The 288,358-nt window shown below is 40.4% G+C and overlaps 1 protein-coding gene and 1 pseudogene across 2 annotated transcripts; both read right to left on the reverse strand.

The window, feature by feature from the left end:
- Positions 1-21,492: 21,492 nt before the first annotated feature.
- On the reverse strand, positions 21,493-191,552 carry ST6GALNAC5 (ST6 N-acetylgalactosaminide alpha-2,6-sialyltransferase 5). 2 transcript variants are annotated; one of them, XM_047085354.1, is made up of 5 exons: positions 191,538-191,552; positions 190,469-190,693; positions 39,678-40,087; positions 34,062-34,169; positions 21,493-21,724 (listed from the first exon to the last, which is right to left on the reverse strand). In XM_047085354.1, the coding sequence occupies exons 1-5, from the start codon at positions 191,550-191,552 to the stop codon at positions 21,493-21,495; spliced, it is 990 nt and encodes a 329-aa protein (XP_046941310.1). The 2 variants fall into 2 exon arrangements, with proteins under 2 accessions (XP_046941310.1, XP_046941312.1); XM_047085356.1 differs by lacking the exons at positions 21,493-21,724; positions 39,678-40,087 and having other exon boundaries at positions 34,104-34,169.
- LOC124516158 (rRNA-processing protein FCF1 homolog) lies at positions 119,302-120,194 on the reverse strand (annotated as a pseudogene).
- Positions 191,553-288,358: the final 96,806 nt, after the last annotated feature.

Below are 288,358 nucleotides of genomic sequence, written 5' to 3' on the forward strand. Positions count from 1 at the left end.
TTTTCTTCCATTGAGTTTAGTGTGGTTTGTTATACAAGGATTGTTACTGAAACACCGTGTTAATGCATTACCCACTCTAGCAGATGCTTTGAGGGATACAAAGAGGTTCTTTTTTTTTTTTTTAATGTTTTTATTTTGGAAGAAAGAGACAGAGCATGAGTGGGGGAGGAGCAGAGAGAGAGGGAGACACAGAATTCGAAGCAGGCTCCAGGCTCTGAGCCGTCAGCCCAGAGCCCGACGCGGGGCTCAAACTCACAGACCGCAAGATCATGACCTGAGCCAAAGCTGGACGCTCAACCGACTGAGCCACCCAGGCGCCCCAGGGTTCTTTTTAAAAGAGTCACAAATTCATTCTTGAAAGACTTGCATGAAGAGATGAAACATCTACATAGCAAATGTAGAAAATGACAGAAAATGACAAGTGCCATTTAAAAGCTATGGAATAAGGGTTTTAGAAAGAAACTTCTTTTAATTGCTATATAAATATTATTAATATTGTGCTTATCTTCGGGGGAAGGGGCAGAGAAGACTTCGATATGGAAGTGAAATTTGACTAAGTGATCAGAGTAGATTTTTCTGTTTCTTTCCCTCTCTCTTTCCCACTACTGCTCTTTCAATACTATATATCTATATATCTATATCTATATTTATATATTTAATGTTTATTTATTTTTACGAGAGACAGAGCACAAGTGGGGGAGAGGCAGAGAGAGAGAGGAGACACAGAATCCAAAGCAGGCTCCAGGCTCTGAGCTGTCAGCACAGAACCCAACGCAGGGCTTGAACCCACGAACCATGAGATCAAGACCTGAGCCAAAGTCGGAAGCTTAATGGACTGAGCCACCAAGGTGCCCCTCTTTCAATACTATAGATTGTCTTCAATCCTGCCTACTGACTCAGACTTTCCAGTCATTGGAATATTTTGCTTTGTAATCTGAAAGTGAAATTGGGGGAAGGTCTCCAGTTTAACTTCCTTCTTTACTTCCTTCACATCTACTTCTGTTTTTTTCCCCATTCCATCCTGTCCTCACCCCTTTCTTGGAGATTGAGTCACTGACTCCATCCCTTCTTCTGGGATATTGCTTAGCAATGAACTCCCCTCTCCTTATCCTGCAATCTTCCTTTTCATGGATGTGATTTCCCTTATGTTTTATAAGATGTTCAAGCTTTCTCATCTTAAAAACTCAAAATCCTCTGTTCCCTTTTAAACACGAATATAGAAATGCTATATAGAGTTCTTTTCTACTTCATTTCATAGCCTATTATTTTGAATGAATAGATAGCATGCACTGACTAGGCTTCCCTGCCCTGTATTCATTTGTGAACCTTTCCGCGAATCTGTCTTCTGCTTCCACCACTGCCCTGGAGCTATTTTCTTCACTGATACAAGTGATCTCTTAGTTTGCCAAATCTGATGGAATTTTTCTGCCTGTGCCTTTCTTATTTCTCCTTACTAAGGAACAATTGTTGAGGACTCCCACTTTTAGAAACGTTTCCTCCTCTGCCTTCGTGGTGTTGCTCTCTCCCCAAGTTTTCTGCACTCAGCCTGCCCTTTGCTGTCTTCTCTGAGTGCTTCTCTTTTAACACCATGCTACAGTGGTTCTGCAGAGTTCTGCCCTCAAACTTTTGAGATTTAGCACTGTCTCTGAGTATTTTCATCCCCATCTGTGGTTTCCATTATTCCTGCTACATCATTGACAGCCAAATTTCTCTATCTCAGAATCTCTGAGTTCCAGAAATGCCCCCTTTGTACTTGAAAGCCCTGCAGGAATTCAAACTCAGCATAACTCAGTTTATAATCTCTCACTATCACCTCACTACCGAGCTCTTCTCTATTTTATTTTTCTCAGTTTATATTCTGAATCCCTTCTGAATAGGCCCAGATTATAAAGATATCTGTGTAAATGTTCACTGTAAGCACTGACGGCAGAAGAGGCTCCTAGTAATCAGCTGGGCAAAATGACATACTCTGTGGAGGTCGGTTAACCTTTCATCCCAGTGCTTGCTCATTGAGCCCATGGGTAAAAAGAAAGTGGTTATGGTGGCCAGAATGGAGACTATGCCTGAGCTCAACAAGCTGAATTTCTCCATACCAAGGCTGATCTGGCTAATGCTACTACTGAGTAGTGCCTAGTCTACCAACAGCTGAGACCTACATGAAAATCCAGTGACTAATTGGGTTGGTGCCTCCATTCCTCAGCTGAATGGTAATAAGTTGATTATATATTTTAAAAAAAAATTTTAATGTTTATTTATTTTTGAGAGACAGAGAGAGACAGTATGAGTAGGGGAGAGGCAGAGAGAGAGAGAGAGGAAGACAGAATCTGAAGCAGGCTCCAGGCTCTAAGCTGTCAGCACAGAGCCTGATGCGGGTCTCGAACTCGTGAACCGCGAGATCATGACCTGAGCTGAGGTCAGATGCTCAACTGACTGAGCCATCCAGGCACCCCATAGGTTGATTATACGGACCATCATAGAGTGGGCAGAAATTCATCCACACTGAAATAACACTTACATTGGGTATGGATTTGTATTCTCTGCTCTTTAAGCTTCTGCCAGCATCACCATCAATAAATTCCAAAATCTTTATCTACCAACATGGCATCCTGCACAGTATTTACTCTGATCAAGGAACTCATTTCGCAGCAGAGAAATGCATCAGTGAGCATATATCCACGGAAGAAACTGAACTTACCACATATGCCATAACCTGAGAGTGGCTAACCTAATTGAAGATGGAATGACTCACTGAAGACTCCGTTATGCCACCATCTGGAGACAGCACTGAAAGGAGGGAGTTCTGTTTGACAGGGTGCAATTCAGGCTTTAATCAGAGACCACTACATGGCATTATTTCCTCCCATGGCCAGATTGCATAGTTCTGGGAACAAGGAGTGGAAACGGGAGCAGCTCTTCTCACTATTACATCTAATAATCCATCCACAGGATTCTGCTTCCTGTCCTGCCCACTCTGAGCTTTGCTCCTACAGAAGTCTTAGCCCTGGGGAGAGAAATGCTATGATCCAGAGGACACAACAGTGGTTCCATTGAATTTGAAGAGAAGACTGCCACCTGGCCATTTAGAGCCCTTGTATCACTGAACATGCCAAAAATAAGAGGCAACTCTACTGGCTGGAGTTGTTGAGGCCAATCACCAAGGGAAATGAGTAGCTGCTACACATGAAGGCAAGGGAGGCCATGTGGCACTCTTATTGGTTCCATGATCAATAGCAAATGTTAACGGAAAGCTAGAACCAAAAAAAAAAAAAAAAAAGGCAGGATGATTGAGGACTCAGTCTTCTGAACAAAGGTGTGAGTCACTCCACCAGATTAAAAACTGGCCAACTCCACTTCTGGCTGAGAGTAAGGGGAAATATACAATAGGTAGAGGAAGGTAGGAAGCCAGACATCAGCTCTAGCCCATGGCCAACTACTGAAATGAGAATTGTAATAGCTTTACATACTTTCTCTTTGCCTGTTATATGTTTATGTATGCATGCTATTTCTCTTTCCCCACTTTTACTTCATGCAAGTCAGTGGTGCTTAACCTTATAATGCAGTATTTAGGTAAGAAAATATTCAGTGGGACTGTGATAGAATTTAAGGAGTCATTGATACAGTGTATACAATAACAGTTGTGACTGTGTGTGTCCTTATTTTGGGGAAGGGTGAGAATTTCTTCATTTGTACAAATAGCAATATCTTGTTAGATGGAAATACAGAGTTGCATCACTGTCGTACAGGTCTCAAATGCATGTAGAAGAGCGAATGCCGAAACTAAGTAGCCAAAGGGGTATACTGGTCCCATTTCCAATTCCTTGTGTCTTAGCTCCAAATCTACTCATTATCCATCTGTGATGATGGAGCTGAACCCTTTAAGAATTTCTTTTGTAGTTACCATGATGTTAAGCTTTGTTGACAGAGAGTACTGGGGGAGCATGGCAGGAAGAAGGAGCTCCCTTCCTGTTTCTGGTGTGCTCCTCCCACGGCTCCTGCTGTGGGTGTGTGTGCAGGAGTGTGCCTGTGTTTTCTGCAGTGCCTAGTGGCTGGCAGCACAGAGTATCTTCCCTTGGGCAGCTTCATAGCAGACAGTTGCTAGCAAAGCACCTCTTCATGAACCTGCCTCCAGCAGCTTTGCAGCAGGCACGTATGGAGGGCATCTTCCCCCAGCACACGCCCTTGGGCATCTCCATGATGGGGTGCTGCTGGCAGGGCACCTCCTCCCGGGCAACTTTCCCCACACCCTTTCAGGTGGCTTTTCATGAAGGCATGGCTTCTTTCAGAGAATAGCTTTGCCCAGCACTCCAGAGAGCCGCTTTCCAGCAAGTTCCACTGAGATGACCTCTCAGTGAACCTCTCTGCCATCCAATGAGCCCCACTGCACCCTCTCCAATGGTGTATGGGCCTCAGCCCTGGAAGGGGTGGAGTTTTTCCTTGGGTCCCCTATCTCAGCCTGAGGGGTGGTGGCTACTTCTGATGCCTGGTGTTCTATTGTGTTGAGTTCTCTTCCTGTCTCACTAGCAAATTCCCCGTTGCTCTAATTCCTTGTTCAAACTACTACGTAATTTCTATCTTCTCATCAGACTTTGACTGACACACCTTCTCAAAGGAACCCAATGGCATTTAATGGTGAGATTCTCGGCCACAGTCATTTCAGTTGTTCAAATTATGCCTCTGGGTTCAAGGGAGAGTCCTCTTTCCTCCCAGAGAGCTGGACAAAAGATTGGAGCCCCCTCTTGTCACCTCCCTCTAATTCTGAAGGCTTCCCTGAGAAACTTCCACTGAGGGTTAAGAGATGGAAGAAGTACTTCCTTCTGACACAGTCTGGCAGCTGGACCCAGTCCCAGTGATACGCAGATGTATCATACATGTGGAAGCCATCCAATAAGGGTCTCATCGACTCTGTTTTAGAAACCCTGGTTTCTTCTGGCTCTAGGCAGCTGCTTCTTGCTCTTTGTAATGACTACATGGAAATGAAAAGATTCAGGCAACAGGATTTCTTGTAACCCTACCAAGAAAGAAGATGGATCGAAGGGGAAAAATATGTTAGAGGCACACTGGTGTAGGAAATATTCTAGTTTAGTTAGTTACAAAAATGCTTACAGAGTAAGAAGGCTGAATAGTACAGTAGTTAGGAGGCTGAGTTTTGCATTTCTGAAGCTGGTCAGTCTGATAAATGCACATTATGCAAGGAACAGAATAATTAAAATTACAAATAAGAAAATACACTTATAAACCAATAAAACTAAAGGTGGGGGAGAGAAATTGAGACTGAGATAAGAGAAACCAAATAGAAGGTGTAAAAACAATACATCAAACAGGTTAAAAAAAGCAGAATCCTGGTTACAAAGTATTACTGGGGAAAATGAATAAGAATTAAAATTTTAGATGTTGAAATGAGAAGCTTATTATTTCAAGGATGTGTTTGTGAATAAAGCAAAAGTAGAAAAAGGAAACAAAAATTTTTAAAGTGGAAATAATGGAAGGAGATTTTAAATGGAATATAAAGAGTAAGCTAGGTAGCTGAAACAATTTAAAGGAAGATTAAAATAAAGCTAAAACTAGTCAAAGGAATATAACATTCTTTAAGTGCTAAACATCTAGAGAATGAAACAAACTAAAAATAAATATGGAAAACAAGGGATGAACATTTTAAAACACGAAAAGAGCAACATTTTTTTACAAAAAGCAAATTACCTGCTTTTTAAGAAACACCTGACTTTTGTTACTATTATTCTCCTGATACTCAAGCATCCATGAATACTAGTAGATTGTCTCTGTAACTTTAATCCCCAAGGTCAGGTTTTTTTGCAGAGTACACCGTTGGAACTCCTTTAGGCAGAAAGCCAAAGGTAACAAGCAATTCAAACTGTTGAGCCTCTTTCTCTCAAGGCTTCTGGCTCCTGTGTCTACATGGCTTTTAACTCAGGTTGGGCATGGAAATAGGCTGGAAAGATACAAGCCTTGTCAGGGCCAGCCCTGTTGCCTGCCTCTGCTCTACAAGCAGTTGTGTGGATGTGCCCTTCACCAATTGTCTAGAAGTCCAGGAGTCAGTCTACAAATATATTGCCTGCCTACATGGTTCTTGGGGCTGAGGCAACTATGAAGCCTCCTTCCCTCTCTTCACCTTGCTGGCTGCAGCTCATACAATCATAACCACTTTGCAGTATTTCTGGCCCCAAGGAGAAAGCAGATCAGTGGTTTTCAAACTTTTTGGCTACTCCTGACAGTAAGAAATACATATCACATTGTGACTCAGTACTACATATATATGTGTATCTACCTATATGGCTAAAAAAGTTTTACAAAATAAGAACCCTCTCTAACATCATACACTCTATTATTTTCAATCCTTTTGTATTCTATATTATAGAATTGTCTCAGGTGGGAGCCAGATCAATGGTTTTCAAAAATATTTTGCTTCCATCTGTAGTAAGAAATACATTTTACACTGTAACCGAATGTACACATATGTGTATGTATCTACATAATTAAAAGTTTTACAAACAGTACTGACATTCTCCAGAAAATGCAACTTCTAGTTTTCTATCCTATTATATTATAGTTTTATTGATTGCTTCCCAGTGATATCTGGCTATATACTTCCTACCAAGAAGACACAATGAAAGCATAGAGAACCACAGCCAAGAATAATGCCCAACAGTGTAGTAAATTATTACAAACATCTTTTGTGCTTACAATGCATTTTACTGCTCTCTGGTGCTGCTCTGATCTATACATTGTGTTATTCCTCCAACATTTGTCGAGTATGAATACCTTTTACGTGAATGGCACAGCCTCTGTCTTTAAGGCATTTATAGTAGGGGAGCCAGAAAACTGGTGAAGAGAGCTCCAGGAGAGATTCTAGAAGGTGTCATTGAATTAAGAGTAATGGTTGGACATATTTTTTTGCAAAGTGATAGAAATCCAACACAAATATGCTTAAGTTATAATTTTTAAAAAGTATTTATTTACATAACAATGTCCAGGAGAGGTTTGTCTTCAGGCTCAGCTTGGTCCAGCACTTAATGACATTCTAAGATCTATCTGTCATATCTGCTTCCCCTGGGATGGCTCCATTCACAAAGTGATTCCTCTTGTGGTAGCAAATACAGCTTTAGCAGTCTCAAACCCTAAAGCACCTAAGCTGGGGGGGGGGAGTGTTTGCATCCCTGCATTGGGTCATGTTCTCATCCATGAACCGATGATTGTGTCTGGGAGACAAGATATTCCAGTAGGTTTAAGCCAGTCAGGGCCTATCCCTGGAGCTCTATACAGAGCGAATCCCTCATTAATGACATAGTTAAGAGTGGAGGGATTGGTTCTCCAAGGAAAATACAGGCACCTATGGCCTAAAAGGTGGGAAAATGGAGGCTGGGCTGCCAATGGCAGCAGGTGCTTGAGCCAGGTGCCTCCAAGGCAGGGTGCAGACAGGGGCAAGAGTTGGGTGGGACACACTTGTCTGTAGATGGGAACACAGGGGAGGGGCGGCGCTCAAGGTACAGAAAGCAGCATGAGCAAACCTGGAGCCACCTTAAGTCACCTGGTGTAGCTGGAGCTTCAGGTCACATAGGGAGGAGCGGTGTGAGATGACACTGGAGCTAATAATGCAGGCGGTGGGTTCTGAGTCCAGGCTGCAGAATGAGACTAAATCTAGTCAGAATTCAAAAAAAGGTTCAGAGTGAAATTTATACTTTATGAGACTCATTTTGCCTTGGGGAACGAATGCATTGGAGAAATACAATCTTGGAAGGTCAAGGTCGTCCAGGCAAGAGTTAGTTAAATGAGTAAAGAACAGGGGAGAGCAGTGCATAGGAGTGGGGAGGGAGGAGGGGCGGAATTGATGCAGAAGATCTGTGCTCTTTTTCTCATAATGCTGTGAAGTGAACTTTCGATTCTGTTGGCTTATGCAAAGTTGGGAGAAATCCTTTAATATTTAATTGACTTCAAACAAAGATGAAGTAATTCCAGGAAGCTTTACTTCTCAAAAGGGAAGAAAGGACCTGTTGGGGAAGAAACTACCTGTTGGGGGGGGGGGGGAATAAGCCAATTGTTATGTAACTCATTATGCAAGTCTATCCCATCAAAGAGTTAAATTACTTTGCATTAAGTGAGGTGGAATAAAGATATTTCTGGCTCACCAGACAGGCTCCAGAGGCCTCCCTGGGGCGCTCTGAGCAGGATTCATCTCCCTGTCCCACAGAGCCTTGGGTTCAACTGACTTGCTGTCAGCATTCCATACATGCATCTTTATCACCCAGTAAATTATGAGCGGGAGGACAAAAACCTCTTCCTGCTGACTAAAACGATTTTTCTTTTCCTCTCTTCCTCCCTTTCCCAAGCATCTCTACGTGAATCAAGGCATCATGATAGCCACTGGAGACATGGAGTTGAATCCCAGCTGGACTAGAACCCAATCTCCTTGGGGTCAGGGCGGGTTCAAGTGTGGGGAGTAAGACATTTAATGACTGCTGTGAGAGGCATTTATACAGAATAGAATGGGAAGAAGGGCGCCTGGGTGGCTCAGTTGGTTGAGCGTCCAACTTAGGCTCAGGTCATGATCTTGCGGTTTGTGAGTTCAAGTCCCACTTCGGGCTCTGTGCTGACAGCTCAGAGCTTGGGGCCTGCTTCAGATTCTGTGTGTGTGTGTGTGTGTGTGTGTGTGTGTGTGTGTGTCACTGCCCCTCCTCCACTCACACTGTGTCTCTCCTTCGGAAATAAACATTAAATAAAAAATTTTTTAAAAAAGAATAGAATGGGAGGAGCGGTCAGTGCCATGTGGTGAGATCAGGAAATGCTTCATTAGAGGCAACACATAACAGGAGTCTTAAGGCTAGTGGCCAGAGAAGGTGGGCAGGAGAAAGGAAGGGCATTGAGTGGAAGCACTTATCAGGGAGGCAGATGTTGTAACATGGGGGAGGCCATAACAACATTGACATCATGGGTTTCTACAGATATATGTAGCCCTTTCTTTAAGGTGGAATAAACTGTACACACACACACACACACACACACACACACACACACACAGAGGCACGTTTGGCAATAGTGATGGTTAATCTACGGTGAAAAACATCTGGTTTTAAGGAGACAGGTTTATTATTACTAAAATAAACCAACAAGATTTGTTTCTTTCCACAGTAGAGCAACTTACAATTAAATTGAGAACAAGGAATAATCCTATAGAAATTAAAACACTGATACTTAAAGTTATTTTGATGTTTTTCTTTAAAAAATAATTCTTAGCAGAAGAAAAGTTTTTAGCATTCCTAGAAACCCATAAAACATTGCTTTATTTGTATAACTTTCATGCTTAACAAGCTTCAGTGACACATGGCTAACATCACCAAGTACACATCTTCATTTTGGAATTCAAGGTCGGCAACAATAATAAAACCAAAAGGACACTGAGGTAGCTACTTTAATGGCAGAAAAATACAGACTTTAAGGAAAAGGCTTTAATAGGGATAAAAGTGGTTAATACCAAGTGATAAAAAGTAATTTAACAAGGAAGATAAAATAATTATAAACTTGCACATCACAATAGCTAACACAAAGTGTTTGTAGACTACTGGAAGGAAATTCAATGTCATCCTGGAAGACTTCAAAACATTTCTCTATTATTATTTGAGTAGTCTAAAATTAGTAACAATATAAAAAATTTGAACAACCCAATTAGCAAGCTTGATTTAATGGACATATATAGAAATCTGGACCACCAAAGTTTTAAAAATAAACATTCTTCTCAAGTACTCAAGGAACACTTACACAACTTGGCAAATGTATTATATAAATCTTGACTATTTCAGAGAATTAGCATAATGTTGACCACAGTCTCTAACTATAAACAATTAAGTTTGATAGTAGCACAGAAAAATTAGTAAAGACTTATGTATTTGGATATTTTAAAATGTGTTTTATTTTATTCATTTTATTTTATTTTACTATTTTGTTTTATTTTATTTTGCTTTCAAGGTGGAGATGTGTCCACCTTAAATTTTTTTTAGTTAAGTATAATTGGCATACAATATTGTATTAGATTCGAGTGTACAACATAGTGATTCAGTGATTTATATACATTACAAAATGATCACCATAAGTCTAGTTACCATCTGTCACCACACACAAAAAAAGTTTTTACAGTATTATTGACTATAGTCCCCATGCTGTATTTCCTTGTGTCTTATTTATTTTATAAATGGAAGGTTGTACCTCCTAATCCCCTTCACCTATTTCATCCATCCTTCCACTTCTCTCCCCTTTGGCAACTATCAGTTTGTTCCCTGTATCTGAGTCTGTTTCTGTTTTTTTCTTTCATTTGTTTTCCTTAAAAAAAATTTTTTTAACGTTTATTTATTATTGAGAGACAGAGAGACACAGAGCATGAGCAGGGGAGGGGCCGAGATGGAGAGACACAGAATCTGAAGCAGGCTCCAGGCTCCGAGCTGTCAGCACAGAACCTGATGCGGGGCTCAAACTCACAAACCGCGAGATCATGACCTGAACTGAAGTCGGATGCTTAACCAACTGAGCCACCCAGGCGCCCCTGTTTTTCTTTTTAGATTCCACATATAAGTGAAATCATATGGTATTTGTCTTTTTCTGTCTGACTTATTTCACTTATTATAATAACCTATATCCATCCATGTTGTCAGAAATGGCAAGATATCATTCTTTTTTATAGCTGAGTAATGTTTCTTTGTATATATTTTATATATATATATATATATATATATATATATATATATATATGCCATACTGTTTTTGATTACTATAGTTATCTGGGAATGTAATACTTCCAGCCTTGGTCATCTTTCTAAAGATTACTTTGGCTATTTGGAGTCTTCTGTAGTTCCCTATAAGTTTTAGGATTATTATTCTAGTTCTGTGAAAAATACTATTGGTGTCTTGATAGGGATTGCATTGAATCAGTGGATTGCTTTGGTAGTGTGGACCCTTTAACAATATTAATTCTTCCAATCCATGAACATGGTATGTCTATTTATTTGTGTTGTCTTTAATTTCTTTCATCAATGTTTTATAGTTTTCAGAGTACAGGTGTTTTACCTCCTTGGTTAAATTTATTCCTAGGTATTTTATTCTTTCTGACACAATTGTAAATGGGATTATTTTCTTAGTTTTAAAAATATGTATAAATGGGATGAATGGATGGCTTTTTCTTATAGTACAATTCCTAATTTCAGACAAAACCCAGCATTGTCAAGTATCACAATAACAATTGTTGCAGCAAGAATCATCTATGGATGCTAAAATTAGCACTTATGTTGAGAAACAGGAAATTTACCTATTTAAAAATATCTTCCTGCAAGATTCCTAATAATTATAAAGGGGGAAATAGTAATTTTTATAGTGGAGAAACTTGAGACATGACTCATACAAGTCAGGGTTTTTCAGAGAAACAAAATCAATAAGATACATCTATCTATAGAGAGGTTAATTTTAAAGACTTGGCTTATGTGACTGTGGAGGCTAGCAAGTCTGAAATCTTGAGCAAGCTGGCAAGCTAGGAATTCTCCTGAATCTGAAATCTGGAGGGCAGGTTAGCAAGTGGGAAACTCAGGCAGGGTTTCTGTTTCTGTGGGGGAATATTGCTTCTTTCTCAGGAAACCTCAGTCTTTGTTCTTATCACCTTCAAATGATTGGATGAATGCCCCCCCAACACACACAGACACACACACACAGACACACAATAGAGGGTAATCTGCTTTACTCTAAGTCTACTCTGATTGTCAGTGTTATGAAATCTAAAAAATATCTTCACAGAAATAGCTAGACTGGTGTTTTCCCAAACAACTAGGCACCATAGCCTAGCCAAATTGACACATAAAATTAGCCATTACACTACCTTAATATAATAATCGAGTTTAGCATCACTAAAAATGAGACATAATGACATCTTGTACCTCCTGATACTATACACTTAAAAAAGTACAACATCATTTTAATGGTACTACATGGCCTTACTTTAAACTTAACAATCACTGAGTTCATTTAGCCCTAATGTTGGATATAAGATCAATATACAAAAATCAGTGTATACTAATACAAACAGGTAGAAAATGAAAAAAAAAAAAGCAACTCCATTTATAATAGCACCAAACCTATCAAATACCTAGGAACAGATATAAGAAAAGATGTGGAAAATCTCTATATGGAAAACTTCAAATTGTGTTCATGAATTGAAACACTTGATATTGTGAAAATGCCAATTCTCCCCAAACTGATCTATAGAATCAATGCAATCACAATAGAAATCCCAGCAGGTTTTATTAAATATGGAAAATGACACTCTGATTCTAAAATTGTATGTGGAAATACAAAATGCCAAAAGTAGTTAAAGCAATATTGAAGAAGGTGAATAAGCTGGACACTTTGTACTTCTAGATATCAAGATTTAAGAAGTTATAATAATTAAGATAATGAGGTAATGGTGCAAGATTAAAAATGGTACAGAACTCAAAGTTAAGAGACAATTCAACATATATATGGTAACCTGTTTATCGCCAAAGCAACACTCTAATTCAGTGGAGAAAGGGTGGTATTTACAATAAAGGGTGCTGTACACTGGATTTCCTTAACAGTTAGGGGGGAAGCTTAACCCCTACCTCACATCATATCCTGAAATTAATTTCAGATGGATCACAAACCCAAATACAAAAGGAGAAAAAAGATAGAAGAAAACATAAGAGATGGTCATGGGCTGGGTAAGAATTCTTAAATATTTCATATTATACATGAAATACAGACACATGGAATTAAAGTTATTAAAATTAAGAACTTTCAGTCATCAAAATATACCATTAATACAGTGAAAAGGCAAGCCATACACTGCAATAACCAAGGAGCTGAATCTACATTATAAAAAGAATTCCCATAAATAAGAAAAAGCATGACAACCCAACTAAAAGAATGGTGAAAAGCTTTGAATAGGCATGTCACAAAAAGTGGTACAAAAACAGTCAATAAGCATATGAAAAGATGCTCTACTTCCTTTTTTTTTAAAATTTTTTTTTTAACGTTTATTGATTTTTGAGACAGAGAGAGACAGAGCATGAACGGGGGAGGGTCAGAGAGAGAGGGAGACACGAATCTGAAACAGGCTCCAGGCTCTGAGCAGTCAGCACAGAGTTTGATGCGGGGCTCGAACTCACAGACTGCGAGATCATGACCTGAGCCGAAGTCGGAGGCTCAACCGCCTGAGCCACCCAGGTGCCCCTCAACTTCCTTATTCATCAAGGAGATATAAATCTAAAGCCATGACAATTTACCACTATATAGCCAGCAAAAGGGATACATTTGTAAGGATTCCCGACACCAAGCACTGGTAAGTACATAGGGCACCTGGAGCTCTGCTATTGCTGGTGGGAGTGTCGAATGGTGCAACCACTTTGGAAAACTGGCAATATCTAGTAAGGCCCAGCACAGATGTACCTGCGACTCAGCAATTCCACTCCTTGCCATACACCCAATAGAAACAAGCTCTGTGTCCATTGAAACGAATATACAAGAATGTTCATAACAACTGTATTCATGGTAGCCCTAAACTGGAAACAACCCAACGACCACCAATATTAGCATTGCTAATTCTAATGTGAAGTGATCCTATACAGCAATGAAAAAGAACCACTGCTATAGGCATCAACAGGGATGAATCTTACAAACATAATTTTGGCTGAAAGAAGCCAGACACAAACTATATAACATCTAATTCTATTTATATGAAGTTTAAAAACTGACAAAACGAGTCTACATTGGTGGATGGAAGAAAGTGTTCACCCTTGACAGGGAGGCTGACTGCAAGAGAGTATGAACGAACCTTCTGGGGTGCTGGAAATATACTATATTGTCATCTTAATAGTGGTGACATGGGTGGAAGGATGTATAAAATTTCATCACTCTATATACATACAGTTTGTGTACGTTATTGGATCAAAATACCTTGGCAAAAACTAGTCATGTTAAAAAAAAAGAAATCACCAAGATATTCTTCAGGAAGAATAAAGTGAGGGAAAAATTGCCCTACAAGATACAAGGACTTATTATAAAGGTGTAGTAATTAAGACTGTGTGGTATTAGTACAGAGATAGACAATTTGATTAGAATGAAACAGAATATAGAGGACAGAAATAAATCCCCATATATATATATATGGAAAATTGATTGCTGATCTTTGGAGAAGAATGAATTCTTCAGTAAATGGTATTAGGACAATTGGTATTTATAGAAAACAAAAGCAAGTTCTACTTTACTTTGTCTATTATACAAAAATATAAATCTCTTACTGCCACAAGAGAGACAAAATTTTGAAAATTTTAAGAATAAAATATAAGGAAATAATTATTGATCAGGAACAGGGCAAGATTTATTAAAGAGGGTAGAAGAAGCTCTAATCACATACAAAGATAGGAAACATGACTACATTGAAATTTAAAACTTCTGTTCATTGAAAGTTACCATAGAGAAAAAGAAAAGATAGGCTACAAACTGGAAGAGGATATTTGCAAACATATCATCAACAAAAAATACTATCTAGAATATATTAAGAATTCTTGAAGAGAAAAAAGGAAAAGTGAACTAACCCACCAGGAAACTGGATAAAAATGGATAGGCATTTTACAGATGAGAGAACACTAATGGAAGAGAAAACATGCTAAACATAAGGAGAAAACAGGGGAATACAAGTCAAGATCACAATGAGACACAATTTACATGCACCAGAAGGGCAACATTTCACAGTCTGAGAATACCAACTCAAGTGTTAGCAAAAATGTGGACAACTACTGTTAGGAGTATGAAGTGTCCAACCACTTTGGAAAACAATCTGGCGATATCGGGAACGTATGAACAATTTTACTCTATAGCTCAGCAATTTTATTCCTAGGTATACACGCTATATAAAAATTCTTACACACATGTACTAAAAAAACTTTCCAGGAATGTTCATAAAAACATTGTACATATTAGCAAAAACTGAAAACCCAAATGTTCACTGAAAGAATGAATAAAAATAAGTTCTGGAATATTCACACACTAGCATTATACAATCATGAAAATAAACTAGAGTTATATGCAAAGAAAATGGATACATCTTGGGAAGAAAAAGCAAGTTTTGTAACACTAGATACAATGTTAAGAGTCTTACAATGTTTGTTAATAGGTAAAACTAAATAACATTATTTATTGGTATATCTGTATATAGTGAAACTAGAAAGTAAGAGAATGGTAAATTGAAAATCCAAGAAAATAGAAGGAACACTCAGGCGGGCTTCAAGGATAGTGGTGATATTCTCCTTATGTCTGCATCATAATTTGAATATTTATCACTTATTTAACATGTGTCAAATATTACATACACTGTGAATACAGTGAAATAGATTATTTCAATATTCTAATAGAAATTGCTATATATAGGGTTAAATTTCTGCTAGGAAGTACATGGTGACTGAAGGCAGAGAGACTCCAGAGACAGACCCTGTGGCTTCCAACCTGACTTTCCCACTGATTAGCTGCATGACCTTGGGAAAGTTACTCATGTGCCCTGTGCCTCAGTTTTCACATCTGTTAAAGGAGAATGATGAAAGAACCCATTTATTAGGGTTATTGTGAGGATTAATTGCAGTGTTACATGTAAAGCACTTAGGGGATGCCTAGGACATGGCAAAACATGTGTTGACTCTCATCTTCCTTGCCTTAGGGCCAGACACACAACTTCTCTTACTCTCAGTTTATTTATCTGCACAATGGGATAATAAGACTTTGTGAAGTTATATATATATATATATATATATATATATATATATATATAGCACATGACATTGTGCAGGCCACCCTGTAGATATTCAGTAGCTAAAATATAACTTCTAAAATTTTGATTCAATCTCATGGATTTCCTATGTTTGGTTTAAAAATTAAAGAAATAGTCTCATGATAAAGAATACAGATGCTATGCTTGAGATGATTTATGTACATAGCAAGGAATTCTTTTACATGTAGTTAGACATGGCATTTACTAGATTTTCCCCAACATCCCAGTTGGGATTGTTTGAAACCCTGTTATAAAGTGTCTTTCCTAATATTTTATGAAATAACCTTTTGTAATTACAATAAACATTTTGAAAATGTAGGAAGCTCTGTAATCCTGTCCGTTCAGAAGGAACAATTCTCTTCAGTTCCAGGTAGTGTCTTCTAGGTGTTTTTCTATGCTTTTAAAAATGAAACTGAGATCACACAGTTAAATACATGTGTGGAAGGGTAGACAATGAAAAAAAATGGATTCCATTATTTCACATGTTCAAGAAGGTAATGACTATGGTTCCTTGTGGAGGCACCCTTTGGCAGCCAACTCACCTTTACTGACTTGATTCCATCTTGCCCTCTCTTGTAACCAGGAGGTAACTGGACACCAGATGCTGGCCAGGTGGTGACTCAAGATGGCGACTGGGCTGCTCCCGCTGGGGCACCTTCTCTCAAGAGTTCTCTTCTCTCCTCACATTCTGGTAGGGATAAAAACATTTGGGATCTGCTTCATGGAAGCAAAAGGGTTTTTGGAGTTCTTTGTTTGTTTCATTTTGATTTTAAGATAAATGTACACTTAATTGTTATAGAGTCTCAGAAATCACCAGTTGGATTCCCAGCAGCTTTAGGAAGCTGTCAAGTTTAACGCAGGCTGTAACTCATCTCATTTTAGCCTCCTTTTTGTAGTTGAACCAGAGAAGTTAGAGCCCAGGCTGCCTCTCCAGCTTTTTATGTATGATATAGCATTTGTCAATATTAAATTTAATGTGTGCTAAGAGCAGCTTGCTAACAGTGAGAACACAAAGCTTGCTGAACTTCACTTTGTCTGTGTGTTCAGTACAGCCAACATTAACAAACCTAATGAATTCAGCTACATTATCCTACCCAAATCTAGGTCAGTTCTGTTGATTAAAAATGTTATAGGTTTGAGGACTGACCCTGTAAAAACTCACTTAAAATTTAACTACTTCATCACTTTTTCTGTCTCCTATACTTCTCAAATGGAAGAATATATACCAATTACCAATCCAATGGGCCACCATTAAGAGGTCATCATCAACAACAGACATTTATTGAGCGCCTACTGGGTGCAAGGCACTGTACTAGGCAGGGGGCTACAAAGACAAAGGAAAAACAGTCCCTGCTCTCAAAGAGCTTACAATCTAAAGAGACTAACAGGACACATACATAAAGAGACAAGGACAATTCAAGGTAGCATATAATATTAGGGCACTGAGTAAAAACAAACACAATCACAGCCTTTTTTTGCTTTTCTATGGCGGCTCAATACCCTGAGTAGGTAGGGATGAGTGGGCTAGAATAGAGGGCTTCCTCCTGCTCATTTTTTAAGCCTATAGACCCTCTCTCATCTCTTTCCACTCCAAAGTATTTTCTGGATGTCCTAGAACCTAGGTAGCGGATTCACTTTTCCCCCCAAGGCCTAAGTATTATAGTACTCTTTGAGGTGGCCTTCTGATAAGGTGACCCACTGTCCCAGTTTGCCTGGGACTTGTCCTAGTTTTAGCACAGAAAATCTGTCCTGAAACTTCTCCCCTCCCTACTTCCTCCAGCCTGGGGGAAACCAGGATGGTACTTCTGAAGTACCCAGTCCCATAGCCAGATGTAGTCATCCCACCTGCTATGGTCATTGCCTGGCAGGGCCTACCCTGAATCTGGTCCCCAAGTAGGTCTCTAGTTTAAAACCTACAAGGAATACCTTAACAGCCTCCAAAGACTGCTGGCTTAAGAGCCCAGTGTAAACAAAAGAAGACAATCAGGAGAGAATGACAGCAGAAAGATGGAACTGAGGTTCAAGAGAGAAGCAGGGAGGATGGAAGGAATCACTGGATCAGGTATGACATATGACATATGTTAGAAGATCACCTCCTAACACTGTAGAGAGCATAGGGATCTCAACGTAAATCTATGTAATACTCTGAATCTTCACTCCAGTGGAATTCAGAGTATATTTCCAAAATGAGGTCACTCCTACATAAGGGCAAATATTTGTGTGGGTGTTAAACAGGTACCTCTGTATTCAAATCACAGTGCATTAATCCTGACCGAATTCCAATGTGTTCCTTTCACTTGTACCTACCATTCATTTAGCTTCCAAGTCAGTAATTTTAACTTTTGAGGTGAGTTCTTATTTCAGAATGAGGTTATATCCTTCAATTTTAATGTAATTAAAATAGATCAGTAATGGAGACTATTTCAGCAAACAAAGGTAATCTGTCTTGAGAGGCATTGTTTGGAATCTGATACACATACACATACCTGGCAGTAATTTAAGGATTCCAAGAGACCACACACAAATTTCTCTTTCAGGTGCAGTATTTTGTGTTTTGCTTTCATTTATTTTTTGAAGAAAAGCTCTCACTCTGAAGTCTTAGGACCTTGGAAATTCCCGAATCGCTCTGGTTTTATGTCTAGCCCTTAGGTTAGCACATACCAGGGTTAGTGAAGCACAGGGACTTAGTTACCAAACACCCATTAACCATAATGGAAATCACACAGCAAAGTCCCCATGCAGCACACTGAATATTTACCTCCTAATGTTCTTTTAATGTACGCTTTCTTGGGTGAATATTTACTGTAGAATATTAAATGTAAGATTCCTCTTTTTATGGGCCATTTGAAGTGATTGATTTTGTTTGTGAATTCCTGTATCTTTGCCCATAATGGCTATCTATTGTAATGGCCTCTGCCAAATGTTCTTGCATTGAGATAACAGACGCCATGGATCGGCCAGCTGTGGCTTTGTATTATTGTGGTCTTAAAAGCTAGGAGGTAGCTGATGACACAGTTGGGAAAGAAGAAAAAGGTGTGTAACATAACGAGTCTGACTAAGGCTTCCAACACAAATGGATATTGAAATCACTGAGGTCTGTAAACATGGTTCTGTAGTCATCCTTTATATCAGAGCTGATGTTTAATGGTGCTGAATGGTGTTGAGACCCATAGTCACTAAACGACACTGGCAAGATAAGAATTCAATTGCCCACAGTCAGGACCATCAGCACAATCTATCAGAGTTCTAGGCATTTTCTTTAAATGCTATAATAAAAACCACTGCCCATGTGATAATTCTTGTACTTATTTATGCCATATTTTTAAAAATATAAATCCACATACATATCTTAGCTACGTTTAGATTTAAGCTATTGCCCCAGTGAAGCCAGGAATTTCAGAATTTGGTTGCTTTTCACTCTTTTGAGTATTTGGGAGGAAGAAGTTGCAAAAAAGATGGGAGTTATCAGATGGTCTTTAAAAAACAAACAAAAAAAACCCCAAAAAACAAATCCTAAAACCTAAAGATAACACAGGCATTTGAGATATTATTAGAGTAGGTAATACAGCTATATCTTCACATGTCCCAAGTATGCCTTTCCAAATTTCCATAAAAATAAAACTTGTTAAAGGAGCCCACTTACATCTGAACAACATAATGTCTTCAAGCGATGGTAAAGGTGGCCTATAAATCAATCATGAAATTCATGCTCTTTTTCATATGTTCACAAAGTATCGTGTGTTTAGAGTCCATGCTGCAGAAGGCTGTGCTGGAATAAAATTCTACAGTCTCTTTAAAAGTGATGAGAAAATTTAAAGAACACATACATTTCAATTGTACTGGCTTTTAACAGCTCAAGCTAGACCACAATAATACCAACTTTGTTTCTGCTGTATAAATATCTGGACTATGTCTGCATCTCAAGCACAGCACTCCATATAATTAATAGTACTAGTTAGTGCAAGGGAATGGAATCTTAGCAGTAATTAAGGAAAGGGAAAGGAAGTGGCAATGTGAGAAACCTTCTTTAATCACAGGTCAGGTCATGTTCTGTAAAACACTCTCAGTCCATATATAATACTTGCTGGTGCCTTCAAATCTAACATCGGAAAAGCTAATGCCTTCTAAGTCATGTGTAAAGAAAACACTGGTATATTTTTTGAAAAGACTATTTTTGAAGAATATCACCAGCTTAAACGAAGATCTTTCCTAGTAACTGATATCTTGGCCCTGAATAAAATAAGTCCTTCATACTCCTCCAGACCAGGGAATGGCTGTGAATATAGTGTATGTAAGACTTGCAATGAGTGAATCTGAAGAGTTCACAGGATAAATGAGTCGTATGCTAGGGAATCTCCTTGTATTATCTTCTCACTGATTCAAAGACAGTTCCTTGTTCCTGGAGCCAGGGACCATCACAGTTCTCTGTCTTTCTCAGTTTTTTCCTTTTTCCTTTTTTTTTGTGGTGCAAGAAACACCAGAAAAGCAGGGGGGCAGTTTGTAGCCAATGGGGACCAGGAAGGAAGTTATGTTTTTAACCACAGAGGGAGATAGATAGCAGGGGAATGAAAAGATCCCCTATAATCAGGCTTTTGCTACTGCAGAAGCCCCATCATTCCAAGTGCAAAGTCCTTAAATGAGTCAACGAGAGGCTCACAGAATGTTATATTTGGAAGGAAAAGTATGCGGTCGTCTGGTACAGGGACATCATTGTCAGAGAAGAAAACGAGGGTTTTACGTCAGGTAACCTACATCAACTATTACTAAAGACAACTATCTTTAAGTTTCTTTTGTTAGTATTGTTTTGTTGTAATAACACAGTTTTTGGTTTTCAATTTTGTCATTTAGAACATTTCCTTATGTTAGAAAATGTCATGGCTATTCTTGAAGCCTAAGGGTTCAAAAAATACAATGCAACATTTCCAAGCCAATGGCATGCTAACAGTGAGCATCGTGAACACAGTCACTCGCCAACCCTATTCTAGGTGTTTTCCAACCATCATTCAGGATAAAAGAGTTAAGAAGGATAAATTACCACATAATCATAATCTATAAAAATACTGGCCTAGAGTGCACTAAAAAACTCTCAGTAAATAAATATTGGGCATTTGTTTTATGAAAGTCAGTGGAGATGTGCTCTTCAGAAATCATGTCCATACTTTCAGGCTGCTTTTTTTTTTTTTTTTTTTTTTTTTTTTTTTTTTTTTTTTTTTACAAATCACACACACAGAGCCCAACAGATGACAAAGATTATAGATCAGGTTAGGATACAACTTGATAGAAAAATGTCTTTTGATGTGGTATTTCTATAAAGGAATACAACTAACATTGTTGAGTTGCTTGTGTTTCAGTTTTGAAGGCAATACTTAAGAGATCCAGAATGATTTTTAGCCATGGCAGCATCATTGAAATGAGTGGTTAGCTCCTAAGGTAACCCCTTTTGAAAGGGATGATACTCATTAGGACATATTAATTCTGGAATTTCTCCTTACAAACCAACTGCACTGCTTGGTAGTCATGCCTCAGAGGCATCTGTACATGTTGCTTCTGGAGGAGTTTCCTGCTCGCAGTTTTGTCCCTCTTTTGTGTCTAGTGGCTCAGAAAGTTCAGTGGCCTGGTGTCTGATACAGTACGTACTTCAGATTTCGGTCTGGCACACTCATTCCTCAGAACACAGGTTTATTCTCAGGATGATTTATAGCAAGCGATTCTGGTTTCCAGTTTGGTTGAAAGAAGTGAATGTTGAATGTCCGTGCCCAGTTCTTAAAGACGCGTTTCTCTGTGATAAAGCGGTGATGACTACCCTTCCGTCCTCGCTCGTGGGAGAGGTACATTGTACATTCATCAGGTCCAAAAGGTTCGTAATAGTGATAAGGTACTGAAGGGTGATTGGGGTCCCTGTAGGAGGAAAATGAGATAGCTGAACAGAGGGGAAAAAATTCCTTTGGCTGATTAAGCTGATAAGCACAACTCATATTTCCAAGTTAAATAAATTTCAATGAATAGTTTTTCTGAGATGTACACAGTAAGCAAGTGGAGAGGTTTTGGGGTTGTGAAATAAATGTGCTGACCGTCGTTATCAAACAGAGAGAGTAAAAGTATACCATAGGACCTTCAGGTTTTGGGTATTAAAAATTATTTTAATGTTTATTTATTTTTGAGAGAGGGAGAACACAAGCAGGGGAAGGCAGAGAGAGCAGGAGACACAGAATCTGAAGCAGGCTCCAGGCTCTGAGCTGTCAGCACAGAGCCCAACAGGGGGCTCAAACCCATTAACTGTGAGATCATGGCCTGAGCTGAAGTCGGATGCTTAACCGAGTGAGCCACCCAGGTACCCCCAGGTTTTGGGGATTTAGAAATTACGTATTACTAAAAGTTCCTACTTCTACTCTTGCCCTGTAAAGTCTATATAGCATAAGCAGCTATTTACAAAACAAAAACACATCACATCACCTTCCCCATTCCACCCCTGCTAAATCCTCCAGAGGCTTCTAATTATCCTAAAAGCATAGCTTATAGGGTGTTAAGTGAGTTGGTTCTTCCCCAGAGTCTTCTCCTAACCCAGCCTTGCCCACTATGCTCCAGCCATACTGGTCTTTCTGGTCGTCAAGTTGGTCAACCTCAACCTTGAGGCCTTTGAATTTGAGAGTAGTCACATGGTGGTCACGTGCTCCTACCAGTTCACTCCTTCTTACCATTGGGCATCTACTTAAATGTATCCCCTGCAGAGAGGCATTACCTGACACCTGCCCCTTTGCTCCCTTTCAGTGAGATTGACTGTAAGCATTAATCACTCTCCAGAATTGCTGTTGTTTATACTTGTTTATTGTCTGTTCATGATGGCAGGCCTTTGTCTTGTTCCTAGTAGGTGCTCAATAAATAACTTTTGAATTTCTGGTGTTGAAAGACATGTATATGGAGTTAGCGGCTAAACAGCAAACCTCTAAAGACAACTTCTCCTCCAACATGGAAAGTTGATGATCCTAGTTTGAAAGACAGCAAGCACGATGCCACAACTTTCCTCTTGTTTCTCTAGGTAGACGATGGACTCAAATCCAGAAATTCTAAATCCTTAATCCTTGCATTGAAAAAATGCCCAATATTTTTTCTGTGTCTCTATCCCTATTTCGCTCCAAATGAGAAACACTGGCTCATTTCCTCAAGGCAGTGGGCAAAGGATGAACATGTGGGGGTGGTTGGGTGCCCTGTTGTAGGTTACTAACACATCTAACCCCCAAAGAGCCCTGACCTCAGACTGGTTTCCATTCTAGTCTAGTCCACTCTACCTCTGCAGTCTTGAAGTCTAGATGATAAAATTAGTCAAGATATCCCAGCAGGGTAAACCTTTCTATCTTGAGCTACATTCACCAATTGGCTTTGTTGCAGAGCTTAGTGTTTCTCTTAAAAGGCCCAGGCAAACCACATTTCCATGCCTGGAGCCTTGGGGTCCCCACTCCAGTAACTCGGACTCTACTCTAACTTTGTTTCCCAGAGGTGTTCATCCTGCTAGACACCTATTTGTTTTCTTCAGAGGAGATCAATACACAAATAGCTTCTAGAGTAGCAACTTTACTGAGGTCAGGGATCGAAGTCTTTTATCAAGAGGGGTGTCAAGTTCGTGGCTCTGACAACAATAAACCTTTTGAGCTGCCTCTCCTCTGAGGTTAAAGTTCTTCCAGGAAGTGAGATTTATTTTTGTCATGCAGTGTTTAAACGTTCCTCATCCTGGGTTGGATGCTATTCTGAATTAATGCTCTGCATCTCTATCATGCTCATCTCGAAGTATCTCTGCATTCTATAGTGAAACATCAGGTCCAAGCCTGTTTAGTTAATATAGATTTCCCTTATAAACTTACTACAGAAGCCCCTTAAAATTTAGTAGAAAGTATTTTCAGTCCAGAAAATACACTCTAGGAAGAATTCAAGTTGGAACTGACCACCACGAAGAAAAGAATAAACAACAAAAGCCAGAAATTTGTCAGACAAATGTCCTCAGATTCGTATGGCATAATATGAGGAACCACACCAAATTCACTCTGCCATGGCATACTTTGGGTTAAGCTTTTATTCTGAAATAAATCAGGTTTTAAACCTGATTTATCTACACTTTGAACATATTACTGGCATCAATCTGATTAAAGAAACAATTAGGTTTCCAAAAATATGAGATTGAGTTGGCGTCTAAAAATACAGAGAAATTGGAAACCAGCTAAAGGATGCTATATGGGGATCAATTTCCTTATTCAGGAAGACCATCTCTTTGAATGAAAACTTATCTGGCTCCATATTGATCACCGAAAGGGAGAATTAAGTTTACACATTTAGTTATTATGATTTCAAAAGCGTCCACATAAGTGAGGGTTGTTTCCACACTTTAGAAACTCTGTCCAAATGGCAGAGGAGTGCTTTGTGGGCCTTGAGAAGGCAGAGCCAAAGCGACTGCAGGAACAGCCCTCCCGATTGAAAGCCTGCCATCAGCAGCAATCCGCTGTGCCATTCAGGAAGCCCTTTGCAGTGGAAGGTCTTAATTCCTTAGGTCTTCTCTCAAACCTGACTTTCTAAAGGCTGCCATAGCCTTTTCTTCCTCCACCTGACCCAAATGAAAACAGCAATAAATATCAGCAGAATTTCCACACCGGGAGGCTCCCATTGTAAAAGGGAGGATTCTGGCACCCAAGTTCCTGTTTTGGGGATGAAGGTGTGGGGGCGGCGGGAAGCAGTGCTGAGAAAATCACAGAGCCAGTTCCCCACGTGGCTGCAGCTTGTCAACAGCGCTCCAAGGACCACCTCAGGAATAAATCCTGCAAAATCATGTGCAGAAGGATTTTTGTTTCTTTACAGAGGAAGCAGAGGGGAGGGGAAGTGAAAGAACTAACATTGAGTGCACACAGGGAGCTTTAAAGAAATATCATTGCCTGTGTTCCACCTCCACAGGTTCTGGTTTAATTGATTTGGAGATGGTCCCAGGCATGGGAGTATTTTAAAAAGTGCCTTCAGTTTGAGTATCAAAATAAATAATTGTAGTACTGGATTATAAAACCCATAAAATAAAATAAATGTCCATGAGTCCATGATGATTTCAATAAATAACTGAATCTATAAATAAATGAGGAAGAAGAAACAGCGTTTCCTTACAGAAGATTTCCAATTAATAAATCTAGAGAGAATGAGGGAATAGAGAAATCACCACTCGAACAGCCCCATAATTGTTGCAGGCAAGGTGCTCAGATGAATGAAACATTAGTGGGGAAAAAAGATGAAGAGAAATAGGTTATTTGCATGAAGTATCTCCCCCAAGATATTTATTAATGACAAAGGGAAAGATAATAACTTCACAGTGAGTAAACCCAGCAGATGCCACCTCAGCCAAGTGATTAAGGTGAACATTGCCAGTAATAAGACATCTGATTCCTTCATGAAGATAGAAAGGAAAAAAAAAAAAAAGACCTTTGACATCATGTGCCTGTTGACATGGGACGCTGGGAAGGGCTTACTGCTCTCACTTACCCTCCCTGGGAATGCATACCCTCAATCCAATCATGAGAAAACATCACACAGATTCAAAGTGAGGGGCCTCCGACACTAATGTCCAGATTCTGTAAAGTCATGAAAGATAAGGAAAGGCTGAAAAACTGTCACAGATAAGGGGAGAGCGAGGAGACAGGATAACTAAATGCAAAGGGATCCATCCTGGAGGAGATCAAGGGCATCAGCAGGAAAACTCGTGAGATCTCAACAAGGTTCAGGTAAGAGTTTTGTATGGGTGTTAATTTCTTAGTATCGATAATAATGCAAAATGTTAACATTAGGGGAAGCTGGGCGAAGGGTATGCAAGAATTCTCTGTGCTATGACTGCAACTTTTTTGGTACATTTAAAACTTTTTCAGAACAAAAAATTTAAAAAACAGTAACGTTAAAAAGTGCCTTAGGAGATTATAATAGGCAGCTAGGTTGAAGATGGGTGATTTAGTTAAGTACCTCCTAGGCTTTGGTGCTTCACTTACATTATCTCTTTCACTTCTTCATCAGGCAAGTAAGTAAGTAAGTATAAGGTAAGTATCACTGCTCCATTTGCTGAGTGAGCCTCTGGCACACAGGTGGTGTGCAGTGCCTGGCTTTAAGCACACAGCCTCACTCGTAGGCCATGCGAGAAGCTAGATATGACCATTTCAGCCCAAACCAGAGTGCATAGCACTTCATGTGATTTAATTCTCACAGCGCCCCTGGGAGAGAGGTACTGTTATTTCCCCCGTTTTACAGATGACAGAACTCATGCATAGAAAAACTGAAGACTTGGGGGCGCCTGGGTGGCGCAGTCGGTTAAGCGTCCGACTTCAGCCAGGTCACGATCTCGCGGTCCGTGAGTTCGAGCCCCGCGTCAGGCTCTGGGCTGATGGCTCAGAGCCTGGAGCCTGTTTCCGATTCTGTGTCTCCCTCTCTCTCTGCCCCTCCCTCGTTCATGCTCTGTCTCTCTCTGTCCCAAAAATAAAATAAAAAATAAAATAAAAAAAAACGTTGAAAAAAAAAAAAGAAAAACTGAAGACTTTCAGGGCTCAGATTTGGACCAAAGCTGTACTCCTAAGGGTGAGGCTCTGTATTTTGGAAAAACTTCTGCTCCATCGGGTGGATGTCCGTACCAAGGGCACCCCAGGTTCCTATTGGAACATGGTTTGGAACAACTCTGTCCTGGCTGCATTCTCCCAGCACCTCCCAGCCTTGGGCTCATTTACAATCATGTTCACTAATATTAATGGTAACAGGAGTTTGTAATGTCCCATTTCTGAATCTTCTAAAGCTAAGCTGTACAACTGGAGGAAACCTTATACCGTATTAGCAGGCATGGAAAAATACTTTCATTTCTGGGCATGATCTGGATCAACCGTGATCTGTTGGTTTGGGCTGAGCTATCTACAAGGCTACAAGTGACCCAAGGAGAGAACGGTGGCTTTGCCTCTCTCTAGAGCTCTCAGACACTCTCTAAACACACTTCTATGCTTGGCATGGTACCTGGCATACAGTAGATAGTTAGGAAATGCTTGAGGAATAGAGCCGAATCAACAGCTGTCAAGGGTCCAGGGTGTTCTGAAACTGGCTCGCACTGGGGGCCTTTAGGGACACTATGTAGCATTCAGAAGAAAATGTTCCTAGAGCAGGACTTCCTATACATCTGCTTCATCCCTATGAGACCTGCTGAGTCACCTTTACTGTGTTGCCTCAATTTCTTGTCCTTACAGCCTCTTTTGGAAGGAAAACATCTGCACACCTTGGAAGCCAGTGGAATAATACTGGTGAATCTGGAACACAGAGAGCACTGAGAGCCTGCAGCTGTCTGTGCTTCACAGGGCAAAGAGCCAAAGTGAGTCATCTGAACCCCCCACTCACTCCCAACCCAGGCACCTCAGGGGGTGCTATAACATATCTTATTAGATCAGTGGACCCATAGGAGAAGAGAGTAATGAAAATACCCCATGACTGCTAAGAGTTGGTCAAATTATGGCAAAGACGGAAGAAGGAAATCATGGCAAAGATAAGCATCTAAGAAAAAATACAAAAATATATCTGAAGTCTACTTCATAAAATGTGAACCTCTCAGGCGCATTACCATTCCACACCTGTCCTCTGTAAGCATCTGATTCAACACGGTGGACTGTCGCCAACTAGGAACTTTCCCTGTTACACTGGCAGCTTTATGAATGTTCACTAGCTAATAATTCTAGCAGAATCAACTCTCTGATATTCACGATACCTTTGAGATGTCCTTCACATTATGGATGAGATATTAATTTAGTTCCATGACAGTGATCACTCTGAGTCATTACTCTGCTAATTAATACTCAAGAAATGATGGGTGACAGAGAGTTATAAACTTGGTAATGTGTTAAGTATGACCAGAAATAAGATTATTAGGTAAAATTTAAATGCTTGGCCCATTATTATCGCAAATAATTTACAGTAGAAAATGAGATTAAAAATACTCACCATAACTTAGTTTGGAAGGCAATGATAACAAGATTTTTTTCATTGCAATTTATAGTTCATCCAGAGAGAATGGATTTGGCTTCCTATATGGATATGGCATGACTTAAGGGTCTACTGTCCATATAATAATATATTTTGAGACTGTCTCTGGTGCAGCATGACATTAATTTTCCCCAGCTTTCAGAATACTTGATGAGCCTGGAGTCAGTGATAGAGGCAGGATGGACACTAATTGCCTGATGCCCAAGTCCCTCTGTGAAGGCCCAGCACTGGCTCTGGCACAGAATGAAAACAGGTGGCCACCACTGACTTCCCAAGACCCTTGAAATCTGAATTTGCCATTTGCTAATTATACTTTTCATTCACCGGGCACTTTCAGTATTGGGATCAATATAAAATCAGTTTCTTAAACACTGCCAAGGAAAGGAAGGTTTTCCTCTATTTGTTGAATCAATCAATACTGAATGCATACTATGTGCCAGACACAATAACAATGTGGGGAGGCACGACCCCTCCTCTTGGAAGAGACTACGGGCAAATAAAGGATATGGACAAATGCATCCGTGAGGTGGGACAGGGGAGGGGTGACGGAGAGCCCAGTGGGGGCCCAGGTAGGGTCTGCCTCAGGAGGTGAGGGAAAGCCTGGAGGAGATCCTGCTGCATGTGAAACAGTGGAGTGGGGCCCTGGACACCTGCATTCAAATCCTAGCTCTGTCACTTACCAGCTCCATGACTGGGCAAGTGTTTTCAGTCTTTAAGCTGCACATGTGAAATCACGATAATAATAATGTTTATCTCATGGGATTATCATTATCAATGAAATAGTGCATGTATTCATACTAAGCGCAGGGCCGGCACATGGTATGTCCAGGAAAATATCAGTCATTAATATTATTGTAAAGAGCCAGCAGCAATCAGCCAGATTAAGAAGGCGGGGATGGAAATTCCAAACTGAGGGCAAAAGGCCCTCCGTTGTCTGCAGGGTGAGTTCCTTTAGAAGTTTTCAGTATGGCAAAAAGAAGTCTGAGTGAGGCAAGAAGATGAGACTGAAGCAGATGCAGAAGCCAGGTCCTGACAGGCTGTGTGCTAGGCTAAGAATGTGAACTCTGCTCTAAAAGCTTTGGGGAGCTGCTGAGGGGTGTAACTGACAGAGTCAGACGTGGCTTATCCAGCCACAGTGGTGTCTGGAGAGGAAAGAGAAAGGCTGGAGTTGGGGAAAGCAGCCAGGGGGCTACTGTAGCACCAAACTAAGGAGGAAAAGTTTGCCTGCTAGTCAGATGACTTTTACCAGTGTTAGATTCTACAAGGTTTTAAGTAATGTGTCTGTCATCTGCCATTTATATGTCCATTTATATGTCTATTCCTTCCATTTTGTGGTTTTAAATATGAATGTAGGGTTATCATTCTTCCTGAGGAGTCCATATGCTTAATAGTTTAGGGGCTACTAGAAGTTTTCTTGCCAATGAATGACTCCTGGAAGTAAATCAGGCCCTTTGGGTGGGAGGGATAGGGAGGCCAGACCTCCAGGAGAGCTGGATGGAAAATGGCAGCTTTAGGCACGTACAGGCGAACTTACGCTCCCTTATCTTGGGAATCAGTCACTCATGGATTGCTTAGTTGTTTGCTCCCCCAGAGTACACTTTATTTCCCTACTCCCTCGCACTCTGTCCCCTCCTTCACTCCATGCACATAGTGGCTGACATTCCCTGTGGGTCACTGCCACCTTAGGCTGACAGAAATGACTGCAGAAGTAGCCTTATGTTTGGTCTCTCTGTGCCTTGGTTTCCCTGGCAATAAGGGGCAATGATTAGATTCTTCTGAAAAGTGTGTGACAGTTTGATTTAGATTGGAAAGCAGCATGATTGTATCTTAGACCAGAGGTTGTCAAAGTTCTTACTTGCCACACAACCCTTTGTTATACAAGAGCCCTTATGATAGAAGTGGGTCTGCTCTTAATGGAGTGGGGACAGGTGTGCCCAATATTCTTTCTGTCTTGGCTCCTTGCCCCTGGTCTACCTGATAGGGTCGGAGGGATGCAAGGACCCAGAGGTGGATGTTTGAATAAAGCCCTGTGGGTCAGATGCTACTGACAGGCAGACAGTGAGTATTTTCCCCCACAGTCATCTTGTGAACCTCTGTCCCTTTTGACTGAATTGTGTCCAAGTGACAGTCAGGAGACTGAAGGCAGAGACCCTGTCCTTTCCATCTCAGATCATGTCCTCGGTACCCAACACGAGTCAGTTGAGTGAATGGAAGTTTCTGTGATTAGTTTTAGCAAATAACTCCTTTTGAGGATGTTAGTTGTGTCTTAAAGGCTAAAAAGGTTAATTTACCAAAAATAAGCAGTTGGCTCTCTTTTTGCTTGCTGAAATCTGACCCCATGTACCTAACTCTTCATTCCAGTGAGAAACTGGGCACTTTAAGGAAGCAATAGAATGGGTAGGTACAGGGCACCTGGGTGGCTCAGTTGATTAAGCGTCCAACTTCTGCTTAGGTCATGATCTCACAGTTCGTGGGTTCAAGCCCCATGTCAGGCTCTGTGCTCTGAGCCTGGAGCCTGCTTTGGATTCTGTGTCTCCCTCTCTCTGCCCCTTCCCCATTTGTGCTTGCTCTCTCTCTCTCTCTTTCTCCCTCTGCCCCTCCCCTGCTTGCACGCTTTCAAAAATAAATAAATGTTAAAAACATTTTTGAAAAAAATTAAAAAAAAAAAAAAGAATGGGTAGGTACACTAGAGCAGCCTCATGTGTTGACATACTGTAGGAGCTGGAGGCCACGTGAAGCCAATTCCCAATGATGTAGAAAAGTGGGATCCAGTTCATACAGGAGGTCATATATGTTCTTCCTTTTCTAGCAACCAGGCTCTCCTCACCAACTGGGCACTATCTGCTAGACATCTCCTTAAAATGTGCTGCTGGACATCCACGCTTGCAGATTAGTGAGTCCTTTCACCTGGTAAATGTACATGTAAATGTGTGCTTAATAAACACCAGGGGTGTGCCAAACCTTCCTCATCTATTATCTTGTGGCATTATCATATAAACCCTTAAGGTAAGTATGGCTGTCTTCACCATCTTACAGATACAGAAGCTAAGGCTTCAGGGATAGTCATTAAGTAACTTGCCCAAGATCATTAAGGTCAATAAGGTCAAATAACTTTCTCAAAGTCCCATAGCTTCTGAGGAGCAGAAACGGTTATTTTTTCACCCATGCAAATACCCTTTTACAAGAGCACTAAGGAGAGAGTAGGGGACAGGGCTATTCATTCTCTTGATATTTACAACACATCTGCTATAGGCTAGGAAGGTAAACACATGTGGGACTGTGCACCAGGGCTCAAATAGTGAACCGAATACACAAAAATCTCTGCCTTCGGAGAGTTTATATTCTGGCGGACTCACCAGCCTGAGTTCTGCCACCTCACAGAACTGTCCCTACCATTTCTGGACCCTGGGATATCTGACCTCCATAAGTCCTAGAGCTCATGACACATGAACCCTGCTTGGCCCATATAGTTCTCAACTTCCTTCAAAACAAAAACAAAAAGGGGAAATGGTTAGATGAGCAGCTGGACTGACTTACAAGTTGCTTTTTCATTCTCTGGTGGTAGATACTGTTTGCAAAAGTGATTTGACTCCCAGTGGCTGTGTTGGGTTCATTACATTTTTGTGTGGATACGGGGCGCCTGGGTGGCGCAGTCGGTTAAACGTCCGACTTCAGCCAGGTCACGATCTCGCGGTCTGTGAGTTCGAGCCCCGCGTCAGGCTCTGGGCTGATGGCTCAGAACCTGGAGCCTGTTTCGGATTCTGTGTCTCCCTCTCTCTCTCTGCCCCTCCCCCGTTCATGCTCTGTCTCTCTCTGTCCCAAAAATAAATAAACGTTGAAAAAAAAAAATTTAAAAGAAACATTTTTGTGTGGATACGGCTTACTGTAAGTTTCTAGAAGGCAAGAGCTGTGTTTTATTCTTTGAATTCCCCCAAAATTCTTAGTACCTTTTGGGGCAACTCTCAAGGACTTTGGATAACATTAATAATTATTTTATATATCTTACAATATAGTATTAATATATTAGTAATATTCATAACCTTAATAGTCTTTCCTGAGCACTGTATGCTGGGCACTGTGTCAGACATTCTACATCCATGACCTCATTCAACCTTCACCATGACCTGCTTGCTTTTAATACCATTTTCTTATTACCATCTTGCAGATGAGGGAAGCAAGGCTCAAGGTGACCCCGTTTCGAACTGGGTGGTTCAGCTAACATGTCCTGGAAGCAAAGATTAAAGGAATGTGGGAGTCAGTCTGTGCTGCCCCGGCTCTTCCCTGCTTAGCTATCCTAACAGGAATTCTCACTGAGCAGGACACTCCCTGCAGCCCAACCATCTCTGCCACACGACACCCAGCTTCTCCACTTACTCTGACAGGACACCGTGTACAGGGTACAGGGATTCTCCTGAAGAGTTGTTGGAGGTAGCATTTTGTGAAAGCAACTGTGGAACCTTTGGGATGGTGGCTGGGGAACAGAAAGCCAGAGCCGATGGCAACAGATGGTGCACCAACAGTATCTTCACTCCCTTCCCTTGTTAGCGGCATCCCATAAGCTGTCCCCCTCCTATGATCATGCAGTCATGATGAACTAGCTCTGAGTAAGAGAAATGGCAGGTTAACTTGCCTTTCATTTGTTTTCTATAATAAATGGAATATTTCCTTGAATGCTCTAAGTCATTAACATTTCAATTTATTCATGCTCTTTCTCTCTGGAGTCCTAATGGCAATATTCCATAATTATATCTGCCATACAGCTATCAACTTTGACGGCTCTTTGCATGCCCATAAGCACTGTTCTCACTGCCTTTGTTAGCCTGTTGGGTTGAGGAGGTTGGGCTTTTTTTTTTTTACACTATCTTACCTACTTTTTGCACATGGATTGCTAAACAGGGAAACAAGGCTATGGGTTCAGTAATGAGGAATCGGATGGGGATCCAAGATAACTTGCCATGTATAGGTGCTGGTCCAAGCACTTCATGTGTATTAACTTATTTAATCTACCTACAACACCATGGCCGACTCTATTAGTATCATCATGTCCACTTCTAATGAGGAGGAAACTGAGACACAGAGAGATTGAACAACCAGCTCAAGCTCACACTCGGTTAGTAAGTAGCCAGGTTGAGTCCTGAACCTTGCCTTCTGACTCCAGAGTGCACACCCTTCCTTGCCACATCAGGCCATCCACGGGGACGAGTGAGTCTGGGCAAATATCAAAGGCCTATTCTGTATAACCTTCTAATCTTTCTCTCATATGTAAACTAGTACTGCTGCTGTGTTGGGTCTTTGGGCTCAAGAGGGTGGGAGAAAAGTTGCAAAGTGGAAAAACAGCATGATTAAGTACTCACATCCTTGCATCCAACGTCCAAATTGCAGATTTTGTGTAAAGGCCCATGGCCTTCGAGAAGGTGTTAGGTTTAAAACACATGAAGATATAAGCAAGCGTGAATTTTAAGGAACGAGTTTAAAATGCCCTCACCCCAGATTTTGCCATGTGAAGATCAGGTTGCAGGTCACCAGGTATTCCTGGAGAGCAGAATGCTTTCTGAAGGTACCCACATTGCTACTTTAAATTACAGTGAATTTTCAACTGGGCTTCCACAAATCAGGCCCTGAGTATTTCTCAGTGCATCTGTTAGTACACACCAAACTCTGGCTGGGCATGTGGGAACCTAAGGTAGCAACAAAGATGTGTGTATGTTCCCTTTAAAGTGGTACACCAAAGTAATTCTATCTGTGCTTTTGGCCTTAGAAGCACAAATCAAGGCTACTGATGTGAAGAGGAAAAGAGACTCAGAGCAGTATTTTAATTTTAGAAAACAGGCCTTGCCGTTGAAGAAATTGCCCTCCTTAATTCATTAAAAATTACCACATTCTTTCAAAATGAGAATAAAACTAATATTTCTTAATGCTTGCTCATCATTAATATTATGCCAATTGTTGCATTACTTTTGGTTAATAAATATTCAGAGGATAAAAGAAGCCCACAAGATGGATTAATTCTCCAGCAGTACAAACAAAAACTTTCAATATTTTATATCACATAATTAAATGCTGTTTGTTGTTTCTAGAACCAGAACTTGGGACATGTTAATTAATTGCTTCAAGAAGACAGTTAGACATGTTTCATGGTTGATATTTGGAATCAGATATTTATAAATCCTGCAACAACACTGCTGATGAATTACACTTGCAGAATAAATCCTACCTGCAGAAGTCTGGGGGCACCATGCCATAAACATTGATCCTGTCACAGAGCTCCAGTGCAATTGTCATTGTGAACCAGCCAGTGCTGAGCCAAGTGTTTGAGATCTTCCTGGAAGGAACAACAATTAAGTCTGCAAGCTGGTAAAGTAATCATTATAACCATTACCATCTTAAATCCTTTCTGGAGCAAGGCTGATGATTAACACACCCTCTCTCTCTCTCTATCCATTTGGCAAATAGCTGACACTTTATCTGATAGAAATCTCTTACCAACAGCATCATACTCCATGGTAGAGTGATAAATGATATGCATGTTCCACCATGGTGGATTATGACACTAAAGGATGCTCAAGCAACTTCTTCATCATCAAAGATGATGATCAGTGTTTCAGTGTTTAAGTGCACACGACCACAACTCAATTTCTTGTAAGATGACAATCCCCATGTGTCAACTCTGTCTTTATTAACTACAATACTTGACTAATTGGAAATATTCCTTATTCCCCAAGCAGGCCTAAATAATGAAGAGCTTATTAAATATGTATAAACACATAGATGTATCTATCTATTGATTGATACCTACTGATCGATCAAACAATCTTAGGTAAAAGCTTGCCTTCAATTAGACTAATTAACATTGACATCTTGACTGAATGTCTTTCCATAGGAAGAGTATATTCATTTGGGAAGGGGCTAATTACCAGAGGAAAAGGACTGCAGGAATGCTTATGCTTAATTGAGCATTTGCTTTATTTTACCTCAGAACATTCAGATCCCTCTGAAAGTTTTTTCTTAAAAGACCGAACTGACAAAACTTAAGGAATGAATCTTGGTGTTCCTAAATTCATTCATTTGCCCATTCAAACATATGTACTGAGCTCTAGCCACGTGCCAAGCCTAAGGATAACTGTGGAGACATAACATCAAGGTCTAATTTGACCCTGTGAGAATGACTCGGTCTACCATGCTATGCTGCTGTGGATATTAATTTCAATTCTTAGGGGGTTACTGCTTTTGCTTTTTTTTTTTCCAGTGCTTATGGCATGCCTCATTAGCCAGTTTCAAACACCTTATCCCCAAGGTCAGACTGTCTGACTTTGCCCGGCCATAGCACCATATGTGATGTGAATAACAGAGTTGCTGAAAAGCTTTTCTACTTGCGCTGTGTAGCATTCCTCTTTGAGAAGGAAGACATTTGTTAATCAGTTTGCATTATTTCCATTTCACATATGGACCAAAAAAAAAAAAAAAAGGCATATTAAGGAGTCCTTTGTTTTGTCAAATACCTGACAGGAATGAGTGATATAGTCATTCCTGAGTTCATGGCTTCCCCTTTGTGGTTCTTAATCCCTTTGCTCATTTTAACTTTCCATTCCATTATATCCTGACCCAGGAATAGCCCAGGAAGTACATTTTAAAAGCTCCTAAAGATGGGAATACCATGAGTGTGAATGGCTGTTTTTATCACTGACCAGCTGAATGACCTGAAGCAGCTTACTGCTTATCTCTGAGCCCTGATTTCCCATCTATAGAGCAGGCCTGGGAAGCTCTATCTTCCTGGGCTATTCTGAGGACGAAATGAGAGAACACCATAAAAAGTATTTAGCGTGATGTGTTGATAGATAGATCGAGACACCTTCCTCCTCTCTTGGTTGCTAGATTGGAGCAAATGAAGCAAATAATTCAACCATTACTTTCAGTGTTTGTTTTTGTTTTTGTTCTGTTGTTAGCATCCCTGAAGAAACTGATATCCTTGTAATACTCTGCTATTGGCTCTGGTGTAGGATCCACCATCAGTCATCAGGGCAGTGAGTACAAAACTGTGAAGCCTCCAGCCTAGATAGGAATTAACAATCCTTTTCCTTTGCACCAGTCTTCCAGGACTGAAGGAGGCAGGGCAGAGCAAAGGTAGTCCCTGGGGAAGGGAGAGAGGAAGGAGAAGGAAAAGAAAGTCCCTTGCCTCAAGTGAGATTCACCCTTGTAGCTGTGACAGTGCAACGGTCAGTTTCCTAGACTCACACTGGGTCAGTGAATAACTGGGAGCTTGTGAAGGCCAGGAAGAGACGGAGTCCCTACGTTTTTAGAGTCGTCAGAAACACCAAGAGGGCTCTCCCAGGGGCAGAAACTCCCTGTAATTTTGGCTTTCTTTTGTGGGCTAGAGTAGAGACCATAAGCCACAGCCAGAAATACTAGAAGAGGTGGCTCTACAGAAAAAGGTTTCATGGGGAAAAGGGGGGAGAATACAAAGTGAGGGATGAAAGAAACTAAAGCGAAGAGTTCTTTAAAGTACCACTTAAAATCCCCAGACTTCTTAAATCCTAGCCTTTTGGGATCACGTGCTCTAGAAATGCAACTGCTCTGTGCTGTCTTTCTAAAATGATTTGAACTCTTTTTCCAACAAAGGAATATCTACTGTTTTTACACTTAATCAGCTATAATGAAGGAATATGAAGAGCTGTCATGTGCTTATTAGGGAAAATTATCAGATATTCTTTTATATGATGAAGTAACACACTGAGCTGATAATTCTATAGTGCGCACTAAATTACAATTAAAGGCCTTTCTGCTCCACCAGAATCTCATTTATAATCTCTATGGAAATATTCTTCCTGCAGTTATTTCATTTATGCTTCCTTTATCTAATTACTATAATATTGGTTCTGAATCATATTTTCCTAATGTACCCTTATTCAATTATAAAGTTATTTTCAAGTACAGTTACTTTCTAATATCAAAGAATACCACTTGCCCATCTATGCCATTTGTCATGCTTTTTAATTGCAGATTGTTCCTGAGCCCATTTTTCCCTCCACTTTTAAGTAGGGTGAAACTTCTATAAATCAAAATCTATTGAATTATCCTATTTTTTTTTTTCAAAATAATAGCTTGGAATGAATGTCCTGATCATGAGATGTACAAAATTAGATATTCCACATTTTGTGTACCTTTAATACGTCCTACTGTTTTGCTGGGTTTCAAGAAAAGCTTACATGGAAGAAATACTCGTTGATCCCTAATGTTCTGTGTTTTGATTTTTGGAAAAATGTTTCTTCTGAAGGGTTATTTCTGACTTGGTTCTTTTAGCTGGGAGAGGCCAGGTTAACAATATGGATGCATGAGAATATCGAGTCAATACAATATTAGCCTCTTTAAGACAGTTTCCTAAAGGTAAGAGGCACAAAGATTCCAAAAGTGACAATGTAGTTTGGCACCCTGCAAGTCCTTATGTGTGATTCCCCTGAATAGGGATGGATGGACCCTTGTAGATGGATGTCTGCACATGAGAGGCCCAGTAGGTAACCGACATAGATTTGGTTTCCTCTACCAGCTGGGCTCACCAGGGAGACAGACCTACCGAACATAAAGTTTTTATGGCCAGAATTTAATAAACTTAAGTGAATGGGCTATGTCTCAGTGTAAGTTTATTTCCTAAAGACCTAAGTGACCAAAGGGTAGAATGACTGGTCTCCAAGTTATCAACTTAAAATAATCTCTTAAGAAGATCCAGAGCAATGTGTAATTAGCTTCAATAGCTTATACTGCAGCAGTTATACTGCATCAGTGTCTCAGGAATTCTCAAATTTAACAAACAACCATTAAACTAAAAAGAGGAGAAGTGTTTTCTATTGAAGACTGTTTCTACTTATTTCAAATTTTCCAACAAGCAAAAATGAAACTGTAAATAACTCCTCTCATTCTTATTCCCGTATAAAATGCTCTGTTGGTTAAAGAACTCATTTAAATGAGTGACAGTCTTTCTTATTTGTGGCTTTTAAAGGGCAATAAATAACTGAACTTCATGAGAGCTTGTGATGATGACCAGGATCCCTTATGTGATCTAACCATGGAATCTCCTGAGCCTCTAGGGAAGGAGGCCATAGGGCCAGAAGACAGCTCCCCCTCTCCTCTGTCCCCCAGATGCCATGGCTGGACCAGCCCTCAAATGGTCACAAGGTTTCTAGGATTTAAAAAGAAAGGTCTTCCACACAAAGAATTTGGGGCAAAGCTCTGGTCTTTCTCTAAGGCCCTGTTCTCCAATAATGAGCTGCCCAACATAGCTTAACAATGAATTTAGTACTTTATATTCTTCATTTCATTTATCATGTCTCTTTACTTTTAAGAAATCAACTCAGCAACAGTTTTTGTAAGGGGGGGAGGTAAATTAAATATCTATTAATTATAAAATTACATATTTAAAACATTTTTAAATGTTTAGTTATTTTTGAGAGAGAGAGAAAGAGAGAGAGAGAGGAGAGGGAGAGAATGAGCTGGGAGGGGCAGAGAGAGAGGGAGACAGGATCTGAAGCAGGATCCAGGCTCCGAGCTGTCAGCACAGAGTCCAATGCAGGGCTCGAACCCACGAACCATGAGATCATGACCTGAGCTGAAGTCGGACGCTTAACCGACTGAGTCACCCAGGTGTCCCTAAAATTATATATTTTAAAATTAAGGAAAAAAAGAAACTTAATCATTAGACCAGTCCTATGAGGCCTAGCCACTATGCGCTTTTTGCATGTGAGGTCCCTGCAGAGTTAGATAACTTGTCCAAGGCCACACAACCACTGAAAGATAGAGTCAGAATTCTTGCCTAGAGATCTGTATTTGGACTACACTGCACCACACCTATTGATACCCAGCTGTCCTTTGCTTTTCACCTAGATTTGGCCAGCTCATGGCCCTTTATCTCAGTGTCGTCAAGGACTACTCCCCCCCAGAACCCTCCTGACTGCAGCCACAGGGAATATTGTGGAATTACTATCTAATTCCAGAACATTTTCATTACCTCAAAAAACCTCTACATGTGTATATTCATATGTACAAAACTGACATGGATAAGTGTTATTTCATTTAACAATATTTTTTCTTAATATGGGGGATGAATCTTGATATTGTCTTCTATTCCATTCCATTTCATTCCATCAATTCCATTACATTAAAAAAAAACAAACAAACACAGTGACTCACTACACTGATTTCATGTCCCATCATTTGAGCTGTAACTAACAGTAAGGAAAACTTTGCCCTGGACTATGGTCGGTCTCCCTGTCCTCCAGGTCACAGCACCATTTTCTTTACCTTGCATGACACTCAGCATGTGAGCCACTACTTGGTAAATATTTGTCCTCCCGGGAAAGCTTTAGGTTCCTGGAGAGCAGGGCCTAGATTTGTCTTGTTTCGACTATACCCCCAGTGCCTGGTGCAGTGGAGGAGTAGGTAGGTACTCAGTACCTGTCCGTGGACTGAATAAACGTTTGCCTCGAAAGGGAAAAATAAACCCATACTCTCCTTTTGGTTAGTGTTCACACAAGTGAAAGGAAATGCAATAAAACGTACGATCTTGCACTTATTACCAGTGTAAGCCAGCAGCTCTGTAGCCTGTTCCTCCAAAACAGGGACTTGGCCTTGAACTATCCACACAGTGTCTCAGTGCTTCATTCACTTTGCCTTACAAAGGCAGCCAGTCCCCAGGACCCTACAGAGGAGCTCTATCAATGGCATGAACAGCGGGGCCCCAACAAAAAGCCTCAGCAAAAGCTTGGCTTCCAGTGAATCAGCCAGCAACGGCATGTCCTCACCCTCCCCTGCGGCCCTCCACTCCCCACCCTGCGCCCTCTACCTGTCCTTGCCAGTCTCCTGCTTGAAGAGCTCATCAAACTGCAGCATCTTGTGGCGCGTGGTCATAAAGGCCTTCAGCCGCGGCAGCACGCGGCTCAGGAGCTGCAGGTTGTTGTAGACCTGGCCCTTGCCGTCGCGCCGCATGTAGCTGCTGGGGCCCCAGAAGATGAACACGGTGCCCTGGCTCACGTTGAGCAGGTCGTGGCGGTTGCGGAGGATCCTCTGGATGCTGGAGTGCGCGATGACCCTCAGGCTGGTTCGGTTGCCCACGTCGCGCCCGTAACCGCGCGTGGGGGCGTCGTTCATGCGGATGACGCACTCGGTCTGGTCGATCTGGGGGCCTTGGCGGCTGTGCAGCAGATGCCCCGAGCTGGTCACCAGGGCACAGTCCCTGCAGTGCATTTTCAGGGGCTGGAAGGCAGAGGGAGAAGGACACCATCAGCAGGCAGCCCTCACTTGGCACCACTAGGTCATTTCACCGCCTCAGAAGGCGGCCAGTCTTCCCTCTCCTCCCTCCCATGCCAGAATATACTTCTCCTGCTATTACCTCATCCACTCGTACATTCTCTCCCAAATTGGTGACAAGGAGCATTTGACAAGATGGAAAGAGGGCTTGCATTGACCTGTCAAACACTGGGCTCTGGGCTTAGCTGGCACCAAATAACCAAATCCCCATAACCCAGCAAGGTTGCTGTCACAGCCATCTTACAGATGGGAATACTTGGGCTTGGAGATGTTAAAAAATTTGCTCAAGGATGCATAACTAGGATGTAATGAAGTCATGCTTTCAAACCCAGGTCTTTCTGAATCCAAAGTTACCCCAAATTGAAATAAAGACGACACTACATTTTGCTATGACATTAGCTCTTAGCTCACATTATTGAAAGCTAAGCGTTTATCAATATTCTTGGATGCTGTACAAATATGCTTATCCTAAATAAACATCGCCCGAGAATCACATGGGGGAAACACATGCAAATTGTAATCCCTCAGATGCCATAATTTTGAAATGACAACTAGGATAGTTTCTCCCATTTTAAGGGGAGAGGGAGTGAAATTGAGTTGGTCCATCTTCAAAAGTGTAAAAAAAAACAAACAAAAAAAAGCCTCAAGTTCAGAGCCACAGACCTTGGGAGTCCCGGCTGTGTGGTGCCCAAGGACAACGCCAACGGCAATGCTCATTTCAACACCCTGAACCAACGATTTGCTTTCTGAACACCTATGTTCCCACAAATTAAACATTCCCCTGTTTATGTTTAATGAGAACTATCTCTTAGTTGCTGTTTGAACATAATGTAATTAGGACCTGAGGCCAAGGCCAGCAAGTGCACGAGAAAATTACAATCAAGAATGTTCTGAAGGAAAGTAGCATTGTTAGACTTGCCCCAGAGCCTCTGCCCTTCCTCCCAGTTAACTTTGAACAGGACATACTGGCTCCCTGCATAATCTCAGCAAGTTGGATCCAGTTTAGGGCTTATATTTACTTGGGGGGGGGGGCAGGGTTCCTGAGCCATAGCTCTGCCTTCAAAACCAGATGAGGGCACGTGAGGACAGCAGTCTTCCCTCACTGCATAGTGGCAGAAGGGGGTGCCTGGGTGGCTCAGTCAGTTAAGCATAGTGGCAGAGGGCACCAGTTTTGGGGGCTTATAGGATGGATCCAGCCTCGTCTCCACTACCTATTAGCTGTGGGACCTTGGTAAGCTACTGACCTCTGTAAATCTCAGGTTTCTCATCTCCAAATGAGGAAAATTAATGCCCCATTCTACCTTGGGAGAATTGAATACACATAGTATTAGACTGGGCCATTTGAAATTCCCAGTACCTGACCTATAAAAATAGCAATTGCAGGGAATTGAACATAGTCCCTACCATAGGACCTGGTACAGTGATCATTCAGTAATGACAGCTGTTATTGGGATTATCCGTCAGAGTGGAGTGCATTGTAGATACTCACTAAATCAGTACTGATCACTTTGGGTTGATAATTGACATATAAGCTTATGAAATGTAGATTCTCATCATTCATTTGACATCCAAGTATTGTTATTAGGTGACAGGCACTACGATGGGCAGTAAGAATGCAAATGGAAGGAAAAAGCAGAACCCCTAAAGTTTATACTTTAGTAAGGGACAGCAGGTCAGTAAAGGCTCACAATAAAGTATGACAGGATGAGAAGGGGGACTGTGTGAAAGTATTAGTAGAGGGGGCTATTTAGAGCACAGCAAGTCGGGGGACATGAAAGAAAGAGCACTTTTGCTAATGGTGATTAGATATCTCCATGTGCCAGGCACTGTTTTGAGCTTTTTATATAGTTGCATTAATTCTTCAAATAACCCCATAAGAAAGATATTATATTACCCCCCCCATTTTACTAATGAGAATATTGAGGGATAGAAAAGGAAGGAACTTGCTCAAGATCATCCAGTTAGAAAGTGGCAGAGCTGGAATTCAAACCCAGGAAATCAGACTGTAGAGCCCATGGGATTAACCATTGTGGTTAATGGCGTCGCAGTGCAGTAAATAGAATGAATAGAACAAATGCCCTGAGATGTTTTCTTAATTCATCGTCTTCTTCCTTTCCTCTCTCAACCCCAGAAGCTCAGTGTTGCTGTTTCTTAATCAGTTATTGCTTTAAGAGCTTTGGGCTGGGTGGATGCAGTAAAATGACAAAAGTCTCGTATCCAATACCTCCATCCCTTGGAGCTCTATTAACAGTGGACTCATCCATCTAGAGCCTTAAATTAATGAGGGTGAAATGTACTTAAGCCCAAATCTCCCTTTGAGGAAAAGCCGCATTATGTATAGAAAGTGGCCCCTATTCCCTTCAGGGAAACTCCTGGAACCTGGAACATGAGGCCCTTGTGAATCCCCTGAGGGGTTGAGGGGCAAGTTTGTGGGCCAAAGGATGGCAGAAATACTTAATTTTCCCTTTTCTTATTTTTCCTGCATATCCCATACATACAGGATGAAGAGGGAAGGTTAAAGGATCTATTCAACCATAGAGTTTCTATCATGTGTCAGGCATTGAACTTGGTGATATAGATAAAAAGACAGATAAAATCCTGTTTTTCCTCTCAAGGAAGCACACAATCTAAGCCAAGAGTGCCCCCAGATAAATAATTACAGGACTGTGGAGTAAGTGCTATAATAAAGTCAGGTACAAGGGGCCATGGGACCAAAGGCGAGAAAACATTTGAGCCTGTCCAGAAGAGCTAGAGAGGCAGGAAGACAGCCAGGAAAGGTCTGTGCAATGCAAACTAACAGAAGAGGTAACTTTAAAGAGCCAGTGGTTAGTCGCGTCACAAGACATGATAGCACAAGTGAAACCAAAAGCGTTCTTTGGATTTGGCGGCCTCAGCCAAAAAAAGTCTCAGTGGAACAGAGGCGGCAGAGCCTCATTTTGGTCAGTTGGGAGGAAGTAGAGGCGGATGCTTGGCCGCTGGGGGGCTGATGGAGGGTTACCTGAGGGGCAGGGCGGACTCTGACACTTGAGCTGACCATCCCACCCGGTTTGTTAGGGGTTGTTTGGGTTTCAGCATTGAAGGTCCTGCACCCTGGGAAAGTTCTACTCGTGGCGAAGCCCCCTAAAAAAAATTCCTACAAAACTGACAGGGGCATCTGCAAATATCACGTCACTGGGTGATGATTAGGGTCAGGAGACCCAGGATCTGAATTTTACAAGTCAGGTCCTTGACTTTCTCACCCGTGAGATAAAGAGATCAACCAGATACATGTGGCCACATGACATTCATTCGTTCATTCATTTGAAAGACATTTATGGAGCATTCAGTACACCCCCAAGGTGCTGTGTAAGTCAGTACATTTGTTTAATAAGGTCATTTTGTAGGATTTCATTCCATTGGACCCTATAGCCATGGGAACTTGCTTTTTGTCATCAGACTCACCTAGAATTACCATCTTGAAATTTCTAGTTTGATCATTGTGAGACATTGTGCTTCTTTTTACTGGGGAAAACATTCTGAAGAAAAGTCCCGGCATCTCTTTCCCCCATAATGAACTATTCTGCTGTGATTCTCAAAGCACAGGGTGGCTGACGGGTGAAACCTGGGTCTCCTATGGAGACTGAGGTGCCTTCTCTGTGTCTCTTAGGTGTGCATGCGGCCAGTGGAAGACCCTTTCAGGGAAGGCTATGGTTCCTGACTGTGCCATACTGATCCTCTGTGCTTCCTGGGCACCACCAGAACACACTGGGTCCAACCAGTCCAGAAATCCCTCCCTCATGCTTCCTGTCCATCTGCCTTAGCTCTGAGGTATTGATTACCTCGGGCAACAACACTCACTCTTCGAGTTGTGCAGGCGCACCAAACAATGCAAAAAAGATTGAAGTCTGAATTATGCCTTAAGTGTCTTTTGGTAAGTGGTGCCAATAAAATGACAATAGCTGTTCTAAACATAATGTTACATTTCCCGCAGCTGAGAAGAGCATGTACCAAAGGCTGAATCACTTCCAAAGGAGGAAATGAAGTCTGTTTTCTGCATTTGGAAGGACTGATGATGTCTTAGGAGGCAGGATGACTAGAAATTATACAAACTCCATGACCCTGTTTCTCAGGATGCATTACAGTCCTCCGAGAGAGCCATGCTCCCCCACATCTCAGTACGATTATAATCCTTAGTGTCTTAATGATATGGGTGGAAATATGCATGCCTTGGTGAGTTAAGATTCCTGAGGCAGTGTTCACATATTCTTCCCTTAAGCACTCAGATGCTGGGCTGATGAATCACTAAGCTGAGGACGGGAAGGTGAACTTGCAGCTTTGCTAGCGGCCTGGGAGATAAAACTCCATGGAGGACGCGAGTGGAGGCGGATTCCGGCAAACTCACTGGCTAGCAAGGCCTTCTCTCCGACTTCCTCCTCCTCACAGTATTTAGTATTTAGTCTCCCTGATTCTTGGGGACGTTTTCCTTAAAGCCCCATTTAGTGAGGTATACCATCCTATGGTAGGAAACATGGGCACCCTTATCAGGTTACTGCAATCTTGGTAATCTCTTTGCTTCCGGACACATAAGAGGCACTCAATATATACTGAATAAAAGGATGGATTGATAAATGAGTGAATGAGACCCAACAGCCTGTCTTGTCTGTTCTCTGAGAAAGCCAACCTCCTGGGACATAAAAAGAAGGCATAAGGGATGCCTGGGTGGCTCAGTTGGTTAAGCATCTGACTCTTGATTTCAGCTCAGGTCATGACCTCACAGTCATAAGATCGAGCCCCCACGTTGGGCTCTGCATTGGGCATGGAGCCTGCTTGGGATTCTCTCCCTCCTCTCTCTGACCCTCCCTATACATACATACATACGTAGGTACATACATACATAAAAATTAAAAATAAAAAAATAAAAAGAAGGCAGTGTGGTGCCCTGACCAAATATTTGCCTAAAGACCTCAGCCCTCTGTACTAATGCCATGGAGAGAAAAAGGGGGAGTATAATGTGGAAAGCTCTGTCTGGAGAGAAGGAAGCTATGGCCATTTGCCTCAGGACAGCCTCTTTGTCCAGGGAGCTATAATGGCCAGAGCTAAGGGCGCTGCCTGGAATTAATGGCTGGCTAGGAAAAAGGCCCAGGACACAGTGAGGGCCATTAAGCCCAGCCAGTTATTAATCCCCAGTAAGAGCTTGATGCCAAGGTCATTAGAGCTGTTGTGAAGTAAAAAATGCCCAGGAAAATCTACAGCGCATGGAGGCCACTGGTGCTCAGAGCTGCAACCTCGTTAGGGCCCGAGCATGTGGCGGGCCTGTCGGAGGCGGGAAGGCTGGCTCTCTGGAGGGAGTGTCCACCGTGCACATACCTGGAGCTTACCGTTTTTTTTTTGCCATCACTCTTGCTCCTTGCTAGTGTGTAAGCGTTTGTCATCGTCCCAGTACCTAGGACTGGTGTCTACAACTTAGTAGGGACTCAGGAATGTTTTAGAATATTTTAGAAGGTGTGAATGGGTCTCTCCTTTCACCCACTCCCCAGCAACCCCCCGCCAAACCAGAGACTAGGGGAGCATGACAGCTTGCATCACAACTTCCTCCTTTGGGCTCAAGCGGCAGGAGCAATCCCTGCTTGAGAAAGCACGCTCGGGGAATCAAGGTCTGATTTCTGTCACAGCCCAGAGAGCAAGAGCAGAAGGAATTCTCCCTGTGACCCAGCTGATGCCTCCTGAGCCTTTCTTAAGAGAATAGACCAGGCCAAGTCAAATTAAACTTGACACCTAAAACGCTCAGTGATGTCCTTGCAAACATTTGCAGCATGGCAATCTCAGGTTTCACTTTTTAAAATTCTGATTTATTTGGCAGAGGGAAAGGTACCTCAGAGCATAATGTCCATTAGCTCAGTAATGAGACCGGTCTTGCTCTGGGAGCTGCTTGTTGGTCTGGAGCAAACATAAGATATATTAAATGGCTTCAGGTGTTTCAAGAATCTCTGCACTTTTCAATCTGATGTTTTCCTGTAATTACTGGGCTTTTATTAGCTGTCAATCTCGGTTCAGCCTGACATGGGTATAAGCCACTCTGATTATTTAATGTGATTCCCTAGAAAAATGTTACTCTTTCAAGCTGCTCCTCTCTCTCAATGACAAGCCCACCCACCAGCTTTCACTGCCAACCTTCAACACCACCTTTCCTGTTTTTCGTCTACTGGCTGCCTTAGGATGGAAGAACTCCATGGGCAGGAGGCAGTACTGAGCAGTATTTAAACTATAGCCTTTGGGGCGCCTGGGTGGCTCAATCATTTGAGTGTCTGACTTTGGCTCAGGTCATGATCTCAGTTTGTGGGTTCAAGCCCTGCTTTGGGCTCTGTGCTGACAGCTCAGAGCCTGGAGCCTGCTTCAGATTCTGTGTCTCCCTCTCTCTCTGCCCCTCCCCTGCTCATTCTCTCTCTCTCAAGAATAAACATTAAACAAATTAAAAAATAAAATAAAATATGGCTTTTGGAGTCACTGACTTGAATCTGCTTCTTCTACTTCTTAGATGGATAATTTTAGGTGAAGTGGCTTAGATTTTCTGAGTCCCTGTTTTCTCATCTGTAATATGAATATAGTAAAGCCAATCTCAAAGAGAGGGTTTGGCATCTCAGTTGATGGCACACCTTCCACCCAGTTGCTCAACACAAAATTGAAATCTCATTCCTTTTTTAAAAATTTTTTTATTTCTTTCCTTTTTATAAAAAATTTATTTAGTTTGAGAGAGGGGGGAGGGAAGGGCAGAGGGAGAGAGAGAGAGAGGGAGAGAGAATCCCAAGCAGGCTCCATGCTGTCAGCACAAGGCCCAGTGCGGTGCTTGATCCCACAAACTGTGGGATCGTGACCTGAGCCGACATCAAGAGTCGGATGCTCAACTGGCTGAGCCACCCAGGCGCCCTGCAAAGCTCACTCTTGATACCCGTCTCTCCATCTGCTACAACTCTTCCAGCCCTGTTGGGTCTATCCTCCTACATGTATCCCAAACTTACCACTTCTTGCAGAATAGCATCACTGGCAGAAATCTCAGAGATCGTCTAGGCTGATAATTTTCAGGGTGTGGTTCCCAGACCAGTAGGGACAACAAAGTCTAGACTCACTGAATCAGATGCTCTGAGGTGGGATCCAGCAATCTGTGTTTTAGCAAGTCCTCCAAGTGATTTCTGATGCATCCTCAAGATTGAGAACCCCTGGACCAGGCCTGTATCCTCATTTTACAGAGGAAGAAACTGAAACTCAAGAGGTTATGTGATTTGTTCAATGTCACACCCTAAAAGCAGCACCTGGGATGAACTCCAGGTTTCCTCACTCCTGAAAATCTAAGAAAATCCACTTATGTCCATAGACTGTTCAAAGCCACTGGGGACTCACTGAAAAGGAACCATGGATTAGTAGTACACTGAAGCTGTAACCTACAAATAGAAGCAATTTTGTGGAGGAAGTTGAATAAGAAGGGCTACTCCTTATTTGACAGTCTACCTTCAGCACGACTGCCTGCCTCTGTACCACCTGCCTGCCTATTTGGAATAAACAACCAGGAATGGCTACACAGCATGTTAACCTCCCACCACAGGGAAAGTACCGAATGCCTCTGTGCTCTTGCTCCAGAAGGTGGGCCACTGTGGTTTCTCTCCAGCCAGTGCAGCCCCTCAGAGGTGTGGCCAGACTAGAGGTCTGTTGAACTGTGTCCATCCCAAGAGCCCCTGTACACACACACACACACACACACACACACTATGTTGAAGTCCCACCTGTGCACGTGACCTTATTTGAAAAAAGGTTTTTGCTGATATAATGAACATGTACGCCAAGATGTAGTCACACTGGATCAGAGCAGTCCCAGTGTCCTTAGAAGAAGAAAGTCTGAGACACAGAGACACCCAGGGATGACACCAGGTGATGAAGGCGGCAGAGAAGGCAGTGAGGCATCTACTGGCCAACGACGGTGAGGAAGCTGTAAGGTGCAAGGTAGGATTCTTCCTTAGAGCTTTTAGGGAGAACCTGGCTCTGCGGCAAACTTGATCTCAGATTTCTAGCTGCCATATATACCAAGAGAGAGTACATTTCAGTTGTTTTAAGACAACCAGGTTGTGGGAATTTGTTCTGGCGGCTCTGGAAACAAATATACTGCTACCAGCACCGTCTTCACCCTCAGCCTCCCACCATCCTACCAGCACCCCCACCCACCAGGGCTTCTTCTGGGTCTGGTAGCTTTCACCCTTACAGCACATGCTCCATGCAGCTGTAAGAGTGAGGATTTTAATGCACAGAGGACCCTCCTTCCCTCCTTGAAGAGTAGAATCCAAATTCTTTGCCTGGTTGGAATCTTGCTCACCTCATGGCCCTCAGCTCAATTCACTTGCCATTCTCACCCCATTGACTCCTGATCTCCTTTCTGCCACTGGGAGACATCAGGCGTTCATTCTTCCTCTGTGTCTGGCCTTTGCTTCTCCAATTATTCACATGCTCCGCTCCTTTTCATCTCTCAGGTCTCAGCTTAAAAGTCATCTCCTCCAGGATGTCCTCTCTGACTGCTTTAATTGGAAGTGGCCTCCCCCCACTTAGCACATAACAAAGATATTAACCACTTATGACCCTGACAAAATCTTCAGCTGGATATGAATACATACATCATCTAACTTAAAATCCAGAAAACAGCCTTGAAAGGAAGGTTCTACCATTGTCCTCGTTTTGATCAGATGAGGAAGTTGAGCTACAAGTTTATCATGATCCCATTATTCACGATCCTGTTTATTTCCTCTGGCACCTACCACAGTCTCTAATGATTTACATTTTTAATTTCTTTATTGTCTGTCCCTGCCACTAAAACACGAGTGCCACGAGAGCAGAGATCATGATGTATGCATGGCACACAGAAGGCACTCAATAGATTGTTAGAGAAATATTTCACTTCCTTACTTTCTCTGCAAGCAGTAGATGATTCTTCTCTGTTCAAAAAAGGTGTGGATGAGTTGTCAGAGAGACAAGCCCATTCCCAGAGCCTGTTTCTTCCCTGGTATGCTAGTACAAGGATTGATGTTACACACTGGCTCACCTCACAGACTTTCAGATAACTCCCTGATGTGATTTCCTTCAAAGGTCACTCATATGCAATTACTTCCTCTAGGAGGAGATTGGATATAAATGCCCCCTGTGCTCATTAAAACAAACAAAAAGCTGCATTTTTATTAGAGGAAGGTGATATTTAGTGCTGCCAGACAAACCAGATTCCACAAAACTGGCTTCTTTGGCTTCTGCTACATTTACAAAGGCCTTAACATAAACACAGCGTAGTCCAAATCTGGGAAGATAACTGATAGGGGATGGTCACAAGAGAATTATGAGAATTTGGGACTTCCACATATAGCTGAATTAAATGGAGGGGGAACAAGCCATGGTTTTGGTGGACCAAATGAGTAACAAAATCTAACTGGACAGAACATTAAATCTGTAGAGTTAAAGTAGAAAGATCACACTGGCTTGGGAGTCAGACTTGGGTTCAAATCTCTGTTAAGTCATTAAAAAAATTTTTTTTAATGTTTTTTATTTATTTTTGAGACAGAGAGAGACAGAGCATGAGCAGGGGAGGGGCAGAGAGAGAGGGAGACACAGAATCTGAAGCAGACTCCAGGCTCTGAGCTGTCAGCACAGAGCCTGACACAGGGCTCGAACACACGGACTGTTGAAATCATGACCTGAACTGAAGTCAGACACTCAACCAACTGAGCCACCCAGGCACCCCTCAGTTAAGTCACTTATTGTAGGTGCTTCCCTACTCTCAGCCTCAATTTTCTCATCGGTAAAATGGTATGGTAATCACTCAGTAAGACATAAAGGGTACTACTATCATGGCTTCATTGTTACAGATACATAAAGGACTCTCCTGAATGACCCGTTACCTGACTCTCCTTATGTCCAGTCACTCATGGAGCCAGCACACTCAACCTGTTGTATCCCTGGTGAAATTGATCTTTTCTACCCACCTGTACCTTCCTTCCCCTTGACCCCACCCCTGGCTCAACCCGCTATCTTCACTGGATCACTGCCAGTCCTCCCACATACACTTCAAATGTCCACAGGTGCCAGAGTGGTCTCTCTAAAATGCACATAATTAGGACCTAAATGTTAGGGGTCCCTAAACCCTAAAATTCCTTAGTATCCTCCTATTGCTTTGAGGGTGAGGTCCTTCCAGTGGCTCACTGGACCCTCGTACCTCGCCAAGTCCTGTATCCTGACCCTCTTGCAGCTCTCCACACTCCAGTTGCACTGACTTCGACTTTGTGGCCCAAGTGGCACTATTCATGAGGCTTTGCCTTGGGGCCTTTGCACATGCTTTCTCTGGAACCCAAGCTTCCTCTGTTGTAAACTGGGACAATAACATCTACCTTGCAGTGTTATTTTGTGACTTAACTGTAATAATAATCACATTCAAAGTCTCCCTCCCCTGCCTCTTCTCTCCTGACTTTTGTAATTCCTTCAGCACTCATTCGAAGCATCATAATCTCAGAGAACCTTCCTTAAACTCCAAGACTAGCTTAGCACTCTGATTCTCCCTTTATAATTCTCACCATGTCTATAATCACTGACTCAGTGTCTCTCTTCCCCACAAAATGGCAAGGTTCTTAAGAACTGGGTTCATGTTGGGGCACCTGAGTGGCTCAGTAGGCTGAGCATCTGACTTTTGATTTCGGCTCAGGTCATTATCTCACAATTCATGGGATCGAGCCTGGCATCTGGCTCTGCTCTGACAAGTACAGAGACTGCTTGGGATTCTCTCTCCTCTCTCTCTGCCCCTCTCCCACTGTTCTCGCTCTCGCTCTCTCTCTCAAAATAAACCTTAAAAAAAATAGGTTCATGTGTTTGTTGGGTTTAGGTCACCCTAACATCCCCAGGACCTAATATATAGTAGGTGATCACTAAATATTTGCTGCACAGGTGGCTAAATTAGTTCATGCAGGTGAGGGGAGCATTCTAGAACCACAGACTCACCCAGGCTTTCTCTTTGGTTTTCACTTCCATTTGGTGTGCCCAGGCATAGACCAAGAGAGAAAATCATCCCAAATCGAACATTTAATTTGGTGCATATACTTAACCTTCTCACAGAAGACAGAGTAGTACAAACTGAACTGATCACACTGTAGCCTTACATTTTATTCACTTTATTATCTAAGCATAAGGGAGTTTTCAAAATGAACCATTACTTGAGGCTCTGGACACTGACTACTGCCAAGTAGCAAATAACCAGATTGTGTCAGTGTTGACACTTTGGTCCTGGAGCTGATGGTTTGTTTATTGAACTGCCTACTTTAGGGGCTCTGAGAGTGGAAGAATGGTCATCAGCAGCCTGAATAACAACTCAGCACCCCAGCTGGAAACACACGAGTAAACAAAATCATAATTTTTAACTTTGCCAAGCTCAGTAAACGCCATCATGATGCGCTACCAGTAAGGCAGCCATTAGTTAAATAAATAAAGCACAAAGCTAAGAACAGGATTATTGATGCTGGCACAGTATACTCATTTGCTGACCATTGATAGACATTAGCTGTGATGTACACACTAGGGAGGTACTTTGCCACCTGCTTTCATTTGCTAAACATCATGCATCCTCTGGGCCACAGAATTACTTACTTTGTATTAGTGAAAAATCACCTTTTCTTCTTTTCCCTTTTCATTTGCTCAATACATAGTTATTAAGTACCTACTCTCTGTGTAATGGAACCTCTTGGGCAAGCTGCCCAGTACACAACTGCCTTTACTCCTCCGGCAATGCCTCGACCTGGTGAAGTTGTAAAATACAGGGGAGCTGTTCCTGGCAAAAGGCATCCCAGCTTTTTCAAGAAGCCTGCGAGTGGATGAAGGCAGAAAGGACTGATCATTGAAGAGAGTTTTAGTTCTTTTTTTTGAAAGAGGGAGAGGCTTTTTTTGGTAGAAACAAAACAAAAACCAGTGAAGATTTTTATCCAGCCTTCTTCTTTTCTTAATACTCCTCTTTGGCTTCCTCCGTATATATTAGATCTCTCTAGATTACACTCAAGCACATTAGCAGATCCCTAACTCCTTGGAGACTTTCAGGATCCTGACTCATGGCTTCAGCCAACTTCTCAGTGGAGATGTCTCCTCTATTCTACCTCTTCCCCCATTCATACCCTTATTCCAACTTGCTGGAATCCTGTGGATTGTTTTTATTCCTACTGATAGTGCTAATAAAATCTGGGTCCCATAAGTGCCAAAAGACAACAGTAATGGCTACCAACCGTTACCAAGAAACTTTTTATATTATTATACTTATTATGATCTCAGTTAAATTCTAAAGTAAATCAGCAAGGTACATATCACCTACCGCCTTGGTTTATATTTGAGGAAATAGAAGGTCCAGGTTAAAGTGCTCAAGGTCCTAGAGTTTCTAAGGCACAGCCTGTTTGGCAGCTGGGTCAATCCCACTCCCGGATGTGGGCATGCTCCGTCCACCATAACAGACAAAACAGACTCGAGTGGAAGAGTTGCAAAGAAAAGAAGATTGAAGGGTCTCAAGAGAAGAAGAAAGAAAATCTACAGTGGTAGGAACTAGTAGATAATAAGAATGGCAGGAGAATGAAGAAAGCATTGGAAAACATAGACATTAGAGGCACTGAGATGACACAGTGACTATAACAATTCTTAAGGGGACAGAAAGATTAAAGAGAAAATTCAACAGAACAGCTAGAATTCTGGAGGCATTCAGTGCAGAAACAAATATTTCCACACCACTCAAAAGCCATCCGTATACAACACACTGCATTATAATAAGTGACATTCATAATGGGGATCCTAAATCATCAAGAAAAGCTTAAATTAAGTTAAGCTTTGTTCACTTAGGTAGGAATGTATAAAATCAATTTGGAACCTTCAAGAATAATTTAGACAAATACAATTTGGTGCTAAAAGGGACTATGCTTATGTTATTTTATTTTAAGCCTCATTTGTTCATAAAACTCATTCCTCAACCATGCTTCAAAATGAGGTGCTAGACTGCTCTGAGAAGTTATTGCTGAAGGGTAAATAAGCTTTTCTTTCCTCATTCAGGTGTGATAGACTTTCCACCAAAATTCATGCTTCCCTCCCCCAGTGTAGTCATAGATGGAAGTAGTTGCTTAGTCAGGAACCACATTCCTTGTCCCCATGCCTCCAGGGGTGTCATGTGCGTCCCAATGAAATCGGAGCAGAAGTCATTGGAGAACTTAAGAAGCAGGTGCCTTCTCCACTCTCTGTCCCCTTGTGATGTCTTGATATACGTGGCACAGTGAACCCGGAAGCCACCTGTCAAAGACAGTAAAGCCAAGGAATGAAAGAAGACCCAGTCCTTGAATCATTGTTTAAATCAGAGATATTTGGAACTCCCACTTTTTTGACTATGTGAGCAAGGATAAAGAAACCGTCATTTCAGAGCTATTATATATTTTATAAAGCAGGCAGTATAACTGTAATTATTCTCTCATGCAGATAGGAAGCTTTCTTTTTTTGTCTACTTATTTTACTTAGTGGCTAGAGTAGAGGAAGCACATTTTCTTCTTAAAGTATAGCTTTGATCATATGACTCCAGCTAAAAGATCTTCCATAACTCCCTATTACCTGTAGAGGGAAGTCCAAATTTCATATATATATATATATATATATATATATACACACACATATGAGAGAGTGTGTGTGTGTGAGCAGGAGAGTGGGCAGAGGGAGAAAGAGAGAGAGAGAGAGAGAGAGAGAGAGAGAGAATCTTAAGCAGACTCTACGACCCTGGAATCATGACCTGAGCTGAAATCAAGAGTCAGATGCTCAACTGACAAAGCTACCCAGGCACCCTGAGAAGTCTGCATTTCTAAAAGTGATCCTTTTAATCTTATTTTTTACTGGTCATTTCAAGAACTCTAAACTCCCCAAATGGGACCACCACTCATTAATTCAAATGTCACATCCTTGTCTTTGCCCATAGAGTAGCCTCCTTCTGGAATGACTCCAGTCACTGTAGCTTACCATCGTTTAGGGTCCTATGTCAAGGCCAAGTGATCAACAAATTATCCTTCATTCCAACTGCTTGAGTTCAAATCCCATCACTTACCAATTGCTGACTTTGGCAAATTCCTCAACTTCCCTGTGCCTTAATTTCTTCATCTATAAAATAATGGTAATTATATAAACTATTGCATAAGGCTGTGAGGTTTCAATGAGTTAATTCACAGAGGGCCCTTGGCCTGCTCTCTGCCATCAATATAACCCACTTCATACTGCAAATTACTTCTTCATCAATCTTGACCAGTCATGTGTCACCTCCTAGGGAGGCAGAGGAACTTTCCATTGTTGTGTCCCATACTGTCCCGCAAAGTGGCTTAATTAAATGTAGAAGCTGTGTAATAAATGTTGGTTGAATGAATGAATATATGAGTTTCCAAAGTTGCAAGAATTGGATTTCATTTTTCCATTTACTCATGATTTTTTTGAGGGGGGCAGAAGGAGAGCAAATGAGAAGATTTGTAAAAAATTTTTAATGTTTTTATTCATTTTTTGAGAGACAGAGAGAGACTGTGAGTGGGAGAGGGGCAGAGAGAGAGGGAGACACAGAATCTGAAGCAGGCTCCAGACTCTGAGCTGTCAGCACAGAGCCCAACACAGGGCTCAAACTCACAAACTGCAAGATCATGACCTGAGCTGAAGTTGGACACTTAACTGACTGAGCCATCCAGATGCCCCAGAAATGAGAGGATCTTAAGCAGGTTCCATGCTCAGCATGGAGCCTGATATGGGGCTCAATCTCACAAACCATGAGATCATGACCTGTGTCAAAATCAAGAGTCGGATGCTTAACTGACTGAGCCACTGAGTTGCCCCCATATACTCATTATTTGCTCAGAGGACTATGATGTTTCCCTCCAGCTTGAATTCTACTCAGAATGGCAAGGCTTTTTTTTTTTTTTTTAATACACATCTTCCTTGACTTATGAAGGAGTTACCTACAGATAAACCCTTTAAACCCAAGGTGAAAATATCATAAACCAAAAATGTATTTAATGCACCTAACCAATCGAACACCATAGCATGGCCTAGCCTACCTTAAATGTGCTCAGAGCACTTATGTTAGCCTGCAGTTGGGCAACATCATCTCACACGAAGCCTGTTTTATAATGCAGTGTTGAATATCTCATGTTATTCATTGGAGGTTGTACTGAAAGTGAAAAACAATGGTTGCCTGGGCACAGAATGTTTGTAAGTGTATCCCATGATCACGTGAATGACTGGGAGCTGCCACTACCTAGCATCACCTGAGAGCATCATACCACATATGGCTGGCCCAGGAAAAGATTACAATTCAAAGTTGGAAGTAGAGTTTCAACTGAACGTGTATTGCCCTCACACCAGTATAAAGTTGAAAAATTTTAAGCCGAAACTTTGTAAGTTGGGGACCATCTGTATCCTGAGTTCTGAAGAGGCTCTGATCATTTTCCTGACCTTCAATGAAAGTGAACACCCCTTGAGCAGGAGGATCTGTTTTACTAGGGAGTTTTGTTTTGGCTTTGAAGGCATGAGACACAGTGAGACTCTCTGGCCAGGTTGAGCAGAGGCAGACACTTTCACCTTTTGTGCTTATTCCTGGACATGCCTGAGGTAAGGTGTCTGAGATACTCAGGATTTGTCTTGAAAGGCCATGGGAGGGTTAAGTAATTTGAGGCTGGAAAGACTAAATATCCTTCAGAGCTGACAGTGCAGAGGGCCAGAGCTGGGGTCACTGAAGAAGGGCACTGGTAAATACAGAGCCAAACAGACCATATTCCCCACTGCTCTGGTTCAGCTCATTTTCAGTTGCACTCAGGGCTGATGTGGTGTTTATTTCAAAAATAAGACTTAGGAGGGATGACAAGACTGTAAATCAGTCTTCAAACGAGGAGGAGAGGTCTGTTTAGAACATTATTGGTGTTTAAAAATATTAAAACAGTGAAACTCCTCTCCCATTCCATATATGACACCTAGTATTATATTAGTCCACTTCTTCATGGACTTTTCCCACTGGTTGGCACATGGGAGCCTTACCCTCAGTCCATCTAAAGCTGAACTCGTCTTCCATCTCTCCAAATCTGTCACTCTGCCTCTCCAGTGGTGAAGGTCCCAGCCCCACCCCCTGACAAAGCCACAAACCTGGGAGTGATACTAACTTTCCCTCTCCTTCTCCACCTCAACCACCATTACTAATTGAATCTTGTCATTCTTCACTTCAGGTTCTCCCAACTCTGGCAATTCTCTCCATTCCCACTGGGAACACCCCCATTCAGCCTTCCACCATCTCTCACCTGAATTCCTGCAACCCTATTACAACCATGGTTTATTTGCCAGGGCCCCTTGTTAGGCTACAAACACCCTGGGGTTGTTGTCTCATCCACAGAGCTTACTCCAGTATTCCATACACAGATCTCAATAAATGGTCACTCATGTCAAGCTTATGCTTCCAGCCTTTGGAAGAAGCCAATGGGAAACCAAAGTAGACCTTCACCCCTGCCCCAATGCAGGTCCTGGGTCATAAGCACCATATTGAAGTATAAAGGAACCCGAACACATTGCAACCCATCTTCAGTATAAAAGACAATACTTATTTTTGTTCTAAATGATTAGAGGTCAGGCAATGTATCTTTCAGGGTTAGTTACATTATAGAATCATGGAAAGACCTACAACCATGGTGCAGCGGGAGCTGGCCCTTTCTTCCTCTCCTTGATGTCACTAACATTTATTACTTTCTGTTTTGGGGTGAAGGTGAGGGAACTCTTTGTTAGCACCTCTCCCTCTGCTATTCCTTCCACCACCTGGGGGAACATTCACACCGGAGCAAATGATTACCCAAACCCAGAGGCCTGGGACCTCTGCTTGTCTTGCTCTTGATCAGTTTAGGCGAAGCCTTTGGGGTAACAGCCAGACTCCAAGAGTGGGCTCTGCAGCCTTGCACTTGTACCAAACACACTCGCATTCATTCATTTGTTGGTTCAAAATCTATTTCTTTATAGTTTACTATGTGCCAGTGCCATTCCACATGCGAAGGATACAAGAATAAGCTAACTAGACAGTATCTCTGCCATCACGGAGGCTGTGGACAGATAGGAAACTGATAAGGAAAACATACACAGTGGTGGACACCTGCCTTCTTTCTCTTCTCTGCTGACTTTGAAGAGCCCTGGACATTATGCTTCTCCTTGGCTCAGGGAGCCAAGGCTAAGTTTGCCCCACCCTGGAGAGTCACTAATGTTGCCCTCCCAACCCCTCCCAATGACACCTCTGCAAGTCAGTGCCAAGGCTGGAATGAGGCCTCTGAGATGAATCAGTCCCAGCTCTACACAAAGGCAGCCCAGCCAGGATGCATGTGTGTGCCTTTTAGAAAGCAATTTTATATGCAATCTGCCATGCTGTGCCCTTATACGGAGACAGCAGGATTGGTGAAAGGAGGAGGAAATTAACACGAGGAGCGGATCCAAAGTGCTCACAGGGTCTGAGCTTGAAAGTCCCTTCCTCTGGCTAAGAGGCCAGGAGCGGCTCCTTAATCACATTTCCCAGGGCGCTTTTTCCTGAAAAAAAAAACGGCAGCAAACAAGTCAAAGGTGGCATGACATTTACATGAAAGAAAGAGCCTCTCCAGGTGGTGAAGGAACTTGCCCAAGGTCACACAGTGAGTCAGTGTCAACGCAGGGACATGAGAATTCCCATTAAAACTTCCAGCTCAGTTTCCTTCCCATTATGCAATGCCCTCTCTTAACAGAAACTCTTGGGGGATAATAGTCTTCCCTGAAAATAGTTTGGACAAGTGTCTCCTCCTTCTGGAAATGAGCTCCATGATAGAAGACTGAGCCTTTCTCCCTGTATTTACATGTTTACTATTTACCATCCCCTGAGGGCAGTTAGGCCTCTGGGCCAGTGGTCTTGGCAGCAGGGACTCTGTAGTCTGAGAGGAGACAGTACCTGCCTGGAGACAGGGAGAAGCATGAGGAGGGGCAGGTGATCTTGACAGAGTGCCTGGAGCTGTGCCCTTGCTGACCTTTGTCTTCCTTTTGGCTTTTGCTACCATTTCCCTCCATTCTCCACCTTACCGCATATCCAGCACACTCAAGCTATCTGCCTCCTGGCCACCCAAGGATGTCCCTGTGGCTACAAAAGCACCCCATGTCCAGACCTTCTTAACCACATTTCCTGGTCAAAATCCATCTAGTCAAAACATGGCCCATGTTTTCCAAGACTATTCCAGGTACCCAGAGAAAACTGATTCTCACAAAGTAAATTATGTCCAGGTGTAAGAAAGGTTCAGTTGTAATCTCTTTAATCCCTTAAGGCAAAAGAGTGAGTGTGGTGAACTCTCAGGTATTTTAGCATCCTTGGAGTGGGATGTGTGTGTCTGTGTGTGCATGCATGTGTGCACGTGTGTGTGTGTGTGTGTGTGTGTGTGAGAGAGAGAGAGAGAGAGAGAGAGAGAGAGAGATTTCAGAATCTATGGGGCTTTCTCAGTAATTTGCAATGCCTACTGACGTTTATGCCACGAAGAGCCAGGGGCCAGAGGTAGGATACAGATGCAGAAAAGGCAGAGGGGGCCTGGCAGATAACCTGACCAGTGTTTCGGTGACATAGAAAGGCATGTCACAGCAGATGGTGTCTGAGGATAGGAAGCTTCTCTGAATCCCTGCAATGGGCAGCTGGGGATCTGGTGTTGTGCACATTGTGATGGTCTTTGCTCCATGACAGCAGGCTTGGAGGCTGCTGAACAGCCGTCCACGTGGTACCTCCTCCTGCCTGCAAGGATCCGGGGCTTTCTGGACAAAGACTGTATTCTGGCCAGGTCTCCATTGCTCCTCTTCTCTTTACAGAGGTTTTGGGTCTCCTATGTCAAAGACTTTTCTGAAATCATCAAAATCAGACTCTGCCATTGAGATTTTCTTTGGCCTTTCAGAAGGAGATGCTCTCCTCATCCACACCTGTCATTGCAGGCCTTGAGGCCAGGTGAGGACAGGGGATTCTCAGCGCACCCCTGGGAGGATGCTACTTCCTGACCTTGACCTTCCATGCATCCCAGAATGCTCCATACCAGAAGTGAGGCTCTGACAGCTTCAGGGCTTCTTCATTAAGCAAGTATTTCCTGAGCATCGGCTCTTTGCACATTAGGAACACATTAGGTACTGGGAAGTCAATGGAAAGTAAAATAGCCATCATTTCTGCCTTCATAAAACATATGGTTTAGTGGAGAAGACAAGTGTCAGATTGCATAAGTACATAATTACAAGCTGTAATTAATGCTATGAAAGAAAAGCACAGGGTGTTATGAGAATATTTGTGGGGAAACTGATCCAGGCCAGTGTTGGGGTGTCGGCACGGTGATGTGGTCCTGGCTTCTGGGAAGCTTTCAAACCCCCAAGCCCACCTGAACCAAACAGTCATTTGCTCTACGGCCTTGGTTCAGGCTGCAGCTGGATGCCTGGGCTCTCTCAGACACGCAATCCTGATGGTGACCCCTTTGCTCACATGGGCTGTGGTTGGTCAGTATTAGCACATGACACTTGCCTACGAGACCCAAATTACTTGCAGTAAAAAAACCCCAAAAAAGTTCCACTTGCTTTGTAGCTCATGCTTTTCGAGTTGTCTCTGCAATGTCCCGATTCTGCCATCCCCCTGTGCGTGGCCTCTCGCTTCTTTGCCTGTGCTGTGTAAACACAGCATAATAAAGTGCAGTGGGTACAGAAAAAATGCCAACCCTAAATTCTAAACTTGAAGGCTCCCGCCTCCTTCACTGCCATGATTTCTGAGCCTGCCCCAGATTTCAGGTCTGCTTTTATGGAGTAGCCTTCCAGACGGGTGTCATCCCACAGTTCAGAATGGCTCTGGGCTCCATTACTGAAGGCTCCTACCTCAGCACAGACCTCTGGTTACTTTTCATGCCTCTCAACAGGAGCCTGTGCTGGAAGGGCCTGAACAGCACGTGCCAGCACCTAGGCTCTGCCTGACTCTGTGGCCCTTGTCAAAGATTCCCTCCTTGATCAAATGCTAGCCAGGCTCCTCTAAGCCTTTTTCTCGATGAGGCCTGTCAACCTTGGCTTATAAAGATGAATACTAACAGTTTCTTACCGCTCAAGACTGCATCCCTAGGATAACCCTAGTTCCCCCTTGAAATGCCTGCCTGAGAAAACCCAAGGCCACCAAAAGAATTTACTGTTTGCTTCAGCCAACATCTGAAGACTGTCTCCCAGTTGCTGTGGGAGGTAGGAGTCTAACTTCTTTCAGCCCCACTTACCAAACCCAAGTGGATTTCACATGGCCCACCTCCCCTTTCCTGATTTTTGTGGTTTTTCACTCCCTGACTCTACTGAGCCCCACATGCTCCTTTCCTGGTGCCCTCACTCTCCCTTTAAAATGCCCTGTCAAGGTGCCTGGATGGCTTAGTCGGTTAAGTATCAGACTATTGATTTCAGCTTAGGTCATGATCTCGTGGTTCATGGGTTCGAGCTCTGTGTCAGGCTCTGAGCTGACAGCACAGAGCTTCCTTGGGATTCTCTCTCTCTTTACCTCTCTCTCTCTCTCTAAATAAATAAATAAATAAACTTAAAAATGTTTTTTTTTAAATAAAATAAAATAAAAAAAAGTGTTATCATCTCTGTACAAGTTGAAGTTGAGTTCAGCTCATATTGGACACTTTCTCTGTGGTTTCCCTATTTAATCAGCATCCTTACGTTTTCAACCGTTGTCCAGCTTTGTTTATCTTTCACATCCTGAAAGTAAGGAGTACCACAGCCTTAACTCTAAATCAGGAGACCAGGCCACTGTCACCTTGCATGGAGCTGTACCTACAAATGCAAAAGGCACTTTTCTTTTTTTTTAATGTTTTTTAATTTTTATTTATTTTTGAGAGAGAGAGAGACACACACAGAGCGTGAGCCAGGGAGAGGCAGAGAAAGAAGGAGACACAGAATCTGAAGCAGGTTCTAGGCTTTGAGCTGTCAGCACAGAGCCTGATGTGGGGCCCGAACCCACGAACCATGAGATCTTGACCTCAGCTGAAGTCGGACACTTAACCAACTGAGCCACCCTGGCGACCGGCACTTTTCTGTTGTATGCAGGAAAAACTCCGCAAGTGTTTATTTGTTCACTAGGGCTGCCATAACAAGGCACCGTAGACTGGGGGACTTAAACGGCAATAATTTATTTTCTCATTTTGGAGGCCAGAAGTCCAAGATCAAAGTGTCTGCAAGGTTGGTGTCTTCTGAGGCCTCTCTCCCTGGCTTGCAGATGGCCCCCTCCTTACTGTGTCCTCATATGGTTGTCTCTTGTTCTGTGTTGTCAGTGCCCTAATCTCCTCTTATTCTAAGAACATCGGTCAGATTGATTTAGGGCCCACCCTGAAGACCTCATTTTAACTTAATTACCTCTTTAAAGGCCCTATCTCCAACTAGTTGCTCTGAGGTCTTGGGGGTTAAGACTTCAACATGCAGATTTGGGGCAGGGAGGAATACAGGTCAGCCCATAACACTCAATTTGCCCAGAAATATTTATTCAGAAAGAGCACAGATCTTTCTGTGGAGGAAGTAAGGAAGAAAACCAGAAGGGTTGTGAGATGTCCTCTCTTCTCAAGGGGTCGATCCAGAGGGGTGGTATTATCAGATGTGAGAACAAGATTGGCAGTGAAACCCAACTACTCAGAAGAAAAAAGTTTTTGTACCTTTATTTTCTCCTTGGGTAGAGCAGTCTGAATTTTTAAGTTAAAATAAAAAACAAACCCAATTTTCATAACCAGTAGTTTTACTGGTCCACAGTGTGACCATACCGAAGTTTAAGAGACAGAAACATCCCTCCGTGAGTTTCATGAAAACTAATTAATGAACCGTGAATCAAGCTTGGGTTGCTTAAAAGTCCTGAGTCCAGAGACTCCTGGGTGGCTCAGTCGGTTAAGTGTCTGACTCTTGGGTGCTGATGCATAGGGGCACTTGTACCCCAATGTTTATAGCAGCACTTTCAACAACAGCTAAATTATGGAAAGAGCCTAAATGTCCATCAACGGATGAATGGATAAAGAAATTGTGATTTATATACGCAATGGAATACTACGTGGCAATGAGAAAGAATGAAATATTGCCTTTTGTAGCAACGTGGATGGAACTGGAGAGTGTTATGCTAAGTGAAATAAGTCGTACAGAGAAAGACAGATACCATATGTTTTCACTCTTATGTGGATCCTGAGAAACTTAACAGAAGACCATGGGGGAGGGGAAGGGAAACATAAAAAAAGGTTAGAGAGGGAGGGAGCCAAAACATAAGATACTCTTAAAAACTGCGAATAAACTGAGGGTTGATGGGGGGTGGCAGGGAGGGGAGGGTGGGTGATGGGTACTGAGGAGGGCATCTGTTGGGATGAGCACTGGGTGTTGTATGGAAACCAATTTGACAATAAATTTCATATTAAAAAAAATTTTTTTTAAAGTGTCTGACTCTTGGTGTTGGCCCAGGTCATGATCTCCTGATTTCGTGAATCTGAGCCCTGCCTGCATCAATCTCTGCACTGGCAACTTGGAACCTGCTTGAGATTCTCTCTCTCCCTCTCTCTCTGCCCCTCCACCACTCGTGCTGTCTTTGTCGCTTACAAAATAAATAAATAAACTTAAAAAAAAAAAGCTCTGAGTCCAGTATGTACCTCTATTTTTTGGATACAGGTATTCACTTGAAGAACACTCAGAATCTAATACTGTTGCAGGCAAATACTGCGTTACACAGGCTTCCTTGGCCTGCATACTTTATGGTTACAAAGTTCACAGGAGGAATCAACACTTTATACAAAACAGTTTCTTGGGTCTGCAAAAATAAAGTTAAACCCAAGCATGTGTCAATGGGAGAGGGTAACACACTATGTCTGTAAATCGCTCAGGATTTCCCAGGAAAGGTGCAGTTACATTGTGTAACAAACCTACCTCTGTGAGGTGTAATTTTCTGTTTTTATGGAACTGATGGCAAGAGAAAGCTTTTATTAGAATAATTAAAATACCACTCTCCTCAGAAGACATGATGCATGCTGGCTAGGAACCTGCCATGTCCCAAATAGCACTAGATGTGCATTCTGAAGAAATTTTGTTTTACAAAAGACAAAGAGTGGCATAGCACAGACTGCTGAATGGCATGACAGCGTCTGTATATGAAAGGCATTTCTGTTCTTATTAGGAGGTCTGATTACACAGTTCTTAAATTTCCCCTTAAGCCTCCTGAGACTAGTGTGAGGTGCAACCTTGTAAATTGTCAGCACATATAAAGCTAAGATTTAGAGAGTGGTTTCCACTGTGCATCCTATAAAATGTGTCCCACGAGGAAGATTAGTATCAATCACAGGCTTATTGGAGAGGGAGATGGGATCCAATGATAACCTGGCACTATCAAGTAGAGTAATGGTCTAAGAAGAAAAAGCAATCAGAGAGGAGAAAGGAATATCCAGAAAGAAAGACAGAAGTAGAAAATCAGAGTGCAATGTATCATATTGATGAAAAGGAGCTGTTATCCAGGACAAAGGCTCACATGAGCAATGCAGGCTCTCAGACAATGGATATCGCCGACTGCTTAGCTTAGAGAGGGTGCGAGGAGACTGACACATCACATCCGGCAGCCTGACTCTGGGCATGGCAGCACCGAAATGTAATAAAGTCATTACCACGCAGGGGTCTTACCTCTACCACTTAGAATCATTTGCTTATTTCTGGGGCTTCTGAGAGAGCAACTGGCACTCTGGTTTCACAGAGAGCTTCGTCTTTGGAAACGATCAAAGCATCATCCTCCAGCCCCAGCCAGTTTGGTTGTGGGACTGTGGTTGGCTTATTTGAGTCGCTACTCCTCAGGACTTGAGTGGATGAGCAGGGGATGGAGGAAAAGAGGTTGGTTTGACTACTTTTTAAAAAAGACTGGAAGTTTTTCATATCCTGGAATTTGTTGACACCTCTTTATCAAGAGGCACAGTCTGGGAGCACCTGGGTGGCTCAGTTGATTAAGGGTCTGACTCTTGATTTCCGCTTAGGTTGTGATCTCACGGTTCATGGGATCAAACCCTGCATCAGGCTCTGTGCTGACAGCGTGGATCCTGCTTGGGATTCTCTCTGTGTCCCTACTCTGCTTATGTGCCCTCCTCTCAAAATCAATAAATAAACTTAAAAAAAAAAGAGGCATGATGTAATTCTCCGTAATCAGTCCTAACTATGGGCTGACCCTAGTGCCTTACCTCCCATGAATGAAAGTCACTGTGTGACTCCTGAAGCTAGATTAGAATGGTGACATGGCTTCTCTCTGGCTCTTTCTTTGGGATGCTGCTGGACCCTGGAACACAGAAGCCCAGGCAAGATGAAGAGGCCATTTGTAGGTGCTCTGGTCAACAGCTCCATATGGGGTGCCAGCCAACAGCCAGCAGCAGCCCCCAGAGATGTGAGAGAGGCTTTAATGCTTCTAGCCCCAGCCTATCTCTGACTGCAACCGTATGAATCATATAAGCAACCTTGAGGGTTGGGAGGTAATAATAAGCGATTCTTGTGGTTTTACACCAACTTTCGAATAGGTTGTTACTGACAACGTTCCATGAGAGGCATTCATACACCCCAGTGCCCACTGCCTCCCAAACCATAGGACTATAATGAAAAGGAAGCTGCAAATATGTGGGAACTGCCTCATGAATGCAAGCCACAGCCTCAACTGCTTCTCAGAACCACAATCTAGACACATTGCAAGTATCAGTTCAACATGAGAATCCCTTCCAAAGCATACCTGTCAACTTCAAATGCTCATGAGGAGAGCCCAGTTGAAAAAGTATCCCTTCTTTACAGTTCAGAGTTCAAAGACCATTGCTCAACATCATTAGTACAATTAAAGCTTTCTTCATCATCAAAATAATATGGATACTTACCTTCACTCTTTGCATTGTTTTGACAGTATAAATGCAGTCTGAGGGGTTTTCATGTAGACTATGGTCTGGGTCTTTTTTTCTTTTTAATGTTTATTTATTTTTGAAAGAGAGAGAGAGACAGCAATAGAGCAAGAGTGGGGGAGGAGCAGAGACAGACACACACAGAATCCGAAGCAGACTCCAGGCACTGAGCTGTCAACACAGAGCCTGATGCGGGGCTCAAACTCAAGAACCATGAGATCATGACCTGAGCCAAAGTTGGACCCTTAATCAACTGAGCCATCCAGGTGCACCTGGGTCTTTTTGCTATAGGGTTGTGTTGGAAACATGGCCTGATGTCTGTGGTCTTGTTCTAAAACCTTTTAGTTTTCAGGCAAGTTTAAAGAAAAAGACAAGTATTGGGGCACCTGGGTGGCTCAGTTGGTTGAGTGTCTGAGTTCGGCTCAGGTCATGATCTCCCAGTTCATGAGTTCGAGCCCCGTGTCGGGCTCTGTGTGGACAGCTCGGAGCCTGGAGCCTGCTTTGGATTCTGTGTCTCCCTCTCTCTCTCTGCCTCTCCCCAGCTTGCATTCTATCTCTCCCTCTCTCAAAAATAAATAAACTTAATTTTTTTTTTTAAAAGGAAAAGACAAGTATTTGGAGCAGGAAAACGAAATCTGAGCCACTCCTACATCTCTGTCACTATGAGCAAAATGGCAGGTTTTTCAATGTGACATGCTTGTTAAAACATGTCCCAGGACTGCAGATGCATCCAAACTGGGTTTTCTACCAAAAAGAACTGGCCTCCTGAAGCACTGCAGCTGCAGTGGCAAGAACTTTCAGGAACCTTCTGCCACTCAGATCACTGTCAACACAGGATCCAGGCGACAGTTCTCCAGCACGCTGATGTCTGGCAGAAGGTCCTCCAGGCTAGACTTGAGAGCTCACATGAGGTGGGAATGGAGTTGGTGCTCGGCACAGTGTGGGGAGCTGTCCCCAGAACTGCTGGCACCAACTACTTTCAGTCCTCCACTGCCCTGAGCTGTGAAGGTGCATCTCCCTCGGTGAGAACACATGGGGGTGAGGAGAAAAGTAGACACGGCTGGGCCGGTCCTCAAGGCAGTGAAGGGCGTTCTCCTGCTTGACCTCCCTCACCATCGCCTGTGCTCCCAGGCCGCCTCTGCAGTGACAACAAAGCAGGATGCCCCTTCAGCTTTGCTCAGCTGGCAGGAGGAGGGCCTTTTTCTCCTTCTTCAGATTTTATCTAGAGAAAGGACGTGTCTTTCCGTGTTCCATGCCACCGAGCCGTGGGCAACATTTAATACTCCTGCCTGTAACAAATTACACGCGGGAAGGTCCAGGGGTGTTCTCTGCCCTGTCTTCAGAGGATGTGATTCCTTTACAGAGGAACAGTTTAAGCAGAGAGAGCATTTGTTTTCTTTCTAGAAGCTCCTGGGAGTTTATGTGGTTTCACTGCTTCCCCAGGGCTGTAAGGAATCAACAGGTCCAGTGGGCAGGGCCACGGGGCTGTGTGGGGGGCCCCTGGAGTTCTTTTGTAGCCCCTATCTCTGGCTCCCTGGAGAAATGTCCTGTTCATCTGTTCTGTGATTTCCTTGCTTTTCAGCTTGACATGACGGTTTTGCAGCCTCTTTCTTCCGAATCTTCGGTGAGAAGACAACAGAGCACAATAATGGACGAAAAACCATAATCACAGCCATTTGTTGGATGCTTCCAAGTACCTGGTGTGCCTCCTCTAGCTCACTTCATCCTCAAGACTTGTGGCAGGCACTTCAATTCTTCCCCATTACAGATCAGAAAGCTGAGGCTTGAAACAGGTTAAACTCCTTTTCCACAGATGCTCCGTGAGTGGCAGATGCTGGATCTGAACTGAAGCCTGACTCACAGAGCCTGAAAGGTGTGAGTGCACCACGACGACGTAGCCTCTGGGGTGTGAATAAGATCTGGGGCTTTGGAGCCAGCGTCCCTGGGGAGCCGCCTCCCCCGTCCCGTGTTCTGCACAGATGGCTCTTCCTCTCTAAGCCTTCATGCTCCCATCTGTGGAACGAGTGCAGGAACAGTTCTCTAGAAACCTATCACTTGGGGTTGTTGGGAGGAATATGAACGTTCGTCCTGGCACAGTGCCCTGTGTGTGCCGAGCACTCCATTGATGGCGGCTGTTGCTACGATTCTGAATCCTTAACTGTTGTCAGGATTCGTCGTTGTTGATAAGAGGTCTAATTATCATCCACAAAATGGCTAGACCTGGCAGGACAGAATAGAGGAAATACTGATGCAAGAAAATAGAGTGCGCTACCAAAACTTGGTTCATTCTGGAACTCTCCTTCTGGCCTTTGTCTTTCTGATATTCTCTGCACCCTTGTGGAATAGACTCTTGTTGCTCTTATCCCATCACTACATAACAGAAGAGAACACTGTAATTCAGAATGAAGCAAAAACTGCTCAGCGAGAAGGGGGATCCCTGATGAGGTGCTGTGTGGATTTCACTGGCGTGGGGGGTCACTGAGGTTATGGTTAGAAGAGCACTCACATAGAAACTGAATCAAATCTTTGGCTTTACAGATGAAGAAACTGAGGCAGGGGCTACTAAGACCCATGTCCATGCACACACTGAGACTTAGAAATGCTCATTCCATGTCTAGTGCTCTTTCCACTCTATTACTCTTGACAAATTTTTTAATTCTTTTAAATTTTATTTGCTTATTTTAAGAGAGAGACAGAGAGAGAAAGCGGGGGAGGGGCAGAGAGAAGGAGAGACAGAATCCCAAGCAGACTCTGTGCCATCAGTGCAGAGCCTGATGTGGGGCTCGAACTCACGAACCATGAGATCATGACCTGAGCCGAGATCAAGAGTTGGATGCTTAACCGGCTGTGCCACCCAGGTGCCCCAACATATTTTTTTATTTTAGAGAGAGACCTCTCGTGTGCCTGCGAGCAGGGAAGGGGGGTGGGGGGGGGGGGAGAGAGAGTGAGAGAGAGAGAGAGAGAGAGAGAGAAAGAATCTTAAGCAGGTCCCATGCTCAGTGCAGAGCCTGACCTCACAAACTTCAAGATTATGACCCGAGCCGAAATCAAGAGTCAGACACTCAACCAAATGAGCCACCCAGGCGCCTTAATTTCTTGACATATTGTCTCTGCAATATTCTCACATTCCAAACAAACCTTGCTTTTAGTATTTAAAACCAAATCCTTATCTCATATTCACCTCTTTTCATACTATTGAGATTTACAAATACTACAAAATCCTATGTCAGAACTTTCAATAATATGCAGTAAACTATCACTTTTCCTCCTACTAGCTAAGAATACAAGCTAGGGGTTGCAACACTTCAAAATCAGGAGCCTCCCAATTTAAAAATAGAAAAGAAACATGCAAGACCCAGAAATTTAGCTTTCCCTGAAAATGTAGAGGATCTGGGTCACTGGGTCAGTCAGGTGGAGCAGAGTAGCGGTGCTGACGTGCAGGGAGGGCGTCTGCCCCTGCCCCCTTGGCCAGTCTCGTATTTCCAGCCAGTCTCCTTCCTGGCTTCCGGAGACATCTGTATTTGCACCCCCTGAAACCATACCAACCGGATAGCTACTAGCTCTGCTCGCCAGTGAAGAGAGAATAAGACTCTCTGTCACTTACTATCTTGTGGAAACATCCACTGTTCTACTTCACTGACACTGTGATGCTGAAGGAAATAGAAATTGACATCATGTACTTAAAGAATGGCCCTCAGGACAAGTGCCTCCAGAGTTTATGCTTGGCAGTAAAGGTACCAGTCTCTACTTTCTTTTTGCCTTTTCCTGGTTATGGCATGTATAACACACAGCCAAGACCAGGCTTGCTCTCTTTATGTTCTCCAACTTACAAGAAGGCCCAGGCTCTCCTTTTTTGGTTGACGTACCCAGACTTATAGCGCATAATGTCCCATTCATGTCATTGCTAATTTTCCTTCTTTTGAATTGCTCGCGTAAGTCAGAAATAACAAGTCTTAATAATGAGGCTTACCACATTGTTTTTGAAACAGTTATGAGTATACTACTTACGCTCAATTAAAAAGGAAATATTTAAGAAGTTGCTGAAGACCTCATTTTCAGTGCAATATCCCATCCTCCTTTGGGCCATGTAGAGCAACTTAAAGGCTTGTGAATGGTGTTATTTTCTCCAGTATGAAACAATTTGAAAAAGAAAATAATATAATTAAAGAGCATGTATCCCAGTGAGTTTTTGAGTGTAAAGACTGACATACAAAGAGGCCAAAGGTAGCTTTTGGTTTTTTTTTAAAGATTTTTTTAATGTTTATTCATTTTTTGATAGAGAGAGACAGAGAGTGAGTGGGGGATGGGCAGAGAGAGAGGGAGTCACAGAATCCGAAGCAGTCTCCAGGCTCTGAACTGATAGCACAGAACCCGATGCGGGGCTTGAACTCACGAACCGTGAGATCATGACCTGAGCTGAAGTCAGACGCTTAACTGACTGAGCCACCCAGGCACCCCCAAAGGTAGCTTTTAAATCCCACTATGAAAACAGCTGGAACAGGAAGGCTAGCCTCCAATCTCAGCTTTCTTCTACTAGCAGCAAGCGACCTTCATCAAATCGCTTAGCCTATAGAGACTTTTTTTTGGTGGGGGAAATGTTTCAGTGAGTAGTTACCCTTAGCTTGTATTCTTAGCTAGTAGGAGGAAAAGTGATAGTTCACTGCATACAGTACTTTGAGACAGAGGCATTACCTCTGCTGTAGCCACTCTAGAAATGCTTGGTGATGACTAAAAGTCAATCTGCTTTCCTTCCAGACAAAAGGAGGAGGAGGAGGAGGAGGAGGAGGAGGAGAAGGAGGAGGAGGAGGAGCAAGAGGAGGAGAAGGAGAAGGAGAAGGAGGAGGAGCAAAAGGAGGAGAAGGAGAAGGAGGAGGAGAAGGAGGAGGAGGGGGAGGAGGGGGAGGAAGAGGAGAAGGAGAGGAAGGAGGAGGAGGAGGCTGAACTTGGGTGGGGCTTGGCCCTGCCTTTAGGGATGCTGGTACGAGAGGGATGCTGGGAACAGCCAATTACAAGCTTAAAAGTTCCTCTGTGAATAGGCTGGAAACCTCTCCTGCCCTCCTCTCCCTTTTCCCACATTGTTTTCTAAGCTCCAACCATCTGCAAGTTAAGCTCTGTCTTGCCTCTGGGACTTTGCTTAATGCTGTTCCCTAGGCCAGAAAAGTCCTTTCAACCTGGCTCTTTGAGGCCTTACACCATTTCCTGTCCTTGAGACTTTACACCATTTCCTCAGGAGAAACTTTGCTAGACCACCCCCAAAAGTTCAACTAGGCTCCCCTCTTCTGCACTCCCAAAGCACCTAGCTTCAGCCACTTCAGTACTGTCCATACTGTGTCATCTTCCTTGCTTGCTTTTGTCTCTCCCTAGACCGTGAGCTCCTTGAGGGTACAAAGAGTAAGCACAGAGCACGTGGTGAGTCTTCAATACAGTCTTCAATACACTTCATACAGTGTATATGTATGAGAAAATTAATAGATTGAAATCTACTGACTGAAAAAGTATTCTGTAGAGAAAAAGATATCTTGCTCTGGAGACCTAGAATCTAAACACAGCTCTGTCATCAAGGAGCCACACATGAGGGAGATCACTCAAATTTCTAAACCTTAGTTTCCTATGCTGTAAAATCAAGATTTAAAAACCCTACCCTTCTCACTTCACAAATCATTGTGAGAAAAATGTGATAATTTTCATACATGGCCATGTTTCTCAGAAAATTCCATTCCGGTTGTTTTCCGGTAGCTGACATTCAGGGTCCAGAGGCCGTTCTGCCTAAGGATCCATCAGGTCCCAAAATGCGAGGAAAAAGGTCAGTGGTTTGGGGGCAAGGGTGAGGGGACACATGTAAATCTGAGTCTGTGACCCACCAGTCTGTCTGGGGGGGGTGCCCACCTAGGTGGGCCAGCAGCAGGTTTTGGAGGCAGCCCATCAACTAAGTCAAGAATACATTCCATTTTACAACATCTTCTGAGAGGGCAGTGGCTAAAGTCACAAAATTCATTGCTTGGATCACTCCAAGCCTTTTAAGGGGGGAAATCCGCCTCCTTATATCCCTTATTCATAACTTTCAGAAAAGCTACACTAAATCTGCCACTGCCTCCTACTAATTGCCTGTAAATCACCCATGTGTGAAGTTCCACATGCCTTTCCATACGCATAAAGTCGAAGGGCCCCACACATTCAGAGGCCCTGATGGGGAATCCTGTCATTTGGCCGATGGAACGGTAATAGATGTGGAAGTAAGTGATGCATAATGGATCATGGGATTTAAAATCCTGCCTCCACATCCGAGCTGCCTGACAAGGTTAGGGGATTATATGGCAGCAGCCGCATCAATTATAAAATAGAAAATACTCTCCCCTCCCCTTGCATCTCAGAAGGTGGTAAACATTTTATACGGGGTACCTCTGTCAGAGCAAAATACTTGCTTTTATTGATCAGCCTGGGGTCTAAGTAAGTGGAAGGGGTAGGGAAATGCAGTCCCAAGAATGACAGGCAATGATCCTTTACTTATGACTTTATCCACAATTTGGCTTGACAATTGATGGGAAATGAAGTGTGATCAATTTCAGCTGACTGTACATCGTTTCCCATTGACTGACCTGCCAAATCGCTGATTGAATAATTAGTGAAGGTTTGGTCGGAGCAGCCATTTTGCCCAGCCCTCTCGGAGACAAGTCCTAATGGTATCCCAGAAAGGCCAGCTTGCTGCTGCAAGCGGGGACATTAATTGTTTATCCTTTCATTTAAGGTGGTGAGCCACTATGTCGATGTAAATAAATGTTAATAGTCCCTGAGGGATGAGTGGCAGCTGGGAGCGGGACTGTGAGACAAGGCACTTAGAGAAATCTGATGTAACAGGAGGATTTATAGGTGGCTTCTCCTGGGGGGAGGAGATCTATCCAAATGCAAACAGAACCCAAGGGAAAACAAGTCACGACTCCTCTCTGGTTAAAAGAGGATACTTCTCAGTGATTACTAAGGCAAACAGCTACAGTTTGGTGAGCAAGTTGCCTGCAGAGGAAGCAAATACCACACCTCCCACCCCCCCACCCCACGCCAAGAAAGCCCCATTAACCTAGAAGGCACCTAGCCTGTGCCTGGAACTCAGTGACTGCTTAAGAAATATTAGCTCCTTTCCCCCTCGGTAATTCTAATTTTGCAAAAGGGGCTGAATGGCTTTTAATAGCTTCCATTGTCCTATCAGTATGAAATTACACAGAATCACAGGAGACTCTAGAAACAGGGACTGTGACTTCATACTGACACACAGACCCGTGCTCGGGATTCTTAGGGCTCTAGACCCAAGTTGGAGTACTCCACCAAAGAGGACCTAAGAGTTTTGTGACCTGCTGGCTAGGTTTGGTTGTTCACAAGGTACCTATAGGGTTGTGGGACCACCTTTTTGCCTCATGTTCTGTTATACACTGTTCCCTTTGTCTGAGATGCCCTCCACATTAGCCAGGACAGCTGCAGATCTTTCATGATATAATGCAAGTCCCTTTAGGGGATTTTCTTGGACTCAACTTTCCCATCCCTTAAGAAGTTTTAAGTGCCCTGGCCTCACTGATGTCACGGTAACTCTCAAATATGTCTATGGAAACATCACGTGAAGCTGGTGCTGGTTTCCTGTCTGTCTCCGCCACTCAAACTGTGAGATTTTTGGGAAAAGGGACAATTTTTTTCTTCATTTCCACATCCCCTTTTATTATATCCCTTTCTGTATCCTCTAGAGCACAGCCTGGTTCATCAAAAGCACTTGATAAATGTTTATAAGTGAATAAATGAATCCTAAGATGTATTAGAAAACTCTTCCAATTAACCCATGATCTTCTGGAACTTTAGCCGAAAGCACCTGGCCCAGACTATTATAAAAGCCCTTCCACTGAGTAACAATGGCCATGGGCTCCCAACTAAGAGAAAATCCATTCAATTCAAATAGGATTTGTCTTCCTTCCTCTTAGGATTTTCATAAAACAGAAAACATAACGAGACTTTTATTTATCATTTTTATTTATTTTTTTGAAAGAGAGAGAGAGAGAGAGAGAGAGAGAATCTTAAGCAGGCTCCACCCCATGACACTGGGATCATGACCTGAGCCGATATTAAGAGTCAGACACTCAACCAACTGAGCCACCTAGGCGCCCCTAACAAGGCTTTTTTTCATCAGAATTCTGAGTTATTTTGGCACACTTTGCACCTGCTCCTCTTCTGTCCTTAGTTTTCATTGGCATCAGAAGCAACACCTCCTCCCGCTCCTAGGCTGTGTGAAGCCCAAGGGCTGCTCCACATTGACGATGCTGTTCCTTCCTCACTTCTAGAGCATGCACTCACTGGAGGCCTGTGACTTACACACACACCTCTACCTGGTTCCTGGGATTCTGCAAAGTCTGCATTTCTATAGGCTTGGACATCACTCAACAAAATATGCTCCTGGCCACATGTGTATCTAAAAACTCCTAACCATTTCTTGTGCAGAGGTCTTTCCTTCCCTGCCCTTCTCTGATACCTCTCTTCTGCCTAGTGATGATGCCATTCTCTCCATCAAATTTCCAAAGACTTTTGGTCACTTTGATCAGTGCAGTGTGGTGTTAAAAGTTGTCATAGCTCTAAGTTGTACACCTGAAACTAATGTAATTGTGTGTCAACTATACTAAAAAGCAGTAAAAAGTCTCAGGCAACAGAATCACCAGGTCAGGGGTAAATCCCAACCTACCACTCGCTAGCTCTGAGATCTTGGGCAAATTTCTTAGCTTTTTTGTGTCTCTCTTTTCTCATCTGTAAAATGGTGATGGAGCACCTGGATGGTTCAGTCGGTAGAATATACAACTGCTGCTCTTGGGGTTGTGAGTTCAAGCCTCATTTTGGCCTAGAGCTTACTAAAAGAAAAAAAATATTATATCGAACACTTTAAAAGGGCCAACTGTAGGATATGTGAATTGTATCTCAATAAAGATGTTATTAAAAAAATAAAACGTGCAGTGGCTGGGTGGCTCAGTTGGTTAAGCATCCAACTCTTGATTTCAGCTCAGGTCATGATCTCACAGTTTGTGGGATCGAGCCCTGCACGGGGTTCTGTGCTGACAGTGGAAGCCTGCTTAGGATTCTCTCTCCTTCTCTCTCTGCCTCTCCTCGGCTCACGTTCTGTCACTCTCTCTCAAAATAAAATAAATAAACACTAAAATATAATAAAAAGGTGATAATAATACCACCTCTTTCAATAATTGGAAGAATGGAGAATGGAGAATATCTTGTATATGATATAACAATATCTTTTATAAAAGCAGTCCTTATACACATTAGTGTGTTATCATTATATTACAAAATAAAAATACAATATAAAGATCCTATATACAAATTAATTATATTTGCATTATATATAGTATATATATTATAGTATTATTAATTATATTGTATTATATGCTATATAACACAATATAAAAATGAAAATAAAATATTATATTAAATAAAAATAGAAAAAGAGCAACTAGTCTGAGGTACAACTATGTAAACGACATGTGAGAGGATGCTCTCAGGAATAGTCATTCCCAAACTGTGTCATGCTTTAGAATCATTTGGGGGCATTTGTTAAAAAAAAAAAATAACCAGGCTACATCCCTGGAGAATATTGCTAATGTTTTTTCCGTCCCCTGACTGTGAATTTGTGCTCTCTTACTCCAGGGGTGGCCTCCACTAATGACATTTCTGTATCCCTAAGACTCCACTCCTGTTTGGATGTGTGGGTGACCTTGTGCAGGCCAGAGAAATGAAGACACAGAAAATAAACATGTTTCTCTACCTCTTAATTCTGCTTGGGGAGTCGATGCTTCCCACTGTAAAAGCTCTCATTGCTCTAATCGCTGTTGTCCTACCAAGTGCTACTCAAAATATACTGCTCCAGTCATGGCTCACCTTTAAAAAAAAAAAGCCAGAGCTGGGGCACATGGATGGCTCAGTTTGTGGAGTGTATGACTCTTGATCTTGGGGTTATGTGTTCAAACCCCATGTTGACTGTCGAGATTGCTTAAAAGCAAAATTAAAATTTAAAAAAAAGGCCAGAGCTTATTCCCAGCAAGGAGTCACTTATCAGCTAGAAAGTGCTAGAGCATTCTGTACCCTGCTTTCAAGAGGCCAACAGCAGTAGCTTCAGCCTTCAAGGAAAATGATCAAAGTTTCTTATCTGCACTGAACCAACAGGGGATGAAGAAATTTCTGCCTGTTGAGGGTCCTCAACATCTGAATGACATGTAGATGGGGCAAGATAGAGGCCTCTCCACTTTCCTTTCAAACATCATTCTTAGGAGAACTGGTGAATTAAATCAACTTGACCCCAGGTTGCAGTTCTTTTAGGAACAGTCTGTGAGAATTTCCATTTCCAAACTAACTAGAGCATGATCTTTGATGTATTTAAGGAGAAACTGGCCAGGTGTTCAGTCCCTAATGCCCAGGTGTCCTGGAACCATAAGTTCTGATGAGTGTCCACATGGAGCCTCCTGGCTTCCTAAGTGGAGACCGTGGGCCACACATCTGAGATGCACGGTAAATCAGGCCACAGGAGAGTGCGGTAAGGAAGGAGGGAGAGGCCGCCCAGAGCACAGCTGCCTAGGACCACTTATTGGGAGGCGTTAAGCCCTATGGTTTCAACTGTATCTGGCATTGTTATTATTTTACATCATGGATAATCTCTCTAACCAATGAATGAATATTTATTGAGCACTGATTGCATACCAATGCTTGTGGTTGGACAAGACAGACACAAGGTAGCTCCATGCCTCTAGTGCTGTCACTTCATGGATCGTCACTGGTAGAAATGCTCAAGGTCTGTGCTTCAAGGACTCTGGGAGCAAACATTTTGATGCCTTCTATGTGGCTATTGCCACAAGGCTGACAACCCCTTCAATTCAATTTTTTTCTAGCTCCGTCTAGAAATTAGAAAGAACAGCAAATGGGAAAAGATCGAGGTCACTCTATTAAAAAAAAAAAGTATTTTAGTATTTTCCATAAAAGAGGAAATTGGCAATTTGTCCTAAGAAAATACTCTAAGACTAGTAAGAAATTTGAAGGCACCTCAATTTCCACAGTGATAGAATTATGATTTTCTCAGGGGGAAAAAGATCACGTATAACAAGGTAGGAGGTGAGACAAAAGTGAGGAGAGAAATATAGCCACAGAAGGATATAAATCTAGGCAGGCAGATCAGCTTCCTGTCACATGGGGGAGGCCAGGAAGATAGTATTTCTCCCTACTGCATTACAGTTAATGTTGCTCACATAACAGTCTAAAAATTTGCCTTTCACCCTCACTCACTTCCTCTCTGGGTCCCCCACCTTATTTCTTTGTACCCCTGTGTCCCCCAGCACCAGCACCTCACAATTCCCCCACACCGACTACCCCAAAGGAATATGTGACGCTCTCCCTAGCATCTCATTCATGTTTATAAGGTAAAAAGTCACATTGTTCCAGAAAATGCAGACCACACACTTCCTCCACCCATGATCCCAAATTCTTTCTCCCTTCTCTTACTTCAGAAAACTCCATTTCCATCCATCAAAGTCTACTCCCAACCAAACTCCCACTGGGCCCAGCTGCCACTTTCATCTAAGCCCAAAGCAGAAAACATGAGATTGAATAAATTCATATTTTCATAGTGGACTCTTCCAGAACGTCTGGTGAAAAACTACCCAGGATGTTTTGGGGAGCTTCTTTCTAGCAACCCTAAAATCATTCCAGGTGAGGTACCAGCATTTGAAGTGCTATTTTGTTGTTGTGGTTGCTGTTGTTGGGGAAAGATCGATTTTGGACTGCTTCTACGGCAACTCCAAGTTGTTGAAAAATTGCTCAGATAATGGGCAAGAGCCCAAAAAGGAATCCCTGACTGGCTACGAATAAACAGCAAGCTTCGGTTTCATAAATGTCTTTGTTTCTATTGGAAATGGTACAAGGGTGGTTCGAAAAGCACTTCCCCTGTAGCTTAATTTCTGGCACTGAGAGCCAAGTCAAAGGCACTTCTTTGTAATGATGAAAGTATAGATCATAATAGCATTTACTAAAATAACAGCCTTTAGCTAATATTTTTATCAAGTGCCTACTACAACTACGTGCTAAGAGCTCCACATGCATTTTCCTAACATTTCCAAATTTCATGAGGTAGAGAGTATTATTGTCCTATTTCATAGACAGACAAACTGAGATCAAAGAGATTAAATTGTTTGCCAAAGATCAATGCTAATAACTGACACATCTGTCTGACTCTGAAGTGCATGCTTTGAACCCTTCCACATGCAATCTTCTGATTCTCTCCCACTGTGATGTCTGATTACACACAAACATGAAGCTTCGCTGCTACCCAAAGAAAGCTCTTGTGCATATAGTGAGTTTTCTTTGGCAACATCACTTAGAACAGTATCCCATCACCCCTGACCCACTGGCTGGACATCAAGCTGATGCCACTTTTAGTCTATAAAAAAAAAATCAACCTTTCTAACAAAGTAGTGCTAGTTTAAAAATACAGAATTCCACTCTACTCCCCTAGGATTAAACACACACAACAATAAAAAAGAAAGAAGTGTCCAAAGAAAATGTCTGTCTTAGACATCCATTGCTATTCAGCTGTATGTGCCCTTTGAGCCATAAAAATCAGGTGTCTTCCCTTGGGCAGCTGGGTGGGGGGAGCAAAAGTTTTAGCCACAAAACCTTGCAGAAAGCATAAAAGAGGTGAGAAACAAACCTGTGTGTCTTATATCAAGATTACAAGTTGAAAGTCCATTCTCCTCCTACAGAGCTTTACATCTTCTTTCTGGCATTCAAATATCTGGAACTTTTAATTAACCAAATTATTTTTCTATATTCAAATATTCATGAAAGCGCAAAGGGTGGAGAATGAGAAATAAAGAATATTCTCTAGGCTTTTCTTTTCCTGGGTATGTGTGGGGGATCCAAACTTATTCTCACTCCTGAAACTTTCCACCTAGAATAGAATGCAAATCCTGAGAGAACAGGAACCTGGGCTATTTTGTTGACGGCTTTGTGCCCAAGGTCTAGAAGAGTCCCAGACACAAGTAGATGCACAATAAGTCTTTATTTATTATTTAGTTATTTATTGAGTAAACTCTACCCTCAATGGTGGCTCCAACTCATGACCTGGAGATTAAGGTCACATGTTCTACCAACTGAGCCACACCAGGCACTCCCACAGTTAAGTATTTATTAAATAATAAATGAATGAATGAACACACAAATGGAGAGCATTTTAGCGCAGCTGGGGCATGCAGTTCTGACGCTTGCATACAATTTCAGGGGCTACTGTGTTCCATTCACTGATTTACAAAGGCAAGAGGAAGTTTTTGGATAACTCAGAGTTTATCAGAAAATTGAATTAATCAGGTAACTTGAGGTGGAGTGACAACAGTAATGGTCTCAGCTCTTTTTCTGCCTCTTGAGATCCATTCGCATTGGCAGTGTCCTCCATCCTGCCTCTGGGCTTGGCCAGGTGACTTGCTTTGGCCAGTGGGGCAGGCAAAGTAATGCAAGAAGAGACGTGAAAAGTGCTTGTGCACTGGGGCTTTTCCTCTTGCTATTCTTGGAACCTTGCCACCATGTGAACAAGTCTGGGCTAGCCTGCTGGACAATGAGAGATTCTAGGCCCTGTCACTTCATTGCCCCAGCCAACAGCTGAACAACCACCATCCACATGACCGAGGCTCAGTGGGCCTAGGTCACAACCAGCTGACCAGCCCTGTGAGCACAAAAGCTTTAGCTAGATCGAGAGAGGTCAGATAAGCCCATCCCAGCTCAGAAGAGCCACCCAGTAGAATCGTGAGCTGAATGAATGAATATGGTTTTAAGCTATTGATTCTTGGGGTAGTTTGTTTTGCAGCAATATGTAACTGATAAATAAATGTTTCCCAAATTACCAGATCACAGGACCACCTGCAGTACTGGTTAAAAACTATGCATTCGTACATTACAGCGGTTCCTCAAAAAAAAAAAAAAAAAAATTAAACAGAATTAACATACAATCCAGCAATTCCATGACCAGATATATATCCAAAAGAACTGAAAGCAGAGACTTGAACAGATATCTTTTGACAGATATCCCAATGTCAATGGCAGCATTATTCTCAATAGCCAAAAGGTGGAAACACCCAAATGTCTATTGATGGATGAATAGATAATCAAAGTGTGGTAGACACACACAATGGAATATATTCAGCCTTAAAAAGGAAGGAAATTCTGTTGTGCCACAGCATGAATGAGCCTTGAAAACATGCTATGTGAAATAATCTAGATACAAAAGGACAAATATTGTATGATAATATGAGTTCACTTATATGAGGTACCTAGAATAGTCCAATTCATAGAGATAGAAAGTAGGGCTGGGGAAAGGAGAAATGGGGAGTTACCATCTAAAAGGTACAGAGTTCCAATTTGGGATGATGATAAAGTTCTGGACAGGGATAGTAGTGTTGGTTGTACAACAATTTGAGTGTACTTGATCCCACTGAATATACACTAAAAATGGTTAAAATGGCAAATTTTATGTTACATAAATTTTACCAAAATGGGAAAAAACCCATACACATTCGTGAAGCCTACCTTAGACCTACTAAGTCACCATATCTCTATCTCTGTACTATATCATCCCATCTCCCAACATTGTTTTAGTGTATAATTCAAAAGAATATACTTACACATTGAATCAGAATTAAAGTTTAAGTCTCTTGCTCTTTATGAACCAGGGCAATATCTGAAAAAATCACAAAACTTTGGGTTTGTTTGAAGGATTAAGTTCAGGATCTAAATCCCTCATTATTATGGAAAAGCACCAGATTTTAGATAAAACACACTATAAGGAAAATCTGTTACTTCCTAGAGTCCAAGGCTGGCAAAGCTGTTTGTCTTCCATTTGTTTAGGCATCAAGGGGAAATACCACACTGAATCCAAAAGGTAATTCTAACCTTTTTATTTTCCTACAATATTGGAACAAAAATAAATTGAATCACTCTGTCTGAAAAGAGCCAGCTGTGTGGGTTTACTTCCCTCTCATACTCACTAGATCTAAATAATAATGAAAAAATGTTGCATGGAAATGATTCTAAAATAATTTCCATTCCAGGTATGAAAACACTGCTACTCTTTTATAAGAGGCTGACTGTTATTTACGCAAGATAGAACTTTCAAATAGTATCCTCAGGTAGGTAATTCACATGGCAGAAACTATTCCATATTCTGCAGTGTATAATTACAAAAGAGAGTTTCATCTTCAAACATTTCACACATATTAGTCACAGAACTTTTAATGCCTCTGGATTTTTGATGGATTGCTCAATGATGGCTCAAAGTCTCTAGAGAATTTTAAAACTCTAAACTTTAAAATTTTAAGTTCTCATCATGAGAAAGAAGAAAAAGAAAAACCAACTGGCAAGTGGTATGTAAAGGAAACTAGGTTTTCTTCTCCTATGAATAATGCGCTTCATTCTGCTCAGCACAGAACATAAATTCATCTCCTTGTTCGTAGTCCTTGCAGATCATCATTGGATCTGAACTACAAATACTTTGTCCAATTACACAATGTAGTTGTCCTAAACATTTTTTTTCCTTTAAAATGTCATTTATAAAATGTTTCTATGCTGAGTACAACCCAAAATTGCTAGTTTCAAATGTAACTTATATCATAGATATCTAATTTTATTTCTTTAGCTCAAAATGAAGCAAAGATTGAATCTTGACATGATATTCACTATAGTATTTAGTGAGTGGTAATTTAGTTGCCTGGATCCTGTTTAAGAGGGATTAACTAAGGGTCACCTGGGTGGCTCAGTCGGTTAAGTGTCCAACTTCAGCTCGGGTCATGATCTCGTACTCCATGAGTTCAAGCCCCGCATCAGGCTCTGTGCTAACAGCTCAGAGCCTGGAGCCTGCTTCAGATTCTGTGTCTTCCTCTCTCTCTGTCCCTCCCTGGCTTGTGCTCGGTCTCTCTCTCTCTCTCTCTCAAAAATAAACAAACATCAAAAAAATTTTTTTCAATAAATACTTCCACACATTGGGCTCACTGCTGTCAGCACAGAGCCTGCTTTGGATCCTCTGCCCCCTCTCTCTCTGCCCTTACCCTGCTAGAGCTCTCGCTCTCAAAAATAAATGAACATTTAAAAAAAAAGAATGTAAGGGGTACCTGGGTGGCTCAGTAGGTTAAGTGTCCAACTTTAGCTCAGGTCGTGATCTTCCTGTTTGTGAGTTTGAGCTCCATGACAGGCTCTGAGCTGTAAGCATAGCTCAGAGCCTGGAGCCTGCTTCAGATTCTGTGTTTCCCTCTCTCTTTACTCCTCCACCACTCACACTCTGTCTCTCAAAAATGAATAAATGTTAAAAAAAAAAAGAAGGATGAACTAATAAAAGTCCTAAAAATGTTTCAATCCACACGGCAGTGTTTTCTATAACATAGCGCTGCTTGATTGGAAACTTTCTATGAAAGATTTTCAGGTCATTTTTAGCTGAAGCTGGCCTAATCTGTTGCTGCCATGCTCCATGTTTCATACAAAACTACTCCCTCTAGACCTCTTACGACCTTGTCAGATTCCTTCATGCCTCTGTACCATTGTTCTTAACAGTCCCTTCCCTGAGTATTCTTCTACCCTACCTCAAAATGAGGAATTATTGCCTCCACAAAACCATACACACTGTGTACATGTGAAAATGAATCCTTTATCACTTAGTTTATTTCTCGAGTTTCTACTCACTTATAGATTTGTTTTTCTCTTTTTGTTTCAAAGTCATCTATTGTGAGACAAACAAAATAATGGATTTGTTTTGTAATTTGCACTTCGTGGGACCTCACCTCTCCCCACTCTGCTTTACCTGGCACACTCCCTCTGTGAATGTGACAGCCCGTCAACCATCTGTCTTCTCCAGGGAATCAAGTGACATTCCTGAAACTGACCCTTCTGGGAACTCTTCTTTTTGAAATATAACACATCCTGGTACAAATCCTGGAAGATTACTCTCATGCATTCAAGTGCCATTTTCTTCCCCGTCATCTCAGAGGAGCTCACCAGCTCGAATGTGTTAATGTGATTTCCACCTTACGCCTCTTCAGGTTCTTTTCTCTCTTGGAATTATATGGAACACTAACACTGGAATAAGGGAAAAACACAAAATGTACTGGCTGCCTAAATTTTCTAGAACAACTGACCCCTTAATAATCCCATCCTGGTTCTAACTGTACATGCTGAAAAAGTTCCAGTCATTTCATAAATTTAAGCCTTCTGGCCTCAGCTCTGCAAGTAAGTACTTTCGTGAGGATGCCTAACATATGTGCAGAATGGTTAAAATCTTGTTTCAACCTGAAGCAATAGTTGTTAATGTATGTGCAAGCCACCAAACCTTGCCTTTCCTCCCATTTAACCTGCATATTATTGTATCTGCAGGCAGGGTAGGATTTCAACCACGAAAAAAATTCAACAATGTAAGTTGAAAATTTACGTGTTCAAAAAAACTATGCCAGTGTGAGGTTGTATTTTTGAGGGCAAGGACCACCTCCTATTCACGTTTACCACCTGCAAGCTTTGTGCAATGTAAAGTGGCCTGACTCCGGCCTAGAAAACGGGTTCAAAGCCTCATTCTGCCACGAGGTAGGTATGCAACTTTGTGCAAATTGCTTAACCTCTCCAATCTCTCAATCTCGTCTGTAAGTGGAGTGAGAGTAATCATGCTTGTCAACTTTGTAATAAGGACATGTTTGTGAAAGCGCTTTGTAAATGATAAAGGCCTACATCACTGCAACATGATGGAGCCACATTTACTAAGAGCGGAGCTTTTAAAGATACTGAAATCTAGTGGTCTTTCTCTTCTATTTACCCACCATTCATATATTTACATACATGTATCTTTTTTTGGTAATGTTTATTTATTTTTGAGAGAAAGAGAGAGAGAGAGAGAGCACAAGTGGGGGAGGGGCAGAGAGAGAGAGAGAGGGAGAGAGAATCCCAAGCAGACTCTATGCTGTCAGCACAGAGCCAGACATGAGGCTTGAACTCATGAAATATGAGATCGTGAGATCACGCCTAAGCCAAAATCAATAGTTGTCCACTTAACTGACTGAGTCACCCACGTGCCCCTACATCCATGTGTCTATGTATCCTTACATACATTTAATACATACTTATTCTGCTCCTTCTGTGCTCTATACTAGTTGCTGAGATTGAAATGGTAAACCAAAAGAGGTATGGTCCCTTCCCTCATGGGACAGGCTTGTAAACGACACAGAAATATGTTTTTTTAACGTTTATTTATTTTTGAAAGAGAAATAGTGAGCAGGAGAGGTGTAGAAAAGGGGGAGCAGAGGATCCAAAGTGGGCTCCACACTGTCAGCACAGAACCCGACATGGGGCTCTAACCCACAAACCATGAGATCATGACCGGTGCCAAAGTTGAATGCTCAACTGACTTAGCCACCGAGGTGCCCAGAAATAGGTTTAATAAACACAAATATAAATGTCAAACTAGCAATGGGGGCAAGCACTACAGATAGGAATTTATGAGAGAGAAAGCAAAGAAAAGAAGGGGAGAAGGAGGAGAAATAGTATTTTGAAAGCACAGGTACCTTGGCGGTTGATAAGAAGGTGGCCCATGTAAGTGTGAGATAGGGTCTATGAATCTGCTCTTTCTTTATTCTGCTCCAGTTCTCCTGCCTCTCATTGCCATGTAGAAGGGGATTCGTAATATGTAAAGATACTAAATTTCATGTAATAGGCCCAAATGCAAGCTGACTAATCTGGTGCTCAATCTAAGAGGCACCGATCTATACCAATGGTGGGGATTTACCAATCGGTGGGTAATTCTGACCACGTCAAATTTTCTCCTTAAAGTTGATGTTTACAATCAACTTTAGTTCTGAGGTACAATAAAAAACTTTGAGGGTTGAGCTGGGGTAGATAGGAAATGAGTCTTCTTAGGCTTCTACTCTGGGTAAAAGCCCACATTTCTAGAGGGGCCAAGACCATTTTTCTTTTTTCTTTTTAATTTTTTTAATGTTTTATATTTATTTTTGGGAGACAGAGTGCAAGGAGGGGAGGAGAAGAGAGAGAGGGAGACACAGAATCGGAAGCAGGCTCCAAGCTCGGAGCTGTCAGCACGGAGCCCTATGCAGGGCTTGAACCCTGAACCGTGAGATCATGACCTGAGCTGAAGTCGGACGCTCAACCGACTGAACCACCCAGGCGCCTCAAGACCATTTTTCTAATAATCTCTTCTGGAGTGTGAATCCAAAGTCTAGCAAAAAAATCAAGCAGGACTTTCCTGCTTCTGGCTGATTATTGCGCTGTGTGTGTTTTTCTCTTGACATAGTAAGAAATGATTGGTGTGGTCTGGGACAGTATGGGGACATTCTCAAATCCTCTCCCATTGGTAGTCCATAAATAGCATCTCAGAATCATTTCAATTTCTAAAATTTCATGTACAAGTTACCTAAGATAACTGAAGTTCTAAGTGTGTGCTCATGGTTTTTAATACATGGCATTCACATTCTTTCTCTCTTTCATTAAGATGAAATTTAAGAAAAGGTGTACAGCTCATTCAACAGGAGGTCACAATATAAATAGCTCTGAGAAACTTTGGAAAATTTGTTTCCTACCCCAGGCCATGTCATTCTGAATTTAGTTGTGAATGTTTCAGTTACAGAAAAATTCTCACCTTACCGAGTAAAACAAAGTCATTTTGTAAAGAGAGCCAATGACCAAATTAATTCTTTTATGGAGCTGTCTGATTTGATTAAGTTGTTGTACTACATTTAAAAACTCATTAACAGGAGCTATCAAGCTATTTTATAAGTGATTTTTTTCCTAACGTCTTTACATTTACTGTCCTGGAAGGCTTTTGGTGTCAATCAAAATAGATGACAATGCTAAATCACTGGCTTCATAACATAATTCAACAGTGGGTGAATTCAGCTGTCTCTGTGAAATATGACCTTGCCAAGAGTGGCTAATGTGCCTGTTGCCTTCTCAGATAAGAAAATATATTTATAACGACATTGTGGTTGCATGTATAGTTCATAGTGTATGTTATTTTATAATGAGTTTGTTTAATCTTAAAGAAATGTCTCCAATTAGGTGAAAAGGGGGAACCTTAAAAAAAAGCCCCTTTCCCCTTTCTCTTTTCAACCAGTTTCCTCAAATAGAGTCTATGTCAGGAAGCTCTAGAGAAGAGAAATTGACAATTGAAAACAGAAGGAATATGGCTTTACTGAGAGAGTTTAATGAAAGAAAGAGGAGACAGTTGGATAAATGTACACAAAGGAGGTGAACAATGAGCATTTTCTAGAACTGAAAGCTAAACATAACACAGCAGAGAATTAATTGCTTAGATACAAGGAATAGAGCCTGGCAGAGTCAGGCTTGGCAAATTTCTCTAACTGTAACAGTTTCCTTAAACAGAAATCTCAGAGATTTGTCATTGTAGGTAAACTCATTATTTCTAGTAATACAAGAAAAGTATGCATAGGAATTAAACTCTCATATGATCAAAGAATGCCATAGCAATATTCCATATTTCTCACAAAATTCATTAGAGAAATCTTCAGTGAAACATAACACTGAGACATAAGAGAGACGGTACTGCTTAATGGGTACTAAGAATGCTCAATAAATTAGGTTAATAAAGTGTATGTTAATTTAATAAACATTGATGGAACCCTTGCTATTTTCTAAATTTTGCACTGAGGGGAGGGACGACAAAGAAAAACTACAAACACAGTCCAGGCCTTTGGGGCTCATAAAGTAGCTGAATAAACAGAAGTGTAATGATGTAATTACTGTGCAGCACAGAGACAGACAAAGTGCCACAAAGTCACAGAGGAAGGAGTAATTAATGTCAGAGTTCTCAAAGGTATCCCAGTGGGGGCAATATTTGAGGCACTTCTTAAAGTAGGAATTGTTACTCCCCAGGGAAAGAGAAGGGTACATGGCACTCAGAAAACATTTCACAGAAGTGTGAAATGTTGATGTGTCCAGGTTCTGAGTGGATGGGTCAGGAGGGAGAGGAGGCTAGAAGGGTAAGTTGATTTCCAGGCTAAGGAGGTGGGTCTTTATGCTAGAAATAGGAAGGTAGCTCCCGGGCCAGTGAGTAATTAAAGAGGTCATGCCTTGCCTAAAAAGCCTGCAAGTTCAAATATAAAGTATGCCGTTGGGCACACACACAGGAACCGAGCAAACAAAGAAGAGCTAGCTAGTGTCAGTCTGTATTTTATTTTCTTATTTTGAAAGGAGTATGGTGGGACCAGAATTATATTTAAGAAATTGGTTGCAGTGAAGAGAAAGGATTGGCAGGGGGTACTATTTGGAGGCAGGAAGAATTCAGGAAGGCTTGTGAGTACTCTAGGAAAAAGATGATGGGGATGTAACAAATGGAAAAGGTAGCAGCAGGGATGGAAGTGGAGAGACTTATGGCCACCTGCATGTGGGAAGTAAAGGAGAAGGTGCTGAGGATTACCTTGAGATGAGCTTTTGGGAAATTGACTCCTACACAGACTATAGACATTTCTGATTTCTTCTTAGTAAGAAGTAAGCACCAATGAAAAATTTTGAAAATTTACTTATTTCTTTTTAAAAAAAATATTCTCTCCATATATTTATCGTTTTTGTTAGAAAACAAAAATTATGGAGACCATAACATGTTAAATAAGTTTGAGAATTCAGAAAGAGACATAAGGATGTGTGTTGAAGGAACAGGTGTTAGGAGGGCTTAAGATCATGAGTTAAGTTTTTAGTATAATATATTTAAGATTCTGTAAAGCATCTAAGTGAAAATAGGCAGCTAGATCTGTGAGCTGAGAGCTCATGAGACAGGGCCAAACTGAAGAAATAGTTTGGGAATCTCTTTAGAGAAGATGTGGAAACTGACATCAAAGAACTGAAGAGCCTGTCCAGGAGGAAGAGTAGAACTGGCAGAGAAGATGGCTGAGGTAGGAAATCCAGGGATTAAAATTAGGGTGGGAACAAACGTATGGCCAACTAACCTTTGACAAAGCAGGAAACAATATCCAGTGGAATAAAGACAGTCTCTTCAGCAAATGATGTTAGGAAAACTGGATAGAGACATGCAGAAGACTGAACCTGGACCACTTTTTTACACTATACACAAAAATAAATTCAAAATGGATGAAAGACCTAAATGTAAGACAGGAAGCCATCAAAATCCTAGAGGAGAAAGCAGGTAAAAACCTCTTTGATCTCAGCTGCAGCAACTTCTTACTCAACATGTTTCTGGAGGCAAGGGAAACAAGCAAAAATGAACTATTGGGACCTCATCAAAATAAAAAGCTTCTGCAGAGCAAAGGAAACAATCAGCAAAACTAAAAGGCAACCAAAGAATGGTTTGCCATTGACATATCAGATAATTTGCAAATGACATATCAGATAAAGGGGTAGTGTCCAAAATCTAGAAAGAACTTATCAAACTCAACACACAAAAAACAAATATCCCAGTGAAGAAATGGGCAAAACACATGAATAGACACTTCTCCGAAGAAGACATCCAGATGGCCAACAGACACATGAAAAAAATGTTCAACATTACTCATCATCAGGGAAATACAGATCAAAACCACAATGAGATACCACCTCATACCAGTCAGAATGACTAAAATTAACAACTCAGGCAATGACAGATGTTGGCACAGATGCAGAGAAAGGGGAACACTTTTGCACTGCTGGTGGGAATGCAAACTGATGCAGCCACTCTGGAAAACAGTATGGAGGTTCCTCAAAAAATTAAAAATAGAATTACCCTATGACCCAGCAATTGCATTACTAGATATTTATCCAAGGGATACAGGTGTGCTGTTTCGAAGGGACATATGTACCCCAATGTTTATAGCAGCACTATCAACAGTAGCCAAAGTATGGAAAGAGCCCAAATGTCCATTGACAGATGAATGGAAAGAGAAGATGTGGTATACTTACACAATGGACTATTACTCAACAATCAAAAAGAATGAAATCTTACCATTTGCAACAACATGGATGGAATTAGAATGTATTATGCTAAGCGAAATTAGAGAAAGATAATTATCATATGACTTCACTCATTTGTGGAATTTAAGATACAAAACAGATGAACATAAGGGAAGGGAAGCAAAAATAATATAAAAACAAGGTGGCTGAGTTGGTTAAACGTCCAACCTCAGCTCAGGTCATGATCTTGCTGTTCCTGAGTTCGAGCCCTGTGTCGGACTCTATGCTGACAGTTCACAGCCTGAAGCCTGTCTCCCTATCTCTCTGTCCGTCTCCTGCTCGTGCTCTTTCTTTCTCTCAAAAATAAACAAACATTAAATTTTTTTTTAAAAGTAAAAACAAGGAGGGGGACAAAACATAAGAGACTCTTAAATATAGAGAACAAACTGAGGGTTGTTGGAGGGGTTGTGGAAGGGGGATGGGCTAAATGGGCAAGGGGCATTAAAAAAGACACTTGTTGAGATGGGCACTGGGTGTTATATGTAGGAGATGAATCACTGGATTCTACTCTTGAAATCATTATTGCACTATATGCTAACTAACTTGGATGTAAATTTAAAAAAAAAAGAATAAAGACATTGTAACTAAAAAAAAATTAGGGTGGGAAGAGGCGGACTATTTATGGAGACTGAATGAGAAGTGGCTGGAAGATTCAGGTAAGATGGTAATAAAAAGTTGATGATTTTCACAAAATGCTCAGTGGGCACGTGTTTGAACATTTCTATGCCTTAGCTTTTAAATCAAGATATTTGTTCATTTGCTTATATGAGGCATAACTGTGTTGAACCCGAAAATTTATCTTTTCATTGCATGTGGCCTCAGATTTATATTTTCCTAGAAAAATCGTGTATTTGCCTTCTGAAAAATAACAATCTTGGCAACATGTTTGCTACAGAATAAAGTCCTTTTCATATTTTGTTTAATCAATTGGTGGATCCATAGAGTGCTGTTTATCTTCTGTCTGCCCCTCCAGATCCACTGTCCACTCTACTCCCCTCAGCCATGGGAGGCTGAACTTTACAGATTGACCGATGGGCTCTATTTGCCATCTGGCTTTTAGTTGGGTTTGGCCAATGAGAACAATGCAGGAGCTGGGAGAGTGAGTAGAGAGAGGCTGGGATTCTCCCCCCATTTCTCCCTTATGTGGTCTGCATCCCTCTACTCAAGGCCACGGTTCCCTCCAGGAAACCCTCTCCAGACAATAGCCTCTATGGTTTCTGTACCACTCCCACTCTTAGCCCCTTCAGGATACCATACTATCCCTTGATTGTTTTTCCCAAACCCTAACAGACAGTTCATATTCCCACAGGGTTATTCAATGGTCCTTTATTAAATTCTCACATCACCCACTTTGAGTGTGTTCTCTGGTTCCTGCTGCCAAGAGGAAGGTTAGTTCAAAAACAACTTATCGACTGTCAGCAATCCATTTTTCCACTGGCTCCTCGTGTAAATGGGGACTGTATGTGAGAAGATTCGGTGGGAGAGGGGGCAGGAATGAATCCAGAAAAGCACAGGTTGCTTTGTTTTAGAGTCTGGCTGTCTTATAGAGCCTTAGAGTCAGCACCAAGATTATTCCTCTGGGAATTTCTATGCAACCACTTTGAAATGAGCAACAGAGAGAGCAGAAGGCTGAGAAGGTCCACATTTCACCCTGACAGAACTGACAGATTGGGGCATGGAACCCCATGTGTCTGGATTTTCAGGTAACTGCTGTTTGAGTTTATGCTCAGAACCATCAATTCTGTGGTAGAGAAGTTCCATAAATCAGGTTGCCATAAAATGAGCAATGCCTGCAGTTGCAAAGAAGATGTTCTAAAAGTATTTTTGGCTACTGTTCAAGAAACTCAGGCAGCAAGAGAAAGAATATTCAAAAGTGTAAAAGAATATCCTTTTGGTGGAAGGTGGGGATGGGGTAGAAACTCTCAGCATATACCCTGGCTGTGTAGTGCTGCCTTATACCTCCATTATTTAGAAACCACCCCAAAGCAAATGAGAAATGGAAAGGCAGAACAAAAATACAGTTTTCAATAAAATTTCAAGAGAGATTCAAACATATTTTTAAGTATTTTCTATAAGTTATTGAGTGCCCCAGGAGGAAGTGGAGAGAGGCTGAGGAGAGATCTTAAGATCTCAGTGGTTGTAGTCTAGGCTTGACAGATCTCAGAAAATGCCACAAAAAATTCACTTCTTGAAAGTTAGAGATGTGCCTTAAGAGGCAAAAGTTAGACTTTTTCCTGGCAGAAGTGTGTGCATAAAACAAAAGGTCACTTTCTACCCCCAACAGAACCATAGTGAGTTCAATGCAAAATGAGAAGCAAGGCCAAATGAAGATGCAGACAGACAAGGCACACTTTTAAGAGGCATTCCATTATGGTGGAAGCCGTTCTGAGAAGAACAAAAGCTTCACACTCAGAAGTTGCTAGAAAGGAATGCCAACCCAGCCCTGGCTCAGGAAAACTCTTGGTGAATCCCTGGTCTAGGAGAATGAAAATCATTCAATGATGAATGACATAAAACGTAAAACAATTAAAAAAGTGATCACATTGTGTCTACAATGATACTGTAAGACAAAAGGCAAGAAGGAGAGAAATTTTTGAACATCCTTTTGTATATCCTTTTGTAAATTATTACCATAGGGCAGATGAAAGTTGTGAGCAATGTTTTGCCATGAATTTGGAGGGGGAAACCCCTCTGAAATAAAGGGATTGTCTGGATGGAAGAAGATAAACAGTATTGCAGAAATGGCTGAATTCAGGGAAAATATGGTAGGAGAATAGGAGGAAATAATGTACAAGAGACTTAGGAAAGGTGTACAAGGCAAAATATACAATTTGAGAAATGACAGAAAAAAAGAGCAAAAGAGTGAATAGATATTATGGAAAACACAGCGGATTCACAGAGGGTAGAAATGAGAAACTTTACACAATGAAATAGAGATGAAGACCAACCCAAAATAATTGATGAGACACATCCCAGTAAAGTTACTGGGCTTAGAAGATAAAGAAATCTTCTTTTGGGCAGACAGGTAAAAAATCAAGCCAATGTAATTAGGAGAAAAGAAATCAAGTTAGTTTCATAATATTATACAAAACCTCTGAACACCAGATACAATACCTACAAAGAGTCTCAAGAAAACAAAGTTTGAGGGAAGTATTAGGTCTACATGCAAACCCTTCTTTAAGTACAAAGGCTACAAACAGTAACTTTAAGATGCAAAAACTAGAGAAATATTATTTTGCTAATCCCTTTTTGTGGAAATGGCCACAATTCAGTGGCCACAATTCAGGCCAAAATTCAGTCAATTATGAAGTTTGGGGAAGAGACTGGAGGAGCCTGAACAGATTTAACAATACCACTAAAACTAGAAGAAATGTGGGTTAGCATGGCTAATACCATACAGCTGAAAGGTTGGGAGGGGATGAGAGCAAGCAATCAGAAGGAATTGTTCATTGTTGATTTTCCTATGCAGGAGTGGAAGAAAAAGGATTTCACTTAAAGTTGACAAATCAAGATATAAAAACCTAAACATACTTGACTATATCAAGGTAAATACCAAGAAAAATAACACTGATTAAAATCAATAAGTGGGAGGAGAGACGAGAGGGGAGAAGTGGAGGAAATGCACTAAATGTTTAACTGTTCACATTCATAACTAGTAAGAATAGACCATCAGTAAATAGACAACTAAGAGGAATTCATAATTGAAGGTAACTATAGAGCACACACAAAACTTCACAAAGGAAACAAAGTGAAGAAAACTGATCATAGAGTGAACACTTTAATTAATTAATTAATGTTTAAAGTTTTACTTAAGTAATCTGTACACCCAATGTGGGGCTTGACCTCATGACCCCAAGATCAAGAGTCTACGCTCTTCTGACTGAGAAAGCCAGGTGCCGCTGTGAACACTTTAAAAAATTTAACAAGACTACCTTATATAAGATAAAATATATATACAAAATATATACAAATGTATCTAAGTTTGCCAAAATTATCTACTAAATGAAAATAAACTTCATATGTGGTATACAGCATACAAGACATACATCTACAATAAAGTGATTCAGAAAAGTAAAAACCAAATCAAAGAATGGCTAGAAGTATATCAGGCTAATGCAAATAAAAAGAAAGCAGGAGTCATGATCTTAACAGAGTTTAATAGCACACAATGTTTAACCCAACATTTATATAGCATTTACCATATGCCAGGTATTAAGTGCTTGACATTTATTAACTCATGCAATCCTCCCCCCAAAAGCAGTGAGAAAGTTGCCACTATTGTGTCCATTTTTTAGATGAAGAAACTGGGGCACAAAGCTAGTAAGTATGAAAGTCAGAATTTAAACCTAGCCAATCCAGAATTTGTGATGTCAGTGACAATATTTCCTGTTTATCCAGGCAAAGATGCATTAAATGAGAAAAAAGAATATTAAATGATACGATTCACAGTGCAGAATGTAAGTTACATGGGCACCTGGGTGGCTAAGTCAGCTGAGCTTCCAATTCTTGATTTCAGCTCAGGTCATGATCTCGTGGTTTGTAAGTTCAAGACCCGCATTGGGCTCACTGCTATCAGCACAGAGCCTGCCTCGGATCCTCTGCCCCCCTCTCTCTGCCCTTACCCTGCTTGCATTCTTTCTCTCTCTCAAAAAATAAATAAACATAAAAAAAAAAAGAATGCAAGTTACAAACTTACACCCAGAAAAGGAGTATTGAGATTAGCAGAGTAAAACCTAAAAGGGATATTTACAAAGAGAAATGAGCAGAAAAACTATAGGAGAGGGAATTTTAGTTTTTTTTTTTTTTTAATTTTTTTTTTCAACGTTTATTTATTTCTGGGACAGAGAGAGATAGAGCATGAACGAGGGAGGGGCAGAGAGAGAGGGAGACACAGAATCGGAAACAGGCTCCAGGCTCTGAGCCATCAGCCCAGAGCCCGACGCGGGGCTCGAACTCACGGACCGCGAGATCGTGACCTGGCTGAAGTCGGACGCTTAACCGACTGCGCCACCCAGGCGCCCCGAATTTTAGTTTTTTAACAGCTATATTGAGAAATGATTGGGATACTATACTTTTCACCTATTTAAAGTGTACAACTCAATGGCTTTTAGTGTACTCAGAGTTGTCCATTCATCACCACAATCAATTTTAGAATATTTTCATTACCCTATCAGGAAACTCAGCTCCCATTAGCTATCACCACAGATATCTACATAAAATTTTTTCTTTATTAAAAATATTTTTTTCAATAAAAATTGTATGTATTTAAGGTATACAACATAATTTGATATACAAATACATATGCAAAATGATTAATATTGTCATTCTAATTAACAAAACATCTCCTCACATGGTTACTGTTTCATATTTGATGACACCACCTGAAACCTATTCTCTTAGCATATTTTCAGTATTCAACACATTATTAATAGTCACAGTTTTGCATATTAGATTTTTACACTCATTCATCCTATATAACTACAACTTTGTACCCGTTAACCAACATCGCCCCATTTTCCCCACCCCCTCACTCCCTGGTAACCACCATTCTACTCTCTGCTTCTATGAATTTGACTTTCTTTCTTTCTTTCTTTCTTTCTTTCTTTCTTTTTTTCTTTCTTTCTTTCTTTCTTTCTTCTTTTCTTTCTATTTTTTTAAAGTGAGTTATCCATTCTTTTAAAATTTTTTTTAATGTTTATTTATTTTTGAGACAGAGAGAGACAGGGAGGGTCAGAGAGAGAGGGAGACACAGAATCCGAAGCAGGCTCCAGGCTCTGAGCTGTCAGCACAGAGTCCGATGCTGGGCTCGAACTCACAGACCGTGAGATCACTAGCTGAGCTGAAGTCAGGCACTCAACTAACTGAGCCACCCAGGCGCCCCTTTGACTTTTTTCTTTAGATTGTACATATAAGTGACATCATTCAGGATTTGTCTTTCTGTGTCTAGTTTATTTCACTTAGGGCAATATCCTCCAGGTTCACCCATGTTTTTGTAAACAACAAGACTTCCTTCTTAAAATTTAAGGCTGAGTAATATTCCACTGTATATCTTGAAAAAAAGAAAGCAAGGGAAACCACTTCTGAATAGCAATGCAGAAGTCCTAAATAAGTTATTTGCAAGTAATTTAAAAACCTTTTCACAATCCAATATATACATGGAAAAACTGCATTAAATATAGAGGTAAAGCTCCATAAATTATTATAAAATACATGCCTATACAAATACTACCTAGGTCAAGAACACAAATATCACCAGCTCCTTAGAAACTGGTAACAGTGCCCAATCACTCTTCTCGTTTAAAGGTAAACACTATCCTAACTTTCATATAATCATTTCCTTAGTTTTCTTCATATGTGCATCACCTAAGTGTACATTCCTAAACACTAACAGTTTGGTCTTGTGCCCTTTTGAACTTCATATATATGAAATCATGCAGTATATATTCTTTTATGTCTCTCTTTTTTGGGGAGGGAGGAACTCAAAGTTGTGTTTGTGAGGTTTGTTTACCTTATTGCATATATTTGTGATATTTTAATTTCCATTAAATGTTTTGTGTACGTAAGTACCTCAATTTGCCTATTATTCTGTTCATGAACTTGTATACTATTTCCAGTTTTTGAATGTTATAAATAATGTTGTTCTAAATACTCTTGCCCTGAAGAATTGAAAATCATATGTCCAGGTGGAATTTATCCCAGGAATGCAAAGATGGCTCAATATTGGGAAATATATAGACATAATTATCATTTAATGGGTCAAAAGGAAAATAATATGAAAATCTCCATAGATACAAAAATATTTGAAAGACCCAAATCCACTCTTGATAAACAGTCAATGAAACAGTAATCAGTAGTTTAGTTGCCTAATAGGAGTTAATGTAGATACCTCTGTCCCAAAGCCAGTGTCATTCATAATAGAAAAACACTACAAGTATTCTCACAGGTAAAGGATACCTAAGTATTAACATTACTATTTAACAATGTACCAGATTTACAATCTCATAAAATTATCATGAGAAAAAAATGAGAGGTATAAAAATTGGAAAGGAATGATAAGATTTTATATCTAAAAACCTATACTAGCAATATAAAAATGCAGTAATGTATCAGCTTATAAAAGTAACACATAGATATCAATAGCTTTCATGCAAAACTCCATTTATAACAGCAAAAAAAATATAAAACACCTATGAATAAATTTACCAAGAAAATTTTCAGGCTTTTATTAGGGGGAAAAAGCCTCTAAAACAGGCATAAAAGATATAAAAGAACAAATGAAAAGGCATAATACATCTTTTGATATGAAGATTCAAAATCATAAAGATATCAATCTTCCCTAACATAATTTTAATTCAAATCTAACAAAAACACCAGCATTGTTTTTTCCTGCAACTGGGTAAGTTGATTTTCAATTTCATAAACTAGAATTGTAAGGAAAACAAGGAAGGAGAACTAGTTTTATTAGAAGTTTAAATGTTCTATAATTTTTAATAATTAAAGCAGTCTGGGTCTTGTGCATAAGAATAAATGAATAAATACAATCAGCACATACATACTAGAGAAAATAATTAGACAATCTCACTCATGATCATAGTTGTAAAAATCCTGACTAAAATATTAGCAAACTGAATCTAGCAGTGTGCGTGCGCTCACACACACACACACACACACACACACACACACACATCATGATCTGATGGGATTTAATTCAGGAATACAAAGTTGGCCTAATTTTTCAAAGATTAATTACAATAATTTACCTTGTTAACAGTATAAAAGAAAAATCATTGAATGATCACCTTAGTAGATCAACATTCATCCGTGTCCAAAACATTTAGCAAATTAGATATAGAAGAGAAATTTGTTAATCTGATAAATGCTATCTAGAGAAACAAAACAACTTTCAACAAACTTAATACCTAATATGAGGTAATCTTGCTAAACCCTTTCTGAAAAGAAAAAATGAGAAAAGAATTGCTGGTGTTGCTATTTTAATTTGGCATTGTATCAGGGGTCTTTTTTTTTTTTTTTCTTAAGTAGGCTCTACGCCTAACCTGGGGCCTGAACTCACAACCCCAAGATCAAGAGTTGCATGCACGACAGACTGAGCAAGCCAGATACCCCAACACTGTACCAGAGGTTTTAAACAGTGCAATAAAAAAGAATAAGAAATTTTAAAAAAGTACTTTGGGAAGTAAATAAAATTTTCTTTGTTCACAGATGATTTGATTGTTTACACAGCAAATCCAAGAGTTCAGAGATGGATTATTAAAATGAAGAGGAACAAACTCCAGCTACATGCAACATATGATTCTCAAAGGCAGTGCTGAGTGAAAGCCATTCAAAGGAATATTTACTGTATTATTCCATTTATATAGTGTTCAAGAAACTGAAACAACTAAATTATACAATTCAGTGACATACACGTAGGTGACTAAATTTTGAATAAGATCAAGGAAGCAATTATTTTAAAAGCCAAAAAAGTTATCTAGGAGGGGTAATTTCTGTGTCCATTGGTGGGTGGGAGAAGAACAGTATGGTATGAGGTTCAAGAGTGGCCATCAAGAATTCTGGGTTTATTTTAAGGGCGATCGATTCACTGAACAGTTGTGAGCTAGAAAATACCACGGATCTGGAATTTTTCCAGAGGACATCTCTGAACAATTGTGGGCTGTAGGAAGACAGAATTGGAAGTGGGGAAGCCAGTTAGGAGTGATGTTGGTGGCTCAGGTTAGGGAATTGTATTAGTCTTCTATTGCTGTTGGAACTAATTACCATAAATAGAGGGGCTTAAACAACATATTTTATTACTTTACATTCTGTAGGGCAGAAGTCCAGTCCAGGTTTCACTGGGCCAACATCAAGAGGTTGGCAAGGATGTGTTCCCACCTGGACGCTCTAAAAAGAATCCATTTCCTTGTCTTTTCCAGTTTGTAGAGACTACATTGATTCTCTGGCTCCTGGCCCCCAATATCCAGCTTCAAAAACAGTCATGTGGCATCTTTCTCACCTTTCTTTTGTAGTTACATCTCCCTTTACCTCTGACTTCAGCTGTAAAAGTTCTTTTCAAGAATTCCTGTGATTAGGTTGGGTTCACCTGGGTAATACAGAATAATCTCCCTATCTCAAGGTCCATAACCTTGATCACATCTGCAAAGTCCTTTTTGGTAAGGTCAGGTAAGGAATTGTAAGGTAACATATTCACAGGTTGTAGGGAGTATTAAGACTTATTAGGACATCTTTGCTTTACTGGAACATTTTTGTGGGATTTAATTCTGCCTATCACAGAAGTACATGTGAAGATGTGGAGCAAAGGACATACTCAAAGTAATCATCTGTCTTTATAAAAACAGTTTAGATGTCTCCGATAGCCTCTACCTACCTACTGAATTCAAGACTTCCAACCTACTCTATATTATGATCACTTAACCAGGCTATCCTATAATTAAGATTCCCCACTCTTCAGTTCAGGCCTGTCCTGAATTTTTTCCTTAGTCCCCATCTTGCTTAGTCCTACTTATCTCTTCTCAAGCTCAGAGACATTCTGACCAACTCAAGTCTTTGGTTATGCACAATTCCATGGTGGTTTTATAGGAAGAACTGTATCTGCTCTAATGGGAATGGTTATAAATGCACAGCAATCCAATTAGCTAGAGAACTCACAATGTGATCTCAGTCTATTATCAATAAAGCATTGGGTGGTCATGTTAAATTTGGTTTATTTTCCAGCTGGAAAAGTATATGGCTATTTGAGCCTTTAACAATATAAGGGAGTATGGTGGGAATATCTCTCCACTATTACAGTCCTCCTTTAACCCCTCCTTAACGTTACCTGTTCCCAGTCTCCCACTAACTCCCTTCTTTTCTGTTTTCACCAAATCTTCTCACAAATAAATGTCCTTAATAAACATTGGGGGGACATGTGCCCTTATGCATCAGCACTCCTATATCCTTTGGATAAATTCCTAGTAGTGCTATTGCTGGGTCATAGGGTAGTTCTATTTTTAATTTTTTGAGGAACCTCCACACTGTTTCCCAGAGCAGCTGTACCAGTTTGCATTCCCACCAACAGTGCAAGAGGATTCCCCTTTCTCCACATCCTCGCCAATATCTGTTGTTTTATGAGTTGTTGATTTTAGCCTCTCTGACTCATGTGAGGTAGAATCTCAATGTAGTTTTGATTTGTATTTCTCTGATGATGAGCAATGTTGAACATCTTTTCATGTGTCTGTTCACCATCTGGATGTTTTCTTTGGAAAAGTGTCTATTCATGTCTTCTGCCCATTTCTTCACTGGATTATTTGTTTCACTTGCTTTACAGGTTTGAATACTAACCCTTTATCTGATATGTCATTTGCAAATATCTTCTCCCTCTATAGCCAAATTATGGAAAGAGTCCAAATGCCCATCAACTGATGAATGGATAGAGAAGATGTGGTTTATATATATAATGGAATACTACTTGGCAATGAGAAAGAATGAAATCTTGCCATTGGCAACAACATGGATGGAACTGGAGGGTATTATGTTAAGTGAAATAAGTCAGCCAGAGAAAGACAGATATCATATGCTTTCACTCATATGTGGAATTCAAGAAACTTAACAGAGGACCATGGGGGAAGGGTAGGGAAGGGGAAAGAATAGTTTCAAACAGAGAGGGAGACAAACCATAAGAGACTCTTAAATACAGAGAACAAACTGAGGGTTGATGGGAGATCGGAGGGGGAGGGGAAAATGAGTGATGGGCACTGAGGAGTGCACTTGTTGGAATGAGCACTGGGTGTTGTATGTAAGCAATGAAGCATGGGAATCTACTCCCAAAGACAAGAGCATACCTTATACTCTATATGTTAGCCAACGTGACAATAAATTACATTTTAAAAAGATGAAAGAAATAAAAATTATAAGTAGTTAAAAAATAAATTTTAAGACAGATAATCACTTAAAATAATTTCAGCACTCAGCTACAATAAAATAGATTTCTTTTGGGGCACCTGGGTGGCTTAGTCGGTTAAGCATCTGACTTTGGCTCACGTCATGTTCTCCTGGCTCATAGGTTCAAGCCCCAGACGGGCTCTGTGTTGACAGCTCAGAGCCTGGAGCCTGCTTCAGATTCTGGGTCTCTCTCTTTCTCTCTGCCCTTCCCCTGCTCACGCTGTCTCTCTCTCAAAAATAAAATAAAAACATTAAAAAAATAAATTTCTTTCAAAAAATAATAAATTATAAGATGGACAATCACTTCCTTAAAATAAGTTCACCACTCAGCTACAATAAAATAGATTTCTTTCAAAAAAATAAAATAAAATGTTACTGCCATAAAAAAATTAAAATCAAAAGATTACTTTGACTAAAAAACAAACAAAAAAAACACTCCCAAACACACAAATGTCCTAATAATTCTGTGCACAAATTTTCACAGGCTAGAAGAGATCTATTTCAAGAACTATGCTTTGAGAAGCCAGTTCCATCTCTGTGCCCATATGACGTACAAGAGACAACTTTATATATATTAAAAAAAAGTCAATGTTCAGCTATTCCCTTCAAAGCCCTTGGTAAACATTAAGGAATTATAAATCTATCTTCACTTTGGAGTCAGTGGAATCCACTAATGAGTGGAAACAGTCATATTTCTATTTCTTTTAGACTAAAAAAAAAGGCTGATTACCATGCAGGATGAATATATAGTATTTTGGTTTAAAGATCAAATTAACACCATCTCTGTGTTATTCTCTATTTTTTATACTTTTCTTAAAATAAACGTGTGTGTGTGTGTGTGTGTGTGTGTGAGAGAGAGAGAGAGAGAGAGAGAGAGAATTAATTCACAGTACCAGAGTGCTTTATCCTTAGATATCAATTTCAATACTCAACACTATCCTATGCCTTGAGGTCCTTTAGTTGTTATTGATAATAAAAAATACTTCATAAATATGCTTTTCTGGACCTTGCTCTAGGATCTGCACTGCATAAACAGGTCTCTGTTAAAAGGAAAGTGGGCAGCATTATCACATACAGTGATTGAGCTGTGGGTCTATAATTACATCTCCTTCAAGTCCTCTTGACTTTCCACTGTTATGTCTCTAAACTTTCCGTGAGGTGCTTGACATTTGATCTGGGATCACCCAGGCTGCCCGTCCCAAGCTTTTCTCTTCACTCTGTCTTTAAACTCCTCGCAGCACTGATGTGACTAGAAATGAACACTGTGCTCTCAGACACAACCAGCAAGTAGCTCTGAATTTTTTATCATGTTTTCTTCAACCTTCTTCTTCAATTTTCTCTCTTAGTTCTTCCATCTGTCTCTCAGGCTATGTATGTGTTCAGCTGTTGCAACATCTTTTTCAGAGATTACCAAATAATGCTTTTTAAAAAATCACCCCACTGTCTATCTGATTAAAATGACTATTCAATATTTGTTTCATTTTGGACAGTTAGTTGCTTTACATTGATCAATTAATTCATGCATCCAACAAAAATTTTACTCAGCACTTCTTGTGGGCCAGACTTTGTTCTAAACACAGGGGACTCAATGATTGGCAAGAGTCAACTCTGTTCCTCCATTCATGGAGGTTATGGTCTGGTAAAGGAGGAGCACATTGTTAGTGAAATGATCCTGCAAAAAAGGTAAAATTATAACTGTAAGAAATACCCTGGAAGTACAAGTTACTGTGAAAATGTGTGATGGGATTCAAGGACTTCTCAGAAGAAGTAATATCTGACCTGAGATCTCAAAGATATACAAGTATTACTAAGGGAAGAGATAGTATAGATACTTTCAAGGAAGGAGAACCATCAGAGAGTGGGAACCACATATGTGAACATCCTCTGTTGGCAAGAGGCACATGGAATGTTTAAGAAACTGAAATGAGGCGAGAGACCAAGGTGTGTAGGAAGGCAGATGATGCTGGAGAAGCAGGCACAGGGAAGACAATGGAGGATCTTAGAGGCTCCAAGAATTTGTTTCTTACCCCCAAACAAGGAAAACTATTGAAGGGCTTTTCCAAGGGAGGGTGCCATCATTCTATTTTAGTGTCCCCTGTCTTTAGTTATTTATATCCCAGGGACATATGTGTGTTATGAATAAAAACGGTAAACAGGATAACTCACAGAACTTCAAAAAGGTCTGATGACCTTTTGAATTTACAATACAATGCATATTCTTAACTGAATTCATGACCTAGTCCCTTCAAAAGTGCTTTCAGGCAATGCCCACGTGGCTACTTGGGTAGCTGTTATTGGATATACCCATATGAGATACAGATATACATGCATACATATGTATATATACATGTACACACACACACACACACACACACACACACACACACAAGAAGGGCATGTATAGCCTTGCCTTTTTACCACTTCTTGAGCAAAATGAAGAGGTCTTATTTAGCCTGTTGCAGAGTTGGCCTCCAAGAGGCTGCATAGCACACAGTGCTTCTAGACTTGTTTCTGCTCAGGTGTCTTTCTTTTCTCATCAGTCTCTAAAGAAAAATAAACTGCTTTTGATGTAACACCACTTGTGATCTCAAGGTAGATGCAGGCTTTCCAAGGGGTTAGAATGATCTCTGAGAACCTACTGTAGATAAGACTCCTTCTGAGTGCCCTGGGAGAGAAGAAAGTTTTAGTTGCTCATGAAGAGATGAAACCAGAATAGAGAATTTGGGACGTAAGAAAGGGACTAAGAATGTGACAATCCATAAAGCTATTCTGAGAAATCTGATAAGCAGCCAGCTTTGAAGGGCAGTCGTTCTGAAAACACTCAGCAGAAATGAGAGCCTCAAGTGCCAAAAGGCTGACACTCAGCTTTTGCAAGAAATTTATAATCTAGGCTCTGTCCATTTTGTGCTTCAGAAAGCATCAGCCACATTTGGGCGAGGCCCCAGTTTGCACTTTTTTTTCTCTAAGCATCTTCCATTTCTAAGCAAACTAGGCCAAGATTCCTTATGTTCTACTGTACCCACAGGCCAGAAGAGAAGCAAGCCAAAAGCAAGGAATACAGGGCGCCTCGGTGGCTCAGTCGGTTAAGCATCCGACTTTGACTGAGGTCATGATCTTGCGGTTTGTAGGGTAGAGCCCCGGGGCTGGCTCTGTGCTGACAGCTCAGAGCCTGGAGCCTGCTTCACATTCTGTGTCTCTCATATTCTCTCTCTGCCCTTCCCCCACTAGCACTCTGCCTCTCTCCCTCTCTCAAAAATAAATAAACATTAAAAAAATTTTTAAAAAGCAAGGAATACTTCCAGAAGATTTAAAGAGTTAAATGTAAAAAGCAAACCACAAAAAAGAGAACAACATAGATATAATTATGCTACCACTACAGATTTAAAAAATACAAGGTATACAATTGTATTTACATTAAAACCCCAAGAAAGTAAGAATAAATATATGCAGGTTTTGAGTTTCTCTACATTAACTAAATATGGATTTGTCCACACATATCCTCCAAAACCTATAGAGATCAATAAGGAAGGCAAATAAAACCACCATAACCCCTGTCTACAGCATAACTAGGAGACAGAGAATGCTACAAATCTCAATTTACACAGAGATAGGGAAAGAAAAATCTGGAGTCTGCGGAGCCCTCACTGAAACCTTGCTGGAGCTGAGTCGGCTGGAGAATGCTTGGGGCAGAGGACAGACGGCACAGCACACAGGTAAAAATCATTCCTGATAGGAAAATGTCACGCTCTGAGAGGATCAACACTGACAAAGGTCTACAACCTGCTGGATCAGGCACCACTACTGGGGTCACAAAAGGAGGGCTTGCACAAAGGTGCGTTGGAAAGGTGCCTCCTTGGGGAGAGGGAGGTGTCCTTGGAGCCTCGGTGGTAGAGTCAAGCAGTGGAGCAAGTGTTTGAGATTAAGGGTCCATCAGAAAAGGAGAAGGCACTCCTCACCCCCAACAAAAGGTGCGATCTATTTTAAGCAATTTTTCTAAGTTTTTATTTATTTATTTTTGAGAGAGAGAGAGCACGCGAGCACACAAGTGGGGGAGGGGCAGAGAGAGACAGAGAGAGGCAGACACAGATTCTGAAACAGGCTCCAGGCTCCCAGTTGTCAGAGCATAGCCCAACGCTGGGCTCGAACCCACGAACCATGAGATCATGACCTGAGCTGAAGTCAGAGCTTAACCGACTGAGCCACCCAGGTGCCCAGTAAGACCTATTTAAAAGTACCCTTAACTATATCAACAAAAGACAGTGCTCTTGAACTAGGAAACCAAGTGAGCCTCCCCCAAACCTTACCACTGTCTATACAGAATCTGCTACACAGGACCTGCTAATGCTGGTCCAGGAAAATAGGAGATAATTCAAAGTTAAAACAGCAGATAACATCCCCACAGTCACAGTAAGACCTTGGAAAATGAGGGTCAAAATTCTTCAATGCAAAACTATAAAGCAGAAGAAAACTGAAGCACAATCCCAAACTGAATTAAATGTCCATAAAAAAAGCACTTCCATGTATTTTTAAAACATCCCTAATCAGGAATTCAAAAGTTTAGAACAGAAATAGACCAATTTTAAAAGAAAATATGAAACAAGAATTAAATAAACTGAGGATCATTGGGAACCCCATTACAATGGAGAGAGGAGGCTCTCAGCGCCTTACTCCTGTTTAGCATCACTTGCAATGGAGCAAATGGACACTGTGAGCCTCCTGGTGTGATAGAATAGGGGCATACAATGTCGCCTATGTAGTATTCTTTCCAAAAATATTTAACCTGAATCGAATCAGGAAGAAATAACCAGACAAATCTGGAATATGGAACATTTTCAAAGACAACTAACTGATTTGGAATTTTCAAAAATGTCAGTGACATAAAAAAAAGGTGTGTGTTTTTCTTCTAGTTTTTTTTTCTAGTCTAGGAGACTAAAGAGACATAACAAATAAATGCAATGTCTGATCTTTTATTAGAACCAGATTTGGAAAAAAACCTATTACTATAAAGAATACTTTTGAAATAAAATATTGTCTGTATCTTAGATAAATTATGGTATCAAATGCTAAGTTTATTATGTTGTCATTATTATATGGTGATTATGCAGGACAATGTCTTTTTTTCTTAGCAGATACCAGCTGACCAAAGTATTTAGGGGCGAAGTATCCTGTCTAGTACTAACTTTTATATAGATCAATAAAATTGTGTGTGGGGATGGATGGATGGATGCATGCATGCATGCATGTTAATAATTAATGGATGTATGTGTACTGGGTTAAGCAGTTCCAGAAGCCCAGAGTGTGACCTTATTTGGAAATAGGGTCTTTGCAGATATAATTAGCTAAATTTAAATGAAGCCATATTGGACAAAGATGGGTCTCTAATCCAACATAACTGGTGTCCTTATCAAAAGAAGAAGTTTAGATACAGACATGCACACAGGATTATACTGTGTGGACCTTAAATCCAATATGACTGCTATCCTTATAAGAAGAAGAGAGGAAACACGGCGACACACACAGGGGGAAGGCTATGACGATGAAGGCAGAGTGATATAAGCCAAGGAATGCCAAAGACATCAAACAATCACCAGAAGTGAGAAAGAGGCAATGAAGAATCTTCCTTAGAGCCTTCAAAGGGAGCGTAGCCCTTCTGACACCTTGATTTCAGAGTCCATATTATAAGACAGTAAATTTCTGTTGTTTAAGTCACTTAAGTTGTAGTAATTATTATGGCACTCCTGAGAAACTAGGTACATAAAGGTAAAGGTAAAAACTATTTAATGAAAATACTTTCAATTTTTCTGCAGGTCTGAAATATTTCAAAATCTCAAGTTAGGAAAAAATAAAAATAAACTATAAAAACTGTATGCACAGAAAAAAAATCAGAGAAATAGTTTATCTTCCTAATATTGTAAGGGGTTGCTGGCTTCCATGACCTCAGAAATACCATTAACAGGTGCACTTAAGCACTGACCCCCCCACCTCCCCAAATGTATGCTCAGGGTTGCAGATGACTTTGTGTAAAACTGCCTAGATGTTCAGAACTGGGGAGACAGTTGGGAGTTATAGTTTACACCATGGAAATGCACTTGGACTTCAGTAGAAGTGAGTGAAAGGAAAGTTCCAAGAAGATAAAGAGACAAAACAGATTCTTCATTCACAGGAGTGATAGAGCGTATCATGTAACAAGGCACAATAGGAAGAAAGTCAATATTAGGCCTGGATGGAGACAAAGAAACAAAGAAGGGGATGTGTTGGGGAGAGTGGAGGAGGTCAGCTTTCTGCAGTCCAAGAAAGTCAGTTAGCCTGTGGACTTGGAACTGGTTTTCTTGAGTCAGAATTTAGGTTATGTGTCTGACTGCCTCTGTGACTCTAGAAAAATGGGGGTAATAGGAGGACTCTTACAGGGTTGTTGTAAGAAATGAATCTGTCAAGTACTTGGAATAATACCTGCAACACCACATCATCCATATTTAAGCCATACCTGTTCCTTGGATAGGTACATGGCTTCTACCATTGGTCTTAAACTGTGGTAGACACAGAAGCAATGACTTTAACGGAGCTGAACTCTGAAGTTTTGGAATTATCATGCCCAGTATTTCAAGGTCTGGGGGGAAGAATTCTGCTAACAATAGAACCACTGATAATTTTTATTTTATCCTTTGTAGCTTCTGCTATTTTCCAAATTTTCTACAATAAGACAGTCCTAATTTGTCAATCAGAAAAAATGAAAGAAGGGAAACAAACAAAAAATCCTGACCATATCCCTCTTAGTCTTCCATCTTCCCACTGGAAAAAAAAAAACAGACCTACTGGTAGAGAGGAAAGATGAATCCTTTTGTTCTAAAGGAGAAAAGGGCCAGCCAAGAAGCAGAAGCACTCAGGCCTCTCCACAGCTCCTGCCCTCATCTTCTCCTTCCAGGCAGCCAACAGTGGCTGGTTGTTCAGTAAGTCAGGGGAGGCTTCGTGGAAAACCAGTAAAAAAAAAAAAAAAAAAAGAAAAAGAAAAAAAAAGACTTCGATTCTGATGAAAACACATAAACTCAAGCAGGAAAGCAGAAGGACATCAACAAGTTTGAATGTTTACTTACTGTGGATTTATGGACTTCATTACAAAAAAACATTGATTAACAATAAAGTACTTCTGAACAAAATCCGACATGTATAATAGTTGAAAATAAAATCGGTAAACACTGCAGCAGTCACCTCATTGTCCCAGGTTTCCAGATTCTAGCTCCCTAAGTACTTTTTCATAATTTAGTCCATTTTGAAAAGGGCACAGTGACTAGGGACTATGCTAGAAAAATGTTACTAAAAATATAAATATATATAACATCAGGCCTAATGACTACCATATTGATTGAATTTATCTATGTCTTTATGTAACAAATCCCTGCTTGACACATTTGTTGGTCATTGTTTCTTAGAGCAGGAGTGGGCCTTTAAGTACATCCAATTCAGCTTTATAAGCAAAGTGGGCATTACAATACTCAGCAAAAATGACTGATAGGCCTTCAAATGAGGTCTCCAAACCTTTGCCCGTGCCACTCTGAAACTTACCCAAATCTGTAATAAAAAAAAAAATAGCTACCACTTAGCAACCTCTGTTACTGGAACTGTGTTGGGGTTTTTGTTTGACTGTTTGAATCATAGCATCTGCTTTTTTTTTTTTTCCTTTATGACACTTAACACAATTGTAATACCATTTTATTTACTAGTGTGCTTATTTTCCATTGTCTACCTTCCCACTGGACTTTGAATTCTATGAGGGCAAAAAACATGATGACTTTGCTCACTGCCATATCCTTCATCCTTTCTACATAGCCTGGAGTTCATCAAGTATTCAATAAGTTAATGGACACAGCTTTTGATTCTTCTCTCCATTTTAACACTACGGGAGACTAAACGTCAGTGAGGTGTTTCTTCAAGGCTGGGAAATGTCAAAGCCAAGACTGAAACCCAGCTTCGTTTGACCACAGAAGCCATGACTGCTTTACCAAGCTGTCTGGCCATGCAATCAGTATGAAGGAAACCTATTAATTAAGCAATTTCAAATGAATAGTAGGAATTACATTCAATTCTTACTCCCTCTCCCCATAGCTAATGAGTGTGAGTTTCAAACTTGAGTTTTAATTTTCTACAAGATGGTACTAATGCCACCTCTGGGCCCTAAAGCTTTTATAATGTTTTATGTTCTATACTGCAGTATTTGTGCGTGCTCACCATCCCTAATCATCTCCATGACTGCTTGTTTTCCCCCAAATCAAAACCGTGCAACATGGTTTAAATCAACAATGTGCAGGGGCCAGCCCATACTGGCTTCCAGAACCCATGATCAAATTCTCAGGGACTTTGTGAGCTGGATGTCAAACCACAACCATTACTAACAAACTTTCAAGAAGATAAGTTATATGAAAATAAAGGAATTTCAATGGAGAAAAGATCATCTTTTAAGCAAATGGTGCTGGTACAGTTGGACATCCATAGGCAACAAAATGAACCTGGACTTAAAGCCTCACACCACATAAAAATGAATTCAAAATGGATCGTGGATTTAAATAAAAAATGGAAAGCTTTATAACTTTTATAAGAAAACATAGGAGAAAAATCTTCAGAACCTAAACTTATGTGAGGAGTTCTTAGACACGATACTAAAGACATGATCCATGAAAGAAAATATTGATAAACTGGGTTTCATCAAAATTAAAAATTTTTGTGCTGTGAAAGACTCTTTTAAGGGAATGAAAAGACAAGTTACAGACTGGGAGGAAAAACTTGCAAACCACATATCTGACAAAGTTCTTTTATGTAGAGTATATATCATAGAAGGTCTGCTCTTATGCCTGTCTTCCTTACTCTGCACTCAGTGATATCTCATTGGTAGCTGGAAACCAGCCATTTGGGAGTATTTGTATCACAGAAATAAGCAAATATTACAAGTCAGAACTTACTTTATTGTACTGTGGATTGTTACCAAAGTGATGGAGAAAATGTTACTATTGTAGATAAAAATGTGTTTTGTCTATAGCCGTCATATCATGCATAGCACAAAATTGAAAAACTAGTCTTCTAGTATTATTTGACAATTACTGTTTGATACAGCCAAGAAGTCTCTTGTGTTATTGAGGAGCGAGTAAAGTTCCAACACAGGTATTTTTGTTTCACTTTCATTTAACCCATTAAATAACCAAAAATATGAACCCCATTCATGGTGGAACTACACTCACTCAACTAACTGCAAGCAGATGTTGGCTACAGACACACGAATTTTGCAAAAATCCATGAAAGCATTCTGTGAGAACGAATCGGCTATAGGGAATTTACAACAAAGAGTATTGGATATTTTATCTTTACTGGTAAATTGTGTGCTGCCTTTATATTAATAAAATATGTAATAAACTTAAGCATGTATATATGCACATTAAAAATAAAAGAACTAGTGTTTAAACATTTACCAGCACGACACTGGTTTCAGCCCAATCTTCTCTTTTTGTTCTTACTTCCATGGGGGACAAACCACCGCTCTTCTGTAAAGTGGTGATGTAGGTTAATTGTGTTGCATCAGGCTTTTTTCTTCTGTGGATCCTCTCTTTCTAGGAGGTTGATTTGACCCACTGTGTTCAGATTTCTGGGTTCAGAATCAACGACCTATTACAACTATAAATCCTGTGGACTGTACAGGAAAATGCTCTAGTTTCTTCTCCTATGAAGAGATGCTCATGGGGTTGGGGTCGGTTCCACTTTGCTCTTAGTTTGGACACCAACTTCACAAGTTTTCTAATGGTTTTCCCATTTTTTTCAGTATAACAAAATCAGAAAGCCAGATTTCTTTATAGCAAGTGGTTCATGAGATTAGTCATATTGGGTCCTTATTTACTAAAGGTTTTATACTCACTGTCCCTTTGTTGTAGCCATGTACTGGTCAGAGATCAGGCTTTCTACCCCAGTTTTAGTGCCCGCTACTTATCCTTCTTTTGAGGCTCAGTTCAGCTACCTCCTGACTCGTCTTTCCTCCCTTGATCCATTCAATATGAAAAAAATACATCCCTTGCTCTGAATTCCCCTGGAATGTAGTCAGATCTTTCTTCTGACATCAGTCTTATTTCTCCTTTATATCGCTGTTATATAAGTGTATGGTTTATGTCAGACATCTCTGTCATCTCTTTGAAGGCAGAGCTCTTTCCTAATTTATTTCTAAATTCCACCACAGTGACTAGTTTAATGCCTGTACACAGTAAGAACTTAAAACAATTGGTTCAATGAAATGAGTGGCTACTTGTCATCAAATGAATGAGTCATGTCATCTCTCTAAGCCTCAATTTTCTCACCTATAAAATGGGAATAATAATAAAGGGATTATATCTTATAGAGTCATCGTAAAATACACAAGCAGGTATATCAAATGACTAGCAAAGTGCCTGGCTAACGTTGGCTACTCAATAAATGGGGTATGTGTGTATGAGTGTATATGTAACACATGTGATATGCATAAAGTATAAATATGTGGTATGTACAATGACCATTATCGGCATTATCATCACACTACTATTCTTGACAACATATTCAGGTTTCCATGAGTATGTCTATGAATTCTCTAGTGCAGGATAGTATAAGACTATGGACCTCTGAGTCAGGAGTCAGAAGATAACAGGTTTCATCTCAGTTCTGCCTATTGTTCATCACGTTGAGCTGGTCATCCTCTCTGGGCTTCAGTTCTCTTGTCTGCAAAATGTGTGTAAATGTCGGGGGGAGACTCATCCTCTGACACTCTAGGTCTATAAGTTCACAATATTGCATGGTTAAGTCTGCTTGGGCTGATTTGGGCTCCCAGTGACAGGCAACTCTTTGCTTTTGATAACTTTCTCTCTATAAACCCATTGACTCTCTGTCAGCCATGGGCTAAGCATCCTTTGCCATGGCTATCTTAGTGACATATTCATGGGTATAAAGAAACCCAACCTTTCTACCTGTTGGCTTTACTGGCTGGAGAAGGATTATTTATTTCCTTTCTCAGTTTGTGACCATAGTGAACACCTGGAAGTTGTAGGGGAAAAAAAAAAACAATGCCAAAGAGTTCTAGAGGTGATGTGTCCAATGGTTTTTCTCTTGGCAAGTCACTGTGGGGCGAATGCCTTTTGAGGTGATCATCCTGGTGACACTGCTCCAATACATTCTCCCTGCAGACCCCATATGACACAGGGCTGCTGACCTCAATTACAGAGGCAGAAATACAGAAGGCTAGAACAACAGGGTGTCACAGCTGGGAGAGCCATGTCTAGTCCAAGCATTTGATTTTACACATGAGGGAACTGGAGCTCACAGGGGCCAAAGGACTCCTCCAAGGTTGCAGAGCTAATTAATGGAAGAGCTGAGTCTAGGGAGCATACCTCCTCAAGCTACTGCCCCCACTCCAGGCCCACCCACTATGGGCCAGCATTATGGCCGGCAAGGAGCATCTCTGATGGTAAAAGTGAGCCCCAGATAGGCACAAACAGTCAATGTTCAGAACATTGTTCTCCCCCCTGCCCCCTAATCACCAAATAAAGTCTGAGAGACACTGGAGAGCGCTGAAGTTTGCTTTGGGAAAAACTAATCCCAATTCTTAACTTCTATAAGAATAGCAAATATTTTGTCTTTAATGTATGGGCCATCCCATCCTGGATGTGACTATTTGGGAGCAGTAAGTAAGCATTGGAAACCTTTGCTTACCTCAGAGAACCTTTCCATTTTATGGCTCAGCACAGACCCTGCAGCACACCTCAGGGTGTGGGTTACAAGAAACAGTGGTTATGTTTCCCATAGCGTATTTGTCTGGACTCAGACAGACGCTGCTAGACCATGAGTCCTGGAGAGGAGTGCAGCCTCAGAAACAAGCTGGCACAAGGCCTGGCACTTGGAAGACATTCAAAATGTTGGTTGGACGAGCCCAGAAAGTGTCACTCATGCTGATGACCACGACGTCACCGAATATTCAGGAGAATAAGAAATGGCTCAATAGTAGGTACCCTTTAAGAAATGAAGATAAGGTCGATAACCAGGTGGCTTAAGATTGAGGAAGCTTAAGGTTCTTAATGTGTTTCTGGAATAAGGGAGTCAGACGTACACTTTATCATACTCACTACAGTGGGAGTAATTACCCAGAGGAAGGGAAGCAGAGTGAGAGCTACATTCTTATTTATGTTGTTATTTCAATAGTGTAAACATATATTCTCATTTTGATTGCTCTATCTTCTTTTCTTTTTAGTCTTTAAGAAATGATGTGCAGGATGGCCTGGAGTGTGTAACACTGAAATACGGCACCACTCTGGAATTTTATGCTCTTGGGCATGGTACGAGAGCCAGTGTTCTCATTCAATCTCTCTTTCTCTCCCATTGGAAAGTTTCCTTCTTTCCTTCCAAGTTTACTTATTTATTTTGAGAAAGACTGAGAGTATGAGTCAGGGAGGGGCAGAGAGAGAGGTAGAGAGAAAGATCCCAATCCCAGAGAGAATCCGCTGAGAGCATAGAGACCAACTTGGGGCTCAAACTCATGAACTATGAGATCATGATCTGAGTCAAAATCAAGAGATGGATGTTTAACCCGACTGAGCGATCCAGGCACCCTGAAATTTTCTTTCTTTGGAGGTTTGTTGGTTCAGAGGAGAGAAAACAGGGAGCTGGCTGCCAAGGTAGGATGAGCATAAGGGAGTCAGCAAATGTCCTGTGGCAGAGACTGTAAGTAAGTCCCACCTCATGTCCTCTTGCTGGCCTCACATTGCCCCACCTCCACTGCATTAGGTCGGGATAATGTGGCTGAGTGCGGTCAGTGAAATGTGGGTGAAAGTATCACCAAGTACTTCTCAACCTGGCCGTTACAAACACTTGGAACAACTTTCAGCTGTCTCTTTCTTTGATGCACTTAACCTTGCTGGTTACAAGATGGAAAGGGACATCCGGTTCATTTTGGACTTTGAGTGAGTGCAGATAAACCCTTAATGTGTAAACAATGTACTCTTAGGGTTTATTTGTTACCCTTTCCCAAATTTTCCTCTGATCTATCAAGTCCATCTCATCAGGGGATGAAAAGGGGGCCAAGCAAGGGTTACAGGAGACTTCTGCAGAATTAACAATTTTGCATTTTTCCAGAGATCCTCTCCAATTATCTTGCTTCACAATATGAATGTGTCAGTGCAATAGAGAGGGATTTGAGGGGAATTTATACACACACACAAATTTTCTCCTCTGCTTTGAACACTTTTTCCAAAGTCCTAGTTTTACCTAACTGTTCCCTTTTGTTTGTTTGTTTTAATGTGTACTAGAAAAAACTTTTTAAGATAAAAGATAAAACTTTTAAGGTGAATTAAATACTTCAGATGGCTTTGAACTATAAACCTTCAATAATTTTGTAACTTTTTAATAACCATGATCTAATTTAAATTTTAACAATCTATCACTTAAAGTTACTTATTTAGGGGCGCCTGGGTGGCTCAGATGATTAAGCTTCCGCCTTCGGCTCAGGTCATGATCTCGTGGTCTGTGAGTTCGATCCCCACGTTGAGCTATGTGCTGACAGCTCCTTCTCTCTCTCTCTGCCCCCCCTCAAAAATTAATAAATATTAAAAAAAATTTTATTAAAAAAATAAAATAAAATAAACCAAAAAAATAAATAAAATAAAAAATAAAAAAATAAAATCAACGTACTTATTTAAAGAGCTGTCCAAATGAACTTCTAGGCCCAGGATGGAGCTGCTCCTGCCTGGTGATGTCATGCCAGCAAACAGACCTGGAGAACTTTCATGTCCCTGTAGCTGCTGCACTTGACCAGGAACATGGTTTATCCAGTCAGCCAATCCCAAACACCAAGCCAACTCTGAGCTCTATGTTTACTTTCTTTTTCCTAATCCACTTAAATTTCCTTCTTCCTGTTCCTTATTCTTCATCCTATGAAAGCTTCCTGCTTCCACCCCATTTTGCAGTTCTCTGGACCCTTGAAAATAGAGACTGCCCACTTCATGATGTGTTAAATAGTTTGTCTCACTTACATTGTCTTTTTGAATCATTTAACCAAGTTTAACATCCACTTATTTCCTGTTATATGATAGAGAACATTTTTTAAAAAGCTACAAGACATAATTCTTAAGTCAGAATTATTTATATTATGATCAACCTAGGTGTATAAAGTACTCATCCTAGACTTTGGTTAGTGTCTAATGAAAAAAAAAGAAAGAAAAAGCAAATTCATGAATTCTGGATCTGATTGCATTTTTACTCTCTAAGTTAAATTGTTGCTAATAAATAAATTCTTGTTATGAATTTGAATTGCTGCCCATGCAGATTAGAATCATGGGTGCCTGAGTAAATAAAAAATGTGTTTGAGTTTGGATAAGTATGTTTATAAGCCTAGTATTTCACAAGAAGAAACTGACTCAGCGAATATTTCCACCTACTAAAATTGTATAATTCATATCTACTTAAATTAATTTTATAATCTGGTAGGATGCCAAGCTAACCATTTGAAATAGGCACACCCATTTGAGATACATAGTTAAGTTACATGCACAGAGAATGGATGTGCACTTATCCTTAGGTACAGAGAACGCATCATTAAAATTAGATACAAAAGTATAAGTCCAGAATCACTAAAATTCCTAGGTGAAGTCATTTAAAGTGTTAACACTAAACAACCGAGACTTTTTATCAGCTACACAACATTCTGGCCCGCTCTTGCAAAAAAGCTCACAAGGCAATTTGGGTTGGAGGAATTTTTCTCCTTTAACTCTTCTGAATACAGCTTTGTATTAGCATGTTCAATAAAGCAAGTAACACTTCCACTTGATTGCTTGAAACCATTCTTGACCCTCATTTCATTCCAGTTGGAGGTAATTACTTGCTTCTAATGCAAAGTGCTAAAGACAGCTTTAAATTCTGTTGAATTATTATGTAGATTGGGAATCTGGCCTCCCCACTTCTCTTAAAACAGCACCATAACTCCAACCTCTACTTTGTCAAATTCAAAAGTCAACCTATTTTTCTGGAGTGAAAAATTCTCATTTAAAAGAAGACATTGGTTCTGGACAGGTGGAAGAAATGGGTGAGCTGCATTGGGAATGAGGTCAGGAATGAATAAATCAGTAATGGTGGAGGTGAAGCATGCACTTTTGGGATCTCATGTACAACAGGATTGGGGAGCGGACTGTTTACGATCTTTTTTCATATCTGGTGCACTGAAAATGCAAGCTTTTGTTCAGGCAGTCTAAACAGAAGCTCTACAATTTAGCCACAGTCACTGGATGATTTTGTTGTTTTATCTGAGTCTTGATGGAAATTCTGAATATTAACTCATTTAAATTCAAATCAATCGTCTCTCTACACTAGAACTCCTCTCTCGATTAATAGTATTTACGGTAAAATGGAGCAGGGTTACTCTTAGCCTCATTCTGGGAATCAATAAAAAACAACAGCAAAAGGCTATTTTTTTCTGTGAATACCTAAATGACTTCACAACCATTATTCCACTCGGAGGAAAAATTATTCTTATATCACAGCGAGGGGGAGAGAATGCATGGCTTCTATTAAGACTAATGGAGGTTGGGATGCAAAGTTCAGTTGTCAGGAAGGAAACAGCCTGTTGTCACAGCCTGCAGAACTGGAGGGAAATTTAGTAATTAGTTCCCCCTAAACCAAGGAGCTTATTGATTTACTCTCCCCTCCTTCATAAGAAAGTAAAGCACAAGATCATATATATTCCAAAACAGGGTAGATGAAATATCTTCCCCAAATTAAAAAGATGGCAAATATAATAATATGAGCTTAAACGTAAGGGATTGTGCGTTAGCTGTTTTTTCCACAATGTAGAATATTTAAGTCTACAAAATGTAGAAAAAAACATCACACTTGAAAAATTGGGGACAGAGGGGATGATTTATGACCTCGGTTCATCCCGGGAGGGTAGGCCCCAGGCTCATTTTCTGCTACATTTCTACTACTTTCCATTTTCTAGAATTATGCTTCTGGTCTAATCAAAACACTATTTTGACACAGCCTTTTTAATCTTCCTTTTTTTCTCCCACAAAATCACCTCAGGCTTCACAAATCATTTTATTGGAAACCATAATCTTGTACCTGAGGAACAACGCCGTGTTAACCCTGGGCCCTCTGGACACCTTTTATTAGGTTTCGAGCAATCCTAGGATCTTAGAATGCCAGATGGGCCAGGACACGGTAAGGAGGGTTTTCCAGGTGCCCACCACGGATGGCCCGCCATGGATCCATTTCACCCTGCCGCTCTGGCATTGCCCCGCACTTCTGCTGAGCCAGGACAGAATCCAGAGACAGTCCTGACTGCCCGGGAAAGCCACGCTGAGCCCAAAGCTGGGCCCAAGCTGCCAGGCATCCCTCAAATTAGCAACCTCGGTCTTCAGCTTCCAGGTCTCTTACAATTCAAAAGATGGTCAGGTGTTTGCCTAAGTGGGTTTTACTCAATTTGCTAAGCTTTGAATGTAAGAAAAACACAACCTCTCCTCAGGTGGATTCTCGGGAGGAAAAGCTATAACTACAGATCCAGAACAAATGCCAGGGAAGAACAACTGGTGGAGGGAAGCAGAGAGCGCTGTCCGTGGAAGAGCCATGTCATTAAGGCTGGATGCTGGAATCACAGACTCTATCGCAAGTCAACCTACAGGCCTGTCCTTAATGAAGGAAGCTGCTTTATAGGCAATGCGCTAGCTTATTTTAACAAATGAATTCTTTTGGGAGGGTTGTTCTTCAGATCACAATTCACTCACTCTTTATTTGTTTACGTATTGAAGAGGGACCATGTGCCAGGCTTTGTGCAAGGCACAGCGGACACCACAAGGAGCAAACACAAAAATCCCTGCCTTCATGTGGTTTACATTCTTGTCGGTGGGTGGGTAAGGGGTGCAGAATAAATAATTAGGAAGATAAGAAAGGGAGACAGAGAGGGGGCCATCTAATTTGTCTTGGAATGCTAAAGACCTTTTTATATTCATCCTTCCTGGGCCTCTGATTAAAGGAAAATTCTTTACCAAACAAAACTCTCTTTGTCATGCTGTGTCATAATGAATATTACATTTCTTAGCTCCAGATCATCTTGACCTATAAACTGTTGGCTGTGGAAATGACACAATAGCCATCTAGTTCTCTCTTTTAAAAAATGAAAGCCGTTCCACAGGAATTGTTACCAGTGTTCTAGACAGAACCAGGACATGTTTTCCTCTAGATTCCTGGCACTGTATATCAGGGGAAGCATTTCTGTGTCCTACCGGATGAAAACTATTGCCTCGGGCAGCCTTAGGGTAAGAGAAACAGCACCTGGGCACACAGTCCTCCTCTCTTTTGATCCGCCTGCCCTTGGACCCTTGTGCTCATCAGCCCATGACCAGGAAATAAATTACCTGCTGAGCACCCACAACTCTCCACCCTGTATGCACAAACCACACCCTGCTTCCGTTAAAGAATGCAGTATCCAGGTGTTGTGTACTCCAAAGAAATCCCACATGATTTCACATGTGTCCTAACCAAATTTTGGTTACTAACACACCTTCACAGTTTAGAAGTCATCTCAGTGAATTAACTGTCACGTCTTGTCACAGTAATGAACTAAAAGCATGACTTTTATACTGAGACTTTGAGGAACAAAAAGGTTCTAGTTAAACTCTCCTGTTACTTGTGTCTCTGATTGTTCATAGATGGAACGCGGTAGCTCGCTTCCTCCCCAAACTGTTATAAAGAGCTGCTGTATTGAGGGTTCCTGCACTGCATCTGGCAATGCTTCAGGACTGCAAGCTCAGAGGCAGAAGTCAGCACAGCTGGGTCTCACCCTGTGGGGTATGGAAGGCTACTTTGGAGAGGGTGTTGTCTGATCAAGAAGTCTTTCAAATCAGTGAAAAATGAGGCTTTACTGCATTGCCTTGCACTTTATTTTTCAATCTCCCTTTCTTCTACAATTATTTTTTTATATGACCCAGGGCGGAGAGAGGAGTATCTGTAGTCAAAGAACCTGGGTTCTTGTTGTTCAACTGCTGATTCGCTAACCAACCATCAGCCACACATAGGTTACCAATGCCTGATACTTTGACCCTGTGAGGGCAGCCTGGTACAGTGCTTAAAACTGTGGACTCTGGAGCCAAACTACCAAACCCTTTCTGCCACTTTGAAAACTGGGAAGTAACTTAACCTCTCTTTACCTCAGTTTCTTCATTTGTAAAATGGGAATGATAGCACCGATCTCAGGTTGTTAGGCCGAGCAAATGAGTTAATAACTTCTAAATATGCTTAGAGCAGTGCAGGTCAGAGCAATATCTCAATAAACCTAAGTTGTGGCTAGAGGGAAGAGGCAGAGACTATTTGTGAGAAACAAGCGGAACTGGCTAGTCAAGCTCTCCGTAAGTACAATTCCCACTCTGAATGTTATCACTTTAGGGCAAAAGTCAGAGTTGTTCTTTATGTTATGATAGCTCAAATGACCCTTTTAGAGGGCTAACTCTTCAGATTGCTACACATGGGTGACAAATCCAGTGCAAATCAGCTGGTGGATTTTGAATCAGGCTCTTTCTTGACTTGGGGTGGGGAGAGGTACTCCAGATGGCCTGTGGAAGTGGAGGGTGAGTGGGGAGGGGACGTTCCCAGAAGCTCTGTGGACACCCTCATTGATATTAGAACTTTCTTTTGAGAGTCCAGGTTGCTTTGATGCAGGCCGGGAGAGGGAAGGGTTCCAGAGAAAACCAGTGAAGTTAGATCTCAAATTAATCTCAGAGAACACCAAGTCTGCTCTGTCAAGATCGAGATGTGCTACTGTGCCCACAGCTCCAGAAGGGCAGCACTATGCCTGCTCTGTGAACCTGAGCATTCTGTGCCCAACACAGTGCCTGGCACACACAAAGCCTAACAAACATCTTCACAGACCAAATGAAGGAATGCACAAATGTGTGAACATTAGTAGGCATTTCTCCAGATGCTAGCAAACTCTGATATTGGAAATACCAAATGTTCCAGTAATTTTGAAGAGTGGTCTTCTGGGTGCAGCTTGACTGATTGATCCACCATAAGTGAATTTACCAGTCTTAAGAGAACATTGGCCTGTCATATGACAAATGGGTGAGAATGAATGGTAAAGGGAAAATGAATGCTGAGTTAACAATAGAAATAGTTAAAAAACAATTTAAGAAATATTGTTTGCTAACATGGTTGACTCTGAGGTTCAAATTGTTCTTACACTACAGGTTAGAAGAAAAAGGCAAATTTGGGGCATCCCTTCACCACATACATAGGAGGAAGGGAAGACTGGAAGCATGGGTGAGAAAACAAGCAAATGAGCAGTCCCTTTAAAATGGAAGCACAGTGCAGAGGATATGTAAACACTTCCTCCAGAATCTCAGAGGCCCCTCCTACCTCAGAGGCCCGCCCATCTCTCCACCCACTTCCCTAGTGCTCTTCAGAACTGACTCTGAGTTCCCTTGCCCCATCCAACACTTCTCATTTAGGAAGCCCCGGACTTGTAGTTGGCAAGTGTGTATTACTTTCCTGGAGCTGCCATAATAAATCACCACACACTTGGTGGCTTAAAACAAGAGAAATTCTCAAAGATCTGGAGTTTAGAAGCCAGAAATCAAGTTGTCAGCAGGGACACACTACCTCCCAAAGACTCTAGGCAGAGGATCATATCTTGCTTCTTCCAGCTTCCGGTGGCTCCGGGAAGTCCTGGCCTGCCGGTGCATCACTCCAATCCTTGCCTCTGTCTTCATGTGTAAGGACACTTTGAAATTGGATTTTTGGGCTGACCCATGTAACCCAGAATGATCTCAAGATCCTTAATTACATCTACGATGACCCTCTTTTCCAAATAAGGTCACATTTACAGGTTCCAGGGATTAGGAAGTGGACATATCTTTTTGGGAGCCACTGTTTGATCAACTACAGCAACCAGTTCTCTGAATTCAATTTGTGGGGTTCAAGCAGAAGTCTGTGCACTACGTCACCGGAAAAGTCAATGATGACAGTGCCTATTACGGTGACAGTAATGTGAACTCCTCAGCATGGAAATTAAGTGATCTAAAGATAAATCCAAGTCCATTTTATTATTTTTTAATTTTTTTATGTGTGCAATCATCTGATTTATAAAAAGATGTGACAAAATTCAAAATGATACAAAATATCAATTTCAAAACAACATCAAAAGTGAGTGTATTTAACCATACTCAGCTCATAACAGAGCAAATGGGTAAGAAGGAGAATAATTCATGTTATAACGTATTGCTACATGAACTGGCAACAGAAAAAGTTGGTAAAGGAAGGCAGAGGAACTCTCTTTAGAGTGTTAGAATTAGAACCGAGGGGCTCCATAATCATCTGGCATCCGCTCAATGTTGTACCTATGGTTAGAAATGTACATGATGGGCACTCCAGGGATCTTCCAGATCCTTCCTTTAAGATCCTGGTCAACTGTGGCCACAATGTAATACTTGTGCTGAGTTACTCTCTTTACTAAGAAGTCATTTGCATAGGTTCCTTTGTGTGTGCATGGTAATCGTTCAAATCTTGGATCCTTGGCAATCCTTAGAGCCACTCCATACTTTTGCCCCAACTTCTGTTTCAGCCATTACAGTCAGTTATACAAGGGACACACTTGGCATACACAGTCCATCATTGATTCTATTAAGTCGAGTTTGGCTTTTATGTGTATATATATATATATATATATATATTTTTTTTTTTTTAAATTCATTTTTGAAAGACAGAGACAGAGCACAAGCAGGGGTGGGGCAGAAAGAGAGGGGGACACAGAATCTGAAGCTGGCTCCAGGCTCTGAGCTGTCAACACAGAGCCCGATGCGGGGCTCAAACTCATGAACCGCGAGATCATGACCTGAGCCGAAGTCAGACGCTCAACCGACTGAGCCACCCAGGCGCCCCAGTCAAATTTGGCCTTAATGGAAAAGTTGATAACATTGGTATAAACAAGGATGTGGTAAGGTGGGCCCAGCTGTGTGTTATACTGGAAGAATAAGCAGGAAGGATGTTGGGGGACTTCTCTTTCCTTGAGTGCACTGGGATCTTTCTTTTCTTTCTTTTTAGGTTTCAATCTATCCTCCTCTTTAAGCCTCTGATCTTGGAGACTAAGCATTCGCTTCATGGTCGCATACTTTCTTGCTTTCTTTTGCTTCCCCATGTTCACGCTGCACTCTTGTTTCCCAAGTCCATTTTAGAAGAAGCTGTCTACTAATGTTCCTGAGTGTGCATGTCACATGTTCTGTGCCAACAGCTGAGCGCAACACTGGTTATTTAAGAATGACTAAAAAGCAGGATTTAAGAGGCCTTGTATGATTAACAGAATGTCTGGCTGGCCCACAGAGTTGTCAGTCCTGACATTTGGTCACTAGAACCACATCTTCCATATCTTGTCTCCAGTTGCTACCTAACTAGAGCTGAGTTCAATAATGGCGGTTTTTATTTAATACTCACAATTAAAATGCTAATTTTGTGAGGCTCCAAACAAAAGTTTTCAGTGAATCTATAACAAGCACAACTGAGCCACAGCCACCCAGTGAGACTGGCTATGTTTGTCAGTCCTACACCTTTTGTGTTTGGGTTTTATCTTCATTATGAACCAAACAGGAGGCAGAAAGGGGAGGAGCCAGGAAGGGCAAAATTGCTGCCCTCCAAAGCTTGTAACTATGTTTGGCATGAAGGGCAAGATGTTTGCAGTCTGCCCCTGTGGTGTAGGTGTCCCTCCTCATCATAGGTGGGTAGGAAATGAAGCGGTGAGAAGAGGGGCAGTGTGGGTACAGTAGACCTTTCCCAGCTGGGGCAAAAGAGCAGATTTTAATTCCTACTTTACTACTCACTATGTGACTTGGCAAGCTACTTTACTTCTCCAAATCCCAAGTTCCATCATCCTGAGGGAGCCAGATTATATTATTTCTAAGGTCCTTTCCATTTCATACACGCTTGGAATAGCCTGCCATAAAGATGCAGACTGAAGTGTGTGTGGGTGCATGTGCGCACGTGCGTACGTGTGAGCTCACATTTATTAGTTACTTGGTACATATAAACACCACACTTGTGCTCCATTAAGTCAGTTTTATTTACTTATGAAGGCTTCAGGGCCTAATAATCATAATAACACTAACAACAACTAGCATTTATTGAGCACTTATTTCATGCCAGGTATTATACTAATGTGTCTGACCCATTACCCAAATTCAGAAATCCAGCCTCCCTAACATCTGGTCACTGCAGCCACATCCTCTATATCTTGTCTCCAACTGCTACTTAAGCGAGACCTGTGCCCAGTGATGATAATTTTAATTTAATACTCATAATTAAAATGCTAATTTTGTTAAATGTCTCAAATACAGGTCTTTAGTGAAACTATACATGCGTAACTAAGCTACAACAACCCAGTGAAACCAGCCGTAGGTGTTGGTCTTAATATTTCTGAGTTTTACATGCATTTGCATGTAAATAATTAAATACTCATCACAGCTACCCTATGAGGAGGTCCTTTGATTATTCTCATTTTATAGGTAGAAAATTAAGGCCTGGAGAGGTTAATTAACTTATCCAGTTATTCAGTTAGTAGGTGGTAGTCCTGACTCAAATCCTGGAGTCTTAAATTCATTGTAATAGAAGATCCATGAAGTTAGCAACCACATCTGTCTTATTTGCTGATCTCTTTGGTGCCTAGCATAGCGCCTGGCACAGAGCAGGTGATCAGTAAATACCTGTGGGATGAATGTCTAACTCATATCCTTCACTTCTATTTTTCATGTTTATTTATTTATTTTGAGAGAAAGAGAGAATGTGCGCGCATGCACACACATGTGCACATGAGGCAGGGAGGGGCAGAGAGAGAGAGGAAGAGAGACTCTCAAGCAGGCTCCACACTGTCAGCTCAGAGCATGATGTGGGGCTCAATCCCACAAACCCATGAGATCATGACCTGAGCCGAAATCAAGAGTTGGATGATCAACCAACTGAGCCACCCAGACTCCCCGTTTCCCTCACTCTTAACCACTATGCTGTATACATCACATAATCAACCCCCGTTGTGATCTTGTAAGTGGTAACAAGGGAGCCCTCACTAGTGAACATACATAGATTAGCATAATTCCCTCTGTCTTCAATCCTTCAAACAAATTGAAGCCAGTGCATGTTTTGTTGGCCATGAGCCCCCTCCTTCTGCACAAAGGATGATGGAGTTCTGGAGTACTGGTGGCAGGGATGACAAGGTGGATAAGCCTGTTTCCCTTGGCCTTGGTTCTGAAAATGGCATTCCCATTCACTGTGGGTCCTGATTTTGCCATGGAAAGGCTGCCTGGCTAATGAGTTGTGTGAGTGACCACCTCTTGTGGGAGCAATGATTAGTTTTCATCATGCCTCTGCCTTTTGACCGCAAATAAGTTTGTTTCACTTTTCTATCACCAGAACTGGCTCCTTGTTAATGTGTTTCCAGCCCTAACAGAAGAGAAATGAGAAGGGAGATGGTATGAGTGTCCCAGTCGCGCTCAACCTGCTAACACTAATGTGCAGCAGGGCAATCTATCCCATTAGAGTTGACAGAGTGTCCCTGAGACAGAACGGATGCTGCAGCTGAAGCCATAAGAGCCCAGAGTGCAGTCACCTCCAGAACACTAGTGTGCAAAGGAAAGGTTTATTGCAAATTGAAAACATTCAGCTCTGTGGAATCCAAGAGGGTTGATTGTTTAGTAAATATTTCATTGAGAACATTAGCTGTGGAATTTGGATGCTTAAGTAAAGCAGATAATTAAATGTAAATAATTAAAAATTAATAATGTTTGAAATGTTAAACATAATGAGACAGGCGATATTTCAGCAATAAAGGGGGTCCGCTCATCTGCTAAGCACCTTCAGGGCTGTGTCACAGCAGATGTGACCTGCATTGGCTCCTCACTCTTCCATTGTCAGCAGATGGCTTCTGGTAGACACTACTACAGCACAGGTTATCTTTACAGAGGAACTACAGGGAGGGGCCCCTGGGTGGCTCAGTCAGTTGAGCATCTCACTACGGCTCAGGTCATGATTTCAAGGTTCATGAGTTAAAGCCCTGCATTGGGCTCACTGCTGTCAATGCAAAGCCTGCTTCAGATCCTGTCTCTCTCTTTCTCTGCCCCTCCCCCACTTGCTCTCTCTCTCTCTCTCTCTCTCTCTCTCTCTCTCTTTTTCTCTCTCTCAAAAATAAACATTAAAAAAATTTTATAAACAAAGGAACTACATAGACCAGTTATTGGGGGAGGGGACGGGTATGGAGGGGGCAGGGGAGAATCTGTAAATATATTGCCAGAAGTCACACTTCCAGTCAGAAGGAGCTTGAAATGAAACAAAGATGAGTCCACACTTGTCTAGTGAATCAAATCATGAAATGGAAGACTGGAGAGTTGCTCCATTGAGTCTTGCTCTTGGTCTCTCATCTTCAAACATTTTCCTTTTCCTCGCCAGCAGCTACGTCTCCTCACTCTAAAAAGAATATGTACAAAGTTTTCTTGTGCTACAAAGAGAATTCTCTCAACATGTTTCTCTGTAAACACAGTGCTCCTCTCTCCTTTCCTTCCTTATCAAACCTCGTGAAAGAGTGGAGCACATTCCCTCCCTCCCTCTCTCTCTCTGCAGCCCCCTTTCCCTGGTGTGGCAGCCTGACTCTGCCCCCACCACACCATACAAAAGCTGCTCTTATTAGAACTACCAAAGCTGTACTACTCAGGATCCAAGGATCTCGTAAGACCTCCCCACAGCATCTTATAATCATGATTACTTTTCTGAAATGCTCTCCTCCTCTGGTTTCAGCTCTAACATTTTCTCTCAATGTTCCATCTACCTCTCTGATGATCAGTTTTTAGTTGGTGGCTGCCCTTAAATGGGAGCTTTGCCTCTAAGTTCTTTTCTTCTCCACAAAAGGGCACCTGCAAGTAAAAATGCAGCAGAGACAAGGCAGGAAACATAAATGTGTGAAATGGATGGGAGATGAGGGGATATAAGACAATAGGGAGTGGTGGAGCCTATGGAAAATGTATATTTAACACCTTAGTTCTAAAGGCATTCAAATTGGAATGCAGTCAGTTTTGATCTCTTCAGGGGTGTTACTGAGAGCAATGAATTGCATGCATAAATATTATTAGTCACACAGGGTCTGAGAAAAAAGCATGTTTCTTTCACATGTTCCTCCGGTAATGGGGACTGACATCAGTATCAGGTACAGGTTCATGGTGGTTTTACACGTTTTTTTTCATCCTATCACACCAGGTGAACACATTCATTCCTTGTTCTTCCTTTAAGTTTGCCTGCACTCTGTCTTAGAAATGCCTAGTGGGTGTTTGCCTTAATTAGTGCATTTGCTCTTTCTTCTACAACTCAGCAGCCTCGACTCTTCCTTACAGCATCTGCCATCAAACTATCCATCATTTTCCTTTTAAAAAAATTATTGGGAGGGGCGCCTGGGTGGCGCAGTCGGTTAAGCGTCCGACTTCAGCCAGGTCACGATCTCGCGGTCAGTGAGTTCGAGCCCCGCGTCAGGCTCTGGGCTGATGGCTCAGAGCCTGGAGCCTGTTTCCGATTCTGTGTCTCCCTCTCTCTCTGCCCCTCCCCCGTTCATGCTCTGTCTCTCTCTGTCCCAAAAATAAATAAACGTTGAAAAAAAAATTTAAAAAAAAAATAAAAAAAAAAATAAAAAAATTATTGGGAATTTAACATGGTTTTAAACTGTGAGTGGAAAATGTTTACACATCATATAGCTGAGAAGGGGTTAACATCCAACATATAAGTAACTCATGCAGTCCAATAACAAAAAACCAAACAATCCAATTTAAAAATGAGCAGAGGAACTGAATAAACATTTTCCCAAAGGCATACAGATGGCCAACATCTACATAAAAAGGTGCTCCACATCACTAATCATCAGGGAAATGCAAATCAAAACCACAAGATATCACCTCACACCTGCGAGAATGATTATCGTCAAAAAGACAAGACATAGTAAGTGTTGGTGAAGATGTGGAGGAGAGAGTTGCCGAAAATGTAAACTGGTATAGCCGCTGTGGAAATCACTGTGGAAGTTCCTCAAAAAAATTAAAAATAGAACTACTCTATGATCCAGCAATTCTGCTTCTGAGTATATTGCCAAATGAAATGAAAACAGGATATCGAAGAGGTATATCTGTATTCTCATATTCAGTGCAGCATTATTCACAATAGCCAAGTTATGGAAACAATTTAAGTGTTCACCAACAGATGAATGGATAAAGAAGATATGGCATATATGTGCAATGGAACATGATTTAGCCATGAGGAAGAAGGAAATTCTGCTCTCTGCGACAACATGGCCCTAGAGGGCATTATTAAGTCAAATAAACCAGAGGCAGATAAATATTGCATGGTATCACTAGTATATAGAATCTGTAAAAAAAAAAAAAAAAAGTCTAACTCAGAAACAGAGGTAGAAAAGTGGTCGCACCAGAGAGGGGGAGTGTTGGGAGAAATAGAAAGGTTGGTAAAAAGGTATAAACTTTCATCTATAAGATCAATAAGGTTTACAATAATAATGTAAAACATAGTGACTATACTTAATAACACTGTAGTATATAATTTAAATTTGCTAAGAGAGTAGCACTTAAATGTTCTAACCGCTCTCCAATTGTGAATTTAATCAGATTTTTAACTGTGCCGATAATTTAATGAGGTTATTGTTATTTTTATTAAGGTTCTGGTTATAAACTTATGGGTTTTGAGTGCTCTTCCTCATCTTTATTTTCCACACAAGTCCTATTATTTTTTAGTGTTTGATTTTGCAAAAATTTTGGTTTTTAAGAAGCTTGTATTAGCAAACATCAAAAACAACGGAAAAGAAATGACAAGCAAAAATGAAAAACCACCTGCAAGGCCATTTTAGGACCTCTGTTCTGCACCACCTCCTGCTGTGATCTTATCTTTACCTTTTGGTGATCAATGACTCCTATGTTGCTGATCCCCAGACTTGTATTCTCCAGCCCAAACCATTCTCTGAAGAGGTAGGTGATATTCAATTATCTAAAATCTCAACATGGCATCTCCAAAGAATATATCCAAAACAAGCTTTTTATAGTTCCCCTTTCCACCCTACCAACATGCCCCCCACCCCCAGCTCTGCTTCTCTTCCTATCCTGATTTGGATTGTGTCCTCTGATTCTATTTTGAATCCTTATTCCCTCTCATCTGCTGCCTTCAGTGGGTCACAAAGTGCTATTGATTCTCACTGTGAAAAAAGCTTTACATCCCACCGTTCTGCATCTAATTCTGCTGTCATGGAGAACTTCATGGAGGACCTCATCTTTTGCCTGAAACCCACTATTGCTGAACTATTTCTCTGATTCCATCCCTGCTTTGCACACTGACATTTCAGACAGACTGAGAGACAGTAAGGGGAACTGATGAGAGACAAAATAGGCTGCTAACCTTCCATTCTGGTCAGAATCAGCCTTAGCGTGCATGGGCCTTATTTGAAAGGAATGAGTTATTTGGATAAGTGATACTGTTCAGGTAAATCAGAGGAGAAAAAAAAAATCAGATGATCCTGAGAAGCATCTAAATTTGTTCCATCTGATGGCTGTCAACAGTGGATACAGCTGACTTTCTGAATATCTGGCACTTAAAAGGTGATTGAGAGGTATTCGTTGAATGAAGGTTGGAGCACTGGTGCCTTAGGACCCTGGGAACTGCCTGCCCTTTTCTCCTATGCCACTCAGATTTCAGATTCTGTCTTAAAATCCTTCCATCAATAACGAGAATGGAGAAGCTATTTGGTGTTCAGTCAGAGGATGTTTATTTTCCTTCCTGGAAGAAGACACACTGGATTGAATCGAGGGATTTCCTGTTTCTTGGAGATGTCAAGGAACTGATGATAGAGTATGAGAATGACCTTGTGAACAAGGGGATACTGTCTCGTCTATGTCTTTTCTTCTACTCACACCTTCTACTTCTAACCAAAGGAAGCTCTCTGAGTCTAAATATGTTCAAATATTAGTTCATTATGCTTAATAAATAAGTTAGAAATTATTTGTCTACTTCTATGTCTTTTAAATTTCCATTTTACATGATTATCTAGAACAAATTTCTCTATTTCAAATTTATTCGGTAACTTCCAATTACTTTACTGGTCATAAACAAGTTCCTCAAATGGCATTTAAAGCTCTTCCTAACAGGACCCTGCCCACCTGTCCCCCTTAGCCTTGAATTCCCTTCTGTAAGACTGGCTACAGCCTGCTCTGCCCTATGCTGTTTTCTGAACATATCCTTTATTTATGCCCTTTTCCTGCTTTGTCTTAGTTTCTTTCTGCCATCTAGAATATCTTCACCTTTGGCATCTCTCATTATTCCTTTTAGGCCAGATTAACTATTTCCTCTTTCATGATGGACTTCCTGATCCTCCTTCCCTTTACAACTGGTTAGGAGGCCTCTTTATTCAAAATCCTAAATTACATAGGAATTTAAACAATAATTATTATATCAATAAGATAAACTACATGGACCTTCTAATACCTTGATTATTGTATCATTTTAGACTACACTTCTTTGTTATTTTGATTTAATATGTGTTAATTTCTTTTTTCTTTTTCTTTTTTTTATTTGAGAGAGAGAGAGAAAGAGAGGAACAAAGAAGGAGAGAGACAATCTTAAGCAGGCTCTGCCCTGAGCATGGAGCCCCATGCAGGACTCAATCTTTCAACTGTGAGATCATGATCTGAGCGAAAATCAAGAGTCATATGCTTAACCAACTTAGCCACCCAGGCACCCCTATCTGTGTTATTTCTTGACACTAATCAGGTCTTACCAATTCTACATCTAATGGGACAACCAAATGGCATCTTTTTGGACATGGTTCCCTGTCTCCTTTGCCAGTTCCTCTTCTATAAAACCATTATATTGAATCTTTCGATTTTCATCCTGACTTATTCTGATTTCATGTATTTCTCATGTTATCTATTTCCATGGGTTTAAATAATATTTATCTATTAACTTCTAAATGTACATCTTTATTTTCAATTTTTTATTTGGATTTGGAATTCATACAGCTGACAGCCAACTCAGATATTTAAGGCTCAACATGTATAGTTGAATTCTTGAACTTCTCTAAACCTAGAAAGGAAGAGAAGAAAAAAGACAAAAATAACCTCTATTAAAAGGTGGAAAATTTTTCTAACAGTCCTAGAATTGCATATTCCTAAAAGGACCTTGGAATCATCTAGTCCATATCCTCATTTGCATGAAAAACCCCACATCTTCTGGTACAAAGTCCAATGTTCTTTCCACTACATCACCATATAACCTCTGCTAGGGGCCTCAGAAAAACCGTTAGTATCTATAATTCATTTCCAAGAGTGCACCAATTAATGCAATTTCAAAAGCTAAGTGATTATAAAACTGAAAATAAATCTCCTAGATTTACTCCAGTTGGGCAACCTCATAAATACTACTTAATTACCATATAACAATGTTCTCCAAATTAGGAGTTGACCCCACAAAGGGAACTACTCCATAGAAAGGATTTCTTCCCCTCAAATTCTAATAACACATGCACAAAACGTCTCAAAGAAAGAACATCCTTCAATGAAACTTGCCGTGAACCTTTCTCCAAGAGGAAAAGCTCCCTTACAAGAAGAAAAAGGCCATTATTTTTGGTGTGTATCTTTTCCTTACTATATTCTAGAGTATGAACAACCAAGTAAACTGCAAATTTGGTTCTTTTTTTTTTTTTTAATTTTTTTTTTTCAACGTTTATTTATTTTTGGGACAGAGAGAGACAGAGCATGAACGGGGGAGGGGCAGAGAGAGAGGGAGACACAGAATCGGAAACAGGCTCCAGGCTCTGAGCCATCAGCCCAGAGCCCGACGCGGGGCTCGAACTCACTGACCGCGAGATCGTGACCTGGCTGAAGTCGGACGCTTAACCGACTGTGCCACCCAGGCGCCCCCAAATTTGGTTCTTTAAGGAAAGATCTGTTGCTTCAAACAAAAGACAATACATCAGATGTTTGCTTTAAGAGCTGTGTACCAACAAAATAAAGTGATAGATGGGGACATTATTTATAATACATACCACAAAAACATAATCATCTTAATTATATAATAAGCTTCAAATGAATGTAAAAATACTAAGACCCCTGGAAAATAGTCAAAGAACAAATTACACAAATAATAATAATAATACAATGAGCAAACAAATATGTGGGAGATTTTCAATCCAACTAGAGGTGTTTTTATTGCCTTTTATTTTCTTTTGAAAAATTAAGAATGTTTTTATCTCTACAGAAGATAATCTATTACACTAGAGAAAAGTTCCATGTGCTAGGTTGGAAAGTCAGAGAGGAACCAATTCCTGGTTCTTTCTGAAACCATGCCCCCTAGGGTTAATGAGGTTAAAACTAGCAGAAAATGTAAAGCTTGTTTTTCAGCGAACTGTTTCTCCTTAATCATCCATTGCTTCTTTTCAGGCCCCACTAACAAATACACTAGTTGTCTCTGCAGAAGCCTGGGCTCAGGTCAACTGATAAGGTTCCAGCCTATGAACATCAATGCCTTGCATTCCTTAGCCTGAATGGTCTTAAACCACCAGAATAACCCTAGACTACCTACTGGCCGACCAAGAACTAGGCAGCCTAACCCAGCTTAAACCAGCTTGAACTTGGCACCAAGTCAACGCCTATGCAGATGAGCCAAAAAGTGTCCAACAGTTACCATTGCTTCATTATAATGTTAAAGTCTCCACCCTAGGAGGAACACAAGCTTCATGAACATAACATATGATGCATGTATAGACATATTTCCTAAGTATGCTGTGCAACTTTATGCCCGCCTTTACATGTGATGACAAAGCTCCCCTCTCTAATATTAAATCCTAAATAAAAGAGCTTGCTTGGGGCGCCTGGGTGGCTCAGTCAGTTAAGCGGCGGACTTCAGCTCAGGTCACGATCTTGCGGTCCGTGAGTTCCAGCCCCGCGTCGGGCTCTGTGCTGACGGCTCAGAGTCTGGAGCCTCCTTCGGATTCTGTGTCCCCCTCTCTCTCTGCCCCTCCCCCGCTGATGCTCCGTAGCTCTGTCTCTCTCTCTCTCCCTCTCAAAAATAAAAAATAAACATTAAAAAAAAAGAGATTACTTTGGGTCACAATTCCACCTGGTGTACTCTCTATTGGTGACTCACCAAGGAGAAGACTCGTGTTAGTCTGGTTACATTTTCACTCGGAGTTACATGTCCACTCAGAGTCTCAACTTTGGTGAGAAACTGGTACAGGTAACTCAATGAGTTATACTCAATTATATCTGAGATGTTGTAAAAAGGGTCTAGCACAGAATCTATACCCATGTAAGTATAAACCCATGAGAGTAGGACTTAATTTTGTTCATGGGCTATATATACTCCTAGGGTCTGAACTTTTCAGGCATTTAATAATAATAATAATTCTTGAATTTAATTTCAAAAATGATTTGAATCACCATCTTGTTATAGGTCTTTTATACAAATCCCAAATGTTTTGCTATAAAATATGAGGGCCAAAGCTCTTTGTTTTTGTTTTTAAGTTTATTTACTTATTTATTTTGAGAAGAGAGAGAGAGAAAATGAGCAGGGGAAGGGCAGAGAGAGAGGGAGAGAGAATCCCAAACAGGCTCTGCACTGTCAGCCGACACGGGGCTCCATCTCATGAACTGTGGGACCTTAACCTGAACTGAAACTGAGAGTCAGACGCTTCACCAACTGAGCCACCCAGGCACCCCCAAGGGTCTTCAGTTTGTGTGCTAACTTTACAATTCAATTTTTTGACATCTGGACAATTTCCCCTTTCAAAAAAAAATATATATATATATATTTAACCAAGGAATTGAAATCATAATAACCAACTAATATAACACCAATTTTATTCCCACATTATTACCATCACTTCTAGTTATTTAGCACTTCACAGCAAAATTAACTTGCCAACCTATACCTTTACATATACATATTTATTCAATTCAACAAGAGTATAAAATGCCACACTCACTGAATATATTGCCACTAGTGATGATTTGTACCTAAATAATAACTCTCGAATAGAGCTCACTGTTTTATGGGTCTTTGGTGGGATTTTTAAAAAATGAATTCTGCACAAGAGAGGACATTAAAAAAAGAAAAACCCATAATCTGATTTTTCCCCTCATCCGGTCATTGTGTTAGTTTCTTTTTATTAATCTAAACAATACAATCACTTTGACATACTACTGTTATTTGTTATTTATTTCCCACATATTTCCAAAAAAGGATTTAAAGTAGTCCATTTTAACATGCTGTTAGTGTCTTCAATATTTGGCTCCCTGGAAGCAGCTATAAAATCGAATACACACAGCTTGTTCAGTATAACATACTATAGAACCAATTTTTCCTATGACCAATAAATAAAAGCATGTATTGTATACCCACATATTATTATGCTGAAGTAATTTCTATCAAATCAGCAATTAAACAAAGTAAAATCTGACTTATGAAACAATCAATAGCAGAATGAAATGAAAGTAATTACAGTCTAATTTGTGAATACTGTATATAGCCTTAAAAATATTAAGTACAGATTCATTATATATTTGATTAGCTCAAGATTTCCAATTCTGACTGAAGACTCCACAGAGGCTTTCTAAAGGGGCCTGTCTTTCTTTCTTTCTTTCTTTTTTTTTCCTTCAGCATTGCTTCAGAAGAACTGACTAGCAAAGGCTTCCCTTTTAGCCTGTTAATAACTACCAAAATATTCACAGTATTCCCTGGGCTTTCTCCACTTCTCACATCGTCAGGTTTTAGCATGCAGGCCTTATTCTCAACCCAATTACCTGGATATGAAGCAGGAACTTCGCAGCTGTCACAAAACACCTATACCATTTTAGAAAGGCATTGCTATCAATAACCAAAAACGGGGATTTTATCGCAGACAATATGTGAAATTGCACCTCACTGACAAAACCATTGCAGAACCTGGGTGATAATATTATTATAGTAATTACCATATGTCTTACATCAAATGCAACTCCAGTTTTATTATCATTCAGGTTTTCTAGAAGGAGATAGGAGGGAGCTGTCATAGTTAGACAGATAGTTTGTCCTCTATTCAACTGCCAGCTCCCTCTGAAACACAGGCTTTCTATTCTACTGAAGGAAATGCAATTATAACTCCATTTGCATCGAGAACAAGAGAAGCCCTGGGTTAATTACAGGTAAGGTTCTATTTACATTCCCTGGGGCTAGCCACAGCCAGATTCCATTTCTCAGGTGGAAAAAAGCTGCCAGAGTTTGAACTAAATCCACATTTTTTTATTCCACTCTTGCAGTTCTGTGTGGCCAAAGGGAGTCTGTCAGTCAAAGATCTTTCAAACATAACCTCAGAAACCTTCATTTTCCAGACTCTGAATGTAGTTAAAGTAAGTTCAGAACCCAAAGTCTAAACAAAAGAAAGATGGAGGTCTGAGGCATTCATGTGAAGATGGGGAGAGGGAGTGGCAATGATGAGGTTTTGGGGTGATGGGGGTTCCGGAGCCAATGACCAAGAAAGAATTCTTGAAGATGTCTTTGGTATAAAAAAAAGGTGACGTTATTAAAGCACAGGGACAGGACCGTGGGCAGAAAGAAAGAGCTGCACTGGGTTGTGAAGAGTGGCTGTTTTTATACTATGGAGTTGGGGAGGTAAAGTCCAAAAGGAGGCCTCCACAGGGACTTGGATATGCTAAAGAGGACTCCTAAGAGACGTGAAGCCTTGCTATTGTCAAGCTAAGATTTCCCTCTACTAAGGCATTAACATTATGACTGCAGGGGGTTCTTGGAGAAATGGTATACTCTGTATTTGCCTCAAGTATTTGTCAATTGGCTGCAGGTTATGAGGAAATTTAATTTCACCTGCCATTTCCTTCTTGCCTTTGTTCCCCATATCACTATTGAGGGGTGATACTGGGGCTCCAGGAAATGGAGTCTATAGGATTCTGGAGATTAGACTACTGATAAGATTGCCTTTTTCGTGATTTACCAAGACATTGTCCTGTATGACTGTGATCTCTATCAGTTAACCATTTGTTTTATTTCCTTTCCTCCGTTCTTGGGCAGCCGGGAGTGCCTGAGGAATATCACACACATCCCATCTGCCTGCGGGGGGTGCGGGGGCGGGGGAAGGTGAGTGGGGAGGAGGGTGCTCTAGCTTGCACTTTGTCCTCAGCTTGCCCCATGCTTCCTCATCAGCAATATGTGTATTATTAGCATTATATAATCAACTGCTTAAAAATGTAAGGCAAAGGAGTAGGAAAAGGTGAGCACCAGTTTACTAACAGGACTATTTATTTACAAAAGACTGGACATCTAAAAAATAAATTTTCTCATCGGTGAGCCTTCCTGGACTCTTCTGGCTTTCAGGGTTTTGTTTTGTTTTTGTTTTTTTTTATAAAGAAAAGATGGACAGCTAATATCAGAGATGTGTCTCTGAGTTCCTCTCTCCTGATTTAGATTCAGCTTTCCAAAAATATGTATACGGCAGGTCTTATGCCATTAACGTTCTTGCCAAGGTAATAGCAGACTCTTTAGTTGTCTGGTTACAATCTGATAATCTTCTGAATTCTGCATATGCTAGATGTCTAAAGCCAGCCTCTTCCCAGTCATTGTCCACAGTATCTCTATGTTATTTTGCTCATACTCCTCACTTATTAATATCTGATCGAGTCTTTTGATTTTCTTTCTTTTCTTTCTTTCTTTCTTTCTTTCTTTCTTTCTTTCTTTCTTAGAGAGAGAGAGAGAGAGAGAGAGTCAGAAGAGGGAAGGAGAAAGCACTTGCACACCGGATGGGGAGGACCAGAGAGAGAATCTTAGGCAGCCTTCATGCCCAGCTCAGAGTCCAACAATGGGCTCGATCTCATGACTGAGCTCATGACCTGAGCTGAAATCAAGAGTTGGGTGCTTAACAGACTAAACTAAGCCACCCAGGCAGCCCTGATGGATATTATTTTAACACATACTGGTTAGACTGTTTACTTTCAGTTTTACTCTCCCTCTTCTCCCCCATCACAGGCACATAAGAATGCTACATCCCTGAAAGTAGGAGTCCTTATTTGGAGCCTAGAACAGCACCAGACGCATAGCAGGTACTTGCTCATTATGTTAAATGAAAGAATAAACTGCTATCATAATTTAAGATGATCTGAAGGTTTGCTCTGGCAGTAGCCACTGCCAGAGCTTCCTCTATTCATAGATGATGTAGATATGGAGAATGCTTTCTTTATAGACCATTTCTCCAGGAGCAAAAATTTAAGATTCCATTTAAGAAATGATATGGAAAACAATTCCAGTTTTATAAAGGTTTTAGATTCTTCTGAAGAAAAAAAGTTATCTCTGAATAATTGTAATGCATGCATGCACTCTTTCCAGAAGAACCAGCCAGGGAGAAAAATGAGGGATGATTCTGACCTCATTTCACTCAGATCAGATCAAGAAAGAGGTGGGGACTGAAAAACTGGAAGAAGAAAAAGTATTACCCCTTCTAGTGAGGAAGGTGTGCATGCCACCCCTTTGCAAGGAGTATGTCCTACAAATAGAATTCCTTACTTTCAACCCTTAGACCTTCATTTTTCTTTTGTTATGCTAAATTGAAAATAAAACAAAAGCCTCCATTTGTCAGTCAAGAGGGATGAGAATAGTTCACATCAGTGCAAAAAAAATGGCCTTGGTAACAGCCTTGGAAAAGCTGGGCTACAAAATATTTACCAAGTTCAAGTTTCTTATCAGTGGACAAACCAAAATCCATTCACCTTCAACTCCAAGGGAGATTTCATAGTGGGATGGCTTTCAGCTTTGGTGAGAGTTGTACGACCTCTTAGAGACTATCCTCCACTCGGCAAGACTCTCCTCTGTGTATGATGAAATTCCTCTAATTCCCACCAGCACTTGCACCTATTTACCCACTTCCCTAAAGCCCCCACTCAGCCCTGCCCCTCTTATTCACTGCAGATGGGAAAACAAAAGTCATATAAATTCCCAGACTTCTCACACCCATACCTATGAATGTATTTACTTCCACATGTAGGCTCATTTCTTGCTCTCTAGCCTGAGAGAAATGTGTTCTCCCCCACCTAAGGCTACTTCTTCATGCTGTCCATCCCACCAGTTACCTCTCACCAAATCCCGGGCCTCGCTTTAACAGCAATCCTCTTCCTTTCTCACACTGACCACCTCTCTTCTAGTAACTCTTCGTGGCAACAAACAAGTCTCTTGGGTCTTAAGAAGTCTTTCTTTGATTCAACATTCCTCTTAAGCTACCGCCTAAGTAAACATTGACCTCTACGTCCTCATTCCTAAACTATTTAGTATCTCCTTGAAATCTAACTTCCATCCCATCTCATTAAGGTCAACAATCACTTAATTCCTAAACCCGATGAACTCAGATTTCTTTTTCCTTTTTTTGGCAGGGGGAGAGGGTACTCTCTTTATCTTGAAATTCTTGACATTCCTGACATCACTTCCTCTTACACCTCTGCTTACCTTCCTGACTTGGTTTCCCTTTTGCTGATTCTGCTATATGCCCTTTAAATGTCATTTCTTTCTGGAGCCTAGTCTTTAGTCTTATCTTCTACAGATGATCAGGTGATTTAACCCATTTTAATTACCATCTGGAAGATGCTAATGATTTGAATGAAATATCTGGTCATATCTCTCTTTGGAGAGTTAAATATATGTGTCTGATACATTTTTAACCACAGAATCATGTTGGGGCACCTGGGTGGCTCAGTCGGTTGGGCGACTGACTTCACCTTAGGTCATGATCTCACGTTTGATGGGTTTGAGTCCCGCATCGGGCTCCGTGCTGACAGCTCAGAGCCTAGAGCTTACTTCCGATTCTGTGTCTCCCTCTCTGTCCACCTCCCCTGCTTGTGCTCAGTCTCTCTCTGACTCTCAAAAAATAAATAAATGTTAATAAAAAAATTTTTAACCACAGAATCATGTCAAACCAACGTATGGGAAACTGAATTATCATCTACTAACCAAAAGTCTATTACATGCAAACACTAAAATGCTATAAAATATTATAAATATAACTCATTTATTATTAAATATACACCTAAATCCCTCAGCCAGGCTTGATAAGATGGCAGAAGCTAGTCAATCAAAGAATAGGAACAATGAGTCCCAATAATTTCAGTGCACATATCTCACTTTACTCAAAATATACTGGTTACAATTTGGGTAAGTCAAAGTATCAGTGTGTTAGTTATCTATTACTGACTAACAAATATACAAATTAGCAGCTTAAAATAACACATATTTATTGACCACTTTTTATGAGTCAGGAGTCTGGGCATGACTCTGCTGGACCCTCTGCTTAGGGTCTCACAAGGCTATGGTCAAGGTGTTGGCAGAGGTTATGGTTTCCTCTGAGGCTTGACTGGGAGAGGATTCAGTTTTAAATTCCATCCGGCTTTTGGCAGAATTTAGTTCTTGGTAGTTTCTTGCTTGCTGTTTGCAGAGGCTGCTCTCAGCTTCTAGAAGCTTTCTGCAGTTTCTTTCTATGTGGCGTCCCTTCACAGGACCACTTACTTCCTCAAAGCCATCAAGGGAAGGAGAAATTCCAGTAAGAGGGGAGCTACCATCTTATGTCATGTTATCACATACATATAATCATAAACATCCCACCACCTTTGCCTTGTAACAGTGGTTAGAAGCAAGTCACAGGTCCTACCCACTCAGGAGGATGGGATTACACAAAGGTGTGACCGTCGCAGGTGGGGAACATGGGGCCACCCGAGGAGCCTCTCTGCCACGATCAATACACATTTTTTCCTTTATGTACAGGTGTCATAAATACCTTTACTTTTGACTGACTTCACAGTGTGTCCTCTCTAGTTAGTTAACAAGTACAGTAAAACCTTGGTTTGCGAGCACAATTCATTCTGGAAACATGCTTGTAATCCAAAATACTTATGTATCAAAGCGAATTTCCCCAGAAGAAATAATGGAAACTCAGATGATTCGTTCCACAACCCAAAAATATTCATATAAAAATGACTGCAATACTGTAATAGAATACAAAATAATAAAGAAAACACAAAATATAAAGAAAAATAAACAAAATTACCTTTGGAAACCTTTGTGGCTGGTGTGAGGGAGATAAGAGAGAGGAGGGTTATTATGTAGAATGCCTTTCACTATCACTAATGGAATCACTGCTGTCTATTGGCTCAGTGGAATCTTTTACTTTTCGTGCAACTTTAACAAGGAACCTATCCAATAACCTAGAATGAAGGAAAACATTCCAAAACTTACTCTTATATGGAAAAGAAAAAGACTGTCCATAGGTGTTTTGAAGTGACAAAAAATACACAGGTGCCAATTGTGAGTACTTTCCAACGTTCTGAAAAATTACTGATTTCTGCCAAACACCGCAGCCTGAGACCAAGCATCCGAAAATGGGAGACGATCACCCACAATGCCGCAGCGAGAGAGAGAGAGAGAGAGAGAGAGAGAGAGAGAGAGAAGCATTGGTTCCTTTGTGATTATGTGACATTTGGTGTCATGTACTGCTCATATTGCAAGACACTGCTGGTTTATCAAGTTAAAATTTGTTAGATGTGTTTGCTTGTCTTGCATAACACTCACAGAGCAAGTTACTCGCAATCCAAGGTTTTACTGTACACAAAGATTAGAGTGGCTGTCAACAATGCTGTTTTGCAAAGAATCCATTCTCTAACTTAGAAGCTTGGGTTTCCATATTTTAAACTTCTTTCTAGGAACCCACACAAGGTAACAGGGGTCTGCAATTGTGTAAAAAGAAAACTTCATAGATTTGCCATTCATCTCAGCGTCTTTTTCCCAAATAGCCTGCTGGAGAGAAAGGTAATTAATTCCTTTTGAGTTTTACTCGGTTCCCTCCATCTGTTCTGGGGGAAGAGGAGAGTGCAGAGAAGAGAATTGAGCTAATAAACTATCAAAATGTTCCCCATGTCAGTCTACATTTGCTACTATTGCCCTAGAAAACTACAGGTTATTTACAACACTGTTATTTAAAAACGACACTACCCCTTTGATAATTCTACCCACTGGAGTAGATGTGGTAACGACCAATGGATTTATTTAGTTATTTAACAAATTCTTAAAGAGTGTATACGATATGCCAGACACTGTCCCAAAAGATGTATGCATCTATTCTCATAGCAATAGTATGAGTTAGGTACTATTGATATCTCGATTTTACAAGACAATAAGACAAAAGAATTAAGGGCAGATTTAGCAAGTTGTCAAGGCCACAAAGCCATTAGGGGGCACGATCAAGACTGAACGTGGAGCATTCTCCATGTGTTGTACTATGCTCTACTCACAGTATTCAATAGCAATACAATGCAAGCCACAGATGCAAACTGCGTCTGCAATTTTAGATTGTCTAGTAGTCACATGAAATCTTTTAAAAACTAGGTGAAGTTAATTTGAATGACATTTTGTTAAACCCAAAATATAAACAATATTATTTCAACACATAATCAATATAAAATTATTAATGAGATATTTGACATGCCTTTTTCCATATTCAGGGTTCGAAATCTGGTGTGTATTTTAAGGGTTTAGTACATTTGAATTCAGAGAAGCACTCTGCGTGTGTTCAGTTTACTCTTTTAATAGGGGGGATGGATACTTGATTTGTTTATCCAACCTGAAACTGAAAAACATGTGAATTGGACACATAAGACTATATTGAGTGATTTTGTTTAGATGTTTAACTCCCCGAAGGCAGGTTTTTTGTTTTTTGTTTTCTCCCTCTCATTTTCACCACTATATTCTCTGTGCCGAGAACAATGTTCACAATATAAGCAAGCACTCAGCAAGTATTTTGGAAGGAAGAGAGGAAGGCTTGAGGGAAGCTGGACTCTGTTTTTCACCATCAGTTACCTGTATGAATCGTTCAATACATTAAGATGGCAAGTTTGTGGTCACTTGATTGAATTCATCAAATTATCACCCGGTGGTAGAGCCCATGGTAGGCACCAAGCCCTGAGGATATATGGAGGACAGGCCCAAATTCTGCCCTTAAGACACACACAGGGGAGACAGATACTTTCACAATATAGTGTGGGTATAGACAAGAACAAAACCTGAACAGCCTTGGAAGTGATCAACTGACCCTGGACGGGAGTGCAGGTGGAGGAGTGAGGATGGCAAGAGTCCACATCCTGAAGAGCAAAGATGAAAAATTCTGAGACCCGGCAAGAGAAGACATGCACATTTCCAAAATAAGGCACCTTTTCACTTACACCTATCCAGTTATGCCCCTGAATCTTACTAGCTGGGGTAGACTCACCCATCTGATTTAGGTGAAATGCCATGGAAACTACAAGCAAAATCCATCATTCAAAGCAACTCTAAAACCCAGGTAAGGCAATAGAACCAACGTGCTGCACTTAATGCTGTGAAATTGGGGAAAACGCCCCTACTGAATCACAGTAATATTGAGGACTTATTGTGACACAGGTGATATGAAACAAATAATCACAAGCATTTCCTTTTATTAAAAGTCACACTTCCAGGGGCGCCTGGGTGGCTCAGTCGGTTAAGCGTCTGACTTCAGCTCAGGTCACGATCTCACAGTCCATGAGTTCGAGCCCCGCGTCGGGCTCTGGGCTGATGGCTCAGAGCCTGGAGCCTGTTTCCGATTCTGTGTCTCCCTCTCTCTCTGCCCCTCCCCCATTCATGCTCTGTCTCTCTCTGTCTCAAAAATAAATAAACGTTAAAAAAAAAAAGTCACACTTCCAAAGCATGACTTTAGTGCAGCACACTACAATGAATATGGCTACAATACATCACATCATATTAAAAATCAATGAAGGATGAAAATATGAGTAAACATTCAAAACAATTCAGATTAGGATAAAGCTGAGGACGTTTATGTTCTATTCCCTGGTCTTGGTGAAGAAAAGAGAGAGAGAAACAATAGAGTTGGTAGGAAAAGGTGAGACTATATTTCACCCTGGCTGATACTAGAAGTCTCACAATATAAATTGCTGAATAACAGCAAAGTAATACAAGGCCTATGTGTGTGGGGGCTCCCTCTCAACTGTTTGCTCCCAGATTGCCCCCATCAAGCTTCGTTTTCCTCCAATAAATCACATGTTGAAAAGATCACCATTTTCTACTTTGAACCCCAAATTAGGCCCTACAACATATGGTTAATCTTCTGGAAAGAAGGCATTAATACTGCCATAAACAATTATACCAGAATCAGAAATAAATGAGTTTAACAGATTTACGAACAACCTTTATGGACAAACTCATCAATCAAATTGAAATGCTTGAACAATGCAATAATGCCACTTATTAGACAAACCTAAAGAGATTGGATACATTTGATCATTGCCAGGAATAACAAAATGGGATTGAGATCATGAGGGGACTCTACAGTTAAGGAATAAAAGACTTCATATCCCATTAAATAAATGGGACAAATGCAAAGAAAAAGAACCTCGAAGGCTCAATTGAAACTGTAAGTTACCAACACAAATTTCATGTATTATTGTCCTCTGTTTGTTTATTTATCTTCCCCCAGGGCTATTTTTTCATAATATGCATTTCATCTTTTTAAAAAGATTACAAGGACTTTGTTAAGTCCTTGTCCCTTTCACAGGAGTGATTAAAAAAAAAAAAAAGAATCTCACTTCACTTTCAATCTCTCCTGTAACCAAAATTTTGAAGATCCCACCGACTGTATTTTTCCATCTGCTTATCACCCCACTATCCTCCAATACAGCTTTATTTACAGTGGTGAGAAACAAACAATATCAGTATAACTAGCAGCAGGGAAAAAATGACTAGGAAACTGCATTACAATAAGATAAATAATGGTACATTTCTGGAATGTATTTTATATGCTCATTAAAATATTTTACCTGAATTTTTAATGAGGGAAGGTAAAAGCAATACAATGTTAAAAGTGATAAAAGCTGGATCTAAAATTATGTATTAGGTGTTATTGGAAGGTATTAAAATTCATACATAATTTGAAAACATCCAAAACAAGTCAAAAGACAAATGACAAATTGGGAAAATATTTGCAAATACATGATAGACACAGAGAGTGTATTGATAAGATAAAAAAAAAAACTTTAAAAAGCAATTTTAGACAAGATAAAAAGCCCAATGTGGAAATGGGCAGTTCACAGAGTAAAATGGTCAATAAATATATGAAAAGATGTTTGCACCATTAATGAAAAACTACTAGTACAAATGTCCATCATTTCTACCTAATGAATGGGTAAATATTTCATTTTCTCCTAGTAAATTGGGAAAACATTAGTAATAGTGATAAGGGTATAAGGAATCCACTTTCCTTATGTATTACTAGAGAGAACATTAAGTGCTTCTTTCTTTTGACAGTCTTGAAATAGATATCAAAATTCACCTAGTAATTTTTCTAGAAATTTATCTCAAGCTCTTAAGTATAGGATACATGTACAAAGAGCTTCAGTGAAGCATTGTTTCAGCAAACAGAAAACTAGAAACAACCTACCTACTTGTAAATAAGGGACTGGCTGCACAATTTCTAAAACATCCCTCCATCCATTTAAAAGAATTATCTGCATTAAAAGGAATTTTTTTTTTCATATTTCCTGATACAGGAAGATCTCCCAGAAGTTCAACGGAGTAAAGAAAAATCTAGATGAAGGGTATATGATACAGAGAATGACCCTTATATAAATTACATGGATAATTGTGTGTAGGTATGAATAAAGACTGGGTGATAGATTTGGATTTGCTTTCTGTACTGCTTGAATTTTCTAAATAAGCATGCTGCTTTAATTTTAGAGAAAAAATTTATATGCAGAGACAAAAATGATTATCACTTGATAGCAGGATTACATGATTGTTTTCTCTTTTAGAGCTTGTGATTTTTTTCTGAGTTTTTATTATTACTTTGCTTTGAAATTCTTTAACAGGAAAAAAGTAAAATTAAGTAACAAGAAGGAAAGAAGACAGTCATGGAATTGCTGGTGCCCATTACCCCTGATCCTACCAGGTAGACCTATTTCCTCAGTTTTCCCACAAATGTTTTAGGGGCATGGGAGGTGTGGAGGTATCTGTTTCTCTGACCCACCAGGTTTCAGTAACCAGGGAGCCCGTGAAAGCTGCCCATGGGTTGAAAGTCCTGGTTTCAGTATTGCTGGGCTTATGGATTCAAATGTGTCAGGCTAGGTCCCAGCCATCTCTTCTAGACAGTTTTGGCACTAGTTATCTTTTAAATTTTTCTGTCTCTAAAGTTGACAAAAGCGAAACACACCAAGTTTTTGAAGTGGCAATTTGCATCTCCCGCAGGTCTAAGGTATGGAAGAATTATTTACATTTCTTAATGGAACTCTTGGAAAAAATTAGAATCTAGGTTTTATTTATAGATTTGTTTTCAAAACACCTAAGTAATGATGAAACATATGGGGCAGGACACACAGACCTCTTTATTGTTTTTCTTTTTTAGGTGTCAAATATTTGGCTCTGGTGACTTCCCATAACAATAGGGGCTTTATAGCTCCTGAATGCATTTCCATGAGACACTGTCATTGAAATCTTAAAGCAAAGGACAGACTGCTTTTATTCTGAATTAATTTAAGTACAGTATTGACCGAAGGCAGAAAAATGGACTCTGCTATGGTCTGTTCACCCCATGATCTTCTAGTAGAAGTTACTCTGATGGCAAAGATAAATATGTCTCTGGCCTTGAATTGGCAAATTCAAATAGATTGCTGGAATCTTTACGGAAAGCAGCCCAGCTATAATTACTTACTCTTTTTAGTTTCAAAAAAGAAAAAAAATCTAATTATCGTTCATGGGCCTGTACTGGTCAGGAATGTTTGGACCCATAAGACTATTTCTTAACCCTTCAAGGTCTCTTGGAACCTCTTGGTTCCAGTAGTTGAAATTGTCCTTGGTCTGAAACCCTGGATGTTTAAGCTAATAGAACTGCTGGTGATCCAGTCCATGGGTAGGGTGGAGAGGAACTTTGTATGTATGTGACAACATATGAGTTTCTCACTAAAGAAACAGGATTGAACTAGTCCATCAGCAAAGGTGACATTGTGGATAAAAGGAGACATGTAAAAATTCTGGTTGCAAATATTTTAGGGAAAGGACAGTGTATTAAATATTTGGTATCCTCCATAAACTCCAATAAACAGGTAGAAATAAAGTTTGATTTCAATAATATGTGTGGATCCATCCAACCGTTCAACAAATATTTGTGTCCCTACATACAAGCAACTGGTTTGGATATTAAGATGCATGAGATGCACCCGCCATCAAGAAATGTGATTCCAGTGTGGCTTCCCAAATAGAAATATTGTCTTTAGATACTAAGGTAGTGGAACACCTCTTCGATGTCTGCATCTCATTCATCACAGCTGGAACTGGAATGGAAGGGCTTACTGGAATGCAAAAGCAATGTCACTGAACAGACCCTGGTTTGTGGGATTTGAAGATATAAATGGTATTTCTTTTATCTGGGGAAAAAAAGTCTTTAAACAATTCACCCACACTTACACACTTGCACACACACACACACACACGCACAAAATTTAAGACAACCCAGCAGAAATTTGTCTCTCCCACTCTTTGGTAACACAGCAGTGCTGATTTTCCCCTACCTGGCTCTAATGCTCATTTTAGTACCACCATGCTGTGTTTATTTGACCATGTTTTCACCAGGACGTTCATTTGATGCATTTTCAAAAGCCCAGGAGTACAGCATGTAGTACCTTTATATGGAATGGAACATTAATATGTGAAGCGCTGAACCGATCTGTATAGTATGTATTGACTGTGATATGGGCTGGTTGGGATCAAGCTTTTACAAATACACTTCATCATGTCAATTGTTCTGTAAATCTATGAAATCTAACCTCAGCAGGGCTGGTGATGGAAGTGGGTAATCCTTTTGTTGACAAACAAGTATCCTTTATATCCAAATTGGCCACCTTTCCCCGCCTCCCTAATTTCCTGGAAGACACTAATCTGTTCTCTCTTTAATTTTGTCACTTCAAAAATATTATATAAATGAAACTAACCAGTGGCTACCTTTTAAGACTGACGTTTCTTCATTCAGCGTAATTCTCTGTGGATTCATACAAGTTGTTGTGTCAACAATTTGTTCCCTTTATTGCTGAATATAATCTCATGAAATGGGTGTAACTGTTTGACAATTTGCTCTTCGAAGGACATCTGGTTTGTTTCCATATTTGGCTATTCTGAATAAAGCTGATATGAACATTTCTGTACAGGTTTCTGTGTGAATGTAAGTTTTCATTTCTCTAGGATAAACTACCAAGCGCGTTACTGATGGAATCGCCAGTTTTATGAGCAACAGCTAAACTGTTTGCTGTGGCAAACATAGCAAAATGACTGTATCATTTTATATCCCCACTAGCAATGTGTGAGTGAGTGTTTCTCTGCATCCTTGACAGCATTTGGTTCTGTCACTAATTTCACACCATTCCAATAGGTGTGCCGTGGTATCTCACTGTGGTTTTAATTTGCATTTAACTAATGACTGATAATATGTTAAACATCTTTTTGTATGTTTATTTGCCATATGCATGTCTCCTTCAGTGAAATGTCTGTTCATATCTTTGCCCATTTCCTAAGTGAATAGTTCTTGTGTCTTCACTACTGAGTTTTGAGAGTTCTTTGCGTATTCAGACACTAAACCTTTGCTGGAAATGTGGTTTGCAGATATTTTCTCCCAAACTGTATCTTATTTGTTCTTGCTTTTAACATGGTCTTTGTTGTGCAAAACTTTTAAATTTTGATGAGATACAATTCATTAATTCTTCCTTTTATGGACTGTGCTTTCGGTGTCAAGTCTAAGAACTCTGCCCAGCCTTAGATCCCGAAGATTTTCTCCTAATGTCTTTTCTAAAAGTTATATACTTTTTACATTTTCCTTTAAGTCCACGATGCATTTTGAGTTTCTGATTTATAAGGTGTGAAGCTGAAGTCAAGGTTCCCTTCTTTTGCCTGTGCATGTCCAATTGCTCCAGCACTATTTCTTCAAAATGTTATCCTTCCTCCATTAAATAGTTTCTGTGCCTTTGTTGAAAAGCATATTCGTGTGGTCTACTTCTGGGTTCTCTATTCCATTCCAATGATCGATGTGCCTACTCCTCTAGCAATAGCACACTACCTGATTACCAACTACCTAGTTGGCTGCAGTATCAGGTAGAGTGATTACTGTCATTTTATTCTTCTTTTTCAAGATCATTTCAGGTGCTTTAGGGCCTGTGCCTTTCCATACAAATTTTAGAATAAGCTTGTCTAGGGGCACCTGGGTGGCTCAGTCACTTAAGTGGTGGACTTCAGTTCAGGTCATGAACTCGCGGTTCATGAGTTCGAGCCCCACATCAGGTTCCGTGTTGACAGCTCAGAGTTTGGAGCCTGCTTTGGTTTCTGTGTCTCTGTCTCTGCCTGCTCCTACCCGCTTGTCCTCTGTCTCTCTCTGCCTCTCAAAAATAAATTAAAAATGTTAAAAAATAAAAAAGAATAAGCTTGTCTTGGTTACAAACAAAACTTTGCTTGGATTTGGCAGGAACTACATTAACTCTACAGACCAGTTTGGGGAAAACCAACATCTTCACTATGTTGAGTCTTCCAATCCATGAATACAGTATGTATCTTCATTTATTTAGGTCTTCTTTGATTTTTTTTTTTTTTTGGCCAATAGTTTCTGGTTTTCAACATACAGATTCTGTACATGTTTTTGTTAAGTCTATATAAAGTATTTCATTAATTTTGGAGTGACTGTAAATGGCTTTGAGTTTAAAATTTTTATTTCCACATGTTCATTGTGAGTGTACAGAAATGCAATTCATTTATGCATGTCGATCTTTTTATCCTGTGACCATACTGAAATCATTTATTAGTTCTAGGAGTTCTGCACCCCCCCTTGGTAGATTCTTTGAAATTTCCTAGGCAGATAGTCATGTCATTTGCAAACAGACATAGTTTTAAAACTATATTCTTCCTTTTTAAACCCTTAAAAACCTTGCTTTTAAGGTTTCTTTTTCTTTCCTTATTTCAGTGGCTGGAACTTCCAATACTATGGTGAAGAAGAGTGGTGGCAAACATCCTTTCCTTGGTCCCTCCCTTAGAGGGAGAGCATTCAGTGTCTCACTGTTACATAAGATATTAGCTGTAGTTTTATTGTATCTTTATCAACTTGAATAAGTTCCCCTCTGTTCTTAGTTTTGCTCAGAGTTTTCATTGTGAATAGGTATAGGATTTTGTCTAATGCTTTTCTGTGTCAATTGATATGATCATATACTTTTCTCCTTTAGCCTACTGATATAGCAGATTACACTGATTTTCAAATGGTGAATTCGTTTGTAACATCTCCAGTTTCCTTTTCTGGCACTTATAAATGACAAATTCAATCTCATTAATGGTTATGGACTACTCAGGTTGAGACTTGGTAGTTTGTGGTTTTCAAAGGATTGCTCTATTTCTTGTAAGTTGTCAAATATGTAAGTGTAAAGTTGCTCATAGTATTCCATTGTTATCACTCTAACAGATGCAGAATTTGTAGTGATATCCCTGCTTTATCCTCATATTGGTGATTTGTGTCTTCTCTCTTTGTCAGTCTTGATAGAGGTTTATCAATTTTATTGATTTTTTTTTAAGAATCAGCTTTTCGTTTCACTGATTTTCTGTTTTCTTGTTTTCAATTTCTCCCGCTTTTTTATACTGAAAATTAACAAGGCAGGAAAAGAAGAGCCCTTTTTCTTTCTCATTTTCTTTCAAGATCTTGGTATCCTCCTCTATCTTTTCTTCATTCTTTCTGTGTCTGAGAAAGGCTCCTTCTTCCTTCTTTCAAAAGCTGAGCACTTTCTCCTGAGTTTTGTTTCCGTTTTCTCCTCTGGCATCTTGCCAAATTTGGTAACTTTGGTTTTTCATAGACAAGCTAATCCTGAGCCCAGAAGTTTGTTCCCACCTCCATTCCATTCTAAATAAAGTCCCTCAGGCATAATTGCTACTAAATGATTGCTTCCCTTCCCCACCAAACTTCTCAAGTAGGTAGCTAAATTCTCTGCCATGAGCACTTTATATTCTGTTCATTCTTGCTGTTCCCTATTCTTGTAACTTCACCTTAACCATGTCTCAATTTATTTCTGATTCTGCTTGTTGGCTCGTACTTCTGACACTAACCTCTCACTAAATGATGGTTTGCTCTGCTCTGCCCAACTCTTGTCTCTCCTTTTCTCTGTCTTATGTCTTCTGTTTTCTTGTGGCCTATGCCTGCTGTTTGCTTGTTACCTGTGTGTCTGTGGGCTTTAGTGTCACTCTATTATTTGTGTTTCTGCATTCAAACTCTTCAAAAGAGTATCTGATTAGTTGGCCAGTTACTCTCTAGTACAAATTGCTGGATTAGCCACATGCGTTTTGTAAGATAAGCCCATAGGTTGACTTTGGTCTGGCCACTGTTTTCTGACCCAATTAGCTGTGGCCAACACAGCAGGGTAGTGTGAGTATAAAGCATGGTAACTATGCATAAAAAACTTGCCAGGAATCTGGGGGCAAGGTCTATGAAGCACTCAGAATAAACTATAATTTAAAATTCCATACTAAGTATACTCATGGGGTTAGTTTGTGGTGTTGGCCATTTTTAGTAAAGGAGCTCAGTATACTATTCAATAACAGACATTATATCCCAACTGGCAGGTTTTTATAAAAAAAAAAAAAACCTAAATAGCAGTACTTTTGGTTTAAATTTCTTTATAGTTTCTACAGCACATGATTTTGAAGCTCATCAAAGATTATCAATCATATGGTCGTTTTCCTTTAAGATGTGTGGAAAGAAGAATCCTCATTAAAAAATGGAGCTGGGGAGCAACTGGGTGGCTCATTTGTTTAAGTGTCCAACTCTTGGTTTTGGCTCAGGAGTTCAAGCCCTGCATCGGGCTCTGCATTGACACTGCAGGGACTGCTTGGGATTCTCTCTCTCCGTCTCTCTCTCTGCCCCTCTCCTGCTCTTTCGCTCTCTGTCTCTCTCTCTCTCTCAAAAATAAATAAATAAAATTATTAAAAAATTTAAATTTTGGGGATGCCTGGACGGCTCAGTCGGTTAAGCATCCCACTTCAGCTCAGGTCATGATCTCCTGGTCTGTGAGTTCAAGCCATGGGTCAGGCTCTGTTTTGACAGCTCAGAGCCTGGAGCCTGCTTCAGATTCTATGTCTCCCTCTCTCTGCCCTTCCTCCATTCACTCTTTGTCTATCTCTGAAAAATGAATAAATCTTAAAAATTTTTTTCAAAAATTTCAATTTTTTTAAATGTTTATTTATTTTTGAGAGCAAAAGAGACACAGCACAAGCAGGGGAGAGAGAGAAAGAGACAGAGACACAGAATTCAAAGCAGGCTCCAGTCTCTGAGCTGCCAGCCCAGAACCCAAGGCAGGGCTCAAACTCATGAACTGTGATATCATGACATGAGCCCAAGTCAGAAACTTAACTGACTGAGCCACTCAACTGCCCAAACTTATAAAATATTAAAAAAAAAAAAAAAAAGAGTTGGAAAGCCCTGAAGAGGGAACTCTCATGCACTATTCAGATCCCAAACAAGAAGATTACTTCACATACACCAGTAGGAGGAAGGAAGAATTTCTCCTTGCCTAGCAACAGTTCTGTCAATGAGAAACTGCCACACTCAGCCAATGAGAAGCCATCACTGTCCAGAACTCTTCAAAATAGCTCCTCCCAATTTCTTTCCTCCATAAAAACAAGATCCTCCCTTCTGTTCTCCAGACCTGCCTATGGTTTGCCATAGTTTGATTGTCCCAAATTACAATTTTCTGCCATTTTTGAATAAACTCATTTTGCTGGTAAAATAGCTGGCTTTTGTGGGTGTGGCTTTTTTTGTTTTTTTTTTAAGGTCAATAATGTTAAAAAATGAGATTGAATCATGAAAAGTCACTGGATTTACAGTAGTTGAGATTTTTAAATTTCTAAGTTTTGTTATTTCTTTGTAGAAGGCAAGATTTAAGAAGACACCAGTACTTCAAAGGGCCAGATATACAGAGCTGACTAGAGAAGCTATTGTAAGACACTTGACTCTCTTTTCCTAGACATGACACATATACACTTTCCTTTCCCTTTTTTTTCTAATTTACATGTGAAATATAGTCGTCACTAGAAAGATGAATGCAGCATGTCAAAACATGATGCAGGACATTATTTCTCACCGTCTTATTTTTCCACAAATATTTCCAGCTTCAAGCTTCAGCACAGCTTTCCACCTTATTTAACGCCATACTTATGGTGTTTTCTCTGATTTTTATTAGCAGTCTTCAGTGAAACTGGTCATGGCTCTCTTCTATTATTTCTTGCACCCTGCTAAAAAATTCATTCTTTAATACTACAGCTCTTATTCTCACTAGAGCTTCAACTCCCTGATTACAAAGTTATTTTAGGGTAAAGGTATTCTGAATTTGCTAAGACTATAAAGAAAAAAGGTCAGAAGTTTATTTTTTTTTAAAGAAACTAAGAACTCTTGACTTTATCTTTGGGAATTAAGCTTTGTTCAGTCCACATTTACTCAGCACTTACAGTGTTAGACACCGGGGATGTTAAAATGAATTAATACAAGTTCTAAAATCAAAGACCTTACAGCCTAGCAGAGGAGACAATTGGATATAAGGTTCATGTACACCCGGTGAGACCCCTGGTAAATTTCCTGTGGACAACAAGGGAAAGGCACCTTGTCTTTTTGAGAGACAGAGAGAGAGAGAGAGGGTGCTAAAGATAACTTTTCCATTAAAAAGATGGCAGACCCATGCCTTACAAAATGAATAGAAACTCTTTAAAGGAAGAAGGCAGGAAATTGTGAGGTGTGGAGGCAATCTAGAGGTGGGAACAGTATGAACAACTGGTGCATGTGAAGCACTCCACGCTGATGGGTACCGGAGAATAACCTGGCTGCCTGGAGGAGAGGAGCCGAGAGGGTGGATGGGATGGACCCTCCAAGACATGCTTGGAAGCTTTCGCTCAATCCACAGGGCACCGAGGAAGCTCAGAAGCCATTTATGTTGGGAGTGTTGAGGTCACATTTGTTCTTTAGAAGGATCACTCATTTGCATGGAAGATGAATTTGAAGGGGTAAAAACAGAGGCAAGCAGACCGGTTCAGAAAGTTCTGTATTCATGATTAAAGAGAAAGATAATGAAGGTCTGAGAACCAAACCATTAGTAAAAGGAGCAGAGACGTGCTTACGTAAGTCAGTTAAAAGGAAGCATTTTAATGCTATTTTCAATATCTTAAGTGACACTCTAGTAAACCTAACGTATAAATACAAAGAAATGAAAAAGAAAACAAGAAGTGAGCAGAATGGAATCCTTAGGATTCTTTCGTTACAGTGAGGCCACTTTACATCTCAGTAATACATCAGGAATAAGTACAGGACATTTTGACCTTGCTGTCAATACTTAGCCTAATTTTTCCTCACCTGATTTTTAGCAATGTTCAATGTTAGGAACAAGTCAGTTTTTGTCTATCACAAATTGTACTCTTACGGTTTTTTAGCTTTATTTTGTGTTGGCTATTTTTACCATAAACGTTCATTGTAAATTGAAGGAAAAAAGCCCTCTTTGCTTTCATGTACATGCAAAGAGAAAGAGTAAAGCACACACATAAGATCTTGGTTCTAGGCAGGGTCAAATAATGAAGACAAAATTTCCTCTTCCAAATCAAAACTTGTATGGTTGAATAAAGGAAGGCTTAGATCCTTGCCCAGCTGACTACCTACTCACCTGGAAGGGATTCCTGGGAAGACTCCACAATTAATCTAGGAGAAATTAATTATGAAGAAATATAGAGATTCTACTCAGGATTTGTATATTTTTTGTAGTTTGTTCATTATAATTATTTATCAGCATACTTTGTTAATTTCCATACTACATTTTTAGTGGCATTTAACACAATAAAGCTTAATTTACAGGGAAACCATGCTAACATTTTCATTTAACCAAACATAAGGGAAAAACTTATTTGGATCATAAAGCTGCAGCCAAGGTAACATTAAGGTATATCTTAACTGCAATAAGAATAGCTAGAAGGAAAGAAAAAGCCTCAAATTTTGCACTTAAAAACACAGTCCTACTTTTTACAAAGCCAATGACACACGTGCTACATTTTAACTGGTGCATTAAAAAAGAAATATGGACAAATTTATTCAAGCTTTGTGGTTTCTCCTTACTGAACACTGAAGATTGCTTCAAAATCCTATCCTTTGATAACTTCATTTACTTTCCAATGGATACCAAAATCTTGATGTTTAAAGAAACTTTACTTTTTCCATTCAGTGAAAAATAAAATTTATTTTTTTATATTAAATACAATTTATTGTCAAACTGGTTTCCATACAACACTCAGTGCTCATCCCAACAGGTGCCCTCTAAAATTTAGACCAAGATCATAAGGGGAAGAGAACATTTCTGGATCATGAAATTTATTTTTTTTAATAAATTATGTTTTTAGTCTATTTTTTTGTGAGAAAGAGAGAGAGAGAGAGCGAGCAGAGGAGGGGCAGAGAGAGAGAGGGAGAGAGAGAATCCCAAGCAGGCTCTGCACCATCAGCACAGAGCCCGATATGGGGCTCAAACTCACAAACCGTGAGTTCATGACCCGAGCCAAAATCAAGAGTCGAACACTCAACCGACTGAGTCATCCAGGTACCCCTGGAGCATGAAGTTTCTAGTTTCAGACCCTAAGACCAATGTAATATCTGACTAAGGCATAAAGAAGTTTTTTTTTCTTTTGAAAGGAACTAAAGAGAAAACAAGAAGATTGAGAGTCTCTCTGGCAACACACAACTATTCTTAAGATGCTGAACACAGAGTGGGTTGCTAGAGATAGTGCGAAGCAAGCATGCAAGGTGGCTGAATCACTTCTCTCCTTGACACGTCATCTGTACCAGCCTCCCACCTGCAACTTCTACGTCTCAGAAATGCTTATGCAGAGCACAGGTATAGGAAATTTTGTTTTCAGTCAAAATCTGGATTCTCTTCTTGGTTCAAAGGCAAAAGATACTTTCCTTCTAAAAGCAATGAATGCAGTAATTCAATGGAAGATATATTCTACATGAATGCTTCAGAGCATTTTTTTAGTGCAGGTAACTAGAGCAATCTTGTCTTTAGTTTGGTAGAAAACATGTTTTCTCTTCACCTTCCAAATTCTCAAATACACAAAGTGATTATTATTACCACCAAGGTATTTTTATAAACATGTTAAAATCTTAACAAAGATCTATACCAGTCTCAAGCCTTCCCTGAGTGAGCATATGTGCTTACTTGCTTCTCTCTCATCTTCTAAAAGCAAGTGCAGTTATTTAATTAAAGATGAATGTAGCTCAGTAGATGTTCTCCTGGTGCAAAGGGAATCCTAGAGCTAATGGGGTTAGCTTTATTAAAGCCTGGTTTTAATCATGTAGGATTCCAGCAGGTGCTGAATTTGAATTATGCTGGTTTTTTTGGGTCTTGACTACTTTTTAAATATACTGTTTACCTAATGATAATCAGAGAAACAAATTTCATAGTCATAGGGATTCTGAAAGGCATACAAATCACTATCTGCATCTTTATGTACATCAACATAAACATCTTTATTATTATAGATATAGATGTCAATATTGATAATAAAACATCCAGTTCAAAGAATTAATAAATGTGTCTTCAAACTCACATTGATAACAATCTATAGGAGAGGTGTCTTTTTTTTTTTTTAACGTTTCTTTATTTTTGAGACAGAGAGACCGAGCATGAACGGGGGAGGGGCAGAGAGAGAGGGAGACACAGAATTGGAAGCAGGCTCCAGGCTCTGAGCCATCAGCCCAGAGCCCGACGCGGGGCTCGAACTCACGGACGGTGAGATCGTGACCTGAGCTGAAGTCAGACGCTTAACCGACTGAGCCACCCAGGCGCCCCTAGGAGAGGTGTCTTTAGAAGCACATAATCCTCAGTGTTTTGTTTTAAAGTTAATATTGAAATCTTCTTTAAAGTGTTTCACCAGTGATCGAACTGGTTACTGAACACTAAGATATCCAAATCTCTTAGTTGTTAGTACAGGCAAAAACCAAGCCTATTATCTACATCTAAATTAAAATGTTTGGCTAATTTCTTTGGGCAATCAATTTAAACAGCTAAAATACTCTCCCCTGAAATTACTGTATTTACTTATCTTCCCCCCCCAAAGATTAAAAAAATTATACATCTTTAACCACTGCAATTGTGACATTGCGTATCACCACCCACATATTCTAATTCCATGATTGCATGTATTTACACAAATTATATAATAAGATGCAATTACAATGATTACGGAGAAATAGGCAACAATTGAAAAAAATTACAAATTCCCATTAAAATAACGCTACATGATATGAAAATCATCAGACAAACCAATACAAGGAAAGGAACAGTTCTAAGATGAATAAAACAATACAACACCAAATAATCCAGCAAAACGCCTCGGTTTTGGCAAATAGAAGCATGTTATACTAGGAAATTGGAGGCTTTTGGTTTAAGAGTAAAGCTCTTTTTCCTTTATATTTGTTTCTCAGTTGTAGAATGTGAATGTTTAACATTTTGACTTTCCTAAACACATTATGACCAGGGAACCTTTTTTTCTCAGTGATTTCTTAGTATTTCAAAGAAAAGAGGAAGAGCCGTTACTGCAATAATAAAACATGAGCACACCATAGATATATCTGTGGAATTTTAGTTAGAAGAGAGCAAGTCCTGCTACAACGTTCTTGTCCTTTTTTCTATAAACTGTCTCCAAGTGTGCATTTCCTTTTCAAGGGATTTACAGTCTGAGAATATTGTTTGTCCAATTTCACTTTCCGTTTTGAAAAGAATATTCATAAGACAAATAATACAATTGATACATTTGAGCTCTCCATACATTGTCCTATAGTGTATTTTATTTGCATACCAACATCTCATTTTGTTCTCTATTTCAGACAAATATCTTTAATATAAAAATTAGGAAGTTTGCCTCTTTGGTTTCTTTTGCAAAGATTTTAGTAGACCGGAGACTATGTCTTGCCAGCCTAGGACAAAGAAAAATCCATATTCTGACATACCAGAATTATTTTCTTTTTAAGTCTATATATTTATTTTCAGAGAGAGAGAGAAAGAAAGGGAGCACACAGCAGGGGAGGGGCAGAGAGAGGAGAGACAGAATCCCAAGGAGGCTCCACACCAACAGTGCAGAGTCCGATGTGGGGCTCAAACACATGAACTGTGAGATCATGGCCTGAGCCAAGATCACGAGTCAGATGCTTAACCGACTGTGCCACCCAGGCACCCCCAGAATTCTTAACAAAGGAGATTAGATTAATCCTTCAATCTAACTTACTCATAATTTCTATATGTTCCACACAGTCACATTATATTTTATGTAGTATTTTATATGAACCCCACAAGATGATCTTTTATACCAGTCAAACCCTCATTTTACAGATGAAGAAACTGAGGCTTTGGAGAGCTTGAGTACAGAGATAGGTGTCAGAGATAGAAAACAGTTACACCAAGATTTGAATTCTGGGCTCATCTTCAGCATTTATAGAAACACTTGCTGACTGTGGACAGTGCAGTAGATACGAAGCTGTGAGATGAATATGACACGGTCACTGCCCTTGAGGCACGTAATGTCTTACAGCTTAGAGACACAAACACAAGCAATTTCAATATAAAATGGAAAGTGCAGAAAGAATGGCCTGAAGAGTTTTTACCATGAAACAGGTTTCTTAAGGCAATATTAGATGCCTCTTGTATTTTACCATATAGCAGCATGGCTATAATAAACATAGCAGTATGATTTAAAGTAGAGATAAATCAGATTCTTTAAAAAATGAAACTAAAATAATTTCAGAAAATAAAATTTCAATTTCTGAGAACCTCAGAGACTTGCATAAAATTGTAAATGCATTGATTTACTGATTAAATGATTAATGGAATGACCTATTTATTCATTCATTAAGATACGATCATTAAGTGCTTGCTCTGGGCCAAGTACTGTAACAGGCTTTGAGGATGCAAGGAAAACAAGACAAGAATCTGGCTGTTACAAAGCTTACAGATATTCAAAGCAACCCAACAGAGTGTGTTCGGTGCCACAGGAAGGGAAGGGGAAGGTGATATGGAAGTACACAGGAAGAGGTCTTTTTTTTTTTTTTTTTTTTTTTTACATTTTATTTATTTTTGATAGACAGAGAGACAGAGCACAGGTGGGGGAGGGGCAGAGAGAGAGGGAGACACAGAATCGGAAGCAGACTGCAGGCTCCAGGCTCCAAGCTATCAGCACAGAGCCTGATGTGAGGCTCGAGCTCACAAACAGCGAGATCATGACCTGAGCTGAAGTCAGACGCCCAACCGACTAAGCCACCCAGGTGCCCCACACAAGAAGAGCTCTTAACCAGATATTCTGGAGGAAGTGAAGTCTAAATTGAGATTATAGAGTAGCCAAGCAAAGAGAAGGGTTAAGATCTCAGTGGCCTGGAGGCAATCTGGTCTAGTAGTATAAAAGCCTTGAGAAGAAACAGCACGACAAAAATAGAACCAGAGAGATACTTAGTCTGCTTGGAGCCATGGGTTGGAAGGGAAAATGATAAGAAGTAATAGGTGGTATCATCAGAAAGTAAATCTACTGCATTAAAATTGGGTTTTAGGCTAATGGTGCATATGGGAAATGAACCCTTCCATTGACTCTGCAGGTGGTCCTGCATGCTGAAAATATCTCATGTTACCTTAATAGAAATATTAATGCATGAAATCAATGTTTTTAATGTTAATGAGAGAAGTGAAAATAATGACAATATATAAAGGAGGGAAATCAGGACCATTTTGGGATTAAAACTAAAGTGAGCCAAGGGGGCGCCTGGGTAGCTTAGTCGGTTGAGGGTCTGACTTCACCTCAGGTCATAATTTCATGGTTCATGGGTTTAAGCCCCGTGTCAGGCTCTGTGGGGACAGCTCAGTGCCTGGAGCCTCCTTTGGATTCTGTGTCTCCCTCTCTCTGGCCTTCCCTCACTCACACTCTGCCTCTCTCAAAAATAAATAAACATGAAAACAAACAAAACAAAACAACTAAAGTGAGCTAAGGGTATTTAGCTAGAATCCAATAAGTGAAGCAGAGTCAAAGGCTAAGTTCAAACATCTGTTCTGATGGTCCCAATTATGAGCTCTCTCTTCCCCATGCTTAATAATGAGCAAAACCTCATGTAAATGAAACATGTAGTAACCAAGAATAGGGTAATATGGGGTATACCATTGTGGGGGGGTTGGCAGACTTTGAGTTCAGGACAAAGAGTGAGATCATGTCGGGAAGCACTTAGATGCTAAATGGAAGGGGCTGCCCAGAGCTTGGGCAATGTAAGAAATTTGTGTAGAAGGACTTTCTCTCACCAGTGTATTTGCAGCTAGCAAAAACCAACTAAACATCTTGTTACCATCGCTCCATGGAAAGGACCCTCGTCTTAGACTTGGCAGCTTTTGTGGGTTTGTTTGAGCTACTAAGAAATCTGACAGACGCTGCCTCAATTGTCTCTTTTGCTGCCACCAAAGATAGTGGGCGTCTTCAGGGACAGTAGGAATAGGGGGATCTATGAGACTAGAGTAGTAAGCTCATAGATCATAATTGAATCTAAGCCATGCTAAGGGTTTTATCTTAAGAACAAGAGAAACCCAAAGAATATGTAGATAAATGACATGAGAGTTGAGCTTTAGGAAGATCCCTGTGGTGGTAATGGATGAAAGAGGGCAAAAGAACAGACGGCCACAGGAAGACCAGTTAGGAAAATGCTGAAGGAGTGGGTGGAGGAATGATGGTGGCCTCTAAATGGGCAAGACTGGGGATGTACAAAGTGGGTGGCTTCAGGAGGTATATGGGAGGTGACTGATTGGTGTGTGTGGCATGGGAAGTGGCAGAATACAAGTATGATACCTAGACACGTGATTTTGGAAACTGGTTTAACAATGATTAATACAGAGTAGAAATAGGAAACACTAGTAAATGCTCAGTTATGGGGGGCAGAAGGCTGAGATGATGAATTTTATTTTGAACATGTTGAATTAGGGTACCTGTGGGGCAACAAGGGGATGTGTCTAGTAAATAATTGGATATGCAGATCTACAGCTTAGGAGAGAGACCGGCAGTGAAGACACCAGTTTTGTGCATTAATCATGCACATTCCTAAGCAAAAAGAGACAAGTTCAAGTTCCATACAGACACACCTTACTACTTAAGAGCACTTTCTGTTTATATTCCATCTGATCAATCAGAAGTGTCTTCAGAAAAATCTTGTCATGCCTGTACTCCACAATCAAAAACTTATGGGAGAAATACTATATTTAATGATAGTATTCGTCTAAAATTCAACACTTTAAGTGGCATTAATTTTCTTTTCCCATCTCGTAAAGACTTTCAAGAATAATTATCTGAGGAGGAAGTTCAAAAGTTCAGATATTATTTTAACTGCCTTTCTCAATTTAAATTCGTATTTCACCTTTTGCAACTGTCACGAACGACTCTGTTACTTTATTTTCCTCATAGAGGAAATGATTCTTGAAAAGTGCTGCCAACAAAAACCAGTGTGAGAAGCCTTAATGAGAGTGGCTTTATTCTCGAAGCTCTTGGAAAGCCCTCTTTTGTTGGGGGGGTGTGTCACTTTTTTGTCATATTCTCCATCTCAAAAGGGCTTTTAACTCAGCTATATTACTGTACCATAGAAAAGAATTTTGGCAGGCATTTTTTTTCACATTAGCTTGGGATTTTTTTTTGTTGCTAGATAATAGTTTAAATATCATTTGCTGCTCTTCGGTTAAGAACAAGAGAAAGAAAAGACTCATTGTGGCCTTTCCTCTCCCAAAATGATGAATACATTTAAGAACAGTGCATTTTGCTTCAAGCAGTTAAGTCATGCTAACTTTCTGTATGCTTATGAAAAGGTGGTTCTGCAACAACACTACAAATGCTACCTTTCTCGATCCTAACACCAGCTAAAAATCACTCTACTCTAAGGAAAGATTGCAGCAAATGAAAGATGAATGCATCACTCACCTCCACCAAAGCTTCCAAATACATCAGACTAACTGAAACATATCCTACTGCAGTTATTGGGAAGAATTTCTTGATAAAACACGTGGACCCCAAACTTCAAAAGAGTGACTGAAGAAAGTTATGTCTTAGGGGCGCCTGGGTGGCTCAGTTGGTTAAGAGTCCTACTCTTAGTTTTGGCTCAGGTCATAAGTTCATGGTTTTGTGGGTTCGAGCCCGTGTCAGGGTCTGTGCTGGCAGTTGTGGAGCCTGCTTGGGATTCTCTGGCGCCCTCTCTCTCTCCCCCTCCCCAACTTGCTCTGTCTCTGTCTCCCTCAAAATAGATAAATGAACTTTAAAAAAAAGTTAGGTTTTAGGGGCGCCTGGGTGGCACAGTCGGTTAAGCGTCCGACTTCAGCCAGGTCGCGATCTCGCGGTCCGTGAGTTCGAGCCCCGCGTCGGGCTCTGGGCTGATGGCTCAGAGCCTGGAGCCTGTTTCCGATTCTGTGTCTCCCTCTCTCTCTGCCCCTCCCCCGTTCGTGCTCTGTCTCTCTCTGTCCCAAAAAAATAAATAAAAACCGTTGAAAAAAAAAAAGTTAGGTTTTATTCTATGAAAATAACTTTTCAATACAGAATAGTAGTTTTATCTTTACAACTGGAAAAATTATTTTTATTCATAATCAAAGCACAGTATTTTTACTTTTTCACAGAACTCAAAGTGAAATCCCTTCCCCAATTCAGTTTGAGGAACCGTGCCCTGATAGTTACTAATTACATTTCTTTTCTTTTATTATTTTTTAATTTTAGTTATAATTTTTTTTAAAAAGACCCAAGTATTTTTTTGAGAGAGAGAGAGAGACTGCACGAACAGGTGAGGGGCAGAGGGGGAGAGAGAGGGGGGATTTTATTTTATTTCGTTTCATTGCATTTCACTTATTTTGAGAGACAGAGAACATGAGCAGGGGAGGGGCAGAGAGAGAGGGAGAGAGAGAGAATCTCAAGCAGGCTCTGCACATGCAGAGCCAGATGCAGGGCTCGAACTCACAAACTGCGAGATCATGGTCTGAACTGAAATCAAGAGTCAGTCGCTTAACTGACTGAGCCACCAGATGCCCCAAAACTTTTATTTTTAAGTAGTATCTACACCCAACGTGGGGCTCAAACTCACAGCCCCAAGTTCAAGAGTCATATATTCTACTGACTGAACCAACCAGGCACCCCTGTAATTACATTTCTTAAAGAAAGAATGAGCATGGTTCCTGATTTGGACATAAGCACACCACAGAGAAATATTCTATTCTCTATTCCATGTGCACTTCCGTCTACACCTTCCATCTCCACATGAATCTGGTAGGGAGGATGTCAGAGCAACCTTACCAATGTGGCAGAGGGTGACCGCCACCACCATTAACCTGACGTTTAGAACTGCTTCCAGTTTAGTTCCAAGACCATAAAAATGAAATGGCTAAGCTAGAAAGGGTCTGTTCTTTCCATGGTCAGGAAATGCCTCAGAACTCTGATTCCTGTAAGTGATATCCCTCCACTGCGTCCTTGGGAAAAATACCTACTCCTGCCTGAAAGAGAAACAAAGCTCTTTACTTTTTTTCCCCCACTTTTAGCAAGGTATAACATGCATAAAGAGAGATGCATAAAGAAAGATGTTATGGCTCAATGAATTTTCACAGAGCAAATATACCCATGTCAACAGCACCCAGATCAAGAAATAGAACACTGTCACACTTTAGCAGCCCTTCCTCTGCTTTTATTCATAGCTCCCCACAAAGACAAACACTAATCTGTCTTCTTACAACATAGATTGTCTATTTTTGAACTTTATGTAAAGGGATCATATTTGTGAATGGATCTTTCCATTCAGTATTAGGTTTCTGAGATTCACCCATATTTTGTGCTGTGGCAGTTCATTCATTCTTGCTGCCATATGGCATTCCATTCTGAATACACCACAATTTAGCTCTTCAGATACTGATGGATATTTGGGGCTATTATAACTAGTTTTGCTAAACACTGTTGTACACATGAGTTTTTAAAAATTATTTTAGAGAGAGAGAGAGAGAGCATGCATGTATGGGCAGGGGGGAGGACAGACAGAGAGGGAGAGAGAGAGAATCTTAAGCAGGTTCCATCCTCAGCACAGAGCCTGATGTGGGGCTCCATCCCATGACTGTGGGATCATGACCTGAGCTGAAATCAAAAGTCAGACACTCAACTGACTGAGCCATCCAGGCACCCCAACATTCCTGTACATGTGTTTTAATGAATGTACTGGTGCCTATCACAGCACTCAATAATTGCACATTTAAGTCCCTTCCCTTTGCTCTTCTCAACTGGGTCTCTAATATACTCCCTCACCACCTTTTGAAAGGACCCAGATTTCTTCAGAACCTCAAGGACGTGTATGGTAGACTTTTGCTCTTTTTACCATCTGGCATTTATTCATCCTTCTAGGAAAATCACAACCCATGTATTCAGGTAGAACTTATCCCCTAAGACAGGCAAGGAATATGTGGTCTGTGTCTAAGCCAATAGAGCATCACATTCCTGGTTTGTTTGACTTTTATAATAGCTTTATTAAGACAGAATTTATTTACCATATAATTCACCCATTAAATGCACATTTAATGCTTTTTAGTATATTCAAAGATATGCAAAACCATTACTGCAATCAACTCTAAAACATTATAATCACCTCAGGAAAAAAAAAAAAACATGTCCTTTATCTGACACTTTCCTATCTACTAATCCCTTCCCCCAGTGCCCAGCTTTAAGAGTGTACTAATTTACTTTGTTTCTGTGGATTTTCCTATCCTGGACATTTCATAGAAATAAATGGAATCCTCTAACATGTGGTCTTTTGTGACTGGCTACTTTTAACTTAGCATAATGGTTTCACGGTTCATCCATATTGTAGCAAGGATCAGTACTTCATTCTTTTTATGGGTGAATAATATTCAATTGTATGGATATGCCACATGCTGTTTACCCATTCATCAGTTGATTGACATTTATATTGTTTCCACCTTTTGGCTCTTATGAATAATATTGCTACAAACATTTGTGCACCAGTCTTTTTGTAGCTAGACATTATCATTTACATTGGTATACACCTAAGAGTGGAATTGTGGGGACATATGGTAACTCTGTGTAGCCCTTTGAGGAGCTGCCAGACTGTTTTCCAAAATGGTAGCACAGCTTTACATTCCTACTAGCAGTGTGTGAGGGTTCAATTTCTTTACATTCTTGCTAACACTTATTATCTGCCTTTTTGAATATAGGCATCCCAGTGGGTGTGAAACAGTATCTCATTGTGGCTTGGCTTTTGGCTTTCGCTGATGACTAATGATGTTGGGAATCTTTTCATGTGCTTGTTGTCCATTTGTGTATCTTCTTTGGATACATGTGTATCCTTTACTATTTTTAATTGAGTTATTTTTCCTTCTTATTGAGATGTAAGTATTCTTTATATTTTCTGGATAGAAGTCTCTTATCAGATATATGAGTTGCAAATATTTTCTATTTCATGGGATGTCTTTTCACTTTCTTTACAGTGTCCTCAGAAGCATACAAAAAATTTTTTTTGAAAGAGAGAGAGAGAAAGGCAGAGGGAGAGGGAGAGGGAGAGAATCTTAAGCAGGCTCCATGCCTGGTGCAGTGTCTGATGCAGGGCTCAATCTCACAACCGTAAGATCATGACCTGAGCTGAAATCAAGAGTCAGATGCTTAAAGACTGAGACACCCAGGCACCCCAGAAGCATGCAAAATTGTAATTTGAATAAGAACAACTTATGTTTTCTTTTGTGCACATGCTTTTGGTGTCATGCCTAAAAATCCATTGCCAAATCCAAGCTTCTGGAGATTTACCCCTAAGTTTTCTTCTAAGAGTTTTATAGACTTATACAGACATTTTACATTTAGGTCTTCGATCCATTTTGAGCTAATTTTTGTATGTGGTGTGAGATAAGGATCCAATTTCATTCTCTTAACATGTATATGTCCAATCATCCCAGCATTTTTTGTTGTTGTTGTTGTTGTTGAAAAGATTATTCTTTCACCATTAAAAGGTGCTGACATTCTTGTTAAAACCAGTTGGTCATAGGGTTTAATTTTGGACCCATCTATAGGTCTATCCATATGCCAGTAACTCACTGTCTTGATTACTCCTTATGGTTAAGTTTTGAAATACAGAAGTTTTAAAATTTGAAAGCTTCTAACTTTTTCTTCTTTTTTCAGATTCTTTTGGCTTGCTAGGTCCCTTGTAATCACATAAATTTTAGAATCATCTTGTCAATTTGTACAAAGAAGCCAGGTGGGATTCTAACAGGTACTGGGTTGAAATGGAAGATCAATCAGTATTGTTAAGATGACAGTCAAGATCCATAAACACAGGATGTTTTTCCATTATTTAGATCTTCTTTAATTTCTTTCATTAATGTTTGATCATTCTCAGAAAATAAGTTTTGCATTTCTTTTGTTAAATTTACTCCTAAGTATTTTTGATGCTATCGTAAATGGAACTGTTTCCTTCATTTCATTTTTGTATTGTTTATTGCAAATGTATAGAAATATAATTGATTTTGTACATTGATCTTGTATCTTGCAACCGTGCTGAGCTCATTTATTAGTTCTAACAGTTTTTAGTGTATTCCTTAAGATTTTCCTTATAAATGATCAGGAGTTTTTTGTAAATTTTATTTATTTAAATTTTTGTGAGTTTTTTTTTAAGAAACATAATCAAAATAAAGAGGGAACCAGTTAATTTCAGTGTATCATCTTCTAACAATTTTTTGGAAAGGAGAGAATAACATCCTCTGACCCTGAGAAACTCTGTAAAGGAATTCAAGGAAGAAGTGATATACTACTCTTTTCTCAACTGACTGTAAAATAGGGCTGGAAAAAAGTCAAGTGTAACATTCTGCAATTCAAAATAGGCTATTCTATTTTAAATGGCCATCTAATAAACATATCGAAGAGAAATTAAAAATCAACTGTATAGTAAGGTAAGAAAGCAAAATTCAAATTAATAAAGACACTCGGGGAAAAAAGAAAAATAAGATTTTATTTGCTACACCAGACAAAAGATCAGGAAAATGTTCTCCAGTTCAGAAAACCAATGCAATGGAGTTTCTCTGCAAGTAGCAAATCCATAGCTAGAACAAAACATTTCTCATTCAGCGGGTCTTATATTCCCAAAGTGCCCTGTTCTCTTGTCTCTTGTTATTTCTCAGCAGTTTCCGAATGTACCATAATTTATCCTCATGTTTCCCAGATACAGTGTTTGATGACTTGTAATAAAAGTACTAAAATGATACACTAGTAGACTATGAGAATATATATCACCACAGGCTGGTCTGAATTCTTCCACATAAAAACCTAGGTTTTAACCATACTCACGATGGAGAATCCTGCCCTACTGTAAAAACAGGTAAACCTAGCCCTGGGCTGAGGCAGTCAGCGCTGTTGCCTCAAGGCAGGTGCTAAGAAAGGACAGGGGATGGATGTGCAGCAGGAACAAGCAGGCTCCTTTCCATCCTAACTTGAGAAGGCCTCAAAAGAATGACTGGTGTGCTGATAAATAATAAGGCCTTTTAGTCTACCAAAAGGACATTAGGACTAAGGAAGTAAGGTATACCAAATGAATACACAATTTTTTATGACCTCAAAGTACTGTGCAGCCCTGTTGTTGATATGTATAAATATACCAATAACTTATTTTCATCAGAGGAAAATGTTGGAATTAATGCATCACACTTGCAACTATTCCATTTCCGTTTCCTCAACTTCTGTGTTCTAAAGCCAAACATCTTCTCATTCAAGACTGTTGAGGAACTTTAGAAAGTATTTATTTGAGGGGCACCTGGGTGGCTCAGTCAGTTGAGCGTCCGACTTCAGCTCAGGTCATGATCTCACACTCCATGCGTTCGAGCCCCGCGTCGGGCTCTGTGCTGACGGCTCAGAGCCTGGAGCCTGCTTAGGATTCTGTGTCTCCCTCTCTCTCTGCCCCTCCCCTGCTCATGCTCTGTCTCTGTCTCAAAAATAAATAAAAACATTAAAAAAAATTAAAAGAAAAAAAAGTATTTATTTGAAAACTACATTGACATCTAATGAGGCTAATAATGTGCTGACTGTAAACATCACGTTTTTTCCTAAAACACTGATGTTCTGCAAAATATCAATCCATAAATCTGTTCACAATTCATTATCTGAATTAATTACATATTCGGATAATTTCAACAAACTATGGAATATTCATTAACAACAGAGGTTATATAAATGTGATTTCTAACATCACTGAGGAAATAAATATATTTAAGAAAAATTATTCCTACTTACAAAGCATGAAAATGAAATATTAGAAATGATTATTTTCAACAGTTTGTTCAATTTTGAAATTAAACTGATCATTTTCTTGTTTTCATTTTGTTCAACATTAGCATGTTTAACTGCTTTAACCAGGTACCGAAAGATTTTATTAAAATCCTAGAAAAAACCCACAAATATTTGGCTCCTCTTCATGGCAGATTTGATAAACATTTTCTTCTGCAAAAGAATGTTTTAATTCTGGGCTCACACCAAATATCTCTTTGACTATTGAATCTTTCTACTATATTGTAAACTACACAACATTTAATAATTGAAGTTAGCAATATAAGTTGCTGAGTATTACTTATTGTGGTGGAAACACTAGACTATAATCATGTAACTTCATACCTCAAACAAATTTCAATACTTACCGCGTCCCAACCCACTTTTATCACACATCTACCACTTTCAAAGTCCTTAGCAGCATTTTATTTTATTATTTATTTATTTTTTATTTATTATTAAAAAAAATTTTTTTTAAGTTTATTCATTTTTGAGAGACAGAGGGCAAATCGGGGAGAGGCAGAGAGAGAGGGAGACACAGAATCCAAAACAGTCTCCAGCTGTGAGCTGTCAGCACAGAGCCCGATGCAAGGCTTGAACTCACGAATGGTGAGATCATGACCTGAGCCGACTGAGCCGCTCAGGCACCCAGCCGCCCAGGCGCCTATCATGTATTCATTTTTAATTTTTTTTGATGACTGAATCTTTTAAAAAATTGAGATATATTGGGGCGCCTGGGTGGCGCAGTCGGTTAAGTGTCCGACTTCAGCCAGGTCACGATCTCGCGGTCCGGGAGTTCGAGCCCCGCGTCAGGCTCTGGGCTGATGGCTCAGAGCCTGGAGCCTGTTTCCGATTCTGTGTCTCCCTCTCTCTCTGCCCCTCGCCCGTTCATGCTCTGTCTCTCTCTGTCCCAAAAATAAATAAACGTTGAAAAAAAAAATTAAAAAAAAATAAAATAAAATAAAAAATTGAGATATAATATATATCCATTTTTTGTGGTGAGAACAATTAAAATGTATTCTCTTAGCAACTTTGAAATATGTAATACAGCATTGTTGACTATAATGAAAGTATTGGTGCATCAGATCTTCAGAACCTATTCTCTAACTGCAAGTTTGTACTCTTTGACCAACTTCTCCCCAATTTCCTCACTCCACCCTCCCAGCCCCTGATAACTACCATTCTACTCTGTTTCTAAGAGTTTGACTTTTTTAGATTCCTCATATAAATGCTGTCATATAGAACTTTCTCTTTCTGACTTATCTCACTTAGCATAATACCCTCAAGGTCCATCCATGTTGTCACATATGGCAGGATTTCCTTCTCTCATGGCTGAATAAGATTCTATTTTGTGTGTATGTTATATATATTCACAATTCATTACACACAGAGACAGACACACACACGTATACATACACCCACACATACCACATCTTCTTCATCCATTCATCCACTGGCAGACACTTAGGTTGTTTCCATAACTTGGTTATTGTGAAAAATGTTATAATGAATATGCAAGCACATGTATTTTCTGATATCCTGTTATCATTTCCTTTGTATATAAGAATTTATATGTAAATGGGATTGCTGGATCATACAGTAATTCTATTTTTTATTTTTTGAGTAATCTCTGTACTGTTTTCTGTAGTGGCTGAACTAATTAATATACATGCCCATCAACAGTGCTCAAGGGTTCCCTTTTCTTCACATCCTTACCAATACTTGTTATTTCTTGTCTTTTTGATAATAGCCATTACAACAGGTGTCAGGTGTTATCTCATTGTGGTTTTGATTACAACTTCCCTGATGACTAGTGATGTTGAGCATCTTCTTATGTACTTGTTGGCCATTTGGATGTCTTCTTTGGAAAAATGTCTATGCAGTTTCTCTGCCCATTGTTTAATTGGATTGCTGTTTTTTGTTGTTATTGAGTTATGTGTATTGTTTACATATTTTGGTGAGTAATCCCTTATCAGATGCATGGTTTGAAGATATTTTCTCCCATTCTGTAGGTTGCTTTTACATTTTGTTGACTGTTCCTCTTGTTGTGCAGAATAGTTTGGTATAGTCTCACTTGTTGAGTTTTGCTTTTGCTGTGTGTGCTTTTGGTATCATATTCAAAAATTCATTGCCAAGATGCATGTCAAAGAGTGTGTTTCTATGTTTTCTTGTATGAGGTTTATGGTGTTATTTTAAGTCTTTAATTCATTTTGAGTTAATTTTTCTGAGTGGTGTAAGTTAGGGGTCCAATTTCATTTTTTTTTGCATATGATTATGCAGTTTTCTCAACACCACTTGTTGAAGAGACTGTCCTTTCCCCATTGAATATTCTTGGCACCCTCGTCAAATATTAGTTGACTGTATTATGTGTGTGTGTGGGCGGGGGGTATTTCTGGGCTCTCTATTCTGTTCCCTTGGTCTATGTATCTGTTTTTATGCCAGTACCAAGCTGTTTTGATTACTATGGTTTTGTAATATAGTTTGAAATCAGGAAGCGTGATGCTTCCACTCCAGTTTGGGTGAGTCAGAATCTTCTGTGGTTTCAAACAAATTTTAGGATTGTTTGTTCTATTTCTGTAAAAAATGCCACTGGAATTTTGATAGGGACTGTACTGAATCCATAGATGGCTTTGAGCAGTATGGACATTTTAACAATATTAAATCTGACCTATGAATACAGAATATGTTTTTATTTGTTTGTCTTCTTCAATTTCTTTCATTAAAGTCTTGTTAGTTTTCATTGTACAGATCTTTCACTTCCTTGGTTAAATTTATTCCTGAGCATTTTTGATACTTTTGTGAATGGGATTGTTTTCTTTGCTTCTTTTTCAGATGTTTTGTTGTTAGTGTGTAGAAACATAAATGATTTCTGTATGTTGATTTTATATTACATAACTTTACTTGATTTAAGTTCTAACATTTTAAAGAGTTTGAATTAACTGGGAACATCACCACCTTCACTAATGAAATGGCATTGCTGAGAGGTAACACTGTGAAAGGTTAGAGTTTTTTTTTTTCATTTTGAGTATGGCCTCAATCACCAAGTGACAAATGACAATGGGGTGCCTATAAAGTCCACAGGGAAGGCCCATTGGGCACAGCTGGATACAATGTTTCCTTACTGAAATTTCTCCCCTGCCTCTTATGTGCTCCAAACTTCTATGTCACATGATATCGTTAACTACACTTGGTTGAGTTTGGTCATAACTCTGCACATAAAACTTCTTCGCATCCTGAACACTGCTGCCACAGGGGCAGTGGCTAGGCAGGGGGTATATACTCTGTGCCCTGGAATGGGCTGTTCAGGCTGACAGAAGGTCAGTTACCAAGAGACCTCATTTATGTAGCTCCAAAGTAGATTAAAAGCCAACTTCAGAAAGTTTTATAATGATACAGTTTCTGTTTCAGCTTCCAGGAAGGTCAAGGGGGAAACTTCGGGGGTTTGACACATTTTAGAAAGGCAAATGGTACAAAAAAATTATCGTTTGTGATACAGACACTTTCCATGATAGCATTGTCTTGAACCTATTTCAAAGGTAAAGAAAATTTTTAAAGCCTACCACCCACGACTTATTTGAAAATATTTACATGTGTACCATGGTCACATGTCAGGGTTAAAAAAAATCTGAATATAACTAGCATCTTCCATTAATGGCTAATATTTCCTGAGCGTTTCTTATGTTCTGGGTATTGTACTAAAGGAGTAACATTTATTATCTTATAAATTCTTCCAATAATTCATGAGATAGATACTGTTCCTCCTTACATATTCTAGAGGCAATTGAGGCTCAAAAATAATTAAGTGATTGCCCCAATTCACAAGCAATGAATGGTAGATCTAGGATTAGAATCTGAACTCTGTCTCCAAAGAGGATACCCTTAAGCATTATGCTACAATTTTCCATTTCTGATACTTCTGCCTTCCTTTAACTCACCTCTTCTCTCCTTTTGCCACTTTGTCTCAGTGTGTCATCACATGGTGTCATTTTTCTCTGGTATGAGGGATAGAATCCAAGTCTGTCCATCCACCCGTCTGTCTGTCCATCCTTTCCTCCCTATTGTCCTTCTTCTTTCCTTTTTTATCCACCAACTTCCAATAAACATACACTCTATGCCAAGCTATCTTCTGAGTGCTGGGTCTTCAAAGCTGTAGCTCTTGCATTTTCTCATTGTTATTCCCTATGCTTGCCAAGATACAGATGTAAATTAAATAGAGAATACATGAATGATATTTAGAACTAGTCTTGCTCTCTAGTAACCCATGTGCTTGGGACTAAAGCAATGAAACTGGACATACTAGCAACTGATAATTGCTGGTGAGAGTAAAAAAACGTTATGGTAGAGGACAGACACCGGTTGATCCATTTTGAAGAAAGCCTATTTAGCAACTAGAGACCCCCATTACTCCACTCCATATTTATTCCTCCTCCCTCTCTGCACAACTGGACAGATTGAGGTGCAAACACTTAAAATGAGAGGTATAATTATGTGTGTTGGGGTTATCATGTGCACTTTATGTTGGTTGGTTCATTTGTTTGTTGCTTAAAAGACTCCAGGTATAAGAAAGCCGATTTTTTTTCTTTTTTCATAAATGTCCTCTGTATCAGTTACAAGTGACCCTTCTACTTTAAAAAATATCTAATTGTGTGATGTTGCTTAAGGGTCTTCTATTCTCTCACCTCAGACATTCACTGTTTTTCTTAAGAATGAGATTCATGTGGAAGGAATATTTAAAATACATTCAGAGGTTTCTAGAGTTGAAGGGAAGATTTGAGATACTTTTTTGCTCTGTTCATAAATATCTGTATCAGAAACCACATTTGTCTTCACTGCTTATAAGTAATGGTGAATGCCTTCCAGGGTAAATAGAAAATCACCGTGAATAAAGAAAACAAAAGTCCTAAACATGGCTCTCTCTATTTAAGATCCACCTTATGGTTTTGCTGCTTCACGTAAAATGCAATCTTTTGAAACAACAGCAAGAAACAAAAAAGCTCTAAATAACAATAGCAGCAGTAAGTGAGACACAGTATTTTTCTTAGTCCATAGTAACACTCTCATGGGAGTACTTTCATTCGAGACTGTCATGTACAAGTTGTGAAATCAAGCTTCCTACAACCGTGAGCTTTGAGAGACCTGAGAAATTTTACAACCTTTTAACTATTTACTCAATAGTGTACAAAGCATACCTATGCTTGATCTATATAAACCAAATGAAGTCTCAGCTGCACAGGTACTTTCACAAGACCTTTGAAAATAATCGACCATGATTCTTTCCTATGACCATTGATAATAATTGTCCATGTCAGTCTTAAGCATGTAAAAGCTAGTGACTATATATATATATACATATATATATAATAAAAAATGACTGATGGAATAGAATTGAGAGTCCACAAATAAACCCTTATATTTGTGGTCAAATTATTTTTGACAAAGGTATCAAACTAAGTGGATGGGGGAAAGAATAATCTTTTCAACAAATGGTGCTGGGATACTGGATATCTGTATGCAGAGATAAAAGTTGGACCCCTATGTCACATCACATGCACAACTAATTCAAATTGGATTACAAACATAACTTTAAGAGCTAACATTATAAAACTCTTAGAAGAAAACACAGGAGCAAATTTTCACTATCTTGAATTAAGCTACGGTTATTTAAATATGGCACCAAATCACAAATGGTGAAAGAAAACAATAGATCAGTTATCACCATCAAAATTAAAAACTATGTCTCATTAGGTTAATGTAAATAAAAGCCACAATGAGACACTACTTCCCACCCACTAGCATAATTAGAATAAAAAAGACGAACAATAATAAGAGTTGGCAAAGGTGTAGATAGATTTGAACCCTTATTCATTGCTGGCGAGATTATAAAACAGTGCAGCCTCTTTGGAAAACTGGGAGTTCCTCAAAAGGTTAAACCCTGGGTTACCATATGATCCACCAATTCCACTCCTATGACATATTTCCAGGAAAAATGAAAACATATGTTCACACAAAAACTTGTACTCAAATATTCATTATTCCTTATTTTTAATAGCCAAAAAGTGGAAAAACCTAATGTCAAGCTGGTAAATGGATAAATAAAATGTGGTATACCCATGTAAGGGAATATTACTCAACAATAAAGTAGGAAGAAGTTCTGGGACGCCTGGGTGGCTCAGTCAGTTGAGCGTCCGACTTCAGCTCAGGTCATGATGTCACAGTCTGTGAGTTAGAGCCCCACGTCGGGCTCTGTGCTGACAGCTCAGAGCCTGGAGCCTGCTTCGGACTCTGTGTCTCCCTCTCTCTCTGCTCCTCCCCTGCTCATGCTCTGTCTCAAAAATAAATTTTTAAAAAACTTAAAAAAATTAAAAAAAAAAAGAAGGAAGAAGTTCTAATACGTGAAATGAACCTTTAAAAATTGTGCTAAGTGATGGGGCCCCTGGGTGGCTCAATCAGTTAAACGTCCAACTCTTGGTTTCGGCTCAGAGCATCATTTCACAGTTTGTGGGTTCGAACCCCATGTCAGGCTATGCGCTGGCAGTACAGAGCCTGCTTGGGATTCTCTCTTTCTCCTTTTCTCTCTCTGCCTCTCCCCCACTTGCACTGTCTTTGTCTCTCTCAAATAATAAATAAACTTATAAAAAAAATCTTTAAAAAAATGTGCTAAGCAAAAGAAGCCAGTCACAAAGGGTCAGATATTGAATGACTTAATTTAGATGAAATGTCCAGAAAAGGTAGTCCATGGAGCAGGAGTGGAGTAGTGATTACCAGGGACTAGGGGCAGATAAGAATGAAAAGTAACTGCTAACGAGTATAATTTCTTTTAGGAGTGATGAAATGTTCTAAAACTAGATTGCGGTGATGATTGCACAACTCCCAACATGCTAAAGTAACCAACAAATTATGTACTTTAAAGGGGTGAATTATATATGAATAAAACTATTACTAAAAGTTTAATCAGATCACAAAACATTTATTGAATATTTGCTTGTCTGCTTTTTAAAAACCCATCAGGAGCTCCAAGTTAGAGTTCTAGTGCATCCATCAATGTGCCAAGCTGAGAATCCAGAAGTAAAAATTTTGTCACACAAGAATTTTTGACAGCCAAACTGAAAGCATTTGAGAATGTCACCTAGGCAAGAAAACAGAAACTCCAACCACCAATCTATCCCTACTGAAAAATTGATTTATATGTACATTCCAGCCAAATGAGATAAAGAAAAATTAGCACAATGATTTGTTTGGGGCAAAAATGACAAGACAGTCATACCTTTTCTGAGTTAAATCCAAAGTGAGAAATCCAATTATGGATTATATTTTCTTGTGGGTTTTTTAGTTTGGGGGTAAGGTTGGCCTTAAAGTTCATCTTCAGTTGTTCCATTTAAGATTTTCACTCCAGGGGGTGCCTGAGTGGCTCAGTCGGTTAAATGACCGACTTCACCTCAGGTCATGATCTCACAGTTCATGAATTTGACCCCGTATCAGGCTCTGTGCTGACAGCTCAAAGCTTGGAACCTGCTTTGGATTCTGTGTCTCCCTCTCTCTCTCTGCTCCTCCCCTGCTCACGCTCTGTCTCTTTCTCTCAAAAAATAAATAAACGCTAAAAAAAAATTAAAAGAAAAAAAGATTTTTACTCCATTCACAAAACAAGATCCTTTTTTCTTTTTTTTAAGTCTATGCTTTAAATGAAATCTCTTGCCATGTTTGATTACCATTTAAATCAATTACTGATACTCTTCTGTTCCAACAGAGAACATAAAAATATGGTTGGGACATGGTGCTAAAAGAATTACTAAACAAAAATATTTTTGACTTCCACAAATAGAAGTCTTCATAGTGGAGAGTTTTATTGTTTAAAATATGTATGATGAATTATTATATTTTTAAAACTTACACTGGATGACAGGAGAATTAAGATTTTTATTTGGAAAGACTTTGCATTATTTGCTGCCAGCCTCTCTACATAATCCTCCACTTTCCCACTTGTGAATATCTTTTAATTATGCTTAAATTGATACACACGGTATAATTCCATCTATGTAAAAATAATGTACATAGAAAATAAACCTTAAGAAAGCATATCAAAATTTTTACAATGGTATGTTATCTCTAGTTTACAAAATTTCTGGAGATTTTAATTTTATTCTTCTGCTTTTCTAAATTAACCATCATTAATTTATATCAATTAAAAGTAGTATTTAAAATTTTTTTTTTAATGTTTATTTATTTTTGGGACAGAGAGAGACAGAGCATGAACGGGGGAGGGGCAGAGAGAGAGGGAGACACAGAATCGGAAACAGGCTCCAGGCTCTGAGCCATCAGCCCAGAGCCTGACGCGGGGCTCGAACCCACGGACCGCGAGATCGTGACCTGGCTGAAGTCGGACGCTTAACCGACTGCGCCACCCAGGCGCCCCTAAAATTTTTTTTTAATGTTCATTTTTGAGAGAGAGAGAGAGAGAGAGAGCGCACAGGTGAGGGAGGGGCACAGAGTGAGGGAGGCACAGAATTGGAAGCAGGCTCCAGGCTCTGAGCTGTCAACACAGAGCCCAATGGCAGTGGGGCTCAAACTCATGACCTGTGAGATCATGACTTGGGCTAAAGTCAGATGCTTAACTGACTGAGCCACCCAAGCGCCCCTAAAAATAGCATTTTTAAATTTGCTGTTGGTACAAGCACTCAGACAAAATTCTTTGAAAAGTTGGATAAAATGTATAAAAATTGTTTTCATTAAGGGAATTAACGAGAAAGTAAGGGAAATACACAGACATTGAAGATGAAGCCAGAGTACAAATCTAGCATGTTGAGTGGGCACTGAAGGCAGCTGATGCTCCTAGGATCTGCTGATCCTTTCACCTGGAGCCCTGGATTTCAATAGTCCTATGGAGGAGTAGGAGGCACATCCCTGAGCCTGAACAAGGATGGGAGATCCTGGAAGGCCAGTAATGCTGAAGGGAAGGGTGAACTTGAAAAAGAAAACCTTGTAGCACAGGGAAAGTACCTGTTTTTTCTGTCCTTGGGCCTGGGTGAAGGTGGTAAAAAAAAAATCTTCCTCCACGATTCATAAAAATCATGCAGATTTGTAGTTTACATTCACTCTATTGGCATGTCATACAGATGGTGAGGCTTAATTAAAGTGGTGGTTCTTAGTTGGCAGGGCCCCCAGGAGTCTGGCAGAAGCAAATGCTTCTCCAAATGTATTTGGAGGAATACATTTTCAACATAGGCCACTAAGGATTCCCACAGACGTGGTCCAGATAAACATGGGAGTCCTGATAAACATACATACCCACACAAACACAAACAAAATACATAAATTCCTTTGAATAAAATTACAACAAAAAAATGCTCAGACCTCCAGTGACATGCGATATTGGAGTTATCAGATACTGAAATAAAATGAATGTAAGAGAAAATACACTATGAAAAAAAACCAGGATGATTTGGGGGGAAAAATTTAGAAATGACTTAGGAAAAATCCTTGTGGATGTGTTAATTAACAGATTAGACACAGAAGAATACAGAATTAGCAAAGTGAAAAATCAGAAATTATCCAGAATGTACCACAGTGACACAAGTAAATAAAATATAATGAAGAGATAGAATAAAAAACAGGCAATGTATTTAAAGATAATTTAATTTAAAGATTGCCTAAAATGTAGAAACTTAGCCTGATGGCAAAGAGCTTAATATCAACACTCAGAGGTAAAGAAACCACAGGAATTGAGTCTTCAAAATATTGCAAGAGAAAATAATTGATTATCTGTAATTGTATTCGCTTTCAAGAATGTGGACAAAATAAAAATATTTTCAGATTAACTAAAACTGCATTTACTACCAAAATATCTTCATCAGCCAAACTTCTAAAAAATTCACTGCAGGAAGAAGGATAATGGAAATCTAAGTTGCAAGAAGAAATGATGCAAAGAAATTGGTAATATGCAGATAAATGGACTATCTGACACAAAAACAACAATGATGCTAATATCCAATTTGTTAGGCTTAAAAAAGAGAACTCAACTACTTCAATAAAATGGTACATATGATTAGTGTTCAAGCTAACCAGCCAGGGTTAACGTATTCTAAAGTCTTTGAATTGTCTGTAAAGGGGATAAAGATAGTAATTAACTTAAGACTTTGGTAAACATGCATGTTAAAATTTCAAGTATAGCATTAAGAAATAAATATTAAGAGTATAATTTCCAAATCAGTATAGGTTAAATAACAGAATAAGAGGGAATAAGGTGGGGACAAGGACAACCCTCCTCCCATCTCCCAACTCCATGAATCCAAAGGGCAAAAAGGAAAGGGAGGGAAAAAAGGATAGAAAAAGAGACAAACAGAAAGACAATATTTGAGATTAAAAACCTCCAACATATCAGTAACATATAGCAAAATCACAGCAAATGTAAATGAACTAAACTTAACTCTTAAAAGACAGTGATTGTAAGTTTAGATTAAAAAATCAATTCCTGTTATATGCTCTTCATATAGGACATAAATAGCATTACTGTTACTACCAGATGAATGGGACCTCTGATTTGGGCCCTGTGCTTTAGAGATTTGCTACTCAAAAAGTGGTTCCTGGACAAATAGCAGCAGCATCACAGGGTGCTTGTTAGAAATACAGGTTCTCAGGTCCCAAGCCAGACCTAAAGATTCAGAACCTGGATTCTAAGACCTTCAGCTGATTCATATGCACATTAATGTTTGAGATGCACTGCTTAAAGGACACAGCTTATCACAAACAATGCACAAATTATAAGAAAGACCACATGGCACCTCTGTCATTCTGTCATAGCATTATTCATAATCATAAACTTCCACTCTGTGTCTAACACCATTCAGACCCCAGAAAAAGTGCTTCTCCACATTTCTTGCCTTGTCTTTGTTTTTTTTTTAATTTTTTTTTAACGTTTATTTATTTTTGAGACAGAGAGACAGAGCATGAACAGGGGAGGGGCAGAGAGAGAGGGAGACACAGAATCTGAAACAGGCTCCAGGCTCTGAGCTGTCAGCACAGAGCCCGACGCGGGGCTCGAACTCACGGACCGTGAGATCATGACCTGAGCTGAAGTCGGACGCTTAACCGACCGAGCCACCCAGGTGCCCCTCTTGCCTTGTCTTTGAAACAAAACACCACTCTGCTTTCAAATGTCATTAAGATGTGTGGGTTGTAAGATGGAGCTGGTCACTGCTTCAGTTTGTGTACGGGGGAAAGAGAGTAGAATAAGAATTTGAGATAGTGATAAAATAGAACATATGAAAAGAAACTTCATAGGGAGGACAGAATCTGAAAAACTGAACACAAAATCTTCAAGGAGGTAGTCTGCTTACATTTTGAAAAACGAGATAATGTGAGTGAGTAGACTTTATTTTTTGTTTTAGAGAGACAGAGAGAGAGAGAGAGAGAGGGAGAGCACACAAGCAGGGACGGGGTGGAGGAAGAGGGAGAGAGAGAATCTCAAGTAGGCTCCCAGCTCCCTGGCAGAGCAGAGCCTGACTTGCGACTCAATCGCACAAGTGTGAGATCATGACCTGAGCCAAAATGAAGAGTCAGTTACCCAAGGAGCCCTGAGTGGGTAGACTTCTATCAAACACCATCTGCATAAAATTCTCCAGCATGATATTACACACATTTTATTTAATAAAGATTTAATATTGATCAAACAATAACATGATCAAGAGAATGATTCTAATCAAATCCCTAACTACAATAGGTCAAATAAACCTTTGAACTTGAAAATCCTTCCTAAATGCAGACATAATTACCGACTAAAGCAATTAGGAGGTCTGTGGGCTTCCATTTGTACTCTTGCCTCAGGCTCTGCAAATATTATGGGCAGGTCTGGACATACATAAAATGTTAAGTACACAGAAAGACTGAAAAATTTAGGATGGGAAAAAGATATAAAAGCTAATGCTAAGCAAAGGAAATCATACTATTTCAATATCAGCAAATGGAAACAAAACGGTCTTAAAAATCACATGCACTAAAAAAAAAAAACACATAATGGACTTCACATTTAGGTTTAAAAAAACAGAAAATGTAATGCAAAAAATTGGCAGAAGTAAACCAAAATTATATCATATTTGCACCAAAGTATTAGAAATATGGAAAAATTTCCCTTTTCGTTCTATTTTTCAAAATGTTTACATTATTTTTAGACAAAGAAATATAATCAATGCAATTAATGGCATTTATTTATTTATCTATTTATTTATTTGTTTATTTATTGCAAGGGAGTAGGAACAGCTAGAAGTAAGGTGGCCTGTACAAGTGTGCAGTGATGGGAGCTATAGACTCAGGTGTTTCCATGGGGATGGAAAAAGACAGAAAAAGTAAGGAAGTACTTCAAAAAATGAATGAGAATGCCAATGTTCATTGCAGCATTATTCCTGATGGCCAATAGGTGAAAATAACCCAAGTGTCCATTAAAAGATAACTGGATAAACATATTGTGGTATATACATACCGTAAAATATTTTTTGGCCATAAAAAGAAACAAAGTTCTATTTTGTTTGTTTTGAGTTTCTATTTAAATTCTAGTTGGTTAACATATAGTGTTATATTGGTTTGAGGAGTAGAATTTAGTGACTCATCACTTACATATAATACCCAGTGCTCATCACAAGTGCCCTCCTTAATACCTATCGCCCATTGAGCCCATCACCCTTCCCACCTCCCCTCCAGCAGCCCTCAGTTTTTTCCTCTATAGTTAACAGTCCAAGGGCACCTGGGTGGCTCAGTTGGTTAAGCTTCTGACTTTGGCTCAGGTCATGATCTCTCGGTTCCTGAGTCTGAGCCCTGCGTGGGGCTTTGTGCTGATAGCTCAGAGCCTGGAGCCTGCTTCAGATTCTGTGTCTCCTCTCTCTGCCCCTCCCCCACTCTCACTCTGTCTCTGTTTCTCTCTCTCCCTTTCAAAATAAATAAACATTAAATCATTATTTTTAATTTTACAGTTAATAGACTATTATGGTTTGCCTCCCTCTCTTTTTTCTTCCTTTCCTTATGTTTATCTGTTGTTTCTTAAATTACACAGGAGTGAAATAATATGGTGTTTGTCTTTCTCTGACTTATTTTGGTTAGCATAATTTACTCTAGCTCCATCAACATCATTGCAAATGGCAATATTTCATCCTTTTTGATGGCTGAGTAATATTCCATTATTTGTGTGTATGTACATGTACACACAAACACCCCACATCTTCTTTATCCATTCATCAGTCAATGGACATTTGGGATCCTTCCACTTGGCTAGTGTTGTTGTTGTTGTTGTTTTAGAATTTTAAGTAATCTTTATACCCAACATGGGGCTTAAACTTATAACCCTGAGATCAAGAGTTGCATGCTCTACCAACTGAGCCAGCCAGGCACCCCTATAATTTGGCTATTGATGATGTTGCTATAAACATCAGGGTGCATGTGTCTCTTTGAATCAGTATTTTTGTATCCTCTGCGTAAATACCCAGTAGTGCAATTGCTGGGGTGTAGGGTAGTTGTGTTTTTAATTTTTTGAGGAATCTCCATGCTGTTTTCCAGAGTGGCTGCACCAGTTTGCAGTCTCACCAACAGTGTAAGAGGGTTCCCCTTTGTCCCCATCCTCATCAGCATCTGTTGTTTCCTGTGTTGCTAATTTTACCCATTCTGACAGGTGTGAGGTAGTATCTCATAGTAGTTTTGATTTGTATTAAAAGGAACAAAGTTCTGATGCATGCCACAACATGGGTGAACTTGAAAACATTGTTCTAAATGAAATAAGGCTGACATAAAATGACACGTATTGAATTATTCCACTTACATGAAATATCTAGAATTTTCCTAAATTCTTAATGATAGAAAATAGAATGAACATTACCCAGGGCTGGAAGAAGGAAAAATGGGAAAGTTATTGCTTAATGGTTACTGAATCTGTTTGGAGTGATGAAAAGTTTTCGAAATAGGTAGTGTTGATGGCAGACCACACTGTGAATGTAGTTAATGCCACTGAATTGTATAGCTATAAATGGTTAAAATGTCAAATTTTAGGATATACGTATGTCACCACAATAAAAATGTTTTTAAAAATGGATGGGAAGGATTCAGTGCCTTAATCTAGAGGAGAGAGGAGACAACTCAGGCAGAAAAACCAAGGGCTGGTTTGATAAAGGGCTTGTTGGCAAAGATCTCATGTTCTCAGACTTGAGAAACCACCAACCAAGATGTATAAAATATATCTCCTGCCAGTTGGCCGTCAGAGTAGAGGCAGGTCCTGATGTCTCTAATGACAGAATTATTCCACCTGTGGACTGGAAGAATAACAGGAGAGCTGAATTTATGCCAAAATCAAGAAATAACAGCTAGCACATACTTGAAAAATGTAAGAAATAAAGAGTAGCTCAGAGACATCTTTGAGTACAAAACACAGTCAAGAAGAACAGGCACCAAATTCAATAAGGTGGCCACAGCCTGTTCCACCAAAATAGCTGTTGATAAGTTGGAGGGAATTGAGAGAAAAATGACCGGAAGGATTAAAAATAAGATACAGGAATTTTGTAAAAACTAAAGGATTGAAAAATACAGAAAAACGTGCTCACTAAGAAGAGGTGATAATTATAATTATTTGTGCCGTAAAATTTCTTTTTTAGGAAATACAGTTATGTCAAAGTAAACCTGCACTGTATATGGACAAGGAATTAGGTCTGTATGACACACGGACAGAGAATTAAGTCACAGACTGAAGCCCTGAAAGTAAAGCCTAACAGGAAACATATATCTGAACAGAAACCACCCAGTTACCATGAAGATAGCCATCATTTCTGTGTCCTGGAAGCCGATATGAGTTTGCCATAGGCTATGGCCACCAAAAGAGCTGTGGACAGGTTAGAGGAAATTTAGAGAAAAGTGACCAGAAGGATTAAGGGACTACCAGGAATGATTCATAAAACTTTAAAATTCTGGAACACATTCTGTAGCTGAGCAAACAGGCGGGAGATGAAAGGTAGGGAAGGAGGCATCATCACAATTTAAAAGCGCTGGAGGACTGTAAACAAGAGGGAAAGAATGGAGATGTTAAGCTAGAAGAGGGATGTATACACTTTCAGGATTAATAAGTGGAAAATTTAGCACAATTATCAAGATGTATTTTCTGACTATTCTAACTCTAATTGGAATATATTTTGGTTTTAAGCTACTAAACAAGGTAAGCACCTAACGGTATATATAGTTCATGCCCTCCTGTATACCACTGATAACATCTTATTGTTAAAACAATACAGACATAGACCCCCACATACCCAACAGGAAACAATAAAAAAATGGGAAGGAATTACATTAAAATGTCATATATACGCACATCTGTTATCATCTGATATGCATTAAAAAATCTGTAAGGAAATACATTAAATTATTAATAATAGTTATATTTTGGTGGCAGGTTTATAAATAATTTTTATTTTCCTTTTCCTTTTTGCCACTTTGAGAAGCCAATGACTATAAATGCATTTACAACTGTGCATTGTTACAAACAAACTGTGCATTGTAAACAAACAAAAAAGTTTGTTTTTCAGAACCAGCACTCTGGCTCTCTTCTCCCTTTTCTTTTCCAACACGCCACAGCGAGGATGATGCAGAGGAAGCTTTTCCCAGATCAACTCATCACCTTTCAAACTGAGCCCAAACCACACAGAGTTGTTAATAAAAATAATGGGCATAATTTTTCAAGGGATTACTGATGACTAGAGCATCAAAGCAAAGCTTCATTCAGTCTGGCTGGGGCATTGATAGTGAATACACACAAATTCCTACAATCCTCTTTTCCTTTTCCCTGTTCTGGAGTACAGGAAGAATGTTACCACTTCCTGCACTTTGACTGTTCAAAACTTAAACTAGTGAAGAAAAAATGAAATGAACCGGCTTTATAATTTACAATATAGAGTGGAAACACTATGGGTAATGGGTAATGACAGACAGCTTGGAAATCCCTGACAACAGCCTGGTAGGTGAGACACTGCCAAGTCACCCCATATATGGGCCCCATAAAAAGAGTTCTTTCAGACATATGTGGATATATAGATAGATAGATGATAGACAGAAGACAGATAGATAGATAGATAGATAGATCGATAGATAGATAATTTGCTCCCAACCAAAGGCTTTTGATTTAGGAACCAGACTCCCTCTCAACAAATTTTACATTAACTTATGGCCAATTTCCTTCTGATGCAAATGACATAGAAATTTGAGTTTTTGTAGAAGTTGTTAACAAACTTAAGTGATTTAGAAGAACGACAATGGCTCTCTCTGTAACTCTGTAACTCTTCCCACAAAGAAGGAAGAAATCACTCTTTACCCCATACTTCCAACAGATCTATACCTGGTAAGATTCATCATGCAACAACTCGACATGGTCATTCTAGAATCAAGTCTCCCCCAGTAGAACTGTTAAACAATAGTCTCTTGCTACACATTTATTCCACACCCCACTGGCTGTGCTGCAGGTGGGAGCTTTAGTTCCTGTTGTGGCCAGTGTACATTATAGCGTCTCCACAAAGAGGTTGCTTTATCCTTAACCATAACACCACTGCTTTGCTCAAGTCACTGTATGGTATTTAGATACACAGCAAGGTTGGAAATTAAACCAAGTTGGAGTGTTCTCTGGGATCACCCCCCAACTCTCTTTGCTAACTACTGAGAGGTAAGCTTGAACCATTAACCGGCTGTTCAAGACCTGCATCCAGACTGTCGGCACTGACATGCTGGGGTGGGCAATCACAAAAACTTAGGCTGGACAGGAACTTACGGTCTCTTTACCCTCTGGCCCCCAGCATCATTCACTCAGATTGCAGCAACAGTCTGTTAACTGGCCCTCTTCGTCTCATTCAGAACTGCTCTGACCTGTGCCACACCGAAGCCATGGTAGTAATCCATTGGAAGACACATCTGAGTGGAGTCACTCCTCCAATTTAAGTCCCTTAAAGACTTCCTCAAAATTTGCAGGACAAAATCTAACCTCTGTAGCATGCAAATACTGATATCCTAACCTGCATGGTAATTTCATGTCTGTTTATCTGCCTCCCTCAATAGCTCTAAGTTTTGTGGAGTCAGGGATCACATCTACTCATTGTTGCATCCTGGGCTCTCCCACAAAACCAAGTATATGATAAGTACACAATATTATTTAATAAATAAGGTAATGAACTTAACTCTTCCTCTTCCACAGACTAACTCAGGCCTAGAAGTTACACAACTTGCCAAAGAGCCTGTAACAAGTAAAAGGCTTGGGTATGGCCCCCTGACTCCCATGATACCATACTGTCAATGTCCCCAAACATGGGCATTCTAGATCTCAACACCTGGTCTACCACTCTGAAGTGTTAGCAGATGCTGCTCTGTATTTAAAGAGGAACCAAAAATTAAAGATATGTATGCCACATATGTGAAATCCTTTTGCCTCCTACTTATCACTTCTGCCCATTCCTTTGACTAGTGAGTCTATTAGCCACTCTTGTTCAAATCTCTGTCTATTATATACAGTTACAACAAGATTCTGCTCATCAACTTTCAACAAAGATTTATTTAGTTTTGACATGCATGAGATACAGTTTTTGGGTCTGGACATGCCAGGATGAATTAAATTATATTCTTTGGCGTCAAGAAAGTACAATGTAGGGGTGCTTGGGTGGCTCAGTCGGTTAAGTGTCCGACTTCGGCTCAGGTCATGATCTCACAGCTCGTGAGTTCAAGCCCCGCATAGGGTTCTATGCTGACAGCTCAGAGCCTGGAGCCTGTTTCAGATTCTGTGGCTCCCTCTTTCTATTCCTTTCCCCCACTTGTGCTCTGTCTCTCTCAAAAATAAACATTAAAAAAATTTTTTTAAAGGTACAGTGTAGTCAGGGAAACATGCATGTGGACAAATAATCACAATATTGTGATTAGAGGCATATATAAGATACAGAGAATATTTTAACACTTACCAGTATACAGTAATTGTGATATTTCCTCTGCTGTGATTTTCCTGTGGTCAGGATTAGGTCCTTCCTCTCATTCCCTCCCATGTGTCTAATACACAGTAGGTACCCAGCCTAACGTATGATTGACTAGCTGACTGACTAATGCAAGGCTGGCATAAGCGAATGTGGGATCTACTCTCCACAGAGGTTCCATCCGGGAAAACTTTAGAAAGCAGATGCAGGAGATGCTTGAGCTGGATCTTAATGAATGATTAGTTCTCTACCTGGCAGATAAAAGGAGAAAGGGCATTCCATGATGGAGGGAAGCATGAGACAGCAAGATGTGTTCCCTGGGTGTGTACAACTTGGGCAGGGGGGAAGTGAAGTTGGAGAACTAGGCCAGACAGACTGTTGGGGCTTGTGAGCCTTCCTGTGGAGTCTGAATGTGATCCTCTAAGCAATGGGAAGCCATTGGAGGCATGCGAAGAATATGAGCAGATCTGTAAATTAGAAACGCAATAATGCAGTTCAGTCAGTGGAGAGGTCCCATATGTGCAATTAATTTCCAGAATATGCTTTCTTATTAAAAAAATGGTTTAACTCTACATTTCAGTCTGCCAGAGTGTTCTCAGACTCTGTGACATTCCCAGGAATACTACACGGACACCTTCTTAGCCATTTAAAGAGAATATAATAAAAAAAAAGCTTCGTTTTCATACTGAAGTATAACAACTATCAAGGTTAATTTTCCCTACTATGGGTAAAATGGTTTCTTATCTGCCTTATGTAATTCTACCTCAGAGTAAGTATTACATCTCAGAACTTAGGAGGAGTTAATGGTTACTTGCAGAATGGCAGTGCTTCAAACACTTGGTTAACTGAGTCTCCTGATGATGCTTTCTTCCCCTGTGGAGAGGGTAATTCAGTTAAATGAGTGGTCTGGTCATGACATTTTCTGCGAATAATAAGGTGCTCTTTTTGGCTTGGTTTACTTTTTAAAGGCAAACCCACTCAGATCTGCCAATTGTTCCAATTACATGGGTGCGACGCATTTTATGAAGCCTTTAGAGAACCCATCGCTAAGCCAGTGGTTGGTGGAAGCTCTTTTGAACTATCCAGAGGCATATTCTCATATTCATTTCAGAATAATAAGATGTTTAAATATTTATTTCTTTCCAATAACTGGGTAGAGCTTGGCTCTTCTTTTTAATAAATTCTGTTCAAATAATGTTGAGTCACTGCTTAGAATATATTGGCACTGAATTTTCCTTGTGGTAATGACATTCATGTCAGAGACCCACGTTGTAGCCCCAGCTCTGCCACTCACCGGTGACTGTGGGCAAATCACACGAGCACTTGTGAATTCCTTCTGGTAATTTTCAAGTTTCCTTCCAGCTCAAAATTCAAAGAGATCTGATTAGCTCAAGTACATAGAAATGCAGTAGTTACAGAACTACAAATGGTGGCAGGAGAGATTCGTATTTACGACATGTAATATTCCTTTTCAGTAATGCCACATGGTTAGAAAATTTTCAGATGGGCTTATTTTAGAAGTAATTTAAAATCTTTATATAGATATACTCATTTATTCAACAAATACTTACTAAAGACCTTTTATATACCAGACATTATATTAAAGGCTGAGACTACAATGATAAAAAAGAGAAAAAAAAGCCCCAGACTTTCTGATCGTAGAGCAGGGAAGGCAGACAATTTTAGACAAGAAATAACAATAAGCTGGAATAAGTATTATCATGGGATCCTGACTGTGAAGACAAAACACACAGCTCAGATTTCACCTGGGCTACAAGTCAGGGAAGGCTTCCCTGTGGACATACTGTCTAAACTAAAAGAATATGCATGCCTATGACTTTTATTTGGGAAACCCTAATTGAATAGAGCATGCAATAAAAATATTTATTTGCCCTAAGCCTAGACTAAGAGTTTAGGACTAAAAGAGCTCATGAAGAAGAATCTGAGTACATCTCGTAAGTATCCCCACCCTCAAGTTTTTAATCAGACATTTAATCATAAATTTACTCCCATGGGAATTCTTTTCTTGAGTCAGGTTTACAATGTATGACTAATATTATTATTTAAGAAATAATCATTCATTGTCTTTCTATAGTTACGATCATTCACTGCAGCTCGAAGAGTATATAGTAGATATACAAGAGGTTTTAATGATTTGTTGATTAATGATGAGTTTTAATTTCTCGTAGTCTTTTCTCATCTTCAATATTCCTTCATCTCGGCATTCGTAGGACAAGAATTCGATTGCACTGCCACTTGACCCTGGGGGTTTTGGAAAATCCCCTGTGTAGTAGATGTCATGTTTCCAGGACAGATCCGATGGCAAATGTTCTGTCTTGTGGCCAACACAAATTTCTCATACCATGAGTCATGAGATTTGGTTTGGAAACATGGTCACCATATGTGACAGAGACCATTGAACAGGGTAACAAAGTTAGATCTCTTCAAGAATCCAGGCGGCCCTATGCCATGCCAAAGGAAAACCATAAACAGATTGAACATTTTCAATTTAAAATCTATCCACTCTGAAGTTGCTTTGATATCCAAATTGTTTACTAAGTATTCATTGCATGTCATATATTATACATAGAGAAAGAGACAGCACACACACATATATTAAAACAGGGCTAAAAAATGAAATTATAGTTTGAAAGTTTTATAACTGCTAAACTAAGAATAGTATTTAAATTATTTTATAGATGAGAAAGATCACAGAAATTGCCTCCTTTTTAGTGTCAATGCCTTGATTTATTGTTTCCTGGTTTCATATTGTTATTCAGCACTTGCTTTATTATTTAACTTTTCTTGCTTCTTTGTCTTTTCTCTCCAATTAGATCAAAGATTCTTTGATGGTAGGCACCGTGTTCTTCCTCCAGAATACCCAATTTTGCAACTATTAGACCTTCAATGAATATTTACTTAGGGCTATGAATCGTTCAAAAACCCAGAAACAAATTAGCTACAGAACTACATATGGTGATTAAAAACATTTCAAATGATGGTTCTCAAACTTTAATGTGCTTAAGAGTTGAAAGGGAAGACTGTTAAAATGTGAACTCCCAAATCTCATTTCCAAAGACTCTTATATTATAAATCATTTCTTCATCTTTCTTCCCATAATTATTATTATTAGTAGTAGTAGTAGCAGTAGTAGCAGTGGTAAACCAAAGTAGGAAAGATGAGATACACATACTGGGTCCTTGGGACTCCACTGATGTTTCTTATAGGGGAAGGACTTTACCTATGGTGAGGTAGCTTTGTCCCTCTCCACAACCCCCTTTCCCCAAACACTCTGCTTTCTTCCTTCCTTTAATAAATACTTGTGTGTTCATTAAGTGTCAAGTATTATTCTAGGGCCTGGGGTTAAACTGGTCAACAAGATGTACAAATACTTTGCTATCTATCACAGCACTTAGATTCTACTTGGGCGGGGGGGGGGGGAAAGACAAACAATAGACAAGGAGACTTTAAGATTCTTTCAGACCTTGTTAACTAATATAAGGAAAATAAAAGAGGCTAATATGATAGAGAAGACTATTAAGGATTGAGCTATTTAAACAGTATGGTCTACAAGAAGACATGTGATCTGAGGACTGAACGACCAGAAGGAGCCACCCATGTAAAAGATCTTGGGCAAGAGCTGTCCAGGGAGAGGGGACAGCAAGTGCAAAGGTCGTCAGGCAAAATGAGGATTCAAGGATCAGCAAGGAGACCACAATGACCAGAAATGGAGAGGGAACCAGCTCAGACTCATTTACCAGGTGTGGTCTGGGCTTTGGTGTGGGAGTATCTTGGCATTACTCCTTGGGAAGCTGGAGAAATACTTCTGGCTCTCAGAATTAAGGAAGATTATGTATTTCAATAAGTGTTATATGAACACTTCTCCTATTAAAGGCAACCACATTACTGCAACTCCTCACCCATGAAAAACAGTTCATTTCATAATTCTTTTTGGTTGACAATTTGTGATAACAGGGTTTCATCACCATTGGCGGATTATATTTTGTAGTACTTGAGCACTAAAATTTAGGTCACTTTGAATTTAAGATCCAAATTATCTATCGTTGATTGGATGCCTCAAATATTGTAAAACGGAATCTCATAAATGGGACCACCTTGTATTTGAGAATTTATATGCTTTTTAAAGGAAGAATGCTTATGCCACAATCCTAAAGTAAGTCATATGGCATGTGCCTTTTTTTCTGGTTTTGAATTATTTTTCAACTCTTGCATTGACCTGTCCTATCACTCCAACTGGACATCCGTGAATTAAAAGCAAACATACTGCTACCTCCAAGCAGTTTCGTTTTGTCTGAATAACTGAGTGCTTAAGGAAGGAAAGAACCAAGGACAAGCATGTTATTAGTATGTGTAAAATCCATTCCTGGGAGCTCCTACTGAAGCAAGGAGATAGCAGCTCAGCTTCAGACCCCATTGATCACTGCTCTTTCATAAGCCATCTTAGAAAAGGGCAGCCCAGGTGACAAGTGGGCCTTCTGTGATAAGGGCTCCTGTCCATTGGAAATGGGAATCAGCTCATAGTTTCATTTCACAGGGTCCACCAGATGGCAAATGACTTTATCTACCCGGACCAGATCCGGGCTGGAAACAGAATGCATTCCATGCCCCCCTTCCACTCTGCTGGAAAAATTGGAGTTTTTCTGTGAAGGTTGCTTGATTTAGTGTGTGTGTGTGTGTGTGTATCTGTGTGTGTCTATGTGCACAAATGCACACTTAAGCGTGATTATAGTTCTAAATACAAGTTTCCAAATGCATGAAAATTGTCGTCTTTGCTTGTGTCTGGCTGATCTGGTTAGAAATCAGCAGCTTCCAAAAATGGGGACCAGCATAGTAATGGCAGGATACAGATACAGTAGCTGCAGTGACAGACATGTAACAAGATTGAAATGAGTTGGTGAAACATTTGTGGGAAAAGGTCTGGGGAAAAGGGTTGGAAATGAAGAGAAAGAATCTATCTAACAGAAAATGAAATGTCTTCATTATCACAAGAAACTCCAAGTAGCCTTCACTTAGTCACACTGGAATTACAATTTCAGCTCACATCGTTTGCGAACGAGGAAGTAGAGAATATGACCATGGAAAGTGATATTTTAAGCTTCAACACACATTGCTCATCACTGGCTTGACTTGCAGCATGTCTTTCAACAAAAGCACATAGTGATTTAATCTCAACAGTAATTTAGTCTGCAGCCGTATGAGACAAGACTATCATTGCAGACAGGCTGTGATTTGTGAAATTCAGGTGCTGGGGATTAGGACCACCTGTTGAATTTAATCTTAGAGTTATAATGTTAATACCATCATGTAACTGAACATAAACACTACATATTTATCAGACTTTGGGACCTCCAGCCATGGAGATGTGAACATTTTCCTAAATGGTATCTGTAACTCTCTCCAGATTCTGTAAATCAACAGCAAATAAAAAGTCTGTTGGAATTCTGATTCAATATGCAGTAGCATATGCCTTGGTGGTCATTACATTCGGCACATCCTATAATTTTTCTAAGGCCTGATATGAGCGTGGAAAAACAAAAAAAGCAATCAGGGTATCATCTAGCAACATAGTAAGAATAGAAAATCTTTCATTCTTTGTAAATCAGAAAAAAAAATCTTAGCAATATTCTAACAAATTTCTACCTCTGCCTAAGCAAGACTATAGGAAGATCCCAAGTAAACCTAAGGAAACAGCAACTTTTGGAGAGGACATATACACGTTACACATATACCTCCCTATAGCCATCAGAAATGAAACTTCACCCAATTTCCAGTCAGTTAGATAGTAACAGTAACGTGATTACATTTTGAGTAGAAGTTTATATTTAGTTCAGTGGGACAATTGGGATAATGCCTGGAGAGAAGGCATAAATTTTAAGATTTGCATTTGTTCTTTTGCTTGGGGTAGGGTAAACGCTGTTGATCCTTTGAGTATGGAATTTGGTGACACGTTGGTTTTCTAGGAAAGAATGCCGTTGGTATTAATTATATGCAGAGACCTTCCTGGTCACATTTATAATTCTCTGCTAAGAATTCCAAGGACTTTCACACACATTTATCATCCATATAACAACTTTACAATTTATAAAACCCTTTATTGCAGATTATGTCAAACTCCCATATGGGAGTTTCAATATTCCTTCCCAAAAAGGGCTGGTTTTCATTGTAATGAAATAAGGCTCTGAAACATTGAAAATGGAATCCAATAATATATTTGTGCAAATAGACACTGTTTTGAAAACAAATATGAGGGAATCATATTTTGCCTTATGCTATCAATGTTCTTAGCTGGTGTCTGTCCAGCAGGAGAACACAGAAAGGAAAGTATTAGGAATACCTTCCCAAAGGCAGATCAAAGCTTTCAGCAAATTTACCTTTTCACACCCCATTAATCAAAGCTTCGCAAGAGCTATCTAGCCATTTTCACTAAACAACAGCCATGAAAATCCACTAAGTTCAATAAATTCATCATATACCAGTTACACATAAACACCACATCCATCCAGTCAGAAGCAGATGTCTAAACTTTTCTAGAACTCTAGCCCTTATGGGTTGCTTTTGCACATACAGATATAAAGGGTGTAATCAATCAACATCTCCAAGAGAAAACTGAAGCTGTTCTTATAAAACTAATGACCCTCTCTACTTTTGATTTTAGGATTCTACCCCCAGCTCCTCCCCCCACCTCCAAATCACTTCCTAATGAAATCCCTTCCTCTTTTCTGCTTCCCCAAATTTTCCCCAGTACACATTCCACCTTTTCAGAGAGAATTTCCTTAAACCTTCCAGGACAGTGAACTTTCTCATCTCCGCACCCTAATAGTACTGTTTGATATCTAGCATTTCTTATACATTATACCCATCAGTCTACCTATCTAACCATCCATCCATGTTTCATGGTATGTTTTTTTTTTTTTTCCCCACAAGTATCCAAAGATCCCCAACCCTGGGTCCTTTTGACCCTCCAAAATCCTTTTGGCTGTATGCATTGCACAAATGAGTGGAAATATTTTGACTGCCACTTAAAAAAAAGTTTGACTTTTTCATGCGCGGTAAGGCCAATCTTTGTTTTTCAAGCAAAAGGACCGCCTACTAAATATTACTTTGGCTCATAACCATAAAATCTAGTAATACAAAAAGCAGAAGAGCTGCGTGGTTTCAAGAAACTCTCTAACCTTTATAGAGCAGATACAGAGTGGAACTGTGTTTTAGTAAAAACATATTAGGAGCTTCAAATAATGGGGAATATATTTAAGCTGTATTAAAATATCTTTTCAGAATCAGGAAACCTGATTAGAATTCTCCCAGAGGCTTCTCACACTGAAACCAGAGATTTATTATTTGGGGGAAAGGAGGCTCAATTTTTAAAAATCCATCTTATTAACTATTAGCCAAGCCATGCAACGGCTTCCCAGAAGGCAGAGAAAAACAGGCCCTCAACGATGAGTTTCAAGCCAATGGAAGCGGAGTTTGTGCCTCCAGCCTTCCGCGCCTGCCTTGGGACCGCTCCCCAAGGCTGTGGCAATTCTTCCCAGAGCAATCCGAAGCCGAGATCAGAGGGGAATCTTCGAGCAGGAGCCGCCGCGGCCGAGGACTGGCAGTCACTCACCCACCAGTTCCCAGCGGGGCAACGCTCAGGCTGTTACTCGCGCCATCGCCGGCTCTCCTCCCAGCAAGGGCGCGACTGGGCTGCCAAACCCGACGCTTCAGGAACCCAGCACCCACCCCCGCAGCTGCAATTTTGCGACTCAGTGGGTTTCACCTCCGGGGTCGGTTCCTGTTACGATACTGGGCTTTAGGTCCGCTCATCTCACCCCTATTCCCTGGAAAACTTTACCTCCGTCTCCAAACAGGAATTCATTCCGAGAAGGAACTCTCCCACCCCACCCCGGCGGCTCCGCTCCCCCTTCCAGCCTCCTCAAGGCACCTACTCACGGCGCCTCCCAGCCCCGGGAAAGGGGGCAGGCTCAGGTGTGCGGGATCCCCAGGCTGGGTGGTGCGCGCGCCGGTGAGCGAGCTGTCACCTTGTGGTCCGCCACGCCGAGGTATCCGTCCAACGGCCGCGGTGCAGCGGGGATCCGGGGTCTCGAGGGGGGGCTGCTCTCCGCCGACGGCTGCGCGCTGCCGGTCGCCCCTGCCTGCTGCTGCTGCTGCGGGGGCCGCTCCTTCTGGCCGCCGAGGCTGCTGTACACGAGCAACAAGCTGGTGCACATGGTGGTGAGCGCTAAACACACAGCCAGACCATGGCGCTGCGGGCGGGCGGGAGAGAGCAGAGGGGAGCTGCTGAGAGCCGAACCCGGAGGAGCGCGCCGGCGGTGACACGCGCGAGGCGGTCAGACGCTCGATGGGGGGGGGGGGGGGGGAGGTGACGGCGGCGTTCCGGGGCTGGAAGGAGGTGGCCGGGGTCCCAGCCCCCCGCGCGCCGCGGGGGCAGGAGAGGCACCGTCCTCTCGCGCACGGCAGGGGATGCTCCCGAGCGTGGCTGCTCTCGGCGGACGCCACCACCCAGATCTCTCGGCAGAGGGCAGGTGGTGCGCGGCGCCCAGCTTACGCGAGGGAAAGCGCGCCGGCCGCGAGGGCAGAGGTGGGCTCGCACTTTGAGGAGGGGCCCCCTCCCCCAGCTCCGCTGCTGGAACCTCTAGCCCTTGCACCCTCTCCTTCTTGGACCCGCGGGGCTCTACCTCGGCGATTCTTGCAAGTTTGAAATCCGACAAGAAAACCAAGAAAGTCTGCAAATGTTTCCCCCCTCCCCGCCCCTCTTAGTTTTTGCCAGGCTGTTGCTTTTGGGTATCCTCCACCCCTGAACCATGCGCCCACCCCTCCACCGCTTCTCCAGCTCTCCGTGGGGCCCCAGACCTCTCTCCCGAGATCCAGGAGCCGAGGCAACCCGAGTTCCCATCCCGGCTCTGGGATTCCGAGCCAGGCAGAACCAGGGAACCGGAAGGGGGCACCGAGCAGGTGGAAAGTTGTCCCTTTGTAACAGGCGACCTCGCGGCGCAGGGGTAGGCGCCCTGGAGCTCTCCCGCGCGCCCCGGGGACGCTGCGTCCCGGGGTCCCCGCCTCTGCTCAGAGGAGTTGCAACAAATGACTCACCATCAGGGTCTTCATTTTGGGCACCTCTTTTGTGAGGAATCCTCAGGCACACGCGTCCGGAGCCACTTTTTCTTGGAGGGTTTCCATGGTGGGTGATGGGGGGGCAGGTGGCTCTGATTTTCGCCCGGCTGCCAGCCGCGGCTGAGTGGGTAGGAGAGCCGCGGGACCCAGGAAGCGCGGCTGTTGCAGAGATTAGAGACAGAATTAAAACTGAACCGGACCCTCGTAGTCTCTCAGTGATCTACACAACTGCCGCCTGCCGCCGCCTGCTGGGTCCTAAAGACCTCTGCATCTCCCCCTTTCCCGCCCCCAAATAATAATCTTTTCAGCCGAGTGGAATTTCTGGGGCGAGAGAGTTAACCGTGCCAATGTACCCACCTATTGGTCCGAGGGCTTATTTATCTTTTATGAAGTCATCAAGTAAAAACGAAGGAGAACCCCATTGGATTCTGAACATGATAGCCATTTGAAAATTTGCAAACTAAATTGTTTTGTAATTTTGATAAGAAGTCAACTGTGCAAATGTCAGTGGCCCTATTTATAGCTTTTGCATTTGTGTTCCTAGCATGGGGAAATCTGTCAGGAAATAATTTTTCCAAAAAATTATTTATTATTTCAGTTGCCCAATTGTAGGCTTTCTGATATCTCCTTTAGTTTTACTTTTCAATTCCAAATATTCTCATGCATCCTTTATATTTAAATTTTCATCTAAATTATTTAACTCATTACTGGTTTTAAAAATTACAATTTATATTTTTATCAGAACTTTGAGGTTTCTAGTGTTCGTCTAAATGATTTTTTAAGTGTTAGAAACAGTCGGCACATCACAGTCACATGACTAACTGGACCTGTAGATTCTTCTTAATTTTAAGGAAAGCTTTTCAGCTGCTAGAGATAAAACTGCTTACTGCTTATTTTTTGACTCCTAAGGACTTTGGTGCTCTCCTTGTAATGGTCTACTGCCCTGACAGTACATAATTTCACATTTAGAATTTCAATCAAAAATTTCTAAAAGTTACCGTTTTATGTTGGGAAATTCATGTCAACAGCTTGTTGTAAGGCCACTCTCCCTCCCGCATTGAGTTACAAGTGGCATTTGTTAAATGTCTAATTTAGTTAAAACATATTTCCTGTGAAATTAATCAGTGAGAATAGTTGTCTTAATGTATTACTTAACACCTCACCTGTAGCAGTGTAATGTTAAAGATTACATTGAGATGGAAATGATCAGCAGGCCAACTGAACCATAGGCACAATAAGAGCTTTCTCAAGGCCAAAAAAGGCATTACAATCATTTTTTAATCTTCAGTAATCCATTGCTCCACTGATGATACAACAGGAGCTATTTTTAACCTACGAGGCATCCTTCCACACTTAGTATTAAGGAAGTTAAAATTATTGGTACAACAGTGACTATCAATGCAATGTGTTTAGGGGGAGGCAAGACACACGCAGGATTTAGCCTTTTAAGGAAAAGCAAAAAATTCAAAACACGGTCCAACATTGCCAGCCTTGAAGCTGTTTATTCAATTTGTGCTTTAGGCATGAATAGTACCAGTTGTTAGGGCAGGAAAAGCGGCAGCCAGAGGAGAATCTTATCAGGTCTTAGCAATTCTTTATTGTATGGGTGCACTTGACACTCAAATTAGGGAAACAAAGGACCAACTTGATGAATCATCACAAACAGATTATCTGTGTTTCTCCAGGGCTCCTTCTGAGATGCTGCTACACTAAGCTCCTGCATTTTTCAGGATCATTCCCCTCCCATCTAGCAAGTTGCCCAGTGACCGATAAAACACGTCTAATATATTTTGCTATGCCAAACAGAGCCATCATATTTATGATTTAAGCTCATGGCAGCACGTTGGACATCTGTTACACGGTATGTCTGACCACATTCATTAGGCTTATGCTTTTTTTTTTTTCCTCCTGGGATGGCAGTTAGCTAGTTGCTAAATCCACTTATGAGATGGCCAGAGTAAATTTAAAAATGTAATTCTGAACTTGATTTAAATAATTTCAAGGTCTCTGGCTTTCAAATACTTGATTAGATTGATGTGATGGTTTTAGGCAGTCTGGCCTGAGAGCAAAATGGACAAGGTGGGGTGGGGGAAGGGCAGATGAAACAAGTAACAGAAGTTAAAATCCTTGTGCTGTTCAATTCAGTGATCATTTAATTATCACCTGCTATGTGGTGGTTCTATATTAGGGAATGCAGGGATGAATAAGACACAGATCCCCTCTCCTCTAGGAGCTCACAACCGTGTGTGTGTGTGTGTGTGTGTGTGTGTGTGTGTGTGCGCGCATGCATATAAAGTGTGCGACAAGTCTGCAAGTTGGCAATAAAAGGCAGCACTAGAGATTCAACATATATTTATCTAGTACCTACCATGTTCAGCACCTACTCTAGTGAACACCTACTATGTGCCAGACATTGGTGTTACCTGGACGAACAGATCACATGCTGCCCCAAGGAACTCAGTCTACTCCCACATAAATGCTATGAACCTTTATGTTACAAAGAACTAATTAGGAAACAAATACTTGATTTGTTTTTCAACCTCCAAGTGCTTGTTTAAGATCTAAGGGGTTTGATATTTTCAAGGTACCCACCGGTGAAGTTTGTGTAGCTTCATGCACACTTTTCAGTTAATCATTTGAATATCCAGAAAAAGAAGAAAATAGGCAGTGCTTGCAGACACTTGCTTGACCTGGAGACAAGAATACAAGCCATAAAGCTATTTTAGTTCATCTAACTTGTCCAGTTCAATACAAAGTGAGTCGGGGAATCACAATTTGCTTCTCAGAATCCAGGTAACTAAGATAGATTTCTCACCACTTAAAATTTTGCCACATTTTGCCTCTGGTGCCATCACATCCAATCAAATAGATTCCTACTTTTGAAGAAAAAAAAGAAAGAAAGAAAGAAAGAAAGAAAGAAAGAAAGGAAAGGAAAGGAAAGGAAAGGAAAGGGCAAGAAATTGAGTGTTCCTCAATGTAGGTTATGTGATAAACTGAAGGTGAGAATTTACAAGACATGTCATGGGTGAGGAGGAGGAGGTGAAATCTGAAACTCAGAGGGGGCACCAGCCTGTAGGGCTTGGCCACAAAGGCGCCATGAAGCTACTGAAGGAGGAAGAAACTTACTGGAAACTCCTGCACCCTGCCCATGATTCCTAAGTGACCTCACAATTCAGAAACAAGTGTTTCAAACATTTCAAAGACAGATGAAAAGCAGAAAATTACATAATGTAAATAGCATTTGAGATACAACTTGCTTTCCACTTGATCTTAGAGAAGGAGAGAAAAGTTTCACTAAACGCTACAAAAGCAAAAAGCTCACAAATGGCAGAAAGTCCTAGAACAAATTTGAAATTTGTCCATCTGTGTTCTGCAGTTTGCTTAATTCCCTTTACTTCACAAGTTGTGCCTAGTGGGCTAGTTGGTTGAGAACAACTCCTTGGAGTCAAATGTCCAGGACCCAGATTCGGACTTTACCACTTACCAGCTCTGTGACCTTGGGTAAGTTACTTAGTTTCTTCATCTAAAATGCCAATCATGAGAGCACCTACCTCAAAGTACTGTTAAATGAGATACTACAAGTGTCAAAAAGCACACTAACAGATTCTTAACTACTGTTAGTCATATTTTATGATCATGATTAATAAACTGGGTTTGAAGGCAAAAGACCAGAGATTGGCCTATGTGACCAAGAGCTACATGACCTTGAACAAGAGACTTACTAAGTGGTGGTGCCTGGGTGGCTCAGTCTGTTACACGTCCGACTCTTGATTTTGGTTCAGGTCATGAACACACAGTTCATGGGATCAAGCCTCACATTGGGCTCAGTGCTGACAGTGTGGAGGCTGCTTGGGATACTCTCTCCCTCCCTCTCTATCTTTCCTTCACTCACATAGTCTCTCTCTCTCTCAAAATAAATAAATATTCAAAACAATATTAAGCAGAGTTATAACTTATCTGTAAAATGGATATAACAGAGCCTATCCCACAAATGCTTAGAAGGCTTGTTAAGATATTATATATGTAACTGCTTTGTGAACTGTATAACTCTGTATAAGTTAATAGTCAGTCATCTATCAAATACCAATGGAGCATCTACTATGTGGCAGACCCTGTTCTAGGCCCTGGAATTATGACCAAAGCATGCAAGAACTCTGCCCTAGGAGACTATATTCAAGCTAGGGCAATAAACCAATGAAATAGAATGTCAGGCACTAGGGGAAAAAAAGCAGGGCAAAGCAGTTAGAAATTGGGGTGGAATGTGCTGTTTTAGTTAGGATACTCACATCTGAGCAGAGATTTGAATAAAATGAGGGAAGGATCCACGAGGTATCTAGAGGAAGAACAGTCTAGGCAGAGGGAACAGCATGTGCAAAGTCCATGAGGGAAGAGCTTGACTGGCATGTTGAGATAGCAAGGAGGTTGGTGTGGCTGGAGAAGGGAGCAAGAGAGAGAGTGGTAGGGGAGGAGGGCAGAGAGGAAGTGGAGGGGCAGATCATCTAGGGCCTCCTAGGCCATGAAAAGGACAGTGTGAAGGAAACCCACTGAAGGGCTTAAAGCGGAGGAAAGCCATGGATCCTTAATGTTTTGGAAAGGTCATCTGGCTGCTATGCTGAGAATAGCTTTGGGGGAGCAAGAGTGGAAGCAGTGTGATCCCTTCGGAAGTTATTGTAGTAGTCTAGGTGGAAAGAGTGATTGGTTTCAGGATTTGCTGGCTATTGGGTATGCAATAGGAGCAAAGGAAAGGAGGCAGACCAATGCAAGGCAGCTGGGAGAATGGAACTGCTATCTCCAAGATGGGAAACACTGCAAGAAAAACAGTTCTGGGTGGCTGAGAATGGAGAATTTGGATTTAGATGTACTCATATGAGATGTCACAGGCAGTGGGAGTTCAGCCATGATGCTGGGCTCAGAGATGTGATCTCGGCATCACAGCTCGTGAAAGAATGAGGTCACTTAGGAATGAGCCAGGACACAGAAGAGTAAAGGTCACAGGCCTGAGCCCCAGAGCTCCAAATTTCAGGCAGCAAGAATAGGAGGCATCGTTACAACAATAATACTGAAAAACAATAAATGACTATCTGAACTTGATTTGATTTAGATGGCTGATTATTTTCATTTCGAATGGATTTTCCATTCCAACACATTTAGTCATTTATGTACTCCAAGCACTTTTCACATTCTGTGATTGTACTGAGCACATTCATTTATGTATTTATTGTTCATCCTTTCTTCTACATCATACATTTTCTAGAACTGGAACTATGCCCTATTACTGTTTATAATCTACAAACCCGGTACATAACTGAGGGTAATGATATTAATCACTAACATTTGTTTAGCACTTACCACGTGCAGACACAAAGCTAAGAGTATTACATACATTAGCTTCTTCCATTACCACAACAACTCCATGAGGTAGGTACTATTACTGCCCCCATTTCACAAATGAGTGAGCTGAGGCCCTGAGAGTCATTTGTCCAAAGTCACCCAGATATTGAGTGGTAGCATTGAGCTAAATAAATATTTGTTAAAACAAATAATATTTGTAAAAGAATGAAGGAAGAGAAAAGCTTTGTAAGAGTGCCATGACCAAGTTCTTCTAATGAACTCTAAATTGATATGATTTATAAGAATATAGTTTACACCCAATCTTGAGGTAATATAACCAAAGGCAGTTCTTTGTTTTGTGATCTGTTTTTTTTTTTTTTGCTACTTTTCTTGTTTTACGATACATTTTACATACAGTCAAATACACAAAATCTGAGTGTACAGTTTGATGAGTTTTGACAAAATTGTGCACCTGCTAATCACCACCACTCTCAAGACAGAGATCATTTCCATCATTTCAGACAATACCTTCATGCTTCCTTTTCAGTCATACTAACCCCACCCAATAAGCAAACAGGCAAACATTGTCCTGATTTTTATCACTACAGATTAACTTTCCCTATTCTAGACCTTAATATAGAGGAAGACATACAATATATATGCCGTTCAGTCTGACCTCTGCCACTTAGCATAATATTTTGAGGTTTACCCATGTTGTTGAGTGTCTTCACAGTCTGTTCCGTTTTATTGCTGAGTACTATTTTATGGTGTGAAAAGAGCACAATTGTTTTTATCCATTTTCCTATTAATGAGTGCTCGGGTCGTTTCCAGTTTGGGGCCCTTAGGAAGAGACTTAAGAACGTTCTTGTCTTTTTGTAGATGGACACTTTCATTTTTTCTTGCACAAGTACCTGGGAGCATAATGTTCAGGTCATGTGACAGGTGTACAGTCAACATGTGGAGAAATCGTCAAACTGTTTTCCATGGTGGTTGTACCATTTTTTATTCTCACCAGCAGTGAACGAGAGCTCCACTTGTTCCACCTCCGGGTCAGCACCTGGTGGCATCAGTCCTCTCAATGCCTCTTTGCTTTTGGAAAGTTTTCAAGATAAAGAAATCCTTGCCTAGCCAGGACCCTTCCTCACTGTGTGACCACTCTTCCCTTTTAATCTCATCTCCTGACTCTCTACCCACAAACATTTCAAATTTACAGGGACACCTTGAATTCATGGTATTTATGGTGAGTGAGCTGAGCCTTCACACAAGCTGCTCTACTTTGTGTTTCCTCTTCACATCTCTGCCTGTGCCTGGTCCGTTGGCATCCCCCATTTTCGGAACCTGCCGTGGGACCGTGAGTCTCCTCCTTTATGCTTTCAAGCTCGGGTAGAAGCACAAGCTGGGAACCACACAGGCCAGATTTGATGCAACCTCTGACTCTTAACTCACCTATGACCAGAAGCAATCCACGGATAACTCTTCTCAAGTTTCCTCATTTGTAGCCGGCCAGTAGTAAGACCTTTCTGGAAGAGAGAGTGGTTGTGTAGACAAAATATACTAACATATGTAAAGTGTTCACCACCTTTCTGACTATATGGATGGATCAAACAAAAAGTATGTTTTTATAGCCTTCTTCATATAAACAGAGGGACATCAATTCTCAGATGTTTATTGAGCTTATAATAAAAATAGTAATGAAGATGCATTGTGTACTTGCCATCAGGCATTATATTAATTATAGGCATCGACTTATTTAATGTGTAATAATGTTATTTCCATTTTACCAGCAAGGAAACTGAGATAGAGAGATGTGAGATCATTGCCCAAGGTCACATGGCTAGAAAGTGACAGGTCAAGAGTTGACCAGGTCTATTTGACTGCAGGCCCTTCCCTCATAATGTTTGCATTCCACACTCTGCTGTTTTCTGTATGCTCTGACTTCAGGCCAGGTCCTCCTAGATGCTGCAGGTGCAAAGAGGGGAATGCAGAAGACAAACCCATTAGCAGATAATTATAATCAAGGGTTCAAAGTATAAAAATTGAGTTATAAATGAAGAATTAGAGGGGGCACAGAGGGACATGTAGCTATATGAGAGTGATTCAGCTATGATTTCTGGCAAAGGGCAATGCTCAGTTGGTTTTTTTTGGTTTTTGGTTTTTTCATTTTAAAAAATTTATTTATTTATTTTTTCAATATAATTTATTGTCAAATTGGCTAACATACAGGGTGTACAGTGTGCTCTTGGTTTTAAAGAATCACTAGAAACAGGGTAGGAGAAGACCAGTGTCTCCAGGCAGAGAGGACAGCAAAAACAAAGGCATGGAAACAAGGAAACTCATGCTATGTGCTAGGAACAGACAAGGACTTTATGGGTGAGGCAGGGAGTTTTCAGAACCAGGCTGGTTCTGCACAGTTGTAGAGGTTGTGCAGCACAAAAGGATGCACATTTAAGTGGGCACAACACAACTCAGACACTGCAGATTTGTGTATTAGTTTGTCCATCAAGCATCTTGCTCTATAGACACCAGAGAATTACAACAATTTTCCATTAGATAGAAGTAGAGTGTTGTAAGTAACAGAAGCCTTTTAAAATTTGCACAATAGTGCTATTTGGGCTGAGAGGGGTCTAGTCAGAATTACTTTCTAGTGGCTGTCTCTGGAGACAGTGAGAAGGAAGGATTTGTTGGGGGAAAGACTAGAGCCAGAGAGAGCAGCCAGGATAATGTTGTGGAAATCCGGGTGAAAGATAAAAGCTTCAGCCAGAGCAGTGTGGGTCGGATGGATTCAAGAAATTCTTAGGCAGGTATTATGTTATAATGGCTAAAGTGGATCAAATCCTAACTATGCAGAAGAGGATTTATAAATACAAAGCCGTGCTTTTTCCCATGCAAAATAGTGTGTATAATTCTGGCCACATTTCAAAATGATATAGTATAATAATAAAAAATGGCTTACATCTTGTCTTTGTTTGGGTTCTCTCAGAAGCCTACGCTGGGATAAGGATCCATGTGCAAGTATTTCTTTGGAAGGTGAAGAAAACCCCAGTGGGGGAGTAGGGAAGTGGCACGGGGGGGATGGTGGCCAATAGATGGCTTGTCATCAAGCAAGCGACTCCTGTAGACAACTGGGGCTCAGTCCTCCTGGGGAAATTTTGGCAGTTAGTACACAACTTAGTCGTTGGTTATTCCACCTGAGGGCTGAGGGAGTAGTGCTGTTTGTTTGGTTAAGGACTGCTCTGGGTGTGGAGTGGTGGCCGTGGATTCCTTGGCACACACCACCTGCTGACAGGTGGCAGAGCGGGCGGGCTCTGGAGGCAGGAACAGTCCCTCAGGCTGAGACTTGCAGGTGCTGGAGCTCTAAGTCCCCATCTGCACTGAAGTGGCAAAGGCAGAGGATGTGGGCAGGGCACCCACAGCATCTGCCACACATGGAAATTGCTCTTCAGAGTTTTTGAAGGATTCAAATTCCTTATGTTGTTTGAACCTCCCAATAACCTTGTAAGGTAGAAACGTAGTTTCCAACTGAGGAATCTCTTATTCGTGGTCAGTTCCTACTACCTCCACAGCTGCTATTTCAAAGAGAAACATCTCTTGTCAGGGTCCCTCCTTTTTTCCTCACTCCTGATTTGTTTAGATGTCTGTCTTCTGATGGAGATTGGTGGCAGGTGAATTTAGAAATTTCGTACTGTTCACCTTTGTTTTCGCAGATACTAGAAAACAGTAGGTGCTTAGTAAATGTGACTAGGTGGATGGATGAATGATTATTATCATTGCTGTTTTAACTTTGTTAAAGTTGGGACTGAGAGAGCTAACACAACTTATCTGAAGTCACACAGCCACTTAGTAGAGGCAGATCTTGAACTTGGCTCTTCCACTTTCCTCTGGAAAAATCTTACTGCTACCACACAGCTCAGTTAGGGTGGACGTGGTGAATATTTGTGGGGGATTCGTAAACCCTACGGACCTATGAAGTTTTGGAGCATTTGAGGGGATGCCAACAGTTATAAAGAAAGACCAAGAAACTTCAGTAAACTCCTTTTATATTAGGAGTTGATTGGGGCGCCTGGGTGGCGCAGTCGGTTAAGCGTCCGACTTCAGCCAGGTCACGATCTCGCGGTCTGTGAGTTCGAGCCCCGCGTCAGGCTCTGGGCTGATGGCTCGGAGCCTGGAGCCTGTTTCCGATTCTGTGTTTCCCTCTCTCTCTGCCCCTCCCCCGTTCATGCTCTGTCTCTCTCTGTCCCAAAAATAAATAAAAAAACATTGAAAAAAAAATTTTTATATTAGGAGTTGATTTTTGTTTTATTATTTATAATATCTCAAAGTAAAATGGGGCTAGATAAATAGGGGCCAACACTGTGACCCCATGAAAGGAAACACATTTTTTTTCCTCCAAGTGTGAAGGATAAAGGACTATATCTGTAGGACCTGATGTAGCATAGCCATCTGAAGGCTGAGTGGGGATGTGTGCTGCAAAGCTCCCTGTGCTCCTGGCTAACCCAGGAAGTCAAGGGTGATGCTGGGCCTGCATAGAAGGCAGGTTTTTTAATTCTTTTAATGCAGCACACACCACAAGGGGTAGCAGCTGCGAGAGGGGAAGCCAGTTAAGGAGTTTTCAAAATGAATTTGTGAGTGCGTTCTTGAGGGTCCTTGCAATATTTCTGCTAATGTAAAAGGCATGATTGATCTATCTGCATCTTTCTGCTTCTCTTCCCACACTAATTTATATCATTCTGTGAAATCTTTGTGTGGAAATGATGCACATGCCATTTAAAGTAGCTGATTTTATTTCAGCAACATTGAAATGTTAAACTTTTAAAAAGTCAACATCATAAAAAAAAGTCAGCTTGAACTTTGTGTCCTCCTTGTAGCTGAATGTATGATTTTCAAATTTCCTTTTAGCTGTGGACTTCACCTACACTTCACCTCTGTGTAAAGGTAAGGGCTCCACTGTCACCTAGATTCGTGTTTGAATCCCAGCTCTGCCTTTTATGGACTATGACTTTGAGCGAGACACTAAATCTCTGTAAGCCCCTCTTGTCTCATCCACATAAGGGGACAGTAATACTGTCCTCCTCAGAGGGGTAATTTTAAGGATTAAATGAGGTAATGATGATAGAACCTAACACACGCAGGGCATTTTCTAGGGACTTAATCCGTGTAACAACCCTCAGTTATGTACTATTGTTTTGTTCCTTTTACAAGTAAGAAAATTGAAGCATAGATGGGCAAGATATCTTGCCTAAGATCCAGTTACTAAGTGGCAGTATCAATATTTGGACCCTCACATCTAATGAAATTTAAAAACCCCAACTCTGTCAACTATTATCGTTGTTAGAATAATAGCTTTCCTGGAGGCTCACCATACGAATTAAAATTGGAACTGTCCTGGCTGACATAGAAGTGGGAAGCCATGGGGGCATCTCCTCAGAAAACAAACATAACTAGGAAACCACTGACTTTCCTAACACTGGTAGAGAAAAAACAAACATTAATAAAAAATGAAAACAAGCGGATGGATACCTACACATGTTCTGTTTGTTTTGCCTTATATGTCCTATTGGATACTTCAGAAATAACTACCTCTCCTGTTGTTTCTCAAATAAACAGCTGCACCTCCCAAGATGACAGACAGGAGCCATGACAACAGGTTTTTTGGACCTGCTTTTATGAAATCCTAGCAAGGGTATGTCAGTGACAACCAGAGAGTTTTACATTAAAATTTGTACTTAAATAACAACTTAAACTGTTTGAAAAATGTTCATTCTGCAAATATTGATGGGGTGTAACATTATGTATCAGCCATGGCTCTGGTATTTAGGGTTTGCTAGTACTGAAGTAGAAGCCCAGCTATACACGGTGATATGTCCAACTCCTAAGTCATTTCTCTTGGCCCCTCAGGTGGCCCTTCCCATTCGGTCCCTGTGGGCAGCGGATGACCACTTCTTTGTTGTATCGTCTCAATCCAGACACTGGTGTCTTTTCCCACATATCCATATGTGTTCTGGAATGTTTCTGTCTTCTTCCTGTAGAGGCATGTGTTGTTTCATTTTCTATTTCCAGAACCTCCTTTCCATCTCCTATCAACTAGGGCTATTCCTCATGTGAATTTGTTTGCCTTTTCAAGTCAGATAGAAGGCTGGGATTTCCTTCAACACAATGTCTCTGAAGGGACAGGTCTGCCAAAGTGCCTCACTTGCAAGATTATCATGAGGCTTAACCTTTGTAACTCATTTTACCCCTGACACAGGCCCTGGCACATAGTAGGCCATCAGTCACACATGATTTCCATTCCTCTTTAAAAAATACGGTAGCTGAAACTACACACTGTAAGATCATTTACAATTTATGCATTGTTATACATCAGGGCTTAAATATATGGAGATCATTTCTTCCTGTTGTAAGTTATCATCAAATAGAATTTATGAACCCTCAGATTCATGGGGTTGGGACGAATGGTATAAAATTGAGGCAATAAAGCTCCATTCTGCACTTTTGTTCAGAACTTCTTTCACACACATTTTTGTACCTAATAATAATATTTCATAGTTGTAAAACTTTTTTTTTTTTTCAACTTGGACATTTGCTACTATGGTTGGCATCATTCCACGCTTACATTAACTGGTCATATGCACCAAGGAGTTAAGTTTTAATTTATCTAAAATTTGGTTCCTGGATTTATATATGTCGTAAGTGGAAAGGCTAATTGAAAAGTGATAAGATTTGAATCAGAGTGACTTGACATGCAGCAGCTTCTAGGACTAATTAATTAATTAATTGCTTTACTTATCAAGCATTTATTGAGAACCTACAATGTGACATGCAGCATGGTAGATGCTGATAATACGAAGATGAAAGTTTCTCAGGAAACTCACAGGCTGCCAGTAGCGAGACTTCAATAAAGGATTGCAGTGTGGTGGATAGAAAGTACCATAATAGCAACATGTCCATGGTATCGCAGCAGCAAAAAAGGAGGAGCCATCAATTCACCGAGTTTTAAAGTGTGGGTTTCAATATTATTTAGGTCTAATGAGGCCAACCAATCAGGAGGTGATCGCCATTGCAAGATACTTTGTTATACTCAGAGATCCCAAAGAAGGGGGCATACCATATCACAGAGGGCCACATGGGAAAACACCAGGGTTGGTCAGAAGGTGGGAGGAGGTGGGTATGTGGGCAAGAGCCTTTCCTGTGTTTGGGCAAGGCCAAGTAAGCAAGTGTAGGATGGGCTAGTTGAATAATTTCAATGGACTCTAGGGCAGAGGGACTGTCCCTTGTCTGGTATCTGGTCCTGGAGTGATTAGGGCAAGTAGTTGAGAGCTGATAGAGAAGGCATTTAGGGGAATGGACTCTGGATTGCCTGTCACATACAAAAAAGCATGCTCCTAGGCTACTTGTTTGCTCTCTAGGAATTAGCTCATGCTTACAGGGGCAGTCTTCCAGGGTAAGCAAGGCCCCAAAGCATCAAAACATAAAAAAGAAAGAAACTTGGTTAATACAACTATGTAGGGCCAGGGCAGCCAGGAAAACTGGCCTAAACCAATAGGAGAAGAGCTTTCTGGGCAGAGGGTTCAGCTTATGCAAATGCCCAGGGACATGGAAAGCGTGTGTTTAGTTCAGTATGTCTGGAGTCTGGAGTGAAGGTGCACTAGGAGCAATGGGGTTGGGGTGGGGTGGTGATGTAGGTAGGAGTCAGTTCATGAAGTTTGCTTGGCTATGAATTTGGACTTCTTTTTTTATAAAGTAGTGAGGAATAACTGACAGGTTTTACATAGGAGGGTGACAGTGATTTCAGTTTATTTCTGTTTGGTGAAAATCTATGCTACTAAATCTATGCTACTTAAAAATTAATGAGGTTTCACATCTCATCTTTGTAAGATAAACAGCATGATATGTTTAGTACTTTCGATGGTTATGTAAAGAATGTTTACTCTTTATTTCCTACAGATTATAAATCCTTGGTATTCTCTTTCCAGCACCCTCCAAGCAGGCAGGTAGTATAGCAGAGAGTATAGAGTGATAAGGCAGTAATTAAAGGACCAATGTCCTGTTTAGTTCATTGGTTGAGTCACCTAACTTCTCCAAAGAGAGGCCTAGTGGTTACAATCATCCAGACTGTGGGTGGGTGTGAATCCTGTCTCTGCTACTCATTATGTGACCTCAAGCAAATTATTTAACTTCTATCTCAGTTTCCTCATATGTAAAATGGAAAAAATAATACTTATGGATTGTAAGAGGATTTGGATTTGGTTTCCTCACCCATCATGCCTTTACCAGCAAACCAATGTCTTATGTAGGGTTATGATGGTCTACGTAACATTGGACCAATGGGTGCACATCACAGCAGAATAAAGGGCAATGAGATATGGAAATCAATGGTACTATCATATTTCTCAACCCGCAGAAGCAGCAAGTCTTCTACAGTGGAAGTATGGAATATTTTTTTTAATGTTTATTTTTGAGTGAGAGACAGAGCATAAGCAGGGGAGGGGCAGAGAAAGAGGGAGACACAGAATCCGAAGCAGACTCCAGCTCCGATTTGTCAGCTATAGAGCCTGATGTGGGGCTCAAACCCACAATTCGTGAGATCATGACCTGAGTGAAGTTGGATGCTGAGTGGAGTTGACTGAGCCACCCAGGCACCCCTGGAAGTATGGAATATTAAACATTGCTGTTCTTGTTTGAATCCAACATCCTATAAAGTTAGTGTGCTATCCTATAGGCTGCTGTAAGTCAGAGATCAATATATACAGGCTCTTTTCCTCCTCCTACTTTCTATGACCAAGATACAGACATTTTGAAACCAACAGCTAGAGTGGAGTGATGCCTTGCATCACTCCTAGCCACATTTATGCTTCCTGTCCTTATGACTCTGGGTTCCATTTTTACCAGGAGATAAAATCGCTACCATGAAATGAAAACTGTGAATGCTGCCTTGCCTTTTCAGATTCTTCATGCCCTGAGGCAACCACCCTGAAAGGTATTGTATTTCAGCTGGGCTGGTTGACTTAGGGTAGCAAGGTAAAGTAGGATGGCTGCTACATAGAGTAGGAAGAAATAAAGATGGAAACAGTAGATGCTGCATGGAATCTTAATGGAAGACTGTCACAAAACTACATAGACAGGTCTACCAAGGGCTCAAATCGCTCAAGAATGAAAGCTTGTGTCATGTCAATTAACTTGGCAAAGAGCCAAATATCAACAAATGAGTTGATGTTTCAAGGAAAAAGAGCACAGAATGTGTAGACTTGAGATGTATTTCTTTCCTTGCTATTCTATAGCGATGCTAGATGTGTGGATGTATGTATATAAAGATAGATAGATAGATAGATAGGCAGGCAGATGAGTGGGTGAGTGAGTGGATGGGTGGATGAATGAATACATGCATGCATACATGCATACATACATGCATACATACATGCATACATACATACATACATACATATGTGTGGGTATACATAGTAAAATCTCACACTAACACAAAAATTGGAGACTAAAACCTAAAAAATATTTGTATTATTATGAGGTTGGTAAAAAACAATATTTAGAGTTGGTTTTTCAGTCACTATGTAAAAGAAAATGAAAAATTTTCAATTATTAGTTATACAGGAAATAGACCATTATTACAAACAGAATTGTCCTATGCACAGAACTAGGAAAGTCCCAAATGATTATAAGGCAGTTACTCTCTAACTTAAACTTTCTACCAGCCTCTCACAAGAAGATAAGAATTTTAGCCCAGCTCAATTTTGGAATAAGAGCTGAATGGAGAATAGGAGTCTGTATAATAGTGTTATATTACATTGGCATAGACTTACTTTTGTGAGGGAAGGTATGAATATATTTTTGATTTGATGTCGCTTCATCATTTTACCTGATAAATGTATTGTTTGAATTAAGTCTTAAGGATTACAGAGGTAAGTTTTATTAATTTTGTGGTTTCATCATTTTACCTGATAAACATATTGCTTGAATTAAGTCTTGAAGATTACAGAGGTAAGTTTTGTTAATTTTGTTGCTGCACATAATCCATTTTCCTTGGGGTGTTTTGGGGAGGGTAATTACTTGTCTTCCATTCATGTCATTAAATGGCACTCTCAAGTCAAGGGGCCCTGCCCTTCTTTGCCAGTAAGTGAGTTCATGACCAGGTACACATGTCCTAGGCCAAGAGGAGTTTCCCTCTCAGGACATGAGAGCTTGAGTAGAGTGATACAAAGATGATTGGACTGGACTCATCCCCAGGGTAAGAGCACCCATGATTGGTTCCTTCCACCAGAATCTCTGGAGCTATCTTGGTTCTTGCCCCTTCTGTGCCTGATTCTTCTAATATTCCTTCCATCTTGGGCACTGTCCTCAATTCTTCCAATAAATTCATTCTGTCTTGTGTCAATCAGAGACTTGGAATCTAATAACCCTAAGTCAGAATAGAAAAGCTTTTAAAGAAGGTAGGAAAGGGAAAGACAGTTACTCCTGACATAAGGAAGATGTGAGCAAAATAATGGTGGTCTCCAATAGCATTGTGATTCTGGATAACCTCATGTACCTCAGAACAGTTAGTATAAAATTGATTGTGAAGGGGTTTTTGTCCTTACCTGGTGATTCCCAATATCTGCGCCATGGAACTAAGCCAACAGTTTCTCAACTGTAGAGTGATTGGCATACTTGACTATCATATGCAATTTGATACTAATATCAGTTGAAATGTCAAGATTTATAGATGCATTGCTTCTTTTATAAATTAGAGAAGATTCAAGGCTGCCCTTTCTTGGGGGCATCTTGTCTACTTCATTCTGATTTGTTTTCTTGAATGGGAGACAACATAGTAGAATTTTAATTGCCACTCAATAGTTGTATACAAATCATCATGTATTGTCTAAATCACAGAGGACGGTGAGCCACTGTACTGATATGACAGTGATGATTACAGAGGTGATGCATTGCTGTGGTGTTGGGGAGTTATAGTTCTATCATTACTTCCCTTTTATGTTTTATTTTACCCATGAGTATATTTAATTCTAAAAAAATTCAACCTTAACACAAAAGTTAACAGAATAGAACAAAAAAATCCTATATTTCCTCCACCCAGACTTCCCAATTGTTAATAATTTACCACATTACTCTCTCTCTCTCTCCATATATATGTATACATATATATGTGGTATTCTTACAAGGAATGGAAAGCACTCACACACACACATATATATGGTATTCTTACAAAGAATTCATTCATGTCTCGGTCTGGTCTTAAGGAAATTGGAAGGACCCAACCTGTGCATTTAATTGACCTGTCTCTTTAGTGTCCTTCAATTTGGAATAGTTCTTCATCCATGATAGTTTTAAACAGTGCAGCCCTTTCATTCTGTAGGACAGCATTGTTCAATACATGAACCTATGTGTGTGTGTGTGTGTGTGTGTGTGTGTGTGAACTCACAACTCCAAGATGAAGAGTCACATGCTCTATAGATTGAGTCAGCCAAGCACCCCTGAAATATGTGTATATTTAAAACTTTTCTAGTAGCCACATTTGAAAAATAAAAAGAATCAGGTGAAATTGATAGTGATAATATACTTGTTTAATCCACTGTATTAAAAATGTTATCATTTAAAAATGTAGTCAGTATAAAAATTATATATTTACATTCTTTTTTTTTCATACAAAGTTTTTGAAATCCAGTGTATGTGCAGCTCATCTCAGAACTAGTCACATTCCAAGGACCCAGTAGCCACATATGGCCAAGTGGCTATCATACTGGACAACGCAGTGTTAGCATGCCCCACAGTCTGTGTCCACTTAGTGTCTCCTCATGACTAGGCTTGAACATACATTCTTTGCAGGAATAAAGCTGTGCTCTGGGTGGCTTATCACATCAGAAAGCACACATTGTTGAATTGATTCAACACTGTTGATGTTAACCTGAACCATTTGGTCATGATTGTGGCTTCCAGGTTTATCTACTGCAAAATTACCCTTTTTCCTTTTGTAATTGATAAGTATTTATCTTGTTCCTCATCAAACCATCACCCACCAGACTTTACCTTCAAGACAACTTCTGCCTTAGGCAATTGCTGGTATATTGATTGCCGGAAGGTGTCTTCTATTTCCACCTTTCATTCTGTATTTATTAGTTGGTTTTCTATTATAAGGGAGAAATTATCCATCTTAATTTATTCATATATCAGTGTGGACTCATGGATTTTCATTTTACGCAATTATAGATTTTAATCAGTATTTATTTATATATTTATATATTTATATAAATATTTATTTATTTATTTTGGGGGGGGCAGGTGTTGAGAGAGAGAAGAGAGAGAATCCCAAGCAGGTTTCATGCTGCCGGCACATGAGGCTCAATCCCATAGATCATGAGATCATAACCTGAGCCGAAATCAAGAGTTGGATGCTTAACCAACTGAGCCACCCAGGCGCCTCAATCAGTATTTATTTTGATGCTTATAATGTCTGAGATTTGACAGTAGAAGCCTCTTCAAGTTGGCCTCTCTGTTGCTTTGACATATCTTTGTCATTCTTTGAACATTCCTTAAATTCTGGTCAAATAAGATATTCCAGATTTGTCTCATATTTTCCTTGGCTCCCCCTTGGAATTAGTTATTTTCTCTTTAAAAAAGTTTTTTAAAGTTATTTATTTTGAGAGAGAGACAGAGAGAGTAAGAGGGAGAAGGGCAGAGAGAGAGTGAGAAAGAGAATCCCAAGAATCCCCAACGTGAGGCTCAAACCTATGGACCGTGAGATCATGACTTGAGCCTAAACCAAGAGTCAGATGCTTAACTGACTGATCCACCCAGGTGCCCCAGAATTACTTATTTTCTCAAGGAGACCTGTTTCCTTCTAATGTAGAATGGTATTTAGAAACCAAGGTTTTGGTGTGTGATGTATTTATTTATATTGGGTCAGTGGACAGAACTAAGATATAAATATATCTTTTATAAATTATGTATGTATATATACATGTACATTGATATTTATTTATATACCTATTAAAAAACCCATGAGCTCACACTGATACTTCCAGTTCCAATCCAGCACCTTAGAGATCTTTCTAGTCTTTCCCTTTTCTATATTTTTAATCCTTTTTCTGACATTGAGAAACTTGGTTTCCATTATTTTGAATATATGTGTTTATTCAATCCTGCGCATGTTACTACTCTTTAGATCATGCTGTCCCTTTAGTCCTTAGCCTCATTGCTGCCTTCTTGGTTCCACTGTCACCTCCTCCATACCACTGCCTCCTTTGTCCCCCAACCTATGGTCACCTCCTTGGCCCTGCTGTCTTTCAGCCCACCCCTCTGTAACTTGATTCATGCTACTTCTCCAAGGCAAAGGGAAAGAAGGAGAGGAGAGGGAACGGGAAGAAGAAATGCTTCCTTTTTTTAAGATAAGAAATCAAGCATAGACTTAGGCTTTTGGGAGCATGGCAGATTGGATATTTTGAAAAGCTCTCCCACTGATAAACACCTAGGTGGTGGATACGTTAAAATCAAACAACAGGTGACCGAGCGGACTCTCGGACACGTGACCGCGGCGGTGGCCTTCTTGGTTTATCTGTGGCGGGAGAGAGCTGGGGACCTAGACCGGGGACCGGAATTGGGGACCGCGGCGCTCCGAGGCTTCCCGCCCGTGCCGGCCTCCGCCCTCGTCCTGTGCAGACGGGCCGGCCACCTGCCTGCTGGGCCTTCGGAGTGAGCTGGGCGGCCTCGGTGCCCTCGCCTGTGAAATGGTCCCAGGGTTGTCCAGGGAACAGCGTTGCCGAAGGCCTATGGGAGGCAGCGGGGATGTGCACGGCCGTGTGAAGCAGGGGAAGGACCAACTGGGAGTCCCGAAAAGCTGACCGTGGGTGAGGTTGTTGAGCAGAGCAGAGCCCCTGCCCTCGGCTGACTTCCGCCAAGGGTTGTGTGACGGGCCCCTTGGCTTTCGTTGCAGACGATTGAGCAAGATACGGCTGGGTGAGTTTGCAGATCTGATTGGCCTTATTCGGCAATTCCCGAGCAGGACAACGTCCCATCCCGCCAGTGGCAAGGAGCTCTGAGGAGCTGTAGAAAACGGGAGGCTCTCGTAGACCGAAGTGGGCCAGAAAAAGGAAGTTTCTAGCAAAGGGTGGCTTCTTTTCAAGCGAGGTCACCTTCCTCTAGCGAGAGACAGGCGTCTGTCAGCCAGATAACCTCACTAGTGCTAACCAGGTAGTTCTAGATGACTAGTTAAATTAGGTCCCGTTCCTGGGAGGGGCTGAAACCGCAGTTAGGTTAGGTATGAAGCCTTGGATCGCTGACAAAGCTTTAGCACAAGTGACTCCCATTTGGGGCCTTTTGTTCCTTTTTTAATGTTGCTAAAACTTTACAACAGCAGTGTCCGTAGTGTACTTGAGGCCTGTAGTCGGGGACAGACTGCTGAGGCCTCATGGCCTGGAAGTGGAGGAGCCAAGGCTGAACCTAGACATCAGCCCCACCAACCTGCAGACCCTCAACCAGGTGGCTTTTGCACCCTGAGAAGTGAGCCAACGGGACCACCCTCTCTCCATGCCCTTGAGAGTCACCCAAGCCTTGAGGACGCTCCCTTTTGTCACTGCTGTTCGCTCAAGATACTGGTGAGGGCGGGGCCGGGTGCTTCCCAGTCTCCCCTCCTGACTGGGGCAGAACTGGCTGGTATCTCGAGCCCGTTACACGAGGGACGGGAGGGCCTCAGGCAGAGCCGGGAAGAAGAGAAGCAGTGGGAGGGAGGGGCCTGAAAGCCGGAACTGGAAGGAGGGGGGAAAAATGTGCCAGGGCCCCAGGAGAACCATCCGCAGCTTGATCCATTCGGTTCAGCAAGAATCCGTCAAACACCCGCTGGCTCCAGGCGCTGAGAATCTAGCATTAAACAGAAGAGGTAGACATCCTCGCCCTCCTCGAACTTCCCTTCCAGTGCAGGAGAGAGACCATAAACAGAGTAAACGTTCACACCGTGTTCGAAGTGATGCAGGCTGCTGGGAAAAACCAAAACTGAGAAAGGGTCTAAGAGGTGAAGACAACTTTACATAAGGGGCAGGGTAGGCCTTACTGAGAAGGTGACTTGGAAGGAAGTGAGGGAAGAGCATCCAGGCAGACCGCGCAGTGCGTGCAAGGGACCCGGTGGGAGAGAACCTGCAGTGAGTGGAGTGTGGCTTTGTGGAGTAGGCAGGCACCAGAGAGGTAACAGGTGGCCACAAAAAGGGCTTGGAATTTTAACTGAGATAAGGCCGTGGAAGGGTTTTGAGACAGGCTCCGTTCCCCACATGAGCTTCTTTGCTGTTCTTACCAGCTGGGCACCCTCCAGAGGCAGGAAGGCCTTATGCCTTCTGTCCCCAAAACCACATTGGCATCTCTGTCTTCTTTGCCCAGGACGGGCAGCAACCCTCTTCCTTCCACTTGATTCTCCTGTCCTTGACCCCCACTCTAGGCTGTGGAATCTTCATGGGGGAAAACCTGGCCCTGACCAGTCTGTCTCCCTCTGCATCGTTCATTGCCCAGGTATCTGAGCTCTGAGGCTGCCACACAGTGTGTGCACATGCTAAGGTAGCCGGTGGGAGCGAAATCCCCATGTGGTGTGTCCTAACAACACCCACCGTGGTGCTCTTAGAGGGTCAACAATGATGTGGGAGGCCTGTGCAGCACTTCCAGAAGGGGGTCAGCTTTTGTCCTGGGGACCCCACCTGTCACTTGTGTCCCCAGCCTTGAAGTGGGACTATATTTCCATCATTAGCCCCAGTGTCCAGAAAATTGGGCGTTCCCAGGTCTCAAAAAGCTTGTGGTCTGTGATGGAGCACCTGGGTGGCTCAGTCAGTGAAGCGTCCCGACTCTCGGTTTCGGCTCAGGTCATGATCTCATGGTTTCATGAGTTCAAGTCCCACATCAGGCTCTGCACTGACAGTGCAGAGCGTGTTTGGAATTCTCTCTCTCTCCCTCTCTTTCTTTTTGCCCCTTCCCCTGCTCATGCTGCCTCTGTCTCTCAGAATAAGTCAACGAACTTTAAAAAAGAAAACAAAGCTTGTGGTCTGGGAGCATAATTAAGGTGCTGGAACCATGGGCCCAGAGGTACAGTGTTCACAGCACAGGGAGGGTCTGCAGCTGTGCAGACTGTGCGGCCACTTCTCTGCAGCCTTTCCCCGACTCCCACAGCCACCCACCAGCAGCATCAGGATGTCTGGTCCCCAAGAGGAGGGGCTCACTGGCGGATTCGGTCATCACAGTATCCCTTGCCTGACTGTCTCTTTTATTTTCAAGTCAGGTGCTTTAATAAGAGTATCTGGGAAACACAGTGGGAGCATTTTTATTTTATTTATTTACTTTTTAAAGTAAGGCTCCACACCCAACATGGGGCTCGAGCTCATGACCCTGAGATCAAGAGTCGGATGCTGTACCGACCTAGCCAGCCAGGTGCCCCGATACGTTATTATTTACTAAAGTCCATAATTCAGATTTTCTTAGTTTTTCTTGGTGTCCTTTTTTGGTGCCAGGATCCCATCAAGGACACCGCATCACATGAAGTTGTGCACCTCACTTTCTTCTGAAGGTGCAGTATTGAGAGGAGGCTAAAGCAGCACAAAACTGCCGACCTTTTCCTTGGCTTTAAGTCTGAGTAAACGCTAGGGCTGGGGCTGCATTGGGTTTTGGTGTTCTGCCTGACAGGTGTCAGCTGAGTGAGGCTCTTGGGTCCTTTGCAAAAGGAAGGGCACTGAGGAGAAGCCCCACACTCCAGACTGTCCCCTCTCAGAACCGCCCCTCGGGCTGGGGGTGATGGGGAGTTATGGTTTAATGGGTTGCAAATTTCTGTTTGGGATGATGGAGACATTCTGGACATGAATGGTGGTGAGTGAGGGCTGCACAAATTTACAGATTTCCTTAATGCCCCTGATTGCACACTTAAAAATGGTTCAAATGGTAAGTTTTATGTATTTTCACCACAATTGGTTTTATTTCTTTTTAACGTTTATTCGAGAGAGCGTGTGTGCATGCACAGGGGAGGCGCAGAGAAAGAGGAAGAGTGAGAATCCCAAGCAGGCTCTGGGCTGTCCGTGAAGAGCCCAGTGCAGGGCTTGATCCCACGACCTCAGGATCACGACCTGAGCCGCTATCAAGAGGCGGATGCTTAAGCCACCGAGCCACCCAGGCGCCCCCACGATTTGTTTTAAAGCTGAAGAAACAAAGATGCAATTTAAACAAGACTTCTGCTCCTTGCTTTTCAGTAAAGGAAACCTGTGTATTTCGCCACAAAATGAAACTGTCCCTTGAAGGCCTTCTGTTCCCCAAGTCGGCTTCCTCCACAGACCTGGTACCTGCCATCGGTGCAGATGGGGCTCTGGCACCGTCACCTTTACTGTTACCGCTAATGGCGTCAGTAGGACAGCCTGTGATTGATCACTCCCTGTGCTGGCAGCCTTGCCACTTGACCTCACACAGCCCCAGAGGTGGTTCTGCTCACGGGCCTCATTTAAAGAAGGACACCTCAGCACAGAGAGATTAAGGGACTCACCCGTGGTCACACAGCTGGTGGCAGCAGTGCCAGGATTCTACGTGAGCCGGGCCTTTCTCACCACCCACTGCAGGGCCAGCGAGGCAGCCCAAACTGCAAAGCCATCCTCATAACAGATGTGTCCTTCGACAAGCCAGGGGTAAGGGGGAGGGGGGCAGAGTGAGGCTGGTGTGTGGCTGCAGAATACTCCCTCTGGTCAAAATAAGGACTGGCAAAAGGGACTGGTCGCCTTCCTTAAAAGCAAAACGAACAATGGGGTGCCTGGTTGGCTCAGTCAATTGAGCTTCCGAGGTCAGCTCAGGTCGTGATCTCAAGGTTTGCCTCAGAGCCTGGAGCCTGCTTCGATTCTGTGACTCCCTCTCTCTGCCCCTCCCCCATTGTGCTGGCTCTCTCAAAAATAAACAAACATTTTTAAAAACCCTGCAATAATGGCCATGTTTATCAAACACGTGGCTCCGGGTTCTAGATAGTGCTCTCCAAGTATCCCCATAGACCTCTAGCCCCTTGGGGGCTGGGTATTGATGTTCCACCAAAAGAGGCCCAAAGCCAAGTAGCTTGGGAAATGTTGCACGTGCGCCTGTCCCCAAAGATTCAAAGGACTTCCTAGAGGCTCTGAAAAGTCCTGTCATGAAGAAACAGGTTAAGCTTTGTCTAGTCCAGAGATTCCTGAACTTAGTTGACCCCTGCCACCCATTTCGATACGAGACCCATTGACAGGGGTGCCTGGCTGCCTCAGTCTGTAGAGCGTAGAGCATGCAACTCTTGGTCTCAGGGTGGTGAGTTCAAGCCCCACACTGGGCGTGGCACCTACTTAAAAAACAAACAAACATTGACAGCCTCCAAGTTGCTATGCACAGACAGCTCCCTGTGCCTTGATGGGTGATGTGCCTCTTAGTACAGGGTCTTGCTTTTGTCTTCACTCTAGGTGAGGAATGGAAGTGCAGGGTCGTCTACATACTCAATTTAGAGATAAATACTAGGGGGGTGCCTGGGTGGCTCAGTTGGTTAAGCGTCTGACTTCGGCTCAGGTTGTGATCTCGAGGTTCGTGAGTTCAAGCCCCACATCAGGCTCTGTGCTGACAGCTCAGAGCCTGGAGCCTGTTTCAGATTCTGTGTCTCCCCACCCCACCCCCCGCCCCTCTCCCACTCATACTCTGTCTCTCTCTCTAACATAAATAAACATTACGAAACAAAAAAAGAAGATAAATACTAGGGACTTCTGGCTGGCTCAGTTGGGAGAGCATGTGACTCTTGGTCTCAGGGTTGTGAGTTTGAGCCTCACACTGGGTGTAGAGATTACTTAAAACCTTCATTCATTCATACATACATACATACATACATACATACTAGAGTGTTCAATGTAGAGAAACAGCAATTGATGTCAAACTTAAAGCCTGACTGGCAATGCCAGGAGATGCCAGCATCTATTGTGATAAAATAACATTTTCTGATAAACCATTTTAGGTCCTGTCACCTTCAGGGTGCAGAAGGGTTTTGTCTTGTCCATAAAAATGTTGATGTGTTCCCCTCCACCCATGGCAAAAGTGAGCATTGCACTGAAGTTAAGCAAAGTCCTAACCTAGCAGGACACTAGGTGTCCTGTGCTTTACATCTCACTAGACCCAGCACATTCTGCTGGAAATTTTGGGTTGTCTCTGTAAAATGTTTACATTTACTCTTTGGAGTGAAGTAGGAGGTTCTTTCTTAAAAGTGAACACTAGTGGGGCACCTGTGTGGCTCAGTCAGTTAAGCATCTGACTCTTGATTTCAGATCAGGTCATGGTCTTGCTCTGATGGGATCAAGTCCCACATCGGGCTCTGTGCTGACAGCACGGAGTCTGCTTAGGATTCTCTGTCTCTCTCTCTGCCCCTCCCCTGCTCATGTGCGCACTCTCTCAAAATAAATAAACTAAAATAAACAAAGTGAAAAAAAAATCAAACAACAAAGAAAAGTTTTAAATACATTACTAAATATGCAAGAAAGTAAGAGAAGTTTTCAAAAGCTAATAACCCCCCAAAACATAATCAATAAAATAAAATTAAAAATCCCAGTGATTGGAAGCTGAAACCAGAATGGTAAGCATATGCAGAAAGCTGGGCTGGCCTGAGTGGGGAAGGGGAGAGAAATGCAGTTCCCAGTAAAGTAGAGCTTTGAAGATTGGTCACATACAGAGATGAGGAATACGAGGCCTCAGGCCTATGCAGTGTTGGCAGCTGAACAGGTCAATGCTACGTACGTTTAGAACACTGTAAGGAGGCTGACCCTCACCGAGAAGCAGGGGCTAGAAATTGACAATGAAACTGGCCTATCTCTGCCAAGCAGAAAAACAAAAGTATCTCCTGAGAATTTGCTACCATAGATTTACTCTTGTGTAGTGTCTAGGGTTTGAATTTATACTACCTCTGTGGCCAGGCAAATATCAAGCCAAGATATTAAATTAAACTGGTTCTGGCATCTGAAGCTTTTGCAAATTTGAAGATGGAGAAAGCCATCTTAAGCTTAGGCTACTTAAATTCTCCAAGATTAAGTTCAGGCAAATACAAGCTCATGATTAAAAAACAAAACAAAACAAACAAAATACCACCAAAAAGAAAAACTTACCAAAGATATGAGAAAACAAGCTACCATGTTTGAAAATCAGCGAAACAGCCAATCGAAGATTTGGACTCCGGAAGCAGCAGATATTTAGATTAGCTGATACAGAATATAACATACCTATGTGTGAAGTATCAAAGAATGAAAAAAAAAAAAGCAAACAACAAGATGCTATCAAAAACCAACCAGAAATATTTAGGAAAAATACACATATAATCATTGAAATTACAAATAACTCAAAAGAATCCAGAACTCTCCTACACCACTGGTAGGAGTGTAGATTGGTACAAATAACTTGGGAAAACTGGATGTGTCTATTAAAAGCAAATGTATAGCAAAGCCTTTGACCTGGCACTCTACAAGCTTAGAAGATATGTGGATTTCTGTGTACCAAAAGCACATCCTAGAATGTTCATAGCAGCACTGTGTGCAATAGCGCTTACCTGGAAACCACCCACATGGCTGTCAATAAAGCATTATGATGATAATGCATATATGATGATATACATAATGATGTATATGAATACAATAGAAAACTATCTGGCAATGACAGTGACCAACCTAGAGCTACACACAACATGTATGAATCTCACAAACACCTTATTGTGTGAAAGAAGTCAGACAAAACAATACACTTATGATTCCCTTTAAAGTTCAAAAATAGACAAAACTCATTCATGCTGGAGAAGTCAAGATAATAATTACTTTTGGTGGGAGTTAGTGACTGAAAGGAAGCATGAGGGGGCTTCGAAGGAGTTGGTAATGTTTTTTGGTCTGGGTGCCAGTAACACAAATGTGTTCCATGTATGAAACTTCATAGGTTGTATATTTAGGATATGTAAGTGTACTTTTATGAATGTATGTTGTACTTTAATAAGAAAGGTTGAGTATAAAAATAATTCTACCTTAAGAGATACTGAGTAGTGTATCAACATTTATTCATTCATTCAATGAATATATTTATGCACTGTTCTTGTCGTTACTGGCAATATAGCAGTACACAAGAAAGATCTTGTCCTTAGAAAGCTTATATTCCCCTAGTGGGGGGAGAAAAATAAATAAAAAAGAAAAGAAAAAGCTAGTAAGTACATTATAAAAGCATAGGTAATAAGTGCAGTGAGGCAGAAATTAAGAAAACGCAATGAAGAGTGTAAGGGAATAGATAACATTGGCGGGGGGCCATCAGAGTTCACCATAAGGAGGTGGAAACAGTGCAGGAACTGGAAGAAGGGAGAGCAAACCACGGAAATATTTAGGAGGAGACAAAAGCCCTGAAGTATGAAGAACCTTGAGCTTCTGCTGGAAGAGGTAAAAACTCTCCTTAAAAAATAAAGATTGGCAGTCTTTAGCTATTTTTTCCCCTCATGAAATGAGATATTTAGCTAATTACATGTCCATAAGGTTTCCTTGACAAATACTTGTGATAGTATTTGCTTCTCCACGAAATGGGGGGGGGGGGTAAGTGTTGGTCACCAATGGGTGGGTTCTTACATCTGAATGACGTTTGTCCTGCGTGTTGCAGTGGGGAAACCACTGAGAGAGCCACTGTCCTAGGCCATGAGAAGTCACTGTAGGGAACTAAGTGGAGGAGTGACATAAGATTCATGTTTTGGAAGGATTGTTCCAGCCATGATGTAGAGGATCCAGAGAAAAGAGAAACACATAGCCAAAGAGCATGTGGCATACAGAGAGGGCAGGAAGGAGGGCCTTTTTAGACTTGACAGCACAGGGCAAAAACAGTCAACAGCATGGTCTAAGTAAAATGACACTGCAAATGTACCTTATTGCATATTCTGTGACACTTGTGATGCCCGTGGAAGGGTGAAGCTGTTCCAGGTTATCTTTCCCTCAGGATAGGAGCTGTTAAGGAGAGATTGTTCTGATAACATAGGTTACCAACTTAGTTTTCATTTAGTTGAGTGCGTTTTCACTTAACATGTGTAAATACTGATGGAAGACTTACTGTTTTTGTTTTGTTTTTTTTTTTAACTTTTATTTAAATCACTCTTGAGATCCAAACCAATTTAGTCATTCATTTCCAAATTCTTACAGATATTGAATAAAATGCTGGTTGGCACCTTTTTAACTGAATCCCGTGCAAAACAACCTGTATCTAGAAGAAAGGTTCCCCTCCGTCTTGCCTATTCTCATAGTGTTTTCCCTGTGTAGGCTCATACAGAGTGCAAGGGACGATAAACCCCACCTTCCCCATCACCTTCACCATGACTGGCTTTTTTGTTTTGTTGTGTTTTGTTTTGTTTTGTTTTGTTTTGTTTTTTGAGAGAGAGAGAGCGCGCGCACGAGGGAGCTGGGGAGGGCCAGAGGAAGAGGAGGAGGAAGAGAGAGAATCTCAAGTAGGCTCTGTGCCCAGCTCAGAGCCCAATGTGGGGTTCCATCTCATGACTGTGAGACAACGACCATGAGATCATGACCTGAGCAGATGTCAAGAGTCAGAAGCTCAACTGACTGAGTCACCTTGGCTTTTAATCTTCAGTAATGCAGTGAGAGAAAAATGTCTGTTACTTTTCAATGTGAGTGGTTTTTGACTTCTCTCTGCTAAGTAAGTCCAGTCCACCTGGCATCTAAGAGACTTTTGTTTCTATATGGACATCAGCTCTCAACTTCCTCCGGGTCCCTCATGGATACTCACAAGTGCTCTGTAGTCACTCTGCTCACATAAAGAGGAAGCACTCCTTTGTTCCACCAGTTTAATTAAGAAGCACTTGTTGAGGGCCTACACATATACTGGTCACACTTTTTTAGTTAAGGAACTAACTCTTCCAGATTACCTTTGATAAGTGGATTTATTGCAAGGATGCACAGGACAGTGGATTATTGTATTTTCAGTCTGTGAAAGAGACAACTACCTGCCTCCCACTGTTTTTTCTCTCCTTTCTGTTGTAGAGCCCCCCACTGAACCCCACCAAACTTTAGCAGGGTACATAACTTTAGGCTACCCAACCTCTCTTTGCCTAGAACATGACTTCCTTTCCCTTTGCAGGGATAATTCCTTCATTTTAACACTCTGCTGAGGCATCTTCTCCTCTGCAAAATCTGCCCTAAGCCCTTGTCTCCAGCCAAGCAGGCATCTCACATCTGTGCTCCCACAGCACCCCATGCTTTCTTTCCTCTGCAGTAGGATCTATTACTCTGTGTCACAACTTTATGCACACTGACACATTTCTCTTAATCAACTGTAACTTTCTTGAGGGTGAAAACTGGGCATCTGTCAATCTCTCTGGTTTGCAATCAATGTTTAAGGAACTGAACTGAAGAATGTCAGTACCTAAATCTGCATCTACATCTGTCTTTATTTTTTTTCAACGTTTTTTTTTTTATATTTTAGGGACAAAGAGAGACAGAGCATGAACGGGGGAGGGGCAGAGAGAGAGGGAGACACAGAATCGGAAACAGGCTCCAGGCTCCGAGCCATCAGCCCAGAGCCTGACGCGGGGCTCGAACTCACGGACCGCAAGATCGTGACCTGGCTGAAGTCGGACGCTTAACCGACTGTGCCACCCAGGCGCCCCTCTACATCTGTCTTTAAATTCAACATAAATTCTATGCCAGGTTATAATTTCCTGCAGGCCTTCGCATTCTTTGACATTTGCCCAAGAGTAACACTTCATAATAGGAAGGAAACAGATTAGATCCCCTCTTCTGGTAATTACAGAGACTGAGTGAACAGAAGTTACTCAACGTTAAGTTAGAAGTTACTCAATTGTCAAACAAGTCTGGACAATTGTTCTGGCCTCCAAGGCATCATCGATGCAGCTCAATCTTGGAAGCAGTGGTGCTCCGAGTGACTTTGTGGTTGTGTGCTAGGACGGAAGTTGAGCTGCTCTAGCAAAGGGAGCCCAACACGTTCAAGCTTAAATAAGATAGAAGTTTATCTTTCATATAACAGGCCCGAGTTGGATGGATGGGTGTACCAGGCTGAGTAGGTAGTTCTGCTACCAAGCCAAAGACTAAGGCTTCTTTGTAGCTCATTTCTCACTCGAGGTTGTTTTTACATCTCATCTTTTACCACTTGGGGTCTGGAAGCAGTTTTTTCAGTCCTGCAAGAGCCCACATTTCTGGACTCTCTACTACATTTCTGCTTGGAATTGCCCATTTCCCCCCCTGAAATATTGTCTTATAATATTGCCAAGTACAGCCAGAAATATCAAACATGAAATTAAATTGCAATTTCCCTACCCCTCCCTCTAAGGATTCTTGTTCAGTGGGCACATTATCTGCTCCCTGTGTTACCTCAGGAGATGGTTTTACCAATTACGTGACATGGATCTCCATCTCTCTGACTTTACATAACACTTTTCTAAACACCTCAGTGCCGTGTGTTATAGGTTTTGTTTGTTTGTTTTTGCTTTTTTATTTGGTGACAGCTCATTGCTCTTGTTCCCAATATGTGTATTAGCATAGGGAAGTGTAAGAGATTGTATTATTGTTTCCAATTATTTGCTGCCCTCCCTGTGAGGAGATTTTAGTTCTCTGCTTCATTGTAGCAAGGCTTAACCATGTGACTTTCTTTGGGCAATGAACTGGGGACAGAAATGTTGTGTGCCACTTCATGGAGGTCTAAGAGCCATCATGTGGTTCCACCGGCTTTCTTGCTCTGTCATGAGAACAGTGCTCCAGATAGGGGCTGCCTCTTCATTCTGAAGGAAGAAGACACATAAACCAGAGAGACGGCCAATCTACAACCACCCTGATATTTTGGGCATAACTTAGTGAAAGCTAACTGATAAAGATAGACTATACTGCAGTAATAAATAAATCCTCAAATCACAATGGCTTAACATAAGAGAGTTCAATGCTCTCATTTAGGGTAGGGTAGGGGTGGCTTTGTTGTCTTTAGGATGCAGCCTCCACTTGAGATTGCTTGGCAAATTGTCACAGACAGCCAGGGCTTTGAACTTATCTGACCAAGTTCTCTTGGTACCACATGTAACTAAATCCACTAGGATGGAACCTCATCATGGGCCGAATTTTTATTTTTATTTTCTTGTACTTCAGATCCTCTTCGCTTGTTTATATAGTTCGACTCTTGCCATTTTGAGATTTGTTTTTATCTTGGATGCATGATGTTTGTAATCATTAAAGAAGGATTAATTTGGTTGCTCCAAAATGAATTCCATTCTATTTTTTCAAATTTGATATTCTTTTGAACTTATTCCAGAAACTGCAAAGGGCTACTGGCCTCATGGTGTGGAGAGCTAGTTGGGCTTCTACAATTTTGGTATGAGGGGGAAGGTTTAGACTCAGTATTCCACCTCTCTGCTCTCAGTCTCGAACCTCCCATAGAATTTCTAAATGTACCAAAGTGGCCTGCTTATTTCTTTCTTATCTAAAGATGGTGATTAAAATTAGCTCAGTGCTAAAGCTCTAAAAGCCTTTGAACAGATTTTAGCTGCTCAGTCTAACTTTGATTAGGATATGTTCATTTAGGTGTTCCAACTCTTTTAAAAACCCTTCAGTAAATTTCCAAGCCTCTTGTCTAATACAACTGACCGATTGCCTTTCCAACTCCCAGCCCTAAAGGAGTCTAAAATCATTCTCTGACATTCTCATTGACTAATTGGACTTTGATTGGTGTCAGCTGCTGCCAGCTGTGATAAAACTGTTTTTAGTAAGCCTTGACATTCTAGAGGTGACATTAGGTCACTTCCTCACACTTATAAACAGCAAAGTTTTAGAATTGAGAAAAGAGTTGATGCTACAGATAGTCTTTCATTCAACAGACCTAAATTAAGAACTGACTTTGTGCCAGGTACTTTTGGATTGGGGTAAAAACTTATTCCTTCTTCCAAATTCCCCCCAAAAAGAACAAATTAACATAATTGGAAAAGATGGTGAGTCTAGACAGAGGGAAGAGCTATCCAGCTTTGAAACTGCTGTGTGGGCAGGAAGATCCCATGTGTGGCTAAAGAGGAGGAGATGAGGGGCTCCTGCATGGCTCAGCTGGTTAAGCATCAGACTCTTGATTTTGGCTCAGATCATGATCTCACGGTTCGTGAGTTTGAGCCCTGCATCGGGCTCTGTGCTGACGGTGCAGAGCCTGCTTGGGATTCTCTCACTCCCTCTCCTTCTCTGCCCCTCCCCCAATCTCTCTCTCTGTCTCTCTGTCAAAATAAATAAATAAACTTAAAAAAAAAGAGGAGGAGGGGCGCCTGGGTGGCGCAGTCGGTTAAGCGTCCGACTTCAGCCAGGTCACGATCTCGCGGTCCGGGAGTTCGAGCCCCGCGTCGGGCTCTGGGCTGACGGCTCAGAGCCTGGAGCCTGTTTCCGATTCTGTGTCTCCCCCTCTCTCTGCCCCTCCCCCATTCATGCTCTGTCTCTCTCTGTCCCAAAATAAATAAACGTTGAAAAAAAAAATTAAAAAAAAAAAAAAAGAGGAGGAGATGACATGGAAATCTACAACCTCTGACTTACAACCTCTGACTTACCCACTTACCCAGCAGTGTAGGTGATGTGGCACATGAGTGTGAGTGTGTATGTGAGAGAGAGAGAGAGAGAGAGAGAGAGAGAATCTTCATGCAACCCTTACAACACTGCCGGCAGGTGAGTATCAGCATCTCCACTTAGAAATGAGGAGATCAGCCCCCTCATAGTACTCACTCAGAGTTTGTAATTGGATCAGATGGTAAGTTGTGCAGGCGCCTAATAAAGGCAGTTGTGCTAGTTAGAGAAGGGATGCAAGAGCCGCAGCTAACTTCCTGGATGCCATGAAACACATGAGAAAGAACCGCTCACACAGAGATGAGGCTCCCCGAAGTGATGAACCTGGGGCTGCAGCTTCCTCCAATTTCCCTGAGGGTTGGCCAGACTTCTAGTCTTGCAAAATGAAACTGCAGTAAATCTAAATGCTCTCCTTTTCTATTTGAGCCTGAAATATTTGATCAGGGACCCATATTCTCTGTGGCAGACTGCCTGACCTCTCAGTGCTGGGCAAACAGAGAATACTTGCTGGATGTGTGAGAAGGTATAGCAGCTCAAAGACAGCGTGCATGCTAATGAACCAGGGCAAATGCTGCCCTTTGAATTATGGGAAGAAGGATCATTCATGATGAAAAAGCAGGCAGTCCTGAAAAAGGAAGGATCTGAAAGTAAAAAACTATTTCTTGGAGATGAAAAACATCAACTCTGGGGGCGCCTGGGTGGCTCAGTCAGTTGAGCATCCGACTTTGGCTCAGGTCACGGTCTCACAGTTCGTGGGTTCAAGCCCTGCATTGGGCTCTGTACAGACAGCTCAGAGCCTGGAGCCTGCTTCGGATTCTGTGTCTCCCTCTCTCTCTGCCCCTCTCCAGCTTGCACTCTGTCTCTGCCTCTCTCAAAAATAAACATTTAAAAAAAAAAAGAAAAGAAAAACTCATCTCTGAATTCCTGCAATAGAAGAAGCAGACAATGAATTGACCACAGGAGAGAACGGAATTAATGAATAAAAAAGTAAGCTTGATTAATTGTCCCAAGATGCTAGAGGAAAAGGGATAAAAGAATAAAAACAATGAGAGCAAAGAGACACGTGACATGATCTAAGTGAGCTGATGTTGTATAAATGAAATACTTTTAGGAGAGGATACAGTTGGTGGAGGGAAGTAACAATCAAAGAAATAGTAAAAGAAAAATATTTTTAAGTGGAGAAAAAAACTTGACTCTTAGAGTTGACATAATCAAAATGATTGGATATTAAGGCAAAGTTTTTTTTTAATTTAATGATTTCTCAATGCAATGAAACAGGTTCATTATAAAGGAAAGTAATTGGCATCAGAATTCCTCTTGAAAAATGAACACTGAGGTTGTCTGGGTGGCTTAGTCAGTTAAGCCTATGACTATTGATTTCAGCTCAGGTCATGATCTCAAGGTTGTGAGATTGAGGCCCACATTGGGTCCCTTGCTGGGCATGGAGCCTGCTTGGGATTCTCTCTCTCCCTCTCTCTCTGCCCCTCCCTCTGCTCTCATACACCCAAGTGCCTGCACTCACTCTCCCTCTCTCTCAAAAAAAAAAAAAAAAAAAACTGGCAGAAAACAATGGACATTGTCCATATAAAGTCAAGGGGCAAAATATTGTATTCCCGGAATTCTAAACACAGCCCCATCAGCCTTCATATGGGAAGATAGAGGAAAACAATCTCTAAAGTGCAAGACTTCAGAAAGCGTATTCTTAGTGTACCTATCCTGAAAAAAACTATTGAATAAGTGCTCCAGTGAACCAAGAAATTAATCACAATAAAACATTTATAAATCAGGAAGATTTATAAAAGAAAATGTAGTGGAAGATGGAACCAATGAAATAGCATTAAATTTAGATTACTGTTGCTAATATAGTTATGAAAGTTACTGCAAATGTCAAAGATAAAGGGAAAGAGTAGATAGGTAATGTCAAAGTGTATTAAAAAGATTGAGATCTAAAATCCTACGGGGCGCCTGGGTGGCGCAGTCGGTTAAGCGTCCGACTTCAGCCAGGTCACGATCTCGCGGTCCGTGAGTTCGAGCCCCGCGTCAGGCTCTGGGCTGATGGCTTGGAGCCTGTTTCCGATTCTGTGTCTCCCTCTCTCTCTGCCCCTCCCTCGTTCATGCTCTGTCTCTCTCTGTCCCAAAAATAAATAAACGTTGAAAAAAAAAATTAAAATCCTAGATTATTTTAACAAAAACTCAGTGGTAAAGAGCAGGGTCGAATCCACATTTTACAAGAGGTTACATTTTACACTGTTACATGCTTGATGTTGATACAAATATGTATCCTTATATATGTTTTTAAAACATTTTAAAGATGAATACCAATCTAGTAGGTTAAACCCTCTTTTTTTCCAGCGGCTGAAATCCTCCCCTCTCCCGACACCCCTACCCACGCACCTGACTATGAAAGAGGTACCAGTGAAGACTGCTGTGGTTGAGCCACAACCCAGGGCTCTAAGCCCTGGGCTGCACTTTCACCCTCACAAGGGCCCCGAGGCCATGCGGCAAAACACTGCAGTTCACAGACAGAAGCTTGAAAACCACCGTACTTGTAGAATAAGATGAAGAAAACTTCCATTAGATCACAACTTTTGCCAAGGTGCTATGGGTGGGTTACAGGCGAGCCATGAGATAATGATCTCTGACTGTGTGGCTGGGCAGGCCTGGGGCTAAGGTTTAACCTGCAGCTGCCTCCTCCAGGGCCCCTTGAAGGCTGGAGTAGTCAGATAGTGTGCTCCTTCGTCCCCACAGGCTGGCAGTGTGTCATCTCATTTGCATTCTGCTCACTATGCTGTGCAGAGCCAGGGCAGGGACTCACTCGTAGCACCTGCATATCTCTTTCGGCAGCTACAGTGTTCACAAGATAATGTTGGGGGGTTCTGTAGTAGCTCCAGGTGAGGTTGGTCCAGTGCAGAGACTTCCTGTTTCCACATGTACACATATCTGAAGCCTCTGTCCATTTGTGGCAGAGTGCCTCTTTAGTAGCAACTTAGCTAGCTTCAGGATGGCCTGTCCAAGAATATATCCTTATCCCGAAAATTAGAGCATTGCCATATATATATATATATATATATATATATATATATATATATTATACGTATATATAATATATATAGTGTATATGTGTATGTTGTATATATTATATATATTATTTTGAAATACTTAATATGAAAGAAATTCAATGGATTCAAAATCCATTCATATCATCATAATCAATTTGAATATTACATTAATGCATAAAAGAAAAAGGAAGAGACTAGTTTCTTTAAATATAATTTGAATGTGTACATTTTTGTATAATTGGAAAATTGCTTTAATTTTTTAAATCACCAACTTGTGCAAACCAAGTTTCTTATTGATGGTGCCTATTCAGAATTTGAGGGGTGCCTGGATGACTCAGTCAGTTAAGTATCCTCTGACTCTTGATTTGGCTCAGGTCATGACCTCACACTGACAGCAGGGAGCCTGCTTGGGATTCTCTTTCCCTCACTTTCTGCCTCTCCCCATCCCTCAAAAATAACTAAAGAAACTAAAAAAAAAAAAAAAGAATTTGAAAATATCATGAAAAATTCTTTTCTTCTTTTAATTTGAGAGAGAGAGAGAAAGAGAGAATGTGGAGAAGGGCAGAGGGAGAGAGAGAATTTTAAGCAGGCTCCTGGAGCCACATGCAGGCCTCGATCCTACAACCTGGGACCATAACCTGAGTCAAAATCAAGAGTCAGACACTCAACTGCCTGAGCCACCCAGGTACCCTGAAAAATTCTTCACCAGGAATTTGGTGTAGTTATGTCAAGCATAAAATATAATACGAATAAAATTGAAAGCACATTCAAATTTTTATTAAACACCTTGAGAATATTTTATTTGGAAGCTTTATACATATTCAATATTCAATGTGTTCTTCAATTTTACTCTTTTACTAGTTTACATTTTAATCATAATTTTATAATATAAAGAAAATATATTTTACACCAAGCCCTATATAGATGCCTTTATATTTCCTCCAGTTTACTGATTATGCAGCAAAAGTACTATTTTCCTTGTGTGTGTGCCATAACGTGAGAGATTGGAAAGCACTGTATCAGGGAAATACACATGCAGAGAAAGTCTGATCAATAACCAAAATAAAGGGGGAATAAAAGAAACCCATTTAAATATCAACTGAGAAGGGGTAGTTAAAAGTGGTTTATTTCCACTTTTGCAAAATAAAAAAAAAATATTAAAAATACTCCTAGTGGACATCTGTGGCTGTCTTGCCAGCTTACTGTGATTCCTCTCTTCTGGTTACTGCCCCTCTTCAACTCGAATGTTCTGGTAGGATGAAGGCAGCCATGTTTGTGGAATGTAAGCATGCCCCATCCATGGCTGGTTGGATCAGGGTGGGTTCTTTAAAGAACCCTTATTCCTTTCCCAGGGAGCTTTGGGATTGTGACCCAGAATGTCCAGTCTCAGTCTGGCTGCTCACTTGAATAGAGAAGATTTAAAAATCACATGATGGTGGTACTTGCCATGTTCTGCCACAGGATGAGGAAACAGAGATGAAGGATGGAAAGAACACATTTTCCCAATTCCCTGCAGTGTTTTAGTCTGTTTCTAAGACCTTCTTGTAAATTCAGGGAGACATCCTACTATCCTTATTGTAAATCTCCCCCTTTTGCATTAATTTCTTCAGTTAGGTTTCCTTTGCCCACATCCAATGAATACATTATATATTAATTCATATGAAAAGATGAAAGACAGCAATATCTACATTAAAATATTATCAGAGCTTAACTCTGGATGGTAGACTATGGGTGAATTTTATTTTTTACTTTGTTTTTAGCAAAACTTTTCCAAAAAGCGTGTATTGCTCTTGTGACAAGAAAAAAGTTAAAAAATGTATTTATTTAGGGGTAAGAATTTGGGTAATTATGTTTATGTCTAGTTATTACATTTGAGCTCCTAATTTTGAGCCTTATTATACATGACATAAAATGGAAGACTTGAAAAATAATTCTGAGAATACTGGTCTTTATTATTTTAACTATGATACTAAAATAAAATCCTGCAATATACTCTTTAAATATATATAAAAGAAAGCTTCTGACTTTGGCTCAAGTCATGATCTCACGGTTTGTGGGTTCAAGCCCCGCATCGGGCTCTGTGCTGACAGCTCAGAGCCTGGAGCCTGCTTCGGATTCTGTGTCTCCCTCTTTCTCTACCCTCCCCCTGCCTTGTGCTCTGTCTCTCTCTTTCTCTCTCTCTCAAAAATAAATAAACATTAAAAAATTTTTAAATTATTATATATCTCATTTGCTTGTTAAGGGAGGAATTTATAACCTTTTTATTGCTGTATAAGTTGTACTCCATTTAGAGATTTTTTTTTAAGAGAGAGAGAGAACATGAGCTGGGGAGACGGGCAGAGGGAGAGAGAGCATTGTAAGCAGGCTCCATGCTCAGCACAGAGCCAGATGGGGGGCTTAATCCCATGCCCCTGGTTGGGATCATGACCTGAGCCAAAATCAAGAGTCGGTGCTCAACCAACCAAGCCACCCAGGTGCCTCTAGAGAAATATTTTATGAAAATAAAGGTATTTCCACTCAATTTCTTTTAGTTAGTCAAAGTGAGCCGTCAGAAAATCAACAGATTCCCTATCCTTATTCTCATAGTGGACTTCCACTTCCCTGCAATGTCTGTAACATCAACAAAGTGAGATTTCAATGAACTTCAGCCAACGTTATTTTCCTAGGGGGATGGGGAAGATAAGAAAGCATAGATAATTTGGGGAGCTGCCCACTGGTCAGTGGTCTACTAGGAAAGTATGTTTTTAATGAAGCACAAGAAGAAAAAAAATGGATACAAAGTCTCAAACCTCAGACTGCTTTCAAAATACCAGGAAAATCTGAGCCACAAAACGCCTGATTTAAATTTAAGATACTAAGGTGAGAGTGAGAACTTCCTTCTCAATGGTCTCTTTCTGAGGTAAAACAAAAACACCCAACACATTAATAATTTGGCAAAGTTGGCCATCTGACTCAAAAAGCTTAAATGCTGCAGTAATTGATCCTGAAGACTGTGTACTTTTGTGCTTAGCATGGACAGGTTTACCTCAATGAATTTTGGTGCTTATTTAATGTTGTTATCTTTAAGATGAGAAATGGAAGGGTGACATTTCCTGATACATTTTCACTGGCAAGTCTTGAACAGAAATAATCCCTAGCATGATTTGTCTGATAACAATACAATGGAGTAAATGGCACCTGTACTTTGGGTGAGAAAGGAAAAAGAGTTTGCCCAGTAGAGAAAGGAAATGTTTGCTTAAAACAAAAAGGTATTGGATAAGACAGTGTGAATAATTCTGGTTTTTTTTTTCTGAATACTAACCCTAAACGTTGCTTCCATATGGTTCTTGAGTCTGTCACAGACCTTGGCTAGTGCTAAATGTAGGCTTTGGATTCAGGAGACCTTGTTTGAATCCCTGGTGGTGAGACTTTTGAAAGGTAGTTTAATTTTGCTAATTATTATTTCTCTTCTTTGTAGAACAGGATAATAATACTCACCTCCCAGTTGTGGAGATTAAATCTGATGAAAGTATCTGTCGCATTCTCTGACATAATGCACACTCTTGCATAGTATTTCCATTCTTTATCTATATTATATCTGGAGGCTCTAACCTTGTCTGCCTTGAAAAACTTCCACCACACAGCCTCCTTATCTTTTACAAATATATTTTGTTCATTGCACCTGCATTCACATTTCTTCAGGATCACTTATATATTTGCTATTTGAAGATTTTCTAGAATATTCTTCTAGGGACACCTTCCTCTGTCCAAGGACACAGATTCCATTAGTTGTCAGGATCTGGGAACTATCAAGTCAGTAGCTTGGAAATATTCACTTTTCAAACTTGAAACTATCATAAAGTAGGGATTAGTTGTCCTTGCCTCATATGGTTGTTGGGAGAACTGCATGAGACAATGTCTAAAGCCCTTTCCATGATGCCTAAACATGGCTATGTGGGTGATGATGTTGATCGTGTTGGATAGTCCAAAGTGTGCATGCCAAAACAATAATTTAAACCAAGTAATGATGTTGAATTTTTTTTTCAATCAACGATTAGAGTATAGCTCTAGATTGCAAATAGGATTTGACTCCTTTGCCCACATGCTTTCTGAAATGGCTAGGTTAAGAAGGATTCTGAAGCTGCATCTTAGCTCAGTGGGTCTGAGTGCTGTATCTGATTAGAGATGTCAGCCATGAGGAAAGGGGGGAGTGACATTTACTTAGCATTCTTCTTCTAGGTAAGTTTTTTTTTTTTTTTTGACAACTGCTTAGGTGGAACAAAAGATTCCTTGATCCATTTATCTTACCCATTCCCACTCTCTAGTGTAAAACAAATACTCTGTGGTAACCAAAAATTGGAGAAGAAGGCCCCCCAAAAGTCATTACTGATTTTAGAATTATTACCTCACAAACATAGAAGTAAAAATAAGGAAGCTAAAAATGTATCAGTAATTTGGGTAATAGTAATTCAAAAGCAAGCATAGCATTGCCTGAAAACCCTGATAAATCAAGACAACACTAATTATATCCTAATAACAAGCCTTGTTCCCCTAAAAAGTGGGGATATTGACTATGTGTATATTCATGCAAGAAAAGGTTTCCAATGTTGCCAAGGCTTGAAGAGTGGTCAGACTTAGAAGAATCCCAAGTCAGAGGTTTCTACAATTTCTGATTACATACTAATTTTAGTTTAACATGATAAATACTACTAATGGCCCCCAATATCCTCAAAAGGACACTGGGCATAATAATTGTATATATTCACAAGGCTTGTGGAGTTGAATGAGATGCTAAATCTAACAGTGAGCACACTGGCTGGCACATAGCATAAGCACAAAAAATGTTAGTTATTATTAGATCGTGCAATTTTAGGAATTCTGGTGAGATGCTGCTAACTCCTTAAATTCTTTTCTATCTTCTTTGTGAGCCCCACTACACCACTTGAATGCACTTCCTTTCATTTAAGGTTTTGATCTATGTTTTTTAAAAAGGCATATTGCTTTGGGAAAACTGACACTTTATTCTTTTGTAGGTTTAGCATATTTATAAGTGTCTATAATGAGCTAGACACCATGCAATGCCCTGTATGTGAAAGAGGGTCACAAAGATGAATGTCATGGTTCCTGACTTCAAGGAACTATCAGTCTTTCTGGGATGTGTGTGGCTGCCTGGATTAATCTGATAACTTCTATGATCAGGCCTAACCCACCTTCCCACATGAATTCTCTATAACGGTACGTTATGCTGTGTCCACATTGAACCACCATATTTCCTAAGCAATCTTTATGCTTTCCAATCTCTGCCTCTTGTCACTTTCTATTTCTTCTAACTTGGAAAGATTACTGTTCTCACTTTTAGGAGAAATAGGTCAACTGTAGCATCACCTGTGAAATCTCCTTTATTATCACAGTCTGAAAGTGAGACTCCCTTCTTTGAATAGCTGTTGTGGTATATATTTTTGGTGGATGAATCGATGTGTGGATGAGTAAATAAGTTTGTATCTTATTATAGTCGTGGGGCATGGGTAAAATCATGTCTTAGGCATGCTGAGTGAATCTGCAGAATGGCAGGAGATTCTGAAGGCAAGTATCAGAGGTTTGGGAGTTTACACATGCGTACAGCAAGATGTACTGTGTACTGGGGTATAAGGGCAGTAGCTCTGAAATCCAAGCCCAGTTCTACCACTCTATGTATGACCTCAAGCAAGGTTTTCAGTTTTTCCATCTGTGAAATGGAGATTACGATAGTACCTACATCACAGGGGCATGAAGATTAAATGAGATAATAACTGTTAAGCTCTTGAGATGATAAGAACTTGGCATATGGTAGGAATTCAATAAATGTTAATTATCATTATCATTTGCTATTTTATGAACTTCTCATTCTCCGTGTATCTGCAAGACTAGACACAGTGGTGGTCTTGAATCCAGCTCTTTAGGTCCATCTTTCTTCATACAGAAATTTTTAAATTTCTTATGCAAATGTAAAACTGGAGACCATTAGGAGACTATTTGAAGTATCAGGAAATGCAGCCTGTCGAACTTCTATTATCTGTTTCAGAGGAGCCCGTTCTTCAGTTGGAGTAGTTTCTGCTCCACTCTCTTTCAAGTGCATACCTACAGCACTTGATGTTCACCTCTTTCTATTAGCTGGTAATAGTTGAAGCCAATTAAAATGCAATTAATAAGTGATAACTCTTGTGTAGAATGATGCTGGCTTGTGGCAGAGGCGTTTGGAGACGAGCTGCCCGGCAGGCCTGTCAGGTTGGTGGAATAAGCTGGAAGCCCATTTAAATGCTCTTTGAAAAATAACTGAAATGCTTTCCTCTGAGTGTCACCAATAAAGCACAAAACACATCCCCAAGAGCAACTTGATGTGGTGCTGTTTACAGCAAATTGCCCTGATCAAGAACAAATGCATCATTTATGTTATGTGTGTGTGTGTGTGTGTGTGTGTGTGTGTGTGTGTGTATGTGTGTGTGGGCGTTAAGTAATGTACGCTAGCCACTGTAACAGGAAATTTGGATAATGTAATTTGGAAAGAAGAGCACAGATGAGAAGATTAGAACCTTATCTGCAACACTACAGAGGATCAGAACCTAACATTTGAGGTCAGTCAGAGTTTCTTTCAAATCACTTTTCCTTCGGTACTTAAGCCATACCTCACTGTGGCTTCACAGTTCAGTGTGGACTGGCAGGTTGGAAGGTGGATGGGTAGAGCTGAGGGACATCGGAATGAGGGATGAGACACGACAGGAGGAAACACGGTGGGGGAGAGGAGCGGGAGAAAGGGATGGCACTCTGAAAGGGGGATAGCCACATGGTTAGCTCCCCCGGGTTTTTCGGAGAGTTCCGGTTTATACCTGTGTTCAAGCATCTTATCTATTTAGCACCCTCTTCATTCCCAGCGTCCCAGTTTATGCAATAAATTATATACCGACTAGAGTTTCAACTGCAATGCTCAATTTCACTCTAATAAGCCAGAAAAAAGTAACGTAGAACAAAATCTGTCACTGGCTGCTGAAATTCCAATTTGTCTAATAGGGATTTAGAAGGAAAGGCAAGAGACTGCATGCCGAAAGGTGTAAGCACATTCACTTGGTTACTTAGGTGATAAAGGTGACACATCTGGGGCTAGCAAGATAATCAAATGTATTAGTACCTAATGCAAATTTGGTCCTCTGGAGGACTGACAATCCCTTCGCCTGGGACCTGCTACTGCTCACTTTGTGACGGAAATGTTGCCTCACTTTTCAAGGTAGTTGAAGTAAGAGAACACAGACAAGTGTCATGGCTGCTTAAGAGATGAAGATTTTATTCAAGGAGGTGGGCTCCAGGGAGATATGGTCAAAGGGCTGATTCTAGGCCAAAGACTAGAACTTGTTGCCCTGGAAATAGTACCTCCCTCCTCAGAAAGCAGAGCCCACTTGTACAATCATCTCCTTGGGTCCCTGCATGACCACCCAGGAGGGGCCAGTTGCCACCCAGAAGAGCAGAGTATAGCTGTGTCTCACTTCATCAGCTCACACGCTAACACTGGAGTGAATCAAGAGTGTTAACATGGCTCCTGTCCAAGAAGGTTATTACTTTATCTCATTTTTTTGAAGCCAAGTGTTATAGCTTTTATCCAGCATTGTAGTGGAGGCTCTAGCCATTGAAGGTAAGAAAAAGAAATAAAAGTTACCAAAATTGGACAGAAATAAACAAAACTAATTATTAAGAGATGACATGAAAATTGTCCAAGTGAAGGACCTAATTTATGTACATGTACACACACACACACACACACACTCACACACATCATGAGAATTTAACAAGATTGCTAGATATAAGACCAGTTGTGTAGCCACACAATAGCAACCAAAAGTTATAAAGTGTTGTTAAATTTAATTAAAATACAGTTTAAAATAACAAAAACTATGCTACCAAGAAAGAGATGTCACAAAAGATGTCTGCCTTTTATGTGGAAAAGCACACAATTTTACTGAAAGACATGAAAGAAGAGCTAAATAAATGGAGATATGACATGTTTCTAGACAAGGTGATCAGATTTTCCATAATTGATCTGTTAACATAGCAATTGAATTCTTGATGAAACTTGATAGATAGCATCTAAGTGCATATTGAAAGAGGAAAGGATGAACAAACAGCCAACAACAGCTTGAAAAAAGAAAAATGTAGGGGAACTTGACCCACCAGCTATAAGGATTTGTTATCATGCTTTCCGTTAGTTCAGTGGATGGCTACACAAAGGGATCACCTAAACAGAATGAAGAGCCAGGAACAGAGCCGCCTGGATGCAAACATGACTTTACAGAGCCCACATTGCAGACCAAGGGGGGACAATTAACTATCCCCGTGGAAACAAATAACATTGGATCTCTGCTGCATATTCTAAACAAACCTAGTTCAGGTGAATTGAAAGTTGAAAAGTGAAAGAAATTTTAAAGCTTCTAAAAGAGAATATAGGATAAAATCTTTTACCTCAGGTAGGGAAGTATGTTTAAACAATTCACACAAAATACAAGCTATGAAAGAAAAGGCAGTAAATTTGATTATGTGAACATAACATTTTTTTGTTTATTGTAGGCAGAGAAAAAGAAAACCTCAAAGAAAATTGGCAAAGGAGATGAAAAAGAACTTCTATAGCACAAACATCCCTGATGCTGGTAAATATATGAAAATATTTAGCCTAATTAGTAACCAGAGAAATCCAATCAAAACTACAACGAATTGTGTCTTACACCCATTATACTGACAAAGTTGGACCACATTAGTCTTGATGAGAATGTGAGAGTGTAAATCAGTACAACCACTTTGGAACATTCTTTGCCATTATTTTTTAAACTTGAACAAAACATATCCTATTAACTAACAATTTCATTCTTTTTTTTTAATTTTAGTTTTTTATTTTTTAAAATTTACATCCAAATTAGTTAGCATATAGTGTAACAATGATTTCAGGAGCATATTCCTTAGAGCCCCTTACCCATTTAGCCCATCCCCCGTCCCAAAACCCCTCCAGCAACCCTCAGTTTGTTCTCCATATTTATGAGTCTCTACTGTTTTTCCACTTCCCTGTTTTTATATTATTTTTGTTTACCTTCCCTTATGTTCATCTGTTTTGTCTCTTAAAGTCCTCATATGAGTGAAGTCATATGATTTTTGTCTTTCTCTGACTAATTTCACTTAGCATAATACCCTCCAGTTGCATCCATGTAGTGGCAAATGGCAAGATTTCATTCTTTTTGATTGCCAAGTAATACTCCATTGTATGTATATGTGTGTGTGTATATATATATATATATGTATGTATATATATATGTATATATATGTATATATATATATATATATATATATATATATATATACCGCATCTTCTTTCTCCATTCATCCATCAGTGGACATTTGGGCTCTTTCCATACTTTGACTATTGTTGATAGTGCTGCTATGTACATGGGGGTGCATGTGTCCCTTCGAAACAGCACACCTGTACCCCATGGATAAGTGCCTAGTAGTGCAATTGCTGGGTTGTAAGGTAGTTCTATTTTTAGTTTTTTGATTTTTTCTATTTTTAGTTCTATTTTTATTTTTCTGTTTTCCAGGGTGGCTGCCCCAGCTTGCATTCCCACCAACAACGCAAAAGAGATCTTCTTTCTCCTCATCCTCGCCAACACCTGTTGTTGCCTGAGTTGTTCATGTTAGCCATTCTGACAGCTGTGAGGTGGTATCTCATTGTGGTTTTAATTTGTATTTCCCTGATGATGAGTGATGTTGAGCATTTTTTCATGTGTCTGTTGGCCATCTGGATGTCTTCTTTGGAAAAGTGCCTATTCATGTCTTTTGCCCATTTCTTCACTGGATTATTTGTTTTTTGGGTGTTGAGTTTGATAAGTTATTTCTAGATTTTGGATACTACCCCTTTATCTGATGTGTCATTTGCAAATATCATCTCCCATTCTGTCAGTTGCTTTTAGTTTTGCTGATTGTTTCCTTCGCTGTGCAGAAGCTTTTATTTTGATGAGGTCTCAGTAGTTCATTTTGCTTTGGTTTCCCTTGCCTCCAGAGATGTGTTGAGTAAGAAGTTGCTGTGGGCAAGATCAAAGAGGTTTTTGCCTGCTTTCTCCTCGAGGAATTTGATGGCTTCCTGTCTTACATTGAGGTCTTTCATCCATTTTGAGTTTATTTTTGTGTATTGTGTAAGAAAGTGGTCCAGGTTCATTCTTCTGCATGTCACTGTCCAGTTTTCCCAGCACCACAGCTGACAGCTGTGACACCACAGCTGTGTGACACCACAGCTGAAGAGACTGTCTTTATTCCATTGGATATTCCTTCCTGCTTTGTCAAAGATTAGTTGGCCATACGTTTGTGGATCCATTTATGAGTTCTCTATTCTGTTCCATTGATCTGAGTGTCTGTTCTTGTGCCAGTCATACTATTTTGATGATTACAGCTTTGTAGTATAGCTTGAAGTCTGGGATTGTGATGCCTCCTGCTTTGGTTTTCTTTCTCAAGATTGCTTTGGCTCTTCGAGGTCTTTTCTGGTTGCATACAAATTTTAGGATTATTTGTTCCAGCTCTGTGAAGAATGCTGGTGTTACTTTGATAGGGATTGCATTGAATATGTAGATTGCTTTGGGTAGTATCGACATTTTAACAATATTTGTTCTTCCTATCCAGGAGCATGGAATCTTTTTCCATTTTTTTGTGTCTTCTTCAATTTCTTTCATAAGCTTTCTATAGTTTTCTATAGTGTATAGATTTTTGACCTCTTTGGTTAGATTTATTCCTAGGTATTTTATGGGTTTTTGTGCAGCTGTAAATGGGATCGGTTCCTTGATTTCTCTTTCTGTCACTTCATTGTTGGTGTATAGGAATGCAACCGATTTCTGTGCATTGATTTTATATCCTGCAACTTTGCTGAATTCATGGATTAATTCTAGCAGGTTTTTGGTGGAATATTTGGGGTTTTCCATATAGGGTATCATGTCATTTGTGAAGAGGGAAAGTTTGACCTCCTCCTGGCCGATTTGGATGCCTTTAATTTCTTTGTGTTGTCTGATTGCGGAGGCTAGGACTCCCAATACTATGCTGCATAACAGTGGTGAGAGTGGACATCCCTGTCTTGTTCCTAACCTTAGGGGGAAAGCTCTCAGTTTTTCCCCATTGAGGATGATATTAGCATTGGGTTGTTCATATATGGCTTTTATGATCTCAAGGTATGCTCCTTCTATCCCTACGTTCTTGAGGGTTTTTATCAAGCAAGGATGCTGTATTTTGTCAAACACTTTCTCTGCATCTATTGAGAGGGTCATATGGTTCTTGTCCTTCCTTTTATTGATGTGATGAATCACGTTAATTGTTTTGCGGACATTGAACCAGCCCTGCATCCCAGGTATAAATCCCACTTGGTCGTAGTGAATAATTTTTTTAATGTATTATTGGGTCTGTTTGGCTAATATCCTGTTGAGGATTTTTGCATCCATGGTCATCAGGAAAATTGGTCTATAGTTCTCCTTTTTAGCGAGGTCTCTGTCTGGTTTTGGAATCAAGGTAATGCTGGCTTCATAGAAAGAGTTTGGAAGTTTTCCTTCCATTTCTATTTTTTGGAACAGCTTCAAGAGAATAGGTGTTAACCCTTCCTTAAATGTTTGGCAGAATTCCCCTGGAAAGCCATCTGGCCCAGGACTCTTGTTTTTTGGCAGATTTTTGATTACTAATTCGATTTCCTTACTGGTTATGGGTCTGTTCAAATTTTCTATTTCTTCCTGTTTCAGTTTTGGTAGTGTATATGTTTCTAGGAATTTGTCCATTTCTTCCAGATTGCCCATTTTATTGTCATACAGTTGCTCATAGTATTTTCTTATTATTGTTTTTATTTCTGCTGTGTTGGTTGTGATCTCTCCTCTTTCATTCTTGATTTTATTTATTTGGGTCCTTTCCTTTTTCTTTTTGATGAAACTGGCAGTGGTTTATCAATTTTGTTAATTCTTTCAAAGAACCAGCTTCTGGTTTCATTGGTCTGTTCTACCATTTTTTTAGTTTCAATAGCATTAATTTCTGCTCTAATCTTTATTATTTCCTGTCTTCTGCTGGTTTTGGGTTTTATTTGTTGTTCTTTTTCCAGCTCCTTAAGGCATAAGGTTAGGTTGTGTATCTGAGATCTTTCTTCCTTCTTTAGGAAGGCCTGGATTGCTATATATTTGACTCTTATGACCACCTTTGCTGTGTCCCAGAGGTTTTGGGTTGTGGTGTTATCATTTTCATTAACTTGCATATACTTTTTAATTTCCTCTTTAACTGCTTGGTTAGCCCATTCATTCTTTAGTAGGATGTTCTTCAGTCTCTAAGTATTTGTTACCTTTCCAAATTTTTTCTTGTGGTTGATTTCGAGTTTCGTAGTGTTGTGGTCTGAAAATATGCATGGCATGATCTCAATCTTTTCATACCTACTTAGCACTGATTTGTGTCCCAGTATATGGTCTATTCTGGAGAAAGTTCCATGTGCACTGGAGAAGAATGTATATTCTGCTGCTTTAGAATGAAATGTTCTGAATATATCTGTTAAGTCCATCTGGTCCAGTGTGTCATTCAAAGCCATTGTTTCCTCACTGATTTTTTGATTAGATGATCTGTCCATGGCTGTGAGTGGGGTGTTGAAGTCTCTTCTATTATGGTATTACTATCTATGAGTTTCTTTATGTTTGTGATTAATTGATTTATATATTTGGGTGCTTGCACATTTGGCGCATAAATGTTTACAATTGTTAGGTCTTCTTGGTGGATAGACCCCTTGATTATGATATAATGCCCTTCTGCATCTCTTGATACAGTCTTTATTTTAAAGTCTAGATTGTCTTATATAAATATGGCTACTCTGGCTTTCTTTTGTTGACCATTAGCATGATAGATGGTTCTCCTTCACCTTATTTTCAATCTGAAGGTGTCTTTAGGTCTAAAGTGGGTCTCTTGTAAACAGCATATAGATGGGTCTTGTTTTCTTATCCATTCTGTTACCCTATGTCTTTTAATTGGTGCATTGAATCCATTGACATTTAGAGTGAGTACTGAAAGACATGAATTTATTGCCACTATGTTGCTTGTAGAGTTGGAGTTTCTGGTGGTGTTCTCTGGTCCTTTCTAATCTTTGTTGCTTTTGGCATTTATTTATTTATATATATATTTTTTCATCTTTTCTCCCCTCAGAGAGTCCCCCTTAAAATTTCTTGCAGGGCTGGTTAAGTGGTCACAAACTCCTTTAATTTTTGTTTGTCTGGGAAACTTTTTATCTCTACTTCTATTTTGAATGACAGCCTTGCTGGATAAAGAATTCTTGGCTGCATATTTTGCTGATTCAGCACACTGAATATATCCTGCCCCTCCTTTCTGGTCTGCCAAGTTTCTGTGGATAGGTCTGCTGCAAACCTGATCTGTCTTCCCTTGTAGGTTAGGGACTTTTTTCTCCTTTCCCCTTTCATGATTCTCTCCTTGCCTGAGTATTTTGTGAATTTGACTATGATAAGCCTTGTTGATGGATGGGTTTTTGTTGAATCTAATGGGGGTCTTCTGTGCTTCCTGGATTTTGATGTCTGTGTCTTTCCCCAGGTTAGGAAAGTTTTCTGCTATGATTTGCTCACATAACCCTTCTACCCCTGTTTCTCTCTCTTCCTCTTCTGGGACCCCTATAATTCTGATGTTCTTCCTTTTTAATGAGTCACTGATTTCTCTAATTCTCAAATCGTGCTCTTTTGCCTTAATCTCCCTCTTTTTTTCTGCTTCATTATTCTCTATAAGTTTGTCCTCTCTATCGCTGATTCTCTGTTCTGCCTCATCCATTCTCGCCACTGCTGCATCCATCCGTGATTGCAGCTCAGTTATAGCATTCTTAATTTCATTCTGGCTATTTTTTACTTCTTTTATCTCTGCAGAAAGGGATTCTAATCTATTTTCGACACCAGCTAGTATTCTTATTATCGTGATTCTAAATTCTGGTTCAGACATCTTGCTTGTTATCTGTGTTGGTTAAATCCCTGGCTGTCATTTCTTTGTGCTCTTTCTTTTGGGGTGAATTCCTTCATTTTGTTATTTTGACAGGAGAAAAGGAATTAATGAGGTAGAAAAATTGAAATTAAAAAAATTAAAATTAAAAAAATATTAAATTAAAAAATATATTAAAATTAAAAATTAAACACACACACACAAATCGAATAAATGATGCTAGATCCTAGGTGTATTTTGGTCTGGGTGTTGAAAGTGGTTTGACAGATTAGAGAAAAAAAGGGGGGGAAGAAGGAAAAAAAAGGAAATCATTTGAGAATTTGAAAAAATGAATACACTGAAGTAGACTAAAATGAGATGATGGGGGTAAAATAGAATTTGAAAAAATATACACAAAAGTAAAGAATATAGTAGAAAAAAATTAAAGAAAAATATTTTTAATAAAAGTTAAAAATAAATATGAATTTTTTCTTTTTCTGTATTTAAGAAAAAAGAAAAGAAACGAAAAAGAGAAAAAAAGAAAAAAAGAAATCGTTTGATAATTTGAAAAAGTGAATACACTGTAGTAGACTAAAATAAAATGCTGTAAGTAAAATAGAATTTTAAAAAAATTTACATAAAAGTAAAAAATAGGAATAAAAATTAAAGAAAAATATTTTTAATAGAGATTGAAAGTAAAAATGAAGTTTTTTTCTTTCTGCATTCAAGAAAAAGAAAAAAAATGAAAAAGAGAAAAAAAGAAAAAGAAAGAAAAAAGAAATTGTTTTAAAATTTGAAAAGGTGAATACACTGAAGTAGACTAAAATAAAATGATGGAAGTAAAATAGAATTTGAAAAAATTTACACAGAAGTAAAAAATATAGTAATAAAAATTAAAGAAAAATATTTTTAAGAAGAATTGAAAATGAAAATGAATTTTTTCTCTTTCTGTATTCAAGAAAAAGAAAATTTTAAAAGAGAAAAAGGAAAAAAAAGAAAGAAAATTGAATGGATGAACCTGCTAACAGATTGAAGTAGGACTGAAATTGCTTCGTTTTCTCCTAGAAGTCAGTCTATGTAGCGCTTTATAGTCCATAAACTAAGCTGGCAGTGAGACTTGTGCGTTTGAAGAGCGAAGTTGGCCCAGTTGGGCGGGGCTCAGTGTAACAGCTCCGCTCTCCACTAGATGGCGCTGCTAGCCTACTGGGGTGGATTGTTGCGGGGCTTGTAGGTGCGTATGCGCATGCGCGGGAGTGGTGAAAATAGCGCCCCCCCCCCCCCCCCCCAGCCACCGAGTCTGTTCTCCCGGATCATGCACCTGTCCTCTCTCTTCAGCTCTTGTCCACTCCCCGCTTTTTCACTCTCCGTGACCAGGCCGCAGGCAGTACCTCTCTCCCGAGTTTTGTCTCAGATACAGCTGTTTTCCCCAGCCCCTTACTTCCAAAGGACTGTGGCTTTGACCTGTTCCGCCCTTCTGCGGGAGGGTCTCACCGAGCAATGGCCGAATGAGCAATGGCCGAATGTCGGCTGCACCCAGGAACGCTTGCTGGACCCTGTTGCCGCTGGTGCCCTGAGACTGTGGCCAGGTGCCAGCCCACCCCAGAAAAATTTCACGAGATAGTGTAGCAGCAGCTTTTCAGGGATTATGGAAAATCGCAACACACATCTGGCACCAGTCTTCACCCTCAACAACCTTGCCCCAGCACCAGCTAATGTGGCTGCCTTCCAGGGTCTGCTGGGACCAGGTGGCTTCAACAGTGTCTACCGAATGTCCTTCCAGCAGCGGAACCGCTTTCCCCGTGTGGCCCGAGAACCTCCCAGATCCCACCCTGTTCCTGGGGATTCGCCCTTCCCACCAGAGCATCGCCAGGTATCGAGCTGTGGAGTTGCAGCCTTTGAGCTCCCCTTGTTTACAGTCTTATTGGAATTTAAACCCTCTCCTTTCTCCCTTTTTAGTTTAGTCCCTGCGGCTGTTTCCAATTTTCCACTTTCTCTCCAGCTGCTTTTGGGGAGGGGTGCTTTTCCCATATTCTCCGCCCCCCTCCAGTCTCCCTCCTCCCTCCGCTCACAAAAGCACCTCCCTTCCTGCTCCTTCTCGCTCCCCAAGTTCACCTCTCCGCGCCGCGTACCTGCTGAATTCTGTGGTTCAGGTTGTGCAGATTGTTGTGTTAATCCTCCAGTCAGTTTTCTAGGTGTGTAGGATGGTTTAGTGTTGGTCTGGCTGTATTTCATGGACGCGAGACACACAAAAAACTTCCATGCTGTTCTGCCATCTTGGCTCCTCCCTCCTGACAATTTCATTCTTTGATGTATAGGTATGTGGATAAATTCTTGCTCATGTGCATAATGTATAAAAATATTCAGGGCACCTGGGTGGCTCTGTCAGTTAAGTGTTTGTTGATTTCGGCTCAGGTCATGATCTCATGGTTCGTGAATTTGAAGCCTGTGTCAGGCTCTGCACTGACAGTGAGGAGACTGTTTGGGATTTTCTCTCCCTCTCTCTCAAAATAAATTAAAAATCAATAAAAAATCAAAAAAATATTCATCCTGGTTTACACAAATGTCTATTCAAATGTCTGCTGGCAGGAGAATGGATCAATCATTTGTGGGCTATAGAGAGGTGAAGATGTTTGAATGCAGCTTCATGCTTCAACATGGATGAGAACCACAAACATAATGTGCAGTAAAGAAAATAAGTCACAAAAGGACACACAGAGTGTGATTCTACTTAATAAAGTTCAAATGCACAAAAACAAGTAGCATATATTTCTGGGTTATGTGCATATGTAAAAAAGTATTTTAAAAAGCCATAATTTTTGGTGGGGATGGAGGAAAGAAGAAAAACTTGTGGGTAAAGATATCAGGGGCTGTGTCAGAATTAGTAATTTGCTATTTCTTAGGCTGGCTTGGACATATGGATGCTCACTTAATCATTCTTTATACCTTAGCCATTCACTAGGTATACTTTTTGAATGTATGAAATATTTCATGAAAAATACATTTTTAAAAAGCTTCCAGCTGGCCACAGACTCCCATCAACTGATGCAGGCAGTCCAATTATTTCCTTATTTACAGCTGGATTTTATACTTTTAACTTTGGCTCATCCCTGAACAAATTTACCGAACATGGTCTAGTGATCAGATTAGCAGCCCTCTATAATGTTTTAGCTAATCCCTACCTCAGCATATGCATAATACAATTTTAATGACCCAGAACAACATATTTAGTCATCTAGTATAGGCAGTTTCCCCATTAGCAATTGCATCGGAAATCCCCCAGTATGTAATTTCTATTAGTGACTTTATTATGAAGTTCCATCGCTGCCTGCTGGGGGCTATACCAGGAACCAGATTTGATGATCCCAACAAATGTTACTTCCTCCATGAAGCCTCTCTCAACGCCTGAAGGCAGAATTTGTTGTTCTCTTCATCTCAGTAGCATTTCCTTGTTTGCAAAATGGAGAGTACTGACTTACACCTTATAGGTTGCCATGAGGAATAAACGAGATAATGCATTTAGGCTCGTGGTATGCACTCAGCAAATATTAGCCATTCTTGTGTTTGTGTTTGTATTTGTATTCTTGTTATTATTCTTATGCCCTTATTGGAATACATGGCGTCAGATGACTTGCATTAGCTAATCATGTGTAGCTCTATCTCCCTCTGCATCTGCAAGCCCATTGAGGGTGTGATGTGTGTCTTCACCTCTATGTGCTTCTGGTGCCTAGTATTGTTCTCAGCATATAGTAGGCACTTGATACATACTTCTTGAATTTCGTCAAAATATAACTGTTTTTACGATTTCAAATTCTTTTAAAATTTAGGATTTCCAGATCTATTCCAGAATCCAGGCCCTTGAAACCCCCTGAAATTTGTGTCTCAACTCTGTGCCTAGGGGATGCCAGTCGTATTTGGACTTGGCCCTTGCTGGCTATAATCAAAGGTTTGGTGAGATGATGGCAGGGCTCCCATAAACCCTTCCTGAGGAAAATGAGAAAGATTCACCCTTGGCTGGGCAGTTTGCTATTCTGGTAAGAAAAAAAACTTTAAAACGTCATTTGTTACCGCCTGGCTTGGTCAGAAAACGTAGGACCCAAACATGAACAAAGCCTTCTTTTCCTAAGTCAAATTGTTTTCTTGAAAAGATATATTTTGGAAAGAAGGAAAAGAATGCAGCATTATTGATCATAAGGCTATAATAATGTTTTTGTAGAGAATGTAATTTGCTGCTGAATATAATCCAATGAACATTTAGAGCTAGGGCTTGGGTCACTGATGCTAGACTCTGCTACTCCATGTGGATCTGAGGAATAAGTGATAGCTGATATGATGTATGGCAAAGAGAGGGCCAGAGAATATAGACATTGAAGACATTCAGTTAGTCTGTTCCTCCGAAGATCTTACATGCTAATCTTGATCTGTGACTAATTCTAGTTGTATAGTCACATGCTAAATATATCCAAGAATTTCCCCATTAGAAAGAAATAGTGTGATGTGATATGTAATATAGATAAGTATGAAATTTTATTGGGAATTTTATTAGCTTAATTAATAAGCATATAAAATGTATTTGGTTAGAGGGTGTATAAAGATATAATTATGTGGTTATATATGCTTAAAATAATTTGTGTTATATTAATAGAAATAGAACATAATAAATCAATGAATTTGAGGGAAGAGATTTTTAGATAGTGAGCTATTTTAAGGCCCTATCAAGATGGAGAGTTGGACGCCAAGAGGATCTCTGTTTTTGTGATCATAGCAATGGCAAGAGCCAAGGACAGCAATCAGTTTCACTAAGTAGGGCAGAAATCTTGGATAAAAATGGACTCTATAAGCATCACTCTTGTTGGTTCAGGTACTGAGTCCCTCTTCATCTCGAGATACGAGGATGAGCAAAACTCCATGCAAAGGCAGTAAGCAGTCATCAAGGCAGGGCAGAACATGGTCTTATCAGTTGACCCCTGGAGTAGGACTTGGACTGAAGGAACGGTGGGAGGAATGGTAATGTGTGAGATCAAATGGGGAAGGGTTTTCATGGTTAAAAAAGAGGTACCACCCTTTCCCCTTCAAGAGCCTAGGATGCATTGCTCTTAGTATTCATTTTGTCCACCAGAGTAGCCATGATACAAGTCACTAAACTGAAGTTTATAAACTCACGTCGCCTCCTTGGTACTGTCACATTAGTGACAGGGAAGGAAACCCTAGAAGTAGCATGTACGGGAGCCCACATAGTAGAAAGAGTATGACTTTGGAGTCAGGCAATGCTTTCTTTAAGTCCAACCTCTGCCACTCACAGGATCTCAGATCTTGTGTAAGTTACTTAATATTTCTGAGCCTGTTTCTTAGTTTTTATAAAATGCAGTGGAAACAGGGTCTTCTTAAGCACACTTCTATTGATTTTTGTTTTGTATTTTAATTAAGAACTAGAGATTACATCTATCAAATGCCTGGTACATTGGAGGTGCTTCAAATTCTCCTTGACTAATAAACGTTTATTGAATGTAACTCTGGTCAGGCCCTGGGCTAGAATGTGGGAAAGAAAGATGAATGAGATGCTATTGTATTTATTTATTTCCTTCAAGAAACCTGCTATCTGGTTGAGAAGACAGGTGAACCGGTGTGGTAACCATTTCACAAGAAGGAGCAGAAGAAACCAGAAAGCTGCTTTCTAGTATCTAGCTGTTCCTCTATTTTCTTACAAAAAAGAACCTCAAATTTTTGTTGGGGACATTGCCCTTCTGCTAACCTTTACGATTAAGTTACAGCCAATGGGAGATAGTAAGTTCTGTGTGCAATGTCTGAGATGTTTCCTGAAGGTGAAGGGATATTCCTTTATTGCCTCCTTTTCTTTTTCTGCTGTCTGGAATGTGGGAGCTGGAGCTGGAGTGGCCAACTTCAACCTGAGGTGTAAGTCATGTGAGGAGAGAATAGTGTGGCAGCAAAGCAGATTTACCATTGAATCTAGATCTTTGGTAATAGTGAAGCTAACCTCCAGCTTTGAGTGTCTTACCTTCCAACGTAATTTATATGAGAGAGGAATAAACATATGTTTTGTTTAAGCCTCTGTTCTTTTGAGTTTTCTATAACTTGCAGCCTAACTTAATTGACTTAATGCAATAGGATACAGTGAGGAATACTAAGGAGAGACTGGAGACTTTTGAGTTGGGGGGGACCAGGAAAGGCTTCTCAGAGTAGGTGATGGTTAACAGGTTGGAGAGGATGGGCAGGGGCTCTGTCACCTGATATGGTATTCAGACATTAGGAGTTTGGTTCTGTGTCTATTTGTATATATTGTTGGCATTACCTAGGCAACTTTATTAGAAAGAGGGTTTGAAAGTTCTTATATAAATTGACCTACCATTTCCCAAATAAGAAAATGCCAGAGATTTTCACTGAGAGGCTGAAACGTTTTAAATTTACACTGGTATTTTTAAATTTACACTGTGTGTGTGTGTGTGTGTGTGTGTGTGTGTGTGTGTGTGTGTGTTCATGTGTGTGTGTTCATGTGTGTGCATATGTTATGATGCTTTGGAAATGCTAATAGCTGCTTTCTCCTAATATTTCCTTTTATTCCTTGACCCTTCTCCCATGTTTTGGCCAACTCAATTAGTTTGTGTTCACTGGCTCAAAAGAAGAAAGTGGCCACGCAGAGCAGAGCAAAGGGAATTGTTTTGCTGGCTTTTCAACTTCAAAAGTATAGGCTCTGAGAAGATTCTCAGACTGTCCAATGAAGACTGGAAAAAAATTCTGTCACTGGAAATAGGATCTGGTCAGACAAGAAGCACTGATGGGTTTGTAACAAGTCCTGTGCACCCTGGTTTCTGAGCCCAGCCCTGGGCCAAGGGAGTGAGGCCACTGGAAATGGCAGATGGCTTTGTGGGATCTGAAAACAGAGGGTCTGTTAGCCCTCTCCTAGGTAGTATCCTGGGTTGGTGATAAGGCTCCAGAAGAGAAGAGACTGTATTATGTCTAGGCAGAATGAACCTTAGATACTCAGAATTCCCTTGAATTCCAGTATGATATGGAAGCTGCAAAGTGATTCCAATGTGTCCAGAAGTGGCCAGAAGTAGCAGCAAGAGTGCCTCTAGATCCATAGAAGTCTGGGGGAGTCAGAGGAATGACTCAGAGGTGACTGGAGGGCATAATTCTGTGGATCTTAACATGGAACAATGACTGTGAGAATGTGGTGCCCACCCTCAAACACCTTGATACCGTGTAAGGCCCTAGACAATAGACGCGACGGGTGATCCCACCATAGAAGAATGGAGCTGAATCCCACACTGCCAATCTTGTGAAGGGCAGCTCAGTTCAGTTATAGAAAAATAAAGAAAATTATTGTTCTTGTAGACCTGAGTATGAGGAAGGATAGAGATTAGAACCTGCTGCATATTCATTCCCTCAACAATAATTTATTGCATACGTATGAAGGAGTTGGCACTATACTAGGCATTTGGGATACTGCAGCAAACAAAACAAATGAAATTCCTGCCCTGGTGTAGCTTACTTACTTGTCAGGGAGACAGACAATATATAGAAAGCACATAAATGTTATATTATTCACTGAGGTAGTCATAAGGATGAGGTAGAAAAGTAAAGCTGAGTCAGGAATAATTTATCTATACTAGAAGGTGAATATTCATACATTAATGACAAGTCTGGATAGAATTCCTTCTTCTTATTGCCAATCTTTTGTGTCATATTGATCCTGTGTAACTGATGAGAACGCACAATCATTGATCACTCTCAAGTTGGGGGATGCCAGAAATGATGATGAAGTAGGTAAATTGTCTATGATACCTTCTAAAGATCAAGGCCAAAGCTGAAGTTGAGTGCCAGATTTTGGCTAAGCCCCAGGGCTGAAATTGAACTTCAATGCAAGCCTCATGTATCATCTGTTTTAACCCTTCATTCACCCCACTGGGTAGACATTTGTATTCAGTTTTCTAGATGACAGCACTGACTCTCAGAAAGGTTAGTCAATTGGGCTAAGATTCCACCAGGATTCAGGCCCAGGACTGGAAATTCATGACCCTCACTCTACACTAAACTGGGAAGAACATTCCAGCAGGATCCATGGGCTGCACTGCTGACTCTCTCTAGCTTTGCAGCCAGTTTGGGGGTTTCAAACAGAAGGAGGGGTTTTGGAAGGGGGTAAATAGGCCTGAGAAATCCTCTGCCATCCTCTGTCTACCCTCTCTTGGCATAGGGAAGTCTCAGAAAGTCATAGCACAGCCATTCAGGATGGAGGGTAGAGTGGGTTAGGAGGGGCAGGAATGTTTTGCAGTGAGACTCGGAAGCGTAGATTATTCTGCAGCAAACCTCTGTGGATTGCATTCAGCTATAATCAATCTGCAGACCATGGCAGAGACATATGTTACGGTATTAAACCGGAGGATTAGAAGGTTTGAAGGGACCTTGGGGATCATCCAGTCCAATCACCACCCTAATCTATGAATTTCCTCAGTAGGATCTCTGACTTGGAGACACCTCACCTTTTTGTTCTTCCATCTCTTATTAGAGAGCTTCTAACCTAGACTGAGCAAATGCCTGTGCTCAAAAAGGTCTTTCTGTTCTAGAGGTGAGTAAAGGGTAATGACCAGCTACAAGGGACAAGTAGCCCTGGGTTGTTTGAAAGAGACATCTAGGGACAAAACTCAAGGGTCTCTGTCCAAATTCCAATGTATCCACTGATAATGACAGAAGAAGAAAATTGGAGCTGATTTTATCATAGTGGGGGCTATAGACCTCAATTTCATGGCCCTCCTCAATATAGATATCAACACTTTGACAAAGTTATTGGCCAATTGACTCACAGAATAAGCATTAATAAAAGAATTCAACCCGAACAATGTGCTGTTTTATAGCCAGTACATGTAGGCTCACCTGTATGAATTTACTGTGCTTATTTAATATCCTCTTTAAGATGAAAAATGATGCCAGCTCAGTATTAATAGCATTTTTTGACACTGAGAAAGTATTCCTGTGGATTGAATGGCAGTTGCTTCTTCCTCAGACAGAGATTGGAAACTTTATCTTGAATGTCTTGCACAGGTGATGGCATCCCAGGCAAACAAATGTTTGCACCAGGGAGCTTGCTTATGGAACAGTGCATTACCGCAGGCACCTTGACTTTGCAGGCTCACTGGTCAAGGTTGTGCTCTTTCAGAGAGTCTTTGTCCATTGCCAACAAGCCAGTATAAAAGGAACTTCTAACTCACTCGTATATCAATTTGCATGTTAGCTCTTGAGATATTCTCTATCAGATGGCATATTTTGCTTTTTCATTATTCTATAGCTTACAACTTCTTTGAGTCATAGAATCCTATCATCATGAATAATGCAAGATTTATAGAGACACCCTGGGTATGAAATTATTCAAAGTTTCCTTCGAGATCCTGAAAGTGAGGGGGGAAATGCTATGGAAATACTTCAGGGAACATGGGGAGCACAAGATAGTGATCTTTCCCAAGGCTCTGATTCTCTGCCTATAAACTCAGGGAGAGTCTGAAAGTAGCTTCTAGCCCTAATATCTCAAAAGTCTATAATTTCTTTCCTGCTTTTAGGAACAGATTCTTAGAGAAGTCTTCCTATTCAGGCACATGACATTTTATTTCTCATTATTTTCTATGTAAGATAGTATAGGCTGGGTAAGGTGTTTGGCAGAAAATAACATTGGATTAAGACTCAGGAAGCAGATTGTAGCTTTGGCCAATGAAAGTTGTATGGCCTGAAATAAATCACTTAAGTAAATCACGAAATTTTGGTTTGTTCATTCATAAAATGAAAGCTCTGGATTCAACTCTATTTTTTGTTTTGTTTTGTTTAGTCCTAAGAACTTAGGTCTTTCAGACCATTGGAATACATAACAAATCACAAAAACAAAAGAAAACATAAAATTGTTATTTTAACTTCTTTCTAAAAGGATTACATCCCTTTAAATAGAGAAAGAGTTAATGCATTGGGTTCTTATTTGGGGGAGGAAATACTAGGTAAATACTAGAGAGGAATACTAGGTAAACCAGTGTTTTTCACAGTGGTATTCATGAACTCTTGAGAAGCCATACCTGTATTTTGAGAGGTCTGCAAGTTCCTAAGTCACTGGTGTAGAGAGACACCAAACCAGGCAGTACCTAGAACTGGGAACGGGTGGGTGGTAGGTAGAGGTTGATGGTAAGAGGGCATATGGGTCAAGGTTTTGGCAGTAAACAGAAGGACATTTAAATTGAGTAATTTGAGGAGAGCTTACTAAAGAGAGTATTTCCAAAGGTGCATTGGGTGCAGAAAAGCATAAAGGGAAAAACAGTGCCCAGATACTGTTAACACTCCTAGGTTAGCAAGGGCGGAGATAGGAACAATCCCCAGAACAGAAACAGAGAAAAAGCTGTGACCTTCAACTGAGGCACACAGCCAGTGCACAGATGGGGTCTGAGAAAATACTTTAACTTCACCCTCCCTTCCACCTCAGTCTCCTGCAAGGTTCCACTACACTGAACTGGACCAGGGCAAAGGAAGCCACAGTTGTAGCCAGACAGGTCTGCCTCCAGGATGGCAAAGCAGGGAGATGGGTCTGTAGAAGCAAAATGAAGATATCCAATACAGATAGGTAGAGAAAAAGGAAAGTTTCAGACCTTTTAAAAGGATGACTCAAATGTTCAGTACCATCTATACTGAAGGTTGGCTTTCCTTAATGTGTTTCTGTTTCATAAAGTCCTATAAATTAACATGGCTCTGAATTTCTTCTCTCCTTCCAGTACTTGATGCAACACATTGCCCACAAGAACCTCAGCAAAGACACGTTAATTTGATTAGATGGATACTTATTAGTGAGTACTTTGGAGGCAAAATCTAGAGGAATGTGATAGTTTCTCAAAACTCCTACATTCCCTTACAAACTGAGAAAAGGAAGAGAAATAAAAATATTCTAGATTTGAGGTTTCTGAGGAAATGAAATACAAACAAAGAGGAGAGGGATGCCAAGAGTTTGTTTTAACTATTAACTGTTATTAATGAGGCCGTTCTGTTTTACAATGCCATTTCATGGTTGCTATCTTAGTCTGGTCTTTAAAACAACTTTTGAGTTTCTTTTGGTTTGGGGGTTTGGGGGGACTTTTTTTGGTTTCGGTGTTGGTTTTTACCGCCACTTTATAGATGAGGCGGATGAGGCCCAAGGAGGTAGAGCAATTTGCCCAAGGTTACCTACTAGTGCTGATGCCACTGTTCATTCCACCACGCTGCTCATTACTTTAAAAAGACTCAATGTAAGATTCCCTGAGGGGGGATGTTAGCCTACTAATTTATTCATTCTCCTTTTTGTAAGTGGAAAATATGACAATTTTATTTGAAACCTAATGGACTATTTTTTTTTGAGGGGGGGAATTGAATTTAAATGATATCATCAATCACCTAGCCAGATGATGTATGGCTTCAGGAAACAAAATTAAAGGAGCTAAAGCAGTTAAGCATCTATTTTATTTCTGTTTTGCATTTTTAACAGAACCAGAATACAGTACATTCACCAACACCTGTTTGTTATTTGCAAAATACTATATTTAACTCGTTCTTTAATTGAGCCAGGATTTCATGTCAAATTCAGATTCTGCAGATGGATTGTTTAGAAATAAAATGTCACATTTCTTGTTCACACATCTAATTTCTTTTTGACCTCAGAGAATTCCTCAAATCTAATGAAACTGGTAGGTAGAGGAGCGAGGAGAATCCGGCTGCTATCAGGCAGTTTTCTTCCTCTTTATGTATTTTTATGATATCTATTTTGCAATTACCAAATGGTGGTCTCAGGGATACCCATCTGTCATGCCTAATTAGGACTATTAGGGATGATTTTATGATCTCATTTGTATAAAAATCAATGCATATAAAAATATTTATACACCTCCACCCCCCCACCCTACATTGGCTGTTCGTAATGATGACATATACATTGAAACAGGGAAGGGAGGGAGAAGACTATAACTTTCTACCTTTAGCATTTTTTTTTTACAGTATGCATTTGTTTTATAACCTAGTAAATGTGATCAAATGCTTTAACAACTTAACAAATATATGAAAGATGAACCAACAATAGAAATTACCTTAAAATTTAGCAATGATTCAGACCCCAAATACTGGGATCTATGAATTACTACCTACCATCTACAGCGGACCACCAAAATGCTGTCATCGCAGTGTCCCAGACAACTAGGTCGTACATGAGAATACCAAGTCAGGCTGCTGCTGCTGCTGCTGCCACAGGCTTTGGGTACTTTGGAAGTCACTAGCACTTTCCTGTAACCAGATCAGGTCAACATAGTTCTATTAAATTGTTCTTTTTAATCCAGTCATTTTGGCTCATCTACGTAGGAAATTATTCTGATGAAAGTTAGAATTTTCAATATCCTACAATATCCTACAGTTCTTTCTCTTTTCAGGCAAGTGGAATACGAGAGCAAGTTAGGAAGAGAGTTCGACAAAAAGCAGGTAGTTAATTCCTCACGTTTAGGAAAGATGCTGTTATGCGTGACATCTAATTTCACCAGGGACATTTTTGAAGCTCCCTTCTGGTTTTCTCGTTGGAATGAAAACCAATCCAAGGTATGACCTTGCAACCAACACTACTTTTCTTTTAACAAAATTTCTTTTTTTTACCTTTTTGGATATATGAAAAGAAATTGTTTTTACAACACAAACCACATTTTCAACTCCACTGATGTGTTGCATTTGAGCATCCGTGAAAATTTTAAGCCAGGAACGCTGAACGACAACATGCAACTCATATTTTGTGTGTGTGAAAAATTCCAATTCTCTAAGAAATGCTATTTTTCTCTAAGATGATTTACTGAGAATGGAAGTTCAGTAACTTCTCTTTGATAATGATATTTTTGTGTTATTGATGATTTTATGAATTATTGATATGCAGTCTGGCTGTCCAAAATGCAGACAAAAATGTATTTTGGTTTGTCTATTTGAGTTAGGGTATGTGTGTGTGTGAGTGTCTGTGTGTGTGTGTGTGTGTGTGTGTGTGTGTGTGTGCAGTCATTAAAATTTGGGACTGACAAAGCAAGGATGATCCTCTTACCTTCACCATTTTGGGTTTTCCTCAAGCTACTGAGACCTGCATTAGAGCCAAGAAGGCAAGAATTTACCTAAGGGTACAGAACTCAGAAATAGTTCTGTCATGGGCCTTGTCAAATTAGTGTCCTTGGGGTTCAATCATTTATTCAACAAGTATTTAAGAACCTGATATGTGTCAGGCAGAACTAGGCACTGGGGATACAGCTGAGAACAAAATTAGGATTTCAGTGTTTTAGGTAATGTTTGCTCCCCAGGGAGCAGACTCTGAGCTGGAGATTTATTAGGTTGTATTCTTGGCTTCAACACGTCGGGGAGAGAGGCCAGGAAGAAGGATTGGACAGAAGGGAGAGTGAGCTACACTATAATCTCAGTAGATTATAATTATTTTGTGCTCTCTAGAGAAGAAGTAATTCTTCTTCTCTAGAACTTGTTCCTGAGATTCCTGTCTTTCTTCTCTCAAGCCCTTGCCGAACCAACCAAGTTTTCATCAGTGTCCATGAGTCCACTGATAGCTTGCTTTTAACACAAACTGGATGACCCTGTAAACTGCCCAAAGCTCTGCCCATTGGGAGGATTTCCAGTCATCACTGTCTCTCAAGGACACCTCTGAATGAAGTGGTATTGCTGTTACCATTCCTTTTCAGCTTTCACTCCCATACCAAAGAAACCTGTGAACCAAGTTTCAGGGTCTTTTCCTTATCCGTTAGTACGTCATGAGAAATCTCTCAGCAGCCTTACATGTTGCACTGCACGTGAGGGAGAAGTCCTGGTACAAAAACAGTAGTGGATGACATGTGTCTTACTTCCTCTGATAGATGGCACGTACACTCCAGAATTACTTGTGCTCAATCCTGGTTGTACCACTTCCAATTTAAGATAAACTTCTGCTGGGCCCATCCAATTTTATGACTTGGTGAATCTGACAGAATTCAGGTCATGATGGACAGTTCTGGCCACATGGTCATTTGATGCCCCATAGTCTGTCTTTTCCCTACAGCCCAAGGACAAGACTACAAATATGTATTGCTGTCTGTCCAAGTGAGTGCAACTATTTCTGATCCTCTTTTCTGATGGGGATGGGAAAGAATTCATTGCCAGATCAATAGCTGCCTAGCATGTATCTGAGGTTGTGTTAATCTACTCTAGAATAGATGGCACATCCAACATAGCACTGCAATTGGGGTTCCAACTTTCTGAGTTTGCAGTAGCATACTGTCATCCTCCAGGATCCATCTGTTTCTTTATAGCGGCCAGACTTATGAATTAACTGCTGTTCTGATGAGAATCACCATTTCTACATCCTTCAGGTATAACAGTGGCACTGGTTTCTGTCACCCTTTCGAAATGTAACATTATTTTTCATTTCTTAGCTTAGAATGCGGAGCAATTTCACAGCCTTCCGCTTGGCCTTCCCCGCTATGATAGCTCTTGCCTTGCAGGTCAAGCATTCTCTGTGTCAGTTGTGCCTACTGCTAGGTATAGTGAGACTATTAGTCCAGGGCTATGATTTTTCTTGACCTTTCTATATCCTCATACTAATGGGGGACCATGATGCCACCTTTAGGTGTCAATGTCAAGTCATACTCTGTGTCCAAGAGTCCTTTCAATGTTTGGGCAATCTCTTTTCTTTAGTGTACAGCTACTCAGGTAAATGGTAATAGGTCACTTTGGGGGAATGATTAGTGTGCACCCTTTGGTGGTGTAAGAAAGCCCTTATTCGTGGGGCCACCCTCTTTTTTAGTCTGTGGATTCTGGGTCTAACACCTGGCTGAGGCCTGGAAACTGGGCAAGGACTTGTGATCTTTTATCAGGGCGACTGACTTCCTCCTTGATTCTCATCTTTGCAAGATATCACTTCATCTATCCTTCCCTGATACTTTTGATTATGTATATTGGCAAGTACCCTTGTTGAATGCTCATTTATTGTCCACACCCCCACCCAGGGATGCTATATATAATTAACCATCTCCATAATCCTCGGTAGGTCCAGGCCTTCCTGCCTACACTTCTGACTCTGTCAACCACCATAATTGCATCCATTAGGTTTCTGGCATCTGGACTTTAATGTTTAGGTATCTTATCACCCATCTACTACTGATGACTCACATACTATAAAGGAATCTCGGATTTCAGCTCTGGCCTACAGAGAAGAACCACTATTGAACCTCTTACCGATACAGGAACCCATCTCACTAGTGCATTCTTTATTGCTCTGGTAATTGGTGTATCATTTGGGTTCTTTCATGGAATATAGTCCTCTAGTTGGTTGTTTTCAGCCTTGTGTAATGTATCCACTTTATTATGGTTCCCTTCTCTGAGTCTTTTCCTCCCCACCTTTTTAAACCATATGTCATAGTTATTCTAGCTCACTTTGGGGGGATCATCATTTTTGCCATGCTCTAGGTGTTATCCTAGTAACATATTCACATTATCTTCCAAAGTCCTTGCCAGGGTGTTAAATCTTGTATCCTGGGAGAGTGCTCTCAAATTGATAAGCTTTTCCTTTTTTTTTTTTTTTAATTTCAAGTTTTTATTTAAATTCTAGTGAGTTAACATATATGGTAAAATTGGTTTCAGGTATAGACTTAGTGATTCATCTCTTACATATAACACCCGGTGCTCATCACAGATAAGCCTGAGGTGGTGACTAATGTATCAAAGTTTTGGCAGCGGGGGAGCGCTGTTAACTGTAGAAAGATGCCCAGTTGAGCAGAGAAGCATTTGAACTGGGATACAGTCCCAGTGGAGGCTGAGCTGATCCTAAGGGGAGTTCCAAAGCCAGGATAAGCCTTCAGAGTTGTCCTGACTTGGGGTGAGAGAGATGGGCTTTGTGTTGTGTCCCCAGTCATCGGATGCTTAGTTCTCCAGGAAGGGTCTGCGACCTAGGGCAAGGTGGCTGTCTGCAATCAAGGCTATTCCTGTTGAAGTTGACCCCTAAGAGCTTTCTGTTGGAAGTGCTCTCCATTCTTCCTGAAGAGGAATCTGGATGGTAGTGTATCAGCATCAAACTGCAGTTATAATAAATGACAATCAGCATCCCCTGGGTCTTGGTCTGTCCAAGCACAGCGCTATATGCACTATTAACGTTATTTCATCTAATCTTCTCAAGAATCTGATGGGATAAGTACCATTATTTTCCCCATTTCAAAAATAAGAGCACCGAAGCCTGTAGAGGTTAAGTGGCTTTTCTGGGGTGATACCTAGTAAGCAAAGGAGCTGGAATTTGAACGTAATCACTCACACCAAGGGACCCACACCCAGCCTTCCTCATATTCTGAGTTAAAGATATCTATGCATCAGAATGTAGCCCAACTGAATGAAAATGGTGGTAGGTCCTTTGTTGCCCCTGCCCTGTTTTCTGGGTATTCTTTCATACTCAGGAGTGCTATTTGTTTATCCTACACTTCTGTGCAAATTAGAAAAAGTACTCCCTGTAACTGTGGTGGGTGTCACAGTTCCTTGGGCACATGGATTGCCTGGCAGATAACACCTTTTAGTGAAGAATAAAACATCTTTATCTCCAGGGACCTCAGACTTGCTCTAGTATACAAAGCTTGGCAAACCAAACTTAGGCTGGATTTCAGCCCATAGCAGTGCCCTGAGCTTTACATGTGTTTAGTCAGTGGGCCACTAGATACCCCCATTCTCCAAAAACTTAAAACTGACACTTAAAACTGAAAATTTTTCAAAGCAGAATTCCTCATCTTCCTCTTCCATCTCCACAAAAATCTGTTTTTTCGTCTATATTTTCTAACTCTGTCACTGGCCCTGCATCTCTTAGTTGCCCAGTTTAGAAGCATGAACTCAGTTAACATTTATTATGCACCTAATATGTGTCTGGCCCTATGCTGATGAACAAGACAAACAAGGTCTTTCTCCTCTTGGAATTTACAACCTAGTGAGAGAGACGGACAAAGGCTAGTAAACAAATAGGCAAAATAATTCCCAATTGAGATTGCTATTATGAAAAACATTAGCAGGGTGATGGTGATAGACAGAAAATGAGGAAGGGCCTTATTTTTAATAAAGTATTCATGAATTACTTCTTTGAGGAAATGACATTTTAAATGAAACATGGAGAGAGAAAAGAAGCAAGGGCAGATGTTTCAAGTTTGATGAGTCATTTATAATGCTTCACTCTGTTGCATCTCACACAACCCTGGTCTAGTGCTTTCATTTCCTAAACAGTTCATAAACCAACCTTCTCCTTTCCAGTTTCCTTGCATGCTGTTGCATTTAGGACATCATGTTTTCTTTCCCTAATCTCTTCATATGCATCCTAGTCCCTGCCATGCCTTTGTCATGGTCTCTCTCCATTCCAGGCTCCATAAAAAGACATAAATTTGATCATATCATTGCCCTCCTTAAAATCTGACTATGGGTCCTCTTCTCCTTCAGTATAAAACTTAAGTTTCCTGGCGTGGAGTACTAGATATTCCTACCTTGGATCTTGCCGGGCCTCTGGACTCACTCCCATAGTTCTCTGTGTACATTCTGCTTTTCAGCCATATTGAATTGCTTACTATTCACCAGGCGCTCACCTGCCTCCATCCCACTTATAGTTGCTTTCCTGGAACACCTCACCACCTCCCGTGAAGCATATCAACACACCTGGTGCTGTGCAGATTGTGATTGATTCACTTCCCCACAGCCTTTCCTTGAGAATTGTCAGCTGTATCCTCATGATGGCACCTTTCTTTGTCACACTGTCCTCTGTAAAATGTGGCTTGGTGGTTTTATTTTCTTTTGCCATATCTCGGTTAAAAACACTCTTGTTTCAGGTTACTGAGTCTTCTTCCAAACATATTCTTCCCAGTTTTTTGATACGTATTTCATCCCTTGCCAGAAATTGCATCCAACAACTAAATCTTGTTCATCTAACACCCTATGTAGAGCTATGTGACTTGACGTGATCCTCTCTCTCAGAGTCAGAAATTTTTACTGGGAAAAAGTGTTAAAATGCCATGAGACTCCCCAGTTCCCTGATTTCCTAGCTAGAACTTTAAACTCTCCATGGATAAATTCCAAGTTTCTTTTGATTGCATCATTGGCTTTTGAGATCATGTTACATTCAGTATCTATTCATGTATCCAAATATTATACACTGAACACCTTAGTGGTTCTGAGTGCAGCTATGAAGCCAAACATATGTTGGTCCAGTTCCACTCCACCATTTACCAATACTTGGGCAAGTTATATAAACTCTGGGCACCAGTGTCTTTATCTGAAAAGTGGAAATAAAAAGTCATTTTTATGTTACAAGGATAATAGTAAAAATATGATTTATCTGTCTACTAGGTACCTACTTCATGCCAACCTATACTAAGTGTGTCACATATCTTGTCATTAATTTTCAGTTATCCTACAAATGGGTATTATTAGCCCCTGTTTTATAAATGAGGAGGCTGAGGCTCAGAGATTGTGACTTTTCTAAGATCACTCAGCTGGAAAGTGGTGGTAGTCTAGGTCTGTGTTACTCCAAATCATGAACACTTAGCTGGTTCTCTGGCAACTGCAAGAGAATTTATCTTATCACTTAATACATGCCTCCCTTCTTTGATCTTAATAGAGATGCTGATTTTAAATTTTCACTCCAGAAGCAGTATCATATACTTATTACATCTCTAGTGTTATTATTTTCCTTTTATTTTAGTTCTGTTAAATTTGTTGAACTCACCAAAAGCCCAGGTCATTTTTTGAATAGCGTTATTGTTTTATCTGGCCACAGGTAGTACATACTTAATGAAAAAGAAAAAAAAAAAGATAGGGATAGAAATGAAGTACACTTTTACCTTCCAGGTCATTATTAATGTAGAATTTTATTTCTTTTGCCACATTTGTAATATTTTTTAAATATTAAAATATTTTTTTAAGTTTATTTATTTATTTTGAGAGAGAGAGAGTGCGAGAGAGAGTGGGGGAGGGGCAAAGAGAGACGGAGAGAGAGAGTCCCAAGCCGGCTCCCTGTTGTCAGCAGGGAACCCGAAACGGGGCTTGATCTCGTGAACTGTGAGATTATGACATAAGCTGAAACCAAGAAACCGAAAAGCTCAACTGACTGAGCTACCCCCAAGTGCCCCAAAATATTTTTAAGTAATATTGTTTGTTGCTCAACTCCTAGATTATTTATTTTATCTTGCCCAGGTTATCTTTTTTTTCCTGTCTTTTCATCTTAATTTGAATATCTACTTAATTTGATTTGATTGCATTTTTAACATCTGCAACTGGTCACCACCTAGAAAGGAAGTCAAGTAGAATTCTTTCCTTGAAGACAAATAACCATCATTTCCTTGAAAACATTGGAGACTTCGGAGTTATCCTCTCCTAAAAATGCCTGCTTTATGGGTGGTGTGGTTATATAAAGATCACTGGTTGTAGATAAAAATTTTAAGCTTCTTGTTAGTCTTCTCAATCTTCGTGATCTCTTTGACCATCTTCTAAAATTTTCTTAGTAACTTAGGGGCGCCTGGGTGACTCAGTTGGTTAAGCGTCTGACTTCAGCTCAGGTAATGATCTTGCAGTCAGTGAGTTCAAGCCCTGTATTGGGCTATGTGCTGACAGCTCAGAGTGTGGAGCCTGCTTCAGATTTTATGTCTCCCTCTCTCTCTGCCCCTCCCTTGTTTGTGCTCTGTCTCTCAAAAATGAATAAACGTTAAAAAATAATAAAATAAAATACTAGTAGTAACTTAAAAGAATTGGAGTCAGTTGAATTGCCAAACTACTGATTTCAGGAAAAATAGTCACTCGTAAACCTGAGTCATATACATCCTTAATATATAAGGGACTCATAAATCTTTAAGAAAATTAGTAAACTGCCCAATAGAAAAATAGGTATATAAACATATTTTATAAAAGAAGATATTTAAACCACAAATAAAATATTTTAATTGATTTCCATTAATAATCAAAGATATATAAATTTAAATTGCTATTATTACTTATTGGAATATTGAAAATTTAAAAATTGCTAATACTTAAAGCTGATGACCATGTGATGGAATGAACTCATACTGGCAGTGGGAAGCAATTTGGAAATATGTATTGAAAACCTTACCCTTCATATTGTTTGATGCAAAAATTTCTTCTCCAAAATATGGCTTAAGGAAATAATGATGTATATAGACAAAAATTTAATGCAAAATGTTTATTGTGGTGTTATATAATAAAAGGAACAAAAGGGACATACTTTGAATTAGGACTAGTATTAAGTAAAATATGTATATATTTATAATGAAATACTATGTTAGCTATTAAAATAACATCTATGACATTTTTTAATGACATGGTAAAATGATAATACTATAATATCTTATAAAAATAATACAAAATTGTATATTTAGTTGTTAACAGCTGTGTAAAATGTTTATATAAAATACTGAAAGTAAATATGTCTGATCAAAAATTAAAAGAGGTTATTCCTGAGTGGCGTAATTATTTGCTAATTTTTTTGTTTGTTTTTTAGAGAGAGTGAGCAGGAAGAGGTGTAGAGGGAGAGAGAGAGAGAAAGAGAGAGAGAGAGAGAGATTTTTAAGCAAGCTCCCACGACTCTGGGATCACTACCTGAGCCAAAATCAAGAATTGGATGCTCAACAGACTGGGCCACCCAGGCACTCCTATTTACTAATTTTTAATCAATGTCTTTCTACCTCTTATATTATATTATCATTTCTTTCAAATCTTCAGTAGCAAAACAGTAAATGTTGTTTTTTATAAAGCAGTACACTAGAGCATTGTCCATTCTGTGTATCACCATTTACAAGTTATTTTGGTCATGTTGAATATCTCAGAAAAACTGTCCTGATTTTGTTTCCCTCTTTCCATATTTGAGATGAGGAACCGGAGTAGCTGGTCATCAATAAGCCATGACATTTATCGTCCTCAGAGTTTCTGCTCCTCCTGCTCTTGAAATGGTCCCCAAATCCCAGTCTGCCTTTGTTATTGCCCTCAGGACTGGGGTCCTCTTGAGACCCTAAGTAAGGATGCACCCCCGCCCCTCTGCTAAATAGAAGGATATACCATGTTTTTACCTAGAGGCTCCCAGCTCCCAGCTACAAATCAAAGTAATTGGCTGGAGTTGGTCAGAAATACTGGAGGGCACATTTCGCAGAGATAAGAAAATGATGAGTTGGTTCTGTCTGTGCTCATCTTCCTACGCCTTAGTTCTTTGTCTCCACCATTACGTCCTTGATGAGTTACGAGGTTCTGAGATGGGGAGAGTTGAATAAACTCTCCGTTTTATCTGGTTCAGATCAGAACACTATATTTATTATAGAAATATGTAAGAGACATTAATAATCAAGATGAATTGTGTTTTTGAGCCATTGCTATCACAAGGCACCTAACAAAATACTAGGTTCCTGAGACTGCCAACCAAACCCAAATGCAAGGATGCTGCTAGTATGGTGCTGTGCAAGACAGGTTGTGTAGATACTTCTCTCTGTCATTTCATATTTTATATTGATGGTGGGCAGCAAACTGCCCTTTGTCCTTCCACCCTAGATGATAATGATAGAAAAAAAAAACCCAACAGCCAGTAACATTTTTTACAAAGTACTCTCCCCTACACTGTCTCATTGAAGAGAGGACGTCAGCGTGGTGAGGTAGAAAGAATTCAGGCTTTGCATTCAGACAGACCTAGAGTTAAATCCCACCTCACCACTTACTGCCTGTGAAAGCCATCTGCAAATTTGGATATACTGCCTACTTTGCAGTTTTGATATGAAAATTATCAAGCACATATGTGACTACCTGGTTTGTTCATTCTTTTGTTTACTATTCAAAACGCACTATGCTTGTTCAGTTTCAGTAACCAAAAAAATAGAAATTAAAACAAAGTAGTACATAGGGCACCGAATCAGGCATTGTTCCTCTTTACATAGAATTTATAGTCTAGTGGGTTTAAATATTCATTAATCAAATGCTAACAAATAAATTAAAAGTTGCCACTGTGGTAAATGCTATCAAGGACAGTTTCATGATCTCAATCAAGTAGAAAGTTGTGCTTAAGCTGAGATGTGAAGAATGTGTAAGAGTTCCCTAGGGAAAGAGAAGAAAGACAAACATTCTAGAAGAGAAATTGGCAAGTGCAGTGGCTGGGGAGTGTGGCAAGTGAGCAGGACAGAGAACAAAGGACAGGGTGACAGGTGTGCCTGGAAAGATGGGCAAGCTCCAGACTGTGAAGGAACTTTTGGATGAGTTAAGGAGTTTGTCTTAATCACAATATGTCATGTTGAAAATTATGACAAAATTGTAAAAACTATATTAGAAAGGACCTAGAGAATATGCAAAATACTAATTATGTAGCTCAGGAGAGAGATCATAGTAGCTTCGACCAGGATGGTTATGGTGGAAATATAGAAAAGTGGATGAAACCCAGAGACTTATAGGAGGCAGAATAGCACTCAGTTATGGAATGAGTGTGTGCATTGAGCAGAGTATCTACAAAGCCTGCTAAATTTCTGGATTGCATAACCCAAAGCCATAAAAAAAAAGGTTGAATGGCAAATATTAGGAGTTTCCTATTTGGAAATGTTGAGTCTGGGGTACCTTTTGATATCCTAAGGAAGAGTTAAGTAGAAAAATGGCGCACAGTCAGCTTTTTAAAAAATGGCATGTATTATTCATCATATTATATAAACATTTTATATTCACAACAGTACAAGAAGCTGTCTATAACCTGTCCCATTGGTCAGCATGTCCTATACTGAATCCACCCTAGCTACTTGTAGCATGGCAGTATTCATTAAAGAAAACTTGGTTAACTAAGAAAAAAACTTTAAGAGAGCCACAGCGGTAGCAGCACAGCAACACATTCAGGACAAATCCCAAACATACCCCTGGACTGTTCAGTACCTAGGAAGCTTAAGGATGGGACCCCAAAACCCAGGCAGCACCAAGAGAGCAGCTATTTCTGTCAACTGCTTGTTAGAAAAACTGAAATCCTGATGAGTCTTGGTATTGCTCACTTCTACATCCAAAATTTGGGAGACTTTGTATGATGGGTGTAAACTAGATAATATGAAAGCATCCTCGCTGCAAATGAATCTAGGAATCCAGTTCAGGAAAGCAAGTTAGGAGAGGGTGCAATGGGTTTTGAGAGAGCCAATCTACAGTATCTTTCAGGCCACCTTTTGAGCCCTTTTAAATTCCAACACATTTCTCTTTTCGTCATTCAACTTATGAGCAACGGCACGCTTCTGCCTAACATAGCACAGCCGTCCCTCGCACAAGCAAACCATGCTCACCCTCCCTTCGAGAGACGGAAAGGGATGAGCAGGGACCCAGGCAACTTGCAGCCTGTGAAATATTCATTTTTGTCTTCTTCCTTTCAAAGCCTGAATTAGTCTGGGCTGGTAATAGACCCCATCAAAAAAAAAAAAAAAAAAGATCAATGTTTCTCAGGCTCTCTTGCACATAGTGTTGGGTGTGGTGACACAGTTCTGAATAGTTGAATGTAGGTAGAAGTTACTGTGTAGAAATCTGGGAAAGACTTTTTAAAGGGGGTGCAGACCGATGCTGACATGTTCCATTTTTGTCTTAGTGTTTCCTTTTTCTTCCTGCCTGAAGTGTGGATGTACTGGTAGATGCTTTAGTGGTCACCTTGTGATCACCCCATGAGAGAGAAGCCCAGATAATCATAGAAGTCTCAGCCCTGACATACAAAAGCCTCTGCCCTAGCCCTGGGTTACTCTTTCAGGCTTACTCTTACACAAGAGGAGAGCCAGCTGCCAGCTTTTTGTAAGCCATTGTCTCTGGGCTATTCTATTACAAGCAACCAAACCCAAATTTCTAACCAAAATGTCTTCTCATTGGGCTCTCATATTCCCTTTTGCCCCTTAAAATCCATTTTATACACCACAGACCACTGATCTTTTAAAATGAAAATGACTATATAATTTTATCACTCAACCCCCTTCAATGATTTCTCATTACTTGTAGAGATAATTCTATAGTCTTTAGCATGACCTGATCTCTGCGTACCTCTCCAACCACATCTCAGGGAACTTCCCCTTTTTCACCAGGCTTTGGACACACCAACGTTCTTGTCAGAAGTCATTCTTAAATGCCTTCCCTTAGCAGGAAATGGTTTTCCTCTGTCTTTACCTCCTTTATAATTATTAGATCATAACTTTAAATATCCCTTCACAATATGATTTATTCTGACCCCATAATTTAAAAGAAATCTCCCCTGTTAATCTCCCTTGCTGTGCTATGTTATTTTTTCTTCCCTGGCTCTTATAACAAATTGTATTTATGCACAAGCTTATTTCTGTATGTCCCTCATTTGATCATAACTCCATGAGGGCAAGGCCTTTATCTACATGGCTGATACTTAACACTGAGTACAGATCCTTATACACAGTAAATGTTTAATAAATATTGGTTGAATGTTAAGTGAATTAATCTGTAAGATTCTGCCAACAGCAGACATGTTTGAGCAGTTCAATCTTATGCATGTTCATAGACAGCGTCAGATAGAGTTATGGGATTTTATTGTGATAAAGGACCTTAGTTATCAGTAGCCAAACACAAAGATGGAAAAGATCAGGATGATTAAATGAGTTTTTCAAGGGTCATGGCACCCCTTTCCTCAAATGCTAAGATAATTAGATAACTAACTTGCTAAGCAACTTTTGTTCATTTAGTCATTCGACAAACATTTATTGAGTGTTTCCTATGTGTCAGACAGTACACTGGAGAGAGGTATTAGAGATGAAAGACATATGTTGCCCAAGAAGAGTGCACACACAGGTAGATATGGAGACAAGTGTTTCTGCAGAAGGAGGTGTAACATCCTCTGGGACCACAAAATGAGGGCACCTCAGCCAGCCGAGGAGTGTAATAGAAGGCTTCAAGGAAAAGATGACGTGTGTGAAGTCTTGAAGATAAATAGGCATTCCATAGGCCAATGGGAATGGAGATGGGCATTTTGACTGGAAGAAACAGCATATATAGACATGGAAATTGAAAAGAAGGCCAGAGCAAAGTGGGGCATTTATGGGAGATTCAGTCAACTCCTGACATTCCCTTAGGACTCAGTTCAGCTGTCACCACACAAGGGAACTCTCTTGATTTGGTTTGCCAGGCCTTTCCCTATTATAGAATGTACCACACTGTATTATGACTCCTCATTTTCTTCTCTGTTTCCCACATAAGACTGCACATAAAAGTCCGTAATGAATATGTACTAAATGGAAATTGGGGTTTGGGCAAGGACCAGATCATAAAAAACTTGAGCAGGTGAGTTGTGTGCCTGAAATTTTATTTTTATTTATTTAAAATAAAAAAAATAATGTGTATTTATTTTTGAGAGAGAGAGAGAAAGGGGGGGCAGAAAGAGAGAGGGACACATGGAATCTGAAGCAGGATCCAGGCTCTGAGCTGCCAGCACAGAGCCCAACGTGGGGCTGAGATCATGACCTAAGCTGAAGTTGGATGCTCAACCGACTGAACCACCCAGATGCCCCTATTTATTTAAAAATGTTAAAATGTTTTTATTTGTTTTAAGAGAGAGAGAAAGAGAGGGAGAGGGAGAGGGAGAGCGCAAGCAGCAGAGGGTCAGAGAGAGAAAGAGAGAGAGAGAGAGAGAGAGAGAATCCCAAGCAGTCTCTGTGCATCAGTGCAGAGCCTCTGTGGGGCTTGAACTCACAAACCTTGAGATCATGACGTCAGCTGAAATCAAGAGTCATATGCTTAACCAACTGAACCACCAGGCACCCCTAGAATTTTATTTTGAATGGATTACCATGGTCTTGGGAATTGAGAGAGGCTGAAAGTGAAGGCAGGGTGAGTGACAGAAAGATATTGAGAAACTATTTTTCAGATCCACTTTATGCTTAAGATAAAATCTCTTTAAACCAGAAAATGAAAAAATGAAAATTTATTTGAAAATAAAAAAATAATTTTCATTAAAGAAAAACTTGGGGTCAGTAAACATGCATGACACAGACTGTCTCCTACATGTTATATAATGTCAAGGCAATGCCTCTTAAGTAGTTCCTTACTGCAATTTTATAGTGAAATTCTATAAGTAATACTGCCCTCTCCTGTGGTTCCTTTTGGATGCCCTGTCCATCTATCCATCCCCCTCTTCCTTTCCTCTTCACCAGCAAACTTCCTGGAAAAAAGTCACCATTTTTTAAAAAAAACTCAGCCACTTCTCAAAGATGCCAAAATGTGCTTTTACTACTTGCCTAAAAATTCTCACATTGTCTGAATTGTTCATTCTGTTGATAGCTTTTGGGCTTCAAAAATATGTTTTCTCTCTTCCTGCCCCCAGCCTTGTCCCCACTCAACAAATGATGTGCTGCACTGAACTGTTCTTTAAATGTTACAATTCCCTTCCCTTCTTTTCCCAGTCTACACAGAACAATGTCATTGTCATTCACCTCCCATGCTTCCAGTATAACCAGCACATCTGACTTTTAAATCAATATTCCCTAGTCTCTGTTTCTTTCAAATGAATGTATCATAGATATCTCAAACTCAGTAGATCCTAACACAATTGCATCATCTCCCTCCTCCCCATAATGCCTTCTCTTCTCCTGTGTCCTTTATCTCAGGTAATGAAATCACCATCTACTCCATATGTATACCTCAAGAGTCAAGGTGTTAACCAACCCAAGGTGTAAACCTCAGAGTCATTCTTGGATCCTCTTTCTGTGTTTCATACCCTTCCCCGCCCTGCCAATCCAGTTATCACCAAGGCTGACTCATTCTCTATAAAATAACTTTTAGGTTGTGGTTGTAATGATCAGAATTGTCCAAAAATGACACTGGAAGCTCACCTTCGTTGTTTGGACAATGAACTAGTGGGACCAGGGGTTCCTCTTTCAAAAGAAGGCCTGCACCCAAGCACCACTTCCCACGGGTCAAGAGGTTTTCTCTTTCTAGGAAGGTCAACTGCATCATTTCATGGGCCCAAGCTTTCTAGATTTTGAAGAGCCAGTATTCTTGGTCACTTTCCAAACTGCTGCCACCTCAAGTTCAGACAATCTTGTACTGGGCAGCCTGCAAAGCAAGACTGTTTTCTCAAGCTTGTCCTATAAAGACAGAGACCTATGGCTGAGTAGGGGCATCTTTCCGCTGGAACGGAGACCCACAGTGCGTGTCCAGCTGAGCGTAGACTCATGCACTTCTGTGGAATAATGTACAGATTCAGAGACCTTCTCTCTTTCTTGGCTTCCTGATCCAGCTTCTAAGTTATTCCCTTTCCAGTAAAGGCTTTTCCTAAACCCTGACCATATGCTCTTATAAAATATATCCCAAACCATTGTAAAGAACAGGAAAGAAGCCACAAGGGACCCAGCTGGCATGTCACAGTTCCTCTCCATCCTAAAGCAGTAGCTTTTGTTAAAATCCTCATTACCTCTCATCTGGAATAGTGCCTGCTAATTCAACTCCTGTCTCAGGTCTTACCCCTTTTTCATTCTAACCTTCGTACACTGTCTCAGGGTAAGTTTAAAATGGAAATGTGAGCACCTACTCCCCCTTTTAAATCTTTTAGTAGTAACATAGGGCCTATAATGGTGTTTTTCTTTCAAAGGAAAAAATTCTTTCAGACTCCTCATGCTGACTTAAATTATTTATTATATTATTAACAGAACCTATAGATAAGGCTAGGTATAACAACTCCTTTTTCTCATAGATAATATACAAATCTAAATCCCAAAATAAATAGACAATTAAATATAAACAACACTATAGAGCCAATACAATTCTAATTAACAACATTAATTTAATGTGGAAGATTAATAGTAGAAATATAAAGCTAAATCTTTCTATATTTCTATGTTATGTCTTTAATCTGTTTCTGTATCTTAAATTTAAAAATACTAAGGAGGACAATACTGCTTACTCAAGGATGCTGTCCATAATGGTATTACGTGATATCACATTATTGTTTATCACTTTAGGATATTCAGACCACCTATTTATTCTAATTCTGCCTGTGCAATCATCATCAAATGCCAATTTTAATGAACGGTCCCTTGATCCCTCTGAGGCTATATTGGCAACTCCAAGATAAGGTGATCATTATGGCAAATTTAAATATGCATTAAATGATTGCCTAATCCAATTATTGCTGGGTTTGTGAATGGGAAAGTAATATTAAAGTTATTTTTTTGTTTCTTATAGTTGTTGAAAAATATTCATGGCTGCAACACAGAGCCAGTGGAAAGATGTCAGTAAATACTGGAAATGACTCATTCAGACCATTTTGAAATGACTTGGCCATAAATCAAGGTTTCTGTCATTGTTTCCATTTTGTCTTAAATCTAGAAGTCTATTCAGTCTAAACAAGTACAGTACATGTATATGTATAGTGCCCCATGATGTTGTATGGCCTTTATTTGGAATACACAAAGCATTTTATTTAATAAATCTGTCTCAGATAATTTGTTATAAACCAGAAACACCAAAGGGCACGTCTTTCCCCAGTACAATGTTGTTGTCATGATCTCACATCAGAGCTTCAATTTACCATCCAACCTAAACAAAAGTCATATTCTAGGATGTGTTTTATTTCAATTATCAATAAGAAAGAAACAGTTTTTCATAATAACTGGTAAAATAATTCAACATAAATACAATGAATTCAATGTAGGACAATTGCCATTCTACCCTTAGGCTGTAAATGTAACCCCATGCAATCAAATCAACTTACTAACACATTACAAGTTGAAAACTGTCACTTTAGGTTGGGATGCAAACTGATTGTACAGTGTTTTGTCTGGACTGCACAGAATTATTTTTTACAATCGCACGTGAATAGTTTTTTAACTGGCACGTGATCTCTAATATACCATGGACTCTACCACTCTTGACTATTTTATAGCCAGTGTGAACATTTATTTGCAAAATGGAATCAACTGAGTATTCAACTCCTGCATTAGATCTAAGGTAACAGTGTAACCATGGGCAACAACTATGGTGGTAATCAAAATGGTCCAGAATATACCTGCATTCATTGTAGGACTTTTGCTTGTTTGCTTTTGTTTTGTTTATTTTGATTCTTATCCAAATGGGGGGAGAAAAGCTTTTCTGGGAGAAATTTTGCATCTCAGGTGTGTGCTTCACTTCTTCCACCCCAAGGGTATGGACTCCTTTGAGAAATAGTGGTCTATAGGATGAAATCCAATTTCTTAATTGAGTGTTTATTCCATTTTAGTGCCATCTCAATTGTTCAACAGATCTTTCCTTCTCTCCTATCATATACTCTATCTTCCAGCCAGATCAATTGCTTTGTTTGTTTACATTTCTGTACTTGACATTGTATTTTCAAAAATTGGAGGCCTACGATAATGATACTTTTCTCCAAAGAGGATTTGGCCTCTGCCGGGAGCTTGAGGCAATACTAATCTCAGACAACATTCATCTGAATTTAAACTTTGAGGTTCCCTGGGTGTGCCTGGGTGGCTCAGTTGGTTAAGCATCTGATCTTGATTTCTGCTCAGGTCATGATCTCACACTTTGTGAGTTTGAGTCCAATGTTGACCTCTGTGTTGACAGCGTGAAGCCTGCTTCAGATTCTCTCTCTCTCTCTCTCTCTCTCTCTCTGCCACTCCCCCACTCATGCTCTCTCATGCTCTCTCTCAAAAATAAATAAACATTAAAAAAATTTAAGCTTTGAGTTTCCCTGGACCCCCTAGTCTCCATGAGCCTAGGCTGCAAGTCCAGGAAGGTTGGTTTATTTCTGGTCCACTATTGACACCAGCCCCTTAGGGTCCCACTTGAATGTGGAACGATTGCTGGACTCCCCAGATGGGGCAGGTCCTAAGGTTTTGTTTTTTCCCTCTGTTCTTTAAAGACCACCAGAACCACAAATTGGTTTTATAGCTGTTGATTCCAAATAAACAAGTGCTCAGGACAAAAGCAGTTTTGGATGCTTCCTTCTCTGGGCTTCCTTCTCTAGATCCTGAGCAACTCCTAGACTGTGTCTAAGTTTTTCTTGGGGTCTTGTTAGTTCTCATGTGCTTTTAAGAAGATGTTTTTTACATTTCATCCCTCCTCTTTGTTACCTGCAGTGAGAGGGTTAGTTAAAATCACTTAGACTGCCATCATTAGAAGAAATTTTACTATAGTACTTCTCTGAGCCATCAGTTTGATCAGCTGGTACAGAACAAGGCATACAGTTGAGGCTCAGTAAATGTTGTCAAAAGAATCTGTAGCAACACCAAACCTAAAGAACTATATTAAGGAAAAAAATGAGATAACACATGTAAAAACACAAATTCAAGGTGCCATTGGATGGGTCTAGCTAGAGAGGTGTAGTGACCTGCCCAAGGTCCCAAAACCAAGTGTGGGAAGAGGCAGAAGTAGAAATCAGAATTCCTGATTCCCTCTCTAGGGTTCTAGGAGAAACAATGCTCTAATGAATAACTGTGTTGTGGTCTTAGAAAGACCACATCCTGGGAGTGATGGAGCTCATTGCTAATGGCCTCCTGTCAGGACAAAACTGTTTCAGGGCAATGTGACTGCTTCCCAGGATGTCTCTGGTTGCACATAAATTGACTGTCTCAACTCAGTCTGGTGAAACTGCATATGGCATGCGCAATCCAGTGAAACAACAAACCAAATAAATGGAACATGTATAGCCCTGCTTAAAAAGGACAAAAGCCTCTGGCCAGTGTCTCTGCCTTTAAATTGAGCCAAGATCTGTGTTGAATCTGACTGGGGCTACATAGTGGAATGTGATAACGGGTTTGTTGTTGTAGCCTGAAACTTTAATGTATTAATCTTCTGCTTCACTCATTAAGCATGGCTTAGCTAACATCCTCTCAGTTCCACTTGCCTTAAAAAGTCTTTACTGAGGGCCTGCCATGTGCACTGCTCTAGGGGGTCAGAGGTCAGGAATATTGGTAAGACACACACAACCTTCCTTCGAAGAGACTGTACCACATGGAGACAGGCATAGGAACACAATCATTATATTCCAGAGTACTTCACTATCAATGTCCCCAAGGGTCAGGGTGGGGGGCCTTTCCTGCAGATGGGTTTCTCTGACAGTTTTGGTCATAGATTACATGTTAGATCTTCAATCCGATGAAAGCTAACACCAGAGTAAACACTGATGTCTGTATTAGGCTTAAATTGAACTCAAATTGTGCTGACTACAGACTCACTTAATATTTCTAAGAGCACATTTGTTTCCCTCAGCTGTGTGTCCTTCAGCTGTGAGTCCATTCTATTTCTCCGGACCTGATTTCTCAAACTGCCAGAAGGAAAGAGTGTTCCTAGTTGAAAATTCAGCCCTAAAGAGAAGCTGGAGACTATGCAAATCTTTTGAGAAATCTGTTTCTCACCAAATTATTCATTCACTTCTACAAATTCAAAAGCTGGGATAAGTTTCAGGAAAAAAAAAAAGAAGAAATCTGATCAGATAAGCTTTCATGCTTTCTAGCTTTTGGGCACTAATTCACTCTGAACTGATCCAGCTCTCACCATCTAATATTTCCAGCCATTTCTAAAGGGTATAAAGAGTAGATAGTTTCTTGATTTATCGGTCAGGCAATGGTCAGGAAAGTGTGTGTGTGTGTGTGTGTGTGTGTGTGTGTGTGTGTGTGTGTGTGTTGTGAGTGTTATGGGAAAGACAGTGGGAATAAAACCTACCTTGAATAAAAATAATGCATATCTAAAGTGGATCTGGCATTTGACACTGAGCAGGATGAATTTTCTGCACAGTATTTGATATAAATGGGAAAATGGAGGGAGGGAATGATGCAGTGTCAGCACATGGGTTGCAAATGCAATAAAAACAGTATCTGAAACTAAGCAGGGGAAATGGGAAACAGTTTAAAATACTCTGAGTGGAAAAAGGAAAAGCAGGAAGAGTAGTTTTAGTGGAGAAAAATAAATGTGAATCAGAAAAGGAAGCAAGGGAGGAAGGAATGGAAGGAAGGAGAAGGGGATGGTGGACAGAGAGAGAGATGGAAACAAAGGGAGACAGAGACAGAGACAGAGACAGAGACAGAAACAAAGGAAAAGACCTGCTTTGCTGTAGACACTTCAGTACTTACCAAATCTTGGAAACAACTCTGCAAAGTAGAGGTTACCCCTATTTTACAGATGAGGATACTGAGGCTTTGAGGGTACAGTGAACTTGCCCAAGGTCATACAGCCAGAAAGTGATGGAGTTGGAATTTAAAATTAAATCCACCTAACTCCAAGGCCTGTGCCCTTCCAGTTTCCTGTAAGGCCCCTTGAATGTGTTCCGGGGAGTAATCCTGTGCTCACAGTGGGGCAGGGGATTAGAATTCTGAACAAAGTGCTTTCTAATCATTTTACTGTCAGAGGGCCTCCACTTTACTTAGTACCAAACTCCAATTTTTTCCAGTGTGAAAGGAGGGTTTTGCAAAATAGAAAAAGTGCTTTCATTCCAGAGAAAACCCTAGGAATAAGAAAAAAGGAATCCGTAAAGAAAAGCCGTGGGGGAGATAGCTAATACCACTAGTTTCATTCTCATGAGGGAAAAAGAGACATTTTAGAAAAGATCTATTGTGTGAACTTGAAAACAAGAAGTAAGGTCAGAAGTGCTATGGTGGCAGGTCCGTGGAGGAAGTAGCCACTAGAATAATAGCCTTGATTGCAAGCCAGTGTTAATTAGGCTTGTGGGCTCCAAATGAGCAAAGAAGATTGAGCTCTAACCATCAGTTCCCATGTGGACATTTTTTTTCTTTTTTTGTAGTACAAAAAAATTATTTAATTTTCCTTTCACGTTGTCCTTTTGAATCCTCACATTAATAACATCATTTTTAGTGGAAATAGCAGCAAGAAATATAAAATACTAACAGCAAGCATTTTTTTTAAATGCCCATGAGAAGAAGCAGCTAGGAAATTGACACCCAATTGCCAGGCATGTTTTACAGCTTTGCTCTTTACCATGGATCAGAGATGGAGCATTTGCAAGTTTCCAGATGGATCATGCTGAGGACAGCCAGATCTAGCACAAGGCAAGTGCCTGCTCCATGCCTGGTTGAATCAATGAGAAAAAACACTAAGGCAAGGGGCCATGTACCAGAGACGAGGAGGGGTAAAGCATTCAGGAAGAGAGAAAGGGAGAGACCATTTCCCCTTGGTTCATTCTCCCTGTAGCTTGCACGTCTAGTTCTTGATAGTCATTAACATTATTTGCTTAATGCCTGGCTCCCCAAATAAACAGAACAGCTGCATGAGGTTGGGGCTGTATCAATCCCATGTAAGACACAGTGTAGTGGTTAAAATTTTGGCTGTGGAGCTAGGATTACTGTGTTCACATCCCAGCCCACTACCTATTAGCTTTGTAACCTTGGGAAAGTTCAGTTTTCTGAGCCACATTACAGGGGAGATAGTGTAGAAAAACGGCATGATTTAATATTTGTTATAATAGTGGCTGCTACCTATATAAACTAGATAAACTTTTACTGCTATAATTATTCTTTATAGCTGTATACCTAGTACCCAGCTCATGTAGAATTGTTTTTTTTTAAAGAATGAATGGATAAATAAGTGAAACAAAAATTTAATTTCTTTTTCCTCCTTGAAGGAAATGATTTTCTTCTTAAGTGAAGAGAAAGCCCCGATTTGCCAGATTACCTTAATTTTGTGGCAAATGCTAAAATAAAGTCAAATTCAGGACAAATGCCCAACGTGGTACACTGATCTATTTTGTTCACATATCCACACTTCTAATGTTTCCACTAATATATGTAACTTCTGTTTCATGATTGTTTACAGGGCACTTATGCCTGTGAAAAGGCAATTCACATCTACCCTTGAATATATTCTGGTTCTTAGTGAACATGCTTTAGCTTTACTTCCAAATGGAATCAACATTGTCCTACTGGGAATTCTGTAGAACAAAGAGCTCCCCTGTTTAGAACAACCTTTGAAGCCAATTCATTATTCTTACTGTGAATTTTAATGTCTTTATCCTTTTCCTCTTTCCCTGTTTTCCTTAAAGTTCTATTCCAAAACGTCTATTGCGGACTATATATCTGACCAAGGAATGAATAATTCCCCTCTGATGGTGGTGGAGAAGGCTGGGTCAAGACCACTGTTTACTCATGGAAGTGACACCATCATTCAACAATCCCTATAGTACGAGATGAGGCTAATAAATGTGGAACACTCTAGTATTTCAGGCTGGGCTGTACCAGCTCTAGATAGCCTCTATAATCTTTGTTGGGTGCTTTTGTATTCAATGGACGTTCTTTTAAGAGTTTCTCTTCTCCTGCACTGAGAAGTGTCTCCTGCACTGAGACATCCTGAAGAGATGAAGCAAGGTTGCTTAGAGGTGCTGCCTGAGGTTCATGATCTCCCTGAATTCTAAACAACATAAACATTCTTGGTGACCAGTGGCACCGATGTCACCTCTGTTGCGTGTATTCTGAGACTATGACTTCTTGCGTTTTTGGAAGTGTTGTCAAGTAGCATCTGACAGGAATAACTTTGAAGAGTATGGCCTAATAATCATGAAATGATAATAATAATGAAAAACCAGGAATAGCATGCAATATGAGGGCCCACGTACAACCTCAAATTGCTCATGTAAGAGAACAGGGCTCATTTCCATATTTCAACTATTACCAATTTAGTACTTGGCTTCCTTTATTATTTATCTCAAATGATTGATGTTAAACTTGAAGTGTGTCTTTTGTTGATTTTTTTTTTATTTTTTTTAACGTTTATTTATTTTTGAGACAGAGAGAGACAGAGCATGAACGGGGGAGGGTCAGAGAGAGGGAGACACAGAATCTGAAACAGGCTCCAGGCTCTGAGCTGTCAGCACAGAACCCGACGCGGGGCTCGAACTCACAGACCGCGAGATCATGACCTGAGCCGAAGTCGGCCGCTTAACCGACTGAGCCACCCAGGCGCCCCGTCTTTTGTTGATTTTTAAGGATTAAACCTTTTACTTTGAAAGAATTGCAGAGTCCCATGCAGTGGTAAGAAATAATACTGAGAGACCCTGTGTATCCTTTATCCAGTTCCTCCTAACGAGAATCTCTTAAAACTGTAGCACAATATCATAACCAGGAAGTTGATATTGATACAGTCAAGACACAGATCCACAGCAAGAGTCCCACACACCCACTTCCTCCACCCTCTATTATCTTTAACCCCCGGCAATCACTGATCTATTTTCCATTTCTACAATTTTGCTCTTTCAAGAACATTTTATAACTAGAATCACACAGGATATCTATTATTTTAATCTTTAGGAGAAAGAATGCTGTAGCTAATGATGGGGATAAAAGTTAAAAATTAAGGTCCTTGCCTGGTGCCACTGCTAAGTAGTACTGTGACCTCAGGAAAGTCATATAATTTCATCTGTAAAATGAATTAGATCTGAGGATCTCCAAGGTCCCTTCCAATTCAAAATTGTTATGATTCCATGACTCACATGCTACCACATCTGAATTGAAACGATAGGAAGGCCGAGCTAAGGCATTGGGAATGAGGAGGGAATTAAGCCTGTCCAGGCTTCTCTCTGAAGATGTTTCCAACATGTTCTCATCTTTTCTACTAGAATGTCACTCTTGGATACTCTCTGCCATGTAAAATCTCTCTCCATTTGCAATTATAGGAAGTAGTAGAATAGTCAGGGATTTTTCTCTCTGCCCTTTCATTAAGTGGGGTTATAAAGGCTTCTCTGAAATGCACCAACATAGGAAAAGCATAAAAGCTTTATCAAAACTCCATCTTCTCTCATTCTCCATGAATACTAAGAAAAGACACTGGGGTAATCCATATATAGGAACACTTCCTGGTCATGAAGAGTCCAAGAAGAATGCAGGGCAAAGCAGATGGGAGGATAGGCTGTTGGCTGCTGTTGCTCCAAATGCAAGGTGCAGCAGTTCAGGGCCAGCTTCCTGGTGTCTCACATGTACGCTTGCACAGGGGCCCAGGTGTAGAAGTGGTTTGTCCACTCTCGCTGCCCTGAAAGTCTTAATAATTTTATCTTTGAACTTATATTTTGTAAGTAAATTTTGATGAGATAATGAAGTAGGTGTGTGAGTAGAGAAGGGATGGGCAGTGCATGTTCACTGTTTGCCACCCCATTTGCATGGAGCCTTCCAGTGCCCCACGAGCACAGAATTCTTGGGGATATATAATGTGTGGGTGTCAGAGAGACTCAAAGCCAGTACAAGCTAACTATGGTATGTCTACAACTGAGTAAATGGGGTGCTGAGCTCCAAGAGACCATGCTTTCCATTCAAACTAGAACCTGCTTTGAATGCTTAAAGAAGGCAATTGTTTCTCTTTTTTTTTAATTTTTTAATTTTTATTTATTTTTGAAGGCAGAGAGACAGAGCATGAGCGGGGGGGGAGGGGAGGGGGAGGGGCAGAGAGAGGGAGACAGAATCTGAAGCAGGCTCCAGGCTCTGAGCTGTCAGCACAGAACCTGATGCAGGGCTTGAACTCACGAGCTGTGAGATCATGACCTGAGCTGAAGTTAGATGCTTAACCGACTGAGCCACCCAGGTGCCCCAGAAGGCAATAGTTTCTAAGAAACACGAATGACCAATGGACCTTTGCATATCTTTTCTTACTTGTATTGCTTCCCCATGACGACATAAGGGGAAGGTTCCTGTAATTCCTACTCCTTTCAGTCCTTCCTTACTCATCAGCAAGTCAAAGGTGGACTGTACATGTACCAAGGAGTGAAAAGAAAAATTGTGTTAGTGTTGTGCACTGTTCTGGGAAGAACAAAATATATATATATGGATGAGCCATAAATGGTGTAATTTTGGTGATTCTGCATAATAGTTAAATGCTGTGATGTATGTATGTATGTATGTATGTATGTATGTATTTATTTATAGAGAAAGAGATAGAAACAGCACAAATGGGGGAGGAACAGAGAGAGGGAGGGAGAGAGAGGATCCCAAGGAGGCTCCACTGGCAATGCAGAGTCCTACATGGGGCTCTATCCCATGACCTGAAAACCATGAGATCATGACCTGGGCCAAAATCAAGAGTTGGTCACCTATCCAACCAAGCCACCCAGGCACTCCGTGATATTTGCATTTAAAACAGACCTTGCACAATATAAATATAAATAGTAAAATTCATCATAATAATTTCACATTTTTTTTTTACTTGGGACCACATTAAATAAAAAAAGAAACTCCATGATGAACTGAGAGACATATCACAGAAGAAAGGAAGAACTTTGTATGTTAGTGCCTTTAATGACACTCTCCCCTGTTCTGTATAAGAAGCCCTACATTTTCATTTTGCACTGGGCTCACAAGTGATGCAGCCAATCCTGGGTGGTCTGATGGTGGTGGGATGCCAAGCACGTGCAAATAGAGAGAAGCTTCCTTAGATGTACTTCTTGAATTTTTTGGTTTAAAGAAGGAAAAACCAACTTGGCTAACTCAATCAAAATATTTTTATTTTGTTTGGGAAGGATACAAGGTACTCACAGACCTGAAGGAACAGCTGAGAAAACAGGCTCAGTAAAGGCAGAAGTCAGGAAAGCTCTAGAGATTCAGGTGCAGGAACCAAAGGTCAGTCCTGTGGGTATCATAGTGGGAGTGAATCTGTTCCAGCTGGTTGTTTCTGCTTGTGCAGCTCCACTCAGCAGCCTCAGTCTGGAAGGAGACTTGGACTGGTCCACCGTGGCTTGCCATGTGGTTAGAAGAGGGCAGATCTCCTTGATTGATAATACTCGAAGATTGCACACAGTGGGGAAGAAGTCATTCCCCAGATAGAAATTGGGCTGCTGTACTACAGGAAGAGAAAATGCAAGCTGAGTTGCAAAAGCAACAAATGCTCATTGCACGAGCTGAGTATTTGCACCACCAAAGTGTTTGACTATTTGTGCACATCAAAGTCCTGATTTTAATAATCAGATAGAGACCACCAGTCCACATACCTATGTACAACAGAACTTAGATTATTTTTATTTATTCCTTCATTATTCACACAAGAACATATATTGAGAGTTTACTGTAGATTGTACTATATTAAATACTATTGTTAAATATTGATGATACAGTCATGTGAAAGACAGACATGTCCCACCTTCAGGGAATTTATAACCTAGAAAGAGATGAGAGATACAGTATTATCAGAAATTATGAAATCCTAACAAATATCACCAACACCTGTGAATGTATGCACAAAGGACATATGGTAGGATTCTGACATTGATGTCCACATCCTTCCATCTGAGTAGCTGATGGAAAGCTGTAGTAGTGTCTGCAAAAGCACAGTCTTCTTCATTTTCCAAACGTCACTGGCTTAAGCTCCATCTGTCTGGCATAGCTAATTCTTTTGCAGGCTCTGTGAATCCTTTTCTATAGCCCACATAGTGGTTGAGAGAATGAGCTCTCGAAACCCAACTGTCTGTATTCAAACTTGATACCACCACTCATAGCTGTGTGAGCCTGCGTATGTTACCTATGTTCCCTTCCGTAAAATGAAAATAATCCCCTTACTTACCTGGGCTGGTGCTTAATAAATGCTAATCTATTACTCCTACCACCACTATTTGACGCTACTTTGTGATGTCGCCTTTATTGGCCGCACTCACTAAACTCTCTAGCCCCTCCCCTTTCTCTCCATTATCTGGATTTACAGTGCTGTTCACTAGAATTTTCTCCAGTGATGGAAATGTTCTATATCTGCATTGTCCAAAGTGTAGCCTTTAGTCACACACGGCTCTTGATTTCTTGAAATGTGGTTAGTGTGACTGAGGAAACAAAGTTTTAATTTTATGTCCTTTTAATTAGTTGAAATTTATTTTTTTTTTTTAATTTTTTTTTTCAAAGTTTATTTATTTTTGGGACAGAGAGAGACAGAGCATGAACGGGGGAGGGGCAGAGAGAGAGGGAGACACAGAAACGGAAACAGGCTCCAGGCTCTGAGCCGTCAGCCCAGAGCCCGACGCGGGGCTCGAACTCACGGACCGCGAGATCGTGACCTGGCTGAAGTCGGACGCTTAACCGACTGCGCCACCCAGGCGCCCCTAATTAGTTGAAATTTAAATTTAAATAGCCACATGTGGCTAATAACTACCATATTGGATAGTACAAGTCTAGAGAAAGGAGCTTTGATTGAATAGAGGACAACATAGGAGCTTTGAGTCACATGCAGGGGATTTTTCTGATAGGGACATAGCTGAGTTGGAGGAGAAAAGATATAAAGGTTGTATTCTCCCTCTCTTCATCTTGCTTCTCTTTTTCTCTCTTTTGCTCTTTTTTTCTTCCATCTCATACAAGATTCACATTAGGGGATCCTGGGTTGTCAACTTTCTCATCATTTGAGGAGTCAAAGGTGGGCCCCAAGGTGAAGGTGAAAGGGAGGTCAGCCCCTAGCCTTGACCTTAGCTTGAAAGGTTAAAGTATTTGTGCAGTCTCACACATACCAGCTCAGTTCACTGGCATAGAAGACCTGAAAGAAAATGGGAACAAAAGCCTAGCTGGTGACAAGGAGGCTGCATTTTTCTAAGCTCTCTATTGGACTGCTCTATTCATTAGAAGCTTAGTTGGGGGCCAGGATTCAAGGACTTCAGTTCTTTGTTATGAAAGTTTAGAAAGGGTTATCAGCTTTAAAAAGTCCCTATTTATGGCCCTGCTCTTAGTTCCCTTTGGTTACAATCTTTAGAAATAATATTACCCAGTTTTTTTCCCTGCAGAAGACTGCAAAATGCTGGCCATCTGATTCCTATTAGGATAGTACATTAAAATAATGCCAAGAAATGTGTGCTTTTGTCCTCAGCATTTCCTTGAAGGTGATTGACATGTTCCTTAGACTGTTGGAGGCATCCACACAGTCTTGAAAAGAATTTAAATTGTTGCAGCAGAAATGCAAAGAGGGAAAAGAGCCAAGTGGAGGGTTTTTGACTTCTGTTACAGGCTATTGGAGTCCACAGCAGAAATAAGTTTTGAAAGACAAAACTTCTGAGTTTTCATCAAGAAAGGAGAGGCTTTGAAAATCACAAGGACAGCCCTCAAGCATACAGGGCCTAAAGATTATGCCAGAATATTATAGTGGAAAAGGAAACAAAAAAAAATCAGATGATTTTATCTCCAGGGGCTTGAGGTGAGGATCACTGAGATCTAGAGGTAAGCAGAAAGTGAAATGGGGCATGGGCTTAGAGAAGGAGCTGGGAGAAGCATCCCACATAAAGAAGCCACAGGGAAGGGAAAAGTGTCAGCAACAAAAGATTACTCTCCCCTTACACAGTGGTGCCTTGTGGAAGCCAGACCAATCCTGTAGACCACCTATCAGCATTCCAGGAGGTACTGCCCATCATCTAGCTAGGAATCCACATTAACCCCTTCATGTTGTCCCTGATGGCTCTTAGTAATGGCTTCCAGCACACCCATTATTGGGTTGTTCACCAGAAGAAGTGAAATTTTATACACTTTGCTAGTGAAATTTTGCGAAGCCCCACCTGAACTGTTCCAAGTAGACTTTCCTCCATTTTTCAATCCCCCTGGGACACTCACAAGCCCCTTAATTACAAGATGAAAATATCTGATGCTGATAGGCATGTGGCCAGCGTGTAGGGGAACATGGATGGGTTGCAGAGTAGAGAAACCCACCCCAGTTATATAGGGAATGCTTCATGGCCTTACTTTGTTCAGAGCTCAAGTTTCATCTCTTTATAATCTGGATGCTTTAGTCACCCCCATCTATGTTTTGTCTTCCCAGTTTTGCTACCATGTAGGAGATACTGTTTTGACTTTTTAAAGAAAAGTACCTTTCTGATTTTTTTCCCTTTTGGGTAGAAACATGGGCTCCATGTATTAAACATTCACTTCTGGTTGAGAGCACATTTGATTCAATTTAATCAGCTTCACCAAGCATGTATTGAGTTCCAGTTCTAAATCAGGCACCATGCTACTTACTGGTGACACAAAGTTGAATGAAAGATGGTTATTTGTACTCATGGTCTGGATAGAGCTTAGTTCCGTGTAACTCCTTAAAGATCATGATGTTCATTGATATATTCCTGTTGCCACTGTGGAGCAACTGGTAGACATTAAAACATTCCAGTAAATGAGTTTGGCTTTTTTTCTTGGCCACAACTATTACTTGACTTATTGAATAGTGAGTAATATGGCTCTTGAAAAGAGGTTAAAGAAGGTATTTGGTGGTTCTGCCTACTTCAGTTTCTCTTTTTGCCAGTTCTTACATTTGTCATTCAAACTTCTCAGCTCTGAAACCCTTTCCTACTCCCATGACTACCTCGTGCCCCACCTGCCTGGCACTGGGTCAGGCTCCTGTATGCTTCCAAAGCTGAATTCCTATTGTCTTGGTTGTTCCCATTTAGCTTTTGGAGACAGCTGCTTGAGGGTAGTTGATTGGGTAGCTGGAGGCTGTCCAGCTCTATTTGGCTTGTGCTAATAATTTAGAAGGTTTTGTTTTATTTGTTTCCCATTCTGGATTTTAAAAATGGAACTTTGCTGAGTGGGATGGAAAGGTAGCAGGTGGGTGAGGCTGGGAGAATGGGACCGGGTGCATCATTCCTGCCACCTGTTAGGCTGAGAAATTCATTCCTTTCTCTTTTGTGCTTTGTCCCCACCATCTGCCAACCTATATTAGTTAGGTCTCTTTGGTTACAAGTAACAGGAACTAACTTGACCTCATTTAAGTGAAATGGAAGTTTATTGTAAGGACATAGAGATCTTCACAGGACCCAAGGACAGGTGGACTTCAGGAGGGATTTTGAATGAGCATTTGGAAAGACTGGCTTTCTCCCTTTTTCACTCCTTACCTTTATTTCACATGATTCACTGGCTTTCTCTCTCTCTCTCTCTCTCTCTCTTTCTCTTTTTTTGAAAAATTTTTATTACATTTATTTATTTTTGAGAAGCAGAGAGAGACAGAGAACAACTGGGTGAGGGGCAGGGAGAGAGGGAGACACAGAATCTGAAGCAGTCTCCAGGCTCTGAGCTGTCAGTGCAGAGCCCAATGTGGGGCTCAAACTCACAAACCAGGAGATCATGACCAAAGTCGGAGGCTTAACCAACTGCGCCACCCAGGTGCCCTATCCCTTTCTCTTTTCCTATCTCTGTTTCTGTCTTTGTCTACAGACTCTCTTTCTAGGTATCTTGTCTGACATGTGGAATGTGGCTACCCCAGAGCATTCAAAGTCAGCTTCAGAGACTGACCAGTACTTCTAAGTCCCAGTTCTGCATCCACTTCCAATTAGTAAGTATTGGTCTGGTGCTTATTCCTTGTGCAATCAACCAGGAGGAGAGGTGTGGGGACACATAGTATAAAAACTTGCTGGAAAGATCCACTTCTTGGACCAAGAAACAATCCCCAAATAAGGGAAGATAATTGAAAATACAGGCAGATTTACTAAGTTTACTTATCCCTAGAGATGTGCTGTATTATATGCTTCCCCCCCCCCCAGATCCATCCAGTTCATTATTTATATGATTTTTCCATAGGAAGATGTGATCACTGCAATTCTTCAAGGCTACCCATCTGCATCCAATCAGACTCATATGGTGTTAGGCATTGAAATTCCACTGGCTAAAGATCTCCACATAGTAACATCTTGGTCTCTAAATTCTTGAGTGGCTGGTTTTTCATTAAAGATGCTGAGGCCTAATAATGTCTGAGTATCTCTGCTCAATTAAGTATTGCATATCCAATAACAACAATAAAGGAACAATAGCTCTTTGCATTTCTGGGCCCTCACTTCTCCTACTCACCAAAAAAGGGCAATAGTGATATTTGGAAGGTCAGGGTATCTGACTTAGAGCCCTGACTCTAGTGATCATCCATAGACTAATGTGATCGTAACCTCAGTTTTCTCGTTGTCTCCAAGTAGTACAATAATATCCACTTCATTAATTAATTCTGGGATTTATTAGATGCCTACTATGTGCCAAACATTGTTCTAGGCTTATGATACAAAGGTTCTGCCCTTATATATTTTATAGTATAATTTGAAGACCTACACTAAGGAAAAAATATTTTAGTAATCATAAAATATATATTTTATTATTATTATAAAATATTTTAGACATAAAAGAAATGACAAATAATACAGTAGATACTTGTATACATGATCAGCTAAAGAAATAAAATATTCCCATGGCTTTTGAAGTTCCTGAACACATCTCCCTCCTTTTCCTTTGAAGTAATCACTTTACTTAATTCAACGTTTATCATCACCATGCATTTCTTTATATATTCATGTTATAAATCGAATTGTATCCTCCCAAATATGTTTAAGTCCTCACCCCCCATACCTATGAATGTGAACTTATTTGGAAATAAGGTGTTTGCAATTGTCAAGTTAAGAAAATATTATTAATGTGGGCCCTCACCTATTATAACTATGTCCTTATAAAAAGGGGAAATTATGACACAGAGATGGACAGGCACACCGCATGCCAGGAGAAGCTGGCAGAGATCAGGGTGATGTATCTATAGGCCAAGAAACACTAATAGTTTCCAGCAAACTGCCAAAAGCTAGGCTAGAGGCATGGCACGGGTTCCCTTACAGCCCTCAGATCCTAACCCTGCTGACACCTTGATCTCAGATGTATAGCCTCCAAAACTGCAAGACAAATTTCTATTGTTTAAGCCATCCAGCGTGTGATACTTTGTTACAGCAGCCAGACCAAACTAATACAATTTTATCTATATATTCCCCAAACAAGTTATAATTGTGTTGAGATATTTTTAAACTTTATATAGACAACACCTTGCTACAGATAGTATTGTATGACTCAAGTTTTTCTCTTAGAATTATGCTTATGAGATTCATCCACTGGTACATATAGCTTTAATATCTTTATTTTTATTGTTGCATAGTAATCCATGTTATTAATGTATAGTAACACCTTGGATTGCAAGTAACTTGTTCTGTGAATGTTCTGCAAGATGAGGAAACATTTCTAATAAATTTTAATTTGATAAACGAGTGGTCTTGCAATACCAGTAGTATGCGATGCTGAATGCTATATGATCACACTGGGCCAATGGTTCTTCTCTCTCTCTCTTCCTCTCTCTTTCTGTCTCTCTCTTTCTCTCTCTCTCTCTTTCTCTCTCTCTCTCTCGCTGTGGGATTGTGGGTGATCATCTCCCATGCTTGGATGCTTGGTCTCAGGCTGAGAGGTGTTTGGCAGAAATTAGTGATTTTTCAGAAAGGTGGAAGGTGCTCACAACTGGCATTAGTGTATTTTTTGTCACTTCAAAGCATCTGTGGATAGTCCTTTGCTTTTCCATACAAGAGTAAGCTTAGGAAGGCTTTGCTTCATTCTAGGCCAGGATGCCTGCAGCTATAGACTCTTTCTTCTGCTGCTTTATTGCCAGTTATATTAAATACAGCATATGCCAAGAGTTATTAATACTGTACTATAGTCAACAGCCATGGGAGTGTATACAATGGCCCCCATGCAGAAAAAGATTCCATTGAGCCAATAGATAGCAGTGATTCTGTTAGTGATAGTGAAAGTCGTCCTATACAATAACTCCCCTCTCTTGTCTCCCTCACACCAGCCATGAAGGTTTTCAGAGGTAAGTGCAGATTGTTTCTTTTTCTTTATATTTTGTATTTTCTTTATTATTTTGTATCATATTACAGTATTGTAATCATTTTTATATGAATATTTTTGGGTTGTGGAACGAATCATCTGAGTTTCCATTATTTCTTATGGGGAAATTCGCTTTGATATACATGTTCTTTGGATACAAGAATGTTTCTGGAACGAATTATGCTCACAAACCAAGGTTTTACTGTACTTTGGTTAATATATTTTAATTATCCATTTTCCTGATGATGTACATTACAAACAATACTACTATGTACATTCTCATCAATATGTCCCTGAATACATTGAGGTGGTTTCCCTGGGATTTATACTTCGGAGTTGAAATTCTAGGCTGTTACATATTGTGCAAATTTTCACTCCCACTGGCAATGTTAAGAAGTTTGTATTGTTCCTGTTGCTGCACAACCTCACTAACATACAGTATCATCCAGCTTATAAATTGTTTCCAATCTGGTCAGTGTGCCTAGAGCAGATATTGAAAATTATGAAGGGTCCTATGAGCAAGTAAATACAGGGTCCAATGAAGATGCATAAGGCAGGTCCAAACTAACTTGACTGGTGTGGTAGAGAAGGCTCCCTTGAGGAGTTACCACCCCAGCTGAGACTTGAGACGCAAATGGGCATCAGCCAGGTGAAGAGAGGGTCAGGAGGGTGGTGGGGGTAAAGGAAGCAGCTTGACCAAAAGTGTAAGAGAGAGAATAAATGTAGCATTGTTGAGCAGGGGGACAGAGAGCACAGCCACTAATGTTAATATAGACCTTACATGGTAATTCAGGTAGATCCTCTTCCTGGAGGGGCAGCAATGGTCAAAACATCTTTTTGAGCTCAGTAATGGCTCCTGTTGACTCCAAGGCTGGGACATATGCTTTCAAGGACATATTCTTTTCTCAGTAGGGATTTAGATCAAAGTCCAAAAACTGGGAACAGTGGGCTGACTTAGATTTCTCAATTGCATTTTCTTTGTATGCCACAATAATTTTTTTATAATTTTTCCATTTTATGCCTTTAGTATTTGTGATACCTACTTTTGTATGTTAACTTGACTGGCCACAGTGTGTGCAAAGTAAACATTATTTCTGTGTCTATAAGGGTACTTTTAGAGGAGATTGGCATTTGAATCAGTGGACTAAGTAAAGTAGATTGCCCTCCCCCTTGTGGGTGGGCACCACCCACTATGTTGAGGGCCTGAATAGAATAAAAGGCAGAGGAAGGGAGAACTCACCCAGTTTTGCTTCTGGCCTGCCTGCTTGAGTTGGGTCATTTCATTTCATCTTCTCCGGCCTTTGGACTGGGATTTAAACCACTGGCAACCCCCATACTCAGGCCTTTGGACTTGGACTAAATTACACTACTGGCTCTCCTGGGCTTGCAGACAGCAGATTGTGGAACTTCTCAGGCTCCATAAATGAATGAGCCAATTCCTCATAATACATTTACGTTATGTATATATGCAAACATATATATGGAAACACACACACACACACACATACACATTCATATCCTACTGGTTTTCTTTCTCTGGAGAACACTAATATAGTGTTAAAAAGCATTAAATGAATTAAGCCACCAATATTCTTTACCATCTTATACTCACTTATCTCCCTGACCTCTGAAGTTATTTAAGTTTGAGAACCCAAACTAAGACTACAGTGATATGTGTAAGGAGTGGGAAGGGACAGATAGCTTACTCTGGACATAGGTTGCTTAATTGCAGATGCTCTAGCTGAAGTCACTGGTAGGAATACAACTCTAGTGGTCAGCTACTGCACAAAGAAACCTTAACTGGACTATCAGGGATCACTCTGGCCCCTGGGACTGGATCTCATTACTCCTCTGGCAAGTTGAGGAGCTTGGAAAGCTAACAGTATCCCTGCCCACTTGGCTTACACATATGGCCCCCTTCCCAAGACTCAGAAATCTGATTTGGAATATGGTGTAATGGCAGGAGGATCTAGGAGTGGGGAAGGTTGAGTTTTCCAGAGAAGATAGAGATTTCTACTGAGGGACTTTAAATAAGGTTTTTAGCAAACGAGCTTGCTACCATGCTGGCAGGGAGCCTTGGTAAATAGTGGGGGAACTACCCATGAGGGATAGCTTCTTTTTGAGGCTCAGAAAAGTCCAATTCAGTAGGACCTCCTGTTCTTTTCTAGATTTATAACTCCTTCCCAAAATTGCCCTAACCCTTTCCTTAAGTTTTCAGCCTATGTGCTACATATCTGGTATATTGGATTTGGGGAGACTGAGAGGTCAGGTGGTAGGGAGAGGGGAGCCTAATTCATCTATGAGGCTCCCCCAGAAAAGGGCACCAGGTCCATTCACTATGCTACAATTCGGACTTACAGTATCAGAGATGATTCAGGAAAGATGCCCATGGGGAATCCTGGAAGGTCGGGAAAGGAACAGGGTATTAGAGATATAGGTCTCAAAGGACAATCAGCCCGCATGCTATAGGTTAGTTTCATACTAGTTCTCAACCATGGCTGCAAATTAGAATCATCTGGGAGCTTAAAAAAAAACATAATGCCATACTGCAACCCAGACCAATTATAAATCAGAATCACCAGGGAGGGAGGATCCAGGCATCAGAATGTTTTTTTTACAAAACTTCTGAGGTGATATCCCAGGTCAGCCAAGATAGAACATTGAGTTAGAGGATGCTGCCTTCTGGAAGGCTGTGGAAGGCAATGGTACACTTGTCTTACAGTTAGCCTCCATGATAAAATAAAGTGTATTTGAATAGAAATTCATCTTAGGACTTGCACATTATTGTTAAAGTGGTTTATTAGTGGAAACAAAACAGAAAATGGGTGGCATGGGGGTGTGAAAGGGAGAAAAACTATTAGAAATGAAATGCTTTGTGGTTCCTAGGTGGCTCAGTCGATTAGGCATCTAACTCAGTCTTGGCTCAGGTCACAATCTTGTGGTTTGTGAGTTCAAGCCCATGTCAGCATCTGTGCTGACAGCGTGGAGCCTGCTTAGGATTCTGTCTCTCCTCTCTGCTCCTCTCTCGTTCTTTCTCTCAAAATAAATAAATAAACTTAAAAAATGAAATGTTTTGATTTCTTTTCTTTGCTCGTGAAACTTTGCAAAGCAAGACTATGAACTTTGCCAAATGAGATTAGATTCCCACCATATTTTATCTCTTGTAGCAATTGTAATTCTTAGCAACAGAATGTCCTCCTGCACCCCCCTCTGGTTCATAGATCCCAAAGAGGTTGGGTACTCCATCTCAGAAATTCATTCTTCCTTGAACTTACAACATGTTCCCACTCTGGGGGCATTTGGAAGGAATTGCTTAGAAAAAGCCCTGCAGG

The sequence above is a fragment of the Lynx rufus genome, unplaced genomic scaffold (genome assembly GCF_022079265.1).
Source record: "Lynx rufus isolate CCGP_SWC_20201006 ecotype Redwood Valley unplaced genomic scaffold, mLynRuf1.p SCAF_2, whole genome shotgun sequence".
NCBI classification, from domain to species: domain Eukaryota; kingdom Metazoa; phylum Chordata; class Mammalia; order Carnivora; family Felidae; genus Lynx; species Lynx rufus.

Excerpts from the sequence above, each read along its gene's own strand:
- ST6GALNAC5 (XM_047085354.1), bottom strand. Across the intron at positions 34,170-39,677 it reads CAGGAGACTGGCAAGGACAG|GAAGATCTCAAACACTTGGC; the intron begins GTAGAGGGCGCA and ends TGTTCCTTCCAG. Across the intron at positions 21,725-34,061 it reads GTGCCCCCAGACTTCTGCAG|GGACCCCAATCACCCTTCAG; the intron begins GTAGGATTTATT and ends TTCCTCCTACAG.